Genomic DNA, 285,559 nt, shown 5'->3' with positions numbered 1-285,559 from the left:
GGTAATTTGGAAAACCCGGACCGGATTTTTCCCTAAGTCCGGAATGGAGTCGGCAACCTGGAAAACCCGGACCGGATTTTTCCCGCAGTCCGGAATGGAGTCGGTAATTTGGAAAACCCGGACCGGATTTTTCCCTAAGTCCGGAATGGAGTCGGCAACCTGGAAAACCCGGACCGGATTTTTCCCGGAGGCCGGAATGGAGTCGGCAACCTGGAAAACCCGGACCGGATTTTTCCCGGAGTCCGGAATGGAGTCGGCAACCTGGAAAACCCGGACCGGATTTTTCCCGGAGGCCGGAATGGAGTCGGTAATTTGGAAAACTCGGACCGGATTTTTCCCGCAGGCCGGAATGGAGTCGGCAACCTGGAAAACCCTGACCGGATTTTTCCCGCAGTCCGGAATGGAGTCGGTAATTTGGAAAACCCGGTCCGGATTTTTCCCGGAGTCCGGAATGGAGTCGGCAACCTGGAAAACCCGGACCGGATTTTTCCCGGAGTCCGGAATGGAGTTGGCAACCTGGAAAACCCGGACCGGATTTTTCTTAGAGGCCGGAATGGAGTCGGTAATTTGGAAAACCCGGACCGGATTTTTCCCGGAGGCCGGAATGGAGTCGGTAATTTGGAAAACCCTGACCGGATTTTTCCCGCAGTCCGGAATGGAGTCGGCAACCTGGAAAACCCGGACCGGATTTTTCCCGGAGGCCGGAATGGAGTCGGCAACCCGGAAAACCCGGACCGGATTTTCCCTGGAGTCCGGAATGGAGTCGGCAACCTGGAAAACCCGGACCGGATTTTTCCGGGAGTCCGGAATGGAGTCGGTAATTTGAAAAACCCGGACCGGATTTTTCCCGCAGTCCGGAATGGAGCCGGCTACCTGGAAAACCCGGACCGGATTTTTCCCGGAGGCCGGAATGGAGTCGGCAACCTGGAAAACCCGGACCGGATTTTTCCCGGAGTCCGGAATGGAGTCGGCAACCTGGAAAACCCGGACCGGATTTTTCCCGGAGGCCGGAATGGAGTCGGTAATTTGGAAAACCCGGACCGGATTTTTTCCGGAGTCCGGAATGGAGTCGGTAATTTGGAAAACCCAGACCGGATTTTTCCCGCAGTCCGGAATGGAGTCGGCAACCTGGAAAACCCGGACCGGATTTTTCCCGGAGTCCGGAATGGAGTCGGTAATTTGGAAAACCCGGACCGGATTTTTCCCGGAGTCCGGAATGGAGTCGGCAACCTGGAAAACCCGGACCGGATTTTTCCTGGAGGCCGGAATGGAGTCGGTAAATTGGAAAACCCGGACCGGATTTTTCCCGCAGTCCGGAATGGAGTCGGCAACCTGGAAAACCTGGACCGGATTTTTCGCGGAGGCCGGAATGGAGTCGGTAATTTGGAAAACCCGGACCGGATTTTTCCCGGAGGCCGGAATGGAGTCGGTAATTTGGAAAACCCGGACCGGATTTTTCCCGCAGTCCGGAATGGAGTCGGTAATTTGGAAAACCCGGACCGGATTTTTCCCGCAGTCCGGAATGGAGTCGGTAACCTGGAAAACCCGGACCGAATTTTTCCCGGAGTCCGGAATGGATTCGGCAACCTGGAAAACCCAGACCGGATTTTTCCCGGAGTTTGGAATGGAGTCGGCAACCTGGAAAACCCGGAGCGGATTTTTCCCGGAGGCCGGAATGGAGTCGGCAACCTGGAAAACCCGGACCGGATTTTTCCCGGAGTCCGGAATGGAGTCGGCAACCTGGAAAACCCGGACCGGATTTTTCCCGGAGGCCGGAATGGAGTCGGTAATTTGGAAAACCCGGACCGGATTTTTTCCGGAGGCCGGAATGGAGTCGGTAATTTGGAAAACCCAGACCGGATTTTTCCCGCAGTCCGGAATGGAGTCGGCAACCTGGAAAACCCGGACCGGATTTTTCCCGGAGTCCGGAATGGAGTCGGCAACCTGGAAAACCCGGACCGGATTTTTCCCGCAGTCCGGAATGGAGTCGGTAATTTGGAAAACCCGGACCGGATTTTTCCCGGAGGCCGGAATGGAGTCGGCAACCTGGAAAACCCGGACCGGATTTTTCCCGGAGGCCGGAATGGAGTCGGCAACCTGGAAAACCCGGACCGGATTTTTCCCGGAGTCCGGAATGGAGTCGGCAACCTGGAAAACCCGGACCGAATTTTTCCCGGAGTCCGGAATGGAGTCGGCAACCTGGAAAACCCGGACCGGATTTTTCCCGCAGTCCGGAATGGAGTCGGCAACCTGGAAAACCCGGACCGGATTTTTCCCGGAGGCCGGAATGGAGTCGGTAATTTGGAAAACCCGGACCGGATTTTTCCCGGAGTCCGGAATGGAGTCGGTAATTTGGAAAACCCGGACCGGATTTTTCCCGGAGGCTGGAATGGAGTCGGCAACCTGGAAAACTCGGACCGGATTTTTCCCGGAGGCCGGAATGGAGTCGGCAACCTGGAAAACCCGGACCGGATTTTTCCCGGAGTCCGGAATGGAGTCGGCAACCTGGAAAACCCGGACCGGATTTTTCCCGGAGGCCGGAATGGAGTCGGTAATTTGGAAAACCCGGACCGGATTTTTCCCGGAGTCCGGAATGGAGTCGGTAATTTGGAAAACCCGGACCGGATTTTTCCCGGAGTCCGGAATGGAGTCGGCAACCTGGAAAACCCGGACCGGATTTTTCCCGGAGGCCGGAATGGAGTCGGCAACCTGGAAAACCCGGACCGGATTTTTCCCGGAGGCCGGAATGGAGTCGGCAACCTGGAAAACCCGGACCGGATTTTTCCCGGAGTCCGGAATGGAGTCGGCAATTTGGAAAACCCGGACCGGATTTTTCCCGGAGTCCGGAATGGAGTCGGCAACCCGGAAAACCCGGACCGGATTTTTCCCGGAGTTTGGAATGGAGTCGGCAAACTGGAAAACCCGGACCGGATTTTTCCCGGAGGCCGGAATGGAGTCGGCAACCTGGAAAACCCGGACCGGATTTTTCCCGGAGGCCGGAATGGAGTCGGTAATTTGGAAAACCCGGACCGGATTTTTCCCGGAGGCCGGAATGGAGTCGGTAATTTGGAAAACCCGGACCGGATTTTTCCCGGAGTCCGGAATGGAGTTGGCAACCTAGAAAACCCGGACCGGATTTTTCCCGGAGTCCGGAATGGAGTCGGAAACCTGGAAAACCCGGACCGGATTTTTCCCGGAGTCCGGAATGGAGTCGGCAACCTGGAAAACCCGGACCGGATTTTTCCCACAGTCCGGAATGGAGTCGGTAATTTGGAAAACCCGGACCGGATTTTTCCCGGAGGCCGGAATGGAGTCGGCAACCTGGAAAACCCGGACCGGATTTTTCCCGGAGGCCGGAATGGAGTCGGTAATTTGGAAAACCCGGACCGGATTTTTCCCGCAGTCCGGAATGGAGTCGGTAATTTGGAAAACCCGGACCGGATTTTTCCCTGAGTCCGGAATGGAGTCGGTAATTTGGAAAACCCGGACCGGATTTTTCCCTAAGTCCGGAATGGAGTCGGCAACCTGGAAAACCCGGACCGGATTTTTCCCGCAGTCCGGAATGGAGTCGGCAACCTGGAAAACCCGGACCGGATTTTTCCCGGAGGCCGGAATGGAGTCGGCAACCTGGAAAACCCGGACCGGATTTTTCCCGGAGTCCGGAATGGAGTCGGCAACCTGGAAAACCCGGACCGGATTTTTCCCGGAGGCCGGAATGGAGTCGGCAACCTGGAAAACCCGGACCGGATTTTTCCCGGAGGCCGGAATGGAGTCGGTAATTTGGAAAACCCGGACCGGATTTTGCCCGGAGGCCGGAATGGAGTCGGTAATTTGGAAAACCCGGACTGGATTTTTCCCGGAGTTTGGAATGGAGTCGGCAACCTGGAAAACCCGGACCGGATTTTTCCCGAAGGCCGGAATGGAGTCGGCAACCTGGAAAAGCCGGACCGGATTTTCCCTGGAGTCGGGAATGGAGTCGGCAACCTGGAAAACCCGGACCGGATTTTTCCCGGAGGCCGGAATGGAGTCGGCAACCTGGAAAACCCGGACCGGACTTTTCCCGGAGGCCGGAATGGAGTCGGCAACCTGGAAAACCCGGACCGGATTTTTCCCGGAGTCCGGAATGGAGTCGGCAACCTGGAAAACCCGGACCGGATTTTTCCCGCAGTCCGGAATGGAGTCGGTAATTTGGAAAACCCGGTCCGGATTTTTCCCGGAGTCCGGAATGGAGTCGGCAACCTGGAAAACCCGGACCGGATTTTTCCCGGAGTCCGGAATGGAGTTGGCAACCTGGAAAACCCGGACCGGATTTTTCTTAGAGGCCGGAATGGAGTCGGTAATTTGGAAAACCCGGACCGGATTTTTCCCGGAGGCCGGAATGGAGTCGGTAATTTGGAAAACCCGGACCGGATTTTTCCCAAAGTTTGGAATGGAGTCGGCAACCTGGAAAACCCGGACCAGATTTTTCCCGGAGTCCGGAATGGAGTCGGCAACCTGGAAAACCCGGACCGGATTTTTCTGGGAGTCCGGAATGGAGCCGGCTACCTGGAAAACCCGGACCGGATTTTTCCCGGAGGCCGGAATGGAGTCGGCAACCTGGAAAACCCGGACCGGATTTTTCCCGGAGTCCGGAATGGAGTCGGCAACCCGGAAAACGCGGACCGGATTTTCCCTGGAGTCCGGAATGGAGTCGGCAACCTGGAAAACCCGGACCGGATTTTTCCGGGAGTCCGGAATGGAGTCGGTAATTTGAAAAACCCGGACCGGATTTTTCCCGCAGTCCGGAATGGAGCCGGCTACCTGGAAAACCCGGACCGGATTTTTCCCGGAGTCCGGAATGGAGTCGGCAACCCGGAAAACCCGGACCGGATTTTTCCCGGAGTCCGGAATGGAGTCGGCAACCTGGAAAACCCGGACCGGATTTTTCCCGGAGGCCGGAATGGAGTCGGTAATTTTGAAAACCCGGACCGGATTTTTCCCGGAGGCCGGAATGGAGTCGGTAATTTGGAAAACCCGGACCGGATTTTTCCCGGAGTCCGGAATGGAGTCGGTAATTTGGAAAACCCGGACCGGATTTTTCCGGAGTCTGGAATGGAGTCGGTAATTTAGAAAACCCGGACCGGATTTTTCCCGCAGTCCGGAATGGAGTCGGCAACCTGGAAAACCCGGACGGGTTTTTTCCCGGAATTTGGAATGGAGTCGGCAACCTGCAAAACCCGGACCGGATTTTTCCCGGAGTCCGGAATGGAGTCGGTAATTTGGAAAACCCGGACCGGATTTTTCCCGCAGTCCGGAATGGAGTCAGCAACCTGGAAAACCCGGACCGGATTTTTCCCGGAGTCCGGAATGGAGTCGGTAATTTGGAAAACCCGGACCGGATTTTTCCGGGAGTCCGGAATGGAGTCGGCAACCTGGAAAACCCGGACCGGATTTTTCCCGGAGTTTGGAATGGAGTCGGTAATTTGGAAAACCCGGACCGGATTTTTCCCGGAGTCCGGAATGGAGTCGGTAATTTGGAAAACCCGGACCGGATTTTTCCCGCAGTCCGGAATGGAGTCGGTAATTTGGAAAACCCGGACCGGATTTTTCCCGCAGTCCGGAATGGAGTCGGCAACCTGGAAAACCCGGACCGGATTTTTCCCGGAGTCCGGAATGGAGTCGGTAATTTGGAAAACCCGGACCGGATTTTTCCCGGAGTCCGGAATGGAGTCGGCAACCTGGAAAACCCGGACCGGATTTTTCCCGGAGGCCGGAATGGAGTCGGCAACCTGGAAAACCCGGACCGGATTTTTCCCGGAGGACGGAATGGAGTCGGTAATTTGGAAAACCAGGACTGGATTTTTCCCGGAGTCCGGAATGGAGTCGGTAATTTGGAAAACCCGGACCGGATTTTTCCCGGAGGCCGGAATGGAGTCGGCAACCTGGAAAACCCGGACCGGATTTTTCCCGCAGTCCGGAATGGAGTCGGCAACCTGGAAAACCCGGACCGGATTTTTCCCGCAGTCCGGAATGGAGTCGGCAACCTGGAAAACCCGGACCGGATTTTTTTCGGAGTCCGGAATGGAGTCGGTAATTTGGAAAACCCGGACCGGATTTTTCCCGGAGTCCGGAATGGAGTCGGCAACCTGGAAAACCCGGACCGGATTTTTCCCGCAGTCCGGAATGGAGTCGGCAACCTGGAAAACCCGGACCGGATTTTTCCCGGAGGCCGGAATGGAGTCGGCAACCTGGAAAACCCGGACCGGACTTTTCCAGAGTCCGGAATGGAGTCGGTAATTTAGAAAACCCGGACAGGATTTTTCCCGGAGGCCGGAATGGAGTCGGTAATTTGGAAAACCCGGACCGGATTTTTCCCGGAGTCCGGAATGGAGTCGGCAACCTGGAAAACCCGGACCGGATTTTTCCCGGAGTCCGGAATGGAGTCGGCAACCTGGAAAACCCGGACGGGATTTTTCCCGGAATTTGGAATGGAGTCGGCAACCTGGAAAACCCGGACCGGATTTTTCCCGGAGTCCGGAATGGAGTCGGCACCCTGGAAAACCCGGACCGGATTTTTCCCGGAGTCCGGAATGGAGTCGGTAATTTGGAAAACCCGGACCGGATTTTTCCCGGAGTCGGGAATGGAGTCGGTAATTTGGAAAACCCGGACCGGATTTTTCCCGGAGGCCGGAATGGAGTCGGCAACCTGGAAAACCCGGACCGGATTTTTCCCGGAGGCTGGAATGGAGTCGGCAACCTGGAAAACTCGGACCGGATTTTTCCCGGAGGCCGGAATGGAGTCGGTAATTTGGAAAACCCGGACCGGATTTTTCCCGGAGTCCGGAATGGAGTCGGTAATTTGGAAAACCCGGACCGGATTTTTCCCGGAGGCTGGAATGGAGTCGGCAACCTGGAAAACTCGGACCGGATTTTTCCCGGAGGCCGGAATGGAGTCGGCAACCTGGAAAACCCGGACCGGATTTTTCCCGGAGTCCGGAATGGAGTCGGCAACCTGGAAAACCCGGACCGGATTTTTCCCGGAGGCCGGAATGGAGTCGGTAATTTGGAAAACCCGGACCGGATTTTTCCCGGAGTCCGGAATGGAGTCGGCAACCTGGAAAACCCGGACCGGATTTTTCCCGGAGGCCGGAATGGAGTCGGCAACCTGGAAAACCCGGACCGGATTTTTCCCGGAGGCCGGAATGGAATCGGCAACCTGGAAAACCCGGACCGGATTTTTCCCGGAGGCCGGAATGGAGTCGGCACTTTGTAAAACCCGGACCGGATTTTTCCCGGAGTCCGGAATGGAGTCGGCAACCCGGAAAACCCGGACCGGATTTTTCCCGGAGTTTGGAATGGAGTCGGCAACCTGGAAAACCCGGACCGGATTTTTCCCGGAGTTTGGAATGGAGTCGGCAACCTGGAAAACCCGGACCGGATTTTTCCCGGAGGCCGGAATGGAGTCGGTAATTTGGAAAACCCGGACCGGATTTTTCCCGGAGTCCGGAATGGAGTCGGTAATTTGGAAAACCCGGACCGGATTTTTCCCGGAGGCTGGAATGGAGTCGGCAACCTGGAAAACTCGGACCGGATTTTTCCCGGAGTCCGGAATGGAGTCGGAAACCTGGAAAACCCGGACCGGATTTTTCCCGCAGTCCGGAATGGAGTCGGAAACCTGGAAAACCCGGACCGGATTTTTCCCGGAGTCCGGAATGGAGTCGGAAACCTGGAAAACCCGGACCGGATTTTTCCCGGAGGCCGGAATGGAGTCGGCAACCTGGAAAACCCGGACCGGATTTTTCCCGGAGTCCGGAATGGAGTCGGCACTTTGTAAAACCCGGACCGGATTTTTCCCGGAGGCCGGAATGGAGTCGGCAACCCGGAAAACCCGGACCGGATTTTTCCCGGAGTTTGGAATGGAGTCGGCAACCTGGAAAACCCGGACCGGATTTTTCCCGGAGTTTGGAATGGAGTCGGCAACCTGGAAAACCCGGACCGGATTTTTCCTGGAGGCCGGAATGGAGTCGGTAAATTGGAAAACCCGGACCGGATTTTTCCCGGAGGCCGGAATGGAGTCGGTAATTTGGAAAACCCGGACCGGATTTTTCCCGCAGTCCGGAATGGAGTCGGTAATTTGGAAAACCCGGACCGGATTTTTCCCGCAGTCCGGAATGGAGTCGGCAACCTGGAAAACCTGGACCGGATTTTTCCCGGAGGCCGGAATGGAGTCGGTAATTTGGAAAACCCGGACCGGATTTTTCCCGCAGTCCGGAATGGAGTCGGTAATTTGGAAAACCCGGACCGGATTTTTCCCGGAGGCCGGAATGGAGTCGGTAATTTGGAAAACCCGGACCGGATTTTTCCCGAAGGTTGGAATGGAGTCGGCAACCTGGAAAACCCGGACCGGATTTTTCCCGGAGTCCGGAATGGAGTCGGTAATTTGGAAAACCCGGACCGGATTTTCCCGCAGTCCGGAATGGAGTCGGCAACCTGGAAAACCGGAACAGGATTTTTCCCGGAGGCCGGAATGGAGTCGGCAACCTGGAAAACCCGGACCGGATTTTTCCCGGAGGCCGGAATGGAGTCGGTAATTTGAAAACCCGGACCGGATTTTTCCCGGAGTCCGGAATGGAGTTGGCAACCTAGAAAACCCGGACCGGATTTTTCCCGGAGTCCGGAATGGAGTCGGCAACCTGGAAAACCCGGACCGGATTTTTCCCGGAGGCCGGAATGGAGTCGGTAATTTGGAAAACCCGGACCGGATTTTTCCTGCAGTCCGGAATGGAGTCGGCAACCTGGAAAACCCGGACCGGATTTTTCCCGGAGGCCGGAATGGAGTCGGTAATTTGGAAAACCCGGACCGGATTTTTCCCGAAGGTTGGAATGGAGTCGGCAACCTGGAAAACCCGGACCGGATTTTTCCCGGAGTCCGGAATGGAGTCGGCAACCCGGAAAACCCGGACCGGATTTTTCCCGGAGTCCGGAATGGAGTCGTTAATTTGGAAAACCCGGACCGGATTTTTCCCGGAGTCCGGAATGGAGTCGGCAACCTGGAAAACCCGGACCGGATTTTTCCCGGAGTCCGGAATGGAGTCGGCAATTTGGAAAACCCGGACCGGATTTTTCCCGGAGTCCGGAATGGAGTCGGCAACCTGGAAAACCCGGACCGGATTTTTCCCGGAGTCCGGAATGGAGTCGGCAATTTGGAAAACCCGGACCGGATTTTTCCCGGAGTCCGGAATGGAGTCGGTAATTTGGAAAACCCGGACTGGATTTTTCCGGAGTCCGGAATGGAGTCGGTAATTTGGAAAACCCGGACCGGATTTCTCCCGGAGTCCGGAATGGAGTCGGCAACGTGGAAAACCCGGACCGGATTTTTCCCGGAGTCCGGAATGGAGTCGGTAATTTGGAAAACCCGGACCGGATTTTTCCCGCAGTCCGGAATGGAGTCGGTAATTTGGAAAACCCGGACCGGATTTTTCCCGGAGGCCGGAATGGAGTCGGTAATTTGGAAAACCCGGACCGCATTTTTCCGGAGTCCGGAATGGAGTCGATAATTTGGAAAACCCGAACCGGATTTTTCCGGAGTCCGGAATGGAGTCGGTAATTTGGAAAACCCGGACCGGATTTTTCCGGAGTCCGGAATGGAGTCGGCAACCTGGAAAACCCGGACCGGATTTTTCCCGGAGTCCGGAATGGAGTCGGCAACCTGGAAAACCCGGACCGGATTTTTCTCGGAGGCCGGAATGGAGTCGGTAATTTGGAAAACCCGGACCGGATTTTTCCCGGAATCCGGAATGGAGTCGGCAACCTGGAAAACCCGGACCGGATTTTTCCCGGAGGCCGGAATGGAGTCGGCAACCTGGAAAACCCGGACCGGATTTTTCCCGGAGTCCGGAATGGAGTCGGTAACCTGGAAAACCCGGACCGGATTTTTCCCGGAGTCCGGAATGGAGTCGGCAACCTGGAAAACCCGGACCGGATTTTTCCCGGAGGCCGGAATGGAGTCGGTAATTTGGAAAACCCGGACCGGATTTTTCCCGAAGGTTGGAATGGAGTCGGCAACCTGGAAAACCCGGACCGGATTTTTCCCGGAGTCCGGAATGGAGTCGGCAACCTGGAAAACCCGGACCGGATTTTTCCCGGAGTCCGGAATGGAGTCGGCAACCCGGAAAACCCGGAACGGATTTTTCCCGGAGTTTGGAATGGAGTCAGCAACCCGGAATACCCCGACCGGATTTTTCCCGGAGTCCGGAATGGAGTCGGTAATTTGGAAAACCCGGACCGGATTTTTCCGGAGTCCGGAATGGAGTCGGTAATTTGGAAAACCCGGACCGGATTTTTCCCGGAGTCCGGAATGGAGTCGGCAATTTGGAAAACCTGGACCGGATTTTTCCCGGAGTCCGGAATGGAGTCGGCAACCTGGAAAACCCGGACCGGATTTTTCCGGAGTCCGGAATGGAGTCGGCAATTTGGAAAACCCGGACCGGATTTTTCCCGCAGTCCGGAATGGAGTCGGCAACCTGGAAAACCCGGACCGGATTTTTCCTGCAGTCCGGAATGGAGTCGGCAACACGGAAAACCCGGACCGGATTTTTCCCGGAGGCCGGAATGGAGTCGGTAATTTGGAAAACCCGGACCGGATTTTTCCCGGAGTCCGGAATGGAGTCGGCAATTTGGAAAACCCGGACCGGATTTTTCCCGGAGGCCGGAATGGAGTCGGTAATTTGGAAAACCCGGACCGGACTTTTCCCGGAGTCCGGAATGGAGTCGGTAATTTGGAAAACCCGGACCGGATTTTTCCCGGAGGCCGGAATGGAGTCGGTAATTTGGAAAACCCGGACCGGATTTTTCCCGGAGTCCGGAATGGAGTCGGCAACCTGGAAAACCCGGACCGGATTTTTCCCGGAGGCCGGAATGGAGTCGGCAACCCGGAAAACCCGGACCGGATTTTTCCCGGAGTCCGGAATGGAGTCGGTAATTTGGAAAACCCGGACCGGATTTTTCCCGGAGTCCGGAATGGAGTCGGTAATTTGGAAAACCCGGACCGGATTTTTCCCGCAGTCCGGAATGGAGTCGGTAATTTGGAAAGCCCGGACCGGATTTTTCCCGGAGTCCGGAATGGAGTCGGTAATTTGGAAAACCCGGACCGGATTTTTCCCGCAGTCCGGAATGGAGTCGGTAATTTGGAAAACCCGGACCGGATTTTTCCCGGAGGCCGGAATGGAGTCGGTAATTTGGAAAACCCGGACCGGATTTTTCCCGAAGGTTGGAATGGAGTCGGCAACCTGGAAAACCCGGACCGGATTTTTCCCGGAGTCCGGAATGGAGTCGGTAATTTGGAAAACCCGGACCGGATTTTCCCGCAGTCCGGAATGGAGTCGGCAACCTGGAAAACCGGAACAGGATTTTTCCCGGAGGCCGGAATGGAGTCGGCAACCTGGAAAACCCGGACCGGATTTTTCCCGGAGGCCGGAATGGAGTCGGTAATTTGAAAACCCGGACCGGATTTTTCCCGGAGTCCGGAATGGAGTTGGCAACCTAGAAAACCCGGACCGGATTTTTCCCGGAGTCCGGAATGGAGTCGGCAACCTGGAAAACCCGGACCGGATTTTTCCCGGAGGCCGGAATGGAGTCGGTAATTTGGAAAACCCGGACCGGATTTTTCCTGCAGTCCGGAATGGAGTCGGCAACCTGGAAAACCCGGACCGGATTTTTCCCGGAGGCCGGAATGGAGTCGGTAATTTGGAAAACCCGGACCGGATTTTTCCCGAAGGTTGGAATGGAGTCGGCAACCTGGAAAACCCGGACCGGATTTTTCCCGGAGTCCGGAATGGAGTCGGCAACCCGGAAAACCCGGACCGGATTTTTCCCGGAGTCCGGAATGGAGTCGTTAATTTGGAAAACCCGGACCGGATTTTTCCCGGAGTCCGGAATGGAGTCGGCAACCTGGAAAACCCGGACCGGATTTTTCCCGGAGTCCGGAATGGAGTCGGCAATTTGGAAAACCCGGACCGGATTTTTCCCGGAGTCCGGAATGGAGTCGGCAACCTGGAAAACCCGGACCGGATTTTTCCCGGAGTCCGGAATGGAGTCGGCAATTTGGAAAACCCGGACCGGATTTTTCCCGGAGTCCGGAATGGAGTCGGTAATTTGGAAAACCCGGACTGGATTTTTCCGGAGTCCGGAATGGAGTCGGTAATTTGGAAAACCCGGACCGGATTTCTCCCGGAGTCCGGAATGGAGTCGGCAACGTGGAAAACCCGGACCGGATTTTTCCCGGAGTCCGGAATGGAGTCGGTAATTTGGAAAACCCGGACCGGATTTTTCCCGCAGTCCGGAATGGAGTCGGTAATTTGGAAAACCCGGACCGGATTTTTCCCGGAGGCCGGAATGGAGTCGGTAATTTGGAAAACCCGGACCGCATTTTTCCGGAGTCCGGAATGGAGTCGATAATTTGGAAAACCCGAACCGGATTTTTCCGGAGTCCGGAATGGAGTCGGTAATTTGGAAAACCCGGACCGGATTTTTCCGGAGTCCGGAATGGAGTCGGCAACCTGGAAAACCCGGACCGGATTTTTCCCGGAGTCCGGAATGGAGTCGGCAACCTGGAAAACCCGGACCGGATTTTTCTCGGAGGCCGGAATGGAGTCGGTAATTTGGAAAACCCGGACCGGATTTTTCCCGGAATCCGGAATGGAGTCGGCAACCTGGAAAACCCGGACCGGATTTTTCCCGGAGGCCGGAATGGAGTCGGCAACCTGGAAAACCCGGACCGGATTTTTCCCGGAGTCCGGAATGGAGTCGGTAACCTGGAAAACCCGGACCGGATTTTTCCCGGAGTCCGGAATGGAGTCGGCAACCTGGAAAACCCGGACCGGATTTTTCCCGGAGGCCGGAATGGAGTCGGTAATTTGGAAAACCCGGACCGGATTTTTCCCGAAGGTTGGAATGGAGTCGGCAACCTGGAAAACCCGGACCGGATTTTTCCCGGAGTCCGGAATGGAGTCGGCAACCTGGAAAACCCGGACCGGATTTTTCCCGGAGTCCGGAATGGAGTCGGCAACCCGGAAAACCCGGAACGGATTTTTCCCGGAGTTTGGAATGGAGTCAGCAACCCGGAATACCCCGACCGGATTTTTCCCGGAGTCCGGAATGGAGTCGGTAATTTGGAAAACCCGGACCGGATTTTTCCGGAGTCCGGAATGGAGTCGGTAATTTGGAAAACCCGGACCGGATTTTTCCCGGAGTCCGGAATGGAGTCGGCAATTTGGAAAACCTGGACCGGATTTTTCCCGGAGTCCGGAATGGAGTCGGCAACCTGGAAAACCCGGACCGGATTTTTCCGGAGTCCGGAATGGAGTCGGCAATTTGGAAAACCCGGACCGGATTTTTCCCGCAGTCCGGAATGGAGTCGGCAACCTGGAAAACCCGGACCGGATTTTTCCTGCAGTCCGGAATGGAGTCGGCAACACGGAAAACCCGGACCGGATTTTTCCCGGAGGCCGGAATGGAGTCGGTAATTTGGAAAACCCGGACCGGATTTTTCCCGGAGTCCGGAATGGAGTCGGCAATTTGGAAAACCCGGACCGGATTTTTCCCGGAGGCCGGAATGGAGTCGGTAATTTGGAAAACCCGGACCGGACTTTTCCCGGAGTCCGGAATGGAGTCGGTAATTTGGAAAACCCGGACCGGATTTTTCCCGGAGGCCGGAATGGAGTCGGTAATTTGGAAAACCCGGACCGGATTTTTCCCGGAGTCCGGAATGGAGTCGGCAACCTGGAAAACCCGGACCGGATTTTTCCCGGAGGCCGGAATGGAGTCGGCAACCCGGAAAACCCGGACCGGATTTTTCCCGGAGTCCGGAATGGAGTCGGTAATTTGGAAAACCCGGACCGGATTTTTCCCGGAGTCCGGAATGGAGTCGGTAATTTGGAAAACCCGGACCGGATTTTTCCCGCAGTCCGGAATGGAGTCGGTAATTTGGAAAGCCCGGACCGGATTTTTCCCGGAGTCCGGAATGGAGTCGGGAATTTGGAAAACCCGGACCGCATTTTTCTAGAGTCCGGAATGGAGTCGGTAATTTGGAAAACCCGGACCGGATTTTCCCGCAGTTCGGAATGGAGTCGGCAACGTGGAAAACCCGGACCGGATTTTTCCCGGAGTCCGGAATGGAGTCGGCAACCCGGAAAACCCAGACCGGATTTTTCCCGGAGTTTGGAATGGAGTCGGCAACCTGGAAAACCCGGACCGGATTTTTCCTGGAGGCCGGAATGGTGTCGGTAAATTGGAAAACCCGGACCGGATTTTTCCCGGAATCCGGAATGGAGTCGGCAACCTGGAAAACCCGGACCGGATTTTTCCCGGAGGCCGGAATGGAGTCGGCAACCTGGAAAACCCGGACCGGATTTTTCCCGGAGTCCGGAATGGAGTCGGCAACCTGGAAAACCCGGACCGGATTTTTCCCGGAGTCCGGAATGGAGTCGGTAACCTGGAAAACCCGGACCGGATTTTTCCCGGAGTCCGGAATGGAGTCGGCAACCTGGAAAACCCGGACCGGATTTTTCCCGGAGTCCGGAATGGAGTCGGCAACCTGGAAAACCCGGACCGGATTTTTCTCGGAGGCCGGAATGGAGTCGGTAATTTGGAAAACCCGGACCGGATTTTTCCCGGAATCCGGAATGGAGTCGGCAACCTGGAAAACCCGGACCGGATTTTTCCCGGAGGCCGGAATGGAGTCGGCAACCTGGAAAACCCGGACCGGATTTTTCCCGGAGTCCGGAATGGAGTCGGCAACCCGGAAAACCCGGACCGGATTTTTCCCGGAGTCCGGAATGGAGTCGGCAACCTGGAAAACCCGGACCGGATTTTTCCCGGAGTCCGGAATGGAGTCGGCAACCTGGAAAACCCGGACCGGATTTTTCCCGGAGTCCGGAATGGAGTCGGCAACCCGGAAAACCCGGAACGGATTTTTCCCGGAGTTTGGAATGGAGTCGGCAACCCGGAATACCCCGACCGGATTTTTCCCGCAGTCCGGAATGGAGTCGGTAATTTGGAAAACCCGGACCGGATTTTTCCCGGAGTCCGGAATGGAGTCGGCAACCTGGAAAACCCGGACGGGATTTTTCCCGGAGTCCGGAATGGAGTCGGTAATTTGGAAAACCCGGACCGGATTTTTCCCGCAGTCCGGAATGGAGTCGGCAACCCGGAAAACCGGAACAGGATTTTTCCCGGAGGCCGGAATGGAGTCGGCAACCTGGAAAACCCGGACCGGATTTTTCCCGCAGTCCGGAATGGAGTCGGCAACCTGGAAAACCCGGACCGGATTTTTCCCACAGTCCGGAATGGAGTCGGTAACTTGGAAAACCCGGACCGGATTTTTCCGGAGTCCGGAATGGAGTCGGTAATTTGGAAAACCCGGACCGGATTTTTCCCGGAGTCCGGAATGGAGTCGGCAATTTGGAAAACCCGGACCGGATTTTTCCCGGAGTCCGGAATGGAGTCGGCAATTTGGAAAACCCGGACCGGATTTTTCCCAGCGTCCGGAATGGAGTCGGCAACCTGGAAAACCCGGACCGGATTTTTCCTGCAGTCCGGAATGGAGTCGGCAACACGGAAAACCCGGACCGGATTTTTCCCGGAGGCCGGAATGGAGTCGGTAATTTGGAAAACCCGGACCGGATTTTTCCCGGAGTCCGGAATGGAGTTGGCAACCTAGAAAACCCGGACCGGATTTTTCCCGGAGTCCGGAATGGAGTCGGCAACCCGGAAAACCCGGACCGGATTTTTCCCGGAGGCTGGAATGGAGTCGGCAACCTGGAAAACTCGGACCGGATTTTTCCCGGAGTCCGGAATGGAGTCGGAAACCTGGAAAACCCGGACCGGATTTTTCCCGGAGTCCGGAATGGAGTCGGCAACCTGGAAAACCCGGACCGGATTTTTCCCACAGTCCGGAATGGAGTCGGTAATTTGGAAAACCCGGACCGGATTTTTCCCGCAGTCCGGAATGGAGTCGGTAATTTGGAAAACCCGGACCGGATTTTTCCCTAAGTCCGGAATGGAGTCGGCAACCTGGAAAACCCGGACCGCATTTTTCCCGCAGTCCGGAATGGAGTCGGCAACCTGGAAAACCCGGACCGGATTTTTCCCGGAGGCCGGAATGGAGTCGGCAACCTGGAAAACCCGGACCGGATTTTTCCCGGAGTCCGGAATGGAGTCGGCAACCTGGAAAACCCGGACCGGATTTTTCCCGGAGGCCGGAATGGAGTCGGTAATTTGGAAAACCCGGACCGGATTTTGCCCGGAGGCCGGAATGGAGTCGGTAATTTGGAAAACCCGGACTGGATTTTTCCCGGAGTTTGGAATGGAGTCGGCAACCTGGAAAACCCGGACCGGATTTTTCCCGAAGGCCGGAATGGAGTCGGCAACCTGGAAAAGCCGGACCGGATTTTCCCTGGAGTCGGGAATGGAGTCGGCAACCTGGAAAACCCGGACCGGATTTTTCCCGGAGGCCGGAATGGAGTCGGCAACCTGGAAAACCCGGACCGGACTTTTCCCGGAGGCCGGAATGGAGTCGGCAACCTGGAAAACCCGGACCGGATTTTTCCCGGAGTCCGGAATGGAGTCGGCAACCTGGAAAACCCGGACCGGATTTTTCCCGGAGTTTGGAATGGAGTCGGTAATTTGGAAAACTCGGACCGGATTTTTCCCGGAGGCCGGAATGGAGTCGGCAACCTGGAAAACCCTGACCGGATTTTTCCCGCAGTCCGGAATGGAGTCGGTAATTTGGAAAACCCGGTCCGGATTTTTCCCGCAGTCCGGAATGGAGTCGGTAATTTGGAAAACCCGGACCGGATTTTTCCCGGAGTCCGGAATGGAGTCGGCAACCTGGAAAACCCGGAATGGATTTTTCCCGGAGTCCGGAATGGAGTCGGTAATTTGGAAAACCCGGACCGGATTTTTCCCAGAGTCCGGAATGGAGTCGGCAACCTGGAAAACCCGGACGGGATTTTTCCCGGAATTTGGAATGGAGTCGGCAACCTGGAAAACCCGGACCGGATTTTTCCCGGAGTCCGGAATGGAGTCGGTAATTTGGAAAACCCGGACCGGATTTTTCCCGGAGTCCGGAATGGAGTCGGTAATTTGGAAAACCCGGACCGGATTTTTCCCGCAGTCCGGAATGGAGTCGGTAATTTGGAAAACCCGGACCGGATTTTTCCCGGAGTCCGGAATGGAGTCGGCAACCTGGAAAACCCGGACCGGATTTTTCCCGGAGGCCGGAATGGAGTCGGCACTTTGTAAAACCCGGACCGGATTTTTCCCAGAGTCCGGAATGGAGTCGGCAACCTGGAAAACCCGGATTGGATTTTTCCCGCAGTCCGGAATGGAGTCGGCAACCCGGAAAACCCGGACCGGATTTTTCCCGGAGGCCGGAATGGAGTCGGTAATTTGGAAAACCCGGACCGGATTTTTCCCGGAGGCCGGAATGGAGTCGGCAACCTGGAAAACCCGGACCGGATTTTTCCCGGAGTCCGGAATGGAGTCGGCAACCTGGAAAACCCGGACCGGATTTTTCCCGGAGTCCGGAATGGAGTCGGCGACCTGGAAAACCCGGACCGGATTTTTCCCGGAGGCCGGAATGGAGTCGGTAATTTGGAAAACCAGGACCGGATTTTTACCCGGAGTCCGGAATGGAGTCGGCAACCCGGAAAACCCGGACCGGATTTTTCCCGGAGGCCGGAATGGAGTCGGTAATTTGGAAAACCCGGACCGGATTTTTCCCGGAGTCCGGAATGGAGTCGGTAATTTGGAAAACCCGGACCGGATTTTTCCGGAGTCTGGAATGGAGTCGGTAATTTGGAATACCCGGACCGGATTTTTCCCGCAGTCCGGAATGGAGTCGGCAACCTGGAAAACCCGGATTGGATTTTTCCCGGAGGCCGGAATGGAGTCGGCAACCTGGAAAACCCGGACCGGATATTTCCCGGAGGCCGGAATGGAGTCGGCAACCTGGAAAACCCGGACCGGATTTTTCCCGGAGGCCGGAATGGAGTCGGCAACCTGGAAAACCCGGACCGGATTTTTCCCGGAGTCCGGAATGGAGTCGGCAACCTGGAAAACCCGGACCGGATTTTTCCCGGAGGCCGGAATGGAGTCGGCAACCTGGAAAACCCGGACCGGATTTTTCCCGTAGGCCGGAATGGAGTCGGCAACCCGGAAAACCCGGACCGGATTTTTCCCGGAGTCCGGAATGGAGTCGGCAACCTGGAAAACCCGGACCGGATTTTTTTCGGAGTCCGGAATGGAGTCGGTAATTTGGAAAACCCGGACCGGATTTTTCCCGGAGTCCGGAATGGAGTCGGTAATTTGGAAAACCCGGACCGGATTTTTCCCGGAGTCCGGAATGGAGTCGGTAATTTGGAAAACCCGGACCGGATTTTTCCCGCAGTCCGGAATGGAGTCGGCAACCTGGAAAACCCGGACCGGATTTTTCCCGGAGTCCGGAATGGAGTCGGCAACCTGGAAAACCCGGACCGGATTTTTCCCGGAGTTTGGAATGGAGTCGGCAACCTGGAAAACCCGGACCGGATTTTTCCCGGAGGCCGGAATGGAGTCGGCAACCTGGAAAACCCGGACCGGATTTTTCCCTGAGGCCGGAATGGAGTCGGCAAACTGGAAAACACGAACCGGATTTTTCCCGCAGTCCGGAATGGAGTCGGTAATTTGGAAAACCCGGACCGGATTTTTCCCGGAGGCCGGAATGGAGTCGGCAACCTGGAAAACCCGGACGGGTTTTTTCCCGGAATTTGGAATGGAGTCGGCAACCTGCAAAACCCGGACCGGATTTTTCCCGGAGTCCGGAATGGAGTCGGTAATTTGGAAAACCCGGACCGGATTTTTCCCGCAGTCCGGAATGGAGTCAGCAACCTGGAAAACCCGGACCGGATTTTTCCCGGAGTCCGGAATGGAGTCGGTAATTTGGAAAACCCGGACCGGATTTTTCCGGGAGTCCGGAATGGAGTCGGCAACCTGGAAAACCCGGACCGGATTTTTCCCGGAGTTTGGAATGGAGTCGGTAATTTGGAAAACCCGGACCGGATTTTTCCCGGAGTCCGGAATGGAGTCGGTAATTTGGAAAACCCGGACCGGATTTTTCCCGGAGTCCGGAATGGAGTCGGTAATTTGGAAAACCCGGACCGGATTTTTCCCGCAGTCCGGAATGGAGTCGGCAACCTGGAAAACCCGGACCGGATTTTTCCCGCAGTCCGGAATGGAGTCGGTAATTTGGAAAACCAGGACTGGATTTTTCCCGGAGTCCGGAATGGAGTCGGTAATTTGGAAAACCCGGACCGGATTTTTCCCGGAGGCCGGAATGGAGTCGGCAACCTGGAAAACCCGGACCGGATTTTTTTCGGAGTCCGGAATGGAGTCGGTAATTTGGAAAACCCGGACCGGATTTTTCCCGGAGTCCGGAATGGAGTCGGCAAACTGGAAAACCCGGACCGGATTTTTCCCGGAGTCCGGAATGGAGTCGGCAACCTGGAAAACCCGGACCGGATTTTTCCCGCAGTCCGGAATGGAGTCGGCAACCTGGAAAACCCGGACCGAATTTTTCCCGGAGTCCGGAATGGAGTCGGCAACCTGGAAAACCCGGACCGGACTTTTCCAGAGTCCGGAATGGAGTCGGTAATTTAGAAAACCCGGACAGGATTTTTCCCGGAGGCCGGAATGGAGTCGGTAATTTGGAAAACCCGGACCGGATTTTTCCCGGAGGCCGGAATGGAGTCGGCAACCTGGAAAACCCGGACCGGATTTTTCCCGGAGTCCGGAATGGAGTCGGCAACCTGGAAAACCCGGACCGAATTTTTCCCGGAGTCCGGAATGGAGTCGGCAACCTGGAAAACCCGGACCGGATTTTTCCCGGAGTCCGGAATGGAGTCGGTAATTTGGAAAACCCGGACCGGATTTTTCCCGCAGTCCGGAATGGAGTCGGCAACCCGGAAAACCCAGACCGGATTTTTCCCGGAGTTTGGAATGGAGTCGGCAACCCGGAAAACCCGGACCGGATTTTTCCCGGAGTCCGGAATGGAGTCGGCAACCTGGAAAACCCAGACCGGATTTTTCCCGGAGTTTGGAATGGAGTCGGCAACCTGGAAAACCCGGACCGGATTTTTCCCGGAGGCCGGAATGGAGTCGGCAACCTGGAAAACCCGGACCGGATTTTTCCCGGAGTCCGGAATGGAGTCGGTAATTTGGAAAACCCGGACCGGATTTTTCCGGAGTCTGGAATGGAGTCGGTAATTTGGAAAACCCGGACCGGATTTTTCCCGCAGTCCGGAATGGAGTCGGCAACCTGGAAAACCCGGATTGGATTTTTCCCGGAGGCCGGAATGGAGTCGGTAATTTGGAAAACCCGGACCGGATTTTTCCGGAGTCCGGAATGGAGTCGGCAACCTGCAAAACCCGGACCGGATTTTTCCCGGAGGCCGGAATGGAGTCGGCAACCTGGAAAACCCGGACCGGATTTTTCCCGGAGTTTGGAATGGAGTCGGCAACCTGGAAAACCCGGACCGGATTTTTTTCGGAGTCCGGAATGGAGTCGGTAATTTGGAAAACCCGGACCGGATTTTTCCCGGAGTCCGGAATGGAGTCGGTAATTTGGAAAACCCGGACCGGATTTTTCCCGGAGTCCGGAATGGAGTCGGTAATTTGGAAAACCCGGACCGGATTTTTCCCGGAGGCCGGAATGGAGTCGGCAACCTGGAAAACCCGGACCGGATTTTTCCCGCAGTCCGGAATGGAGTCGGCAACCTGGAAAACCCGGACCGGATTTTTACCCGGAGTCCGGAATGGAGTCAGCAACCTGGAAAACCCGGACCGGATTTTTCCCGGAGTCCGGAATGGAGTCGGCAACCTGGAAAACCCGGACCGGATTTTTCCCGGAGTTTGGAATGGAGTCGGCAACCTGGAAAACCCGGACCGGATTTTTCCCGGAGGCCGGAATGGAGTCGGTAATTTGGAAAAGCCGGACCGGATTTTTCCCGGAGTCCGGAATGGAGTCGGCAACCTGGAAAACCCGGACCGGATTTTTCCCGGAGTCCGGAATGGAGTCGGCAACCTGGAAAACCCGGACCGGATTTTTCCCGCAGTCCGGAATGGAGTCGGCAACCTGGAAAACCCGGACCGGATTTTTCCCGGAGGCCGGAATGGAGTCGGCAACCTGGAAAACCCGGACCGGATTTTTCCCGGAGTCCGGAATGGAGTCGGCAACCTGGAAAACCCGGACCGGATTTTTCCCGGAGTCCGGAATGGAGTCGGTAACCTGGAAAACCCGGACCGGATTTTTCCCGGAGTCCGGAATGGAGTCGGCAACCTGGAAAACCCGGACCGGATTTTTCCCGGAGGCCGGAATGGAGTCGGCAACCTGGAAAACCCGGACCGGATTTTTCCCGGAGTCCGGAATGGAGTCGGCAACCCGGAAAACCCGGACCGGATTTTTCCCGGAGTCCGGAATGGAGTCGGCAACCTGGAAAACCCGGACCGGATTTTTCCCGGAGTCCGGAATGGAGTCGGCAACCTGGAAAACCCGGACCGGATTTTTCCCGGAGTCCGGAATGGAGTCGGCAACCCGGAAAACCCGGAACGGATTTTTCCCGGAGTTTGGAATGGAGTCGGCAACCCGGAATACCCCGACCGGATTTTTCCCGCAGTCCGGAATGGAGTCGGTAATTTGGAAAACCCGGACCGGATTTTTCCCGCAGTCCGGAATGGAGTCGGCAACCCGGAAAACCGGAACAGGATTTTTCCCGGAGGCCGGAATGGAGTCGGCAACCTGGAAAACCCGGACCGGATTTTTCCCGCAGTCCGGAATGGAGTCGGCAACCTGGAAAACCCGGACCGGATTTTTCCCACAGTCCGGAATGGAGTCGGTAATTTGGAAAACCCGGACCGGATTTTTCCCAAAGTTTGGAATGGAGTCGGCAACCTGGAAAACCCGGACCAGATTTTTCCCGGAGTCCGGAATGGAGTCGGCAACCTGGAAAACCCGGACCGGATTTTTCCCGGAGGCCGGAATGGAGTCGGCAACCTGGAAAACCCGGACCGGATTTTTCCCGGAGTCCGGAATGGAGTCGGCAACCCGGAAAACCCGGACCGGATTTTCCCTGGAGTCCGGAATGGAGTCGGCAACCTGGAAAACCCGGACCGGATTTTTCCGGGAGTCCGGAATGGAGTCGGTAATTTGAAAAACCCGGACCGGATTTTTCCCGCAGTCCGGAATGGAGCCGGCTACCTGGAAAACCCGGACCGGATTTTTCCCGGAGGCCGGAATGGAGTCGGCAACCTGGAAAACCCGGAGCGGATTTTTCCCGGAGGCCGGAATGGAGTCGGCAACCTGGAAAACCCGGACCGGATTTTTCCCGGAGTCCGGAATGGAGTCGGCAACCTGGAAAACCCGGACCGGATTTTTCCCGGAGGCCGGAATGGAGTCGGTAATTTGGAAAACCCGGACCGGATTTTTTCCGGAGTCCGGAATGGAGTCGGTAATTTGGAAAACCCAGACCGGATTTTTCCCGCAGTCCGGAATGGAGTCGGCAACCTGGAAAACCCGGACCGGATTTTTCCCGGAGTCCGGAATGGAGTCGGTAATTTGGAAAACCCGGACCGGATTTTTCCCGGAGTCCGGAATGGAGTCGGCAACCTGGAAAACCCGGACCGGATTTTTCCTGGAGGCCGGAATGGAGTCGGTAAATTGGAAAACCCGGACCGGATTTTTCCCGCAGTCCGGAATGGAGTCGGCAACCTGGAAAACCTGGACCGGATTTTTCGCGGAGGCCGGAATGGAGTCGGTAATTTGGAAAACCCGGACCGGATTTTTCCCGGAGGCCGGAATGGAGTCGGTAATTTGGAAAACCCGGACCGGATTTTTCCCGCAGTCCGGAATGGAGTCGGTAATTTGGAAAACCCGGACCGGATTTTTCCCGCAGTCCGGAATGGAGTCGGTAACCTGGAAAACCCGGACCGGATTTTTCCCGGAGTTTGGAATGGAGTCGGCAACCTGGAAAACCCGGAGCGGATTTTTCCCGGAGGCCGGAATGGAGTCGGCAACCTGGAAAACCCGGACCGGATTTTTCCCGGAGGCCGGAATGGAGTCGGTAATTTGGAAAACCCGGACCGGATTTTTCCCGGAGGCCGGAATGGAGTCGGTAATTTGGAAAACCCGGACCGGATTTTTTCCGGAGGCCGGAATGGAGTCGGTAATTTGGAAAACCCAGACCGGATTTTTCCCGCAGTCCGGAATGGAGTCGGCAACCTGGAAAACCCGGACCGGATTTTTCCCGGAGTCCGGAATGGAGTCGGCAACCTGGAAAACCCGGACCGGATTTTTCCCGCAGTCCGGAATGGAGTCGGTAATTTGGAAAACCCGGACCGGATTTTTCCCGGAGGCCGGAATGGAGTCGGCAACCTGGAAAACCCGGACCGGATTTTTCCCGGAGTCCGGAATGGAGTCGGCAACCTGGAAAACCCGGACCGAATTTTTCCCGGAGTCCGGAATGGAGTCGGCAACCTGGAAAACCCGGACCGGATTTTTCCCGCAGTCCGGAATGGAGTCGGCAACCTGGAAAACCCGGACCGGATTTTTCCCGGAGGCCGGAATGGAGTCGGTAATTTGGAAAACCCGGACCGGATTTTTCCCGGAGTCCGGAATGGAGTCGGTAATTTGGAAAACCCGGACCGGATTTTTCCCGGAGTCCGGAATGGAGTCGGCAACCTGGAAAACCCGGACCGGATTTTTCCCGGAGGCCGGAATGGAGTCGGCAACCTGGAAAACCCGGACCGGATTTTTCCCGGAGGCCGGAATGGAGTCGGCAACCTGGAAAACCCGGACCGGATTTTTCCCGGAGTCCGGAATGGAGTCGGCAATTTGGAAAACCCGGACCGGATTTTTCCCGGAGTCCGGAATGGAGTCGGCAACCCGGAAAACCCGGACCGGATTTTTCCCGGAGTTTGGAATGGAGTCGGCAACCTGGAAAACCCGGACCGGATTTTTCCCGGAGTCCGGAATGGAGTCGGTAATTTGGAAAACCCGGACCGGATTTTTCCCGGAGGCCGGAATGGAGTCGGTAATTTGGAAAACCCGGACCGGATTTTTCCCGGAGTCCGGAATGGAGTCGGCAACCCGGAAAACCCGGACCGGATTTTTCCCGGAGGCTGGAATGGAGTCGGCAACCTGGAAAACTCGGACCGGATTTTTCCCGGAGTCCGGAATGGAGTCGGCAACCTGGAAAACCCGGACCGGATTTTTCCCGGAGTCCGGAATGGAGTCGGCAACCTGGAAAACCCGGACCGGATTTTTCCCGGAGTCCGGAATGGAGTCGGCAACCTGGAAAACCCGGACCGGATTTTTCCCACAGTCCGGAATGTAGTCGGTAATTTGGAAAACCCGGACCGGATTTTTCCCGCAGTCCGGAATGGAGTCGGTAATTTGGAAAACCCGGACCGGATTTTTCCCGGAGGCCGGAATGGAGTCGGCAACCTGGAAAACCCGGACCGGATTTTTCCCGGAGGCCGGAATGGAGTCGGTAATTTGGAAAACCCGGACCGGATTTTTCCCGCAGTCCGGAATGGAGTCGGTAATTTGGAAAACCCGGACCGGATTTTTCCCGGAGTCCGGAATGGAGTCGGTAATTTGGAAAACCCGGACCGGATTTTTCCCTAAGTCCGGAATGGAGTCGGCAACCTGGAAAACCCGGACCGGATTTTTCCCGCAGTCCGGAATGGAGTCGGCAACCTGGAAAACCCGGACCGGATTTTTCCCGGAGGCCGGAATGGAGTCGGCAACCTGGAAAACCCGGACCGGATTTTTCCCGGAGTCCGGAATGGAGTCGGCAACCTGGAAAACCCGGACCGGATTTTTCCCGGAGGCCGGAATGGAGTCGGTAATTTGGAAAACCCGGACCGGATTTTTCCCGGAGTCCGGAATGGAGTCGGTAATTTGGAAAACCCGGACCGGATTTTTCCGGAGTCTGGAATGGAGTCGGTAATTTGGAATACCCGGACCGGATTTTTCCCGCAGTCCGGAATGGAGTCGGCAACCTGGAAAACCCGGATTGGATTTTTCCCGGAGGCCGGAATGGAGTCGGCAACCTGGAAAACCCGGACCGGATATTTCCCGGAGGCCGGAATGGAGTCGGCAACCTGGAAAACCCGGACCGGATTTTTCCCGGAGGCCGGAATGGAGTCGGCAACCTGGAAAACCCGGACCGGATTTTTCCCGGAGTCCGGAATGGAGTCGGCAACCTGGAAAACCCGGACCGGATTTTTCCCGGAGGCCGGAATGGAGTCGGCAACCTGGAAAACCCGGACCGGATTTTTCCCGGAGGCCGGAATGGAGTCGGCAACCCGGAAAACCCGGACCGGATTTTTCCCGGAGTCCGGAATGGAGTCGGCAACCTGGAAAACCCGGACCGGATTTTTTTCGGAGTCCGGAATGGAGTCGGTAATTTGGAAAACCCGGACCGGATTTTTCCCGGAGTCCGGAATGGAGTCGGTAATTTGGAAAACCCGGACCGGATTTTTCCCGGAGTCCGGAATGGAGTCGGTAATTTGGAAAACCCGGACCGGATTTTTCCCGCAGTCCGGAATGGAGTCGGCAACCTGGAAAACCCGGACCGGATTTTTCCTGGAGTCCGGAATGGAGTCGGCAACCTGGAAAACCCGGACCGGATTTTTCCCGGAGTTTGGAATGGAGTCGGCAACCTGGAAAACCCGGACCGGATTTTTCCCGGAGGCCGGAATGGAGTCGGCAACCTGGAAAACCCGGACCGGATTTTTCCCGGAGGCCGGAATGGAGTCGGCAACCTGGAAAACCCGGACCGGATTTTTCCCGGAGGCCGGAATGGAGTCGGTAATTTGGAAAACCCGGACCGGATTTTTCCCGGAGGCCGGAATGGAGTCGGCAACCTGGAAAACCCGGACCGGATTTTTCCCAGAGTCCGGAATGGAGTCGGCAATTTGGAAAACCCGGACCGGATTTTTCCCGGAGGCCGGAATGGAGTCGGTAATTTGGAAAACCCGGACCGGATTTTTCCCGGAGTCCGGAATGGAGTCGGCAACCTGGAAAACCCGGACGGGTTTTTTCCCGGAATTTGGAATGGAGTCGGCAACCTGCAAAACCCGGACCGGATTTTTCCCGGAGTCCGGAATGGAGTCGGTAATTTGGAAAACCCGGACCGGATTTTTCCGGGAGTCCGGAATGGAGTCGGCAACCTGGAAAACCCGGACCGGATATTTCCCGGAGTTTGGAATGGAGTCGGTAATTTGGAAAACCCGGACCGGATTTTTCCCGGAGTCCGGAATGGAGTCGGTAATTTGGAAAACCCGGACCGGATTTTTCCCGCAGTCCGGAATGGAGTCGGTAATTTGGAAAACCCGGACCGGATTTTTCCCGCAGTCCGGAATGGAGTCGGCAACCTGGAAAACCCGGACCGGATTTTTCCCGGAGGCCGGAATGGAGTCGGCAACCTGGAAAACCCGGACCGGATTTTTCCCGGAGGACGGAATGGAGTCGGTAATTTGGAAAACCAGGACTGGATTTTTCCCGGAGTCCGGAATGGAGTCGGTAATTTGGAAAACCCGGACCGGATTTTTCCCGGAGGCCGGAATGGAGTCGGCAACATGGAAAACCCGGACCGGATTTTTTTCGGAGTCCGGAATGGAGTCGGTAATTTGGAAAACCCGGACCGGATTTTTCCCGGAGTCCGGAATGGAGTCGGCAACCTGGAAAACCCGGACCGGACTTTTCCAGAGTCCGGAATGGAGTCGGTAATTTAGAAAACCCGGACAGGATTTTTCCCGGAGGCCGGAATGGAGTCGGTAATTTGGAAAACCCGGACCGGATTTTTCCCGGAGGCCGGAATGGAGTCGGCAACCTGGAAAACCCGGACCGGATTTTTCCCGGAGTCCGGAATGGAGTCGGCAACCTGGAAAACCCGGACCGAATTTTTCCCGGAGTCCGGAATGGAGTCGGCAACCTGGAAAACCCGGACCGGATTTTTCCCGGAGTCCGGAATGGAGTCGGCAACCTGGAAAACCCGGACCGAATTTTTCCCGGAGTCCGGAATGGAGTCGGTAATTTGGAAAACCCGGACCGGATTTTTCCCGCAGTCCGGAATGGAGTCGGCAACCCGGAAAACCCAGACCGGATTTTTCCCGGAGTTTGGAATGGAGTCGGCAACCCGGAAAACCCGGACCGGATTTTTCCCGCAGTCCGGAATGGAGTCGGTAATTTGGAAAACCCGGACCGGATTTTTCCCGCAGTCCGGAATGGAGTCGGTAATTTGGAAAACCCGGACCGGATTTTTCCCGGAGTCCGGAATGGAGTCGGCAACCTGGAAAACCCGGAATGGATTTTTCCCGGAGTCCGGAATGGAGTCGGCAACCTGGAAAACCCGGACCGGATTTTTCCCGGAGTCCGGAATGGAGTCGGCAACCTGGAAAACCCGGACGGGATTTTTCCCGGAATTTGGAATGGAGTCGGCAACCTGGAAAACCCGGACCGGATTTTTCCCGGAGTCCGGAATGGAGTCGGTAATTTGGAAAACCCGGACCGGATTTTTCCCGGAGGCCGGAATGGAGTCGGTAATTTGGAAAACCCGGACCGGATTTTTCCCGGAGTCCGGAATGGAGTCGGCAACCTGGAAAACCCGGACCGGATTTTTCCCGGAGGCCGGAATGGAGTCGGTAATTTGGAAAACCCGGACCGGATTTTTCCCGGAGTCCGGAATGGAGTCGGTAATTTGGAAAACCCGGACCGGATGTTTCCCGGAGGCCGGAATGGAGTCGGTAATTTGGAAAACCCGGACCGGATTTTTCCCGCAGTCCGGAATGGAGTCGGCACTTTGGAAAACCCGGACCGGATTTTTCCCGGAGTTTGGAATGGAGTCAGCAACCTGGAAAACCCGGACCGGATTTTTCCGGAGTCTGGAATGGAGTCGGTAATTTGGAATACCCGGACCGGATTTTCCCCGCAGTCCGGAATGGAGTCGGCAACCTGGAAAACCCGGATTGGATTTTTCCCGGAGGCCGGAATGGAGTCGGCAACCTGGAAAACCCGGACCGGATATTTCCCGGAGGCCGGAATGGAGTCGGCAACCTGGAAAACCCGGACCGGATTTTTCCCGGAGGCCGGAATGGAGTCGGCAACCTGGAAAACCCGGACCGGATTTTTCCCGGAGTCCGGAATGGAGTCGGCAACCTGGAAAACCCGGACCGGATTTTTCCCGGAGTTTGGAATGGAGTCGGCAACCTGGAAAACCCGGACCGGATTTTTCCCGGAGGCCGGAATGGAGTCGGCAACCCGGAAAACCCGGACCGGATTTTTCCCTGAGGCCGGAATGGAGTCGGCAAACTGGAAAACACGAACCGGATTTTTCCCGCAGTCCGGAATGGAGTCGGTAATTTGGAAAACCCGGACCGGATTTTTCCCGGAGGCCGGAATGGAGTCGGTAATTTGGAAAACCCGGACCGGATTTTTCCCGGAGGCCGGAATGGAGTCGGTAATTTGGAAAACCCGGACCGGATTTTTCCCGGAGTCCGGAATGGAGTCGGCAACCTGGAAAACCCGGACCGGATTTTTCCCGGAGTCCGGAATGGAGTCGGCAACCTGGAAAACCCGGACGGGATTTTTCCCGGAATTTGGAATGGAGTCGGCAACCTGCAAAACCCGGACCGGATTTTTCCTGCAGTCCGGAATGGAGTCGGCAACACGGAAAACCCGGACCGGATTTTTCCCGGAGGCTGGAATGGAGTCGGCAACCTGGAAAACTCGGACCGGATTTTTCCCGGAGTCCGGAATGGAGTCGGAAACCTGGAAAACCCGGACCGGATTTTTCCCGGAGTCCGGAATGGAGTCGGCAACCTGGAAAACCCGGACCGGATTTTTCCCACAGTCCGGAATGGAGTCGGTAATTTGGAAAACCCGGACCGGATTTTTCCCGCAGTCCGGAATGGAGTCGGTAATTTGGAAAACCCGGACCGGATTTTTCCCGGAGGCCGGAATGGAGTCGGCAACCTGGAAAACCCGGACCGGATTTTTCCCGGAGGCCGGAATGGAGTCGGTAATTTGGAAAACCCGGACCGGATTTTTCCCGCAGTCCGGAATGGAGTCGGTAATTTGGAAAACCCGGACCGGATTTTTCGCGGAGTCCGGAATGGAGTCGGTAATTTGGAAAACCCGGACCGGATTTTTCCCTAAGTCCGGAATGGAGTCGGCAACCTGGAAAACCCGGACCGGATTTTTCCCGCAGTCCGGAATGGAGTCGGTAATTTGGAAAACCCGGACCGGATTTTTCCCTAAGTCCGGAATGGAGTCGGCAACCTGGAAAACCCGGACCGGATTTTTCCCGGAGGCCGGAATGGAGTCGGCAACCTGGAAAACCCGGACCGGATTTTTCCCGGAGTCCGGAATGGAGTCGGCAACCTGGAAAACCCGGACCGGATTTTTCCCGGAGGCCGGAATGGAGTCGGTAATTTGGAAAACTCGGACCGGATTTTTCCCGCAGGCCGGAATGGAGTCGGCAACCTGGAAAACCCTGACCGGATTTTTCCCGCAGTCCGGAATGGAGTCGGTAATTTGGAAAACCCGGTCCGGATTTTTCCCGGAGTCCGGAATGGAGTCGGCAACCTGGAAAACCCGGACCGGATTTTTCCCGGAGTCCGGAATGGAGTTGGCAACCTGGAAAACCCGGACCGGATTTTTCTTAGAGGCCGGAATGGAGTCGGTAATTTGGAAAACCCGGACCGGATTTTTCCCGGAGTCCGGAATGGAGTCGGCAACCTGGAAAACCCGGACCGGATTTTTCCCGGAGGCCGGAATGGAGTCGGTAATTTGGAAAACCCTGACCGGATTTTTCCCGCAGTCCGGAATGGAGTCGGCAACCTGGAAAACCCGGACCGGATTTTTCCCGGAGGCCGGAATGGAGTCGGCAACCCGGAAAACCCGGACCGGATTTTCCCTGGAGTCCGGAATGGAGTCGGCAACCTGGAAAACCCGGACCGGATTTTTCCGGGAGTCCGGAATGGAGTCGGTAATTTGAAAAACCCGGACCGGATTTTTCCCGCAGTCCGGAATGGAGCCGGCTACCTGGAAAACCCGGACCGGATTTTTCCCGGAGGCCGGAATGGAGTCGGCAACCTGGAAAACCCGGACCGGATTTTTCCCGGAGTCCGGAATGGAGTCGGCAACCTGGAAAACCCGGACCGGATTTTTCCCGGAGGCCGGAATGGAGTCGGTAATTTGGAAAACCCGGACCGGATTTTTTCCGGAGTCCGGAATGGAGTCGGTAATTTGGAAAACCCAGACCGGATTTTTCCCGCAGTCCGGAATGGAGTCGGCAACCTGGAAAACCCGGACCGGATTTTTCCCGGAGTCCGGAATGGAGTCGGTAATTTGGAAAACCCGGACCGGATTTTTCCCGGAGTCCGGAATGGAGTCGGCAACCTGGAAAACCCGGACCGGATTTTTCCTGGAGGCCGGAATGGAGTCGGTAAATTGGAAAACCCGGACCGGATTTTTCCCGCAGTCCGGAATGGAGTCGGCAACCTGGAAAACCTGGACCGGATTTTTCGCGGAGGCCGGAATGGAGTCGGTAATTTGGAAAACCCGGACCGGATTTTTCCCGGAGGCCGGAATGGAGTCGGTAATTTGGAAAACCCGGACCGGATTTTTCCCGCAGTCCGGAATGGAGTCGGTAATTTGGAAAACCCGGACCGGATTTTTCCCGCAGTCCGGAATGGAGTCGGTAACCTGGAAAACCCGGACCGAATTTTTCCCGGAGTCCGGAATGGATTCGGCAACCTGGAAAACCCAGACCGGATTTTTCCCGGAGTTTGGAATGGAGTCGGCAACCTGGAAAACCCGGAGCGGATTTTTCCCGGAGGCCGGAATGGAGTCGGCAACCTGGAAAACCCGGACCGGATTTTTCCCGGAGTCCGGAATGGAGTCGGCAACCTGGAAAACCCGGACCGGATTTTTCCCGGAGGCCGGAATGGAGTCGGTAATTTGGAAAACCCGGACCGGATTTTTTCCGGAGGCCGGAATGGAGTCGGTAATTTGGAAAACCCAGACCGGATTTTTCCCGCAGTCCGGAATGGAGTCGGCAACCTGGAAAACCCGGACCGGATTTTTCCCGGAGTCCGGAATGGAGTCGGCAACCTGGAAAACCCGGACCGGATTTTTCCCGCAGTCCGGAATGGAGTCGGTAATTTGGAAAACCCGGACCGGATTTTTCCCGGAGGCCGGAATGGAGTCGGCAACCTGGAAAACCCGGACCGGATTTTTCCCGGAGGCCGGAATGGAGTCGGCAACCTGGAAAACCCGGACCGGATTTTTCCCGGAGTCCGGAATGGAGTCGGCAACCTGGAAAACCCGGACCGAATTTTTCCCGGAGTCCGGAATGGAGTCGGCAACCTGGAAAACCCGGACCGGATTTTTCCCGCAGTCCGGAATGGAGTCGGCAACCTGGAAAACCCGGACCGGATTTTTCCCGGAGGCCGGAATGGAGTCGGTAATTTGGAAAACCCGGACCGGATTTTTCCCGGAGTCCGGAATGGAGTCGGTAATTTGGAAAACCCGGACCGGATTTTTCCCGGAGGCTGGAATGGAGTCGGCAACCTGGAAAACTCGGACCGGATTTTTCCCGGAGGCCGGAATGGAGTCGGCAACCTGGAAAACCCGGACCGGATTTTTCCCGGAGTCCGGAATGGAGTCGGCAACCTGGAAAACCCGGACCGGATTTTTCCCGGAGGCCGGAATGGAGTCGGTAATTTGGAAAACCCGGACCGGATTTTTCCCGGAGTCCGGAATGGAGTCGGTAATTTGGAAAACCCGGACCGGATTTTTCCCGGAGTCCGGAATGGAGTCGGCAACCTGGAAAACCCGGACCGGATTTTTCCCGGAGGCCGGAATGGAGTCGGCAACCTGGAAAACCCGGACCGGATTTTTCCCGGAGGCCGGAATGGAGTCGGCAACCTGGAAAACCCGGACCGGATTTTTCCCGGAGTCCGGAATGGAGTCGGCAATTTGGAAAACCCGGACCGGATTTTTCCCGGAGTCCGGAATGGAGTCGGCAACCCGGAAAACCCGGACCGGATTTTTCCCGGAGTTTGGAATGGAGTCGGCAAACTGGAAAACCCGGACCGGATTTTTCCCGGAGGCCGGAATGGAGTCGGCAACCTGGAAAACCCGGACCGGATTTTTCCCGGAGGCCGGAATGGAGTCGGTAATTTGGAAAACCCGGACCGGATTTTTCCCGGAGGCCGGAATGGAGTCGGTAATTTGGAAAACCCGGACCGGATTTTTCCCGGAGTCCGGAATGGAGTTGGCAACCTAGAAAACCCGGACCGGATTTTTCCCGGAGTCCGGAATGGAGTCGGAAACCTGGAAAACCCGGACCGGATTTTTCCCGGAGTCCGGAATGGAGTCGGCAACCTGGAAAACCCGGACCGGATTTTTCCCACAGTCCGGAATGGAGTCGGTAATTTGGAAAACCCGGACCGGATTTTTCCCGGAGGCCGGAATGGAGTCGGCAACCTGGAAAACCCGGACCGGATTTTTCCCGGAGGCCGGAATGGAGTCGGTAATTTGGAAAACCCGGACCGGATTTTTCCCGCAGTCCGGAATGGAGTCGGTAATTTGGAAAACCCGGACCGGATTTTTCCCTGAGTCCGGAATGGAGTCGGTAATTTGGAAAACCCGGACCGGATTTTTCCCTAAGTCCGGAATGGAGTCGGCAACCTGGAAAACCCGGACCGGATTTTTCCCGCAGTCCGGAATGGAGTCGGCAACCTGGAAAACCCGGACCGGATTTTTCCCGGAGGCCGGAATGGAGTCGGCAACCTGGAAAACCCGGACCGGATTTTTCCCGGAGTCCGGAATGGAGTCGGCAACCTGGAAAACCCGGACCGGATTTTTCCCGGAGGCCGGAATGGAGTCGGCAACCTGGAAAACCCGGACCGGATTTTTCCCGGAGGCCGGAATGGAGTCGGTAATTTGGAAAACCCGGACCGGATTTTGCCCGGAGGCCGGAATGGAGTCGGTAATTTGGAAAACCCGGACTGGATTTTTCCCGGAGTTTGGAATGGAGTCGGCAACCTGGAAAACCCGGACCGGATTTTTCCCGAAGGCCGGAATGGAGTCGGCAACCTGGAAAAGCCGGACCGGATTTTCCCTGGAGTCGGGAATGGAGTCGGCAACCTGGAAAACCCGGACCGGATTTTTCCCGGAGGCCGGAATGGAGTCGGCAACCTGGAAAACCCGGACCGGACTTTTCCCGGAGGCCGGAATGGAGTCGGCAACCTGGAAAACCCGGACCGGATTTTTCCCGGAGTCCGGAATGGAGTCGGCAACCTGGAAAACCCGGACCGGATTTTTCCCGCAGTCCGGAATGGAGTCGGTAATTTGGAAAACCCGGTCCGGATTTTTCCCGGAGTCCGGAATGGAGTCGGCAACCTGGAAAACCCGGACCGGATTTTTCCCGGAGTCCGGAATGGAGTTGGCAACCTGGAAAACCCGGACCGGATTTTTCTTAGAGGCCGGAATGGAGTCGGTAATTTGGAAAACCCGGACCGGATTTTTCCCGGAGGCCGGAATGGAGTCGGTAATTTGGAAAACCCGGACCGGATTTTTCCCAAAGTTTGGAATGGAGTCGGCAACCTGGAAAACCCGGACCAGATTTTTCCCGGAGTCCGGAATGGAGTCGGCAACCTGGAAAACCCGGACCGGATTTTTCCGGGAGTCCGGAATGGAGCCGGCTACCTGGAAAACCCGGACCGGATTTTTCCCGGAGGCCGGAATGGAGTCGGCAACCTGGAAAACCCGGACCGGATTTTTCCCGGAGTCCGGAATGGAGTCGGCAACCCGGAAAACGCGGACCGGATTTTCCCTGGAGTCCGGAATGGAGTCGGCAACCTGGAAAACCCGGACCGGATTTTTCCGGGAGTCCGGAATGGAGTCGGTAATTTGAAAAACCCGGACCGGATTTTTCCCGCAGTCCGGAATGGAGCCGGCTACCTGGAAAACCCGGACCGGATTTTTCCCGGAGTCCGGAATGGAGTCGGCAACCCGGAAAACCCGGACCGGATTTTTCCCGGAGTCCGGAATGGAGTCGGCAACCTGGAAAACCCGGACCGGATTTTTCCCGGAGGCCGGAATGGAGTCGGTAATTTTGAAAACCCGGACCGGATTTTTCCCGGAGGCCGGAATGGAGTCGGTAATTTGGAAAACCCGGACCGGATTTTTCCCGGAGTCCGGAATGGAGTCGGTAATTTGGAAAACCCGGACCGGATTTTTCCGGAGTCTGGAATGGAGTCGGTAATTTAGAAAACCCGGACCGGATTTTTCCCGCAGTCCGGAATGGAGTCGGCAACCTGGAAAACCCGGACGGGTTTTTTCCCGGAATTTGGAATGGAGTCGGCAACCTGCAAAACCCGGACCGGATTTTTCCCGGAGTCCGGAATGGAGTCGGTAATTTGGAAAACCCGGACCGGATTTTTCCCGCAGTCCGGAATGGAGTCAGCAACCTGGAAAACCCGGACCGGATTTTTCCCGGAGTCCGGAATGGAGTCGGTAATTTGGAAAACCCGGACCGGATTTTTCCGGGAGTCCGGAATGGAGTCGGCAACCTGGAAAACCCGGACCGGATTTTTCCCGGAGTTTGGAATGGAGTCGGTAATTTGGAAAACCCGGACCGGATTTTTCCCGGAGTCCGGAATGGAGTCGGTAATTTGGAAAACCCGGACCGGATTTTTCCCGCAGTCCGGAATGGAGTCGGTAATTTGGAAAACCCGGACCGGATTTTTCCCGCAGTCCGGAATGGAGTCGGCAACCTGGAAAACCCGGACCGGATTTTTCCCGGAGTCCGGAATGGAGTCGGTAATTTGGAAAACCCGGACCGGATTTTTCCCGGAGTCCGGAATGGAGTCGGCAACCTGGAAAACCCGGACCGGATTTTTCCCGGAGGCCGGAATGGAGTCGGCAACCTGGAAAACCCGGACCGGATTTTTCCCGGAGGACGGAATGGAGTCGGTAATTTGGAAAACCAGGACTGGATTTTTCCCGGAGTCCGGAATGGAGTCGGTAATTTGGAAAACCCGGACCGGATTTTTCCCGGAGGCCGGAATGGAGTCGGCAACCTGGAAAACCCGGACCGGATTTTTCCCGCAGTCCGGAATGGAGTCGGCAACCTGGAAAACCCGGACCGGATTTTTCCCGCAGTCCGGAATGGAGTCGGCAACCTGGAAAACCCGGACCGGATTTTTTTCGGAGTCCGGAATGGAGTCGGTAATTTGGAAAACCCGGACCGGATTTTTCCCGGAGTCCGGAATGGAGTCGGCAACCTGGAAAACCCGGACCGGATTTTTCCCGCAGTCCGGAATGGAGTCGGCAACCTGGAAAACCCGGACCGGATTTTTCCCGGAGGCCGGAATGGAGTCGGCAACCTGGAAAACCCGGACCGGACTTTTCCAGAGTCCGGAATGGAGTCGGTAATTTAGAAAACCCGGACAGGATTTTTCCCGGAGGCCGGAATGGAGTCGGTAATTTGGAAAACCCGGACCGGATTTTTCCCGGAGTCCGGAATGGAGTCGGCAACCTGGAAAACCCGGACCGGATTTTTCCCGGAGTCCGGAATGGAGTCGGCAACCTGGAAAACCCGGACGGGATTTTTCCCGGAATTTGGAATGGAGTCGGCAACCTGGAAAACCCGGACCGGATTTTTCCCGGAGTCCGGAATGGAGTCGGCACCCTGGAAAACCCGGACCGGATTTTTCCCGGAGTCCGGAATGGAGTCGGTAATTTGGAAAACCCGGACCGGATTTTTCCCGGAGTCGGGAATGGAGTCGGTAATTTGGAAAACCCGGACCGGATTTTTCCCGGAGGCCGGAATGGAGTCGGCAACCTGGAAAACCCGGACCGGATTTTTCCCGGAGGCTGGAATGGAGTCGGCAACCTGGAAAACTCGGACCGGATTTTTCCCGGAGGCCGGAATGGAGTCGGTAATTTGGAAAACCCGGACCGGATTTTTCCCGGAGTCCGGAATGGAGTCGGTAATTTGGAAAACCCGGACCGGATTTTTCCCGGAGGCTGGAATGGAGTCGGCAACCTGGAAAACTCGGACCGGATTTTTCCCGGAGGCCGGAATGGAGTCGGCAACCTGGAAAACCCGGACCGGATTTTTCCCGGAGTCCGGAATGGAGTCGGCAACCTGGAAAACCCGGACCGGATTTTTCCCGGAGGCCGGAATGGAGTCGGTAATTTGGAAAACCCGGACCGGATTTTTCCCGGAGTCCGGAATGGAGTCGGCAACCTGGAAAACCCGGACCGGATTTTTCCCGGAGGCCGGAATGGAGTCGGCAACCTGGAAAACCCGGACCGGATTTTTCCCGGAGGCCGGAATGGAATCGGCAACCTGGAAAACCCGGACCGGATTTTTCCCGGAGGCCGGAATGGAGTCGGCACTTTGTAAAACCCGGACCGGATTTTTCCCGGAGTCCGGAATGGAGTCGGCAACCCGGAAAACCCGGACCGGATTTTTCCCGGAGTTTGGAATGGAGTCGGCAACCTGGAAAACCCGGACCGGATTTTTCCCGGAGTTTGGAATGGAGTCGGCAACCTGGAAAACCCGGACCGGATTTTTCCCGGAGGCCGGAATGGAGTCGGTAATTTGGAAAACCCGGACCGGATTTTTCCCGGAGTCCGGAATGGAGTCGGTAATTTGGAAAACCCGGACCGGATTTTTCCCGGAGGCTGGAATGGAGTCGGCAACCTGGAAAACTCGGACCGGATTTTTCCCGGAGTCCGGAATGGAGTCGGAAACCTGGAAAACCCGGACCGGATTTTTCCCGCAGTCCGGAATGGAGTCGGAAACCTGGAAAACCCGGACCGGATTTTTCCCGGAGTCCGGAATGGAGTCGGAAACCTGGAAAACCCGGACCGGATTTTTCCCGGAGGCCGGAATGGAGTCGGCAACCTGGAAAACCCGGACCGGATTTTTCCCGGAGTCCGGAATGGAGTCGGCACTTTGTAAAACCCGGACCGGATTTTTCCCGGAGGCCGGAATGGAGTCGGCAACCCGGAAAACCCGGACCGGATTTTTCCCGGAGTTTGGAATGGAGTCGGCAACCTGGAAAACCCGGACCGGATTTTTCCCGGAGTTTGGAATGGAGTCGGCAACCTGGAAAACCCGGACCGGATTTTTCCTGGAGGCCGGAATGGAGTCGGTAAATTGGAAAACCCGGACCGGATTTTTCCCGGAGGCCGGAATGGAGTCGGTAATTTGGAAAACCCGGACCGGATTTTTCCCGCAGTCCGGAATGGAGTCGGTAATTTGGAAAACCCGGACCGGATTTTTCCCGCAGTCCGGAATGGAGTCGGCAACCTGGAAAACCTGGACCGGATTTTTCCCGGAGGCCGGAATGGAGTCGGTAATTTGGAAAACCCGGACCGGATTTTTCCCGCAGTCCGGAATGGAGTCGGTAATTTGGAAAACCCGGACCGGATTTTTCCCGGAGGCCGGAATGGAGTCGGTAATTTGGAAAACCCGGACCGGATTTTTCCCGAAGGTTGGAATGGAGTCGGCAACCTGGAAAACCCGGACCGGATTTTTCCCGGAGTCCGGAATGGAGTCGGCAACCCGGAAAACCCGGACCGGATTTTTCCCGGAGTCCGGAATGGAGTCGGCAACCTGGAAAACCCGGACCGGATTTTTCCCGGAGTCCGGAATGGAGTCGGTAATTTGGAAAACCCGGACCGGATTTTCCCGCAGTCCGGAATGGAGTCGGCAACCTGGAAAACCGGAACAGGATTTTTCCCGGAGGCCGGAATGGAGTCGGCAACCTGGAAAACCCGGACCGGATTTTTCCCGGAGGCCGGAATGGAGTCGGTAATTTGAAAACCCGGACCGGATTTTTCCCGGAGTCCGGAATGGAGTTGGCAACCTAGAAAACCCGGACCGGATTTTTCCCGGAGTCCGGAATGGAGTCGGCAACCTGGAAAACCCGGACCGGATTTTTCCCGGAGGCCGGAATGGAGTCGGTAATTTGGAAAACCCGGACCGGATTTTTCCTGCAGTCCGGAATGGAGTCGGCAACCTGGAAAACCCGGACCGGATTTTTCCCGGAGGCCGGAATGGAGTCGGTAATTTGGAAAACCCGGACCGGATTTTTCCCGAAGGTTGGAATGGAGTCGGCAACCTGGAAAACCCGGACCGGATTTTTCCCGGAGTCCGGAATGGAGTCGGCAACCCGGAAAACCCGGACCGGATTTTTCCCGGAGTCCGGAATGGAGTCGTTAATTTGGAAAACCCGGACCGGATTTTTCCCGGAGTCCGGAATGGAGTCGGCAACCTGGAAAACCCGGACCGGATTTTTCCCGGAGTCCGGAATGGAGTCGGCAATTTGGAAAACCCGGACCGGATTTTTCCCGGAGTCCGGAATGGAGTCGGCAACCTGGAAAACCCGGACCGGATTTTTCCCGGAGTCCGGAATGGAGTCGGCAATTTGGAAAACCCGGACCGGATTTTTCCCGGAGTCCGGAATGGAGTCGGTAATTTGGAAAACCCGGACTGGATTTTTCCGGAGTCCGGAATGGAGTCGGTAATTTGGAAAACCCGGACCGGATTTCTCCCGGAGTCCGGAATGGAGTCGGCAACGTGGAAAACCCGGACCGGATTTTTCCCGGAGTCCGGAATGGAGTCGGTAATTTGGAAAACCCGGACCGGATTTTTCCCGCAGTCCGGAATGGAGTCGGTAATTTGGAAAACCCGGACCGGATTTTTCCCGGAGGCCGGAATGGAGTCGGTAATTTGGAAAACCCGGACCGCATTTTTCCGGAGTCCGGAATGGAGTCGATAATTTGGAAAACCCGAACCGGATTTTTCCGGAGTCCGGAATGGAGTCGGTAATTTGGAAAACCCGGACCGGATTTTTCCGGAGTCCGGAATGGAGTCGGCAACCTGGAAAACCCGGACCGGATTTTTCCCGGAGTCCGGAATGGAGTCGGCAACCTGGAAAACCCGGACCGGATTTTTCTCGGAGGCCGGAATGGAGTCGGTAATTTGGAAAACCCGGACCGGATTTTTCCCGGAATCCGGAATGGAGTCGGCAACCTGGAAAACCCGGACCGGATTTTTCCCGGAGGCCGGAATGGAGTCGGCAACCTGGAAAACCCGGACCGGATTTTTCCCGGAGTCCGGAATGGAGTCGGTAACCTGGAAAACCCGGACCGGATTTTTCCCGGAGTCCGGAATGGAGTCGGCAACCTGGAAAACCCGGACCGGATTTTTCCCGGAGGCCGGAATGGAGTCGGCAACCTGGAAAACCCGGACCGGATTTTTCCCGGAGTCCGGAATGGAGTCGGCAACCCGGAAAACCCGGAACGGATTTTTCCCGGAGTTTGGAATGGAGTCAGCAACCCGGAATACCCCGACCGGATTTTTCCCGGAGTCCGGAATGGAGTCGGTAATTTGGAAAACCCGGACCGGATTTTTCCGGAGTCCGGAATGGAGTCGGTAATTTGGAAAACCCGGACCGGATTTTTCCCGGAGTCCGGAATGGAGTCGGCAATTTGGAAAACCTGGACCGGATTTTTCCCGGAGTCCGGAATGGAGTCGGCAACCTGGAAAACCCGGACCGGATTTTTCCGGAGTCCGGAATGGAGTCGGCAATTTGGAAAACCCGGACCGGATTTTTCCCGCAGTCCGGAATGGAGTCGGCAACCTGGAAAACCCGGACCGGATTTTTCCTGCAGTCCGGAATGGAGTCGGCAACACGGAAAACCCGGACCGGATTTTTCCCGGAGGCCGGAATGGAGTCGGTAATTTGGAAAACCCGGACCGGATTTTTCCCGGAGTCCGGAATGGAGTCGGCAATTTGGAAAACCCGGACCGGATTTTTCCCGGAGGCCGGAATGGAGTCGGTAATTTGGAAAACCCGGACCGGACTTTTCCCGGAGTCCGGAATGGAGTCGGTAATTTGGAAAACCCGGACCGGATTTTTCCCGGAGGCCGGAATGGAGTCGGTAATTTGGAAAACCCGGACCGGATTTTTCCCGGAGTCCGGAATGGAGTCGGCAACCTGGAAAACCCGGACCGGATTTTTCCCGGAGGCCGGAATGGAGTCGGCAACCCGGAAAACCCGGACCGGATTTTTCCCGGAGTCCGGAATGGAGTCGGTAATTTGGAAAACCCGGACCGGATTTTTCCCGGAGTCCGGAATGGAGTCGGTAATTTGGAAAACCCGGACCGGATTTTTCCCGCAGTCCGGAATGGAGTCGGTAATTTGGAAAGCCCGGACCGGATTTTTCCCGGAGTCCGGAATGGAGTCGGGAATTTGGAAAACCCGGACCGCATTTTTCTAGAGTCCGGAATGGAGTCGGTAATTTGGAAAACCCGGACCGGATTTTCCCGCAGTTCGGAATGGAGTCGGCAACGTGGAAAACCCGGACCGGATTTTTCCCGGAGTCCGGAATGGAGTCGGCAACCCGGAAAACCCAGACCGGATTTTTCCCGGAGTTTGGAATGGAGTCGGCAACCTGGAAAACCCGGACCGGATTTTTCCTGGAGGCCGGAATGGTGTCGGTAAATTGGAAAACCCGGACCGGATTTTTCCCGGAATCCGGAATGGAGTCGGCAACCTGGAAAACCCGGACCGGATTTTTCCCGGAGGCCGGAATGGAGTCGGCAACCTGGAAAACCCGGACCGGATTTTTCCCGGAGTCCGGAATGGAGTCGGCAACCTGGAAAACCCGGACCGGATTTTTCCCGGAGTCCGGAATGGAGTCGGTAACCTGGAAAACCCGGACCGGATTTTTCCCGGAGTCCGGAATGGAGTCGGCAACCTGGAAAACCCGGACCGGATTTTTCCCGGAGTCCGGAATGGAGTCGGCAACCTGGAAAACCCGGACCGGATTTTTCTCGGAGGCCGGAATGGAGTCGGTAATTTGGAAAACCCGGACCGGATTTTTCCCGGAATCCGGAATGGAGTCGGCAACCTGGAAAACCCGGACCGGATTTTTCCCGGAGGCCGGAATGGAGTCGGCAACCTGGAAAACCCGGACCGGATTTTTCCCGGAGTCCGGAATGGAGTCGGCAACCCGGAAAACCCGGACCGGATTTTTCCCGGAGTCCGGAATGGAGTCGGCAACCTGGAAAACCCGGACCGGATTTTTCCCGGAGTCCGGAATGGAGTCGGCAACCTGGAAAACCCGGACCGGATTTTTCCCGGAGTCCGGAATGGAGTCAGCAACCTGGAAAACCCGGACCGGATTTTTCCCGGAGTCCGGAATGGAGTCGGTAATTTGGAAAACCCGGACCGGATTTTTCCCGCAGTCCGGAATGGAGTCGGCAACCCGGAAAACCGGAACAGGATTTTTCCCGGAGGCCGGAATGGAGTCGGCAACCTGGAAAACCCGGACCGGATTTTTCCCGCAGTCCGGAATGGAGTCGGCAACCTGGAAAACCCGGACCGGATTTTTCCCACAGTCCGGAATGGAGTCGGTAACTTGGAAAACCCGGACCGGATTTTTCCGGAGTCCGGAATGGAGTCGGTAATTTGGAAAACCCGGACCGGATTTTTCCCGGAGTCCGGAATGGAGTCGGCAATTTGGAAAACCCGGACCGGATTTTTCCCGGAGTCCGGAATGGAGTCGGCAATTTGGAAAACCCGGACCGGATTTTTCCCAGCGTCCGGAATGGAGTCGGCAACCTGGAAAACCCGGACCGGATTTTTCCTGCAGTCCGGAATGGAGTCGGCAACACGGAAAACCCGGACCGGATTTTTCCCGGAGGCCGGAATGGAGTCGGTAATTTGGAAAACCCGGACCGGATTTTTCCCGGAGTCCGGAATGGAGTTGGCAACCTAGAAAACCCGGACCGGATTTTTCCCGGAGTCCGGAATGGAGTCGGCAACCCGGAAAACCCGGACCGGATTTTTCCCGGAGGCTGGAATGGAGTCGGCAACCTGGAAAACTCGGACCGGATTTTTCCCGGAGTCCGGAATGGAGTCGGAAACCTGGAAAACCCGGACCGGATTTTTCCCGGAGTCCGGAATGGAGTCGGCAACCTGGAAAACCCGGACCGGATTTTTCCCACAGTCCGGAATGGAGTCGGTAATTTGGAAAACCCGGACCGGATTTTTCCCGCAGTCCGGAATGGAGTCGGTAATTTGGAAAACCCGGACCGGATTTTTCCCTAAGTCCGGAATGGAGTCGGCAACCTGGAAAACCCGGACCGCATTTTTCCCGCAGTCCGGAATGGAGTCGGCAACCTGGAAAACCCGGACCGGATTTTTCCCGGAGGCCGGAATGGAGTCGGCAACCTGGAAAACCCGGACCGGATTTTTCCCGGAGTCCGGAATGGAGTCGGCAACCTGGAAAACCCGGACCGGATTTTTCCCGGAGGCCGGAATGGAGTCGGTAATTTGGAAAACCCGGACCGGATTTTGCCCGGAGGCCGGAATGGAGTCGGTAATTTGGAAAACCCGGACTGGATTTTTCCCGGAGTTTGGAATGGAGTCGGCAACCTGGAAAACCCGGACCGGATTTTTCCCGAAGGCCGGAATGGAGTCGGCAACCTGGAAAAGCCGGACCGGATTTTCCCTGGAGTCGGGAATGGAGTCGGCAACCTGGAAAACCCGGACCGGATTTTTCCCGGAGGCCGGAATGGAGTCGGCAACCTGGAAAACCCGGACCGGACTTTTCCCGGAGGCCGGAATGGAGTCGGCAACCTGGAAAACCCGGACCGGATTTTTCCCGGAGTCCGGAATGGAGTCGGCAACCTGGAAAACCCGGACCGGATTTTTCCCGGAGTTTGGAATGGAGTCGGTAATTTGGAAAACTCGGACCGGATTTTTCCCGGAGGCCGGAATGGAGTCGGCAACCTGGAAAACCCTGACCGGATTTTTCCCGCAGTCCGGAATGGAGTCGGTAATTTGGAAAACCCGGTCCGGATTTTTCCCGGAGTCCGGAATGGAGTCGGCAACCTGGAAAACCCGGACCGGATTTTTCCCGGAGTCCGGAATGGAGTTGGCAACCTGGAAAACCCGGACCGGATTTTTCTTAGAGGCCGGAATGGAGTCGGTAATTTGGAAAACCCGGACCGGATTTTTCCCGGAGGCCGGAATGGAGTCGGTAATTTGGAAAACCCGGACCGGATTTTTCCCAAAGTTTGGAATGGAGTCGGCAACCTGGAAAACCCGGACCAGATTTTTCCCGGAGTCCGGAATGGAGTCGGCAACCTGGAAAACCCGGACCGGATTTTCCCTGGAGTCCGGAATGGAGTCGGCAACCTGGAAAACCCGGACCGGATTTTTCCGGGAGTCCGGAATGGAGTCGGTAATTTGAAAAACCCGGACCGGATTTTTCCGGGAGTCCGGAATGGAGCCGGCTACCTGGAAAACCCGGACCGGATTTTTCCCGGAGGCCGGAATGGAGTCGGCAACCTGGAAAACCCGGACCGGATTTTTCCCGGAGTCCGGAATGGAGTCGGCAACCCGGAAAACCCGGACCGGATTTTCCCTGGAGTCCGGAATGGAGTCGGCAACCTGGAAAACCCGGACCGGATTTTTCCGGGAGTCCGGAATGGAGTCGGTAATTTGAAAAACCCGGACCGGATTTTTCCCGCAGTCCGGAATGGAGCCGGCTACCTGGAAAACCCGGACCGGATTTTTCCCGGAGTCCGGAATGGAGTCGGCAACCTGGAAAACCCGGAGCGGATTTTTCCCGGAGGCCGGAATGGAGTCGGCAACCTGGAAAACCCGGACCGGATTTTTCCCGGAGTCCGGAATGGAGTCGGCAACCTGGAAAACCCGGACCGGATTTTTCCCGGAGGCCGGAATGGAGTCGGTAATTTGGAAAACCCGGACCGGATTTTTCCCGGAGGCCGGAATGGAGTCGGTAATTTGGAAAACCCGGACCGGATTTTTTCCGGAGTCCGGAATGGAGTCGGTAATTTGGAAAACCCAGACCGGATTTTTCCCGCAGTCCGGAATGGAGTCGGCAACCTGGAAAACCCGGACCGGATTTTTCCCGGAGTCCGGAATGGAGTCGGTAATTTGGAAAACCCGGACCGGATTTTTCCCGGAGTCCGGAATGGAGTCGGCAACCTGGAAAACCCGGACCGGATTTTTCCTGGAGGCCGGAATGGAGTCGGTAAATTGGAAAACCCGGACCGGATTTTTCCCGCAGTCCGGAATGGAGTCGGCAACCTGGAAAACCTGGACCGGATTTTTCGCGGAGGCCGGAATGGAGTCGGTAATTTGGAAAACCCGGACCGGATTTTTCCCGGAGGCCGGAATGGAGTCGGTAATTTGGAAAACCCGGACCGGATTTTTCCCGCAGTCCGGAATGGAGTCGGTAATTTGGAAAACCCGGACCGGATTTTTCCCGCAGTCCGGAATGGAGTCGGTAACCTGGAAAACCCGGACCGGATTTTTCCCGCAGTCCGGAATGGAGTCGGCAACCTGGAAAACCTGGACCGGATTTTTCGCGGAGGCCGGAATGGAGTCGGTAATTTGGAAAACCCGGACCGAATTTTTCCCGGAGTCCGGAATGGATTCGGCAACCTGGAAAACCCGGACCGGATTTTTCCCGGAGTTTGGAATGGAGTCGGCAACCTGGAAAACCCGGACCGGATTTTTCCCGCAGTCCGGAATGGAGTCGGTAATTTGGAAAACCCGGACCGGATTTTTCCCGGAGGCCGGAATGGAGTCGGCAACCTGGAAAACCCGGACCGGATTTTTCCCGGAGGCCGGAATGGAGTCGGCAACCTGGAAAACCCGGACCGGATTTTTCCCGGAGTCCGGAATGGAGTCGGCAACCTGGAAAACCCGGACCGGATTTTTCCCGCAGTCCGGAATGGAGTCGGCAACCTGGAAAACCCGGACCGGATTTTTCCCGGAGGCCGGAATGGAGTCGGTAATTTGGAAAACCCGGACCGGATTTTTCCCGGAGTCCGGAATGGAGTCGGTAATTTGGAAAACCCGGACCGGATTTTTCCCGGAGGCTGGAATGGAGTCGGCAACCTGGAAAACTCGGACCGGATTTTTCCCGGAGGCCGGAATGGAGTCGGCAACCTGGAAAACCCGGACCGGATTTTTCCCGGAGTCCGGAATGGAGTCGGCAACCTGGAAAACCCGGACCGGATTTTTCCCGGAGTCCGGAATGGAGTCGGCAACCTGGAAAACCCGGACCGGATTTTTCCCGGAGGCCGGAATGGAGTCGGTAATTTGGAAAACCCGGACCGGATTTTTCCCGGAGTCCGGAATGGAGTCGGTAATTTGGAAAACCCGGACCGGATTTTTCCCGGAGTCCGGAATGGAGTCGGCAACCTGGAAAACCCGGACCGGATTTTTCCCGGAGGCCGGAATGGAGTCGGCAACCTGGAAAACCCGGACCGGATTTTTCCCGGAGGCCGGAATGGAGTCGGCAACCTGGAAAACCCGGACCGGACTTTTCCCGGAGGCCGGAATGGAGTCGGCAACCTGGAAAACCCGGACCGGATTTTTCCCGGAGTCCGGAATGGAGTCGGCAACCCGGAAAACCCGGACCGGATTTTTCCCGGAGTTTGGAATGGAGTCGGCAAACTGGAAAACCCGGACCGGATTTTTCCCGGAGTTTGGAATGGAGTCGGCAACCTGGAAAACCCGGACCGGATTTTTCCCGGAGGCCGGAATGGAGTCGGTAATTTGGAAAACCCGGACCGGATTTTTCCCGGAGGCCGGAATGGAGTCGGTAATTTGGAAAACCCGGACCGGATTTTTCCCGGAGTCCGGAATGGAGTTGGCAACCTAGAAAACCCGGACCGGATTTTTCCCGGAGTCCGGAATGGAGTCGGCAACCCGGAAAACCCGGACCGGATTTTTCCCGGAGGCTGGAATGGAGTCGGCAACCTGGAAAACTCGGACCGGATTTTTCCCGGAGTCCGGAATGGAGTCGGAAACCTGGAAAACCCGGACCGGATTTTTCCCGGAGTCCGGAATGGAGTCGGCAACCTGGAAAACCCGGACCGGATTTTTCCCACAGTCCGGAATGGAGTCGGTAATTTGGAAAACCCGGACCGGATTTTTCCCGCAGTCCGGAATGGAGTCGGTAATTTGGAAAACCCGGACCGGATTTTTCCCGGAGGCCGGAATGGAGTCGGCAACCTGGAAAACCCGGACCGGATTTTTCCCGGAGGCCGGAATGGAGTCGGTAATTTGGAAAACCCGGACCGGATTTTTCCCGCAGTCCGGAATGGAGTCGGTAATTTGGAAAACCCGGACCGGATTTTTCCCGGAGTCCGGAATGGAGTCGGTAATTTGGAAAACCCGGACCGGATTTTTCCCTAAGTCCGGAATGGAGTCGGCAACCTGGAAAACCCGGACCGGATTTTTCCCGCAGTCCGGAATGGAGTCGGCAACCTGGAAAACCCGGACCGGATTTTTCCCGGAGTCCGGAATGGAGTCGGCAACCTGGAAAACCCGGACCGGATTTTTCCCGCAGTCCGGAATGGAGTCGGCAACCTGGAAAACCCGGACCGGATTTTTCCCGGAGGCCGGAATGGAGTCGGTAATTTGGAAAACCCGGACCGGATTTTTCCCGGAGTCCGGAATGGAGTCGGTAATTTGGAAAACCCGGACTGGATTTTTCCCGGAGTTTGGAATGGAGTCGGCAACCTGGAAAACCCGGACCGGATTTTTCCCGAAGGCCGGAATGGAGTCGGCAACCTGGAAAACCCGGACCGGATTTTTCCCGCAGTCCGGAATGGAGTCGGCAACCTGGAAAACCCGGACCGGATTTTTCCCGCAGTCCGGAATGGAGTCGGCAACCTGGAAAACCCGGACCGGACTTTTCCCGGAGGCCGGAATGGAGTCGGCAACCTGGAAAACCCGGACCGGATTTTTCCCGGAGTCCGGAATGGAGTCGGCAACCTGGAAAACCCGGACCGGATTTTTCCCGGAGTTTGGAATGGAGTCGGTAATTTGGAAAACTCGGACCGGATTTTTCCCGGAGGCCGGAATGGAGTCGGCAACCTGGAAAACCCTGACCGGATTTTTCCCGCAGTCCGGAATGGAGTCGGCAAACTGGAAAACACGAACCGGATTTTTCCCGCAGTCCGGAATGGAGTCGGTAATTTGGAAAACCCGGACCGGATTTTTCCCGGAGGCCGGAATGGAGTCGGCAACCTGGAAAACCCGGACCGGATTTTTCCCAGAGTCCGGAATGGAGTCGGTAATTTGGAAAACCCGGACCGGATTTTTCCCGGAGGCCGGAATGGAGTCGGTAATTTGGAAAACCCGGACCGGATTTTTCCCAAAGTTTGGAATGGAGTCGGCAACCTGGAAAACCCGGACCAGATTTTTCCCGGAGTCCGGAATGGAGTCGGCAACCTGGAAAACCCGGACCGGATTTTCCCTGGAGTCCGGAATGGAGTCGGCAACCTGGAAAACCCGGACCGGATTTTTCCGGGAGTCCGGAATGGAGTCGGTAATTTGAAAAACCCGGACCGGATTTTTCCGGGAGTCCGGAATGGAGCCGGCTACCTGGAAAACCCGGACCGGATTTTTCCCGGAGGCCGGAATGGAGTCGGCAACCTGGAAAACCCGGACCGGATTTTTCCCGGAGTCCGGAATGGAGTCGGCAACCCGGAAAACCCGGACCGGATTTTCCCTGGAGTCCGGAATGGAGTCGGCAACCTGGAAAACCCGGACCGGATTTTTCCGGGAGTCCGGAATGGAGTCGGCTACCTGGAAAACCCGGACCGGATTTTTCCCGGAGGCCGGAATGGAGTCGGCAACCTGGAAAACCCGGAGCGGATTTTTCCCGGAGGCCGGAATGGAGTCGGCAACCTGGAAAACCCGGACCGGATTTTTCCCGGAGTCCGGAATGGAGTCGGCAACCTGGAAAACCCGGACCGGATTTTTCCCGGAGGCCGGAATGGAGTCGGTAATTTGGAAAACCCGGACCGGATTTTTCCCGGAGGCCGGAATGGAGTCGGTAATTTGGAAAACCCGGACCGGATTTTTTCCGGAGTCCGGAATGGAGTCGGTAATTTGGAAAACCCAGACCGGATTTTTCCCGCAGTCCGGAATGGAGTCGGCAACCTGGAAAACCCGGACCGGATTTTTCCCGGAGGCCGGAATGGAGTCGGCAACCTGGAAAACCCGGACCGGATTTTTCCCGCAGTCCGGAATGGAGTCGGTAATTTGGAAAACCCGGACCGGATTTTTCCCGGAGTTTGGAATGGAGTCGGCAACCTGGAAAACCCGGACCGGATTTTTCCCGGAGGCCGGAATGGAGTCGGCAACCTGGAAAACCCGGACCGGATTTTTCCCGGAGGCCGGAATGGAGTCGGCAACCTGGAAAACCCGGACCGGATTTTTCCCGGAGTCCGGAATGGAGTCGGCAACCTGGAAAACCCGGACCGGATTTTTCCCGGAGTCCGGAATGGAGTCGGCAACCCGGAAAACCCGGACCGGATTTTTCCCGGAGTCCGGAATGGAGTCGGTAATTTGGAAAACCCGGACCGGATTTTTCCCGGAGTCCGGAATGGAGTCGGCAACCTGGAAAACCCGGACCGGATTTTTCCTGGAGGCCGGAATGGAGTCGGTAAATTGGAAAACCCGGACCGGATTTTTCCCGCAGTCCGGAATGGAGTCGGCAACCTGGAAAACCTGGACCGGATTTTTCGCGGAGGCCGGAATGGAGTCGGTAACCTGGAAAACCCGGACCGGATTTTTCCCGGAGTCCGGAATGGAGTCGGCAACCTGGAAAACCCGGACCGGATTTTTCCCGGAGTTTGGAATGGAGTCGGCAACCTGGAAAACCCGGAGCGGATTTTTCCCGGAGGCCGGAATGGAGTCGGCAACCTGGAAGACCCGGACCGGATTTTTCCCGGAGTCCGGAATGGAGTTGGCAACCTGGAAAACCAGGATTTTTCCGGGATTTTTCCCGGAGGCCGGAATGGAGTCGGTAATTTGGAAAACCCAGACCGGATTTTTCCCAGAGGCCGGAATGGAGTCGGCAACCTGGAAAACCCGGACCGGATTTTTCCCGGAGTCCGGAATGGAGTCGGTAATTTGGAAAACCAGGACCGGATTTTTCCCGGAGTCCGGAATGGAGTCGGCAACCTGGAAAACCCGGACTGGATTTTTCCCAAAGTTTGGAATGGAGTTGGCAACCTGGAAAACCCGGACCGGATTTTTCCCGCAGTCCGGAATGGAGTCGGTAATTTGGAAAACCCGGACCGGATTTTTCCTGCAGTCCGGAATGGAGTCGGCAACCCGGAAAACCCGGACCGGATTTTTCCCGGAGTCCAGAATGGAGTCGGCAACCTGGAAAACCCGGACCGGATTTTTCCCGGAGTCCGGAATGGAGTCGGCAACCTGGAAAACCCGGACCGGATTTTTCCCGGAGGCCGGAATGGAGTCGGCAACCTGGAAAACCCGGACCGGATTTTTCCCGGAGTCCGGAATGGAGTCGGTAATTTGCAAAACCCGGATTGGATTTTCCCGGAGTCCGGAATGGAGTCGGTAATTTGGAAAACCCGGACCGGATTTTTCCCGGAGGCCGGAATGGAGTCGGTAATTTGGAAAACCCGGACCAGATTTTTCCCGGAGTCCGGAATGGAGTCGGCAACCTGGAAAACCCGGACCGGATTTTTCCCGGAGTCCGGAATGGAGTCGGCAACTTGGAAAACCCGGACCGGATTTTTCCCGGAGTCCGGAATGGAGTCGGTAATTTGGAAAACCCGGACCGGATTTTTCCCGGAGTCCGGAATGGAGTCGGCAACCCGGAAAACCCGGACCGGATTTTTCCCGGAGTCCGGAATGGAGTCGGTAATTTGGAAAACTCGGACCGGATTTTTCCCGGAGTCCGGAATGGAGTCGGCAACCTGGAAAACCCGGACCGGATTTCTCCCAGAGTCCGGAATGGAGTCGGTAATTTGGAAAACCCGGACCGGATTTTTCCCGGAGGCCGGAATGGAGTCGGCAACCCGGAAAACCCGGACCGGATTTTTCCCGGAGTCCGGAATGGAGTCGGCAACCTGGAAAACCCGGACCGGATTTTTCCCGCAGTCCGGAATGGAGTCGGCAGTTTGGAAAACCCGGACCGGATTTTTCCCGGAGTCCGGAATGGAGTCAGCAACCTGGAAAACCCGGACCGGATTTTTCCTGGAGTCCGGAATGGAGTTGGTAATTTGGAAAACCCGGACCGGATTTTTCCCAGAGGCCGTAATGGAGTCGGCAACCTGGAAAACCCGGGCCGGTTTTTTCCGGAGTCCAGAATGGAGTCGGCACTTTGGAAAACCCGGACCGGATTTTTCCCAGAGTCCGGAATGGAGTCGGTAATTTGGAAAACCCGGACCGGATTTTTCCTGGAGTCCGGAATGGAGTCGGTAATTTGGAAAACCCGGACCGGATTTTCCCTGGAGTCCGGAATGGAGTCGGCAACCTGGAAAACCCGGACCGGATTTTCCCTGGTGTCTGGAATGGAGTCGGTAATTTGGAAAACCCAGACCGGATTTTTCCCGGAGTCCGGAATGGAGTCGGCAACCTGGAAAACCCGGACCGGATTTTTCCCGCAGTCCGGAATGGAGTCGGCAGTTTGGAAAACCCGGACCGGATTTTTCCCGGAGTCCGGAATGGAGTCAGCAACCTGGAAAACCCGGACCGGATTTTTCCTGGAGTCCGGAATGGAGTTGGTAATTTGGAAAACCCGGACCGGATTTTTCCCAGAGGCCGTAATGGAGTCGGCAACCTGGAAAACCCGGGCCGGTTTTTTCCGGAGTCCAGAATGGAGTCGGCACTTTGGAAAACCCGGACCGGATTTTTCCCAGAGTCCGGAATGGAGTCGGTAATTTGGAAAACCCGGACCGGATTTTTCCTGGAGTCCGGAATGGAGTCGGTAATTTGGAAAACCCGGACCGGATTTTCCCTGGAGTCCGGAATGGAGTCGGCAACCTGGAAAACCCGGACCGGATTTTCCCTGGTGTCTGGAATGGAGTCGGTAATTTGGAAAACCCAGACCGGATTTTTCCCGGAGTCCGGAATGGAGTCGGCAACCTGGAAAACCCGGACCGGATTTTTCCCGGAGTCCGGAATGGAGTCGGTAATTTGGAAAACCCGGACCGGATTTTTCCGGAGTCCGGAATGGAGTCGGTGTTGAAAGACCCCCGAGCTGTTCACCAGTCTTCACAGAAGTAATTGTGTATGCCGTTTATTTCTTTTATTATTATACCTTTTATAGGGTTCTACAGGGTCAGCGGGCAGAGCAAGTTACTATTGGCTAACACACACAGGTTTACATTCTTATCCTTGTACACAAGGATATTGTTTTGCTTTACTCTCTCTTCTGCATGAAGGTTTCAAGGACTTTAGCCTTTAATATCACGACTTATTTCAAAGGCTGGTTTGTGCATACAGGCCTTTACTAATATATAAAATATTGCAACAATTCCCCCTTTCTCTTTTTGCACAAACCAGGCTTTGGATAAGATAACATACAACTTAGACTGTCATCCCAATTAACACTATAAGTAAAGTCCGTCCCCCTTCTAGCACAAGAGACCTCAACCATCCGGTGATGCCCCAGCTGGCGAACCAACTTCCAGTGGGGTCACTATCTTCTTTCAGGGCATGTAACACATCCTGTAGCTGTTGCAGTTGCTTATGGATGGAAGCTGAATGATCAGTAAGATCCAAGCAGCACATGCCTTCAAACTCCCCACAACCACGTCCCTGTGCCAAGAGCAAAAGGTCCATTGCAGCTCGATTTCATAATATTGCATGACATACACTACTCACATCGGCTGAAAGCTCACTTAACATTGTGGATGTTAAATTCAATCCTTCCTTAGTCCAGCAAGCGAGCCTTTTTAGGGTGGCTAAGCTTTAATTCATTCAGGCTTCGCTTTGACCGTTTGATGTTCTTCATTTTGCTAGCTATATTCAACAATTGGTGTTAGCTTGGGTGGAACAAAGTTATGTTTCCCAAGATAACAGGGTCTTCTATGTGGACTAGCAGGAATCCCATTCCATGCTCTATCTCCACAGATTAGGAATATGGAACTAGGTAATCGCTTTGGTAATTGTCCTGTGAGATTGCACCACAAACAAAGGCTTTACTTTCTGTGGTAGTAACGAGATCAGCTATAGGGTTGACTGCAGCTCAGGGCTACATTACTTTGTTGGAATGACTTTTTGTCGGGGGTTCAAACATTATCCATTCACCTGAGGTATTGGTGGAACTTAACAAATCTAATTCTTCTGAGGGTTGTAACATTGAGAACTTTGGTAATTTTTTGCTTGCCAACAGGCTTCAGGTTGTCTTAATGTGAAGCCAACAGTGCAATTGCACTCTTGCAACATTGCCAATCGATTCAGTTGAGTCTCATTACTAATTAAATCTTTAAATGCTGGAGGATCCCATTCAGGGACTCCTATGAGACAGGTGCGGAAGGATCTCCAGGGGTGGCTAGGCTCAAACACATTGACCTTTGGCCAGTTCAATGTGCCAGTGACCCGCATGTTCTGCCTCATTTGGATGTTAGTTAGCAGACAGTTGGTTGGGACTATACACAACACAATTACCATAAGCAGTTTGTTCCATGCAAATGACACCATATTTGCAAACTTACAGCTAAAACTCCAATCGTTAAATGAACTTTCAAAGATGCTTACACTAGCTCTTGAAGGGGGAATACTTATACTTTATACTAACACAACAATTACCACACAGGCCAAACTTGTTATCTTAAACTATTATCTAACTACCTTTAACACACGTGCACTGGTATATATGTAGTCTAAGCGTGAAAGCAATTTGCTAAAAGGGTAAACACACAACTACAATTTGCTTTATATACAGTTAGATGGAGTCTCTACACTTCTTAGATCTTCTACAGAATTTCTCTAACACGATTCAGTCCTGGAACGTTCACTGTTCCTGTGATGTCAGCTGGCAGCTGATCGGTGACTGAGGGTTTTGATGTTCAAGTTGTTCTTCAGATCCTTCTAAATCTTAAAACAAAGGATACCTGAAAAATTGGTAGAGACATAACATCATAATAACAACATAAAAGTTCTGTTGGCAACTGTCTGTGTAGTGTTCAGACACAACTGGGCTCAAGGCATCTTCCAGGATGCCAATGATTTCTGCCAGCACGTCCAGCGCTTTCTGCTTCACTTTCTTGTGGCTGATAGATATTCTCAAGACAATAATAATGTTGATATGGACTCAGAGGAAGCTGTAGAGGTTGTCCATGGCTTGTGGCACTCCTTGAAACACTTGCCTTCTTTCTGTGGTTTGTTGATGCAGATTCAGAGGAAGGTGTAGAGGCTGCTTGGTATTTGTCACACTCCATGAACGCCTTGCTTTCTTCCTCTGTATTGTTTCAGACTCGGAAGATGCTGTAGAGGCTTCCCAGGGCTTTTCCCTGGCTTTAACCCATCTTTTAGCGTGCCTATGATCTCAGGCCAACAGGTCCGGTGCCTTCTGCTTCACTTTCTTAGGAGTATCACCAAATCTCAGGACAAAAATAATGTTGATATGGACTTGAGGAAGCTGTGGAGGCTGTCCAGGAGCAGTTGCATGCCCTGAAACCCTTATCATCTTTCACTGGGTTGTTGATGCTGTGTCAGATGAAGCTGTAGAGTGTGAACAGAGCATGTCACACTCAATGAACTCCTTGCCTTCTTCTTCTGAGTTGTTGATAGGTATTCAGGAGATACAGATCAGGTAAAAGGGACAAAGTGAGTGGGGTAAATGCACACCTTGACAATCAACCCATCTACTGGGTGAGGCGTTCACCACCAGAGAGCAGCCCAGCTCCTGCCTCACTTCTTTGTGAGGCTGAGCCTTGCTCGGCCTTCACCTTGTCCTCTTTCCTGGCAGTGACCCTGGGGACAGCGCTGCTCCGCTGCCTCTGCCAGGGCTCCTGGGCCAAGGCCCCTGAACAGACCGGGAACGAAGTCTCCATTGGCAAGGCCGGGGTTCCACACATCAGCCTTGCAGCCAGGCAGGGAGAGAAGCTGCCTGGATGGGGAGGCTGCACAAATCCCTTCCTACACAAGGGAGGGTTAGTTTTCATCTGGGTTAGTGTTGCACGCTCAGAAGATGCTGTGGAGGCTGCTCAGGGTTTGTTGCACATCATGAACCCCTTGAATTCTTCATCTTAGTTGTTGATATGGACTTTTAAGCTTATGATGTGTTCAAGCATCTCAAAGCATGGTGTATAGTTGAAATGTTTTTCATAGACATAATTAAAGTTGCTTTCAACATTAAATCTTTATGCTCATTGCCTCACAGAGTAATATTTGAGGAAGAAAGTTTGGTGCTTCAGAAATTCCTTGAATCAGACAGTTTGACAGTAGGGCAACACAGATTTAGCATATGTAATCTTACATGTATTAGTTGTGCAGTAAAATAGAGGAACACTTCTTGTAGGCTGTGTATCTAACCTAAGTGACCTTGCCTCCAAGAACATAGAAAAATGGGGAGAGATGGAATCAGTAGCAAGAGGAGCTGCACAGTAATTTGCCTGCAGGCCTGAGGTCTCTGTTTTGATTTACTGGGTGCTAATGATCCTAAGAAGCTGGGAATTCCAGAGGATTCATTTCCATTTGATGACACCAGCAGGTTTTCTGCAATCCAGGGCTCCCCCAGACTGCAGGCATATTGCTTTGCCACGGTCATTCCAGCTGCAGGGGTTTCATTGCAAGCGAGAAAGGGGTACCTAGCTTTACTTTTGGTGTTTTCCATATCACTTAGCTGGCCTCCATTAGGTTCTGTGTGCTGAATTTCGGCAACTAAGCCTTTAGGCACCAAGAGGGGAGGTGCCATAAGTAATGCCCTTCCTGGTGCCACTGTACAACAGGCTAGTTTGGAGGTAGAACTGCCTGGGAGAGGGAAAAAATGGAGGCATGTGGAAGCTGGCTTTGTGTTACAGGTAAGCCAATGCAAGAGGCAGCTACAGGATGCACTAATTTCTGGTATTTAACTTTCCCTTGGTCATTTTTAATACCTTAGGCAAGAGGGCATGGTCCTCCTCATTTAGGAGATGAACTTAACCAGCCAAGAATTGCCATTGAGATATTTCCTAGCTATTGTTCCTATGAAATGAGACCCAGGAAGACAGACCTGACTCCGTGCTTTCTGTACGAGTCCCACTGGCAATGGGTCCCACAGAGAGCTCTGGCTGGAACACAGGAGAGCGGGAGAGTTTATCGTCTTTGGAGAAAGGGGCAGGCAACTCGGGAGGACTCTAAGGATGTTGCGAGGATTTGCAGGGACAACAAAATTCGAAGGGACAAAGCCCAAGTTTAATCTGGCTACAGCAGTGAAATCATAGAATCCCAGGATGATTTAGTTTGGAAAGGACCTGAAAGATTGTCTACTCCCAAACCCCTGGATGTGGGCAGGGGCACCTTCCACTAGGCCAGGTTGCTCAGGACCCCATCCAAACTGGCCTTGAATGCTTCTAAGCTTGGGGCATCCACAGCTTCTCTGGGTAACCTGTTCTCAGTGCCTCACCAGCCTCACAGGAAAGAATTTCTTCCTAGAAACTTGCAACTTAGAGTAAAACTATTTCTGCATCAGCAGCAAAAGGAGGGCTAAGGAGAATTTCTGTCTTCTGTCGGATGTGGGGGGAAACATAGAACAAAGGATGAGGAAAAGACTGAAGTACTTAATGCACTCTTTCCTAGGTAAAAACAGTCAGTATGGGCAGGCCCAGGGAGTGGTGGAATTCAATGGAATTAAATCCAGCTGGTGCCTGGTGAGAAGTGGTATTCTCCAGGGCTCAGCACTGGGGCCAGTTGTGTTCATATCTTTATCAGTGATGTGGAGGAGAGGATCAGGGGCACCTCAGGCAGTTTGCAGACGACACCAAGCTGGGTGGGGTTGTTGATCTGCTGGAGTGTAGGAAGTCTCTGCAGAGAGATCTGGACAGGCTGGATCATGGGCTGAGGCCACTTGTTTGAGGTTCAACAAGGTGAAGTGCCTTGTCCTGCTCTTGGGCCACAACAACCCCATGGAAGTCTAGAGGCTGGGGGCAGCGTGGCTGGGAAGCCGCCCAGCAGAAAAGGACCTGGGGGTGCTGGTTGGCAGTGGCTGAAGGTGAGCCTGTGCATGCCCAGGTGGCCAAGAAGGCCAATAGCATCCCTTCCTGGGATATGCTGCAGTGGTGGCCTTGGCAGGGTTAGCGGTCTCAGGTTATTGGGGGGGGACTCATTATGATCTTCAAAGTCTTTTCCAGTGGAAGCAGTTCTGCAATTCTAACCCTCCACTCCTTGCTTTGAAGGATACAGTCCCACATAGATCCACATTTGGGTTTTTAAGGAATTTAGCATCCACCTTTCCTTGAAAGTAATAGGAATCAGGCTTTAGATGCTCTTGAAACACCTTTATTCCTTGATCTAAAGCTGTGTGTTTGAATTGAGGTGCTTTTGTATAGAAAGGTAGGACCATGGGATAAACACAGACCATTTAGCTTCAATGGCGCTTTTTTCATCTGCTTTTCTGCTTCCTTTCCTCATGGGGGGCAGATTTGGGAGTATTTGTCTTGTGTTTTGAGTTCTGGCACAGGCTTGCTCGTTAAAGTTCTGTAAAATTTATCTACATGTTTGTACGTAAAAAATCTTGCAGACTGGTGGGAATTGCTAGAGACAAGGCTTACAAACCAGTCCCCAATATGATCAGCCCAATGTCCCTGCTAAAGTCCAGTTATGCTTGTATTTAGAAGGAGCAAACTATTCTAACTCCCCTGACCCCTCCCCCCCTTTTTTGTTTTTATGTAGCTCTTGGGGCAAGTCCTGTCTGCCATTCCAACTCTCTGTTATCAAATGTGTGAAGTGATGTTGCTGCTGTAGCAGCAGCCTGAGTTGAGCGGGAGCAGCTCCAAAGCACGGGGCCCCACAGCAGTGGGCACGGTGAGAGACTTGCCTCTGCTGCCGTGTCCATCCAGCCGTGGGGAGAGCAGCTGCTGGGGCTTCCCCCATTCTGCCAAGAGCAGTCTGCCTCCACCATGTGCACTGTATGGCCATGATTTTGCCAGAATGTGGAAAAGGCATCGTTTGAACGTATTTTGCTGTTGGCCACCATCACCTGACTGGAGCAGTTTGGTAGGCAGGACGCCCTGTGGGCAGGGCCATGGCTGGGATGGGTGGCTGTCACTTGCACTGGCAGTGTTACTTTTCCAGGCAGGCTCCTGATACAGCTGTGGGAGAAGGCACAGCAGCTGTTTCAGGCCCAGTGAGCAGCAGCACATGGAGGAGACCCTCATCTGCCAAGAGCCCTCCACCCCTTTACTCCCCCCATGGCAGCGCCAGGTGATTCTGCCGCAGGTGAAGGGCTGCAGCAGACTGGAGACTCCTTCAGCCAGGACTTGTTGCAATCTCGTTCCTGCAGCTGTGCCTGGAGGATGTTGGCCCACAGAGGCAGTGCAGATGCCCAGGGATGCTGCTTGGCTCAGGGAGCGTGTACAAACTCGGCAGAGTGTGTACAAAAGCCGCATTCAAAGCGCTGATGGCGAGACCCTGGTGTTGCTGGCAAGTGCAGCAGCTCTTCTTCATCCTGTGCAGGTGAGAGCCCAGCCTTGGAGCCTGTCCCTGGGGACAGGCCAAGAACTGTATCTGTCCTGTTTTAGGGCAAAACTGGGAGAGAACCTCCAAATGGGGTTCCCCTAGAAAAGCAAATTCAAACAGCCCCTCCCCCCAACTGGTGCAGGAAAAGACATTTCCTTGGAGAGAAGTGGAAAAGACTGTTTATTTAACAGAAATGGAATAATATTAAACAATAAAACTTCTAGCTGTTTGATGAGATGGCAAATCCAGGAAAAAAAGTCATTTTCGTGTGGTGTAGCTCAGCTTGCTCAGGTTCTTCTCAGTCTCTCCGACACCGGAAAGTGTCGAGGCCCAGGCCCTGGTGGGCCAAGGGTGTGAGATGCCGGGGTTTGTCTGGGTTTTTTTCAGTCTACAGCATGTTTGAACAGATCCAAGAATAAAGGGAAAAATAAAAAAATGCTTTTAGTATAGCTTTGAATTTTCAGGGACAGTCAAAATGAGAATTGTTTTGAGGCCGGTTTTGTAATGTTGGGTTTGGGTGTGTCTGCAGGAAAGCAAGCAGGAATAAAGCGCTGCCACAATGAAGGAGAACTCTGCATGGCCAATTTACACCCTACAGCTACAATGATCATATTGGCCCACTGAATACTGGGGGCATCTAATGCAGACTGCAAAGCTTCTTTGAACATATTGGAGAGATGAGACTTGAAGAAATAGTTTAGCTGATGGAGAAAAAGGGAAGAGACCCACTGGACCTTTGGCTCACAATTAGTTCTGCCAAATCAAGCATGATTAGTTTTAACTGCTCTGTGGGAGAGTATTTCAGAATGACCTGCCCCATGATATTTCCATTAAGGAGATTTTGAATTGTCAGGAACTGCCAGGATCAGAAAAGTTTTGAGGCAGATCATATTTTTGTCGGGTTTGGGTGTCTCTGCAATACGGAAAGCAAGGAATAAACCCCTGGAACAGTGAAGTGGAGCAAAAGTGGAACATTTGGGTGGTCATATTCCTCCCTCCAGATATTGGCCACCTAAATTCTGGGCTCATCTGCTGGGGAGTGCAAAGCTTCTTTTACTTGCAACTCCTGGTGCCATTGTTTGTGTCCCAGCACTTTGTTGGACGTGAAGAGAAATAAACAAAATCCCACACCAGCAAGCTGCAACCCAGAACTGAGTGAGAATTACAGAAATAAAGGCCTTGGAAAGTAGCTTAGGAAAGCATTTACTTCCTAGACAGTGTGAAGCCCTCCGGCCTGGCCTTGCTGGGCCCAGGGCTGGCTGTCCTTGGGAAGGGAAAGGGATGGAGTTGGGGTGGGGGTTTTGTAGCCATGGAAACAGAACCGTGGGCGAGCGCATCACAAAGGGGCAGCCACGAGCTGGGGTTGTGACGGTTGTGGTTGACACGGACACAGCGGCAGGAGACGCGTCTGGCTCTGCCTCTCTGTGCCGACTGCTGGCGATTGGAGTCACGAGACCTTGCTCTAGGGCTGGGTAGCAAGCTCCATTCGCTGTCTACGCGGAGACCGTTCTCAAGTTCAAACCCAGATACTTCTGCGAGGCAGAAGCACGGGTTCCACCATGAACTTCACTGGAAAAGGAAAGAGCATGGAAGGAAAAGGTGAGGATAGAAAGGAGCTGAAAGGTCTGAGCCAAATGGTAAAAAGTCCCACCAGATTTCAGGGAAAACTGGTCCATGGTGGTCAGTTCTGGCTCTGTAGGTGGCTGACAGATGATCCTGCAAGGATGCCCATGGCATCACAAAATTTTGTCGTTAGTCTACTCTGCGTTCTCCTTTTTGATAGTAGCCAAATCATTCATCCTGTCAGCCAGGACAGGGACGGTGGCCACAGCTGACCACAAATTGGACATGGCCATGAGATGCAAGTCCTGTTTCATTCTTTGCCATGAATGTCGGGTCTCGCAACAGATCAATTTCCTGTCCTTGCTCTGCTTGCTGATCGCATCTAACCCTGAGGACGCTATTACTGTGTTATAAGAACACCAGCAAGGGCTCATGTGGAGAAGTTTTGTGGTTTTCAGAGTTCTCTGCACTCAGAGTTGTGTAGGGCTTTAATGGGTATTCACAGAAGGCCAAACCTCAAGAGAGGATCTTTTTCACCTCTCATTTTTTGAGCCTTCCACTTTTCCCATGTGACTTAATAAGTCAATATTATTCAGAAGAATTACATGCAGGTTAGTTACATGAGAAATAAAACTTGAAGACAATTTCTCAATAGTTAAAAAAAATCTCTCTAGCATCTCATCAAAGAGATGTGTTGATGATAATGGTGGGAGTTCACCTAACTCACTTCTTCGAAGACTTTTGAGCATGCCACAGCCTCACACAGAGGTGAGGGGGGATCTGGGCTGCTCTCTGGCAGGAGGAAGGGTCTTGTGCCAGCCTAGAGAGCCTGTGCTCATCCCCAGGGAACAGTTCTGCCCTGCATGTGCCCCCTGCAATGAGCTGTGCTGCTGCCAGTGCCCCGTGCAGCTGTAGGGCTGCTCAGCTGTGGGGCAGGGACAGGAGCAGGAGGCTGCATGTGCAGCTGAGCTATGGCTGCAAAGCCCAGGGCTCTGGGCTCCCTGCTGTCCCAGGCCAGCCCAGAGGCCAGGCTGTTCCTGTGGTAGCTCTGTGCAAGTGGTAGCAGGGTGTCCCCTGGCCTGCCTCAAGTGGCTGCAGGCAGGAGCATGTTTCCCTGTGCAGCTATTTAGAAGTTTGCAGCAAGTCTGTCCCATGAAATATGGAGCTTCAGGTGCCTTAGGTTTGCACTGCAACCTGTGTTATATTTTGTGTCTCCACTTTGCAGGACTTACTGGCTACCCTCTTGCCAAGAGGATTTCTCTGGCAAATCCCTCTATGCTCCTGCCCTCCAAGCCATTGCCTCCTATCCCGAAGAGCTCTTCCAAGACAAGCAAGATGTGCAGCGGAGAGCAAGGGACTGGGAAAAGTGGCATTGGCTATGACAATGACGACAGCAGAAAAAAACAGGAGCTGAGTTCAGAGGGAAAAGGATGTAAGGTAAGGAGACCAAGCTAAGTCGTGTGTGGGAGATTTTCAGTCTATGTGCTACAGACGGAGCTCAGAGAGCTTTGCCTGTGGTGTGATCCCAGGGAAGCTGCTGAGCCAAGGAAGAGCTCAGCTGGGCACAGCACTTGAAGCTGTCGTTGTAATGGGTGTGTGGTGCAGACTTGTATCCAGAGCAGGAGAGGCCTTTGAATGGTTTCTGGGCTCTGTACTGGTTCATCCTCTGTCTTGTGGCTGAGAGAACACTAACAAGAAGTCAGAGCATGTAAAGTTGTCTACTCTGGCCAGACAATCCTTCTACGTTTAGTAACCTATGAGTATCTGTGGAGCATCTCTCTGTCTTGGTGGTGTTTTCTGTCAAGTGTGTCTGGTTTGGATGGAAAAAGGTGTTTGCTGGAACAGGCAGTCCTGCACAGTCAGTTCCAGGTTGTCTCAGCTTTGGAGCTGTACAGCCATGGCCTTCTGCACAGTTGTCTGTGATGTTGTTTCTAGACTTCATCAGCTTCTGGGCAGCTGTGTGCTCTGGCATGGCTTTGTCCATAGGGAAGGGGTGGGAGGTGGCCATGGGGAGAACAGCCCAGAGCCCAGCCACACCATTAGCTTTGCAGCAGGGCCAGGAGCTGCAGTTGTTTTGGGTTTGCCATGGGGTGCAGGAGGAGGCAGATGGACAACAGCTTTGGCAGACTGAATGTCCAGTCAAAGGCTTGGGTACTTGGTCTCAGCCTTGCTGAGAAAGGGCCCCGTGTATCCCTGACAGGAACTGATGTTTTCACTGAAGATTGAACAGGTCCTGATTTGGCTTTTTAGCTGTGCCAGAAATGATGGGATACTAAGGAAGGGTGTGCATCTGTCCCTGCTTCCTCCACCCCCCTTCCTGGTCATGGCATGGGAGCCCTGAAGCAACTTGGGCAGGCAGAGACCTTCCAAAGAGCCACAGATCAGAGAGCTCTGCTGAACTTCCTAAATGCCAGTGAGTCTGAGATGCTGGATGTGTGGGAGCTGGAGAGCTCTGCGCATCCTGAGAGCTCAGCAGCATCTGGCCTCAAAGTCTGCTGGGGAACTGTAGGAGGGAAGGGCAGCAGCAGAAGAAATGAGGGGTTAAGAAAAGCAGGTTTTGCCATCCTGCAGAATGGCTTTGTGGGGACGTGACTGGAAATCAGCAGTGGTTGTTAGGTGGTTTAGGGGCAGGGAGTTTATAGGGATCTAAACAGCTTCCCATACATCCAAAAGGCCAGTGGAGGCACTGTTACTGGAGCACATCTTAATGTCAAACATGTGGATGCCTGCTGGGAATGTAGCCACATTTACATGGAAGTGAGCATGAGGGGAGAGGTGGTAAATGTGTGACATGATCTCTCCCCCACCACCTGCCTGTCCTAGGGCACCATTCTCCATCCTGGGCCAAGCTGCTCCATCAGCCTGACTGGTCTTTTCCTGCCAGGTCCCAGTGAAGAGCATGGCTAACTTTCTTGAGGCATGAAAGGGGACAAGACTGGATGCTTGATTGTGAGCACTGTGTTCTACTCTTTGCAGGCTTCCTTGCTGTATCACACTGAAGGGGATATGAAGAAGGAGTCATTGGGTCTCCCTCTGATCCCCCCGATATGCAGGGCAATAAGTCCCGATGTTGGCAGTGCTGCAGGGTCTCTGCAAAGCTCTCTGCAGCTGGATGTGCAAGAGTCCCAGGAGATGAGGTAAGCCAAGGTGTCTGCTGCTCCAGTGTGCTGTTCACCTCGCTCTTCCCATCTCGTGAGGTTATTTTGCACAGTCAGCTCTCCCATGTATTTAGGCAAACCTCTGTGTATTCAGCATTTGGCCCTATCTGTGGTGATCCAGCCCAATGTCAAACCTACCACCATATGGCCCAAGAGCAGAGGTGGTGGTGGTGGGGAAGAGGTGGCTGGGTTTAAAAGCTCCTCAAGACAGGTCCTCTTCTGGACTTGGCTATTGATTCCCTCTGTAATGTTTGTGGTGTCATTTGGGGACTGTATTGCATGGGTCTGGATGCTGCAGATCTTTGAATACTCTAATCCTTGACTGTCAATTTCTTCAGCCACATTAACATGTTTGGGCAAATATTGGCTTATTTAGAGGTGTTTACAAATTCCAGTGGTGCCTTTGTAAATGTCAGGCATAACTTCTCTATGCCTGGGCCTCCACTGTGAAATGAGATCCCAGAGAAGTTTTGGGATGCATAATCTGATGAATGTTTAATATTTCAATCTGGGCTTAAGATCAAAGAGGGCAAGGTGCTAGAGAAGAGGTATGGGACTGTACCTGATGAAAGATATTGGTTTGGATATTTGTGAGAAAATGTAGCTGTCAAGCTTCTCTGAGTGATAACAGTAAAGAGGTAGTCTCCAAAGTATCATTCTAATTGAAAATCTTCTGTAGGGCTTTTAAAGTGCTATGTGAATATCCTACCCTAGCAGCTGAATGTGAAAAAGCCTTCTTCTTTCTGAAAGAGAAGGGAGGTGTAATATCATTCTCAGGAGACAGCAGTGCTCTGACCACATGGAGCACGAGTCTGTCACCAGTGTAAGGCACAAACAGGCAAAGTCAAGCTTTGCAGCAGTACAAAAGGAGCTGCCCTCCATAGAGACTCGTGTCTCAGCTCAGCAGCTCTTGCTGCTTCAGAAGGGCTGTAGGAGCCACTTGGCTCCAAAAGGAGAGACAGCAGAACTGGGGGGTTAGGATGCAAGTTGAAGAATGACTGCTGTGTTTCAGCCGGAGCTTGGCCAGCTCTGTCTGACTCCAGCAACTGAGAGCTTAAGGACAATGAATCAGCTTTGCATCTTGTTTAGTTTCTGTGTTGCATTTCCTCCTTCATCACAGTGACCATGCTGAGATGGTTTGCCTCCTTTCATGCTACATGCATTCCCTTGCTTTGCTTTCTACCTCCTCATCTGTTCTTTTCTCCTCCATTTTCTCAAGGGCAAGATCCACCAGCACTACCAAAGACATGGACTCTGAACAAGCAGGTAGGTACTGGGCATGTCTGTCCTAAACTGGCTGTTGGAATTTTAGCTCAGAGGTGACATTTTGAGAGCTTGGATAAAAACCATTATTTTAAAAATTTCTTTAAATTCATTTCAATTCCTTGATGGGCTCAGTGGACTCATGGAGAGCCCAATCACTGGGAATGTGCTGTGGTGGTGCAGTGAAAATTCCTCCAGTGTGAAGTGTTGAGTTGCAGGAGCTGGAGTGGTACCTTGTGTATTTTGCCTCCTTTGGGCTCAATTCTCTGTGGATATAACTTTTCTCTAGTCTCTCAGCATCCTTTGGGCTGAATTCCTCTGGGATCCTCCCTCGTGTGGAGTCTCACTTATCTCAGTCCTTATTATTCAAAGAAAACTCCTGAGCTTGTTTGAATCTTGTTTCTCGTGTTTATTAACAGGTGATCGCAAAACTTGACAGATCTCTCTAGGTTGGTTACAAGGTTAATCTTTGCTATTTGGCTCATTTCTTTCTTTTGATGGTACAGACAAGGCCTTGTGGCACACATCGTGTCTGATGCACAGAATGGCCCCAAACTACGCAGTTCTTTTATCTTTATACCTATTTTTACTTAATTAACAGTAGATACGTATATTATTTTTCTTAATGACTCAATGACCCATCACCTGTGTGATGCACTGTGGCATTTTTTATCTAATCACTTACTATTACTCAGAAACTTCCAGGAGAAGAACACGAAGAAGAAAGAAGAAGGGACAAGAGACAACACTCTAAATCTTCTATCTTGTCTCCTGTTCTCTAAACTAACTTTTTCACCCAGTGATTTAAAAATACTTTCTAATCTAGACACTTACACTTTTAGCTTTTTCTATATAATTTTAACATTTGTTTTCACGTATCACCATGAAAACATGTTCATGAATTTCATATTATATGAAATTCAATGTTTTTCTAGATCTCTTAACTAAGTATCAGAAACAAGGGCTCAAACTCTGTATTCTAGACTCTAACACCTTGTGGCCCTGGAAATGCAGCACAGGAAAACGAAACATTCTTCTCCATCCTGCACATGCCCTTTATCCCCTGAAGCCTTTCTAGTGTCACAGTTAGTAGAGAAAAAGCATGAAATGGGAAATGTTCCTACTCCAATTCATGGACATTGTCTGGTTTTACACTGGGAGAAAGAGAGAAACCTCCTCTGAGGGAAAGTCCTTGTGAAATTTCCAGTTAAGGAGAAGGAGGTTTCCAAATGGATGCAGCCTATGCAGGGTCTGAGTTTGTCATCCTCTGAGAGCACAAGCCCAAAGCCACCTATGGCAGGTTCACCATGACAAATCTCTTCCCCGACTCTCTCTGCCTGGGTCAGTGCTGCAGGCTGAGGCTGCAGGAGGAGATGCCTTCTGTCTTGTCCCTCCCTGCCTGCCTTGCCTGATCCCTGACAAGTAGAATTGTGCCAGACAAAATGCAGTCTCTGGTGCGTCTGTGTCAGCCAATGCTTTCAAGTTGAAAGCCTCAATGAAAGTCTGTTGTTGTTCCTTTTTCATCTCTGGGCATTTACTGATAGGAGAGATGAGACTTGAAGACATAATTTTGCTGCTGCAGGAAAAGGGATCAGATGTCCTGGTCCCTTTGCTCAGGGTTTATTTTGCCAAATCCTGGGTACAGCCCCTTTGGAAAGACTCCTTAATTGCTGATATGCAGCAGAGATGCTGAATGCAGCTTGTGATAAATATTGCTCAGGTGACATTTTTACTGGATTAATTCTGGGCTAGAAATTATTTATCTCATTAAACCCTATCTGTCTGACTTTTATTGCTGACTAGAATGTTCTCTAGGGGAAAGAATCCAGTTTTAAGACAGGTTTTTCATTCCTCTCTTAAGGTTTGGCTGCCACATGATTTTTTCTTATGTGAAGCCGTGTAAAGAATGATTAGTTCTGTGAATTTCAACACCTCTGTTGGAGAGTGTTTCAAAATGACTAACTCTTCATTATTTCCATGAAGAAAATTTTGAATTGTCAGGTTTATCCAAGATCAGAACTGTTTTGATGCAGATCATGTTTATGTGGGGTTTGGGTGTCTCTGCAATAAGGAATGAAGGCAGGGAGTGAACCTATGCATGAATGACAAAGAGTAAAGCGGCATTTTGCAATTGGATGCCAAATTTGTTCCCTGCAGATTTGGGTCCTTGAATACTTGGGACCTGTAATGGGGAGCGCAAAGCTTCTCTCACTTCTAACATGGGGTGCCACTGTTCATGTGCCAGCACTTCCTTTGCTATGTAGGGAAATAAAAGCAACTGATAAAACCCCATCAAGAACAGAGCGGGAGTTACAGAAACAAAGGCTATGAAAACTAGCTTTAGAAAGGAATTACTTCCTAAGTGTAGTTGTCAAATTCTGGAGACCACTGTGGCTTGCCAGCTGTTGGGAGGAAGGAAAGAGATCCCAAAGTAGTGGATGGGCAATGAGCAACACATAAGCAAAGTAGTAGAAGCTGTGTTTCCTGGCTTGCCAGCTCTATACAGTTCAGAGGAATTCTAGTGATGCTAGTTGCATGAAAAATAACAACCAAATCGATCTTCTTAAAAATTCAAAAATCCCCCTGGATGGCTCATGCATTAGATAGATTGATTGTAAAGGGGGGAGTTCACCTAACTCACTTCTTCCCTTTTGAGCATGCATCAGCCATGAGGTAAGGTGGGAGCTTGGCTGCTCTCTGGCAGGAGGAAGGGTCTTGTGCCAGCCTAGAGAGCCTGTGCTCATCCCCAGGGAACAGTTCTGCCCTGCATGTGCCCCCTGCAATGAGCTGTGCTGCTGCCAGTGCCCCGTGCAGCTGTAGGGCTGCTCAGCTGTGGGGCAGGGACAGGAGCAGGAGGCTGCATGTGCAGCTGAGCCATGGCTGCAAAGCCCAGGGCTCTGGGCTCCCTGCTGTCCCAGGCCAGCCCAGAGGCCAGGCTGTTCCTGTGGGAGCTCTGTGCAAGTGGGGCAGGGTGTCCCCTGGCCTGCCTCAAGTGGCTGCAGGCAGGAGCATGTTTCCCTGTGCAGCTATTTAGAAGTTTGCAGCAAGTCTGTCCCATGAAATATGGAGCTTCAGAGGCTTTAGGTTTGCACTGCATCCTGTGTCATATTTTGTGTCTCCACTTTGCAGGACTTACTGGCTACCCTCTTGCCAAGAGGATTTCTCTGGCAAATCCCTCTATGCTCCTGCCCTCCAAGCCATTGCCTCCTATCCCGAAGAGCTCTTCCAAGACAAGCAAGATGTGCAGCGGAGAGCAAGGGACTGGGAAAAGTGGCATTGGCTATGACAATGACGACAGCAGAAAAAAACAGGAGCTGAGTTCAGAGGGAAAAGGATGTAAGGTAAGGAGACCAAGCTAAGTCGTGTGTGGGAGATTTTCAGTCTATGTGCTACAGACGGAGCTCAGAGAGCTTTGCCTGTGGTGTGATCCCAGGGAAGCTGCTGAGCCAAAGAGCTCAGCTGGGCACAGCACTTGAAGCTGTCGTTGTAATGGGTGTGTGGTGCAGACTTGTATCCAGAGCAGGAGAGGCCTTTGAATGGTTTCTGGGCTCTGTCCTGGTTCATCCTCTGTCTTGTGGCTGAGAAAATGCCCTGAAGCAGTCAGAGCATGTAAAGTTGTCTACTCTGGCCAGACAATCCTTCTACGTTTAGTAACCTATGAGTATCTGTGGAGCATCTCTCTGTCTTGGTGGTGTTTTCTGTCAAGTGTGTCTGGTTTGGATGGAAAAAGGTGTTTGCTGGAACAGGCAGTCCTGCACAGTCAGTTCCAGGTTGTCTCAGCTTTGGAGCTGTACAGCCATGGCCTTCTGCACAGTTGTCTGTGATGTTGTTTCTAGACTTCATCAGCTTCTGGGCAGCTGTGTGCTCTGGCGTGGCTTTGTCCATAGGGAAGGGGTGGGAGGTGGCCATGGGGAGAACAGCCCAGAGCCCAGCCACACCATTAGCTTTGCAGCAGGGCCAGGAGCTGCAGTTGTTCTGGGTTTGCCATGGGGTGCAGGAGGAGGCAGATGGACAACAGCTTTGGCAGACTGAATGTCCAGTCAAAGGCTTGGGTACTTGGTCTCAGCCTTGCTGAGAAAGGGTCCCATGTATCCCTGACAGGAACTGATGTTTTACTGAAGATTGAACAGGTCCTGATTTGGCTTTTTAGCTGTGCCAGAAATGATGGGATACTAAGGAAGGGTGTGCATCTGTCCCTGCTTCCTCCACCCCCCTTCCTGGTCATGGCATGGGGGCCCTGGAGCAACTTGGGCAGGCAGAGACCTTCCAGAGAGCCGCAGATCAGAGAGCTCTGCTGAACTTCCTAAATGCCAGTGAGTCTGAGATGCTGGATGTGTGGGAGCTGGAGAGCTCTGGGCATCCTGAGAGCTCAGCAGCATCTGGGCTCAAAGGCTGCTGGGGAACTGTAGGAGGGAAGGGCAGCAGCAAAAGAAATGAGGGGTTAAGAAAAGCAGGTTTTGCCATCCTGCAGAATGGCTTTGTGGGGACGTGGCTGGAGATCAGCAGTGGTTGTTAGGTGGTTTAGGGGCAGGGAGTTTATAGGGATCTAAACAGCTTCCCATACATCCAAAAGGCCAGTGGAGGCATCGTCACCTGAGCACATCTTGATGTCAAACATGTGGATGCCTGCTGGGAATGTAGCCACATTTACATGGAAGTGAGCATGAGGGGAGAGGTGGTAAATGTGTGACATGATCTCTCCCCCACCACCTGCCTGTCCTAGGGCACCATTCTCCATCCTGGGCCAAGCTGCTTCATCAGTCTGACTTTTCTTTTCCTGCCAGGTCTCTGTGAAGAGCATGGCTAACTTTCTTGAGGCATGAAAGGGGACAAGACTGGATGCTTGATTGTGAGCACTGTGTTCTACTCTTTGCAGGCTTCCTTGCTGTATCACACTGAAGGGGATAAGAAGAAGGAGTCATTGGGTCTCCCTCTGATCCCCCCGATACGCAGGGCAGTAAGTCCTGGTGCTGGCAGTGCTGCAGAGTCTCTGCAAAGCTCTCTGCAGCTGGATGTGCAAGAGTCCCAGGAGATGAGGTAAGCCAAGGTGTCTGCTGCTCCAGTGTGCTGTTCACCTCGCTCTTCCCATCTCGTGAGGTTATTTTGCACAGTCAGCTCTGCCATGTATTTAGGCAAACCTCTGTGTATTCAGCATTTGGCCCTATCTGTGGTGATCCAGCCCAATGTCAAACCCGCCACCATATGGCCCAAGAGCAGAGGTGGTGGTGGTGGGGAAGAGGTGGCTGGGTTTAAAAGCTCCTCAAGACAGGTCCTCTTCTGGACTTGGCTGTTGATTCCCTCTGTAATGTTTGTGGTGTCATTTGGGGACTGTATTGCATGGGTCTGGATGCTGCAGATCTTTGAATACTCTAATCCTTGACTGTCAATTTCTTCAGCCATGAGAACATGTTTGGGCAAATATTGGCTAATTTAGAGGTATTCACAAATTGCAGTGGTGCCTTTGTAAATGTCAGGCATAACTTCTCTATGCCTGGGCCTCCACTGTGAAATGAGGTCCCAGAGAAGTTTTGGGATGCATAATCTGATGAATGTTTAATATTTCAATCTGGGCTTAAGATCAAAGAGGGCAAGGTGCTAGAGAAGAGGTATAGGACTGTACCTGATGAAAGATATTGGTTTGGATATTTGTGAGAAAATGTAGCTGTCAAGCTTCTCTGAGTGATAACAGTAAAGAGGTAGTCTCCAAAGTATCATTCTAATTGAAAATCTTCTGTAGGGCTTTTACAGTGCTATGTGAATATCCTACCCTAGCAGCTGAATGTGAAAAAGCCTTCTTCTTTCTGAAAGGGAAGGGAGGTGTAATATCATTCTCAGGAGACAGCAGTGCTCTGACCACATGGAGCACGAGACTGTCACCAGTGTAAGGCACAAACAGGCAAAGTCAAGCTTTGCAGCAGTACAAAAGCAGCTGCCCTCCATAGAGACTCGTGTCTCAGCTCAGCAGCTCTTGCTGCTTCAGAGGGGCTGTAGGAGCCACTTGGCTCCAAAAGGAGAGACAGCAGAACTGGGGGGTTAGGATGCAAGTTGAAGAATGACTGCTGTGTTTCAGCCAGAGCTTGGCCAGCTCTGTCTGACTCCAGCAACTGAGAGCTTAAGGACAATGAATCATCTTTGCATCTTGTTTAGTTTCTGTGTTGCATTTCCTCCTTCATCACAGTGACCATGCTGAGATGGTTTGCCTCCTTTCATGCTACATGCATTCCCTTGCTTTGCTTTCTACCTCCTCATCTGTTCTTTTCTCCTCCATTTTCTCAAGGGCAAGATCCACCAGCACTACCAAAGACATGGACTCTGAACAAGCAGGTAGGTACTGGGCATGTCTGTCCTGAACTGGCTGTTGGAATTTTAGCTCAGAGGTGACATTTTGAGAGCTTGGATAAAAACCAGTATTTTAAAAATTTCTTTAAATTCGTTTCAATTCCTTGATGGGCTCAGTGGACTCCTGGAGAGCCCAATCACTGGGAATGTGCTGTGGTGGTGCAGTGAAAATTCCTCCAGTGTGAAGTGTTGAGTTGCAGGAGCTGGAGTGGTACCTTGCGGCCCTGGAAATGTAGTGCAGGAAAACGAAACATTCTTCTCCATCCTGCACATGCCCTTTATCTCCCTGAAGCCTTTCTAGTGTCACAGTTAGTAGAGAAAAAGCATGAAATGGGAAATGTTCCCGCTCCTTCGTCATGGAAATTCATGGACATTGCCTGGTTCTGCACTGGGAGAAATAGGGAAACCTCCTCTGAGGGAAAGTCCTTGTGAAATTTCCAATTAAGGAGAAGGAGGTTTCCGAATGGATGCAGCCTATGCAGGGTCTGAGTTTGTCATCCTCTGACAGCACAAGCCCAAAGCCACCTATGGCAGGTTCACCATGACAAATCTCTTCCCCGACTCTCTCTGCCTGGGTCAGTGCTGCAGGCTGAGGCTGCAGGAGGAGATGCCTTCTGCCTTGTCCCTCCCTGCCTGCCTTGCCTGATCCCTGACAAGTAGAATTGTGCCAGACAAAATGCAGTCTCTGGTGCGTCTGTGTCAGCCAATGCTTTCAAGTTGGAAGCCTCAATGAAAGTCTGTTGTTGTTCCTTTGCCATCTCTGGGCATTTACTGATAGGAGAGATGAGACTTGAAGACATAATTTGATATAATTTGATAACTTGAAGACATAAAGCTGCAGGAAAAGGGATCAGATGTCCTGGTCCCTCTGCTTAGGGTTTATTTTGCCAAATCCTGGGTACAGCTCCTTTAGAAAGACTCCTTAATTCCTGAATGCAGCTTGTGATAAATATTGCTCAGGTGACATTTGTGCCGGATTAATTCTGGGCTAGAAATGATTTATCTTATTAAACCTTACCTGTCTGACTTTTATTGCTGACTATAATGTTCTCCAGGGGAAAGAATCCATTTTTAAGACAGGTTTTCATTCCTCTCTTAAGGTTTGGCTGTCACATGATTTTTTCTTACATGAAGCCATGTAAAGAATGATTAGTTCTGTGAATTTCAACACCTCTGTTGGAGAGTGTTTCAAAATGATCTGCTCTCTTGTATTTCCTCTAAGCAAACTTTGAATTGATAGTATTAGGCATGATCAGAACTGTTTGGAGGCAGATCATGTTTATCTTTGGTATGGACATCTCTGCAGAAAAGAAAGTCCATAATAAACCCCTGGAACAGGAAATAACAGTAGAAGTGGAAGTTTTGGATGATTGTTTTACTTCCAGAAATACATGCTCACAGAAAACTGGGGACATCTAATGGAGAAAGCAAAGCTTCTTTTATGTCTAATGTGGGGTGCCATTGTGTCCCAGCATTTCCTTTAATGGAATGAGTAATATAAAAATTCCCCAAAGTGCAAAAATCAATCTAGAATTGAGTGGGAGATTCAGAAACAATGACCTTGAAAACTGCTTTTGAAAACAATTGCTTCTGAGACCATGTCAAATTCTAGAGACCACTGTCTGCTTCCAAGTGTTTGGATGGAAAGGGATCCTGTAGTAGTGGGGAGGCAATGGGCAACCAATAAAGTAGTAGAAGCCTTCTCTCCTGGCTTGTCAGCTCCATATTGTTTAGATAAATTAAACTGATGCTAGTTTCATGAAAAATAAAAGAAACAACCCATCTTTTTGGTTCCTGAAATACACTTTGAATTCCTCACCCATTAGATGGGTTGATTGTAAAGGTGTGAGTTCAGTTACGCACTTCTTCTCTTGTACCTGATCTACAGCTTCTTCTGAGTCTTCAACAAACACCCAGAGGAAGATGGGAAAGAGCTATTGGTGTAGGATAGGACCTGGGATGCCTCTGTTCCCAAGGAAACTGGCTGAGCTGTTTGGCATAGAGCCTTATGTGCAGAAGCCCGGCCTTGGGAATGGAGGTCTCGGCTCCCGGCCGGCTCAGGGGGCCTTGGCCCGGGAGCCCCGGCAGAGGCAGTGGAGCAGCGCTGCCCCCAGGGTCACTGCCAGGGAGGACAAGGTGAAGGCTGAGCAGGGCTCAACCACACACAGAGGTAAGGTGGGAGCTGGGCTGCTCTCTGGCAGGAGGAAGGGTCTTGTGCCAGCCTAGAGAGCCTGTGCTCATCCCCAGGGAACAGTTCTGCCCTGCATGTGCCCCCTGCAATGAGCTGTGCTGCTGCCAGTGCCCCGTGCAGCTGTAGGGCTGCTCAGCTGTGGGGCAGGGACAGGAGCAGGAGGCTGCATGTGCAGCTGAGCCATGGCTGCAAAGCCCAGGGCTCTGGGCTCCCTGCTGTCCCAGGCCAGCCCAGAGGCCAGGCTGTTCCTGTGGTAGCTCTGTGCTAGTGGGGCAGGGTGTCCCCTGGCCTGCCTCAAGTGGCTGCAGGCAGGAACATGTTTCCCTGTGCAGCTATTTAGAAGTTTTCAAGAAATGTATCCCATGGAATTTGGAGCTTCAGATGCTTTAGGTTTGCACTGCATTATCTGTTACAATTTGTGTTTCCATTTTGCGGACAGAATGACTGCAGTGGTCTCAAGGAGGTTACCCTGGGGTCAGGAGTTTCCCTGCCAACTTCCCAGATTCTCTTACCTTCCAAGGCCTTCCCTTCCATCCAGAATTGCCTTTTTCCCCTCAAAGGCCTTACCTAACTCTCTATTATTAAGCTGACCATTCTGCAGGGGTAAAAAATCCTGATTTACGATATTGGTTACTTTCTACTTTGCCACCACTTGATTTTATCCTCTGTGAAGTTGTTGTATAGAATTCTTAGTTGCCTAAATTTTAACAGCCCTGTTGGAGAGTAATTCAGAATGAGTGACATTATTCTACTTTCATTAAGAAAATCAGCCTTTAGTCAGGCTGGCCCAAATGTGGCCCAATCTCATACAGTTTTAAATCAAAACCCTTGGGGAAGACAAATTATTTAGTGTCAAGAACAGAGTTCATGTTTGGGTACCACTCCTGCATTCCTAAGCTTTTCTTTTAAATTTCCTCTAAAATACTCCAACTAAGAGAGTGTTGATCTAAATGCCCACAGGTATTAGAACCTGGGACGTCTTTTAACAAACCAGAAAGAAGATGTTTACTAAAATCAGCATATGGGCAGATAAGAATCTCTGCCAAGAGAAATCTCCATCTCTGCCCTTCTCTATCAAACTCTGAGGCTCTCCAGCATCCAGGGGCTGAGGCCTTCATCATGCAGCAGGTTTCAGTCTGCTGGCCAAGAGAGTAATGTCGGGTCTGCTGCCAGCAGCACATCCACTGGGAGAGGGTCTAGGCATATGTACCTTGCTACTCTCCTACACAATCTCTGTGTCTTATGAGAGCTCTGCAGTCTGGAACCTGTTTTGCCTGTTGCTCATCAGGGTGTTTTTGAAGGTTTGAAGTCTGCCAGAGATTTACATGAACTTTTGCTTCCATTACCAGGCCTCCCACTGTACCAGGCCAAAGAGACGGATCATCCCACCAGTCCTGGTCTTACAAGAGACAAAGACCTGAGGGACGGCTTTGGAAAGGTAAGGGATAAAGACAGGGATGAGCAGACTTCCTTTGGGGTCCTTCAGGGTCCTTCAGAGCTGAGTCCCTCAGAGGCCAGGAAGTGAGAAACAGCTGCCATTCCTGGCCATGAGTGTTAAGCAAGAGCAATTACCCCTCCTTGCTGCACATGGTTTTTATTCTGCTGCCATGGCCTGTAGGAACTGAACTGCCTGCTCTCTGGTCATGTGAGCTCTTCACCTGTCTTGGAGCACTCGTATGACTTTGGTGCTTCAAGCAGGGCTTCCTGTCATAGGTTGCAGTTGGAGCAGTGTAAGGTTGTGGCCCTAAAGTCTTCCACCTCCTTGTGTGTAATTGCCAAGATGAGGTTGGGAGACATTCTTCTGAAACATTTGGAATGAATATGGAGCTGCATTAAAGACTGTGGCTCTCCATGGATCCTGTGCTCCTGATGAGATGTTGTGTCTGGTTTGGGTGTTTCTGCTTACATCTGTGATGTATTTCCTTTGCAACTAGATCCGTGCTGCGTTGTGCAAGTTGGCTCAGGAGAACTTAGAGTGGAAGGTTGAGGAGCTTTGTGATGAAGAGATGAAGAAAAGGACACAAAGGGAAGCATTCAAAGGAAAGCAGCTGCCTCCACTGGCAGGTGACCCCAGGGATGCAGCAGAAGGAAGTAAGTGGTGTCTACACTTGTGCTCCTTTTTGTGAGAACGTCTTCAGTACCTCTCACTTGTTCCCGTTGCTCTTTGTCCATGACTCCAAAGTCATCACCTTCATGCCATTTTGCAATTACGTCCAAAATCCCAGGGCGATTCTTTTTTCCAATAGAGACGCGCTGTGTGATGAAAGCAGTCCACTGTGCTCCATGTGGCATTGGTGGCATGGTTGGTAGAGGGACCCTTTGCTTTGAATATCCACCCCAGCATTGGTAGTCGGGGTACCGGGAGGAATTGTACTTCTGTACCCATTACCACTCTGGCGGCTTGCACTCCTTCATAGGCTGCTAAAACTTGCAGTATAGTTGGCTTCAGACCTTCTGTAGCTTTGACTCCAAAATCCTAATACTTGGCCTCAGTCTCACCGGCACCTTTTGCCAAAGGTTCCGGGACAGACCATGGCTCCTGGCTGCAGAGCAGAACACGTTTTTCACATCTGGTCCTATCCTGACTGGGCCAAGGGCTACTGCATGAGTGATCTCCTGCTTGATCTGGGCAAAGGCTTGTCGCTGTTCAGGCCCCACTGAAAAGCGTTTTTCTTGCAGGTGACCAGGTAGAGAGGGCTCACAATCTGGCTGTTCTTGGAATATGCATACTCCAAAAGCCTATGGCACCTAAGAAAGCTTGTGTTTCCTTCTTGTTGGTTGGTGGAGACATTGCTGTGATCTTGTTGATGACACCAGTGAGAATCTGATGCTGTCCATTTTGCCACTTTAATCCCAGGAGCTGGCTCTCTCAAGTGGTCCCTTAACTTTGCTCTTCTTGATGGTGAAATTTGCTTTCAGGAGAATCAGGATGATTCTCTCTCTTTTCTCAAATACCTCTTCTTTCTCAAATTCCTCTGTGTTCCCCCACACAATAATGTCATCGATGTACTGCACATGTTCTGGAGCCTCACCTTTTTCTAGTGAAATCTGAATCAGTCCATGGCAGATGGTTGGGCTGTGCTTCCACCCCTGGGACAATTGGTTCCAGGCATGCTGCACTCCTCTCCACATGAAGGCAAACTGAGGCCAAAGGAATGGAGAAAATGCACTGGCAATATCAATAGTGGCATACCACTTCACTGCCTTGGACTCCAGCTTGTACTGGAGCTCCAACATATGTGGCACGTTGAGCAGCGCTCATTGATGGAGTCACTTCATTCAAGGCACGATAGTCCATAGATTCAGTCAATCTCCATTATACTTCAGATTTGTGCACAGACCAGATGGGGCTGTTGAAGGGTGTGTGGGTTTTGCTGACCACCTCTTGGCTCTCCAACTAATGGATCATCTTATGGATGGGAATCATAGCATCTTGAGTGTTCTGTACTGTTGGGGGTGTGTCGCTCTATTGGGAATGGCGAGAAGAACAACACAGACTCCCTTGTGAGTTGAACAGGAGAGTTCCTTCAAGGTTTATTACCTCAGATCTTCTTTTATAGACCAATATGTGAATGTACAGAAAAGTAAAACTCTTATTGGTTAGTAAACTAGCACATCACCATCATTGGTCAGTGGGGTACACCACCCCTCAACCTTCTCTTGCAAGAAAACAAGAAACTGACAAGCAGCACCTGCAAGGCTGTCTTCTATCTCTGAGGATTGTTTTAATCCCTCTTTATGATTTCCCTGGCCACTTTCTCAGGCGAGACCGAGAAAGCTATGCGGCCTGCTATTCCACAGGCACTGTGCTCTCTGCCTTTGCTCATAGTTAGCATCCATAGAGGTGCACTGTTGAAGTGGCAATTGGTACTCGTTGCTCCTCCCCCTTCAGAAGTCCCACTGCAAATGGGTTCTCTGATAGTCCAGGCAAGGTGTTCAATTGCTTAACGCCCTCTGTCTCTACAGCTGCTATCCCAAATGCCCACCTGAGTCCCTTTGGGTCTTTGAAATACCCACTTGGGAGGTAGTCTATGCTCAAAATGCATGGGGCCTCTGGGCCAGTCACAATAGGTTGTTTCTTCCACTCACTTCCAGTCAGGCTCACATCAGCTTCCAGCAAAGTCAAATCCTGTGATCCCCCTGTCATGCCAGCAATAGAAACAGATTCTTCCCCCATGTGTCTTGATGGAATTAATGTGCACTGTACACCAGTGTTGACCCAGCCCTCATATTTTTGTGGTTCAGAAGTGCCAGGCCAACGAATCCACACAGTCCATCAAACGCGGTTTTCCCTACCCTCTACCTGTCAGGGAGGCAGGGCCTCTCTAAGCCTGGTTATCTTTCTTTCCCTGGGCATACATCTTAGAGGTTCCTTCAAGGGGATTGGACGTGTCATCGTCATCATACCTGGCTACGGGCTACTGGAGCTGCTTCCTTTCTGATGGAACTTCCTCTCTGAGTCTTGCCTTCCTTTAATTCACACACTCATTGTGCCAGAGCAGCAGTGGGTCTTCCATCCCTTCTCCTCATGCTTTCCCCACAATCATGCAGGAAGAACCACAGCTCACCTTGTGGTGTGTACCTTCTCTCACTGTCTGGGAGATGTCTGCATTTGGTACCAGAACCTCTGATCTGTACTGCCGAGATTTGGAGAAGACCCTCTTAAATCTCCTCCCCAGGTTTCTTGTGATTCTCCTCTATCTTATTTTCTAATTTCTGCAGACATGTTTCCACAGCCGTGATTCTTGCATGTGTTGGGCCATGCATGGCATATGCATATGCTCGGAGCTTCTTTGCCATATCAAGCATGGTCTCCTCCCTTTCATCCCACTTCATGACTACTAAAGCAGAAGCGTATTCCTGTGGCCCAAGTCGTACAAGTTTTTGCCACATCGTGGCTGTACATGGTACCAAGTCTGGATTCTTAGGTTGTCCGAGAAGACAATCTCTGCCACTGCCATTTCTCTCAAGCGTTGAGTCCCTTGTTCTATGGTCTTCCACTGGATTTGCTGCATATAGAGATCGTCTGCACACAGGTATCTTTGTCCCACACTTACCAAGATCTGTGCTCAGAGATTGTGAGGGTGGGCCCCCTCATCATTCCTTGGTTGATAACCAGATCATGTGACAGAGATCCCAAATGCCTTGCTTCAGTACCATCCAGAATTGTAGCCTTGCCTGCAGTATCCCAAAGATGGACTAACCAATTAATTATAGATTCATCAGGTCGTCGAGTGTAACCCTTTCTTAGGCAACGAAGGTCCCTCAGGGAAAAGGACTCAGTAGCAACTTCTGATTTTGTGTCAGTTGCTGGAGCTGGCTTTGAGGGTCCTTCCCCCAGATCTTTGTCCACTGGTCGATTGATTTTGTTTTTGTGCTGCTTTCCCACAGAAGTGACTGCCAGTGGCTTAGGCTGTCTGGTTTAGCTACTGGCTTAGGCTCACTGTCTGGTTTAGCAATAGCCTGAGTAACTGTGGTATTGGTGGCAGCCTGAGTGACTGGGGTAGCTGCTGATTTATCTCCCTGCTCCCCTGCCTCTCTCTGCTACCCCACAGTATCTAGCAGTGTGCGATAAGCATATGCCAGGACCCAGCTTATTGCAATGACCTTTTTCTCCTTAGAGTCATCATGGCACTTCTGTTTCAGCTATTTCCCCACCTCAGCTGGGTTCTATATTTGTCCACGTGAAAAGTTCCAGGCTATAGGGTTAGAAAATTCCTTCAGGGTTTAGCCCATATCCTCCCAATCTCCACTCCACTTAGAATTTTCCATGCCCAGGTCTACTCCTGGGTCAGGGATCCAGGAACTCAGGTCAGGTCTCATCAGCTCCTCTGGACATCTCAGCTCTCATTCTAGACAAGCTGCAAACCTTATAGAGGAGGCCTACCAGATTAAATAGCAGGAAGGTGGTCTCTTTAACATTCAGGGGAAACTGAACATTCTCCAAAAGTGACGTAGCAGATTCAAAGAAGAAGGAAAGAAAAGGCTGAAAAGCCTCATCCCCTGTTCCTGCTCTAGCAAACTGGGCCCAACTACTAAAAAACCCCCAAAACGTGCTACTGGAACTAGGATGCAGGGTAGAACAAAGAAACCATAAACCATTCATATCTTGAACAAACCCCTTTGTAAACTCCCTATAAATCATTATTACCATGCCCAGCAAAATAGCAACCCAAATCTGTGCCCCTCTACTGTAAAAACTACGTGTTAGGAACAATATAGGAGCTATCTCTGAATAAGAAAAGAAGCCTAGGGACCAGAAAGGTATTAAAACCTGAAAAAAGCTGAGGGACCAGAGACGTGTGAGGGCCTGCAGCCAGAGAGACATTATGAATTCAAGCAACATGGCTACTGACTGCTTTATCCCAATACAGAGTAAGTACAACCAAAATGCAATTAGTACAGTTTTTTTCCACTTTCTTGAGCCGCACACTGAGCGCCAAAAAATGTATTTGTCCTGGTTTAGGGCAAATTTGGGAGGAAACTCCAAAAGGGATCCCTCTAGAGAGCAGATTCAAGCCCCTCCCCCTACTGGTTTGGGAAAAACTTTCCTTGGAGATAAGTGGAGCAAACCTGTTTATTTAACAAGCAAAGTATTTGCAAGGATAAAAAATGAATAATAATAAGCAATAAAGCCTCTTGCAGTTCTGAAGAGATGGCAAATTCAGAAAGTCCTTTCCATGGGGTGTCGCTTGGCTCACTCAGTCTCTTATCAGTCCCTCCTGCATTGGAAAATGCTATGTCCCGGGCCCTGGTGGGACACAGGGGTGAGCTCCCGGTGTTTTCTGGGTTTCCAGTCCAGAGCAGGTTTGAACAGTTCCAAGAAAAAGAAAAAACACAGTCCAGGGAATTTCTCTGCCTCAGCTACCTAAAAAAACCCTAACTAAAAAGCAAAGGAGAGTTCTCTCCCGCTGTCTGTCCATGCTGCAGACAATACAGTCTGTGAGAAGGAAAAATGCCGGAGAGCAAGTGCAGTTTCTGAAAACAAACTGCGCACTTCTTCTTCCCCTCTTTGCTCTCAGAACCAGTCTCAAAGGTAAAAAAAATAATATCCAGCATAAACAGAACAGATGACTGGGGATAAAAGCATCATAAAGTCACCCCAGGACAGTCTTATGAGAACTTTGTAGTCTGGAACCTGTCTTGCCTGTTGCCCACATGGTGTTTTTGGGACCTCGAAGTCTGCCAGAGATTTACACAAACCTATCCTTCCATTCCCAGGCCTCCCACAGAGCCAGGCCAGGAAGACGGATCATCCCACCAGTCCTGGTCTTACAAGAGACAAAGACCTGAGAGATGGCTTTGGAAAGGTAAGGGATAAAGACAGGGATGAGCAGACTTCCTTTGGGGTCCTTCAGGGTCCTTCAGAGTCCCTCAGAGTCCCTCAGAGCTGAGCTCTTCAGAAGCCAGGAAGTGAGAAACAGCTGCCATTCCTGGCCATGAGTGTTAACCAAGAGCAATTACCCCTCCTTGCTGCGTATTTATTGCACATGGTTTTTATTCTGCTGCCATGGCCTGTAGGAACTGAACTGCCTGCTCTCTGGTCATGTGAGCTCTTCACCTGTCTTGGAGCACTCGTATGACTTTGGTGCTTCAAGCAGGGCTTCCTGTCATAGGTTGCAGTTGGAGCAGTGTAAGGTTGTGGCCCTAAAGTCTTCCACCTCCTTGTGTGTAATTGCCAAGATGAGGGTGGAAGACATTCTTCTGAAACACTTGGAATGAATATGGAGCTGCATTAAAGACTGTGGCACTCTATGGACCCTGTGCTCCTGATGAGATGTTGTGTCCAGTTTGGGTGTCTCTGCTTACATCTGTGATGTATTTCCTTTGCAACTAGGTCCGTCCTGCATTGTGCAAGTTGCCTCAGGAGAACTCAGAGCAGAAGGATGCGGAGGTTTTTGAGGAAGAGATGAAGAAAAGGACACAAAGGAAAACATCCTTGCAGCTACCTCCACTGGTAGTTGACCCCGGGGATGCAGAAGAAGGAAGTATGTGTCTACACTTGTGGTCATTTTTGATCATTTGCTTGCCCTTTGCTCAGTGCTGCAATCAGACTGGGGGGCTGTGCTGCTTGCATCTAAGTGGAAGACTGAAGAGGAGTTAGTTCTGTTCCCCAAAGAAATATACAGAGGCCCATGGCCGCACTAAGTCAATAAGAGAATATCAGCTTCCCACCTTTACCTCTTAAGTTTTTCAGAGTACAAAATTTTTTCTTGTAAAGTTGACTGGAGCTTCAGACTCTCTCCTGGAGAGCAGCCTGCAGGGAAGGGGAGTCCAGAAGAATGCTTCTCAGCCATGGTGGAACTGAGAAGAAACAAAATTCAACTGCTTCTAATGAAAACACCAGAGATCCTTCTCCTGCCACAGCCTGCTGAGGAGCTGGCACTGTAGAGCTGTGCTGAAGCCCTGAGCCACTGCTTCTGTTGTAGCCCCAGGAGCAAGGAGCGTTCCTGACTGAATCCTGGCTGAGGGGCTCTGACTGCAGTGCTGTGTGTGCTGCCCCCAGGGTGGCAGCAGGGACCTTAGGAGGCAGCACTCAGCCCGAGGGCATCACTCAAGGCTATCTGCACTTTCATTTGGTAACTTCCCCAGCCAGAAACAGGAAAACAAAAGCAAAGCAATACTGGGTTTTCCTTCTTTCTTAGGGGAAGCATCACTGCAATTTGGTTTTAAACTAGAAGAGGGTAGATTCAGATTAGATTCTAGGGGGAATGTTTTTATAATGAAGGGGATGAAGCACTGGAAGGGTTGGCTCACAGAAGCTGCTGTTGTTGATCCATTCTTGAAGGTGTTCAAAGCAAATTTACATGGGGCTCTGAGGAATCTCATCTAGATGAAGATGTCCCTGCTCACAGGGGTTGGACTAGATGGTGCTTAGAGGTGCCTTCCAAGCCAAACTCTTCTAGGATTCTGTGATACTGTGATCACAGTCCCATGTTAGCATGCCACTGTTATACTTGAAGTTCTTTGGGATAACAAAGAGCTGTTACCCGAGTCCAGCAAGTTTTCTGGCCCTTTCCATCGTCACCCTGTGCAGCAGCCTCCACTTACAAGCTCCTCTTTGGTCTCCCCACAGGCTTTAGCCTACCGCCTGTCGATGGCACAGCTTCCAGTGTGCGGAGAAAATACCCTGGTAGTGCCTTGAAGAAGAAGGTCTTGAGGAAGCAGGACAATGTGCCATCACTGCCCAATATGCCCATCATCCATGGGATTGGCAGCTTCCCACGCAACTCCTCAGGTAAGCCTGCTCTGAGGCAGCTTTTTCCCACATGGGTTTTTCCTTGCCCATGGGGCACAAACTGCCACCTGCCTCACCCAGCACAGCTGGGATCTTGGGTCCATAGCCTGTCCTGAGAATGAACAGCAAATGTACTTCTGAGTTAGTCCAGCTCTGCAGTAGTGGAGCAGTTGGTTCTTAGAGATCCATTGGAAAGTTGAGCTGAATAAAGTAGTGGTAAAGGCCTAAGCTCTGGCTTTTGTCCCTCCTCATAGTCCAAACCACAGCACTGGTGCAAGAGGCAGCTGTAACTGCAGGGATGAGCTGTGGGGCAGTGTGCCAGGGTGTGCTCACTGGGCACCTACGAGTACCACCACGATCAGTTGTCCACTCACCATCTCATCCCTCTGCCTGTGCTGCTGTCCGGCTCTGCAGACAGCTTTCCTGCTATCCCAGCAAGGGCTGTCTCTGCGTGGCAGTCAGCAGCTTGGTGCAGTCGTGCTGCTGCTCCCAGAAGTGCCCAGTGGCTCCTCACTGCTGCCATCCCACAGCCTGCAGTGCCAAGAGGGAACAAGCAGTGCCTCCTTTGTCACCCCAGCCAAATACAGTGGCCGTATGTAGCAGGTGACAGCCAGGAGGGGCTGCCTGGTGCTCCCAGGCTGTTTGCTGCCTGCAGTAAATACCCAGCAGATAGTCCCTAGTGGCTCTTGTCTCTCCCTTGTGGGTAGAGTGCCTGTGCTAGCATTACAAGTAGGGCAAGATAAGAAGAAAGGAGCTAGGAATGATACTTGGAATGCTCCTTTCTAGAGGTGCTACTTCCATGTTGAGAATTGACCAGAAGTAGCCTGACGTGGCTCTCCATTCATAGTGAACCTAGATGTGTATGTCCACACACTTCTGCAGTGACATCACTGATGTCAGTGTCTGGGGTACATCAGTGACATCCACATTAGCCCCTGTCTGAATATTTTTGATGTTATGGTATACTTTGTGAGAACAGGCAAGGTAGCACAGAAACCCTGCAGAGTCTAGAGAAGTTCATCTAGATTCTGTTCAGTGTTGATAGTCCATCATTGTAGACAGCTCTGATGTTTTCATCTACACATTAGGAAATGAGCTATTGAGAGCATGACATGAAATTTTGGATGCACAGTGCTTTTGATGACAATTGGGTTTCATAAGACATGCATTTATCATCTGATTTTTCTAATACCTTGTACATTTTTTTCCATACCAAAACATTCAATTAAGGCAAAGCCTGGAACACCTGATTATCAAGAGCATGTGTCTGGCAACAATTTGCAGCTGTATTTGCATATTTTTATCCTCAGTTTGCATTTGGAAGGCTTTTATATCAACTGTCTAGACTGGAAATGGCATTTTTCCTCAAGTGAAGGCTTAGGCACTGCTGAGTTCACAAACACATCCATTTGATGACAAAGAAATTTCACTTCAGCATCTTTGAAATACAGCCAGTGTGTCCCTCTGAAAGGGCAAAGACTCATGATGCTTGGAAAGAACAAAATCCATAAAGTACTCCCTGGGCAACAGTAGGCTACAATGTATGTGCAGTCAGCTGTCTGCTGTCTAGAAGATTTGAAGGCAATGGGAAGAGAGGCGCTGTCAGGAGTGAAGGGTCAGGTATCGCTGCTCCCTGGTAGCTGCTCCGTGGGGATTCAGCCGGGCCCAGCAGGGCTGGGTTGTTCAGGCTGGGCTTGGTGCTGTGGCGAGGCAGCTGCAGGTCTTTCCTCAGGGAGTTGCAGAGTGCCTCTGTCGTCGGGGCTGGGGGAAATCAGGGCGCTGAGACAAGAGAGGCAGCTGAGGGGTTCCCTCCTGGGCTAGCAAGTCCTGCTGGTGGGCGCTGTCTGGCAGGCAGTGGGAGCTCTGCGGCCTCAGGAAGCTGCCGCTGCCTGTGGTAGCTGTGGCACTTGGCAGCTGGCGCTGTGTGGGCAGCTGTCAGCTTTAGCCTGGAGCTGGGCCCAGCTGGGGGGGCTGGGAGAAAGCAAGCAGCCCAAGGAGCCAGGCAGCAGGGAAGTGTCTGTCCCAGTGCCACTTTGTCCCACACGGAAGCCTGGCTGGGAGATGGGGCTGCAGGCCGCTCCATGGCGGGGTGCCTTGCCCGGGGCTGCAGCGCTCATGGCTGACCCTCTCCTCACAGTGACCTCGCAGACGGCCTCTGGTGCCAAGCGTCGAGAGGAGCCACTGCGTGGGAACTGGCAGAAGGACACAGCCACTTGTGACCCACAGCAGGCCTTGCTCAAGGCACTGTCCTTGCTGGGCAGCGATGACTGGTAAGAAAGGCCCCGTTCACTCTGTCTCCCTCTTAGCGTTAAGGTAGCTCAGAAGTGGATCTTGCTAGTGCCTCTGAGCCTCGACAGCCCAGAGGGCCAAGGGGCACCAGTGAAACCACTGCAGAGACGTGAGAGGATAAAGATTTGACAGCAGCCTTTTCTTGGCCTTGGTCTGCAGCAGTGCTCCAGCTGCAGCAGGTCCCTGCTGTTTGCTTGCTTCGCCTGCTGCTCCATGGAGCTGCAGAGGAAATCTTGAGGGAAGAGAGAAAGCTGTGGGACAAGATGATTTGCTGGCTGAAGGCAGAAGCAGGATGGCAGCACTTTTGAGTGTAGAGATTTGGGTGCCTTGGAGCACTGGTCCAGTGGGACTGAGTAAGATTTCTTCTCTCTGGCCCCACTGCTGACAGCAATGGCAGGTGACAGGGTCTCCCTGGGACCTCCTGCTGTGAATGCCAGAAGCAGCTCCAGGGAGTTCCTCTTCCTGAGAAATGGCCTGACTTGTGCTTTCAAGTCCCTCAGCCTGTCATTACTCCTGAAGGTCTCATGGCAGAAGAGAAGGAAAAAGAAATAGAATCCTCTAGGAATCTTTTGGAATTCAACTTTTTCTTTCTCACTGCATCATATGGGCCTGAAATAATTGGTTAAAACTCACATTTTGTCCCAAAATTTGACACAGACAGAAGGAGGCCCAGAGGTGCTAACCTGATGGATGTTGGGAGGTATTGGTTGTCTTTTTGATGTCTGGGTTAGCATCCACTCACTGGTGGATGCTTCATTCACACGGGGATAAGGACTCCACTCACACTGGGATAAACATGAAAAATCTGCCACAATGCATCTCCTTGTGCAGTCACCTTTGCTTTGCTCCTTATCTTCTGCTTTCTCTTCCCCATTTCTCCTTGGTGCCCTGTGAGGTGCAGAGAGCCTCTGGAGGTGTGGGGGGGTCTGGGTGACATCAGGGGTTCCTGTGGGATCGATCACCAGCCCTGTGCTGCAGCCCTGATGCCTCACAAACCTGCCTGTAGCTGAGGGCCTGCACAAAGCAGGTGCTGGGAGATGGAGTTGTTTGCACCTTTTAAATAACATATTGCTCTTGTGGGGGTTGTTTTAGGTAGCGGGCTTTGCCAGAGTTTTAGCTGTTCTTGCCCAGGTGTGGAATCTTCTGGGACATCCTGCTGCTTTTTTGGGCAAGGAGGAAAAGAAGTGGAGTGGGTGAGAGACAGGCCTGGATTGCAGAGTGGAAAGTCAGCTCCAGAGTGCCAGTGCAGTCTCCTACTGCTGAACTGCCTGCTGGGGCTGGTAAAGAAGGAAAAAGCCCCAGTAACAGCCCCATGGGACTGTGTCTCAGGGGCAGGAACAGGGAGGTGACAGGAAACAGCTGCGTGGTCCGGTCTCACAGCTTCTAAGAAGCAGTGAAACACGGATTTCATGGGCCAGAGGTTTCAGAAAGGCTGTCTTGTAAAATGGCCACAAATGAAGACTCTGAAACCCCTCTCTTTGCCTCTTGGATTTGTGTGTGCTTTTGACAGCCTCAGCATCCTGTGGCCACGAGTTCCACAATTTCCTGAAGTGCTCCTTGAAAAGCACCTCCCGCTGAGGTCCCACTGAGCTGCCAGCCTGGTCATTTCAGAGGGTGCTGCCTAGTTCTTGGGTGGAGAGAAAAACCAATCTTTTTGGGACTTGCCTTTCAGGGAGCTGAAGGAGAAGGCGCTCTCCAGCATCGGACAGCTGGCTGGGTCCCATTCAGAAGTCGTGCTTTGTAGACTTCGTGATGTTTGCCTGGCAGTTACCAGCGAGGTGAGAACATTCTTCTGAATTGTTCCCCGTACCTCATACATGGTGTGTAGAGCAGATATGTGCATGTTCATGTCCATGTGTGCTCAGGGATTGCCTTCATTTCTGTTTCTAGACCTTGTATTTCTAATGTCTGTCAGCTAGGATCAGTGTGTGCATGTAGCTGTATTTCCTGGTAGGTTGGCTGTCTGACACTCATCTTTGAGTGAGGTGTCCTTGTAAAGCAAGGTGCAAATGCACAAACTGAGACATTAATTATGTTATTTACCAGGATCCTAACCTCTGCTAGAGCTGTAATTCAAGACTGGAAATTTCTGTAGACTTGAGCCTGTGTTTTCTGTTTCTGGTCAGAGTCCTTCGATTGATGGTGTTGCTTTTTTGGACTAGAGCACATGACTCCTTTGTTGTTATGACTTGGGCCTTTATAGTTTGCAAGAAGCCCTTCCTTTAATTTGTTTGTTTTTCAAGTAGAAGGGCCTAAAATCAAAGTAGTGCACATTTTGGAAGTCTTAAGTGAAATATTTTTTTTCTAGGCCTGCTGTCAGCAGGTCTGAGGCCAGAAACTGGTGCCAGAGTAAATGCTTTTCTGTGCTTGTGCTCTCCTGCTCTTATTATGCTTTTATCTTCCCCCGGACAGAGTGGGATGTGTGTTGCTGTACTGGGGATGGCAATAAGCACGACAGACTCTTGTGTGTTGAACAGGAGAGCAAAGTTTCTTATTCTTGATCTTCTTTTATAGACATGTTAGAGAAAGCCTGAGAAGTAAAACTCTCATTGGTCATTAAAGCAACACATCTACCTTCATTGGTTAAGTGTAACATCAGCCTCTGACTGTTTTCCTAAACACCGCCTATAAAGATTGTTGTCCTTTACCAAGGACTGTTTGGATTCTTATGCTTTCTCAGGCCAGAATGAGAAGACTGTGACTTGGTTTCACACAGGCTCTGTTCCCTTCTTTTAGCATTTAGCATCCACAGGACGTGTTGTCATTTCCAGGGACTGTTGTCTAAGGCCACTGGTTTTCTTTTCAAGGTGATTCTTATGTTTCTCTCATCACTTCCCCAGGTGACCAACCTTCGCTCCAAGGTGTCCTACTCTGCAATCGTCACTCTTGGAGAGCTCTTTGCAGCCTTGAAGAAGGACATGGACTCCGTGGTGGATGAGGTTGCTCGGGTCCTTCTCCAGATGGTTTGGAATTCCCCAGAGTTTCTGGAGAAAGCAGCCAATCAGACCCTGGGGATCATGGTGGAGAACGTGACTCCTGCACGAGCACTGGCTGCTCTCATGGACAGGGGAGCCAAGTAGGTTCTTCTTCTTCTAGTGATCTTCTTCACCTTCTAGTGTGTGCGTGGGGGAAGGGATGAGAGACAGAATGGGAATGGTGGGAGGGAAGGCTCCTGCATCCTGCATCTTCTGTGAAGTCAGGGACTTCATTCCCCCATCAACCTCACTTCTTTCCTCTTGTCACCTGTTTCTGCCCTCCTGCAGCCTATAAGTTCACAGAATCACAGAGCTGTAGAATATGGGGAGTTGGAAGGGGCCCATCAGGAGCATCGAGGTCAGCTCCTGGCCTTGCACAGAACACCCCAAGGATCACACCAAGTGCCTGAGATTGTTGTTAAAATGCTTCTTCAACTCTGTCAGGCTTGGTGCTGTGACCACTGCCCTGGGGAGCCTGTTCCAGTGCTCAACCACCCTCTGGGTGAAAACCCTTTTCCTCATATCCAACCTAAACCTCCTCTGACTCAGCTTCCTGCTGCTTCCTGGAATTCTCCCAGCCTGTCAGAGCTTCCCAGAACTGGTGAATGGTGGGGAAGTGAAAGTGCCTGCAAAGGCTAAGGATAGAGCCTTGTGCTTTTGTGGGAAGAGTGACAATTGAAGTTGTAGCTGTGAGCGCTCTTTGATATTTCACAGCGCTAAGCACAGAGGCCCTGGGACAAACCATGCATCCTCATTATGCCATTAGCTTGAGAAAGAAGGAGGGGACTTGCTGGGGCATGGAGCACATGGAAGAGAATGTGCTGGGTGGGGCACAGACAGCACAGCAGGTGCAGCTCCTGCCAAAAGGATTCTTGTAGGACTGTCCTGGCCGTAGAGCTTTACTTTCTGTTCAAACTGATGTTTCATGTTAGCTTGGAGATGATGAATCACTTTATAGGCACCTTCACAGGATGACTGCCATGGGACAGCTGAAGCAAATGCTGCCTTAAGTGTTGGTGCTGGGCCTGATAGTTCCCAAGAGACAGTCTCTAGAACAGAACAACCTGACTGAACTGCCTGCCACCCCTTCCTCAGCTTTGGAATAGGGTAAAACATTCAGATGTATCCCTTGCCAAGCCTCACAGAAGGAACAGGCAGCATTGCTGGATATTCTGCAACCTCACGCCCCAAATCATGGGGCATTTTCCCTGCATTTGTTTTTCACAGGAGGTCTCTAGAATTGGGGGTAAATGGGAGGAAAGAGCCTCAGTCCTGCTTCTGCTGCTTTGTGTAGTGGGTGCCTCTGATGGGTCAGCATGAGTTGTCATTAATTTCTAAATTATTCATATGTAATCTATTTTTTAATCTTTCTCAGGGAAATTTTTGGGAAAGAAATTGAGTATCAGATAATGCAGGGAGACTGAATTCCTCCCTCTTCCTTGCAGGCACTCCTTCTGTGCAATGCTAACTTTGTGTTTATCTGAGGACAGAACCTCCTACAGGTGTCTAAAGTTGCAGGGAGAACCCAGGCCTCCTTTGCCCAGCAAGGACAGGGAGCATTCTCTGGCCAAGGCCTGTGCAGCTGTGCCTCCTTCTCCCTGTGTCCCAGTGTTTGCTCTCTTCTTCCCAGGAGCCGCTACGTCCAGGTGCGGAAGTGTGCGGCCGAACTCCTCCTGTCCTTGATGGGGAAAATTGGAGTCACGAAGATTGCAGACACACCCAGGGCTGAGAACCTGGCACAGGTGGCAGGGAAGCTTGCTCAGGACTGTCACAAGGACACAAGGTAATGATCTTCATTTCACCTCCTAAACCACGAAATCTCTTTGGTGTCTGGCTTTAAAAGGGAAACCCACAAAATTGTAGAAACAACAGGAAATAATATGTTACCTCTCCATGTGGATAAGGGGCATAGAATAATGGAATACGCTGAGTTGGAAGGGACTCATCAGGGTCATCAGGTCCAGCTCCTGGCCATGTGCAGGACACCCCAAGAGACACTCCATGTGCCCAAGAGCATTGTCCAAACCCTTCTTGAGCTCTGTCAGCCTTGGTATTGTGACCAGTGCTCTGGGTTCCCCAGGGAAATGACTGTACTGGGTAACCTGAGGTTGTCCAGCAAGAAGGAGCATTGCCAGCTTCCTGTGACTTGAAGAATTCTTGACTGAGATCAAAAGAGCTCAGATTAGCCAGACTAACAGTTTTGTTTGGCCTTAGGTGCACCATACAAAGACAAAGTGTTGCCTACTTTTCATCACTGAAGGATCCCAAATACATATTTCTCATTAACTTAAGATTTTCCTAGAAATACTTCAGGGGTCTTTAGCCAATGTATTCAGTCTTTCTAAACCTATTCTGAAGAAATCTATAATGCTGTTATCTGTGGCTAAATTACCTCCAAATTTGTTCTTGAAGAGCACTGCAGGTTCTGAGTGGCAAAATCAACCCAAACCACCAAAATCCCCTCACTTTGATGTGTAAATTCCCATTAATAGCTGCCAAGAACACAGGAGCAACTAGCTGCCCCTGTCCATACATATGGTATAGAATAATCAATAGGAAGCAAGAGGTGTTTTGTCCTGGCTTCCCTGCCTGTTAAATGAAGGCAAATTATTGTGCAGTGGCAGCAAGACACTGTTAATGGGCTCTGACAACCAAGCAGATGTGTTTTGATTGTTCCCTGGGATCCATTGATCCCACAGAAGCACACACACAGTTTCAGAATCAAATGGTATTTTCTGTTGCCCCACGTTCTCCTCTTGCCTCTTGTGTTCAGCTGACAGCACTGTGCAGCGACAAGTGGAGGTAAATGTCTCTCTTTGCTGAGTAGGTAATGCCTTCTTATGCAAGGATTGCACCTGATGGGTTTAAGGTATCAGCCTCTTCTGTTAACACTCTTCCTATGTTTGTTCACTTTTCTTTCTTTCCCTTCCTTTGATCCTTAGGCACTATGGACAGGAGATGGTGAAGATGATGCTAAGTCACCCAAAATTTAAAAGGCTTTTGGAGAAATCTGTTTCTACCCGTGACCTGGAAGATATTCTGACAAGAATTAAGAAGAAAGTAAGTGCTTGGCAGGAGAAATGTCTCCTTTGTGCAAGGATTGCCAATGCTTATATGAGATCAATTATACCTAATCAGTCTTTATCTCATTCTCCTGAATCACTTTGCTCCTGGGAATGAGCAGTTAATCCTCAGCTTGTTCATCTGCAGACTACAAAGGGACTGATATTCATAGGGAAAAAGTGGGGTTTTGAATATTTTGAATATCACAAAGGGGAAAGGGGAAGAGGAGAAAAAGGGTTTTCATTTAAGTGTAACCCCTCACCATGCTCTCCCTACTGTGCCCCCAGTAAAGGAATTAAATGCGAATAGTGCTTCTGAAGATAACAGAGTCTTTGCAAAAGACACTGGATGTAGTAGTGCCAGGAAAATTTCCAAATATACAAAAGATGTACATGTCAATCTGGATTACTGCAATTCCTGTCTGTCTGCTGGGAATACTGTCCTGCTGCCAAGCCCTGTGGAGCTGGAGGAAGCTTGGTGAATTCAGCAGCGTCCAGTGGAAAACCATCTGTTTGTTTGTGGGGTTTTTTATTCTTCTTATCTACATTATAGAAGGGAGCGTGATGTTGTGGAGGGACAGGGAGAGCGAGTGTTGAATCAACTTCCAACACAATGGGCCAGCTCCCAGCGGATCCAAATTTTTCTGCTGCTTCCTTTAAGAACACTCATTGCCTACCAGTTTGAATTATTCCCATTTCTGCTCAAGCCTAATGAATTTGGGATTTTAGAGTGCTGCTCAGTATGGCAGCACCCATAACCTGCCTTGGGCTATTGAGAACAAAGAGTTGGCATTACTGAATCTCTGGTCTGTTGCCTTCCGTAAGCTAGGAAATGTCTCCCTAAGTCTTGGTAGCCGTGATCCTGAGGTTTTAACTTGTGTTTTAAACAGGAAGTTTCCTATTGCATTTTCTAAAGAGTCATGGGGTTTCTTTATGTCTTTGTAGGAGATGGAAAGCCAGAAGGGTGAAGGCCCATCAGTCAAGATGCCGGTGAAGAAGAGCAGCGATTCCTCGAAGAAGCCCCAGGCCACATTGCCTTCTAGTAAACGGTACTGAGCACTTTTGTTAGATGGGACAAAGCACGTGACAAGCTTTACATGTCCTTCCTCAGGAAAATCTTTCTGGGGGAGATGACCCGTGCCAGAGATGGTTTCCATTCCCTACAAATGCTCCATGATAAAAATTGGCTACTTCTGCATTACACTGAACACAGCTTCTCTGGAGAGGTTTCCACAGAAATTGGGTAACAAAAAGACACCCATTGGTTGTGGCTCAGACGATGCAGTGCACTGGCAAGGGCAGTGTTGTGGAGGCATGGAGAGGGCTGTGTCTCTGCTGCCGGACTTGGGACAAGTAAATTCAATCAGGGTTGGTTGTTTTCATCAGAGAGGAGTCTTTTTCAGATTGGTGTCTTGATGAGAAGTCCCAGTCAGGAAACAAGATGCCATTCCCCAAACAAGCAGCTCCCATGCAAGTTGTTGGGCCTGGCTGATTCATGCCTTTCTTACTCTCAAACAGTACCAAGTTTGAGTAGTAAGTATCAAGGCAATTCCTAAGCGACATTGGTCAACAGGTGTCTCAATGTGGATGTTTTGTTATGATATTCCTGTCCTTCACACTGTTTGCTTGATGGACTGCATGTTGGTTTATTTCCCCCTGTGCTGCAGTCCAAATTTAAGACAGCAATTTGGTCCTTGCTGTCCTTTCTGCCAGGGGTAGAGCTACTTGTACCTGTTCTCCTGTGATAACAGAGGAAAGTTCTTTAGCTCTGTCATGCTCAGTGGTGGCAGAAGAGTGAGCACATGCCTCAGTAGCATAGCTAGGAACTTGGAATGCTCAGGGAAGAGACAGGTTGATGCAGGAGAATTGTTCCCTGTGGGTTTGTTAAGCTGTGGATCTAGTCTCTGGGGAAGCAAACATAAAGTTAGCATAGTGCTGGGATGTCTGCCTTCTGTTTTTATCTCTGTTACTGATTTCCTGGATCCTTCACATATGCCCCTGTTCATCTATTCAGAGGCATCTGAGCTACTGTTACAGATTGTCATGCCTGCTGTAGAGACACTTCTCCAGAGCGATGAGTTTCCTTACTATAAGACACACATGTCCCCTATGAGGAGGCATTTAAACTTGCAAGTTTAAATTCTCTTTCCCCACAAAGCAATGAGACCTTTGTGCCTGGGAAGCCATCTGAAGGTAGATCAGATACATCTCATCCTTGGTTTTCCTGAGTGAGCACTGGTGAGAATGTTACTCGCAGATTGTCTCCTGTAATGATTGTCATGAGGTCCACGTTGTTTTTCAGAGCCTCATGATTTTCTAGCTGGAAATCACATCATTAGGGATGCTCCTCGAGATGTTTTGCTCTCCATTAACTGAAGGTATTATCACCACCAAGTTCTAATTTGGTTTTATTTTCCAGGGTGAAGTCTACCTCTGAGGGACGCCTCCTCCACCGTGCAAAAGCCCAGGTCACGTTACCTCCAGCTGTGGAAGAAACGGAGCCGCTCCAGAAGCTTTACAGTCTCCTGGAAGCCAAGGGGTTTCAGACACGGCTGGAAGGACTGGCATTCCTTCTCGAGCTGTGCCAAACTCGCCCCCAGCTCATCTCCACTAACATTGTCCAAGTATGTAGGGTATCTTCATTGTTCCTTTCCTTTAGCTCCTTCCCCAAGCCTGGAGCAGTGAAGTTCATTCTGTGTGTCTTGGCACTACATCCTGGCAGTTTGGGCCAGGCTGGTCCCTCTTACACAGACAAATTTCATTCAGATCCAGGCTTCAGAACAAGTTCTTTCAGTCCAGCTGTATTTGTTGGGCAGGTGCCTATTGATGCTGTTCATCAGATGATGACAGAGTTTGCTGCTGCTGTAGCTTCTGCTCTCTCCTACTCCCAGCTGGGTTAAGTGAAGGGAATAGCAGCACTGAAAGCATGGCAATTATTCTCTTGATAAAAAATGGTTTATCATGAGGAAGAGTAGTATCAGGCTGGGTTGGTTTAAACCCATCTTTTTTTAAAGGATACTTCTGTGAACTTCACCTTGTCTTGCACAGGCACAACTCTGGGTTACTCATATCTATCCTTGTCCCTGTTCCTCCTGGGAAAGACGATGCTCAGCCTTCTTGAGGGGTCTTTTTCTTCTCTCTGGTAAAGGAGGAAAATGAATAAGAACAGATCTGTGCCTTCTCCTCCCAGAAGCTGCTTTTTCCCTTTCTCCAGTAAATGGTGCCTTGTAATGTGGCTATCAAGGGACTGAACCTGCTCTAATAAGAGCTGTACAGCACAATAAATTTCAGAAGCCTACGTGTTAGTTAGACAAATGGTGTGGTTCCTGGAAGAGTTGATCAGAGCCCTGCACTTCTCCAGACACAGAGATAGAGACAGACTAAAGAAAACATAGATCTCCTCCAGCCATAGTTTTGGCAATATCAAAATTGCCCTCAGTACTTGAGGCAAGTGTACAGAAAAATGAGCTCTGTAAATATCTGGTTCCATACTTCTAAAGCAAAGGTCATCTTTTTGAATTAATAAATGGAATTAATTTAAATATTTACAGGTGGAGGGAAACACCATAGGAATTATTCTTTCCCCACCCATACCTCTTCAAAATAGATGAAAATCTTTCAACCAGCATGGGGCTGTGCAACTACTGCAGTGAGTGGTCCCCAGGAAAACAGTGAAATTGTGCAAGCAAGTGCTGACCTGTCCAAAAGGATCAGATTCAATCTTTTACATTGCTGAGTGCACATGTTCACATCCCCTCTTCAAACAAGGACATTGTAATCCAGCTGTCATTTTGTTTGTTTTCTCCACAGATTTTTGATTATGTTGTCCTGAGAATATCTGACAGCCACAAGAAAGTGAAGCAGAAGGCGCTGGACGTGCTGGCAGAAATCATTGGCATCCTGGAAGATGCCTTGAGCCCAGTGATCGTCCATTTGGTGGAAGGAATTACAAAGAACCTGAACTCGAAGGATCCCGGGGTTCATTCTGCAGCTGTGAAAGCTCTGGAAGAATCCATTTCTCATTTAGGTAAGGCTGACCCCTGACATGGACTCTCCTCAGCTGTGTCTCTGCCTCTGCCACACAAGAGAATGCTGAGAGCCTTGATAGCTCTTGTTGTCTGTGGAACACTGCAGCTGACATCCACCAGAAGCTGTGGAGCTGCAGTCCTTACACACCAGTGCCCCAACAGGCTTGAATGTGCATCAGCATTTCCCAAAGGTCCCAGGAGCCCTTGGCTCTGTGCTGCTTGTCTGAAGAGGAAGTCCTGGACTACAGCTTTGCTAGAATTCAGAGCCAAGGGGATTTTGGAGTTTGCTTGGGCCCCATTTAACTTCCCAAGTGAATAGCTTTGCTATTGTTGGCATGAAGGGACACAGGCCCCTCAGAGCTTCTGCAGAGCAGCCTCCTGGAAGGCTCTACATTTATAGGCATTAGCTGACCATTTCCCACCTTCCCTCTTTGGCTTTATTTTTCAAAGGAGAACTTTTGTTTCAGCAGCTTCATTTCCTTATAAGAAACAGGTAGAAATCCAGCTGTCAATGATGCCTTGTTCCACATGTTGTTTTGCATGGTGCAAGATGGCTGTAGCAAATAGCTACCTAGGCAAGGGCTGCTGCAAATTCCTTTGCTACACAGATTTATGTCAGCTCTGAAAATGCCGCACTGGGGAATATGCTTGAGAAATCAATTTTAAAAAGGCAGGTCTTCCAGGGGAGTTTCCACTTTCTCCACCTCAGCTGCTCTGTGACCTCATGAACTGCCTGACTCAGTGCCTTTCTCTGTTCCAAGTACGGGGGGCACATTTTTACTCTGGGATGCAAACCCTTTTCACTGCTTACATGTGATTGAACTCTTGAAGTCCCTGATGGGAAATGTTTAATGTAGCTCCTGGTAGAGCAGACAACTTTGGATCTACAATTGTGCAAGGAGAGCTTTTCTCTTGTAATTAAAAACCCTCCCTAGGAGGCTGGAAGGAAATAAGAAAAGGATTCAAGAATCAGCAGAAATTGACTTTATTGTATAAAATATGGGCTTGCCCCTGCCCTTTCCCACCCCACTGTCCTTTCTCCTATGACCTCCTCAGAGTGAGCAGAAATGTGTGTTTCTCTTGTAGATAAAGTATCACTGATGAAAGAGTTTGGCCAGCAATGGAGTCAACTGAGTGGCCAAGCTCTGCTGGACGTCACTGAGCGTATCACAGGTATGGCCAACCCTTCTAAGCCAAGAGGTCTTCCTAGGAAGAATGTTCAGGGAATGCCTGTGAATAGACAGTAGAGTAGCTCCTCCAAATCAGGACCTGCTGAGCTTGTCCCTCCTGCCCAACACCCATGGCAGGTGTATTGGGCAGGTTTTCCTGGCTGCTGCCGTGGTGTGCAGCATCTGAGACGGGGGCAGTGCTCAGCCTCGTGGCTGAGCTCTCACTGGGACATCTCAGAAGCCACCTTCAGGAAAGGGAAGGGCTAAAAATACCCTAGCTGGCTCCTCTCTTGGAAGTTCAAGGGCATCTGTGACCCTTGAGGGAAAGTGGTGGCAAATGCTGTTTCAGGGGATCAGTTTGTTTTGTCCTCACAGAATCCTTGTTTTGCTCTTGGAAGGTTTTGAGGCTGAACCCTGCAGGGCCTGGGGCTCTCAGCTTAGGTCCAAACTCAACACACATATCAGAGGCACAGATTTAGTTAGATGAATTAACAGCATAGAGAAAATGAAGTCTCTTCCACCACAGAGTAATAAATGGCTCCTACACAGCATTTTGCCTGTTTAGAAAATGAGAATGGTCTCGAGGCCATTTCAGCTTTTGATCTCTCAGCCAAATCTGCGGTACAAGGAGCCTGTTGGTAGTCAATCTTTTCCTGTGTTTCATATAGTTCAGTTCAGAAAACGAGCAGAGAGGATGCTTCAGGCACAATGTGAGGAAACACTCATGTTTTGGTTAAATTGCAGTCCCCTGGGTAACAGTTTTCTCTCTCTCTTTCCCCATTTCAGTGTGCATTGTAAGGAAAAATGCCATTAACTTTGGGAGGGGAAATGCCATTAAAACATGGAGATGCTCAGATGCCATGGCAATGGGGTCTGGGTCATTATCTAAGACACCCTGGGGTTTGGAACTGCTGTTTGTTGGAAGCCACAAAAGCATTCTGCCAATGACACCAGCCAGTCACTGATGTTTCTACTCCAAGTGTCAAGCAGCACCCACCTCTGGTGGGCTGGAGTTTTGAAGTGTGGTCTAGTACTGCCCTTTGCTGTGTGCCACTGAGCAAAGGGAAGAGCCAGATTAGACTTTTGGCACTTGACATCAAAGGTCACAAAAATGGAATCATCCTTTTTATTAGGAATCCCACATTTGCCTCTCTGCGGTGCATGTCCAGATTTTCAGTGTGGGTTTAGAAAACTTCTCCATGGAAATAAAAGGCAATTTGTCATATTCAGGCATTATCCCTGCAGAAACAGATCATGAAATGGTTTAATAAAAATACAAAGTCTGCCAGAGCTACAAGGCCCTGCTTGGAGAAATTAATCCTGGGGGGTTGCTGGTTCTGTTTCTGGGAGGATCAGCTGCTTTGCCCATTTCTGGCTCAAGAGGTTCTGTGTGCTCTTTCTCTGATCTTAGCCAGAGGCAAAACTTAGAAATAGATCCCAGTTTGCATTCAGGTTGGTGGTTAAGAAGCTTGTGTCTCTCTCCTGGCAGTGCTTGTGGAATGGGTTTATCCCAGGAGCCCTGAAGTCGTCCAGCGCTACGCCCTGCCCGTGCTCTGGTCCTTCCTGGGGAACAAGGCGCTGCCCGTGCGAAGCGCCAATGTCCGCACTGTGGTCACCAAGCTTGCCTCTGCCCTCTACAAGGTGATGGGCACCAAGCTGAGGAAGTGTGCTGCCAGCCAGCCTCCACATGTGCGGCAAAACCTCTCCAGCATCTTGGGCTGGTGAGGGACTGATGCTCTCCAGGAAGCTGACGAAGAGCTGAGTTGGACACCTCCAGATGTGAGTTCTTGGCTGTGCAAAAACAACAAAATACTGAGGAAGGGTTTTGCATCCACCCCCGCTCCCTCCACTGCCCTTCCTAGTCAAGGCATGGGGGGCCTGAAGCAACTCCAGACTGAGAACGAGATGAAGGCTGAGCAGGGCTCAGCCTCACACACAGGTGAGGGGGGAACTGGGCTGCTCTCTGGCAGGAGCAAGGGTCTTGTGCCAGCCTAGAGAGCCTGTGCTCATCCCCAGGGAACAGTTCTGCCCTGCATGTGCCCCCTGCAATGAGCTGTGCTGCTGCCAGTGCCCCGTGCAGCTGTAGGGCTGCTCAGCTGTGGGGCAGGGACAGGAGCAGGAGGCTGCATGTGCAGCTGAGCCATGGCTGCAAAGCCCAGGGCTCTGGGCTCCCGGCTGTCCCAGGCCAGCCCAGAGGCCAGGCTGTTCCTGTGGTAGCTCTGTGCTAGTGGGGCAGGGTGTCCTCTGGCCTGCCTCAAGTGGCTGCAGGCAGGAGCATGTTTCCCTGTGCAGCTCTTTAGAAGTTTGCAGGAAATGTGCCCCATGGAATTTGGAGCTTCAGAGGCTTTAGGTTTGCACTGCAGTCTCTGTTACACTTTGTGTTTCCATTTTGCATATCTGACAGGCTCCTCTCTTGCCAAGAAGTTTTCTCTGCATCCTTCATGTGTGTCCTTATCCACAAAGTCCTTGCCTCCCATCCTGAAGTGCCCTCTTTCCTCGGAGCTCCGGAAGAAGCTTCTGCGTCTCCTAAGAGTGATTGAAGAATAGGATTTATGTGTTAGGCTTTATAGTTACAGCTGTACATATGTTCTGATATTTTGATCTACGTAGGAATAAATGTGTTTTGATTGTATTTATTAAATTGTGATGATATATTTTAATTGTTTATATTTATTTTTGTAGCTATGTTTTTTCTTTAAATTTAAATAAACTAAATTTTTGACAAACAAGCAGAGAATGTGAAACTAGGACCTGCTAGCCTAGGGGAGATGTGCTGAGGTTATGGGAGTACATCTTACTTGATATCCCAATGTCTCAGATCATTTTTTCCTTGCTGGGCCTCTCCTCTTCCTCTTTTGCCAGGTTTTCGTGTCATTTGTGCTGCTTTTCATGACCTGGCATTACGAGGCCACCCAGTGGCATGTTTGGGGGACAATAGACCCAGAAGATCCTGTATAGTCAAAAGTTTTCTACCTACATGTATTCTGTGCTCACAAAAGGCCCCAGCAAAGAAACAAAGTGAAGTGTGCCCAAATCCCAAAGCTTTGCCCCTTTGCAATCTTACGCTCATCTGGCTCAGAGGTGTCTTCAGTCACAATTTCATAGGTAAGGAGTGGTTGACTATTTCCCTGGAAAAGATGCACAGCTTTGGAAAAGTCAGCTATATGTACATTTATCCAGGACATCAGTCAAATGTGTTGTTTGTAACTTGTTTGCAGAAGACTGTGAGCTCAACAGGTGACAAGGGTTCCTCAAATCTAGCTACACTCCAACCTGGGTGCCATTTAGCCTAGGGGTATGGGATCATTTGTTACCATGGACCTGTGCTTGCCAACATAATGAATTCCTGCATAGCTGGAACATGCAATCCTGGGTTCAGCTCCAGCTCTTGGTGGGCAGCATGTTCATCAACAGTGCTACCTTTCCAGGATTTTTTTTCACTGCTTCCTTTTGTATTCATTTGAGGCTTTTACACTTCACATTTCTACTTAGGTTGCCTTTGGGAAAACCACTTCTTGGCCCAGTGCAAACTGGAACCTTTTGACAGCAAAGTCCTCATGGTTGCCAGCTTCTGATGTTACAGGTGAAAATGCATGTGAACGTGATAATTAGGTTTTCTGAAGCAAAAACTCCATGTTACATGGCTGCATGTGGTTGCCTAACTTTGGGTCTAGTTCTGGCCTAGTAAAGCCCAGGCAGGGTGGCATGTTGCAGGGAAAACTACTCTGTGAGCTTATGGGGTTGCCATCATCAGCAGAGTGAATGTGCCCTTTGGGGATTCCTCTGGAGAGAAAATGAGGGACCCACTCCATGCTGCAGTATTCTCTTAGATCGTTCTAAAATATCTTAGAAAAGCAGTGGAACTTCACATCTCCTTGCACACTCAGTTTGAATAGGGGCATTTTTGTCCCCCCTCAAAGCCATTGCTCTTGCACACCACAAACATGAACATCCACAAATGGGAATGATGCATGGTCCCCCCGATGGTGCTTCAGAGTACTGGGAAGTGAAGATCTGGGTAGCTACCAAGATGAACTCCTAATTAGCATTTCATGCTCCTTCAAGATATCCAGCTCTCAGGGATTTTTGTTTCAAAGCAACTGCTATACTGGATCTAGGGAAGAACAGTAAATGGGAAACAGTGACTGCCAGCTCTGCATTGCAGGAGTGTGGGGGAAGACCTGAAGTGTCTGTGTCAAAAGGTGAATGGGAAGAGTGTAATTGCCAAAGCCAAAGCTTCATTAGGATAGCAGGATCAGTTCTTTAGTGCATGCTCGCAAGAAGATCATTTGGTACCTCCTTTTTGTATCTCCTGCAGGAAAGGAGCTCTTGATAATACCGTGCTACTTAAACCCACATTGGGATGTAGCTCTGTTGTGGTTCACAATGAAGCAGATTGCCTGCTTTGTCCCTGCCCACCCTGGTGATCCTGTGAGGGTCTGTAGTGTATGGTTTGGATTAGACAGGGAACCATACAAGGAAAAAGAGTAAGACTTATTAGTGACCCACCAGCAATTAACAACACCTTTGTCCACCAGACACCATTCCAGATATTATCCCAGCACTTAGCTTGGAAAAATGGGGTCCATTTCTGCACAGGAACATGAGCTAGTTTCCAGACATTGGCTGTAATGTTTCTAATGATTTCACTATGGTTGTCTATCTCGACACAGCGTTCAGATGAGCTGAATTTTCCACATACCCCTCCCTCTTCAGCTTGTCAACAATCTAATGCTAAGCAGTTTTGATAAATCATTGTTCTCATCTGCCTGGATTGTGCTGAAATCAAATCAATAGCTAGGGAGGATTGATTTGAAATTATTTCTATCAATGCCTGTAGGAGAATTATGCAGTTCAAGATGTAAATAGGTGTTCTGTAACCCCATGACACATCTTGGGCCCAAGTGGCAGGGCCATATGTTGCTACAATCTGCTCAGGTGGCCATTTGTCCTCCCCCCATCTTTGGGCTCCCCCTGTCAGTATCTGTCTCCTTTTTCTTTTTAATTCATCGTAAAGGGGTACCCCCAGATGTGGTCCACTAATTTGTGGAAGGAGGAAGAATGTGCGCTTAATAATGCCCAAAGTGCAACTTCCCACCCAACTTTGGGGGAGCATTACATACGTTGTCTTCCCACAGATCCAAAAGAGGCCTTTTGGGGCTCTCCAATGTTGGGGTGCTCTTGCTACTTTAAGGCCATTTCTTGTCCAAAATTTTGAAAGTTGGGGTTCGTCTAGAAAAGGGTTAGCCCCCCTAGTAATGCACTCATATAATTTTTCCTTTTCAATGTACGAACGTCCTTGTTTTTGTTTCTTAGACCAATACAACTCTGGTGCCCGAGGGATCCACCACTGATGCATATTATTGGATGCAAAGTATCGCTTATGATGGAGCTCACCATCACCTAAGTGATGTAACTGGGACCTCTCCTCCATAAGCATTCCTCACCAATTACCTGTGACTTCAAATTCCATATTTCTTCCTCGGGTCTTGTATCAGCTCCAGGTTCTCCTTTCTCCTGTAGCCTTAGTAAATTCTGTGAGCTCAGCGGAATTCCCTCCCACAGCCAAATTTCCTCCAGTTGCTTGTCCCCACAAATCCAACACTTACTGATATTAAATTCACGGCTTATTTTCTCTACCAAATCTAGAAATAAATCCTTGCCTCTCGTCACCTGAATTTCCGGACCCCTTTTGATTACCCCTTTTATTTCTTTTTCCTTAATTATATCTGGCTTGGATCCCCCACCTTTCGCCCCCCATTCAATAGATTTTTTCCCTGAGCAGATCCATTTTTCCTTGACAGGGCATTCTCCCAATAGTTTCTGTTTAAAATTCTCTGTGTTTTCAGAAAGCCAATACGTGTTGCTGTCCTCAAGACAGGTGGTTATTTGTGAAAAGTTGATACAGGAGGGGTTCAGATTAGAATGTGTTCTGAGGACGGCAATCCACGAGTCTCCTGCATACAGGGGGCAGTAGCATCTATCACACAACACAGTCTCTCCTTGCCAGCTATTCATTAATAGGAGGGCTGATATTAACGGGGGTCCGGTACAGGACACTTTTCCACCCATATCCTTTACCTTTCTGAAGGTTCTGTGACTCTGTGGCAAAAGTGCTTCCTGACCTGGTCTTCCTCCGTGCAATACTTCTTTATTGGCTACTACTTCTTTTTCTGTTGCAGGAGCTCACTCCCCTCTTGTATTCACTTGTCTCGTTCCTCCTTTTGTAGCCTGATTGCTAAGTGCATGGAAGAATGCTCTATCCTCTTTCCAGACTCTTTGGATCTGTAACAAGGAAGATCAGAAGTTAAGAACATATTTTTATACAACATCTTATAGTTAGTAACACTAAAAGCATTTAAATCACGTGAGGTTTTAAAAGTTATACAGTTAAATAAGTCAATACCTTTTAAATAAGCTAGGATAGCTCATTAAACATCATTGCAGCTTATGGTTCAAATCTAGCAATGATGATCTGTTATTCCATTCCTCCTGATGGTTCAGACTGTTTCTTCTTCAAAACCAGCTTAGTGTCCGTTTCTTTGATCAAGGTCCGTTCGGTGGAATCGGAGGGTTGCTGCGTAGGAGCAGGGACAGGTCCTTTTACCCTTGAAACGTGTGTCCATCCCTTCTCCTGTGTGTGAACAGCTGTTTCTGTGATTAACAGGACCTGAAATGGACCTTCCCACTTTGGAATGAATGGTTGCTCTTTCCAGGTTTTAATCAAAACCCAGTCCCTTGGTTGGTACTTATAGATTTTAAAATTGATAGGTGACCTCTGAGGGAGATACCCTTTCTGTCTTAATTCCTCTAAGGTGCTGGCTACAGTTTGGATATACTTTCTTATGCTCTGCTCTCCTTCCTCATAGTTTCCATTATTGCCCGGGGTAGTTAAGAAGGGTAAACCAAGCACCATCTCGTAAAGGGGCGAAACCCCTAAGTCCATCCTAGGTTTAATCTCATTAGAGCTAAGGGAAGACACCTCAGCCAATTCACTTTCATCTCCTCAACTAACTTTGTAAGGGCCACCTTTACTGCTTGGTTCACCAAACTGTTTGGTTCGACCCTTTCTGAGCTTTGTGGTCTCCAAGGGATATGGAGCTTCCAGGTGATGTTCAATGCATTTGTTGTTTGCTGTAAAATTCTTGCAATAAAATGTGGGCCACTATCCCAATCGACGGTATTGATGATTCCATAGCTTGGTATAATCTTTTCTAATAGAATCTTACTGACCACCTCTGCTGTCGCCTTGGTAGCTGGATATGCTTCAACCCAATGGGTTAGATGATCCACTATGACTAATAGGCATTTAAACCTTTGTATTTCAGGTAACTCTGTGAAATCAATTTGTACGTTTTGAAAGGGTCTCCTAGCCAATCCTCTTCCTCCTTGAGGCAATTTTCACATAACTTTTTTATTTATTCATTGGCAAATCATACAAATTTGGGTCAGCACTGTTGCAATTTCAAACATTCTAATACAAACATAAGTTTTCATAGAATGATCACAAAGGGCTTGGGTTCCCCAATGGCTTGAAGCATGTAGATTTTCTAATATTTTCCTACTTAGTGCTTTATTCATCACTTGTCTGCCATCAGGCATTCTCCATTTCCTTTTCCTAATCTTTATTTCCTTTTGCTAATCTTTATTAGCACCATGTTTTTGTAATCCCTCAATTCTTTTTCATTAAATACGGGATCTTCTCCATCCTTTTCATCTCCATCATCTCTGCCTTTTAGATCTATTATTCTAAAGACTTTCTCAATACTGCCCAGAGCAGCTTTCTTTGCTATTTGATCTGCTAAGTGGTTCCCTTTGAACTCCACTGAGTCTCCCTTCTGGTATCCTTTTACATGCACTGCTACCACTTCCTAAAGTCCTTTCAGAGCCTCTAATACTGCTTTAATTAGGCCCTTATGCATCAATGCTTTCCCCTTTGAGTTTATAAAACCCCTCTCAATCCCAATCTTTCTGAACGTGTGTACTACCCCACAGGCGTATTTGGAGTCCATGTAGATGGTTCTGCTCTTTTGGCTGAGCCATTGCAATCCTCTCAACAATGCGTAAATTTCACAACACTGCTCAGACCGTGTCATAGGAAGTTTTCCCTCCTTGATAACTGTCACGTCTTGTCTGTTTACAACTGCATATCCCAATACCTGCTTCCCATTTATGACCCTTGATGAACCGTCTATAAAAAGGTCCTCTCCTTCAGTTAATGGGTTCCCTTGCAGATCCTCACTAACTTTTGTCTGCAGGTCAATAACTCCAAGGCACCAATGTTCTAGCTCCCCCTCTGGTTCCCCATATAGGAACTGGGCTGGATTTTGAACCTTCGTGGTAGCTAACTCCAAATTTTCCTTATTCCTCAGGATGAGTTCGCATTTTAAAAGCCTGCTCTCTGGGACCCACTGACTAGCCCTTTTACTCAGTATGCTTTTAAGATCATGTGGGGTATACACTTTAACTTTGTTTCCAAATGTTAAATTATAGCTTTTCTCCACTAGGGTTACAGTAGCAGCAACAGCTTGCAGGCAGGTCAGCCATCCTCTTACAACTGGGTCGAACAACTCAGACACGTATGCTATGGGTTTCTGACTCCATACCATTCTTGCACAATGACGCCATAAGCTACTCCTTCTTCAATATTTACAAACAGTTCAAAGAATTGGTTTAAATTGGGGAGGCTTAACACTGGAGCTGTCACAAATTTCTCTTTCAATTCCATTAACTTTCTCTTGTTCTCTTTGTTCCAATTTATGGGATCATTCCCTACTAAGTTTTCATGTAAAAATTTGAATAATTTTGTATGCCCATCTATCCGTAACTTACAATATCCAATTAATCCTAATAATTTCCTTATATCTGTTTTGGCTTTTGGTGCTGGTAGTAATAATATTCCCTGTATCCAATTTGAATCTAACTTCTTGTAACTTTCTCCAATTAAATGACCCAAATACTTCAGATTCTACAAACTGTAATTTCTTTTTGGATACTTTCAAACCCTTTTCTCCCTGACAGTTCAATAAATTAACAGTTGCTTCTTGAACCTCTTCCTTCATTTTTCCCAAAACCAATAAATCATCCACATATTGCAAGACTTGTGTTTCCCCACTTGGTGTAAACTCCTTCATAATTTCTTCCAGGGCCTGGCCAAATAGATGGGGGAACTCTGTAAATCCCTGAGGTAATCTGGTCCATGGTCCATTGCAATTGCTGTCTTCTCCCAGTTTCCTCATACTGCCATTTGAAAGCAAACAACCCCCGACTCTCCTTCTCTAATGGACAAGACCAGAAGGCATCTTTCAAATCTATCACACTGAACCAGGCATGATTTGATGGTACTTTATTTAATAGGTTGTATGGATTAGCCACGACCGGATTACGTGTAATGGTTTGTTTGCTCACCTCCCTTAGATCTTGCACTCATCTGTACCTGCCATCTGCCTTCTGAATGGGTAGTATAGGAGTATTATGTGGAGACATGCATGGTTCCAAAATTCCATTTTTAATCAGTTCTTTAATTATAGGTGCTAATCCTTGTCTGCCCTCTGCCAAAATGGGATATTGCTTAAGTCTTATAGGAGGTGTATCTAGTTTTATTTTCATTTTTAGGGGGGGAATGATTAATAATCTGTGATGTCCTTTCTCTGCCCACACCTTTGGATTTATTCCTTTCTCATCCTCCTCTTTCAGCACTAACATTCTTACAACCACGCATCCCCCTTCTGGCACCACTCCTATATTTATTTGTACCTGGAGGTCCCGACCTAATAGATTGCACTCTAGCCCTAGTATAAACAACAAGTCTGCACATCCTTCTCTAAAATTTCCTTTTATTGACACTTTCTCTACAATAAAAGCATCAAAGGGATTGTTCTCAGCACCTTTCACTTTGCACTTGGGGTTACTCAACTTACATCCTTTGGGTCCTTCTGATATACTTGATTTATCAGCTCCAGTATCTACCAAAAATTCATCTTCTTTGCTCTGGGGGCCTACTTCCAAATTTACCAGAAGCTGGTAAATTGGTGTCCTATTTCATCCCCCAGAGCACAGAGCCTCTCACAGCCCTAATCTTCACCTTTTAAGATCTTTTCCAATACATCCTGCTCCTTTGCTATTACCTCATCTATTCTTCTTTTCTTACAGACTCTCCTGCTATGACCCTTCTTGTTGCAATAGAAACAAATCACGTCTACCAATGGGATTCTTCCATCCTTGTCTGAATCTCTCCTCTCTTCTACCCCTTCTTACGGTCCACTACCTCCTGCTCCCGCCAACTCACTTTTCCCAGCTCTTAGGCTTCCCTTTGCCACTGCTACCATAATTTTGGCCTTTGTTTTTGTCTTTTCCTCTTCCCTCCTTAAGTACACTCTCTGCGCTTCCTTCAACAATTCATTTAGACCTTTCTCCTGCCAGTCATCTAACTTCTCTTGCTTTCTAATGGTATCAGTCCAACCCTTACTTACAAATTGAACTTGCACTAACACTTGGCCTTCTGGACTTTCTGGGTCCATGCTAGAAGGAAGTTGGAAATGTCTTTTTAATCTCTCGAGCCAAGTACTAGGGGATTCATCTTTCTCTTGCTGGCTGTCAAACGCTAGTTTAGCGTGGTTGGCTCTCGGTAACGCCTCCCTTATTCCTCTTATTATCAATGTCCTATAATCTCTCATGTTCCTTCTTTTGGACTCATTTGGGTCCCAATTTGGTTGGACGAGTGGTTCCTTTTCTTCTCCCCTTGGGCCTGCCCGATTTTCCTGTTCCCAGATTCTCACAGCAGCCTCAAATCAACCGTGTCTCTTCTGAACAGAAGAGCATGCCTAGTATCGAATTTAATTCTTCCCAAGTGAATATACTTGGGCCTAAAAATTGATCTAATTGATTTGATATTCCAGTTGGGTCCTCCAATAAATTTTTGATTTTCTTCCTAAAATTTTTTACCTCAGAGGCATTAACAAAACCTATTCCCCCTTGAGCACCTCCCATCAGTACTTCCTTCAAGGGAAATAGTTTTTCAGCTCTCTCCTTTTCATTCTGACTCTTCTTGGCCTGGAACCTCGTGTTGTAACTGTGATATCTTGAGCCTTCATCTGGCCTCCCCTGCTCTGTTTCTATTTTATTTTCACAACAACAAGCCTTTTCTGCTTTGTCCGTCCTTGCTATACACGCACTTTCCTTTTTACTACCTTTTACTCAGGTTAGCTTCTTCTCCAGGGAGCTGGGACGTGGGGGAAAAATGAAGAGGGACATTTTGAAAGGTGCTTGGGGCAAGAATGGGTGTACAGTGAATCCCTGGGGTGTTACGTAGAGATCTGAGGGACTAAGTTGTGTTACAGGAGGCCCTGAAGCAGTGGGTACAGGGGTGACTGGTGAACTTTGGAGGCCTGAAGGGGCACTTAAGGGGGAAAGATGTGGTATGAGGGAGGTTGGGGGCAAAGCGAGGTTCACGGAAGGGATAGAAAGGGTAGGTTCAGAAGGAACACATGAGGGTAGGGATTGTAATGTTGAAAGAGTGAGAGATGGAGTGGGGTATGCTGGTAAAGGAATAGGTTGAATAGGCTGGGTTGAGGTAGGGGGTGGTGGAGAAGGAAGATGGGACTCAGGTGGAGTTGGACGAGGGGGTGGTGGAAGATGGTCAAGGGGGTCCCATTTTTTCTCGGGTTGCTCAACCTCACTCCTCTCCTTTTCCTGCTCTTTGGATACCTTATACACTTTAGTCTTTACCCTTTGCTGTATTTCTTAACCAGCACGCTGCATACCTTATTTCCTCCTCATTTTGGATTTCCTTTAAATTAACATACCTGTTCAACGCCATACGTGACCACTTTTCTTGGGAGCCGTACCATGGCAAATATACAGGGCCCTTGGCTACGCTTTCTTTAGGCCATACTTCTATGGAATACTTTATCATTTTGATTTTATCTAGGTCCTTTGAAGTTTCCTCATTTTCCCACTTCCAAGCATCTCCCCCAAAGGACTGGTAGGGGGAATATCTTTGAGCAAAGCCTTCTCTTTCTTTGACCTATGAGCCCTATGGACATTCTTTCCAGCATACTGCCCCATGGTCAAGACACTCAAATATTAATTTGACACTTTCAATATTAATTCAAACTATTTGTATAATACTGTTCTATAAATTTTAATAAAATAGGCTAGAGAGTGGAAATTGAGAAGAAAAGAGTAAGTTTCTATGTGAAATAATGTTATTTAATCTACAGGGGTTTGAGGGCTATAAAGGTGACTATTGGTGTGGGGGAATGAAATAAAGATGTCAGAATTTATGAAATAAAATGGCAGATCCTAAATAAAAATGGTGTGGGGAAACAAAAGAAAGATGGCAGAATCTTAAATAAAGGTGGCGTGGGAAATGAGATAAAGATGGCAGATACAGAATATAATAATTGTGGGAAGTGAAACAAAATTGCAGAAGCTAAGAAGCAGAAGGAAATAAAATGGCTGGGTTTTAACTGAAATAATCGTGGGAGGACACACCTCTCCCCTAAGGAGATCCAGCCTCCTGCAAAATGGCCACTGCTCTTCATCATCTAAGCTTCCCCTTCTTAATCCCTGAGATGGCATCTCCTATAACAAGGGCATTACAAGATGGCAGATTCCTCTTTTTCTCCTGAGGAGTGGTCTGAGGACTCTTGGCTAGCCCTCACCCCAGAACCTCACTCATCAGGGGCTCACTGCTTTGCAAACCAGAATCTTTATTGCTAAAAGCTAGCAATAAAAAAAAAAGGGCTATTCGAATTAAAACTAATATATCTCAGACGATAGACACAAAACATTACCCAAACCAAAACTAGTTTTAAAACAAAAGTAACCTGTACAGCAAACCACCAACTGCTAAAAAAAGAATTCTATTTGAATTAAAACCAGTATCTTAAACAGTCAATAGACATGAGATGCTACTTAGATCAAAACTAGTTTTGAAACAAAAGCAACCAGTAACACAAAATCCCGACACCACGGAAGTAACCATAAATCCCTATGATGATATGTTCTCTTCCCCCTCCTCTGTCCTAATGATTGAGAGGGCCCTCCCACGACCAGCAACTTCCCTTTCCCCTACAAACCACTCCAGCACCTTTTAAGCCCTCTGGGTTTCTAACTCAGGGCCCCAAAAGTCAGTGGTTTGTGAGGTATTCCACCCTATGACCTCCTTTGGCACCTTTTAAGCCCCTGAGTTCCCAGCTCAGGGGGTCTCCCACTAGCCAGGGGTCCCCAGGGCTGCACTCACTCAACTGTCCACACTTGCTTCGGGGGTCTGCACTGACAGCCCCCATCTCTTTCACACACACTGGCTTCGTACCGCCTTTTACCTTTAACCCCGCTCAAGACTTACCCTGAACACCTTGAGCCCCGCTCCCTCTCGGAGGCTCCGTACACTCCAGGCTGCTATGCCCTCGGTGCTCCTTCAGGTGCAGCTGGCACCTCCTTCCTCGGTCGAGAAGGAATTCAAGCCCAGGCAGCCAAAAAGAAAAACAGCTGGGTGTACACTTCCCTGGGCTCTTCTTACCACAGGACTGCCTCTGGGCATGGCTATCCCAGACTAGTGCCCAGAATTCTGGTAAATGAGGCTCAGATGTTCTTTAGAAGTCAACTTGTTTATTTAGAAACGAGCAACCACTGAGGGCTGAGGACGAGATAAGCCCGACCCCAAACAGCAGTCTGGATAAAGAGTTACAGCCGCACGACAGGCCGGGTGCTTCCTTCAGAAACAGAGTTCCTCAGGAAGAGCCAGTGCTGGGCACCCCAGAGGTTTTAAAGTCTCTCGCAATGTCGGATTGGTGCGTTTTTCAATCCGCAGTTTGATTGGTCTAAATACAGTCCTTTGATTGGTCTTTAAGATCACGCAACCTCCACCAATCATTTCCAAAACTCGACGCTCCATTGGTCCGTTCCTTCAGCCAATGAGGATGCACACGTCATCTGGGGTTGAGACTTCATTTTCCTAGAAGGTTCCATTCTGCTCTGCCTTCGTTAATCTCAAACCCCTTCTATTGTTCAAAACCAGCTACCTCATGTTTCCGTACACCCGTACAATCATACGCAACAAACAAACATCATTATAACTTTAACTTTCTTAACCAACTAGGGAGTTGCATTATTTATAACATCCGAGACCAGGGACATCATGCTGGCACAAACCACGCCGCTCTCAGCCCAAGAGTCTGTGAGCTGAGCCGTGCCAGGGAGAAAAGACACCGAGGGGCTCCAGCCCAGCTGCTTCACCTGCTGTGACTGTTCCGCAGAGCTGTGTCAGTGGGAGAAACTCGATGCCAGAGGAGCCACTGAGCTTTCATCTGCCCCTTGAACAGCTCTGTGATAGCTCCTGGTTTTTTTCAGTGTGTTGGGGCAAGGCCAGGTTATGCTCAAGGCAAAGGCGTGTCAGTGCACTTGGCTCCTTCTCCTTGTGTCTGGCACACTCCGGAGCCCACAGCTCCTGCAGAAACCATCACAGCACTCAGCGGGAGCAACCTTGTGTCCAGTCCTCACAGGGAGCTGTGGTGTCCAGCACTCCACCTCACTGGAATGAGGAACTGTTGCAGCCCCTTTAGAAGGAGCTGAGGAGGTTTGGCCTTCAGATCAGCTCCTTCCCACCTCTTGATTTGCTGCCCTGGCCAAGCTGCTGCTTGTGGCAGCACTTGTTTCACAGCTGAGAGCCCTGCTCTGCTGGCGTGCAGCCATTGCAGGAGCTTTTGCTAGGGACATGGAGCCTTTCAGATCCTCCTAAGGAAAGCTCGGGGCAGAATTTGTCAAAAGATCATTTTATGTGAGATGCTTTTGCCATTAAATCCTTTCTCTGTGCTCCATGCCTCACACAGTTAATATTTGAGGAAACAAGTTTGCTGCTCCAGAAATTCCTCACATCAGTCAGTTTGCCCATACAAGTACACTATTTTGGATGTGTAATTGTGGACAGGGCCCACAGTGGGCTGGGGGTCAGAATAAGGAGTTGACAGAAAGAGGAAGCCAGCAAGATTCCTGTGTGTCCATGAGAAGAAGAGAATGAAGATAAAGGTAGAAGGAAACAAAGAACATCTATGCTGCAAAAAACACCATGGAAAACCAGGATTTATCTGTATTTTTGATTTTTGGGGATGCTTGCTCAAAACAGTGGTTAGACCAATGGACTTGAGGGGTGGTGTGATGATGGCCAATGAGATGGGATGCATTGTGAGGTCAGAAGGCAATAAAAATGCTATGTATGGGCACAAATAAAAAACTTGGAAGAAGTTTCTTTGTGTCGTGTCTGCTCTGACGACGACATGTAATCTCACTTTAATTCATTGTGCAGAAGAACAGAAGAGCACTTCTTGTGATCTGTGTGTCTAACCTGAGTGACCTTGCCTCCAAGAACTTGGAAAAGTGGGGAGAGATGGAATCAGTAGCACAAGGATCTGCACAGTGATTCTCCCACAGGCCTGAGGAAACAGCCCACTTCCACTGGGCCACGGCTTTTTAGCCTACATCAAAACTTCATGCTTCAGATTGTGGTGGTGAATCCCCCCAGCCTTGTCAGGCCACACTGTGACCTGAGAAACGCTGGTTAGTCCTTGGCCTTGCTGAACAGCCCCTGGGCTCAGCTCCTCTTGAGCTTATCGGAAACACTGAGCGCCGCCAGGAACTTGTGCTGTCTAACGAGCTCCTGGGGTTTTCTATGAACAGCCTTGGAAATTACTTTTCTTGCCTGAATGGCATAACATCCTTCTTCTCACACTTTCAAAGGCTGGGTGCTGACCCAAAGTGCGGCCACGATGAAGCATTTTGTGACTGAGGCCCACTCTCTTGTGGCCCATGAACAGCGGTCCAAAGGAGGCCCTTGGAGCTCTCCTGGACCACAGGGGCTGCCAGCAGCAACCGCCCTCGGAGTGGGGCCTCTCAGAGCCAGCGAGCTCTCACGCTTGCTGCACTCGCAGGATCGCCCATCAGCAATGGATCCTGGGCCGATACCCCCACTCCTGGAGGCTGCAGTTTAACTACTGTTAAGCTTGAGTGCTGTTAAGCTTTTAGGCCATATTCCTTTTTATCCTTGTCCCTTATGTTCCTTTGTCAAACACACCTAAACACACACACAAAGATAGTTCTTGGTTCATTTCTGGTTTCATTGACTGCATTTTGTTGGTTGCTTTTTTCCTTGTTTTCCTTACCTTAACTGATTTGTAAGTAAGAGTGTGAATGTTGCCAATGAATTTTGTTGAGCTATTTTTTCATATTCAATCTGGTTTTTACCAATAACCTTGCTGGAAAACTTTTAAGCAATCTCAAACACTTGTTTGTAACAAGCTGTGGGAGCATTAGGTACAACCTCGGTTGACACTGAAAAGCAGGAGAGTCATTCTAAAGTGACAAGTTTAATTGCCCATTTTATTGCTCTTCTATTTCTTTGACTCTAGGAAGTGAGGCCAAGCTTTTCTTGGAGGCAGAACGTGTGTGAGATGCACTTTGGGATTATCCCATAGCTCTGGGCTGAATGGCACCCAGGAGTACAGACAGATTTGAGGAACCCTCATCACTGGTTGTTGGCCTCACATCCACTCATCCTTCTGCAAACAAGTAGCAAACAACACTGCTGAACTGCTGTCCTGGATAAATATACATACAGGTGACTTTTCCAAAGCAGTGCATCTTTTCCCACGTGCTCTTCTTACCTATGAAATTGTGATTGAAGACACCTCTGAGCCAGATCGGTGTGAGCTTGCAAAGGGGCAAAGCTTTGGGATTTGGGCACACTTCTCTTTGTTTCTTTGCTCAGGCCTTTTGTGAGCACAGATTACATGCAGGTAGAAAACTTTTGACTATACAGGATCTTTTGGGTCTATTGTCCCCTGTCCTAGTTCAGGGCAAATTTGGGAGAAAAGCTCCAAATGGGGGTTTCCCCAGGGAAAAAAATTCAAATGACCCCTCCCCGCAACTTGTCTGGGAAAAATAATTTCCTTGGAGAGAAGTGGAAAAAGATGTTTATTTAACAGAAATTGAGTAATATTAAACAATAAAACATCTTGTTGTTCGATGGGATGGCGAATCCAGGAAGAAAAGTCCTTTTCCATGTGGTGTAGTTCGGATTGCTCATGTTCTTCTCAGTCCTTTTGGCGCTGGATAGTGCTGAGGCCCAGGCCCCGGTGGGCCAAGGGCTTGAGCTCCTGGGGTTTGTCTGGGTGTTTTTCAGTCCAAAGCAGATTTGTACAGATCCAGGAGAAAAAGAGAAAAAAAGGTCCAGGGAACTCCTCTGCCTCAGCTAACTAAAACTAACTAAAAGCCAAAGAGAAGCTCTGTCCCGCTGTCTCTCCGTGCTGCAGAGAGCACAATCCAGGAGCAGGATGCAGGGGGGGTGAGTTTTCTTTCAACACAAGCTGCGTGCTTCTTCTACCCCCCATTGCTCTCAGAGCCAGTCTCAAAGGTGAGAGGCCCAGCGAGGAAAGGATGTGGTGATTCACTGGGACATCAAGTGAGCTGTACTCTGATAACCTCAGCACATCTCCCCTAGCCTAGCAGGTCCTAGTCTCACATTCTATGCTTGTTTTTTTAAAAATTTAACTTACATAACATTAAAAAAAACCACTGTATCTACAAAAATATATATAAAGAATTAAAATATGTCATCACTATTTAAAAACTACAATCAAAATGTATCCTCAAATGTACATTATAATATAAGAACACTTCATCCCTACTATACTATATCCCTATACTATACTACTATCCCTATACTATATCCTACATCCCTAACTCTAAAGCCTAAGCCATTAAACCTATTCTTCAATCAATCTTCGGAGAGGCAGAAGGTTCTTCCTGAGCTCCAAAGAAAGAGGGCTCTTCTGGACGGGAGGCGAGGACTTTGTAGGTAAGAGCACACATGAAGTATGCAGAGAAAACTTCGTAAGAGAGGAGCCTGTCAGGTCTGCAAAATGGAAACACAAAGTATAACAGAGAATGCAGTGCAAACCTAAAGCATCTGGAGCTCCATATATCATGGGACAGATTCCTGCAAACTTCTAAATAGCTGCACAGGAAACATGTTCCTGCCTTCAGCCACTTGAGGCAGGCCAGGGGACACCCTGCCCCACTTGCACAGAGCTACCACAGGAACAGCCTGGCCTCTGGGCTGGCCTGGGACAGCAGGGAGCCCAGAGCCCTGGGCTTTGCAGCCATGGCTCAGCTGCACATGCAGCCTCCTGCTCCTGTCTCTGCCCCACAGCTGAGCAGCCCTACAGCTGCACGGGGCACTGGCAGCAGCACAGCTCATTGCAGGGGGCACATGCAGGGCAGAACTGTTCCCTGGGGATGAGCACAGGCTCTCTAGGCTGGCACAAGACCCTTCGTCCTGCCAGAGAGCAGCCCAGATCCCCCCTCACCTGTGTGTGAGGCTGAGCCCTGCTCAGCCTTCGTCTTGTCCTCCATCTGGAGTTGTTTCAGGCCCCCCATGCCTTGACAAGGAAGGGCAGTGGAAAGAGCGGGGGCGGATGCAATCCTTTCCTCAGTATTTTGTCGTTGTTGGCACAGCAAAAATGTCACATCCAGAGGTGTTTGAGTCAGCTCTTCGTCAGCTTCCTGGAGAGCATCAGTCCCTCACCAGCCCAAGATGCTGGAGAGGTTATCCCGCACATGTGGAGGCTGGCTGGCAGCACACTTCCTCAGCTTGGTGCCCATCACCTTGTAGAGGGCAGAGGCAAGCTTGGTGACCACAGTGCGGACATTGGCGCTTCGCACGGGCAGCGCCTTGTTCCCCAGGAAGGACCAGAGCACAGGCAGGGCGTAGCGCTGGACGACTTCAGGGCTCCTGGGATAAACCCATTCCACAAGCACTGCCGGGAGAGAGACACAAGCTTCTTAACCACCAACCTGAATGCAAACTGGGATCTATTTCTAAGTTTTGCCTCTGGCTAAGATCAGAGAAAGAGCACACAGAACCTCTTGAGCCAGAAATGGGCAAAGCAGCTGATCCTCCCAGAAACAGAACCAGCAACCCCCCAGGATTAATTTCTCCCAGCAGGGCCTTGTAGCTCTGGCAGACTTTGTATTTTTATTAAACCATTTCATGATCTGTTTCTGCAGGGATAATGCCTGAATATGACAAATTGCCTTTTATTTCCATGGAGAAGTTTTCTAAACCCACACTGAAAATCTGGACATGCACCGCAGAGAGGCAAATGTGGGATTCCTAATAAAAAGGATGATTCCATTTTTGTGACCTTTGATGTCAAGTGCCAAAAGTCTAATCTGGCTCTTCCCTTTGCTCAGTGGCACACAGCAAAGGGCAGTACTAGACCACACTTCAAAACTCCAGCCCACCAGAGGTGGGTGCTGCTTGACACTTGGAGTAGAAACATCAGTGACTGGCTGGTGTCATTGGCAGAATGCTTTTGTGGCTTCCAACAAACAGCAGTTCCAAACCCCAGGGTGTCTTAAATAATGACCCAGACCCCATTGCCATGGCATCTGAGCATCTACACATTTTAATGGCATTTCCCCTCCCAATGTTAATGGCATTTTTCCTTACAATGCACACTGAAATGGGGAAAGAGAGAGAAAACTGTTACCCAGGGGACTGCAATTTAACCAAAACATGAGTGTTTCCTCACATTGTGCCTGAAGCATCCTCTCTGCTCGTTTTCTGAACTGAACAATATGAAACACAGAAGAAAACTGAGTATCAACAGGTTCCGTGCACAGCAGATATGGCTGAGAGGTCAAAAGCTGAAATGGTCTGGAGAGCATTCTCATTTTCTAAACAGGCAAAATGTTGTGTAGGAGCCATTTATTACTCTGTGGTGGAAGAGACTTCATTTTCTCTATGCTGATAATTCACCAGCAGTTATCAACATTTCAACAGCTCCTGGAAGTACCCAAAACCAATGCTTCTAAGTGGGAAAAGGGTTATGGTATCCATTTAAAAACGGGAGTTCACTTGAGTTGAAATGCAATTAAAGACATTGGTCAGTATGGACGTTGAGAAGAGAAAGAGCTGTGTGTTCCTACTAAATCTCAGAGAGCGCTTCTGCTCTTTCTAAACTAGCCCTAATTTATGTTTAATTCCTTCATTTGAAAAAGAGATCAAAATAACTGCAAAACTAAACTCCCTCTTCCTGGAGATCTACTTTATTCAACTGCTCTTTAACACGCCTTTGACATTCCCAATTGCTGAACATGCCCTTTTGAGATTCACAATGAAGATACAAAGTGTATTAAACCTTGCATTTAAAGATGCTGGCAGAATTAGTGGTGGATTTAGCCCCAGTTAAAGCAAGGCCATAAATCAGCTTCTCCACTATATATTGAGATGATGATGTTTCCATTCCTTGTCTGTTGCTGCCATAGCAAGCTCCTCTGAGGAATCAATTAGCAGCTGCATTTGTAGCATTTTGGACAGCGCTGACATAGGAAGACACTGTTTGCATTCCCTGAAATGCTCAGCCCAATGCCACTTTGACAGCACAGGCAGGGAGCCTGAGCACTCTGCTTCTGCCCCTCTGCCCACAAAGGCTACCCTTGCACTAAATCTGTGCCTCTAATATGTGTGTTGAGTTTTGACCTAAGCTGAGAGCCCCAGGCCCTGCAGGGTTCAGCCTCAAAACCTTCCAAGAGCAAAACAAGGATTCTGTGAGGACAAAACAAACTGATCCCCTGGAACAGCATTTGCCACCACTTTCCCTCAAGGGTCACAGATGCCCCTGAACTTCCAAGGGAGGAGCCAGCTAGGGTATTTTTAGCCCTTCCCTTTCCTGAAGGTGGCTTCTGAGATGTCCCAGTGAGAGCTCAGCCATGAGGCCAAGCACTGCCCCCGTCTCAGATGCTGCACACCACGGCAGCAGCCAGGAAAACCTGCCCAATACACCTGCCATGGGTGTGGGGCAGGAGGGACAAGCTCAGCAGGTCCTGATTTGGAGGAGCTACTCTACTGTCTATTCACAGGCTTTCCCTGTACATTCTTCCTAGGAAGACCTCTTGGCTTAGAAGGGTTGGCCATACCTGTGATACGCTCTGTGACGTCCAGCAGAGCTTGGCCACTCAGTTGACTCCATCTGTGGCCAAACTCTTTCATCAGTGATACTTTATCTACAAGAGAAACACACGTTTCTGCTCACTCTTCGGAGGTCATAAGAGAAAGGACAGTGGGGTGGGAAAGGGCAGGGGCAAGCCCATTTTATAAAATAAAAGTCAATTTCTGCTGGTTCTTGAATCCTTTTCTTCTTTCCTTCCAGCCTCCTAGGGAGGGTTTTTAATTCCAAAAGAAAAGCTCTCCTTGTACAATTGTAGATCCAAAATTGTCTGCTGTACCAGGAGCTATGTTAAACATTTCACATCAGGGACTTCAAGAGTTCAATCACATGTAAGCAGTGAAAAGGGTTTCCATCCCAGAGCAAAAATGAAGAATCCCATACTTGGAACAGAGAAAGGCACTGAGTCAGGCAGTTCATGAGCTCACAGAGCAGCTGAGGTGGAGAAAGTGGAAACTCCCCTGGAAGACCTGCCTTTCTAGCACTTCATTTCTCACACATATTCCCCAGTGCGGCATTTTCAGAGCTGACATAAATCTGTGTGGCAAAGGAATTTGCAGCAGCCCTTGCCTAGGTAGCTATTTGCTACAGCCATCTTGCACCATGCAAAACAACATGTGGAACAAGGCATCATTGACAGCTGGATTTCTACCTGTTTCTTATAAGGAAATGAAGCTGCTGAAACAAAAGTTCTCCTTTGAAAAATAAAGCCAAAGAAGGAAGGTGGGAAATGGTCAGCTAATGCCTATAAATGTAGATTCTTCCAGGAGGCTGCTCTGCAGAAGCTCTGAGGGGCCTGTGTCCCTTCATGCCAACAGCAAAGCTATTCACTTGGGAAGTCAAATGGGGCCCAAGCAAACTCCAAAATCCCCTTGGCTCTGAATTCTAGCAAAGCTGTAGACTTCCAGGACTTCCTCTTCAGACAAGCAGCACAGAGCCAAGGGCTCCTGGGACCTTTGGGAAATGCTGATGCACATTCAAGCCTGTTGGGGCACTGGTGTGTAAGGACTGCAGCTCCACAGCTTCTGGTGGATGTCAGCTGCAGTGTTCCACAGACAACAAGAGCTGTCAGGGCTCTCAGCATTCTCTTGTGTGGGAGAGGCAGAGACACAGCTGAGGAGAGTCCATGTCAGGGGTCAGCCTTACCTAAATGAGAAATGGATTCTTCCAGCGCTTTCACAGCTGCAGAATGAACCCCGGGATCCTTTGAATTCAAGTTGTTTGTAATTCCTTCAACCAAATGGATGATCACCGGGCTCAAGGCATTTTCCAGGATGCCAATGATTTCTGCCAGCACGTCCAGCGCTTTCTGCTTCACCCTCTTGTGAGTGTCAGATATTCTCAGGACCAAATAATCAAAAATCTGTGGAGAGAACAAACAAAATGACAGCTGGATTACAATGTCCTTGGTTTGAAGAGGGGATGTGGACATGTGCACTCAGCAATGTAAAAGATTGAATCTGATCCTTTTGGACAGGTCAACACTTGCTTGCACAATTTCACTGTTTTCCTGGGGACCACTCACTGCAGTGGTTGCACAACCTCATGCTGGTTGAAAGATTTTCATCTATTTTGATGAGGTATGGGTGGGGACAGAATAATTCCTATGGTGTTTCCCTCCCCCTGTAAATTATTTGATTAAATAAATTAATTCATTTATTAATTGAAAAATATGACCTTTGCTTTAGAAGTATGGAACCAGATATTTACAGTGCTCATTTTTCTGTACACTTGCCTCAAGTACTGAGGGCAATTTTGATATTGCCAAAACTATGGCTGGAGGAGATCTAAGTTTTCTTTAGTCTGTCTCTATCTCTGTGTCTGGAGAAGTGCAGGGCTCTGATCAACTCTTCCAGGAACCACACCATTTGTCTAACTAACACGTAGGCTTCTGAAATTTAATGTGCTGTACAGCTCTTATTAGAGCAGGTTCAGTCCCTTGACAGCCACATTACAAGGCACCATTTACTGGAGAAAGGGAAAAAGCAGCTTCTGGGAGGAGAAGGCACAGGTCTGTTCTTATTCATTTTCCTCCTTTTCCAGAGAGAAGAACAGGACCCCCCAAGAAGGTTGAGCACCATCTTTCCCAAGAGGAATAGGGAATGCAAATGAGTAGCCAGGCGCGTGCCTGTGCAAGACAAGATGAAGTTTACAGAAGTGTCCTCTAAAACAATCTGGGTTTAAACCAACCCAGCCTGATACTTCTCTTCTCCATCCAAACCCATGTTTTATTTAGAGAATAACTGCCATGCTTTCAGTGCTGCTATTCCCTTCACTTAACCCAGCTGGGAGTAGGAGAGAGCAGAAGCTACAGCAGCAGCAAACTCTGTCATCATTTGATGAACAGCATCAATAGGCACCTGCCCAACAAATACAGCTGGACTGAAAGAACTTGTTCTGAAGCCTGGATCTGAATGAAATTTGTCTGTGTAAGAGGGACCAGCCTGGCCCAAACTGCCAGGATGTAGAGCCAAGACACACAGAATGAACTTCACTGCTCCAGGCTTGGGGAAGGAGCTAAAGGAAAGGAACAATGAAGATACCCTACATACTTGGACAATGTTAGTGGAGATGAGCTGGGGGCGAGTTTGGCACAGCTCGAGAAGGAATGCCACTCCTTCCAGCCGTGTCTGAAACCCCTTGGCTTCCAGGAGACTGTAAAGCTTCTGGAGCGGCTCTGTTTCTTCCACAGATGGAGGTAACGTGACCTGGGCTTTTGCACGGTGGAGGAGGCGTCCCTCAGAGGTAGACTTCACCCTGGAAAATAAAACCAAATTAGAACTTGGTGGTGATAATACCTTCAGTTAATGGAGAGCAAAACATCTCGAGGAGCATCCCTAATGATGTGATTTCCAGCTAGAAAATCATGAGGCTCTGAAAAACAACGTGGACCTCATGACAATCATTACAGGAGACAATCTGCGAGTAACATTCTCACCAGTGCTCACTCAGGAAAACCAAGGATGAGATGTATCTGATCTACCTTCAGATGGCTTCCCAGGCACAAAGGTCTCATTGCTTTGTGGGGAAAGAGAATTTAAACTTGCAAGTTTAAATGCCTCCTCATAGGGGACATGTGTGTCTTATAGTAAGGAAACTCATCACTCTGGAGAAGTGTCTCTACAGCAGGCATGACAATCTGTAACAGTAGCTCAGATGCCTCTGAACAGATGAACAGGGGCATATCTGAAGGATCCAGGAAATCAGTAACAGAGATAAAAACAGAAGGCAGACATCCCAGCACTATGCTAACTTTATGTTTGCTTCCCCAGAGACTAGATCCACAGTTTAACAAACCCACAGGGAACAATTCTCCTGCATCAACCTGTCTCTTCCATGAGCATTCCAAGTACCTAGCTATGCTACTGAGGCATGTGCTCACTCTTCTGCCACCACTGAGCATGACAGAGCTAAAGAACTCTCCTCTGTTATCACAGGAGAACAGGTACAAGTAGCTCTACCCCTGGCAGAAAGGACAGCAAGGACCAAATTGCTGTCTTAAATTTGGACTGCAGCACAGGGGGAGATAAACCAAACATGCAGTCCATCAAGCAAACAGTGTGAAGGACAGGAATATCATAACAAAACATCCACATTGAGACACCTGTTGACCAATGTCGCTTAGGAATTGCCTTGATACTTACTACTCAAACTTGGTACAGTTTGAGAGTAAGAAAGGCATGAATCAGCCAGGCCCAACAACTTGCATGGGAGCTGCTTGTTTGGGGAATGGCATCTTGTTTCCTGACTGGGACTTCTCATCAAGACACCAATCTGAAAAAGACTCCTCTCTGATGAAAACAACCAACCCTGATTGAATTTACTTGTCCCAAGTCCGGCAGCAGAGACACAGCCCTCTCCATGCCTCCACAACACTGCCCTTGCCAGTGCACTGCATCGTCTGAGCCACAACCAATGGGTGTCTTTTTGTTACCCAATTTCTGTGGAAACCTCTTCAGAGAAGCTGTGTTCAGTGTAATGCAGAAGTAGCCAATTTTTATCATGGAGCATTTGTAGGGAATGGAAACCATCTCTGGCACAGGTCATCTCCCCCAGAAAGATTTTCCTGAGGAAGGACATGTAAAGCTTGTCACGTGCTTTGTCCCATCTAACAAAAGTGCTCAGTACCGTTTACTAGAAGGCAATGTGGCCTGGGGCTTCTTCGAGGAATCGCTGCTCTTCTTCACCGGCATCTTGACTGATGGGCCTTCACCCTTCTGGCTTTCCATCTCCTACAAAGACATAAAGAAACCCCATGACTCTTTAGAAAATGCAATAGGAAACTCCCTGTTTAAAACACAAGTTAGAACCTCAGGATCACGGCTACCAAGGCTTAGGGAGACATTTCCTAGCTTACAGAAGGCAACAGACCAGAGATTCAGTGATGCCAACTCTTTGTTCTCAATAGCCCAAGGCAGGTTATGGGTGCTGCCATACTGAGCAGCACTCTAAAATCCCAAATTCATTAGGCTTGAGCAGAAATGGGAATAATGCACACTGGTAGGCAATGAGTGTTCTTTAAGGAAGCAGCAGAAAAATTTGGACTCTCTGGGAGCTGGCCCATTGTGTTGGAAGTTGATTCAACACTTGCTCTCCCTGTTCCTCCACAACGTCACGCTCCCTTCTATGATGTAGATAAGAAGAATAAAAAAACCCCTCAAACAAACAAATGGTTTTCCACTGGATGCTGCTGAATTCACCAAGCTTCCTCCAGCTCCATAGGGTTAAGAGCTATAATGCAGTAGGACAGTATTCCCAGCAGGCAGATGGTAATTGTAGTAATCAGGATTGACATGTACATCTTTTGCATATTTGGAAGTTTTCCTGGCACTACAACATCCAGTGTCTTTTGCATAGACTATGTTATCTTCAGAAGCACTATTCGCATTTAATTCCTTTACTGGGGGCATAGCAGGGAGAGCATGGTGAGGGGTTACACTTAAATGAAAACCCTTTTTCTCCTCTTCCCCTTTCCCCTTTGTGATATTCAAAATATTCAAAACCCCACTTTTTCACCAAGAATACCAGTCCCTTTGTAGTCTGCAGATGAACAAGCTGAAGATTAACTGCTCATTCCCAGGAGCAAAGTGATTCAGAAGGATGAGATAAAGACTGATTAGGTATATTTGATCTCATATAAGCATTGGCAATCCTTGCACAAAGGAGACATTTCTCCTGCCAAGCACTTACTTTCTTCTTAATTCTTGTCAGAATATCTTCCAGGTCACGGGTAGAAACAGATTTCTCCAAAAGCCTTTTAAATTTTTGATGACTTAGCATCATCTTCACCATCTCCTGTCCATAGTGCCTAAGGAACAAAGGAAGGGAAAGAAAGGAAAGTGAACAAACATAGGAAGAGTGTTAACAGAAGAGGCTGATACCTTAAACTCATCAGGTGCAATCCTTGCATAAGAAGGCATTACCTACTCAGCAAAGAGAGACATTTACCTCCACTTGTCACTGCACAGTGCTGTCAGCTGATCACAAGAGGCAAGAGGAGAACGTGGGGCAACAGAAAATACCATTTGATTCTGAAACTGTGTGTGTGCTTCTGTGGGATCAATGGATCCCAGGGAACAATCAAAACACATCTGCTTGGTTGTCAGAGCCCATTAGCAGTGTCTTGCTGCCACTGCACAATAATTTGCCTTCCTTTAACAGGCAGGCAGGCCAGGACAAAACACCTCTTGCTTCCTATTGATTATTCTATACCATATGTATGGACAGGGGCAGCTAGTTGCTCCTGTGTTCTTGGCAGCTATTAATGGGAATTTACTCATGAGGGGATTTTGGTGGTTTGGGTTTGGGTTGATTTTGCCACTCAGAACCTGCAGTGCTCTTCAAGAACAAATTTGGAGGCCATTCAGCCACAGATAACAGCATTAGAGATTTCTTCAGAATAGGTTTAGAAAGACTGAATACATTGGCTAAAGACCCCTGAAGTATTTCTAGGAAAATCTTAAGTTAATGAGAAATATATATTTGGGATTCTTCAGTGATGAAAAGTAGGCAATGCTTTGTCTTTGTATGGTGCACCTAAGGCCAAACAAAACTGTTAGTCTGGCTAATCTGAGCTCTTTTGATCTCAGTCAAGAATTCTTCAAGTCACAGGAAGCTGGCAATGCTCCTTCTTGCTGGACAACCTCAGGTTACCCAGTACAATCATTTCCCTGGGGAACCGAGAGCACTGGTCACAATACCAAGGCTGACAGAGCTCAAGAAGGGTTTGGACAATGCTCTTGGGCACATGAAGTGTCTCTTGGGGTGTCCTGCACATGGCCAGGAGCTGGACCTGATGACCCTGATGAGTCCCTTCCAACTCAGCGTATTCCGTGATTCTATGACCCTTATCCACATGGAGAGGTAACATATTATTTCCTGTAGTTTCTACAATTTTGTGGGTTTCCCTTTTAAAGCCAGACACCAAAGAGATTCCGTGGTTTAGGAGGTGAAATGAAGATCATTACCTTGTGTCCTTGTGACAGTCCTGAGCAAGTTTCCCTGCCACCTGTGCCAGGGTCTCAGCCCTGGGTGTGCCTGCGATCTTCGTGACTCCAATTTTCCCCATCAAGGACAGGAGGAGTTCGGCCGCACACTTCCGCACCTGGACGTAGCGGCTCCTGGGAAGAAGAGAGCAAACACTGGGACACAGGGAGAAGGAGGCACAGCTGCACAGGCCTTGGCCAGAGAATGCTCCCTGTCCTTGCTGGGCAAAGGAGGCCTGGGTTCTCCCTGCAACTTTAGACACCTGTAGGAGGTTCTGTCCTCAGATAAACACAAAGTTAGCATTGCACAGAAGGAGTGCCTGCAAGGAAGAGGGAGGAATTCAGTCTCCCTGCATTATCTGATACTCAATTTCTTTCCCAAAAATTTCCCTGAGAAAGATTGAAAAATAGATTACATATGAATAATTTAGAAATTAATGACAACTCATGCTGACCCATCAGAGGCACCCACTACACAAAGCAGCAGAAGCAGGACTGAGGCTCTTTCCTCCCATTTACCCCCAATTCTAGAGACCTCTTAAGAAAAACAAATGCAGGGAAAATGCCCCATGATTTGGGGCATGAGGTTGCAGAATATTCAGCAATGCTGCCTGTTCCTTCTGTGAGGCTTGGCAAGGGATACATCTGAATGTTTTACCCTATTCCAAAGCTGAGGGAGGGGTGGCAGGCAGTTTAGCCAGGTTGTTCTGTTCTAGAGACTGTCTCTTGGGAACTATCAGGCCCAGCACCAACACTTAAGGCAGCATTTGCTTCAGCTGTCCAATGGCATTCGGCCTGTGAAGGTGCCTGTAAAGTGATTCATCATCTCAAAGCTAACATGAAACATCAGTTTGAACAGAAAGTAAAGCTCTAAGGCCAGGACAGTCCTACAAGAATCCTTTTGGCAGGAGCTGCACCTGCTGTGCTATCTGTGCCCCACCCAGCACATTCTCTTCCATGTGCTCCATGCCCCAGCAAGTCCCCTCCTTCTTTCTCAAGCTAATGGCATAATGAGGAGGCATGGTTTGTCCCAGGGCCTCTGTGCTTAGCGCTGTGAAATATCAAAGAGCGCTCACAGCTACAACTTCAATTGTCCCTCTTCCCACAAAAGCACAAGGCTCTATCCTTAGCCTTTGCAGGCACTTTCACTTCCCCACCATTCACCAGTTCTGGGAAGCTCTGACAGGCTGGGAATTCCAGGAAGCAGCAGGAAGCTGAGTCAGAGGAGGTTTAGGTTGGATATGAGGAAAAGGGTTTTCACCCAGAGGGTGGTTGAGCACTGGAACAGGCTCCCCAGGGCAGTGGTCACAGCACCAAGCCTGACAGAGTTGAAGAAGCATTTTAACAACAATCTCAGGCACTTGGTGTGATCCTTGGGGTGTTCTGTGCAAGGCCAGGAGCTGACCTCGATGCTCCTGATGGGCTCCTTCCAACTCCCCATATTCTACAGCTCTGTGATTCTGTGAACTTATAGGCTGCAGGAGGGCAGAAACAGGTGACAAGAGGAAAGAAGTGAGGTTGATGGGGGAATGAAGTCCCTGACTTCACAGAAGATGCAGGATGCAGGAGCCTTCCCTCCCACCATTCCCATTCTGTCTCTCATCCCTTCCCCCACGCACACACTAGAAGGTGAAGAAGATCACTAGAAGAAGAAGAACCTACTTGGCTCCCCTGTCCATGAGAGCAGCCAGTGCTCGTGCAGGAGTCACGTTCTCCACCATGATCCCCAGGGTCTGATTGGCTGCTTTCTCCAGAAACTCTGGGGAATTCCAAACCATCGGGAGCAGGACCTGAGCAACCTCATCCACTTTGGAGTCCATGTCCTTCTTCAAGGCTGCAAAGAGCTCTCCAAGAGTGACGATTGCAGCGTAGGACACCTTTGAGCGGAGGTTGGTCACCTGGGGAAGTGATGAGAGAAACATAAGAATCACCTTGAAAAGAAAACCAGTGGCCTTAGACAACAGTCCCAGGAACTGACAACACTTCCCACTGTGTCCAGGGGAAGATGAAAGCACAATAAGAGCAGGAGAGCATAGGCACACAAAGGCACTTAGTCTGGCACCAGTTTCTGGCCTCAGACCTGCTGACAGCAGGCCTAAAAACAAATCATTTCAATTAACTCTTCTATCATGTCCACCCCTTTGATTTTAGGCCCGTTTATTCAGAAATAAACAAATTAAACAAGTGCTGCTAGCAAACGATAAGGCACAAGTCGTAAAGAGAAAAGAATCATGTGCTCCTGTTCAAAAAAGCAACACTATTAGTTGAAGGACTTAGCCAAGAAATGGAAAGCACAGGCTCAAGTCTACAGACTAATTGGCAGTGTTGAATTACAACTCAGGCAGAGATTAGGACACTGGAAAATAACATAATTAATGTCTCAGTTTGTGCATTTGCACCTTGCTTTACAATGACACCTCACTCAAAGATGAGTGTCAGACAGCCAACCTACCAGGAAATACAGCTACATGCACACACTGATCCTAGCTGACAGACATTAGAAATACAAGGTCTAGAAACAGAAATGAAGGCAATCCCTAAGCACACATGGACATGAACATGCACATATCTACTCTACACACCATGTATGAGGTATGGGGGAAAATTCAGAAGAATGTTCTCACCTCGCTGGTAACTGCCAGGCAAACTTCACGAAGTCTACAAAGCAAGACTTCTGAATGGGACCCAGCCAGCTGTCCGATGCTGGAGAGCGCCTTCTCCTTCAGCTCCCTGAAAGGCAAGTCCCAAAAAGATTGGGTTTTCTCTCCACCCAAGAACTAGGCAGCACCCTCTGAAATGACCAGGCTGGCAGCTCAGTGGGACCTCAGTGGGAGGTTCTTTTCAAGGAGCACTTCAGGAACTCATGGCCACAGGATTCTGTGGCTGTCAAAAGCACACACAAATCCAAAAGGCAAAGAGAGGGATTTCAGAGTCTTCATTTGTGGCCATTTTACAAGACAGCCTTCCTGAAACCTCTGGCCCATGAGGTCCATGTTTCACTGCTTCTTAGAAGCTGTGAGACCAAACCAAGCTGCTGTTTCCTGTCACCTCCCTGTTCCTGTCCCTGAGACACAGTCCCATGGGGCTGTTACTGGGGCTTTTTCCTTCTTTACCAGCCCCAGCAGGCAGTTCAGCAGTAAGAGACTGCACTGGCACTCTGGAGCTGACTTTCCACTCTGCAATCCAGGCCTGTCTCTCACCCACTCCACTTCTTTTCCTCCTTGCCCAAAAAAGCAGCAGGATGTCCCAGAAGATTCCACAACTGGGCAAGAACAGCTAAAACTCTGGCAAAGCCCGCTACCTAAAACAACCCCCACAAGAGCAATATGTTATTGTAAGGGTGCAAACAACTCCATCTCCCAGCACCTGCTTTGTGCAGGCCCTCAGCTACAGGCAGGTTTGTGAGGCATCAGGGCTGCAGCACAGGGCTGGTGATCGATCCCACAGGAACCCCTGATGTCACCCAGACTCCCCCACACCTCCAGAGGCTCTCTGCACCTCACAGGGCACCAAGGAGAAATGGGGAAGAGAAAGCAGAAGAGAAAGGGCAAAGCAAAGGTGACTGCACAAGGAGATGCATTGTGGCAGATTTTTCATGTTTATCCCAGTGTGAGTGGAGTCCTTATCTCCGTGTGAATGAAGCATCCACCAGTGAGTGGATGCTAACCCAGACATCAAAAAGACAACCAATACCTCCCAACATCCGTCAGGTTACCACCTCTGGGCCTCCTTCTGTCTGTGTCAAATTTTGGGACACGATGTGAGTTATAACCAAGTATCTCAGGCCCATATGAAGCAGTGAGAAGTAAAATTTGAAGGAAAAAGTTAAATTCCAAAAGTGCAAGATTCCTAGAGGATTATATTTCTTTTTCCTTCTCTTCTACCATGAGACCTTCAGAGGTAATGACAGGCTGAGGGACTTGAAAGCACAAGTCAGGCCATTTCTCAGGAAGAGGAACTCCCTGGAGCTGCTTCTGGCATTCACAGCAGGAGGTCCCAGGGAGACCCTGTCATCACCTGCCATTGCTGTCAGCAGTGGGGCCAGAGAGAAGAAATCTTACTCAGTCCCACTGGGCCAGTGCTCCAAGGCACCCAAATCTCTACACTCAAAAGTGCTGCCATCCTGCTTCTGCCTTCAGCCAGCAAATCATCTTGTCCCACAGCTTTCTCTCTTCCCTCAAGATTTCCTCTGCAGCTCCATGGAGCAGCAGGCAAAGCGAGCAAACAGCAGGGACCTGCTGCAGCTGGAGCACTGCTGCAGACCAAGGCCAAGAAAAGGCTGCTGTCAAATCTTTATCCTCTCACGGCTCTGCAGTGGTTTCACTGGTGCCCCTTGGCCCTCTGGGCTGTCGGGGCTCAGAGGCACTAGCAAGATCCACTTCTGAGCTACCTTAACGCTAAGAGGGAGACAGAGTGAACGGGGCCTTTCTTACCAGTCATCGCTGCCCAGCAAGGACAGTGCCTTGAGCAAGGCCTGCTGTGGGTCACAAGTGGCTGTGTCCTTCTGCCAGTTCCCACGCAGTGGCTCCTCTCGACGCTTGGCACCAGAGGCCGTCTGCGAGGTCACTGTGAGGAGAGGGTCAGCCATGAGCGCTGCAGCCCCGGGCAAGGCACCCCGCCATGGAGCGGCCTGCAGCCCCATCTCCCAGCCAGGCTTCCCTGTGGGACAAAGTGGCACTGGGACAGACACTTCCCTGCTGCCTGGCTCCTTGGGCTGCTTGCTTTCTCCCAGCCCCCCCAGCTGGGCCCAGCTCCAGGCTAAAGCTGACAGCTGCCCACACAGCGCCAGCTGCCAAGTGCCACAGCTACCACAGGCAGCGGCAGCTTCCTGAGGCCGCAGAGCTCCCACTGCCTGCCAGACAGCGCCCACCAGCAGGACTTGCTAGCCCAGGAGGGAACCCCTCAGCTGCCTCTCTTGTCTCAGCGCCCTGATTTCCCCCAGCCCCGACGACAGAGGCACTCTGCAACTCCCTGAGGAAAGACCTGCAGCTGCCTCGCCACAGCACCAAGCCCAGCCTGAACAACCCAGCCCTGCTGGGCCCGGCTGAATCCCCACGGAGCAGCTACCAGGGAGCAGCGATACCTGACCCTTCACTCCTGACAGCGCCTCTCTTCCCATTGCCTTCAAATCTTCTAGACAGCAGACAGCTGACTGCACATACATTGTAGCCTACTGTTGCCCAGGGAGTACTTTATGGATTTTGTTCTTTCCAAGCATCATGAGTCTTTGCCCTTTCAGAGGGGCACACTGGCTGTATTTCAAAGATGCTGAAGTGAAATTTCTTTGTCATCAAATGGATGTGTTTGTGAACTCAGCGGTGCCTAAGCCTACACTTGAGGAAAATTGCCACTTCCAGTCTAGACAGTTGATATAAAAGCCTTCCAAATGCAAACTGAGGATAAAAATATGCAAATACAGCTGCAAATTGTTGCCAGACACATGCTCTTGATAATCAGGTGTCCAGGCTTTGCCTTAATTGAATTTTTTGGTATGGAAAAAAATGAAAAAGGTATGAGAAAAATCAGATGATAAATGCATGTCTTATGAAACCCAATTGTCATCAAAAGCACTGTGCATCCAAAATTTCATGTCATGCTCTCAATAGCTCATTTCCTAATGTGTAGATGAAAACATCAGAGCTGTCTACAATGATGGACTATCAACACTGAACAGAATCTAGATGAACTTCTCTAGACTCTGCAGGGTTTCTGTGCTACCTTGCCTGTTCTCACAAAGTATGCCATAACATCAAAAATATTCAGACGGGGGCTAATGTGGATGTCACTGATGTACCCCAGACACTGACATCAGTGATGTCACTGCAGAAGTGTGTGGACATACACATCTAGATTCACTATGAATGGAGAGCCACGTCAGGCTACTTCTGGTCAATTCTCAACATGGAAGTAGCACCTCTAGAAAGGAGCATTCCAAGTATCATTCCTAGCTCCTTTCTTCTTATCTCACCCTACCTGGAATGCTAGCACAGGCACTCTACCCACAAGGGAGAGACAAGAGCCACTAGGGACTATCTGCTGGGTATTTACTGCAGGCAGCAAACAGCCTGGGAGCACCAGGCAGCCCCTCCGGGCTGTCACCTGCTACATACGGCCACTGTATTTGGCTGGGGTGACACAGGAGGCACTGCTTGTTCCCTCTTGGCACTGCAGGCTGTGGGATGGCAGCAGTGAGGAGCCACTGGGCACTTCTGGGAGCAGCAGCACGACTGCACCAAGCTGCTGACTGCCACGCAGAGACAGCCCTTGCTGGGATAGCAGGAAAGCTGTCTGCAGAGCCGGACAGCAGCACAGGCAGAGGGATGAGATGGTGAGTGGACAACTGATCATGGTGGTACTCGTAGGTGCCCAGTGAGCACACCCTGGCACACTGCCCCACAGCTCATCCCTGCAGTTACAGCTGCCTCTTGCACCAGTGCTGTGGTTTGGACTATGAGGAGGGGCAAAAGCCAGAGCTTAGGCCTTTACCACTACTTTATTCAGCTCAACTTTCCAATGGATCTCTAAGAACCAACTGCTCCACTACTGCAGAGCTGGACTAACTCAGAAGTACATTTGCTGTTCATTCTCAGGACAGGCTATGGACCCAAGATCCCAGCTGTGCTGGGTGAGGCAGGTGGCAGTTTGTGCCCCTTGGGCAAGGAAAAACCCATGTGGGAAAAAGCTGCCTCAGAGCAGGCTTACCTGAGGAGTTGCGTGGGAAACTGCCAATCCCATGGATGATGGGCATATTGGGCAGTGAGGGCATGTTGTCCTGCTTCCTCAAGACCTTCTCCTTCAAGGCACTACCAGGGTATTTTCTCCGCACACTGGAAGCTGTGCCATCGACAGGCGGTACGCTAAAGCCTGTAGGGAGACCAAAGAGGAGCTTGTAAGTGGAGGCTGCTGCACAGGGTGACGATGGAAAGGGCCAGAAAACTTGCTGGACTCGGGTAACAGCTCTTTGTTATCCCAAAGAACTTCAAGTATAACAGTGGCATGCTAACATGGGACTGTGATCACAGTATCACAGAATCCTACAAGAGTTTGGCTTGGAAGGCACCTCTAAGCACCATCTAGTCCAACCCCTGTGAGCAGGGACATCTTCATCTAGATGAGATTCCTCAGAGCCCCATGTAAATTGGCTTTGAACACCTTCAAGAATGGATCAACAGCAGCTTCTGTGAGCCCACCCTTCCAGTGCTTCATCCCCTTCATTATAAAAACATTCCCCCTAGAATCTAATCTGAATCTACCCTCTTCTAGTTTAAAACCAAATTGCAGTGATGCTTCCCCTAAGAAAGAAGGAAAACCCAGTATTGCTTTGCTTTTGTTTTCCTGTTTCTGGCTGGGGAAGTTACCAAATGAAAGTGCAGATAGCCTTGAGTGATGCCCTTGGGCTGAGTGCTGCCTCCTAAGGTCCCTGCTGCCACCCTGGGGGCAGCACACACAGCACTGCAGTCAGAGCCCCTCAGCCAGGATTCAGTCAGGAACGCTGCTTGCTCCTGGGGCTACAACAGAAGCACTGGCTCAGGGCTTCAGCACAGCTCTACAGTGCCAGCTCCTCAGCAGGCTGTGGCAGGAGAAGGATCTCTGGTGTTTTCATTAGAAGCAGTTGAATTTTGTTTCTTCTCAGTTCCACCATGGCTGAGAAGCATTCTTCTGGACTCCCCTTCCCTGCAGGCTGCTCTCCAGGAGAGAGTCTGAAGCCCCAGTTAACTTTGCAAGACAAAATTTTCTACTCTGAAAGACTTTGGAGATGAAGGTGGGAAGCTGATATTCTGTTACTGAGTCTGTGAAACCTTGGGCATGACTCTTCATGCCTCTGTATTATTTTGGGGGGAAGGGAAAGAACTCCTCTTCAAGCTTCCACTCAGATGCAAGCAGAACAGCCTGACTGCAGCACTGTGCAAAGGGCAAGCAAGTGGTCAAAAAGGACCACAGGTGTAGTCTGCACTTACTTGCTTCTTCTGCATCCCCAGGGTCAGCTGTCTGTGGAGGCAGCTGCAAGGATGTTTCTGTTTGCCTCCTTCTCTTGAGCTCTTTCTCCAACAGCTCCATTTTCTTCCGCTCTAAGTTCTTTTGAGCCAACTTGCACAATGCAGGACGGATCTAGTTGCAAAGGAAATACATCACAAATGTAAGCAGAGATACCCAAACCAGACACAACATCTCATCAGGAGCACAGGATCCATGGAGAGCCACAGTCTTTAATGCAGCTCCATATTCATTCCAAGTGTTTCAGAAGAATGTCTCCCAACCTCATCTTGGCAATTACACACAAGGAGGTGGAAGACTTTAGGGCCACAACCTTACACTGCTCCAACTGCAACCTATGACAGGAAGCCCTGCTTGAAGCACCAAAGTCATAGGAGTGCTCCAAGACAGGTGAAGAGCTCACATGACCAGAGAGCAGGAAGTTCAGTTCCTACAGGCCATGGCAGCAGAATAAAAACCATGTGCAATAAATACGCAGCAAGGAGGGGTAATTGCTCTTGCTTAACACTCATGGCCAGGAATGGCAGCTGTTCTCACTTCCTGGCTTCTGAAGAGCTCAGCTCTGAAGGTCTCTGAAGGACCTCAAGCAAACGACTCATGTGAAAACAATTTCTAGAAACACTGATATTAATGAGCAGAAAAATTGAGAGAGAGCTGTGAGATACAGCCAGAAAGGTTACCATGAAAAATCAAACTCTCATTTTATTTTTCAGCCTTGCTTACGCTTAACATTACAATCTTTGCTTCTCTGCTCCTGCGGGTGCAATTTGCACACATTCACAAGTCTGCAGCTTGCTCTGCCATTCAGAACTTCTCTAAAATGACCTTGGCACCTAAAGAATGCTTCTAGCATGACCTTAGCACCATCTCCAAATCAGTCACCTTTTCACCACTAGTAAAAGCCACACAATTGTTCTTTAAAAAGCAAATATATTCCAAGAAGAATCCCCATCCCTCAGGAATGGAAGACTATGATTATCAGTGACATTTGGGGCCAAGCAATAAGGAAAGGAAGTCTGCTCATCCCTGTCTTTAACCCTTACCTTTCCAGAGCTGTCCCTCAGGTCTTCATCACTCATATGACCAGGACTGGTGGGACGATCTGTCCCCTTGGCTTGGCTCAGTGGGAGGCCTGGGAATGGAAAGAAAGGTTGGTGTAAATCTCTGGCAGATTTCAAGCCCTCAAAAACACCATGCTGGGCAACAGGCAAGAAAGATTCCAGACAGCAGAGCTCTCATAAGAAATAGCAATTGTGTATGAGAGCAGCAAGGCACATATGCCTAGATATCCTCCCAATGAACGGGCTACTGGCACAAGCAGAGAGAGTCAGGGAAGAGATTTGTCATGGTGAACCTGCCATAGGTGGCTTTGGGCTTTTGCTGTCAGAGGATGACAAACTCAGACCCTGCATAGGCTGCATCCATTTTATAAACCTCCTTCTCCTTAACTGGAAATTTCACAAGGACTTTCCCTCAGAGGAGGTTTCCCCATTTCTCCCAGTGCAGAACCAGGCAATGTCCATGGATCTCCTTCAGATCTCAAAAGGGTTCAGCCCAGAAACTGCTGCAAGGAAAGGTTTTCTCCTTTAAGGGCAGGAAGAAGGACTGGGAACATTTCCCATTTCATGCTCAATGCCTGCTTATTCTCTACTAACTGTGACACTGGAAATGCTGCAGGGAGATAAAGAGCAAGTGCTGGATGGAGAGGAATGTTTCCTTTTCCTGTGCTGCACTTCCAGGGCCCCAAGGTACCACTCCAGCTCAGCCACACAACACTTCACACTGGAGGAATTTTCACTGCACCATCACAGCACACTCCCATGATTGGGCTCTTCAGGAGCCCACTGAGCCCAATAAAAAAGTGAAATCAAATTGAAGAATTTTTGAAGAGAATTATTTTTACCCAATCATTCAAAATACGAATTCTGTGTCAAAATTCCAATGGTCATTTGAGGACAGACATGTCCTGTACCTACCTCCTTCTTCAGAGTCGTCATCTACACTTCTGCTGCCGGATGTGGACCTTGAGAAAATAGAGGACAAAAGAACATATTAAGAGGAAGAAAGAGAAAGGAGGGAATGTGTGTAGCATGAAAGGAGGCAACCCTTCTTAGCATGGTCACTGTGATGAAGGAGGAAATGCAACACAGAAACTAAACAAGATGCAAAGCTGATTCATTGTCCTTAAGCTCTCAGATGCTGGAGTCAGACAGAGCTGGCCAAGCTCTGTCTGAAACACAGCAGTCATTCTTCAACTTGCATCATAACCCCCCAGTTCTGCTGTCTCTCCTTTTGGAGCCAAGTGGCTCCTACAGCCCCTCTGAAGCAGCAAGAGCTGCTGAGCTGAGACACGAGTCTCTATGGAGGGCAGCTGCTTTTGTACTGCTGCAAAGCTTGACTTTGCCTGCTTGTGCCTTACACTGGTGACAGTCTCGTGCTCCATGTGGTCAGAGCACTGCTGTCTCATGAGAATGATATTACACCTCGTTGCTCTTTCAAGAAGAAAAAGACTTTTTCACACACAGCTGCTATGGACAGGATATTGAGATTGCACTTTAAAAGCCCTACAGAAGATTTTCAATTAGAATGAGAGTTCTGTGATTTTTCCTTCGTTATTGTTGTCACTCAGACAAGCTTGACAGCTACATTTTCTCACACTTCTCCAAGCCAATATCTTTCCATCAGCTACAGTCCTGTACCTCTTCTCCAGCACCTCGCTCTTTTTGATCTTAAGCCCAGATTGAAATATTAATCATCACTTGGATTATGCAGCTGTACCCCAAAACTTCTCTGGGATCTCATTTCATAGTGGAGGCCCAGGCACAGGGAAGTTGTACCTTAGGTTTACTTTGGGATCCCTTTTCTTCCAAACAGTTGGCAACACACAATGGTCTCCAGAATTTGTGTTATATCTAGAAAGTAATTGCTTCCAAAAGCTAGTTTTCATGGCCCTTGTTTCTGTAACTCTCACTCAGTTCTGTGTTGGGGTTTGTCAGTATATTTTGTTTTAAAAAAAAATGTTGTTTTATAAATGCTGGCACATGAACTATGGCACCTAACTTTAAAGAATGAGCACAGGAAATTGAAGACACCTTAACATTTCCAATATTTGTCCAGTCATATTCTTGTGGCTGCAGAAGTTGACAGTGAAGGATCACAGTATTCAAAGATCTGCAGCATCCAGACCCATGCAATACAGTTCCCAAATGACACCACAAACATCACAGAGGGAATCAACAGCCAGGTCCAGAAGAGAACCTGTCTTGAGGAGCTTTTCAGCCCTGCCACCTCTTCCCCACCACCACCTCTGCTCTTGGGCCATATGGTGGCGGGTTTGACATTGGGCTGGATCACCACAGATAGGGCCAAATGCTGAATACACAGAGGTTTGCCTAAATACATGGGAGAGCTGACTGTGCAAAATAACCTCACGAGATGGGAAGAGCGAGGTGAATAGCACACTGGATCAGCAGACACTTTGGCTTACCTCATCTCCTGGGACTCTTGCACATCCAGCTGCAGAGAGCTTTGCAGAGACCCTGCAGCACTGCCAACATCGGGACTTACTGCCCTGCGTATCGGGGGGATCAAAGGCAGTCCCAGTGATTCCTTCTTCTTATCCCCTTCAGTGGGATACAGCAAGGAAGCCTGCAAAGAGTAGAACACAGTGTTCACATCAAGTATCCAGTCTTGTCCCCCTCAAGACATGCCTCAAGACATTTAGCCATGTTCTTCACTGGAACCTGGCAGGAGAACAGAAATCAGACTGATGGAGCAGCTTGGGCCAGGATTGGGAATGCAAAGGGAAGTGCAGAGGGAGAACCCAGAAACCCTTCAAAGTCCTCTCCTGCTATTGTTACACACTGAAAATGTGAAGTCTGCACCGCACACCCTTTGCAAAGACATCCAGAGGCTCAGTGTCCAGCTGAGCTCTTCCTTGGCTCAGCTGCTTCCCTGGGCTCACTTCACAGGGAAAGCTCTCCAAGCTCTGCCGGCAGCACATCGACTGAAAATCTCCCACACAGGACATAGCTTGGTCTCCTTACCTTACACCTTTTTCCCTTTGACTTCAGCTCCTCTCTTTCTCTGGTGTCTTCATCGTACCCACTGCCATTTTTCCCACTCTCCTTCTCAAAGCTGCACATTTCTCTTCTGTTGGAAGACTGAGAGGTTTTCCGGATGGGAGGCAACGGCTCGGAGGGAAGGAGCATAGAAGGAGATAGCCGGAAAGATTCAGAAAAAATGAACCTAGTCAGCCCTGCAAAGAAGAAACAAAAAATGTAACTGAGGCGGCAAAGCAAATCTAAAGCATCTGAAGCTCCATATTTTGTGGGAGAGACTTCCTGAAAACTCCTAAATAGCTGCACAAGTTGACATTTCCAGGCATGAAGACCCTTGAAGCACTCCAGAGGAAAAGCCCTGTCCCGCTTGCACAGAGCTCCCACAGGAACAGCCTGGCCTCTGGGCTGGCCTGGGACAGCAGGGAGCCCAGAGCCCTGGGCTATGCAGCCATGGCTCAGCTGCACATGCAGCCTCCTGCTCCTGTCCCTGCCCCACAGCTGAGCAGCCCTACAGCTGCACGGGGCACTGGCAGCAGCACAGCTCATTGCAGGGGGCACATGCAGGGCAGAACTGTTCCCTGGGGATGTGCACAGGCTCTCTAGGCTGGCACAAGACCCTTCTTCCTGCCAGAGAGCAGCCCAGCTCTCACCTTACCTCATGGCTGAGGCATGCTCAAAAGGGAAGAAGTGAGTTAGGTGAACTCTCACCTTTACAATCAATCCATCTAATGCATGAGCCATCCAGGGGGGTTTTGAATTATTCCGAAGATTGCTTTGTTTTTTATTTTTCATGAAACTAGCATCACTAGAATTTCTCTGAACTGTATAGAGCTGGCAAGCGAGGAGACACAGCTTCTACTACTTTGCTTATGTGTTGCTCATTGCCCATCCACTACTTTGGGAACTCTTTCCTTCCTCCAAAGAGTTGCCAGACACAGTGGTCTCCAGAATTTGACAACTACACCTAGGAAGTCATTGCTTTCCAAAGCTCGTTTTCATCGCCCTTGTTTCTGTAACTCCCAGTCAGTTCAGGGTGGGGTTTTGTTGGTTGCTTTTATTTCTCTTCACAACTAAGGAGGTGCTGGCACATGAACAATGGCACCCCATGTTAGAAGTGAATGAACCTTTGTACTCCCCTTCACATGTCCTCAGTGTTCAAGGAGCCCAAATATGTAAGGGAAAATTTGGTTTTCCAACATTGCAATTTGCTCTGATTCCCTGCCCCTGGGGTTTATTCCCTGCTTGCTTTCCTGCAGAGACGCCAAATACCAACGCAAAGATCACCTGCAACAAAACATTTCTGATCATGGCAGTTAAAAACCATTAAGAATTTCCTAAATGCAAACAGCAGAGTGTAGAGCATAAAAAGAAGACACGGATAAAATCTGTGTTTCTTTATCCCAGTACAATGGTGACATCATTTACAAAAGAGCATCTGGCAACCTTTGATGAGGTAGGTAATTTCTAGGCCAGAACTAATCCAGCAAAAATGTCACCTGAGCAATACTGAGCAGTGATTCTCCCCAACTGCATTCAGCATTGCAGCTGCATATCAGCAATTAAGGAGTCTTTCCAAAGGGGCTGTACCCAGGATTTGGCAGAACAAACCCTGAGCAAAGGGACCAGGACATCTGATCCCTTCTCCTGCAGCAGCAAAATTATGTCTTCAAGTCTCATCTCTCCTATCAGTAAATGCCCAGAGATGGCAAAGGAACAACAACAGACTTTCATTGAGGCTTTCAACTTGAAAGCATTGGCTGACACAGACGCACCAGAGACTGCATTTTGTCTGGCACAATTCTACTTGTCAGGGATCAGGCAAGGCAGGCAGGGAGGGACAAGGCAGAAGGCATCTCCTCCTGCAGCCTCAGCCTGCAGCACTGACCCAGGCAGAGAGAGTCGGGGAAGAGATTTGTCATGGTGAACCTGCCATAGGTGGCTTTGGGCTTGTGCTGTCAGAGGATGACAAACTCAGACCCTGCATAGGCTGCATCCATTCGGAAACCTCCTTCTCCTAAATCGGAAATTTCACAAGGACTTTCCCTCAGAGGAGGTTTCCCTATTTCTCCCAGTGCAGAACCAGGCAATGTCCATGAATCTCCTTCAGATCTCAAAGGGTTCATCTCAGAAACTGCTGCAAGGAAAGGTTTTCTCCTTTAAGGGCAGGAAGAAGGACTGGGAACATTTCCCATTTCATGCTCAATGCCTGCTTATTCTCTACTAACTGTGACACTGGAAAGGCTGCAGGGAGATGAAGGGCAAGTGCTGGATGGAGAGGAATGTTTCCTTTTCCTGCACTGCACTTCCAGGGCCCCAAGGTACCACTCCAGCTCAGCCACACAACACCTCACACTGGAGGAATTTTCACTGCACGACCACAGCACACTCCCAGTGATTGGGCTCTTCAGGAGTCCACTGAGCACATCAATGCATTGATATCAATTTGAAGAATTTTTGAAGAGAATTATTTTTAACCAACCATTCAAAATACAAATTCTGTGTCAAAATTCCAATGGTCATTTGACGACAGACATGCCCTGTACCTACCTCCTTCTTCAGAGTCATCATCTTCGCTTCTGCTGCTGGGTGTGGACCTTGAGGAAATGGAAGACAAAAGAACAGATGAGGAGGAAGAAAGAGAAGGGAGGGAATGTGTGAAGCATGAAAGGAAGCAAACCTTCTTAGCATGGTCACTGGGATGAAGGAGGAAATGCAACACAGAAACTAAACAAGATGCAAAGCTGTTTCATTGTCCTTAAGCTCTCAGTTGCTGGAGTCAGACAGAGCTGGCCAAGCTCTGGCTGAAACACAGCAGTCATTCTTCAACTTGCATCATAACCCCCCAGTTCTGCTGTCTCTCCTTTTGGAGCCAAGTGGCTCCTACAGCCTCTCTGAAGCAGCAAGAGCTGCTGAGCTGAGACACGAGTCTCTATGGAGGGCAGCTGCTTTTGTACTGCTGCAAAGCTTGACTTTGCCTGCTTGTGCCTTACACTGGTGACAGACTCGTGCTCCATGTGGTCAGAGCACTGCTGTCTCCTGAGAATAATATTACATCTCCTTGATCTTTCCAGAAAAACTAGGCTTTTTCACACACAGCTGCTATGGACAGGATATTTACACTGCACTTTAAAAGCCCTACAGAAGATTTTCAATGTGAGTGATACTTCTGAGACTCCTTCTTTATCGTTATCACTCAGTCAAGCATGACAGCTACATTTTCTCACACTTCTCCAAGCTAATATCTTTCCATCAGCTACAGTCCTATACCTCTTCTCCAGCACCTTGCTCTTTTTGATCTTAAGCCCAGACTGAAATATTAAACATCACATGGGTTATGCAGCTCTATCTCATAACATCTCTGGGAACTCATTTCTAAGTGGAGGCCCATGCACAAAACAGATGGCAACACATAATGGTATCCAGAATTTGACAGTTACATCTAGGAAGTAATTGCTTCCCAAAGCTAGTTTTCATCACCCTTGTTTCCGTAACCCCCACTTAGTTCTGCGTTGGGTGTTGTCAGTATATTTTTCTTCTCAAAATATAAGTGCTGGCAAATAAACTACAGCACATGACTATAAAAGTACAAGAATCAGAACAGGAATTTGCATACACCTCCATATTTGCCAATATTTGTCCAATCATATTCTTGTGGCTGCAGAAGTTGACAGTGAAGGGTCACAGTACTCAAAGATCTGCAGCATCCAGACCCATGCAATACAGTCCCCAAATGACACCACAAACATTACAGAGGGAATCAACAGCCAGGTCCAGAAGGGAACCTGTCTTGAGGAGCTTTTCAGCCCTGCCTCCTCTTCCCCACCACCACCTCTGCTCTTGGGCCATATGGTGGCGGGTTTGACATTGGGCTGGATCACCACAGATAGGGCCAAATGCTGAATACACAGAGGTTTGCCTAAATACATGGGAGAGCTGACTGTGCAAAATAACCTCACGAGATGGGAAGAGCGAGGTGAACAGCACACTGGAGCAGCAGACACCTTGGCTTACCTCATCTCCTGGGACTCTTGCACATCCAGCTGCAGAGAGCTTTGCAGAGACCCTGCAGCACTGCCAACATCGGGACTTACTGCCCTGCGTATCGGGGGGATCAAAGGCAGTCCCAGTGATTCCTTCTTCTTATCCCCTTCAGTGGGATACAGCAAGGAAGCCTGCAAAGAGTAGAACACGGTGCTCACATCAAGTATCCAGTCTTGTCCCCCTCAAGACATGCCTCAAGACATTTAGCCATGTTCTTCACTGGAACCTGGCAGGAGAACAGAAATCAGACTGATGGAGCAGCTTGGCCCAGGATTGGGAATGCAAAGGGAAGTGCTGAGGGAGAACCCAGAAACCCTTCAAAGTCCTCTCCTGCTATTGTTACACACTGAAAATGTGAAGTCAGTACCACACACCCATTGCAAAGACATCCTGAAGCTCAGTGTCCAGCTGAGCTCTTCCTTGGCTCAGCTGCTTCCCTGGACTCACTTCACAGGGAAAGCTCTCCAAGCTCTGTCGGCAGCACATCGACTGAAAATCTCCCACACAGGACATAGCTTGGTCTCCTTACCTTACACCTTTTTCCTTTTGACTTCAGCTCCTCTCTTTCTCTGGTGTCTTCATCGTAGCCACTGCCATTTTTCCCACTCTCCTTCTCAACGCTGCACATTTCTCTTCTGTTGGAAGACTGAGAGGTTTTCCAGCTGGGAGGAAACAGAGCGGAGGCAAGGAGCATAGAAGGAGATCGCCGGAAAGATTTGGAAAAAATGAACCTAGTCAGCCCTGCAAAGAAGAAACAAAAAAAAAATGTAAATGAGGTGGCAAAGCAAACCTAAAGCATCTGAAGCTCCATATTTTGTGGGAGAGACTTCTTGAAAACTCCTAAATAGCTGCACAAGTTGACATTTCCAGGCATGAAGACCCTTGAAGCACTCCAGAGGAAAAGCCCTGTCCCGCTTGCACAGAGCTACCACAGGAACAGCCTGGCCTCTGGGCTGGCCTGGGACAGCAGGGAGCCCAGAGCCCTGGGCTTTGCAGCCATGGCTCAGCTGCACATGCAGCCTCCTGCTCCTGTCCCTGCCCCACAGCTGAGCAGCCCTACAGCTGCACGGGGCACTGGCAGCAGCACAGCTCATTGCAAGGGGCACATGCAGGGCAGAACTGTTCCCTGGGGATGAGCACAGGCTCTCTAGGCTGGCACAAGACCCTTCCTCCTGCCAGAGAGCAGCCCAGCTCTCACCTTACCTCATGGCTGAGGCATGCTCAAAAGGGAAGAAGTGGGTTAGGTGAACTCCCACCTTTACAATCAATCCATCTAATGCATGAGCCATCCAGGGGGATTTTGAATTATTCCGAAGATCGCTTTGTTTTTTATTTTTCATGAAACTAGCATCACTAGAATTCCTCTGAACTGTATGGAGCTGGCAAGCCAGGAGACACAGCTTCTGCTACTTTGCTTATGTGTTGCTCACTGCCCATCCACTACTTTTGGACCTCTTTCCTTCCTCCAAAGAGTTGCCAGACACAGTGGTCTCCAGAATTTGACAACTACACCTTGGAAGTCATTGCTTTCCAAAGCTCGTTTTCATGGCTTTTGTTTCTGTAACTCCCACTCAGTTCAGGGTGGGGTTTTGTTGGTTGCTTTTATTTCTCTACACAGCAAAGGAAGTGCTGGCACATGAACAGTGGTACCCCATGTTAGAAGTGAATGAACATTTGTACTCCCCTTCACATGTCCTCAGTGTTCAAGGAGCCCAAATATGTAAGGGAAAATTTGGTTTTCCAACATTGCAATTTGCTCTGATTCCCTGCCCCTGGGGTTTATTCCCTGCTTGCTTTCCTGCCAAATACCAACACAAAGATCACCTGCAATAAAACATTTCTGATCATGGCAGTTAAAAACCACTAAGAATTTCCTAAATGCAAACAGCAGAGTGTAGAGCATAAATAGAAGACTCGGATAAAATCTGTGTTTCTTTATCCCAGTACAATGGTGACGTCATTTACAAAAGAGCATCTGGCAACCTTTGATGAGGTAGGTAATTTCTAGTCAGAACTAATCCAGCAAAAATGTCACCTGAGCAATACTGAGCAGTGATTCTCCCCAACTGCATTCAGCATCTCTGCTGCATATCAGCAATTAAGGAGTCTTTCCAAAGGGGCTGTACCCAGGATTTGGCAGAACAAACCCTGAGCAAAGGGACCAGGACATCTGATCCCTTTTCCTGCAGCAGCAAAATTATGTCTTCAAGTCTCATCTCTCCTAACAGTAAATGCCCAGAGATGAAAAAGGAACAACAACAGACTTTCATTGAGGCTTTCAACCTGAAAGCACTGGCTGACACAGATGCACCAGAGACTGCATTTTGTCTGGCACAATTCTGCCTATCAGGGATCAGGCAAGGCAGGCAGGGAGGGACAAGGCAGAAGGCATCTCCTCCTGCAGCCTCAGCCTGCAGCACTGACCCAGGCAGAGAGAGTCGGGGAAGAGATTTGTCATGGTGAACCTGCCATAGGTGGCTTTGGGCTTGTGCTGTCAGAGGATGACAAACTCAGACCCTGCATAGGCTGCATCCATTTGGAAACCTCCTTCTCCTAAATCGGAAATTTCACAAGGACTTTCCCTCAGAGGAGGTTTCTCTATTTCTCCCAGTGCAGAACCAGGCAATGTCCATGGATCTCCTTCAGATCTCAAAGGGTTCAGCCCAGAAAGTGCCCCAAGGAAAGGTTTTCTCCTTCAAGGGCAGGACGTAGGACTGGGAACATTTCCCATTTCATGCTCAATGCCTGCTCATTTTCTACTAACTGTGACTCTGGAAATGCTGCAGGGAGATAAAGGGCAAGTGCTAGGTGGAGTAGATTGTTTCTTTTTCCTGCACTGCATTTCCAGGGCCCAAAGGTACCACTCCAGCTCCTGCCATTCAACACTTCACACTGGCGGCCTATTCACTGCACCACCAGAGCACACTCCCTGTGACTGGACTCTCCAGGAGACCACTGGGCCCATCAAGGTATTGAAATGAAGTCAAATAAATTTTAAAATTAATTATTTTTAACCAAGCTTTCAAAATGTCACCTCTGAGTCAAAATTCCAATGGTCATTTGAGGACAGACATGTCCTGTACCTACCTCCTTCTTCAGAGTTGTCATCTTCGTTTCTCCTGGTGGATCTGGGCCTTGAGAAAATGGAAGACAAAAGAACAGATGAGGAGGAAGAAAGAGAAAGGAGGGAATGTGTGAAGCATGAAAGGAGGCAACTCTTCTTAGCTTGGTCACTGTGATGAAGGAGGAAATGCAACACAGAAACTAAACAAGATGCAAAGCTGATTCATTGTCCTTAAGCTCTCAGTTGCTGGAGTCAGACAGAGCTGGCCAAGCTCCGGCTGAAACACAGCAGTCATTCTTCAACTTGCATCATAACCCCCCAGTTCTGCTGTCTCTCCTTTTGGAGCCAAGTGGCTCCTACAGCCTCTCTGAAGCAGCAAGAGCTGCTGAGCTGAGACACGAGTCTCTATGGAGGGCAGCTGCTTTTGTACTGCTGCAAAGCTTGACTTTGCCTGCTTGTGCCTTACACTGGTGACAGTCTTGTGCTCCATGTGGTCAGAGCACTGCTGTCTCCTGAGAATGATGTTACACCTCGTTGCTCTTTCAAGAAGAAAAAGGCTATTTCACACACAGCTGTTAGAGAAGGATATTCAGATTGCACTTTAAAAGCTCTACAGAAGATTTTCAATTAGAATGATACTTCTGAGACTCCTTCTTTATCGTTATCACTCAGATAAGCTTGACCGCTACATTTTCTCACACTTCTCCAAGCCAATATTTTGCCATCAGGTACAGTCCTAAAACTCTTCTCCAGCACCTTGCTCTTTTTGATCTGAAGCCCAGACTGAAATACTAAATGTTGATCAGATTATACATCTATTCCCCAAAACATCACTGGGATCTCATTTCATAGTGGTGGTCCAGGCACAGAGAAATTGCACCTTAGGTTTACTTTGGGATCTCTTTTCTTTCAAACAGTTGGGAACACACAATGATCTCCAGAATTTGACAATTACATCTAGCAAGTAATTACTTCCCAAAGATATTTTTCATAGCCCTTGTTTCTGTAACACCCACTCAGTTCTGTGTTGGGGTTTGTCAGTATATTTTTAAAAAAAGAATTTTATTGTTTTCTAAATGCTGGCACATGAACTATGGCGCCTGACTTTAGAGAATGAGCACCGGAATTTGCAGACAGCTTAACAATTTCCAATATTTGTCCAATCATATTCTTGTGGCTGCAGAAGTTGACAGTGAAGGATCAGAGTGTTCAAAGATCTGCAGCATCCAGACCCATGCAATACAGTTCCCAAATGACACCACAAACATTACAGAGGGAATCAACAGCCAGGTCCAGAAGAGGACCTGTCTTGAGGTGCTTTTCAGCCCTGCCTCCTCTTCCCCACCACCACCTCTGCTCTTGGGCCATATGGTGCTGGGTTTGACATTGGGCTGGATCACCACAGATAGGGCCAAATGCTGAATACACAGAGGTTTGCCTAAATACATGGGAGAGCTGACTGTGCAAAATAACCTCACGAGATGGGAAGAGCGAGGTGAACAGCACACTGGAGCAGCAGACACCTTGGCTTACCTCATCTCCAGGGACTCTTGCACATCCAGCTGCAGAGAGCTTTGCAGAGACCCTGCAGCACTGCCAACATCGGGACTTACTGCCCTGCGTATCGGGGGGATCAAAGGCATTCCCAGTGATTCCTTCTTCTTATCCCCTGCAGTGGGATACAGCAAGGAAGCCTGAAAAGAGTAGAGTACAATGCTCACATCAAGCATCCAGTCTTGTCCCCTTCAAGACATGCCTCAAGACATTTAGTGACATTCTCCTCTGGGACCTGGCAGAAAAAAACAAGACTGATAGAGCAGCTTGGCCCAGCATGGCGAATGGTTTTGTAGGAAAGGGAGGTGGTGGGGGAGAGATCATGTCACACATTTGCCACCTCTCCCCTCATGCTCACATATGTACAAGTCTGGCTACATTCCCAGCTGGCATCCACATGTTTGACATCAAGATGTGCTCCAGTAACAGTGCCTCCACTGGCCTTTTGGATGCATAGGTAAGTGCTTAGATCCAAATTCTCTCCCTGCCCCTAAAGCACCTAACAACCACTGCTGATCTTCAGCCACGTCCCCACAAAGCCATTCTACAGGATGGCAAAACCTGCTTTTCCCAAGCCCATCATGCCTTCTGATGTTACCCTTCCCTCCTACATACAGTTCCCCAGCAGCCTTTGAGGCCAGAAGCTGCTGAGCTCTCAGGATGCTCAGAGCTCTCCAGCTCCCACACATCCAGCATCTCAGGCTCGCTGGCATTTAGGAAGTTCAGCAGAGCTCTCTGATCTGCGGCTCAATGCAAGGTCTCTGCCTGCCCAAGTTGCTCCAGGGACCCCATGCCATGACCAGGAAAGGGGGTGGAGGAAGCAGGGACAGATGCACACCCTTCCTTAGTATCTCATCATTTCTGGCACAGCTAAAAAGCCAAATCAGGACCTGTTCAATCTTCAGTGAAAACATCAGTTCCTGTCAGGGATACACGGGGCCCTTTCTCAGCAAGGCTGAGACCAAGTACCCAAGCCTTTGACTGGACATTCAGTCTGCCAAAGCTGTTGTCCATCTGCCTCCTCCTGCACCCCATGGCAAACCCAAAACAACTGCAGCTCCTGGCCCTGCTGCAAAGCTAATGGTGTGGCTGGGCTCTGGGCTGTTCTCCCCATGGCCACCTCCCACCCCTTCCCTATGGACAAAGCCACGCCAGAGCACACAGCTGCCCAGAAGCTGATGAAGTCTAGAAACAACATCACAGACAACTGTGCAGAAGGCCATGGCTGTACAGCTCCAAAGCTGAGACAACCTGGAACTGACTGTGCAGGACTGCCTATTCCAGCAAACATCCCAACCAGACTCAGCTGAGACAAAACACCACCCAGACATAGAGATGCTTCACAGATACTCGTAGGTTACTAAATGTAGAAGGATTGCTTGGCCAGAGTGGACAACTTTACATGCTCTGACTGCTTCTGGGTGTTCTCTCAGCCACAAGACAGAGGAGGAACCACGGCATAGCCCAGAATCCCTTCAAAGGCCTCTCCTGCTCTTGATAGGTGCTGAGGACATGAAGTCTACACTACACACCCATTGCAAAGACAGCCTGACCTGCAGTGTCCAGCTGAGCTCTGCCTTGGCTCAACAGCTTCCCTGGGATCACACCACAGGGAAAGCTCTCCGAGCTCTGTCTACAGCACAGAAACTGAAAATCTCCCACACATGACTTAGCTTGGTCTCCTTACCTTACGTCCTTTTCCGTCTGAACGTGACTCCTGTTCTTTGCCACTGTCATTGTCATTGCCAGTGCCACTTTTCCCAGTAACGTGCTCTCCGATGCAGCTCTTCATTGGCTTGGAAGAGCTCCTTGGGATGAGGGGCATTGGCTTGGAGGGAAGGAGCAGAGAAGGATTTGCCAAAGAAAATCTCTTGGCAAGAGGGTAGCCAGTCTGGCCTGTAAAGTGGAGACACAAAATATAACACAGGTTGCAGTGCAAACCTAATGCATCTGGAGCTCCATATTTCATGGGACAGACTTGCTGCAAACTTCTAAATAGCTGCACAGGGAAACCTGCTCCTGCCTTCAGCCACTTGAGGCAGGCCAGGGGACACCCTGCTACCACTTGCACAGAGCTCCCACAGGAACAGCCTGGCCTCTGGGCTGGCCTGGGACAGCAGGGAGCCCAGAGCCCTGGGCTTTGCAGCCATGGCTCAGCTGCACATGCAGCCTCCTGCTCCTGTCCCTGCCCCACAGCTGAGCAGCCCTACAGCTGCACGGGGCACTGGCAGCAGCACAGCTCATTGCAGGGGGCACATGCAGGGCAGAACTGTTCCCTGGGGATGAGCACAGGCTCTCTAGGCTGGCACAAGACCCTTCCTCCTGCCAGAGAGCAGCCCAGCTCCCACCTTACCTCATGGCTGAGGCATGCTCAAAAGGGAAGAAGTGAGTTAGGTGAACTCCCCCCTTTACAATCAATCCATCTAATGCATGAACCATCCAGGAGGGTTTTGAATTATTCCGAAGATCGCTTTGTTTTTTATTTTTCATGAAACTAGCATCACTAGAATTCCTCTGAACGGTATAGAGCTGGCAAGCCAGGAGACACAGCTTCTACTACTTTGCTTATGTGTTGCTCATTGCCCATCCACTACTTTGGGACCTCTTTCCTTCCTCCAAAGAGATGCCAGACACAGCGGTCTCCAGAATTTGACAACTACACCTAGGAAGTCATTGCTTTCCAAAGCTCGTTTTCATCGCCCTTGTTTCTGTAACTCCCACTCAGTTCAGGGTGGGGATTTGTTGGTTGCTTTTATTTCTCTTCACAACTAAGGAAGTGCTGGCACATGAACAGTGGCAGCCCATGTTAGAAGTGAATGAACCTTTGTACTCCCCTTCACATGTCCTCAGTGTTCAAGGAGCCCAAATGTGGAGCGAACAAATTCATTTTCCAACATTGCAATTTGCTCTGATTCCCTGCCCCTGGGGTTTATTCCCTGCTTTCTTTCCTGCAGAGACACCAAATACCAACACAAAGATCACCTGCAACAAAACATTTCTGACCATGGCAGTTAAAAACCATTAAGAATTTCCTAAATGCAAACAGCAGAGTGTAGAGCAGAAAAAGAAGACACGGATAAAATCTGTGTTTCTTTATCCCAGTACAATGGTGACGTCATTTACAAAAGAGCATCTGGCAACCTTTGATGAGATAGGTAATTTCTAGGCCAGAATCAATCCAGCAAAAATGTCACCTGAGCAGTACTGAGCAGTAATTCTCCCCAACTGCATTCAGCATTGCAGCTGCATATCAGCAATTAAGGAGTCTTTCCAAAGGGGCTGTACCCAGGATTTGGCAGAACAAACCCTGAGCAAAGGGACCAGGACATCTGATCCCTTTTCCTGCAGCAGCAAAATTATGTCTTCAAGTCTCATCTCTCCTATCAGTAAATGCCCAGAGATGGCAAAGGAACAACAACAGACTTTCATTGAGGCTTTCAACTTGAAAGCATTGGCTGACACAGATGCACCAGAGACTGCATTTTGTCTGGCACAATTCTACTTGTCAGGGATCAGGCAAGGCAGGCAGGGAGGGACAAGGCAGAAGGCATCTCCTCCTGCAGCCTCAGCCTGCAGCACTGACCCAGGCAGAGAGAGTCGGGGAAGAGATTTGTCATGGTGAACCTGCCATAGGTGGCTTTGGGCTTGTGCTGTCAGAGGATGACAAACTCAGACCCTGCATAGGCTGCATCCATTCGGAAACCTCCTTCTCCTTAACTGGAAATTTCACAAGGACTTTCCCTCAGAGGAGGTTTCCCTATTTCTCCCAGTGCAGAACCAGGCAATGTCCATGAATCTCCTTCAGATCTCAAAGGGTTCAGCTCAGTAAGTGCCGCAAGGAAAGATTTTCTCCTTCAAGGGCAGGAAGAAGGACTGGGAATATTTCCCATTTCATGCTCAATGCCTGCTTATTCTCTACTAACTGTGACACTGGAAATGTTTCAGGGAGATAAAGGGCAAGTGGTGGATGGAGTAGAATCTTTCCTTTTCCTGCACTGCATTTCCAGGGCCCAAAGGTACCACTCCAGCTCCTGCCATTTAACACTTCACACTGGAGGACTTCTCACTGCAACACCAGAGCACACTCCCAGTAACTGAGCTCTCCAAGAGTCCACGGAGCCCATCAAGAAATTGAAAACAAGTTAAAGAAATTTTGAAGAGAATTATTTTAAACCAACCATTCAAAATGTCACCTCTGAGTCAAAATTCCAATGGTCATTTGAGGACAGACATGTCCTGTACCTACCTGTATGTTGAGATTTCATGTCCTTGCTTCTGCTGCTGGGTGTGGACCTTGAGAAAATGGAAGACAAAAGACCATATGAGGAGATAGAAAGAGAAAGGAGGGAATGTGTGTAGCATGAAAGGAGACAACCCTTCTTAGCGTGGTCTTTGTGATGAAGAAGGAAATGTAACACAGAAACTAAACAAGATGCAAAGCTGATTCATTGTCCTTAAGCTCTCAGTTGCTGGAGACAGACAGAGCTGGCCAAGCTCCGGCTGAAACACAGCAGTCATTCTTCAACTTGTATCATAACCCCCCAATTCTGCTGTCTCTCCTTTTGGAGCCAAGTGGCTCCTACAGCCCCTCTGAAGCAGCAAGAGCTGCTGAGCTGAGACACGAGGCTCTATGGAGGGCAGCTGCTTTTGTACTGCTGCAAAGCTTGACTTTGCCTGTTTGTGCCTTACACTGGTGACAGTCTTGTGCTCCATGTGGTCAGAGCACTGCTGTCTCCTGAGAATGTTACACCTCCTTGCTCTTTCAAGACAAAACATGCTTTTTCACACACAGCTGCTATGGACAGGATATTGAGATTGCACTTTAAAAGCCCTACAGAAGATTTTCAATGTGAGTGATACTTCTGAGACTCCTTCTTTATTGTTATCACTCAGATAAGCTTGACCGCTACATTTTCTCACACTTCTCCAAGCCAATATCTTTCTATCAGGTACAGTCCTATTCCTCTTATCTAGTGCCTTGCCCTCTTTGATCTTAAGCCATCACCGAAATATTAAATGTGGATCGGATTATATGCACATCCCCCAGAATTTCTCTGGGATCTCATTTCACAGTGGAGGTCCAGGCACAGAAAAGTTACATCTAACATTTACAGAAACAACACCCAAATTTGCAGACACCTCTAAAGTAGCCAATATTTGCGCAAACATGTTAATGTGTCTGCAGAAGTTGACAGTGAAGGATCACAGTATTCAAAGATCTGCAGCATCCAGACCCATGCAATACAGTTCCCAAATGACACTGCAAACATTACAGAGGGAATCAACAGCCAGGTCCAGAAGAGGACCTGTCTTGAGGTGCTTTTCAGCCCTGCCTCCTCTTCCCCACCACCACCTCTACTCTTGGGCCATATGGTGCTGGGTTTGACACTGGGCTGGATCACCACAGATAGGGCCAAATGCTGAATACACAGAGGTTTGCCTAAATACATGGCAGAGCTGACTGTGCAAAATAACCTCACGAGATGGGAAGAGCGAGGTGAACAGCACACTGGAGCAGCAGACACCTTGGCTTACCTCATCTCCTGGGACTCTTGCACATCCAGCTGCAGAGAGCTTTGCAGAGACCCTGCAGCACTGCCAACATCGGGACTTACTGCCCTGCGTATCGGGGGGATCAAAGGCAGTCCCAGTGATTCCTTCTTCTTATCCCCTTCAGTGGGATACAGCAAGGAAGCCTGCAAAGAGCAAATCACAGTGCTCACAATCAAGCATCCAGCCTTGTACCCCTCATGCCTCAATATATTTAGCCAAATTCTTCAATTGGACCTGGCAGGAAAAGACAAGTCAGATTGATAGAGCAGCTTGGTCCAGGATGGAGAATGGTGCCCTAGGACAGGCAGCTGGTGGGGGAGAGATCATGTCACACATTTACCACCTCTCCCCTCATGCTCACTTCTGTACGAGTGTGACTGCATTCCCAGCTGGGAATCATCCACGTTTTTGACATTAAGATGTTCTCAGGTGACGATGCCTCCACTGGCCTTTTGGATGTATGGGAAGGCATTTAGATCCCTATAAACTCCCTGCCCCTAAAGCACCTAACAACCACTGCTGATCTCCAGCCACGTCCCCACAAAGCCATTCTGCAGGATGGCAAAACCTGCTTTTCTCAAGCCCCTCATTCCTTCTGCTGCTGCCCTTCCCTCCTACAGTTCCCCAGCAGCCTTTGAGGCCAGAAGCTGCTGAGCTCTCAGGATGCTCAGAGCTCTCCAGCTCCCACACATCCAGCATCTCAGGCTCACTGGCATTTAGGAAGTTCAGCAGAGCTCTCTGATCTGTGGCTCTTTGGAAGGTCTCTGCCTGCCCAAGTTGCTCCAGGGCTCCCATGCCATGACCAGGAAGGGGGGTGGAGGAAGCAGGGACAGATGCACACCCTTCCTTAGTATCTCATCATTTCTGGCACAGCTAAAAAGCCAAATCAGGACCTGTTCAATCTTCAGTGAAAACATCAGTTCCTGTCAGGGATACACGGGGCCCTTTCTCAGCAAGGCTGAGACCAAGTACCCAAGCCTTTGACTGGACATTCAGTCTGCCAAAGCTGTTGTCCATCTGCCTCCTCCTGCACCCCATGGCAAACCCAAAACAACTGCAGCTCCTGGCCCTGCTGCAAAGCTAATGGTGTGGCTGGGCTCTGGGCTGTTCTCCCCTGTTGTAGTTAGGGCCTGGCGCTGTGGAAGAACTCGGGATGTAACGGAAAGCTAGCAGACCCCCACTCTGCTAAGATAGTAAGTTCTCTTGCAATTAGCCAATAGCACCTAGGTGTGACGTATGCAGATGGGAGTAACACAGTGAACCCAGGCTATAAAATGTTAAGTTTCCCTGTAATAAATTGCCATATTTGCCGTCCATCACATTGATGCTGTGGAGTATGGTCCGCGCGGCTGGGATAGCCGCTGCTGGAGTGGGTCAGGGTGCTTATCTTGCTTTAAACCCAACATCTGGTGCCGGAATCCCGGGAGAAGAAAAAAGCGGGAAGAAGCATGAGAAGAAATTAAAAACGCAAGGATACCCTGGTTCAGCTGACAGCGGCCAAGTGAGCTGGACTGTTCTTGGCGTGAAGTGCCTGGGCCCAGAAGGATGATGGAATCATAAAAAAGGTTAGATTGCGAATAAGTTGTAAACATAATTTGCTTGCTATTGCAAGAATTTAGGTTGTTGAAGTTGTAAGTGAGTTTGTAAAGTCTATCCGCCCTAAGGTGTGGGACAGATGTGCTAAAATCCTTGCTGAACAAGTTTGGGAAACGACAAGGAACTGTTTGCTGGCTACCCTGAAATTTAGGGTCAGAGCTTTACAGCCCCCAGATGGGAGAAGCTCAACTGAGCCGGGAGAGGGGCTGGGAGTCCCCTCAGTCCCTAAATTCTTATCTGCTCTCAGAGAAACAGCGAAGAGCAGAAGATTTTTGGAAAAAGTTAACAGAAATAGCCAGAGGTGTGGCAGAAAAAATAAGAAGAAAGCATCCCCCCAAAGTCATAAAGATGGCGCAGAGAAAGAAATTGTAGCGCGGGAAAATATGTCTCTAACAAAGAACTAAATCTGGCCTTGGAAGGTGGGCACAGTCGGGGGGATGGGAGAGAAAAGGAATGTGAAGAAGTGAAGTGAAAGAGATAAGACGCGGCGAATGGGAACAGAGACACAGAGATTGGAATGCAAAGAGATAAGGAGGAGAAGAAGGCGAAAGGAAAGGTGGGGTAAAAGGCGGAGTGGAGGGTGGAAGGAAAGGCGTGGAGAGCCGGGGGGGAGGGAACAGCCTGCCCACAGGGGTGGTAGCGGAGCCGGGGCCCAAGAAAAACGCACAGAAAACAGGAAGTAACCAGCCAGTTCTGACTTTGGCCGAGACACCAGCGGTTCACCAGGCCCACCCCCCCGAGAAGAAGCGCCGGGATAATACCGAGTTTGTTACAAAGTCATAATTTACTGAGTTTTTAAAAGGTGTTTATGTATCTTTTTAGAGTTAATTTTGTGTTTGAGTAATTATGAGTTTATCTAGTTAGAGTTTTCAGAGTTTTTCTCAGATTTAAAAAGTAGCTCGGCGCCGATGACTTTAAAAAATACACACGGCAAAACGCTGTTGCCAAGACAACCACCGGTGAAACAAGTAACAGTGACTTCAATAAACTGCGGAAAGCAAAGCAATAAAACAATAAAAAACAACAAAAAGCTGGATATTTTGGAGAGGGATAAAAAAGAGAGGGTTTTAATTAGACAATTCAAAAATTAAAAGTTTTATAAATTGTATTGTTTGTAAATCAGCAAATTGTTGCAATCAAGATTGAAATTTAAAAATAAGTTTCTATTAAATGAAGCGCCTTTAAAAATAGATTAAAAAGTTTAAATGTTGTATTTCTGTATCCCAAGAAACTTAAAAGATTTTTGTTTTGTTTTAGTAATCTCAAAGTTATGTTAACCATGTATTATCCATTTGTTGAGTTTTTGACAATTTTAATAAAGAAATTTTAATGTGAATCTTTTTGTTATATAAAACACATATAACAGCATATATACCAATTTGGATTTTTGATTTTAGTTTAAAAATTGGACTTGATGTTTCTGAGAAGTGCTACAAAAGCTAAATGACAACTTGCCCAATCCTGTGTTGTTGTGGCTTTTCTTTAGAGAAGCTGCACTTTAGAATTTTAATTAATTTGAACATATACTAGGCAAATTCTTGTTGTGAATGAGTGTTTTTGGTAACATTTGCAGTTATTGTGAGTTATTCTCAAAGCTAGATAACATGGAATTGTGATGTATTTGTTACATTTTTATAATTTTTATAGTGAATCCATGTTACCGTTAGCTTGAATGTTTTTTAGTTAAGCTGTGTAACTTAGATATTCTTTAAAAGTTAAGTTTTGTTATTTTCTTTTGTTACAAATAATTATTGTTAAGTTTAAATGTTGTTTAATTTAAATTGTTTTATGTTTTATTAGAAACACTTGTCTAAATTGCAAAGTATAGTTGTTTTCCTAGAAATATGAAGACAGATACAACTGAAGCAACTGTGATGGACCACTGGTGACCACCTGCTTGTAGACAAAAATAAATACAGTTTGTGACACCCTTGATTTCATCAAGAGCTCTATGAATTGTTGCAATCTTTGCAGTTTTGTTTGTTATAACTTCTTATTTTTCAGTGTTTCCAGAATTTTAGTAAGATGTACCATTGCTAAAGATTAACTGCCATTGAAGAAGCTTCAAATTAAACCAACTGCTGACTGATTTAATTCGTCTAGTATCTAAAGATCTTAATTATTTGCTTTGTACAAATGCATTATAACAGTTTGCTGTGCTGTAAGCATCTCATAGCTGTTGCTATTGAAAACCTTGTTTTAAAAATAAGTTAAGAAACATCTTTCCAGTTTAAAGTCTAAGACCCTGGCCAAGTCTTAACTTTACCTGGACAGAATGTTTATCAATAGATCCAGATGTTCTTGTACCAAATCAGTATTTGAGTCACCTTTTAACTCAACAATTTGACCCTATTAATATGACAGCTGGATCAATTTTGAAGTAGACTTGGAGAATCATTTCTGGACTGGTTATCCAATCCTTCACTGATAATTTTTGGTTTTGTTTGTTTATTAACTATGAGATGCTGGTGCAGTGTTTTAATAATTAATAGTACTTTTATATTAATTGATTTTCAACTGTTATAAGTTCTTACTAATTGTATATAAAGTTTTGTGTTAATGTTGAACAGAAATACATTTCATTTTTATTTTTTAAGGAAAAGGGGGGAAATTGATACCCTAAAAGCAATTTGATTAGTGTAATTCATTAACTTCAAGGAGAGAAGTGCCTGTGTTTTGTTGGCAGGTTCAGAAAGGTCACCTGTCCATCTGACCAGACTGTCTGTCTCTGAACACACGAGATCCAGTGAACAGAGACATCATCACACAGCCTTGGTGCTCCAGACATGGATCAGAAGTGGAGCTGCCAGGACACAGTTGTGTCTGAACACTACACAGTTTACCAACAGAAATTTTATGTTGTTATTATGATGTTGTGTCTCTACCAATTTTTCAGTTATCCTTTGTTTTAAGATTTAGAAGGGTTTGAAAAACAACTTGAACATCAAAACCCTCAGTCACCGATCAGCTGCCAGCTGACATCACGGGAGCAGTGAACATTCCAGGACTGAATCGTGTTGGAAAAATTCTGTAGAAGATTTGAGAGGTGTAGAGACTCCATCTAACTATATACAAAGCAAATTGTAATTGTGTGTTTATCCTTTTAGCAAATTGTTTTCACGCTTAGATTACATATATACCAGAGCACGTGTATTAAAAGTAGTTAGATAATAGTTTAAGGTAAAATGTTTAGCCTGTGTAGTAATTGTTATGTTAGTATAAAGTATAAGTATTTTTCTTTAAGAAGTAGTGTAAGCATCTTTGAAAGTTCATTTAACGTTAAAGTTTTAGCTGTGAGTTTGCAAGTATGGTGTCATTTACATGGTAAGCTGCTTATGGTAACTGTGCTGTTTATAGGTATAACACCTGAATCAGTGAGCCCCAATTTTGTGGTACAGGCTGAGAACCCATGATCTAATAGTCTAGCCCTTGCATTTATACCCAAAGTTTAAACTCCTCTGTTGACTTTTGTGTATTAGCTGTTATCATCCCCAGAGTCCTATACCACCTGGATGAAGAGTTGAGCCTGCAAGTGGAGAGACTCACCCAACTTCAGAAAAGAGAAGTGGTGACAGGTGTAACCATGGCAGTGCTGCTTAACCTGAAAGCAGCTGGTGCTGCCACAGGTGTCTCTGCCATCGTGACCCAACAACAGAGACTGCTTTAGCTACAGATGACTAAAAAGTGAGGTCTTGACCTTCTGTTCATGCAGCAAGGAGGCCTCTGCATTGCCCTGAAAGAAGAATGCTGCTTCTACGCTGACCACACCAGAGTAGTGAGAGACACCATGGCAGAACTACGAGACAGGCTGTCTCAGCAAAAAGCAGAAAGAGAAGCTCAGCAAAACTGGTTCCAATCCTGGTTCGATCAAGCTCCGTGGCTAACCACCCTGGTGTCTACCCTGATTGGACCAGTTATGATGATTTTACTCGTGTTAATTTTTGGACCATGTATTTTGAATAAGCTTGTGCCCTTTGTTAAGAACCGATTAGAAAAAGTTAACATTCAGTTTATAAAAAAGCAACAGATGCTTTAAAAATATACTTAGTCATTGCATGTGCTTTATATTTACTAATGAAAACTGTATTATCTATTTTATAAGTTTTTAGTTTTTAGTTAAGTATAATGTATTTTATATTTTACTAAGTTTTATACTATTTACTTTTAAAAACTTTTTAATATAGATAAATAGATAAAGTGTTTAGAGATACATATATAAAATAACATTAGAATTTTAAAGACTAATACACTTTATATTTTAGCAAATTAGTTAGTCATAGAGAGGGGGGAAATATGTTGTAGTTAGGGCCTGACGCTGCGGAAGAACTCGGGATGTAACAGAAAGCTAGCAGACCCCCTCTCTGCTAAGATAGTAAGTTCTCTTGCAATTAGCCAATAGCACCTAGGTGTGACGTATGCAGATGGGAGTAACACAGTGAACCCAGGCTATAAAATGTTAAGTTTCCCTGTAATAAATCGCCATATTTGTCGTCCATCACATTGATGCTGTGGAATATGGTCCGCGTGGCTGGGATAGACACTGCTGGAGTGGGTCAGGGTGCTTATCTTGCTTTAAACCCAACACTCCCCATGGCCACCTCCCACCCCTTCCCTATGGACAAAGCCACGCCAGAGCACACAGCTGCCCAGAAGCTGATGAAGTCTAGAAACAACATCACAGACAACTGTGCAGAAGGCCATGGCTGTACAGCTCCAAAGCTGAGACAACCTGGAACTGACTGTGCAGGACTGCCTGTTCCAGCAAACATCCCAACCAGACTCAGCTGAGACAAAACACCACCCAGACACAGAGATACTTCACAGATACTCGTAGGTTACTAAAGGAATTGCTTTATAAGGATTGCTTGAGCAGAGTGGACAAATTTACATGCTCTGACGGCTTCTGGGTGTTCTCTCAGCCACAAGACAGAGGAGGAACCATGGCATAGCCCAGAAACCCTTCAAAGGCCTCTCCTGCTCTTGATAGATGCTGAGGACATGAAGTCTACACTACACACCCATTGCAAAGACAGCCTGACCTGCAGGGTCCAGCTGAGCTCTTCCTTGGCTCAGCAGCTTCCCTGGGATCACACCACAGGGAAAGCTCTCTGAGCTCTGTCTACAGCACAGAAACTGAAAATCTCCCACACATGACTTAGTTTGGTCTCCTTACCTTACGTCCTTTTCCCTCTGAACATGACTCCTGTTCTTTTCCACTGTCATTGTCATTGCCAGTGCCACTTTTCCCAGTAACGTCCTCTCCGATGCAGCTCTTCATTGGCTTGGAAGAGCTCCTTGGGATGAGGGGCATTGGCTTGGAGGGAAGGAGCACAGAAGGATTTGCCAGAGAAAATCTCTTGGCAAGAGGGTAGCCAGTCTGGCCTGTAAAGTGGAGACAAAAAATATAACACTGGTTGCAGTGCAAACCTAATGCATCTGGAGCTCCATATTTCATGGGACAGACTTGCTGCAAACTTCTAAATAGCTGCACAGGGAAACCTGCTCCTGCCTTCAGCCACTTGAGGCAGGCCAGGGGACACCCTGCCCCACTTGCACAGAGCTCCCACAGGAACAGCCTGGCCTCTGGGCTGGCCTGGGACAGCAGGGAGCCCAGAGCCCTGGGCTTTGCAGCCATGGCTCAGCTGCACATGCAGCCTCCTGCTCCTGTCCCTGCCCCACAGCTGAGCAGCCCTACAGCTGCACGGGGCACTGGCAGCAGCACAGCTCATTGCAGGGGGCACATGCAGGGCAGAACTGTTCCCTGGGGATGAGCACAGGCTCCCTAGGCTGGCACAAGACCCTTCCTCCTGCCAGAGAGCAGCCCAGCTCCCACCTCACCTGTGTGTGAGGCTGAGGCATGCTCAAAAGTCTTCGAAGAAGTGAGTTAGGTGAACTCCCACCATTATCATCCACACATCTCTTTGATGAGATGCTAGAGAGATTTTTTTTAACTATTGAGAAATTGTCTTCAGTTTTATCTCTCATGTAACTAACCTGCATGTAATTCTTCTGAATAATATTGACTTATTAAGTCAGATGGGAAAGGTAGATTGCTCAAAAAATGAGAGGTGAAAAAGATCCCTTCTTGAGGTTGGCCTTCTGTGAATACCCATTAAAGCCCTACACAACTCTGAGTGCAGTTTCTGAAAACCACAAAACTTCTCCACATGAGCCCTTGCTGGTGTTCTTATAACACAGAAATAGCGTCCTCAGGGTTAGATGCGATCAGCAAGCAGAGCAAGGACAGGAAATTGATCTGTTGCGAGACCCGACATTCATGGCAAAGAATGAAACAGGACTTGCATCTCATGGCCATGTCCAATTTGTGGTCAGCTGTGGCCACTGTCCCTGTCCTGGCTGACAGGATGAATGATTTGACTACTATCAAAAAGGAGAACGCAGAGTAAACTAACGACAGAATTTTGTGATGCCATGGGCATCCTTGCAGGATCATCTGTCAGCCACCTACAGAGCCAGAACTGACCACCATGGACCAGTTTTCCCTGAAATCTGGTGGGATTTTTTCCCATTTAGCTCAGACCTTTCAGCTCCTTTCTATCCTCACCTTTTCCTTCCATGCTCTTTCCTTTTCCAGTGAAGTTCATGGTTGAACCCGTGCTTCTGCCTCGCAGAAGTATCTGGGTTTGAACTTGAGAACGGTCTCCGCGTAGACAGCGAATGGAGCTTGCTACCCAGCCCTAGAGCAAGGTCTCGTGACTCCAATCGCCAGCAGTCGGCACAGAGAGGCAGAGCCAGACGCGTCTCCTGCCGCTGTGTCCGTGTCAAGCACAACCGTCACAACCCCAGCTCGTGGCTGCCCCTTTGTGATGCGCTCACCCACGGTTCTGTTTCCATGGCTACAAAACCCCCACCCCAACTCCATCCCTTTCCCTTCCCAAGGACAGCCAGCCCTGGGCCCAGCCAGGCCAGGCCGGAGGGCTTCACACTGTCTAGGAAGTAAATGCTTTCCTAAGCTACTTTCCAAGGCCTTTATTTCTGTAATTCTCACTCAGTTCTGGGTTGCAGCTTGCTGGTGTGGGATTTTGTTTATTTCTCTTCACGTCCAACAAAGTGCTGGGACACAAACAATGGCACCAGGAGTTGCAAGTAAAAGAAGCTTTGCACTCCCCAGCAGATGAGCCCAGAATTCAGGTGGCCAATATCTGGAGGGAGGAATATGACCACCCAAATGTTCCACTTTTGCTCCACTTCATTGTCCCAGAGGTTTATTCCCAGCTTTCCGTATTGCAGAGACACCCAAACCCGACAAAAATATGATCTGCCTCAAAACTTTTCTGATCTTGGCAGTTCCTGACAATTCAAAATCTCCTTAATGGAAATATCATGGGGCAGGTCATTCTGAAATACTCTCCCACAGAGCAGTTAAAACTAATCATGCTTGATTTGGCAGAACTAATTGTGAGCCAAAGGTCCAGTGGGTCTCATCCCTTTTTCTCCATCAGCTAAACTATTTCTTCACGTCTCATCTCTCCAATATGTTCAAAGAAGCTTTGCAGTCTGCATTAGATGCCCCCAGTATTCAGTGGGCCAATATGATCATTGTAGCTGTAGGGTGTAAATTGGCCATGCAAAGTTCTCCTTCATTGTGGCAGTGCTTTATTCCTGCTTGCTTTCCTGCAGACACACCCAAACCCAACATTACAAAACCGGCCTCAAAACAATTCTCATTTTGACTGTTCCTGAAAATTCAAAGCTATACTAAAAGCATTTTTTTATTTTTCCCTTTATTCTTGGATCTGTTCAAACATGCTGTAGACTGAAAAAACCCCAGAGAAACCCCGGCATCTCACACCCTTGGCCCACCAGGGCCTGGGCCTCGACACTTTCCGGTGTCGGAGAGACTGAGAAGAACCTGAGCAAGCTGAGCTACACCACACGAAAAGGACTTTTTTTCCTGGATTTGCCATCTCATCGAACAGCTAGAAGTTTTATTGTTTAATATTATTCCATTTCTGTTAAATAAACAGTTTTTTCCACTTCTCTCCAAGGAAATGTGTTTTCCTGCACCAGTTGGGGGGAGGGGCTGTTTGAATTTGCTTTTCTAGGTGAACCCCATTTGGAGGTTCTCTCCCAGTTTTGCCCTAAAACAGGACAGATACAGTTCTTGGACAAGACGAAGGCTGAGCAGGGCTCAGCCTCTCACAGGTGAGGGGGGAGCTGGGCTGCTCTCTGGCAGGAGGAAGGGTCTTGTGCCAGCCTAGAGAGCCTGTGCTCATCCCCAGGGAACAGTTCTGCCCTGCATGTGCCCCCTGCAATGAGCTGTGCTGCTGCCAGTGCCCCGTGCAGCTGTAGGGCTGCTCAGCTGTGGGGCAGGGACAGGAGCAGGAGGCTGCATGTGCAGCTGAGCCATGGCTGCAAAGCCCAGGGCTCTGGGCTCCCTGCTGTCCCAGGCCAGCCCAGAGGCCAGGCTGTTCCTGTGGGAGCTCTGTGCAAGCGGGGCAGGGCTTTTCCTCTGGAGTGCTTCAAGGGTCTTCATGCCTGGAAATGTCAACTTGTGCAGCTATTTAGGAGTTTTCAAGGAGTCTCTCCCACAAAATATGGAGCTTCTGATGCTTTAAGTTTGCTTTGCTGCCTCAGTAACATTTTTTGTTTCTTCTTTGCAGGGCTGACTAGGTTCATTTTTTCCAAATCTTTCTGGCGATCTCCTTCTATGCTCCTTCCCTCCACTCTGTTTCCTCCCAGCTGGAAAAACTCTCAGTCTTCCAACAGAAGAGAAATGTGCAGCTTTGAGAAGGAGAGTGGGAAAAATGGCAGTGGGTACGATGAAGACACCAGAGAAAGAGAGGAGCTGAGGTCAAAGGGAAAAAGGTGTAAGGTAAGGAGACCAAGCTATGTCCTGTGTGGGAGATTTTCAGTCGATGTGCTGCCGGCAGAGCTTGGAGAGCTTTCCCTGTGAAGTGAGCCCAGGGAAGCAGCTGAGCCAAGGAAGAGCTCAGCTGGACACTGAGCTTCAGGATGTCTTTGCAATGGGTGTGTGGTGCAGACTTCACATTTTCAGTGTGTAACAATAGCAGGAGAGGACTTTGAAGGGTTTCTGGGTTCTCCCTCAGCACTTCCCTTTGCATTCCCAATCCTGGCCCAAGCTACTCCATCAGTCTGATTTCTGTTCTCCTGCCAGGTTCCAGTGAAGAACATGACTAAATGTCTCGAGGCATGAATGGGGAGAAGACTGGATGCTTGATGTGAGCATTGTACTCTACTCTTTGAAGGCTTCCTTGCTATATCCCACTGAAGGGGATAAGAAGAAGGGGTCACTGGGACTGCCTTTGATCCCCCCGATATGCAGGGCAGTAAGTCCCGATGTTGGCAGTGCTGCAGGGTCTCTGCAAAGCTCTCTGCAGCTGGATGTGCAAGAGTCCCAGGAGATGAGGTAAGCCAAGGTGTCTGCTGCTCCAGTGTGCTGTTCACCTCGCTCTTCCCATCTCGTGAGGTTATTTTGCACAGTCAGCTCTCCCATGTATTTAGGCAAACCTCTGTGTATTCAGCATTTGGCCCTATCTGTGGTGATCCAGCCCAATGTCAAACCCAGCACCATATGGCCCAAGAGCAGAGGTGGTGGTGGGGAAGTGGAGGCAGGGCTGAAAAGCACCTCAAGACAGGTCCTCTTCTGGACCTGGCTGCTGATTCCCTCTGTAATGTTTGTGGTGTCATTTGGGAACTGTATTGCATGGGTCTGGATGCTGCAGATCTTTGAATACTGTGATCCTTCACTGTCAACTTCTGCAGCCACATTAACATGTTTGGGCAAATATTGGCAATTGTTAAGGTGTCTGCAAATTCCAGTGCTCATTGCTTTAAAGTCAGGTGCCATGGTTCATGTGCCAGCACATCTAAAATAATTTTTTTTTTTATATACTGACAATCCCCAACACAGAACTAAGTGGGAGTTACAGAAAAAAGGGCTATGAAAACCAGCTTTGGGAATCAATTACTTCATTGATGTAATTGTCAGATTCTGGAGATCATTGTGTGTTGCCAACTGTTGGAAAGAAAAGAGATCCCAAAGTAAACCTAAGGTGCAAATTCTCTGTGCTGGGCCTCGACTGTGAAATGAGATCCCAGAGATGTTATGGGGTATAGATGTATAATCAAATTGATGTTTAATATTTCAATCTGGGCTTCAGATCAAAAAGAGCAAGGTGCTGGAGAAGAGGTACAGGACTGTAGCTAATGGAAAGATATTGGCTTGGAGAAGTGTGAGAAAATGTAGCTGTCATGCTTGTCTGAGTGATAACAAAAAAGGAGGGGTCATCCAATTATCATTCACATTGAAAATCTTCTGTAGGACTTTTAAAGTGCAATCTGAATATCCTTCCATAGATGCTATGTGTGAAAAAGCCTGTTTTGTCTTGAAAGAGCAAGGAGGTGTAATATTATTCTCAGGAGACAGCAGTGCTCTGACCACATGGAGCACGAGACTGTCACCAGTGTAAGGCACAAGCAGGCAAAGTCAAGCTTTGCAGCAGTACAAAAGCAGCTGCCCTCCATAGAGACTCGTGTCTCAGCTCAGCAGCTCTTGCTGCTTCAGAGAGGCTGTAGGAGCCACTTGGCTCCAAAAGGAGAGACAGCAGAACTGGGGGGTTATGATGCAAGTTGAAGAATGACTGCTGTGTTTCAGCCGGAGCTTGGCCAGCTCTGTCTGACTCCAGCAACTGAGAGCTTAAGGACAATGAATCAGCTTTGCAACTTGTTTAGTTTCTGTGTTGCATTTCCTCCTTCATCACAGTGACCATGCTAAGAAGAGTTGCCTCCTTTCATGCTACACGCATTTCCTCCATTCTCTTTCTTCCTCCTCATCTGTTCTTTTGCCTTCCGTTTTCTCAAGGTCCACACCCAGCAGGAGAAGTGAAGATGATGACTCTGAAGAAGGAGGTTGGTACAGGGCATGTCTGTCCTCAAATGACCTTAAGAATTTTGACACAGAAGTGATATTTTGCCAAGAAAGAAATTTGAAAAGCCCGGACCGGATTTTTCCCGCAGTCCGGAATGGAGTCGGCAACCTGGAAAACCCGGACCGGATTTTTCCCGGAGTCCGGAATGGAGTCGGCAACCTGGAAAACCCGGACAGGATTTTTCCCGGAGTCCGGAATGGAGTCGGTAATTTGGAAAACCCGGACCGGATTTTCCCGCAGTCCGAAATGGAGTCGGCAACCTGGAAAACCCGGACCGGATTTTTCCCGGAGTCCGGAATGGAGTCGGCAACCTGGAAAACCCGGACCGGATTTTTCCCGGAGGCCGGAATGTAGTCGGCAACCTGGAAAACCCGGACCGGATTTTTCCCGGAGGCCGGAATGGAGTCGGCAACCTGGAAAACCCGGACCGGATTTTTCCCGCAGTCCGGAATGGAGTCGGTAATTTGGAAAACCCGGACCGGATTTTTCCTGGAGTCCGGAATGGAGTCGGCAACCCGGAAAACCCGGACCGGATTTTTCCCGGAGTCCGGAATGGAGTCGGCAACCTGGAAAACCCGGACCGGATTTTTCCCGGAGTCCGGAATGGAGTCGGTAATTTGGAAAACCCGGACTGTATTTTTCCCGGATTCCGGAATGGAGTCGGTAATGTGGAAAACCCGGACCGGATTTTTCCCGGAGTCCGGAATGGAGTCGGTAATTTGGAAAACCCGGACCGGATTTTTCCCGGAGTCCGGAATGGAGTCGGCAACCCGGAAAACCCGGACCGGATTTTTCCAGGAGTCCGGAATGGAGTCGGCAACCTGGAAAACCCGGAATGGATTTTTCCCGGAGTCCGGAATGGAGTCGGCAACCCGGAAAACCCGGACCGGATTTTTCCCGGAGTCCGGAATGGAGTCGGTAATTTGGAAAACCCGGACCGGATTTTTCCCGCAGTCCGGAATGGAGTTGGTAATTTGGAAAACCCGGACCTGATTTTTCCCGCACTCCGGAATGGAGTCGGCAACCCGGAAAACCCGGACCGGATTTTTCCCGGAGTCCGGAATGGAGTCGGCAACCTGGAAAACCCGGACAGGATTTTTCCCGGAGTCCGGAATGGAGTCGGTAATTTGGAAAACCCGGACCGGATTTTCCCGCAGTCCGAAATGGAGTCGGCAACCTGGAAAACCCGGACCGGATTTTTCCCGGAGTCCGGAATGGAGTCGGCAACCTGGAAAACCCGGACCGGATTTTTCCCGGAGGCCGGAATGTAGTCGGCAACCTGGAAAACCCGGACCGGATTTTTCCCGGAGGCCGGAATGGAGTCGGCAACCTGGAAAACCCGGACCGGATTTTTCCCGCAGTCCGGAATGGAGTCGGTAATTTGGAAAACCCGGACCGGATTTTTCCTGGAGTCCGGAATGGAGTCGGCAACCCGGAAAACCCGGACCGGATTTTTCCCGGAGTCCGGAATGGAGTCGGCAACCTGGAAAACCCGGACCGGATTTTTCCCGGAGTCCGGAATGGAGTCGGTAATTTGGAAAACCCGGACTGTATTTTTCCCGGATTCCGGAATGGAGTCGGTAATGTGGAAAACCCGGACCGGATTTTTCCCGGAGTCCGGAATGGAGTCGGTAATTTGGAAAACCCGGACCGGATTTTTCCCGGAGTCCGGAATGGAGTCGGCAACCCGGAAAACCCGGACCGGATTTTTCCAGGAGTCCGGAATGGAGTCGGCAACCTGGAAAACCCGGAATGGATTTTTCCCGGAGTCCGGAATGGAGTCGGCAACCCGGAAAACACGGACCGGATTTTTCCCGGAGTCCGGAATGGAGTCGGTAATTTGGAAAACCCGGACCGGATTTTTCCCGCAGTCCGGAATGGAGTTGGTAATTTGGAAAACCCGGACCTGATTTTTCCCGCACTCCGGAATGGAGTCGGCAACCCGGAAAACCCGGACCGGATTTTTCCCGGAGGCCGGAATGGAGTCGGCAACCTGGAAAACCCGGACCAGATTTCTCCAGGAGTCCGGAATGGAGTTGGCAACCTGGAAAACCCGGACCGGATTTTTCCCGCAGTCCGGAATGGAGTCGGCAACCTGGAAAACCCGGACCGGATTTTTCCCGGAGGCCGGAATGGAGTCGGCAACCTGGAAAACCCGGACCGGATTTTTCCCGCAGTCCGGAATGGAGTCGGTAACCTGGAAAACCCGGACCGGATTTTTCCCGGAGTCCGGAATGGAGTAGGCAACCTGGAAAACCCGGACCGGATTTTTCCTGGAGTCCGGAATGGAGTCGGTAATTTGGAAAACCCGGACCGGATTTTTCCCGGAATCCGGAATGGAGTCGGTAATTTGGAAAACCCGGACCGGATTTTTTCGGAGTCCGGAATGGAGTCGGTAATTTGGAAAACCCGGACCGGATTTTTCCGGAGTCCGGAATGGAGTCGGCAACCTGGAAAACCCGGACCGGATTTTTCCCGGAGTTTGGAATGGAGTCGGTAATTTGGAAAACCCGGACCGGATTTTTCCCGGAGGCCGGAATGGAGTCGGTAATTTGGAAAACCCGGACCGGATTTTTCCCGGAGTTCGGAATGGAGTCGGCAACCTGGAAAACCCGGACCGGTTTTTTCCGGAGTCCGGAATGGAGTCGGCAACCTGGAAAACCCGGACCGGATTTTTCCCGGAGGCCGGAATGGAGTCGGCAACCTGGAAAACCCGGACCGGATTTTTCCCGGAGTCCAGAATGGAGTCGGTAATTAGGAAAACCCGGACCGGAATTTTCCCGGAGGCCGGAATGGAGTCGGCAATTTGGAAAACCCGGACCGGATTTTTCCTGGGGGCTGGAATGGAGTCGGTAATTTGTAAAACCCGCACCGGATTTTTCCCGGAGTCCGGAATGGAGTCGGTAATTAGGAAAACCCGGACCGGAATTTTCCCGGAGGCCGGAATGGAGTCGGCAATTTGGAAAACCCGGACCGGATTTTTCCTGGAGACCGGAATGGACTCGGTAACCCGGAAAACCTGGACCGGATTTTTCCCGGAGTCCGGAATGGAGTCGGCAACCCGGAAAACCCGGACCGGATTTTTCCCGGAGTCCGGAATGGAGTCGGTAATTTGGAAAACCCGGACCGGATTTTTCCCGGAGGCCGGAATGGAGTCGGTAATTTGGAGAACCCAGACCGGATTCCCCCAGAGTCCGGAATGGAGTCGGCAACCTGGAAAACCTGGACCGGATTTTTCCCGGAGTCCGGAATGGAGTCGGTAATTTGGAAAACCCGGACCGGATTTTTCCCGGAGTGCGGAATGGAGTCGGCAACCTGGAAAACCCGGACCGGATTTTTCCCGGAGTCCGGAATGGAGTCGGCAACACGGAAAACCCGGACCGGATTTTTTCCGGAGTCCAGAATGGAGTCGGTAATTTGGAAAACCCGGACTGGATTTTTCCCGGAGGCCGGAATGGAGTCGGTAATTTGGAAAACCCGGACCGGATTTTTCCCGGAGTCCGGAATGGAATCGGCAACCCGGAAAACCCGGACCGGATTTTTCCCGCAGTCCGGAATGGAGTCGGCAACCTGGAAAACCCGGACCGGATTTTTCCCGGAGTCCGGAATGGAGTCGGTAATTTGGAAAACACGGACCGGATTTTTCCCGGAGTCCGGAATGGAGTCGGCAACCCGGAAAACCCGGACCGGATTTTTCCCGGAGTCCGGAATGGAGTCGGTAATTTGGAAAACCCGGACCGGATTTTTCCCGGAGGCCGGAATGGAGTCGGTAATTTGGAGAACCCAGACCGGATTCCCCCAGAGTCCGGAATGGAGTCGGCAACCTGGAAAACCTGGACCGGATTTTTCCCGGAGGCCGGAATGGAGTCGGTAATTTGGAAAACCCGGACCGGATTTTTCCCGGAGGCCGGAATGGAGTCGGTAATTTGGAGAACCCAGACCGGATTCCCCCAGAGTCCGGAATGGAGTCGGCAACCTGGAAAACCCGGACCGGATTTTTCCCGGAGTCCGGAATGGAGTCGGCAAACCGGAAAACCCGGACCGGATTTTTCCCGGAGTCCGGAATGGAGTCGGCAAACTGGAAAACCAGGACCGGATTTTTCCCGGAGTCCGGAATGGAGTCGGCAACCGGGAAAACCCGAACCGGATTTTTCCCGGAGTCCGGAATGGAGTCGGTAATTTGGAAAACCCGGACTGGACTTCTCCCGGAGGCCGGAATGGAGTCGGTAATTTGGAGAACCCAGACCGGATTTTTCCGGAGTCCGGAATGGAGTCGGCAACCTGGAAAACCCGGACCGGATTTTTCCCACAGTCCGGAATAGAGTCGGTAATTTGGAAAACCCGGACCGGATTTTTCCGGGAGTCCGGAATGGAGTCGGCAACCTGGAAAACCCGGACCGGATTTTTCCCGTAGTCCGGAATGGAGTCGGCAACCCGGAAAACCCGGACCGGATTTTTCCCGGAGGCCGGAATGGAGTCGGTAATTTGGAAAACCCGGACCGGATTTTTCCCGAGTTCGGAATGGAGTCGGCAACCTGGAAAACCCGGACCGGTTTTTTCCGGAGTCCGGAATGGAGTCGGCAACCTGGAAAACCCGGACCGGATTTTTCCCGGAGGCCGGAATGGAGTCGGCAACCTGCAAAACCCGGACCGGATTTTTCCCGGAGTCCGGAATGGAGTCGGTAATTAGGAAAACCCGGACCGGAATTTTCCCGGAGGCCGGAATGGAGTCGGCAATTTGGAAAACCCGGACCGGATTTTTCCTGGGGGCTGGAATGGAGTCGGTAATTTGTAAAACCCGCACCGGATTTTTCCCGGAGTCCGGAATGGAGTCGGCAATTTGGAAAACCCGGACCGGATTTTTCCCGGAGTCCGGAATGGAGTCGGTAATTTGGAAAACCCGGACCGGATTTTTCCCGGAGTCCGGAATGGAGTCGGCAACCCGGAAAACCCGGACCGGATTTTTCTCGAAGGCCGGAATGGAGTCGGTAATTTGGAAAACCCGGACCGGATTTTTTCGGAGTCCGGAATGGAGTCGGTAATTTGGAAAACCCGGACCGGATTTTTCCGGAGTCCGGAATGGAGTCGGCAACCTGGAAAACCCGGACCGGATTTTTCCCGGAGTTTGGAATGGAGTCGGCAACCTGGAAAACCCGGACCGGATTTTTCCCGGAGTCCGGAATGGAGTCGGCAACCTGGAAAACCCGGACCGGATTTTTCCCGGAGTTCGGAATGGAGTCGGCAACCTGGAAAACCCGGACCGGTTTTTTCCGGAGTCCGGAATGGAGTCGGCAACCTGGAAAACCCGGACCGGATTTTTCCCGGAGGCCGGAATGGAGTCGGCAACCTGGAAAACCCGGACCGGATTTTTCCCGGAGTCCGGAATGGAGTCGGTAATTAGGAAAACCCGGACCGGATTTTTCCCGGAGGCCGGAATGGAGTCGGCAATTTGGAAAACCCGGACCGGATTTTTCCTGGGGGCTGGAATGGAGTCGGTAATTTGTAAAACCCGGACCGGATTTTTCCCGGAGTCCGGAATGGACTCGGTAACCCGGAAAACCTGGACCGGATTTTTCCCGGAGTCCGGAATGGAGTCGGTAATTTGGAAAACCCGGACCGGACTTTTTCCCGGAGGCCGGAATGGAGTCGGTAATTTGGAGAACCCAGACCGGATTCCCCCAGAGTCCGGAATGGAGTCGGCAACCTGGAAAACCTGGACCGGATTTTTCCCGGAGTCCGGAATGGAGTCGGTAATTTGGAAAACCCGGACCGGATTTTTCCCGGAGTGCGGAATGGAGTCGGCAACCTGGAAAACCCGGACCGGATTTTTCCCGGAGTCCGGAATGGAGTCGGCAACACGGAAAACCCGGACCGGATTTTTTCCGGAGTCCAGAATGGAGTCGGTAATTTGGAAAACCCGGACCGGATTTTTCCCGGAGTCCGGAATGGAATCGGCAACCCGGAAAACCCGGACCGGATTTTTCCCGGAGTGCGGAATGGAGTCGGCAACCTGGAAAACCCGGACCGGATTTTTCCCGGAGTCCGGAATGGAGTCGGCAAACTGGAAAACCAGGACCGGATTTTTCCCGGAGTCCGGAATGGAGTCGGCAACCGGGAAAACCCGAACCGGATTTTTCCCGGAGTCCGGAATGGAGTCGGTAATTTGGAAAACCCGGACTGGACTTTTCCCGGAGGCCGGAATGGAGTCGGTAATTTGGAAAACCCGAACCGGATTTCTCCCGCAGTCCGGAATGGAGTCGGCAACCTGGAAAACCCGGACCGGATTTTTCCTGGAGTCTGGAATGGAGTCGGCAACCTGGAAAACTTGGACCGGATTTTTCCCGCAGTCCGGAATGGAGTCGGCAACCTGGAAAACCCGGACCGGATTTTTCCCGGAGTCTGGAATGGAGTCGGTAATTTGGAAAACCCGGACCGGATTTTTGCCGGAGGCCGGAATGGAGTCGGCAGTTTCGAAAACCCGGACCGGATTTTTCCCGCAGTCCGGAATGGAGTCGGACACCCGGAAAACCCGGGCCGGATTTTTCCCGGAGTCCGGAATGGAGTCGGTAACCTGGAAAACCCCGACCGGATTTTTCCCGCAGTCCGGAATGGAGTCGGTAATTTGGAAAACCCGGAACGGATTTTCCCGGAGTTTGGAATGGAGTCGGCAACCTGGAAAACCCGAACCGGATTTTTCCCGGAGTCCGGAATGGAGTCGGTAATTTGGAAAACCCGGACCGGATTTTTCCCGGAGGCCGGAATGGAGTCGGTAATTTGGAAAACCCGGACCGGATTTTTCCCCGAGGCAGGAATGAAATCGGCAACCTGGAAAACCCGGACCGGATTTTCTCGGAGTTTGGAATGGAGTCGGCAACCTGGAAAACCCGGACCGGATTTTTCCCGGAGGCCGGAATGGAGTCGGTAATTTGGAAAACCCGGACCGGATTTTTCCCGGAGTCCGGAATGGAGTCGGGAACCTGGAAAACCCGGACCGGATTTTTCCCGGAGTCCGGAATGGAGTCGGTAATTTGGAAAACCCGGACCGGATTTTTCCCGGAGGCCGGAATAGAGTCGGCAACCTGGAAAACCCGGACCGGATTTTTCCCGCAGTCCGGAATGGAGTCGGCAACGTGGAAAACCCGGACCGGACTTTTCCCGGAGTCCGGAATGGAGTCGGTAATTTGGAAAACCCGGACCGGATTTTCCCGGAGGCCGGAATGGAGTCGGCAACCTGGAAAACCCGGACCGGATTTATCCCGCAGTCCGGAATGGAGTCGGCAACCTGGAAAACCCGGACCGGATTTTTCCCGGAGTGTGGAATGGAGTCGGCAACCCGGAAAATCCGGACCGGACTTTTCCCGGAGTCCGGAATGGAGTCGGTAATTTGGAAAACCCGGACCGGATTTTTCCCGGAGTCCGGAATGGAGTCGGCAACCCGGAAAATCCGGAACGGATTTTTCCCGGAGTCCGGAATGGAGTCGGTAATTTGGAAAACCCGGACCGGATTTTCCCGGAGTCCGGAATGGAGTCGGTAATTTGGAAAACCCGGACCGGATTTTTCCCGGAGTCCAGAATGGAGTCGGTAATTTGGAAAACCCGGACCGGATTTTTCCCGGAGTCCGGAATGGAGTCGGTAATTTGGAAAACCCGGACCGGATTTTTCCCGGAGTCCGGAATGGAGTCGGCAACCTGGAAAACCCGGACCGGATTTTTCCCGGAGTCCGGAATGGAGTCGGTAACCTGGAAAACCTGGACCGGATTTTTCCCGCAGTCTGGAATGGAGTCGGTAATTTGGAAAACCCGGACCGGACTTTTCCCGGAGTCCGGAATGGAGTCGGTAATTTGGAAAACCCGGACCGGATTTTTCCCGCAGTACGGAATGGAGTCGGTAATTTGGAAAATCGGGACCGGATTTTTCCCGGAGGCCGGAATGGAGTCGGTAATTTGGAAGACCAGGACCGGATTTTTCCCGGAGTCCAGAATGGAGTCGGCAACCTGGAAAACCCGGACCGGATTTTTCCCGGAGGCCGGAATGGAGTCGGTAACCTGGAAAACCCGGACCGGATTTTTCCGGGAGTCCGGAATGGAGTCGGCAACCTGGAAAACCCGGACCGGATTTTTCCGGAGTTCGGAATGGAGTCGGTAATTTGGAAAACCCGGACCGGATTTTTCCCGGAGTCCAGAATGGAGTCGGCAACCTGGAAAACCCGGACCGGATTTTTTCCGGAGTCCAGAATGGAGTCGGTAATTTGGAAAACCCGGACCGGATTTTTGCCGGAGTCCGGAATGGAGTCGGTAATTTGGAAAACCCGGACCGGATTTTTCCCGGAGGCCGGAATGGAGTCGGCAACCTGGAAAACCCGGACCGGACTTTTCCCGGAGTTTGGAATGGAGTCGGTAATTTGGAAAACCTGGACCGGATTTTTCCCGGAGTCCGGAATGGAGTCGGTAATTTGGAAAACCCGGACCGGATTTTTCCCGGAGTCCGGAATGGAGTCGGCAACCCGGAAAACCCGGACCGGAATTTTCCCGGAGGCCGGAATGGAGTCGGTAATTTGGAGAACCCAGACCGGATTCCCCCAGAGTCCGGAATGGAGTCGGCAACCTGGAAAACCTGGACCGGATTTTTCCCGGAGGCCGGAATGGAGTCGGTAATTTGGAAAACCCGGACCGGATTTTTCCCGGAGGCCGGAATGGAGTCGGCAAACCGGAAAACCCGGACCGGATTTTTCCCGGAGTCCGGAATGGAGTCGGCAAACTGGAAAACCAGGACCGGATTTTTCCCGGAGTCCGGAATGGAGTCGGCAACCGGGAAAACCCGAACCGGATTTTTCCCGGAGTCCGGAATGGAGTCGGTAATTTGGAAAACCCGGACTGGACTTTTCCCGGAGGCCGGAATGGAGTCGGTAATTTGGAGAACCCAGACCGGATTCCCCCAGAGTCCGGAATGGAGTCGGCAACCTGGAAAACCTGGACCGGATTTTTCCCGGAGGCCGGAATGGAGTCGGTAATTTGGAAAACCCGGACCGGATTTTTCCGGGAGTCCGGAATGGAGTCGGCAACCTGGAAAACCCGGACCGGATTTTTCCCGGAGTCCGGAATGGAGTCGGCAACCCGGAAAACCCGGACCGGATTTTTCCCGGAGTCCGGAATGGAGTCGGTAATTTGGAAAACCCGGACCGGATTTTCCCGCAGTCCGGAATGGAGTCGGCAACCTGGAAAACCCGGACCGGATTTTTCCCGCAGTCCGGAATAGAGTCGGTAATTTGGAAAACCCGGACCGGATTTTTCCGGGAGTCCGGAATGGAGTCGGCAACCTGGAAAACCCGGACCGGATTTTTCCCGGAGTCCGGAATGGAGTCGGCAACCCGGAAAACCCGGACCGGATTTTTCCCGGAGTCCGGAATGGAGTCGGTAATTTGGAAAACCCGGACCGGATTTTTCCGGAGTCCGGAATGGAGTCGGCAACCTGGAAAACCCGGACCGGATTTTTCCCGGAGTTTGGAATGGAGTCGGTAATTTGGAAAACCCGGACCGGATTTTTCCCGGAGGCCGGAATGGAGTCGGTAATTTGGAAAACCCGGACCGGATTTTTCCCGGAGTTCGGAATGGAGTCGGCAACCTGGAAAACCCGGACCGGTTTTTTCCGGAGTCCGGAATGGAGTCAGCAACCTGGAAAACCCGGACCGGATTTTTCCCGGAGGCCGGAATGGAGTCGGCAACCTGGAAAACCCGGACCGGATTTTTCCCGGAGGCCGGAATGGAGTCGGCAATTTGGAAAACCCGGACCGGATTTTTCCTGGGGGCTGGAATGGAGTCGGTAATTTGTAAAACCCGCACCGGATTTTTCCCGGAGTCCGGAATGGAGTCGGCAATTTGGAAAACCCGGACCGGATTTTTCCCGGAGTCCGGAATGGAGTCGGTAATTTGGAAAACCCGGACCGGATTTTTCCCGGAGTCCGGAATGGAGTCGGCAACCCGGAAAACCCGGACCGGATTTTTCTCGAAGGCCGGAATGGAGTCGGTAATTTGGAAAACCCGGACCGGATTTTTTCGGAGTCCGGAATGGAGTCGGTAATTTGGAAAACCCGGACCGGATTTTTCCGGAGTCCGGAATGGAGTCGGCAACCTGGAAAACCCGGACCGGATTTTTCCCGGAGTTTGGAATGGAGTCGGCAACCTGGAAAACCCGGACCGGATTTTTCCCGGAGTCCGGAATGGAGTCGGCAACCTGGAAAACCCGGACCGGATTTTTCCCGGAGTTCGGAATGGAGTCGGCAACCTGGAAAACCCGGACCGGTTTTTTCCGGAGTCCGGAATGGAGTCGGCAACCTGGAAAACCCGGACCGGATTTTTCCCGGAGGCCGGAATGGAGTCGGCAACCTGGAAAACCCGGACCGGATTTTTCCCGGAGTCCGGAATGGAGTCGGTAATTAGGAAAACCCGGACCGGAATTTTCCCGGAGGCCGGAATGGAGTCGGCAATTTGGAAAACCCGGACCGGATTTTTCCTGGGGGCTGGAATGGAGTCGGTAATTTGTAAAACCCGGACCGGATTTTTCCCGGAGTCCGGAATGGACTCGGTAACCCGGAAAACCTGGACCGGATTTTTCCCGGAGTCCGGAATGGAGTCGGTAATTTGGAAAACCCGGACCGGACTTTTTCCCGGAGGCCGGAATGGAGTCGGTAATTTGGAGAACCCAGACCGGATTCCCCCAGAGTCCGGAATGGAGTCGGCAACCTGGAAAACCTGGACCGGATTTTTCCCGGAGTCCGGAATGGAGTCGGTAATTTGGAAAACCCGGACCGGATTTTTCCCGGAGTGCGGAATGGAGTCGGCAACACGGAAAACCCGGACCGGATTTTTCCCGGAGTCCGGAATGGAGTCGGCAACACGGAAAACCCGGACCGGATTTTTTCCGGAGTCCAGAATGGAGTCGGTAATTTGGAAAACCCGGACCGGATTTTTCCCGGAGTCCGGAATGGAATCGGCAACCCGGAAAACCCGGACCGGATTTTTCCCGCAGTCCGGAATGGAGTCGGCAACCTGGAAAACCCGGACCGGATTTTTCCCGGAGTCCGGAATGGAGTCGGTAATTTGGAAAACACGGACCGGATTTTTCCCGGAGTCCGGAATGGAGTCGGCAACCCGGAAAACCCGGACCGGATTTTTCCCGGAGTCCGGAATGGAGTCGGTAATTTGGAAAACCCGGACCGGATTTTTCCCGGAGGCCGGAATGGAGTCGGTAATTTGGAGAACCCAGACCGGATTCCCCCAGAGTCCGGAATGGAGTCGGCAACCTGGAAAACCTGGACCGGATTTTTCCCGGAGGCCGGAATGGAGTCGGTAATTTGGAAAACCCGGACCGGATTTTTCCCGGAGTGCGGAATGGAGTCGGCAACCTGGAAAACCCGGACCGGATTTTTCCCGGAGTCCGGAATGGAGTCGGCAAACTGGAAAACCAGGACCGGATTTTTCCCGGAGTCCGGAATGGAGTCGGCAACCGGGAAAACCCGAACCGGATTTCTCCCGCAGTCCGGAATGGAGTCGGCAACCTGGAAAACCCGGACCGGATTTTTCCTGGAGTCTGGAATGGAGTCGGCAACCTGGAAAACCCGGACCGGATTTTTCCCGGAGTCTGGAATGGAGTCGGTAATTTGGAAAACCCGGACCGGATTTTTCCGGGAGTCCGGAATGGAGTCGGCAACCTGGAAAACCCGGACCGGATTTTTCCCGGAGTCCGGAATAGAGTCGGCAACCCGGAAAACCCGGACCGGATTTTTCTCGAAGGCCGGAATGGAGTCGGTAATTTGGAAAACCCGGACCGGATTTTTGCCGGAGGCCGGAATGGAGTCGGCAGTTTCGAAAACCCGGACCGGATTTTTCCCGCAGTCCGGAATGGAGTCGGTAACCTGGAAAACCCCGACCGGATTTTTCCCGCAGTCCGGAATGGAGTCGGTAATTTGGAAAACCCGGAACGGATTTTCCCGGAGTTTGGAATGGAGTCGGCAACCTGGAAAACCCGAACCGGATTTTTCCCGGAGTCCGGAATGGAGTCGGTAATTTGGAAAACCCGGACCGGATTTTTCCCGGAGGCCGGAATGGAGTCGGTAATTTGGAAAACCCGGACCGGATTTTTCCCGGAGTCCGGAATGGAGTCGGCAACCTGGAAAACCCGGACCGGATTTTCCCGGAGTTTGGAATGGAGTCGGCAACCTGGAAAACCCGGACCGGATTTTTCCCGGAGTCCGGAATGGAGTCGGGAACCTGGAAAACCCGGACCGGATTTTTCCCGGAGTCCGGAATGGAGTCGGCAACCTGGAAAACCCGGACCGGATTTTTCCCGCAGTCCGGAATGGAGTCGGCAACGTGGAAAACCCGGACCGGACTTTTCCCGGAGTCCGGAATGGAGTCGGTAATTTGGAAAACCCGGACCGGATTTTCCCGGAGGCCGGAATGGAGTCGGCAACCTGGAAAACCCGGGCCGGATTTTTCCCGGAGTCCGGAATGGAGTCGGTAATTTGGAAAAACCGGACCGGATTTTTCTCGAAGGCCGGAATGGAGTCGGCGACCCGGAAAACCCGGACCGGATTTATCCCGCAGTCCGGAATGGAGTCGGCAACCTGGAAAACCCGGACCGGATTTTTCCCGGAGTGTGGAATGGAGTCGGCAACCCGGAAAATCCGGACCGGACTTTTCCCGGAGTCCGGAATGGAGTCGGTAATTTGGAAAACCCGGACCGGATTTTTCCCGGAGTCCGGAATGGAGTCGGCAACCCGGAAAATCCGGAACGGATTTTTCCCGGAGTCCGGAATGGAGTCGGTAATTTGGAAAACCCGGACCGGATTTTCCCGGAGTCCGGAATGGAGTCGGTAATTTGGAAAACCCGGACCGGATTTTTCCCGGAGTCCAGAATGGAGTCGGTAATTTGGAAAACCCGGACCGGATTTTTCCCGGAGTCCGGAATGGAGTCGGTAATTTGGAAAACCCGGACCGGATTTTTCCCGGAGTCCGGAATGGAGTCGGCAGCCTGGAAAACCCGGACCGGATTTTTCCCGGAGGCCGGAATGGAGTCGGTAATTTGGAAAATCGGGACCGGACTTTTCCCGGAGTCCGGAATGGAGTCGGCAGCCTGGAAAACCCGGACCGGATTTTTCCCGGAGGCCGGAATGGAGTCGGTAATTTGGAAAACCCGGACCGGATTTTTCCCGCAGTCCGGAATGGAGTCGGCAACCTGGAAAACCCGGACCGGATTTTTCCGGAGTTCGGAATGGAGTCGGTAATTTGGAAAACCCGGACCGGATTTTTCCCGGAGTCCAGAATGGAGTCGGCAACCTGGAAAACCCGGACCGGATTTTTTCCGGAGTCCAGAATGGAGTCGGTAATTTGGAAAACCCGGACCGGATTTTTGCCGGAGTCCGGAATGGAGTCGGTAATTTGGAAAACCCGGACCGGATTTTTCCCGGAGGCCGGAATGGAGTCGGCAACCTGGAAAACCCGGACCGGACTTTTCCCGGAGTTTGGAATGGAGTCGGTAATTTGGAAAACCCGGACCGGATTTTTCCCGGAGTCCGGAATGGAGTCGGTAATTTGGAAAACCCGGACCGGATTTTTCCCGGAGTCCGGAATGGAGTCGGCAACCTGGAAAACCCGGACCGGACTTTTCCCGGAGTCCGGAATGGAGTCGGTAATTTGGAAAACCCGGACCGGATTTTTCCCGGAGGCCGGAATGGAGTCGGTAATTTGGAAAATCGGGACCGGACTTTTCCCGGAGTCCGGAATGGAGTCGGCAGCCTGGAAAACCCGGACCGGATTTTTCCCGGAGGCCGGAATGGAGTCGGCAACCCGGAAAACCCGGACCGGATTTTTCCCGCAGTCCGGAATGGAGTCGGCAACCCGGAAAACCCGAACCGGATTTTTCCCGGAGTCCGGAATGGAGTCGGCAACCTGGAAAACCCGGACCGGATTTTTCCGAAGTCCGGAATGGAGTCGGCAACCTGGAAAACCCGGTCCGGATTTTTCCCGGAGGCCGGAATGGAGTCGGCACTTTGGAAAACCCGGACCGGATTTTTCCCGGAGTTTGGAATGGAGTCGGTAATTTGGAAAATCGGGACCGGATTTTTCCCGGAGTGCGGAATGGAGTCGGTAACCTGGAAAACCCGGACCGGATTTTTCCCGGAGTTCGGAATGGAGTCGGCAACCTGGAAAACCCGGACCGGATTTTTCCCGGAGTCCGGAATGGAGTTGGCAACCTGGAAAACCCGGACCGGATTTTTCCCGGAGGCCGGAATGGAGTCGGTAATTTGGAATACCCGGACCGGATTTTTCCCGCAGTCCGGAATGGAGTCGGCAACCTGGAAAACCCGGACCAGATTTTTCCCGGAGTCCGGAATGGAGTCGGTAATTTGGAAAACCCGGACCGGATTTTCCCGGAGTCTGGAGTGGAGTCGGTAATTTGCAAAACCCGGACCGGATTTTTCCCGGAGTCCGGAATGGATTCGGCAACCCGGAAAACCTGGACCGGATTTTTCCCGGAGTCCGGAATGGAGTCGGCAACCCGGAAAACCCGGACCGGATTTTTCCTGGAGTCCGGAATGGAGTCGGTAATTTGGAAAACCCGGACCGGATTTTTCCCGGAGTCCGGAATGGAGTCGGCAACACGGAAAACCCGGACCGGATTTTTCCCGCAGTCCGGAATGGAGTTGGTAATTTGGAAAACCCGGACCGGATTTTTCCCGGAGTCCGGAATGGAGTCGGCAACCTGGAAAACCCGGACCGGATTTTTCCCGGAGTCCGGAATGGAGTCGGCAACCTGGAAAACCCGGACCGGATTTTTCCCGCAGTCCGGAATGGAGTCGGTAATTTGGAAAACCTGGACCGGATTTTTCCCGGAGGCCGGAATGGAGTCGGTAATTTGGAAAACCCGGACCGGATTTTTCCCGGAGGCCGGAATGGAGTCGGCAACCCGGAAAACCCGGACCGGATTTTTCCCGGAGGCCGGAATGGAGTCGGTAATTTGGAAAACCCGAACCGGATTTCTCCCGCAGTCCGGAATGGAGTCGGCAACCTGGAAAACCCGGACCGGATTTTTCCTGGAGGCCGGAATGGAGTCGGTAGTTTGGAAAACCCGGACCGGATTTTTCCTGGAGGCCGGAATGGAGTCGGTAATTTGGAAAACCCGGACCGGATTTTTCCTGGGGGCTGGAATGGAGTCGGTAATTTGGAAAACCCGGACCGGATTTTTCCTGGAGACCGGAATGGACTCGGTAACCCGGAAAACCTGGACCGGATTTTTCCCGGAGTCCGGAATGGAGTCGGCAACCTGGAAAACCCGGACCGGATTATTTCCGGAGTCCAGAATGGAGTCGGTAATTTGGAAAACCCGGACTGGATTTTTCCCGGAGGCCGGAATGGAGTCGGCAACCTGGAAAACCCGGACCGGATTTTTCCCGGAGTCCGGAATGGAATCGGCAACCCGGAAAACCCGGACCGGATTTTTCCCGGAGTCCGGAATGGAGTCGGCAACCAGGAAAACCCGGACCGGATTTTTCCCGGAGTCCGGAATGGAGTCGGTAATTTGGAAAACACGGACCGGATTTTTCCCGGAGTCCGGAATGGAGTCGGCAACCCGGAAAACCCGGACCGGATTTTTCCCGGAGTCCGGAATGGAGTCGGCAACCTGGAAAACCAGGACCGAATTTTTCCCGGAGTCCGGAATGGAGTCGGTAATTTGGAAAACCCGGACCGGATTTTTCCCGGAGTGCGGAATGGAGTCGGCAACCTGGAAAACCCGGACCGGATTTTTCCCGGAGTCCGGAATGGAGTCGGCAACACGGAAAACCCGGACCGGATTTTTTCCGGAGTCCAGAATGGAGTCGGTAATTTGGAAAACCCGGACTGGATTTTTCCCGGAGGCCGGAATGGAGTCGGCAACCTGGAAAACCCGGACCGGATTTTTCCCGTAGTTTGGAATGGAGTCGGTAATTTGGAAAACCCGGACCGGATTTTTCCCGGAGGCCGGAATGGAGTCGGCAACCCGGAAAACGCGGACCGGATTTTTCCCGGAGTCCGGAATGGAGTCGGCAACCTGGAAAACCCGGACCGGATTTTTCCCAGAGTCCGGAATGGAGTCGGTAATTTGGAAAACCCGGACCGGATTTTTCCCGCAGTCCGGAATGGAGTCGGTAATTTGGAAAACCCGGACCGGATTTTTTCCGGAGTCCGGAATGGAGTCGGCAACCTGGAAAACCCGGACCGGATTTTTCCCGGAGGCCGGAATGGAGTCGGCAACCTGGAAAACCCGGACCGGATTTTTCCCGCAGTCCGGAATGGAGTCGGCAACCCGGAAAACCCGGATCGGATTTTTCGCGGAGGCCGGAATAGAGTCGGTAATTTGGAAAACCCGGACCGGATTTTTCCCGCAGTCCGGAATGGAGTCGGTAACCTGGAAAACCCGGACCGGATTTTTCCTGGAGGCCGGAATGGAGTCGGTAAATTGGAAAACCCGGACCGGATTTTTCCCGGAGGCCGGAATGGAGTCGGCAACCTGGAAAACCCGGACCAGATTTTTCCCGGAGTCCGGAATGGAGTCGGCAACCTGGAAAACCCGGACCGGATTTTTCCCGGAGTCCGGAATGGAGTCGGTAATTTGGAAAACCCGGACCGGATTTTTCCCGGAGGCCGGAATGGAGTCGGCAACCTGGAAAACCCGGACCGGATTTTTCCCGGAGTCCGGAATGGAATCGGCAACCCGGAAAACCCGGACCGGATTTTTCCCGCAGTCCGGAATGGAGTCGGCAACCAGGAAAACCCGGACCGGATTTTTCCCGGAGTCCGGAATGGAGTCGGTAATTTGGAAAACACGGACCGGATTTTTCCCGGAGTCCGGAATGGAGTCGGCAACCCGGAAAACCCGGACCGGATTTTTCCCGGAGTCCGGAATGGAGTCGGTAATTTGGAGAACCCAGACCGGATTCCCCCAAAGTCCGGAATGGAGTCGGCAACCTGGAAAACCTGGACCGAATTTTTCCCGGAGTCCGGAATGGAGTCGGTAATTTGGAAAACCCGGACCGGATTTTTCCCGGAGTGCGGAATGGAGTCGGCAACCTGGAAAACCCGGACCGGATTTTTCCCGGAGTCCGGAATGGAGTCGGCAACACGGAAAACCCGGACCGGATTTTTCCTGGAGGCCGGAATGGAGTCGGTAATTTGGAAAACCCGGACCGGATTTTTTCCGGAGTCCGGAATGGAGTCGGCAACCTTCAAAACCCGGACCGGATTTTTCCCAGAGTCCGGAATGGAGTCGGTAATTTGGAAAACCCGGACCGGATTTTCCCGGAGTCCGGAATGGAGTCGGTAATTTGGAAAACCTGGACCGGATTCCCCCAGTGTCCGGAATGGAGTCGGCAACCTGGAAAACCCGGACCGGATTTTTCCGGAGTCCGGAATGGAGTCGGTAATTTGGAAAACCCAGACCGGATTTTTCCCGGAGTCCGGAATGGAGTCGGTAATTTGGAAAACCCGGACCGGATTTTTCGTGGAGTCCGGAATGGAGTCGGCAACCCGGAAAACCCGGACCGGATTTCTCCCGCAGTCCGGAATGGAGTAGGCATCCCGGAAAACCCGGACCGGATTTCTCCCGCAGTCCGGAATGGAGCCGGCAACCCGGAAAACCCGGACCGGACTTTTCCCGGAGGCCGGAATGGAGTCGGTAATTTGGAAAACCCGGACCGGATTTTTCCCGCAGTCCGGAATGGAGTCGGCAACCCGGAAAACCCGGACCGGATTTTTCCCGGAGGCCGGAATGGAGTCGGTAATTTGGAAAACCCGGACCGGATTTCTCCCGCAGTCCGGAATGGAGTCGGCAACCTGGAAAACCCGGACCGGATTTTTCCCGGAGTCCGGAATGGAGTCGGCAACCCGGAAAACCCGGACCGGATTTTTCCCGGAGTCCGGAATGGAGTCGGCAACCTGGAAAACCCGGACCGGATTTTTCCCGGAGTCCGGAATGGAGTCGGTAATTTGGAAAACCCGGACCGGATTTTTCCCGGAGTCCGGAATGGAGTCGGTAATTTGGAAAACCCGGACCGGATTTTTCCCGCAGTCCGGAATGGAGTCGGCAACCTGGAAAACCCGGACCGGATTTTTCCCGCAGTCCGGAATGGAGTCGGCAACCTGGAAAACCCGGACCGGATTTTTCCCGGAGTCCGGAATGGAGTCGGCAACCTGGAAAACCCGGACCGGATTTTTCCTGGAGTTTGGAATGGAGTCGGCAACCTGGAAAACCCGGACCGGATTTTTCCCGGAGGCCGGAATGGAGTCGGCAACCTGGAAAACCCGGACCGGATTTTTCCCGGAGTCCGGAATGGAGTCGGTAATTTGGAAAACCCGGACCGGATTTTTCCCGGAGGCCGGAATGGAGTCGGTAATTTGGAAAACCCGGACCGGATTTTTCCGGGAGTCCGGAATGGAGTCGGCAACCTGGAAAACCCGGACCGGATTTTTCCCGCAGTCCGGAATGGAGTCGGCAACCTGGAAAACCCGGACCGGATTTTTCCCGGAGTCCGGAATGGAGTCGGCAACCTGGAAAACCCGGACCGGATTTTTCCCGGAGTTTGGAATGGAGTCGGCAACCTGGAAAACCCGGACTGGATTTTTCCCGGAGTCCGGAATGGAGTCGGCAACCTGGAAAACCCGGACCGGATTTTTCCCGCAGTCCGGAATGGAGTCGGCAACCTGGAAAACCCGGACCGGATCTTTCCCGGAGTCCGGAATGGAGTCGGTAATTTGGAAAACCCGGACCGGATTTTTCCTGGAGGCCGGAATGGAGTCGGTAGTTTGGAAAACCCGGACCGGATTTTTCCTGGAGGCCGGAATGGAGTCGGTAATTTGGAAAACCCGGACCGGATTTTTCCTGGGGGCTGGAATGGAGTCGGTAATTTGTAAAACCCGCACCGGATTTTTCCCGGAGTCCGGAATGGAGTCGGCAATTTGGAAAACCCGGACCGGATTTTTCCTGGAGACCGGAATGGACTCGGTAACCCGGAAAACCTGGACCGGATTTTTCCTGGAGTCCGGAATGGAGTCGGCAACCCGGAAAACCCGGACCGGATTTTTCCCGGAGTCCGGAATGGAGTCGGCAACACGGAAAACCCGGACCGGATTTTTTCCGGAGTCCAGAATGGAGTCGGCAACCTGGAAAACCCGGACCGGATTTTTCCCGGAGGCCGGAATGGAGTCGGCAACCTGGAAAACCCGGACCGGATTTTTCCCGGAGTCCGGAATGGAATCGGCAACCCGGAAAACCCGGACCGGATTTTTCCCGCAGTCCGGAATGGAGTCGGTAATTTGGAAAACACGGACCGGATTTTTCCCGGAGTGCGGAATGGAGTCGGCAACCCGGAAAACGCGGACCGGATTTTTCCTGGAGGCCGGAATGGAGTCGGTAATTTGGAAAACCCGGACCGGATTTTTTCCGGAGTCCGGAATGGAGTCGGCAACCTTCAAAACCCGGACCGGATTTTTCCCAGAGTCCGGAATGGAGTCGGTAATTTGGAAAACCCGGACCGGATTTTCCCGGAGTCCGGAATGGAGTCGGTAATTTGGAAAACCTGGACCGGATTCCCCCAGTGTCCGGAATGGAGTCGGCAACCTGGAAAACCCGGACCGGATTTTTCCGGAGTCCGGAATGGAGTCGGTAATTTGGAAAACCCAGACCGGATTTTTCCCGGAGTCCGGAATGGAGTCGGTAATTTGGAAAACCCGGACCGGATTTTTCGTGGAGTCCGGAATGGAGTCGGCAACCCGGAAAACCCGGACCGGATTTCTCCCGCAGTCCGGAATGGAGTAGGCATCCCGGAAAACCCGGACCGGATTTCTCCCGCAGTCCGGAATGGAGCCGGCAACCCGGAAAACCCGGACCGGACTTTTCCCGGAGTCCGGAATGGAGTCGGTAATTTGGAAAATCGGGACCGGATTTTTCCCGGAGTCCGGAATGGAGTCGGAAACTTAGAAAACCCGGACCGGATTTTTCCCGCAGTCCGGAATGGAGTCGGCAACCTGGAAAACCCGGACCGGATTTCTCCAGGAGTCCGGAATGGAGTCGGCAACCTGGAAAATCCGGACCGGATTTTTCCCGCAGTCCGGAATGGAGTTGGCAACCTGGAAAACCCGGACCGGATTTTTCCCGCAGTCCGGAATGGAGTCGGCAACCTGGAAAACCCGGACCGGATTTTCCCGCAGTCCGGAATGGAGTCGGCAACCTGGAAAACCCGGACCGGATTTTTCCCGCAGTCCGGAATGGAGTCCGTAATTTGGAAAACCCGGACCGGATTTTTCCCGGAGGCCGGAATGGAGTCGGCAACCCGGAAAACCCGGACCGGATTTTTCCCGGAGGCCAGAATGGAGTCGGTAATTTGGAAAACCCGAACCGGATTTCTCCCGCAGTCCGGAATGGAGTCGGCAACCTGGAAAACCCGGACCGGATTTTTCCCGGAGTCCGGAATGGAGTCGGCAACCCGGAAAACCCGGACCGGATTTTTCCCGGAGGCCGGAATGGAGTCGGCAACCTGGAAAACCCGGACCGGATTTTTCCCGGAGTCCGGAATGGAGTCGGTAATTTGGAAAACCCGGACCGGAATTTTCCCGGAGGCCGGAATGGAGTCGGTAATTTGGAAAACCCGGACCGGATTTTTCCCGCAGTCCGGAATGGAGTCGGCAACCTGGAAAACCCGGACCGGATTTTTCCCGCAGTCCGGAATGGAGTCGGCAACCTGGAAAACCCGGACCGGATTTTTCCCGGAGTCCGGAATGGAGTCGGCAACCTGGAAAACCCGGACCGGATTTTTCCCGGAGTTTGGAATGGAGTCGGCAACCTGGAAAACCCGGACCGGATTTTTCCCGGAGTCCGGAATGGAGTCGGTAATTTGGAAAACCCGGACCGGATTTTTCCCGGAGGCCGGAATGGAGTCGGTAATTTGGAAAACCCGGACCGGATTTTTCCGGGAGTCCGGAATGGAGTCGGCAACCTGGAAAACCCGGACCGGATTTTTCCCGGAGTCCGGAATGGAGTCGGTAATTTGGAAAACCCGGACCGGATTTTTCCCGGAGGCCGGAATGGAGTCGGTAATTTGGAAAACCCGGACCGGATTTTTCCGGGAGTCCGGAATGGAGTCGGCAACCTGGAAAACCTGGACCGGATTTTTCCCGGAGTCCGGAATGGAGTCGGTAATTTGGAAAACCCGGACCGGATTTTTCCCGGAGGCCGGAATGGAGTCGGCAACCTGGAAAACCCGGACCGGATTTTTCCCGGAGTCCGGAATGGAGTCGGTAATTTGGAAAACCCGGACCGGATTTTTCCCGGAGGCCGGAATGGAGTCGGCAACCTGGAAAACCCGGACCGGATTTTTCCCGGAGTCCGGAATGGAGTCGGCAACCTGGAAAACCCGGACCGGATTTTTCCCGCAGTCCGGAATGGAGTCGGTAACCTGGAAAACCCGGACCGGATTTTTCCTGGAGGCCGGAATGGAGTCGGTAAATTGGAAAACCCGGACCGGATTTTTCCTGGAGGCCGGAATGGAGTCAGTAATTTGGAAAACCCGGACCGGATTTTTCCCGGAGGCCAGAATGGAGTCGGCAACCCGGAAAACCCGGACCGGATTTTTCCCGGAGTCCGGAATGGAGTCGGTAATTAGGAAAACCCGGACCGGAATTTTCCCGGAGGCCGGAATGGAGTCGGCAATTTGGAAAACCCGGACCGGATTTTTCCTGGGGGCTGGAATGGAGTTGGCAACATGGAAAACCCGGACCGGATTTTTTCCGGAGTCCGGAATGGAGTCGGCAACCTGGAAAACCCGGACCGGATTTTCCCCGGAGTCCGGAATGGAGTCGGTAATTTGTAAAACCCGGACCGGATTTTTCCCGGAGTCCGGAATGGAGTCGGCAATTTGGAAAACCCGGACCGGATTTTTCCTGGAGACCGGAATGGACTCGGTAACCCGGAAAACCCGGACCGGATTTTTCCCGGAGTCCGGAATGGAGTCGGCAACCTGGAAAACCCGGACCGGATTTTTCCCGGAGTCCGGAATGGAGTTGGTAATTTGGAAAACCCGGACCGGATTTTTCCCGGAGTGCGGAATGGAGTCGGCAACCTGGAAAACCCGGACCGGATTTTTTCCGGAGTCCAGAATGGAGTCGGTAATTTGGAAAACCCAGACTGGATTTTTCCCGGAGGCCGGAATGGAGTCGGCAACCGGGAAAACCCGGACCGGATTTTTCCCGGAGTCCGGAATGGAATCGGCAACCCGGAAAACCCGGACCGGATTTTTCCCGCAGTCCGGAATGGAGTCGGCAACCTGGAAAACCCGGACCGGATTTTTCCCGGAGTCCGGAATGGAGTCGGTAATTTGGAAAACACGGACCGGATTTTTCCCGGAGTCCGGAATGGAGTCGGCAACCCGGAAAACCCGGACCGGATTTTTCCCGGAGTCCGGAATGGAGTCGGCAACCTGGAAAACCCGGACCGGATTTTTCCTGGAGGCCGGAATGGAGTCGGTAATTTGGAGAACCCAGACCGGATTCCCCCAGAGTCCGGAATGGAGTCGGCAACCTGGAAAACCCGGACCGGATTTTTCCCGGAGGCCGGAATGGAGTCGGTAATTTGGAAAACCCGGACCGGATTTTTCCCGAGTCCGGAATGGAGTCGGTAATTTGGAAAACCCGGATTGGATTTCTCCCGGAGTCCGGAATGGAGTCGGCAACCTGGAAAACCTGGACTGGATTTTTCCCGGAGTTTGGAATGGAGTCGGCAACCTGTAAAACCCGGACCGGATTTTTCCCGGAGGCCGGAATGGAGTCGGAAACCTGGAAAACCCGGACCGGATTTTTCCCGTAGTTTGGAATGGAGTCGGTAATTTGGAAAACCCTTACCGGATTTTTCCCGGAGTCCGGAATGGAGTCGGCAACCTGGAAAACCCGGACCGGATTTTTCCCAGAGTCCGGAATGGAGTCGGTAATTTGGAAAACCCGGACCGGATTTTTTCCGGAGTCCGGAATGGACTCGGCAACCTTCAAAACCCGGACCGGATTTTTCCCAGAGTCCGGAATGGAGTCGGTAATTTGGAAAATCGGGACCGGATTTTTCCGGAGTCCGGAATGGAGTCGGTAATTTGGAAAACCCGAAGCGGATTTTTCCCGGAGTCCGGAATGGAGTCGGTAATTTGGAATACCCGGACCGGATTTTTCCCGGAGTCCGGAATGGAGTCGGTAATTTGGAAAATCGGGACCGGATTTTTCCGGAGTCCGGAATGGAGTCGGTAATTTGGAAAACCCGAAGCGGATTTTTCCCGGAGTCCGGAATGGAGTCGGTAATTTGGAATACCCGGACCGGATTTTTCCCGGAGTCCGGAATGGAGTCGGTAATTTGGAAAATCGGGACCGGATTTTTCCCGGAGTCCGGAATGGAGTCGGAAACTTAGAAAACCCGGACCGGATTTTTCCCGCAGTCCGGAATGGAGTCGGCAACCTGGAAAACCCGGACCGAATTTCTCCAGGAGTCCGGAATGGAGTCGGCAACCTGGAAAATCCGGACCGGATTTTTCCCGCAGTCCGGAATGGAGTTGGCAACCTGGAAAACCCGGACCGGATTTTTCCCGAAGGCCGGAATGGAGTCGGTAACCTGGAAAACCCGGACCGGATTTTTCCCGGAGTCCGGAATGGAGTAGGCAACCTGGAAAACCCGGACCGGATTTTTCCTGGAGTCCGGAATGGAGTCGGTAATTTGGAAAACCCGGACCGGATTTTTCCCGGAATCCGGAATGGAGTCGGTAATTTGGAAAACCCGGACCGGATTTTTCCGGAGTCCGGAATGGAGTCGGTAATTTGGAAAACCCGGACCGGATTTTTCCGGAGTCCGGAATGGAGTCGGCAACCTGGAAAACCCGGACCGGATTTTTCCCGGAGTTTGGAATGGAGTCGGTAATTTGGAAAACCCGGACCGGATTTTTCCCGGAGTCCGGAATGGATTCGGTAATTTGGAAAACCCGGACCGGATTTTTCCCAGAGTCCGGAATGGAGTCGGTAATTTGGAAAACCCGGACCGGATTTTTCCCGGAGGCCGGAATGGAGTCGGTAATTTGGAAAACCCGGACCGGATTTTTCCCAGAGTCCGGAATGGAGTCGGTAATTTGGAAAACGCGGACCGGATTTTTCCCGGAGTCCGGAATGGAGTCGGCAACCTGGAAAACCCGGACCGGATTTTTCCGGAGTCCGGAATGGAGTCGGTAATTTGGAAAACCCGAAGCGGATTTTTCCCGGAGTCCGGAATGGAGTCGGTAATTTGGAAAACCCGGTCCGGATTTTTCCCGGAGTCCGGAATGGAGTCGGTAATTTGGAAAATCGGGACCGGATTTTTCCCGGAGTCCGGAATGGAGTCGGAAACTTAGAAAACCCGGACCGGATTTTTCCCGCAGTCCGGAATGGAGTCGGCAACCTGGAAAACCCGGACCGGATTTCTCCAGGAGTCCGGAATGGAGTCGGCAACCTGGAAAATCCGGACCGGATTTTTCCCGCAGTCCGGAATGGAGTTGGCAACCTGGAAAACCCGGACCGGATTTTTCCCGCAGTCCGGAATGGAGTCGGCAACCTGGAAAACCCGGACCGGATTTTTCCCGCAGTCCGGAATGGAGTCGGTAACCTGGAAAACCCGGACCGGATTTTTCCCGGAGTCCGGAATGGAGTCGGCAACCTGGAAAACCCGGACCGGATTTTTCCTGGAGTCCGGAATGGAGTCGGTAATTTGGAAAACCCGGACCGGATTTTTCCCGGAATCCGGAATGGAGTCGGTAATTTGGAAAACCCGGACCGGATTTTTCCGGAGTCCGGAATGGAGTCGGTAATTTGGAAAACCCGGACCGGATTTTTCCGGAGTCCGGAATGGAGTCGGCAACCTGGAAAACCCGGACCGGATTTTTCCCGGAGTTTGGAATGGAGTCGGTAATTTGGAAAACCCGGACCGGATTTTTCCCGGAGTCCGGAATGGATTCGGTAATTTGGAAAACCCGGACGGGATTTTTCCCGCAGTCCGGAATGGAGTCGGTAATTTGGAAAACCCGGACCGGATTTTTCCCGGAGGCCGGAATGGAGTCGGTAATTTGGAAAACCCGGACCGGATTTTTCCCGGAGGCCGGAATGGAGTCGGTAATCCGGAAAACCAGGACCGGATTTTTCCGGAGTCCGGAATGGAGTCGGCAACCTGGAAAACCCGGACCGGATTTTTCCCGCAGTCCGGAATGCAGTCGGTAATTTGGAAAACCCGGACCGGATTTTTCCCGGAGTCCGGAATGGAGTCGGCAACCTGGAAAACCCGGACCGGATTTTTCCCGCAGTCCGGAATGGAGTCGGCAACCTGGAAAACCCGGACCGGATTTTTCCCGGAGGCCGGAATGGAGTCGTTAATTTGAAAAACCCGGACCGGATTTCTCCCGCAGTCCGGAATGGAGTCGGCGACCCGGAAAACCCGGACCGGATTTTTCCCGGAATCCGGAATGGAGTCGGCGACCTGGAAAACCCGGACCGGATTTTCCCCGGAGTCCGGAATGGAGTCGGTATTTTGGAAAACCAGGACCGGATTTTTCCCGGAGTCCGGAATGGAGTCGGTAATTTGGAAAACCAGGACCGGATTTTTCCCGGAGTCCGGAATGGAGTCGGTAATTTGGAAAACCCGGACCGGATTTTTCCCGGAGTCCGGAATGGAGTCGGCAACCTGGAAAACCCGGACCGGATCTTTCCGGAGTCCGGAATGGAGTCGGCAACCTGGAAAACCCGGACCGGATTTTTCCCGGAGTCCGGAATGGAGTCGGCAACCCGGAAAACCCGGACCGGACTTTTCCCGGAGTCCGGAATGGAGTCGGTAACTTGGAAAACCCGGACCGGATTTTTCCTGGAGTTTGGAATGGAGTCGGCAACCCGGAAAACCCGGACCGGATTTTTCCCGGAGTCCGGAATGGAGTCGGCAGTTCGGAAAACCCGGACCGGATTTTTCTCGGAGTCCGGAATGGAGTCGGCAACCTGGAAAACCCGGACCGGATTTTTCCCGGAGGCCGGAATGGAGTCGGTAATTTGGAAAACCCGGACCGGATTTTTCCCGGAGGCCGGAATGGAGTCGGCAATTTGGAAAACCCGGACCGGATTTTTCCCGGAGTCCGGAATGGAGTCGGAAATTTGGAAAACCCGGACCGGATTTTTCCGGAGTCCGGAATGGAGTCGGTAATTTGGAAAACCCGGACCGGATTTTTCCTGGAGTCCGGAATGGAGTCGGTAATTTGGAAAACCTGGACGGGATTTTTCCCGGAGTCCGGAATGGAGTCGGTAATTTGGAAAACCCGGACCGGATTTTTCCCGGTGTCCGGAATGCAGTCGGCAATTTGGAAAACCCAGACCGGATTTTTCCCGGAGTCCGGAATGGAGTCGGCAACCTGGAAAACCCGGACCGGATTTTTCCCGGAGTCCGGAATGGATTTGGCAACCTGGAAAACCCGGACCGGACTTTTTCCCGGAGTCCGGAATGGAGTCGGCAACCTGGAAAACCCGGACCGGATTTTTCCCCGAGTCCGGAATGGAGTCGGCAACCCGGAAAACCCGGACCGGAGTTTTGCCGGAGGCCGGAATGGAGTCGGAAACATGGAAAACCCGGACTGGATTTTTCCCGGAGTCCAGAATGGAGTCGGTAATTTGGAAAACCCGGACCGGATTTTTCCCGGAGGCCGGAATGGAGTCGGCAACCCGGAAAACCTGGACTGGATTTTTCCCGGAGTCCGGAATGGAGTCGGTAATTTGGAAAACCCGGACCGGATTTTTCCGGAGTCCGGAATGGATTCGGTAATTTGGAAAACCCGGACCGGATTTCTTCCGGAGTCCGGAATGGAGTCGGCAACCTGGAAAACCCAGACCGGATTTTTCCCGGAGTCCGGAATGGAGTCGGTAATTTGGAAAACCCGGACCGGATTTTTCCCGCAGTCCGGAATGGAGTCGGCAATTTGGAAAACCCGGACCGGATTTTTCCCAGAGTCCGGAATGGAGTCGGTAATTTGGAAAACCCGGACCGGATGTTTCCCGGAGGCCGGAATGGAGTCGGTAATTTGGAAAACCCGGACCGGATTTTTCCCGGAGTCCGGAATGGAGTCGGCAACTTGGAAAACCCGGACCGGATTTTTCCCGGAGTCCGGAATGGAGTCGGCAACCTGGAAAACCCGGACCGGATTTTTCCCGGAGTCCGGAATGGAGTCGGCAACCCGGAAAACCCGGACCGGATTTTTCCCGCAGTCCGGAATGGAGTCGGCAACCTGGAAAACCCGGACCGGATTTTTCCCGCAGTCCGGAATGCAGTCGGTAATTTGGAAAACCCGGACCGGATTTTTCCCGGAATCCGGAATGGAGTCGGCGACCTGGAAAACCCGGACCGGATTTTCCCCGGAGTCCGGAATGGAGTCGGTATTTTGGAAAACCAGGACCGGATTTTTCCCGGAGTCCGGAATGGAGTCGGTAATTTGGAAAACCAGGACCGGATTTTTCCCGGAGTCCGGAATGGAGTCGGTAATTTGGAAAACCCGGACCGGATTTTTCCCGGAGTCCGGAATGGAGTCGGCAACCTGGAAAACCCGGACCGGATTTTTCCGGAGTCCGGAATGGAGTCGGCAACCTGGAAAACCCGGACCGGATTTTTCCCGGAGTCCGGAATGGAGTCGGCAACCCGGAAAACCCGGACCGGACTTTTCCCGGAGTCCGGAATGGAGTCGGTAACTTGGAAAACCCGGACCGGATTTTTCCTGGAGTTTGGAATGGAGTCGGCAACCCGGAAAACCCGGACCGGATTTTTCCCGGAGTCCGGAATGGAGTCGGCAGTTCGGAAAACCCGGGCCGGATTTTTCCCGGAGTCCGGAATGGAGTCGGCAACCTGGAAAACCCGGACCGGATTTTTCTCGGAGTCCGGAATGGAGTCGGCAACCTGGAAAACCCGGACCGGATTTTTCCCGGAGGCCGGAATGGAGTCGGTAATTTGGAAAACCCGGACCGGATTTTTCCCGGAGGCCGGAATGGAGTCGGCAATTTGGAAAACCCGGACCGGATTTTTCCCGGAGTCCGGAATGGAGTCGGAAATTTGGAAAACCCGGACCGGATTTTTCCGGAGTCCGGAATGGAGTCGGTAATTTGGAAAACCCGGACCGGATTTTTCCTGGAGTCCGGAATGGAGTCGGTAATTTGGAAAACCTGGACGGGATTTTTCCCGGAGTCCGGAATGGAGTCGGTAATTTGGAAAACCCGGACCGGATTTTTCCCGGAGTCCGGAATGGAGTCGGTAATTTGGAAAACCCGGACCGGATTTTTCCCGGAGTCGGGAATGGAGTCGGCAACCTGGAAAAGCCGGACCGGATTTTTCCCGCAGTCCGGAATGCAGTCGGCAATTTGGAAAACCCAGACCGGATTTTTCCCGGAGTCCGGAATGGAGTCGGCAACCTGGAAAACCCGGACCGGATTTTTCCCGGAGTCCGGAATGGATTTGGCAACCTGGAAAACCCGGACCGGACTTTTTCCCGGAGTCCGGAATGGAGTCGGCAACCTGGAAAACCCGGACCGGATTTTTCCCCGAGTCCGGAATGGAGTCGGCAACCCGGAAAACCCGGACCGGAGTTTTGCCGGAGGCCGGAATGGAGTCGGAAACATGGAAAACCCGGACTGGATTTTTCCCCGAGTCCGGAATGGAGTCGGCAACCCGGAAAACCCGGACTGGATTTTTCCCGGAGTCCGGAATGGAGTCGGTAATTTGGAAAACCCGGACCGGATTTTTCCGGAGTCCGGAATGGATTCGGTAATTTGGAAAACCCGGACCGGATTTCTTCCGGAGTCCGGAATGGAGTCGGCAACCTGGAAAACCCAGACCGGATTTTTCCCGGAGTCCGGAATGGAGTCGGTAATTTGGAAAACCCGGACCGGATTTTTCCCGCAGTCCGGAATGGAGTCGGCAATTTGGAAAACCCGGACCGGATTTTTCCCAGAGTCCGGAATGGAGTCGGTAATTTGGAAAACCCGGACCGGATGTTTCCCGGAGGCCGGAATGGAGTCGGTAATTTGGAAAACCCGGACCGGATTTTTCCCGGAGTCCGGAATGGAGTCGGCAACTTGGAAAACCCGGACCGGATTTTTCCCGGAGTCCGGAATGGAGTCGGCAACCTGGAAAACCCGGACCGGATTTTTCCCGGAGTCCGGAATGGAGTCGGCAACCCGGAAAACCCGGACCGGATTTTTCCCGCAGTCCGGAATGGAGTCGGCAACCTGGAAAACCCGGACCGGATTTTTCCCAGAGGCCGGAATGGAGTCGGCAATCTGGAAAACCCGGACCGGATTTTTCCCGGAGTCCGGAATGGAGTCGGCAACCTGGAAAACCCGGACCGGATTTTTCCCGGAGGCCGGAATGGAGTCGGTAATTTGGAAAACCCGGACCGGATTTTTCCCGCAGTCCGGAATGGAGTCGGCAACCTGGAAAACCCGGACCGGATTTTTCCCGGAGTCCGGAATGGAGTCGGCAACCTGGAAAACCCGGACCGGATTTTTCCCGCAGTCCGGAATGGAGTCGGTAATTTGGAAAACCCAGACCGGATTTTTCCCGCAGTCCGGAATGGAGTCGGCAACCTGGAAAACCCGGACCGGATTTTTCCCGGAGGCCGGAATGGAGTCGGTAATTTGGAAAACCCGGTCTGGATTTTTCCGGAGTCCGGAATGGAGTCGGCAACCCGGAAAACCCGGACCGGATTTTTCCCGGAGTCCGGAATGGAGTCGGTAATTTGGAAAACCCGGACCGGATTTTTCCCGGAGACCGGAATGGAGTCGGCAACCTGTAAAACCCGGACCGGATTTTTCCGGAGTCCGGAATGGAGTCGGCAACCCGGAAAACCCGGACCGGAGTTTTGCCGGAGGCCGGAATGGAGTCGGCAACCTGGAAAACCCGGACCGGATTTTTCCCGAAGGCCGGAATGGAGTCGGCAACCCGGAAAACCCGGACCGGATTCTTCCCGAAGTCCGGAATGGAGTCGGTAATTTGGAAAACCTGGACCAGATTTTTCCCGGAGGCCGGAATGGAGTCGGTAATTTGGAAAACCCGGACCGGATTTTTCCCGGAGTCCGGAATGGAGTCGGCAACCTGGAAAACCCGGACCGGATTTTTCCCGGAGGCCGGAATGGAGTCGGCAACCTGGAAAACCCGGACCGGATTTTTCCCGGAGGCCGGAATGGAGTCGGCAACCTGGAAAACCCGGACCGGATTTTTCCCGCAGTCCGGAATGGAGTTGGTAATTTGGAAAACCCGGACCGGATTTTTCCCAGAGTCCGGAATGGAGTCGGCAACCTGGAAAACCCGGACCGGATTTTTCCCGGAGTCCGGAATGGAGTCGGCAACCTGGAAAACCCGGACCGGATTTTTCCCGGAGTTTGGAATGGAGTCGGTAATTTGGAAAACCCGGACCGGATTTTTCCCGGAGTCCGGAATGGATTCGGTAATTTGGAAAACCCGGACGGGATTTTTCCCGCAGTCCGGAATGGAGTCGGTAATTTGGAAAACCCGGACCGGATTTTTCCCGGAGGCCGGAATGGAGTCGGTAATTTGGAAAACCCGGACCGGATTTTTCCCGGAGGCCGGAATGGAGTCGGTAATCCGGAAAACCAGGACCGGATTTTTCCGGAGTCCGGAATGGAGTCGGCAACCTGGAAAACCCGGACCGGATTTTTCCCGCAGTCCGGAATGGAGTCGGCGACCCGGAAAACCCGGACCGGATTTTTCCCGGAATCCGGAATGGAGTCGGCGACCTGGAAAACCCGGACCGGATTTTCCCCGGAGTCCGGAATGGAGTCGGTATTTTGGAAAACCAGGACCGGATTTTTCCCGGAGTCCGGAATGGAGTCGGTAATTTGGAAAACCAGGACCGGATTTTTCCCGGAGTCCGGAATGGAGTCGGTAATTTGGAAAACCCGGACCGGATTTTTCCCGGAGTCCGGAATGGAGTCGGCAACCTGGAAAACCCGGACCGGATTTTTCCCGGAGTCCGGAATGGAGTCGGCAACCCGGAAAACCCGGACCGGACTTTTCCCGGAGTCCGGAATGGAGTCGGTAACTTGGAAAACCCGGACCGGATTTTTCCTGGAGTTTGGAATGGAGTCGGCAACCCGGAAAACCCGGACCGGATTTTTCCCGGAGTCCGGAATGGAGTCGGCAGTTCGGAAAACCCGGGCCGGATTTTTCCCGGAGTCCGGAATGGAGTCGGCAACCTGGAAAACCCGGACCGGATTTTTCTCGGAGTCCGGAATGGAGTCGGCAACCTGGAAAACCCGGACCGGATTTTTCCCGGAGGCCGGAATGGAGTCGGTAATTTGGAAAACCCGGACCGGATTTTTCCCGGAGGCCGGAATGGAGTCGGCAATTTGGAAAACCCGGACCGGATTTTTCCCGGAGTCCGGAATGGAGTCGGAAATTTGGAAAACCCGGACCGGATTTTTCCGGAGTCCGGAATGGAGTCGGTAATTTGGAAAACCCGGACCGGATTTTTCCTGGAGTCCGGAATGGAGTCGGTAATTTGGAAAACCTGGACGGGATTTTTCCCGGAGTCCGGAATGGAGTCGGTAATTTGGAAAACCCGGACCGGATTTTTCCCGGAGTCCGGAATGGAGTCGGTAATTTGGAAAACCCGGACCGGATTTTTCCCGGAGTCGGGAATGGAGTCGGCAACCTGGAAAAGCCGGACCGGATTTTTCCCGGTGTCCGGAATGCAGTCGGCAATTTGGAAAACCCAGACCGGATTTTTCCCGGAGTCCGGAATGGAGTCGGCAACCTGGAAAACCCGGACCGGATTTTTCCCGGCGTCCGGAATGGATTTGGCAACCTGGAAAACCCGGACCGGACTTTTTCCCGGAGTCCGGAATGGAGTCGGCAACCTGGAAAACCCGGACCGGATTTTTCCCCGAGTCCGGAATGGAGTCGGCAACCCGGAAAACCCGGACCGGAGTTTTGCCGGAGGCCGGAATGGAGTCGGAAACATGGAAAACCCGGACTGGATTTTTCCCGGAGTCCAGAATGGAGTCGGTAATTTGGAAAACCCGGACCGGATTTTTCCCGGAGGCCGGAATGGAGTCGGCAACCCGGAAAACCCGGACTGGATTTTTCCCGGAGTCCGGAATGGAGTCGGTAATTTGGAAAACCCGGACCGGATTTTTCCGGAGTCCGGAATGGATTCGGTAATTTGGAAAACCCGGACCGGATTTCTTCCGGAGTCCGGAATGGAGTCGGCAACCTGGAAAACCCAGACCGGATTTTTCCCGGAGTCCGGAATGGAGTCGGTAATTTGGAAAACCCGGACCGGATTTTTCCCGCAGTCCGGAATGGAGTCGGCAATTTGGAAAACCCGGACCGGATTTTTCCCAGAGTCCGGAATGGAGTCGGTAATTTGGAAAACCCGGACCGGATGTTTCCCGGAGGCCGGAATGGAGTCGGTAATTTGGAAAACCCGGACCGGATTTTTCCCGGAGTCCGGAATGGAGTCGGCAACTTGGAAAACCCGGACCGGATTTTTCCCGGAGTCCGGAATGGAGTCGGCAACCTGGAAAACCCGGACCGGATTTTTCCCGGAGTCCGGAATGGAGTCGGCAACCCGGAAAACCCGGACCGGATTTTTCCCGCAGTCCGGAATGGAGTCGGCAACCTGGAAAACCCGGACCGGATTTTTCCCAGAGTCCGGAATGGAGTCGGTAACCTGGAAAACCCGGACCGGATTTTTCCCGGAGGCCGGAATGGAGTCGGCAATCTGGAAAACCCGGACCGGATTTTTCCCGGAGTCCGGAATGGAGTCGGCAACCTGGAAAACCCGGACCGGATTTTTCCCGGAGGCCGGAATGGAGTCGGTAATTTGGAAAACCCGGACCGGATTTTTCCCGCAGTCCGGAATGGAGTCGGCAACCTGGAAAACCCGGACCGGATTTTTCCCGGAGTCCGGAATGGAGTCGGCAACCTGGAAAACCCGGACCGGATTTTTCCCGCAGTCCGGAATGGAGTCGGTAATTTGGAAAACCCAGACCGGATTTTTCCCGCAGTCCGGAATGGAGTCGGCAACCTGGAAAACCCGGACCGGATTTTTCCCGGAGGCCGGAATGGAGTCGGTAATTTGGAAAACCCGGTCTGGATTTTTCCGGAGTCCGGAATGGAGTCGGCAACCCGGAAAACCCGGACCGGATTTTTCCCGGAGTCCGGAATGGAGTCGGTAATTTGGAAAACCCGGACCGGATTTTTCCCGGAGACCGGAATGGAGTCGGCAACCTGGAAAACCCGGACCGGATTTTTCCCGGAGTCCGGAATGGAGTCGGCAACCTGGAAAACCCGGACCGGATTTTTCCGGAGTCCGGAATGGAGTCGGCAACCCGGAAAACCCGGACCGGAGTTTTGCCGGAGGCCGGAATGGAGTCGGCAACCTGGAAAACCCGGACCGGATTTTTCCCGAAGGCCGGAATGGAGTCGGCAACCCGGAAAACCCGGACCGGATTCTTCCCGAAGTCCGGAATGGAGTCGGTAATTTGGAAAACCTGGACCAGATTTTTCCCGGAGGCCGGAATGGAGTCGGTAATTTGGAAAACCCGGACCGGATTTTTCCCGGAGGCCGGAATGGAGTCGGCAACCTGGAAAACCCGGACCGGATTTTTCCCGCAGTCCGGAATGGAGTTGGTAATTTGGAAAACCCGGACCGGATTTTTCCCAGAGTCCGGAATGGAGTCGGCAACCTGGAAAACCCGGACCGGATTTTTCCCGGAGTCCGGAATGGAGTCGGCAACCTGGAAAACCCGGACCGGATTTTTCCCGGAGTCCGGAATGGAGTCGGCAACCCGGAAAACCCAGACCGGATTTTTCCCGGAGTCCGGAATGGAGTCGGTAATTTGGAAAACCCGGACCGGATTTTTCCCGCAGTCCGAAATGGTGTTGGTAATTTGGAAAACCCGGACCGGATTTTTCCCAGAGTCCGGAATGGAGTCGGCAACCCGGAAAACCCGGACCGGATTTTTCCCGCAGTCCGGAATGGAGTCGGCAACCTGGAAAACCCGGACCGGATTTTTCCCGGAGTCCGGAATGGAGTCGGTAACCTGGAAAACCCGGACCGGATTTTTCCCGGAGTCCGGAATGGAGTCGGTAATTTGGAAAACCCGGACCGGATTTTTCCCGAAGGCCGGAATGGAGTCGGTAATGTGGAAAACCCGGACCGGATTTTTCCCGGAGTCCGGAATGGAGTCGGCAACCCGGAAAACCCGGACCGGATTTTTCCCGAAGTCCGGAATGGAGTCGGTAATTTGGAAAACCCGGACCGGATTTTTCCCGGAGGCCGGAATGGAGTCGGTAATTTGGAAAACCCGGACCGGATTTTTCCCGGAGTCCGGAATGGAGTCGGCAACCTTGAAAACCCGGACCGGATTTTTCCCGGAGTCCGGAATGGAGTCGGCAACCTGGAAAACCCGGACCGGATTTTTCCCGGAGTTTGGAATGGAGTCGGCAACCTGGAAAACCCGGACCGGATTTTTCCTAAAGGCCGGAATGGAGTCGGTAAATTGGAAAACCCGGACCGGATTTTTCCCGGAGTCCGGAATGGAGTCGGCAACCTGGAAAACCCGGACCGGATTTTTCCCGGAGTTTGGAATGGAGTCGGCAACCTGGAAAACCCGGACTGGATTTTTCCCGGAGGCCGGAATGGAGTCGGCAACCTGGAAAACCCGGACCGGATTTTCCCCGCAGTCCGGAATGGAGTCGGCAACCTGGAAAACCCGGACCGGATTTTTCCCGGAGTCCGGAATGGAGTCGGCAACCTGGAAAACCCGGACCGGATTTTTCCCGGAGTCCGGAATGGAGTCGGCAACACGGAAAACCCGGACCGGATTTTTTCCGGAGTCCAGAATGGAGTCGGTAATTTGGAAAACCCGGACCGGATTTTTCCCGGAGTCCGGAATGGAATCGGCAACCCGGAAAACCCGGACCGGATTTTTCCCGCAGTCCGGAATGGAGTCGGCAACCTGGAAAACCCGGACCGGATTTTTCCCGGAGTCCGGAATGGAGTCGGTAATTTGGAAAACCCGGACCGGATTTTTCCCGGAGGCCGGAATGGAGTCGGTAATTTGGAAAACCCGGACCGGATTTTTCCCGGAGTCTGGAATGGAGTCGGCAACCTGGAAAACCCGGACCGGATTCTTCCCGAAGTCCGGAATGGAGTCAGTAATTTGGAAAACCCGGACCGGATTTTTCCCGGAGGCCGGAATGGAGTCGGCAACCTGGAAAACCCGGATCGGATTTTTCCCGGAGGCCGGAATGGAGTCGGCAACCTGGAAAACCCGGACTGGATTTTTCCCGGAGTCCGGAATGGAGTCGGCAACCTGGAAAACCCGGACTGGATTTTTCCCGGAGGCCGGAATGGAGTCGGCAACCTGGAAAACCCGGACCGGATTTTTCCCGCAGTCCGGAATGGAGTCGGCAACCTGGAAAACCCGGACCGGATTTTTCCCAGAGGCCGGAATGGAGTCGGTAATTTGGAAAACCCGGACCGGATTTTTCCCGGAGTACGGAATGGAGTCGGTAATTTGGAAAACCCGGACCGGATTTTTCCGGGAGTCCGGAATGGAGTCGGTAATTTGGAAAACCCGGACCGGATTTTTCCGGGAGTCCGCAATGGAGTCGGTAATTTGGAAAACCCGAACCGGAATTTTCCCGGGGTCCGGAATGGAGTCGGCAACCTGGAAAACCCGGACCGGATTTTTCCCGGAGTCCGGAATGGAGTCGGCAACCTGGAAAACCCGGACCGGATTTTTCCCGCAGTCCGGAATGGAGTCGGCAACCTGGAAAACCCGGACCGGATTTTCCCCGGAGTCCGGAATGGAGTCGGCAACCTGGAAAACCCGGACCGGATTTTTCCCAGAGTCCGGAATGGAGTCGGCAACCTGGAAAACCCGGACCGGATTTTCCCCGGAGTCCGGAATGGAGTCGGCAACCTGGAAAACCCGGACCGGATTTTTCCCGGAGTCCGGAATGGAGTCGGCAACCTGGAAAACCCGGACCGGATTTTTCCCGCAGTCCGGAATGGAGTTGGTAATTTGGAAAACCCGGACCGGATTTTTCCCGGAGTCCGGAATGGGGTCGGTAATTTGGAAAACCCGGACTGGATTTTTCCCGGAGTCCGGAATGGAGTCGGTAATTTGGAAAACCCGGACCGGATATTTCCCGCAGTCCGAAATGGAGTTGGTAATTTGGAAAACCCGGACCGGATTTTTCCCAGAGTCCGGAATGGAGTCGGCAACCCGGAAAACCCGGACCGGATTTTTCCCGGAGTCCGGAATGGAGTCGGCAACCTGGAAAACCCGGACCGGATTTTTCCTGGAGGCCGGAATGGAGTCGGTAAATTGGAAAACCCGGACCGGATTTTTCCCGGAGTCCGGAATGGAGTCGGCAACCTGGAAAACCCGGACCGGATTTTTCCCGGAGTCCGGAATGGAGTCGGCAACCTGGAAAACCCGGACTGGATTTTTCCCGGAGGCCGGAATGGAGTCGGCAACCTGGAAAACCCGGACCGGATTTTTCCCGCAGTCCGGAATGGAGTCGGCAACCTGGAAAACCCGGACCGGATTTTTCCCAGAGGCCGGAATGGAGTCGGTAATTTGGAAAACCCGGACCGGATTTTTCCCGCAGTCCGGAATGGAGTCGGTAATTTGGAAAACCCGGACCGGATTTTTCCCGGAGTCCGGAATGGAGTCGGTAATTTGGAAAACCCGGACCGGATTTTTCCCGGAGGCCGGAATGGAGTCGGCAACCTGGAAAACCCGGACCGGATTTTTCCCGGAGTCCGGAATGGAGTCGGTAATTTGGAAAACCCGGACCGGATTTTTCCCGCAGTCCGGAATGGAGTCGGCAACCCGGAAAACCCGGACCGGATTTTTCCCGCAGTCCGGAATGGAGTCGGCAACCTGGAAAACCCGGACCGGATTTTTCCCGCAGTCCGGAATGGAGTCGGCAACCTGGAAAACCCGGACCGGATTTTTCCCGCAGTCCGGAATGGAGTCGGCAACCTGGAAAACCCGGACTGGATTTTTCCCGGAGTCCGGAATGGAGTCGGCAACCTGGAAAACCCGGACCGGATTTTTCCCGGAGTCCGGAATGGAGTCGGCAACCTGGAAAACCCGGACCGGATCTTTCCCGGAGTCCGGAATGGAGTCGGTAATTTGGAAAACCCGGTCTGGATTTTTCCGGAGTCCGGAATGGAGTCGGCAACCTGGAAAACCCGGACCGGATTTTTCCCGAAGGCCGGAATGGAGTCGGTAATTTGGAAAACCCGGACCGGATTTTTCCCGGAGTCCGGAATGGAGTCGGCAACCTTGAAAACCCGGACCGGATTTTTCCGGAGTCCGGAATGGAGTCGGCAACCCGGAAAACCCGGACCGGATTTTTCCCGGAGTCCGGAATGGAGTCGGTAATTTGGAAAACCCGGACCGGATTTTTCCGGGAGTCCGGAATGGAGTCGGTAATTTGGAAAACCCGGACCGGATTTTTCCCGCAGTCCGAAATGGAGTTGGTAATTTGGAAAACCCGGACCGGATTTTTCCCAGAGTCCGGAATGGAGTCGGCAACCCGGAAAACCCGGACCGGATTTTTCCCGCAGTCCGGAATGGAGTCGGCAACCTGGAAAACCCGGACCGGATTTTTCCCGGAGTCCGGAATGGAGTCGGTAACCTGGAAAACCCGGACCGGATTTTTCCCGGAGGCCGGAATGGAGTCGGCAATCTGGAAAACCCGGACCGGATTTTTCCCGGAGTCCGGAATGGAGTCGGCAACCTGGAAAACCCGGACCGGATTTTTCCCGAAGGCCGGAATGGAGTCGGCAACCCGGAAAACCCGGACCGGATTTTTCTGGAATCTGGAATGGAGTCAGTAACCTGGAAAACCCGGACCGGATTTTTCCCGGAGTCCGGAATGGAGTCGGTAATTTGGAAAACCCGGACCGGATTTCTCCCGCAGTCCGGAATGGAGTCGGCAACCTGGAAAACCCGGACCGGATTTTTCCCGGAGTCCGGAATGGAGTCGGCAACCTGGAAAACCCGGACCGGATTTTTCCCGGAGTCCGGAATGGAGTCGGTAATTTGGAAAACCCGGACCGGATTTTTCCCGGAGTCCGGAATGGAGTCGGCAACCTGGAAAACCCGGACCGGATTTTTCCCGCAGTCCGGAATGGAGTCGGCAACCTGGAAAACCCGGACCGGATTTTTCCCGGAGGCCGGAATGGAGTCGGCAACCCGGAAAACCCGGACCGGATTTTTCCGGGAGTCCGGAATGGAGTCGGCAACCTGGAAAACCCGGACCGGATTTTTCCCGGAGTCCGGAATGGAGTCGGCAACCTGGAAAACCCGGACCGGATTTTCCCCGGAGTCCGGAATGGAGTCGGTAAATTGGAAAACCCGGACCGGATTTTTCCCGGAGGCCGGAATGGAGTCGGTAAATTGGAAAACCCGGACCGGATTTTTCCCGGAGGCCGGAATGGAGTCGGCAACCTGGAAAACCCGGACCGGATTTTTCCCGGAGGCCGGAATGGAGTCGGCAACCTGGAAAACCCGGACCGGATTTTTCCCGGAGTCCGGAATGGAGTCGGTAATTTGGAAAACCCGGACCGGATTTTTCCCGGAGTCCGGAATGGAGTCGGCAACCTGGAAAACCCGGACCGGATTTTTCCGGAGTCCGGAATGGAGTCGGTAATTTGGAAAACCCGGACCGGATTTTTCCCGGAGTCCGGAATGGAGTCGGTAATTTGGAAAACCCGGACCGGATTTTTCCCGCAGTCCGGAATGGAGTCGGTAATTTGGAAAACCCGGACCGGATTTTTCCCGGAGGCCGGAATGGAGTCGGTAATTTGGAAAACCCGGACCGGATTTTTCCCGGAGGCCGGAATGGAGTCGGCAACCTGGAAAACCCGGACCGGATTTTTCCCGGAGTCCGGAATGGAGTCGGCAACCTGGAAAACCCGGACCGGATTTTTCCCGGAGTCCGGAATGGAGTCGGCAACCTGGAAAACCCGGACCGGATTTTTCCCGGAGTTTGGAATGCAGTCGGCAACCTGGAAAACCCGGACTGGATTTTTCCCGGAGGCCGGAATGGAGTCGGTAATTTGGAAAACGCGGACAGGATTTTTCCCGGAGTCCGGAATGGAGTCGGTAATTTGGAAAACCCAGACCGGATTTTTCCCGAAGTCCGGAATGGAGTCGGTAATTTGGAAAACCCGGACCGGATTTTTCCCGGAGTCCGGAATGGAGTCGGCAACCTGGAAAACCCGGACCGGATTTTTCCCGCAGTCCGGAATGGAGTCGGCAACCTGGAAAACCCGGACCGGATTTTTCCCGGAGTCCGGAATGGAGTCGGCAACCTGGAAAACCCCGACCGGATTTTTCCCGGAGGCCGGAATAGAGTCGGTAATTTGGAAAACCCAGACCGGATTTTTCCCGGAGTCCGGAATGGAGTCGGCAACCTGGAAAACCCGGACCGGATTTTTCCCGCAGTCCGGAATGGAGTCGGCAACCTGGAAAACCCGGACCGGATTTTTCCCGCAGTCCGGAATGGAGTCGGCAACCTGGAAAACCCGGACCGGATTTTTCCCAGAGGCCGGAATGGAGTCGGTAATTTGGAAAACCCGGACCGGATTTTTCCCGCAGTACGGAATGGAGTCGGTAATTTGGAAAACCCGGACCGGATTTTTCCCGCAGTCCGGAATGGAGTCGGCAACCTGGAAAACCCGGACCGGATTTTTCCGGGAGTCCGGAATGGAGTCGGTAATTTGGAAAACCCGAACCGGAATTTTCCCGGGGTCCGGAATGGAGTCGGCAACCTGGAAAACCCGGACCGGATTTTTCCCGGAGTCCGGAATGGAGTCGGCAACCTGGAAAACCCGGACCGGATTTTTCCCGCAGTCCGGAATGGAGTCGGCAACCTGGAAAACCCGGACCGGATTTTCCCCGGAGTCCGGAATGGAGTCGGCAACCTGGAAAACCCGGACCGGATTTTTCCCGGAGTCCGGAATGGAGTCGGCAACCTGGAAAACCCGGACCGGATTTTTCCCGCAGTCCGGAATGGAGTTGGTAATTTGGAAAACCCGGACCGGATTTTTCCCGGAGTCCGGAATGGGGTCGGTAATTTGGAAAACCCGGACTGGATTTTTCCCGGAGTCCGGAATGGAGTCGGTAATTTGGAAAACCCGGACCGGATATTTCCCGCAGTCCGAAATGGAGTTGGTAATTTGGAAAACCCGGACCGGATTTTTCCCAGAGTCCGGAATGGAGTCGGCAACCCGGAAAACCCGGACCGGATTTTTCCCGCAGTCCGGAATGGAGTCGGCAACCTGGAAAACCCGGACCGGATTTTTCCCGCAGTCCGGAATGGAGTCGGCAACCTGGAAAACCCGGACCGGATTTTTCCCGGAGTCCGGAATGGAGTCGGCAACCTGGAAAACCCGGACCGGATTTTTCCTGGAGGCCGGAATGGAGTCGGTAAATTGGAAAACCCGGACCGGATTTTTCCCGGAGTCCGGAATGGAGTCGGCAACCTGGAAAACCCGGACCGGATTTTTCCCGGAGTCCGGAATGGAGTCGGCAACCTGGAAAACCCGGACTGGATTTTTCCCGCAGTCCGGAATGGAGTCGGCAACCTGGAAAACCCGGACCGGATTTTTCCCAGAGGCCGGAATGGAGTCGGTAATTTGGAAAACCCGGACCGGATTTTTCCCGCAGTACGGAATGGAGTCGGTAATTTGGAAAACCCGGACCGGATTTTTCCCGGAGTCCGGAATGGAGTCGGTAATTTGGAAAACCCGGACCGGATTTTTCCCGGAGGCCGGAATGGAGTCGGCAACCTGGAAAACCCGGACCGGATTTTTCCCGGAGTCCGGAATGGAGTCGGTAATTTGGAAAACCCGGACCGGATTTTTCCCGCAGTCCGGAATGGAGTCGGCAACCCGGAAAACCCGGACCGGATTTTTCCCGGAGGCCGGAATGGAGTCGGCAACCTGGAAAACCCGGACCGGATTTTTCCCGGAGTCCGGAATGGAGTCGGTAATTTGGAAAACCCGGACCGGATTTTTCCCGAAGGCCGGAATGGAGTCGGTAATGTGGAAAACCCGGACCGGATTTTTCCCGGAGTCCGGAATGGAGTCGGCAACCTGGAAAACCCGGACCGGATTTTTCCCGAAGGCCGGAATGGAGTCGGCAACCCGGAAAACCCGGACCGGATTCTTCCCGAAGTCCGGAATGGAGTCGGTAATTTGGAAAACCCGGACCGGATTTTTCCCAGAGGCCGGAATGGAGTCGGTAATTTGGAAAACCCGGACCGGATTTTTCCCGGAGGCCGGAATGGAGTTGGCAACCTGGAAAACCCGGACCGGATTTTTCCCGGAGTCCGGAATGGAGTCGGTAACCTGGAAAACCCGGACCGGATTTTTCCCGGAGTCCGGAATGGAGTCGGCAACCTTGAAAACCCGGACCGGATTTTTCCCGGAGTCCGGAATGGAGTCGGCAACCTGGAAAACCCGGACCGGATTTTTCCCGGAGTTTGGAATGGAGTCGGCAACCTGGAAAACCCGGACCGGATTTTTCCTAAAGGCCGGAATGGAGTCGGTAAATTGGAAAACCCGGACCGGATTTTTCCCGGAGTCCGGAATGGAGTCGGCAACCTGGAAAACCCGGACCGGATTTTTCCCGGAGTTTGGAATGGAGTCGGCAACCTGGAAAACCCGGACTCGATTTTTCCCGGAGGCCGGAATGGAGTCGGCAACCTGGAAAACCCGGACCGGATTTTCCCCGCAGTCCGGAATGGAGTCGGCAACCTGGAAAACCCGGACCGGATTTTTCCCGGAGTCCGGAATGGAGTCGGCAACCTGGAAAACCCGGACCGGATCTTTCCCGGAGTCCGGAATGGAGTCGGCAACCTGGAAAACCCGGACCGGATCTTTCCCGGAGTCCGGAATGGAGTCGGTAATTTGGAAAACCCGGACCGGATTTTTCCCGGAGTCCGGAATGGAGTCGGCAACCTGGAAAACCCGGACCGGATTTTTCCCGGAGTCCGGAATGGAGTCGGCAACCTGGAAAACCCGGACCGGATTTTTCCCGCAGTCCGGAATGGAGTCGGCAACCTGGAAAACCCGGACCGGATTTTTCCGGAGTCCGGAATGGAGTCGGCAACCTGGAAAACCCGGACCGGATCTTTCCCGGAGTCCGGAATGGAGTCGGCAACCTGGAAAACCCGGACCGGATTTTTCCCGGAGTCCGGAATGGAGTCGGTAATTTGGAAAACCCGGACCGGATTTTTCCCGAAGGCCGGAATGGAGTCGGTAATTTGGAAAACCCGGACCGGATTTTTCCCGCAGTCCGGAATGGAGTTGGTAATTTGGAAAACCCGGACCGGATTTTTCCCGGAGTCCGGAATGGGGTCGGTAATTTGGAAAACCCGGACTGGATTTTTCCCGGAGTCCGGAATGGAGTCGGTAATTTGGAAAACCCGGACCGGATTTTTCCCGCAGTCCGAAATGGAGTTGGTAATTTGGAAAACCCGGACGGGATTTTTCCCGCAGTCCGGAATGGAGTCGGCAACCTGGAAAACCCGGACCGGATTTTTCCCGGAGTCCGGAATGGAGTCGGTAACCTGGAAAACCCGGACCGGATTTTTCCCGGAGTCCGGAATGGAGTCGGTAATTTGGAAAACCCGGACCGGATTTTTCCCGAAGGCCGGAATGGAGTCGGTAATTTGGAAAACCCGGACCGGATTTTTCCCGGAGTCTGGAATGGAGTCGGCAACCTGGAAAACCCGGACCGGATTCTTCCCGAAGTCCGTAATGGAGTCAGTAATTTGGAAAACCCGGACCGGATTTTTCCCGGAGGCCGGAATGGAGTCGGTAATTTGGAAAACCCGGACCGGATTTTTCCCGGAGGCCGGAATGGAGTCGGCAACCTTGAAAACCCGGACCGGATTTTTCCCGGAGTCCGGAATGGAGTCGGCAACCTGGAAAACCCGGACCGGATTTTTCCTGGAGGCCGGAATGGAGTCGGTAAATTGGAAAACCCGGACCGGATTTTTCCCGGAGTCCGGAATGGAGTCGGCAACCTGGAAAACCCGGACCGGATTTTTCCCGGAGTCCGGAATGGAGTCGGCAACCTGGAAAACCCGGACCGGATTTTTCCCAGAGGCCGGAATGGAGTCGGTAATTTGGAAAACCCGGACCGGATTTTTCCCGGAGTCCGGAATGGAGTCGGCAACCTGGAAAACCCGGACCGGATTTTTCCGGGAGTCCGGAATGGAGTCGGTAATTTGGAAAACCCGGACCGGATTTTTCCCGGAGTCCGGAATGGAGTCGGCAACCTGGAAAACCCGGACCGGATCTTTCCCGGAGTCCGGAATGGAGTCGGCAACCTGGAAAACCCGGACCGGATTTTTCCCGGAGTCCGGAATGGAGTCGGTAATTTGGAAAACCCGGACCGGATTTTTCCCGAAGGCCGGAATGGAGTCGGTAATTTGGAAAACCCGGACCGGATATTTCCCGCAGTCCGAAATGGAGTTGGTAATTTGGAAAACCCGGACCGGATTTTTCCCGCAGTCCGGAATGGAGTCGGCAACCCGGAAAACCCGGACCGGATTTTTCCCGGAGTCTGGAATGGAGTCGGCAACCTGGAAAACCCGGACCGGATTTTTCCCGGAGGCCGGAATGGAGTCAGTAATTTGGAAAACCCGGACCGGATTTTTCCCGGAGTCCGGAATGGAGTCGGCAACCTTGAAAACCCGGACCGGATTTTTCCCGGAGTCCGGAATGGAGTCGGCAACCTGGAAAACCCGGACCGGATTTTTCCTGGAGGCCGGAATGGAGTCGGTAAATTGGAAAACCCGGACCGGATTTTTCCCGGAGTCCGGAATGGAGTCGGCAACCTGGAAAACCCGGACCGGATTTTTCCCGGAGTCCGGAATGGAGTCGGCAACCTGGAAAACCCGGACTGGATTTTTCCCGGAGGCCGGAATGGAGTCGGCAACCTGGAAAACCCGGACCGGATTTTTCCCCCAGTCCGGAATGGAGTCGGCAACCTGGAAAACCCGGACCGGATTTTTCCCGCAGTACGGAATGGAGTCGGTAATTTGGAAAACCCGGACCGGATTTTTCCTGGAGTCCGGAATGGAGTCGGTAATTTGGAAAACCCGGACCGGATTTTTCCCGGAGGCCGGAATGGAGTCGGCAACCTGGAAAACCCGGACCGGATTTTTCCCGGAGGCCGGAATGGAGTCGGTAATTTGGAAAACCCGGACCGGATTTTTCCCGCAGTCCGGAATGGAGTCGGCAACCCGGAAAACCCGGACCGGATTTTTCCCGCAGTCCGGAATGGAGTCGGCAACCTGGAAAACCCGGACCGGATTTTTCCCGGAGTCCGGAATGGAGTCGGTAATTTGGAAAACGCGGACAGAATTTTTCCCGCAGTCCGGAATGGAGTCGGTAATTTGGAAAACCCGGACCGGATTTTTCCGGGAGTCCGGAATGGAGTCGGCAACCTGGAAAACCCGGACCGGATTTTTCCCGGAGGCCGGAATGGAGTCGGCAACCCGGAAAACCCGGACCGGATTTTTCCCGGAGGCCGGAATGGAGTCGGTAATTTGGAAAACCCGGACCGGATTTTTCCTAAAGGCCGGAATGGAGTCGGTAAATTGGAAAACCCGGACCGGATTTTTCCCGGAGTCCGGAATGGAGTCGGCAACCTGGAAAACCCGGACCGGATTTTTCCCGGAGTTTGGAATGGAGTCGGCAACCTGGAAAACCCGGACTCGATTTTTCCCGGAGGCCGGAATGGAGTCGGCAACCTGGAAAACCCGGACCGGATTTTCCCCGCAGTCCGGAATGGAGTCGGCAACCTGGAAAACCCGGACCGGATTTTTCCCGGAGTCCGGAATGGAGTCGGCAACCTGGAAAACCCGGACCGGATCTTTCCCGGAGTCCGGAATGGAGTCGGCAACCTGGAAAACCCGGACCGGATCTTTCCCGGAGTCCGGAATGGAGTCGGTAATTTGGAAAACCCGGACCGGATTTTTCCCGGAGTCCGGAATGGAGTCGGCAACCTGGAAAACCCGGACCGGATTTTTCCCGGAGTCCGGAATGGAGTCGGCAACCTGGAAAACCCGGACCGGATTTTTCCCGCAGTCCGGAATGGAGTCGGCAACCTGGAAAACCCGGACCGGATTTTTCCGGAGTCCGGAATGGAGTCGGCAACCTGGAAAACCCGGACCGGATCTTTCCCGGAGTCCGGAATGGAGTCGGCAACCTGGAAAACCCGGACCGGATTTTTCCCGGAGTCCGGAATGGAGTCGGTAATTTGGAAAACCCGGACCGGATTTTTCCCGAAGGCCGGAATGGAGTCGGTAATTTGGAAAACCCGGACCGGATTTTTCCCGCAGTCCGGAATGGAGTTGGTAATTTGGAAAACCCGGACCGGATTTTTCCCGCAGTCCGGAATGGAGTCGGCAACCTGGAAAACCCGGACCGGATTTTTCCCGGAGTCCGGAATGGAGTCGGTAACCTGGAAAACCCGGACCGGATTTTTCCCGGAGTCCGGAATGGAGTCGGTAATTTGGAAAACCCGGACCGGATTTTTCCCGAAGGCCGGAATGGAGTCGGTAATTTGGAAAACCCGGACCGGATTTTTCCCGGAGTCTGGAATGGAGTCGGCAACCTGGAAAACCCGGACCGGATTCTTCCCGAAGTCCGTAATGGAGTCAGTAATTTGGAAAACCCGGACCGGATTTTTCCCGGAGGCCGGAATGGAGTCGGCAACCTTGAAAACCCGGACCGGATTTTTCCCGGAGTCCGGAATGGAGTCGGCAACCTGGAAAACCCGGACCGGATTTTTCCTGGAGGCCGGAATGGAGTCGGTAAATTGGAAAACCCGGACCGGATTTTTCCCGGAGTCCGGAATGGAGTCGGCAACCTGGAAAACCCGGACCGGATTTTTCCCAGAGGCCGGAATGGAGTCGGTAATTTGGAAAACCCGGACCGGATTTTTCCCGCAGTACGGAATGGAGTCGGTAATTTGGAAAACCCGGACCGGATTTTTCCCGCAGTCCGGAATGGAGTCGGCAACCTGGAAAACCCGGACCGGATTTTTCCGGGAGTCCGGAATGGAGTCGGTAATTTGGAAAACCCGGACCGGATATTTCCGGGAGTCCGCAATGGAGTCGGTAATTTGGAAAACCCGGACCGGATTTTTCCCGGAGTCCGGAATGGAGTCGGCAACCTGGAAAACCCGGACCGGATCTTTCCCGGAGTCCGGAATGGAGTCGGCAACCTGGAAAACCCGGACCGGATTTTTCCCGGAGTCCGGAATGGAGTCGGTAATTTGGAAAACCCGGACCGGATTTTTCCCGAAGGCCGGAATGGAGTCGGTAATTTGGAAAACCCGGACCGGATATTTCCCGCAGTCCGAAATGGAGTTGGTAATTTGGAAAACCCGGACCGGATTTTTCCCGCAGTCCGGAATGGAGTCGGCAACCTGGAAAACCCGGACCGGATTTTTCCCGGAGTCCAGAATGGAGTCGGTAATTTGGAAAACCCGGACCGGAGTTTTCCCGAAGGCCGGAATGGAGTCGGTAATTTGGAAAACCCGGACCGGATTTTTCCCGGAGTCTGGAATGGAGTCGGCAACCTGGAAAACCCGGACCGGATTCTTCCCGAAGTTCGGAATGGAGTCGGCAACCTGGAAAACCCGGATCGGATTTTTCCCGGAGGCCGGAATGGAGTCAGTAATTTGGAAAACCCGGACCGGATTTTTCCCGGAGTCCGGAATGGAGTCGGCAACCTTGAAAACCCGGACCGGATTTTTCCCGGAGTCCGGAATGGAGTCGGCAACCTGGAAAACCCGGACCGGATTTTTCCTGGAGGCCGGAATGGAGTCGGTAAATTGGAAAACCCGGACCGGATTTTTCCCGCAGTCCGGAATGGAGTCGGCAACCTGGAAAACCCGGACCGGATTTTTCCCGGAGTCCGGAATGGAGTCGGCAACCTGGAAAACCCGGACTGGATTTTTCCCGGAGGCCGGAATGGAGTCGGCAACCTGGAAAACCCGGACCGGATTTTTCCCCCAGTCCGGAATGGAGTCGGCAACCTGGAAAACCCGGACCGGATTTTTCCCGCAGTACGGAATGGAGTCGGTAATTTGGAAAACCCGGACCGGATTTTTCCTGGAGTCCGGAATGGAGTCGGTAATTTGGAAAACCCGGACCGGATTTTTCCCGGAGGCCGGAATGGAGTCGGCAACCTGGAAAACCCGGACCGGATTTTTCCCGGAGGCCGGAATGGAGTCGGTAATTTGGAAAACCCGGACCGGATTTTTCCCGCAGTCCGGAATGGAGTCGGCAACCTTGAAAACCCGGACCGGATTTCTCCCGGAGGCCGGAATGGAGTCGGCAACCTGGAAAACCCGGACCGGATTTTTCCTGGAGTCCGGAATGGAGTCGGTAATTTGGAAAACGCGGACAGAATTTTTCCCGCAGTCCGGAATGGAGTCGGTAATTTGGAAAACCCGGACCGGATTTTTCCGGGAGTCCGGAATGGAGTCGGCAACCTGGAAAACCCGGACCGGATTTTTCCCGCAGTCCGGAATGGAGTCGGCAACCTGGAAAACCCGGACCGGATTTTTCCCGGAGGCCGGAATGGAGTCGGCAACCCGGAAAACCCGGACCGGATTTTTCCCGGAGGCCGGAATGGAGTCGGTAATTTGGAAAACCCGGACCGGATTTTTCCCGCAGTCCGAAATGGAGTTGGTAATTTGGAAAACCCGGACCGGATTTTTCCCGGAGTCCGGAATGGAGTCGGCAACCCGGAAAACCCGGACCGGATTTTTCCCGCAGTCCGGAATGGAGTCGGCAACCTGGAAAACCCGGACCGGATTTTTCCCGGAGTCCGGAATGGAGTCGGTAACCTGGAAAACCCGGACCGGATTTTTCCCGGAGGCCGGAATGGAGTCGGCAATCTGGAAAACCCGGACCGGATTTTTCCCGGAGTCCGGAATGGAGTCGGCAACCTGGAAAACCCGGACCGGATTTTTCCCGAAGGCCGGAATGGAGTCGGCAACCCGGAAAACCCGGACCGGATTTTTCTGGAATCTGGAATGGAGCCAGTAACCTGGAAAACCCGGACCGGATTTTTCCCGGAGTCCGGAATGGAGTCGGTAATTTGGAAAACCCGGACCGGATTTTTCCCGCTGTCCGGAATGGAGTCGGCAACCTGGAAAACCCGGACCGGATTTTCCCCGGAGTCCGGAATGGAGTCGGTAATTTGGAAAACCCGGACCGGATTTTTCTGGAATCTGGAATGGAGTCAGTAACCTGGAAAACCCGGACCGGATTTTTCCCGGATGCCGGAATGGAGTCGGCAACCTGGAAAACCCGGACCGGATTTTTCCTGGAGTCCGGAATGGAGTCGGTAATTTGGAAAACGCGGACAGAATTTTTCCCGCAGTCCGGAATGGAGTCGGTAATTTGGAAAACCCGGACCGGATTTTTCCCGGAGTCCGGAATGGAGTCGGTAATTTGGAAAACCCGGACCGGATTTCTCCCGCAGTCCGGAATGGAGTCGGCAACCTGGAAAACCCGGACCGGATTTTTCCCGGAGTCCGGAATGGAGTCGGCAACCTGGAAAACCCGGACCGGATTTTTCCCGGAGTCCGGAATGGAGTCGGTAATTTGGAAAACCCGGACCGGATTTTTCCCGGAGTCCGGAATGGAGTCGGCAACCTGGAAAACCCGGACCGGATTTTTCCCGCAGTCCGGAATGGAGTCGGCAACCTGGAAAACCCAGACCGGATTTTTCCCGCAGTCCGGAATGGAGTCGGCAACCTGGAAAACCCGGACCGGATTTTTCCGGAGTCCGGAATGGAGTCGGTAATTTGGAAAACCCGGACCGGATTTTTCCCGGAGTCCGGAATGGAGTCGGCAACCTGGAAAACCTGGGCCGGATTTTTCCCGGAGTCCGGAATGGAGTCGGTAATTTGGAAAACCCGGTCTGGATTTTTCCGGAGTCCGGAATGGAGTCGGCAACCCGGAAAACCCGGACCGGATTTTTCCCGGAGTCCGGAATGGAGTCGGTAATTTGGAAAACCCGGACCGGATTTTTCCTGGAAGCCGGAATGGAGTCGGCAACCTGGAAAACCCGGACCGGATTTTTCCCGAAGGCCGGAATGGAGTCGGCAACCCGGAAAACCCGGACCGGATTCTTCCCGAAGTCCGGAATGGAGTCGGTAATTTGGAAAACCTGGACCAGGTTTTTCCCGGAGGCCGGAATGGAGTCGGTAATTTGGAAAACCCGGACCGGATTTTTCCCGGAGTCCGGAATGGAGTCGGCAACCTGGAAAACCCGGACCGGATTTTTCCCGGAGTCCGGAATGGAGTCGGCAACCTTGAAAACCCGGACCGGATTTTTCCCGGAGTCCGGAATGGAGTCGGCAACCTGGAAAACCCCGACCGGATTTTTCCCGCAGTCCGGAATGGAGTCGGTAATTTGGAAAACCCAGACCGGATTTTTCCCGGAGTCCGGAATAGAGTCGGTAATTTGGAAAACCCGGACCGGATTTTTCCCGCAGTCCGAAATGGAGTTGGTAATTTGGAAAACCCGGACCGGATTTTTCCCAGAGTCCGGAATGGAGTCGGCAACCCGGAAAACCCGGACCGGATTTTTCCCGCAGTCCGGAATGGAGTCGGCAACCTGGAAAACCCGGACCGGATTTTTCCCGGAGTCCGGAATGGAGTCGGTAATTTGGAAAACCCGGACCGGATTTTTCCCGGAGGCCGGAATGGAGTTGGCAACCTGGAAAACCCGGACCGGATTTTTCCCGGAGTCCGGAATGGAGTCGGTAACCTGGAAAACCCGGACCGGATTTTTCCGGAGTCCGGAATGGAGTCGGCAACCTTGAAAACCCGGACCGGATTTTTCCCGGAGTCCGGAATGGAGTCGGCAACCTGGAAAACCCGGACCGGATTTTTCCCGGAGTTTGGAATGGAGTCGGCAACCTGGAAAACCCGGACCGGATTTTTCCTAAAGGCCGGAATGGAGTCGGTAAATTGGAAAACCCGGACCGGATTTTTCCCGGAGTCCGGAATGGAGTCGGCAACCTGGAAAACCCGGACCGGATCTTTCCCGAAGTCCGGAATGGAGTCGGTAATTTGGAAAACCCGGACCGGATTTTTCCCGGAGTCCGGAATGGAGTCGGCAACCTGGAAAACCCGGACCGGATTTTTCCCGGAGTCCGGAATGGAGTCGGCAACCTGGAAAACCCGGACCGGATTTTTCCCGCAGTCCGGAATGGAGTCGGCAACCTGGAAAACCCGGACCGGATTTTTCCGGAGTCCGGAATGGAGTCGGCAACCTGGAAAACCCGGACCGGATCTTTCCCGGAGTCCGGAATGGAGTCGGCAACCTGGAAAACCCGGACCGGATTCTTCCCGAAGTCCGGAATGGAGTCAGTAATTTGGAAAACCCGGACCGGATTTTTCCCGGAGGCCGGAATGGAGTCGGCAACCTGGAAAACCCGGATCGGATTTTTCCCGGAGGCCGGAATGGAGTCAGTAATTTGGAAAACCCGGACCGGATTTTTCCCGGAGTCCGGAATGGAGTCGGCAACCTTGAAAACCCGGACCGGATTTTTCCCGGAGTCCGGAATGGAGTCGGCAACCTGGAAAACCCGGACCGGATTTTTCCTGGAGGCCGGAATGGAGTCGGTAAATTGGAAAACCCGGACCGGATTTTTCCCGGAGTCCGGAATGGAGTCGGCAACCTGGAAAACCCGGACCGGATTTTTCCCGGAGTCCGGAATGGAGTCGGCAACCTGGAAAACCCGGACTGGATTTTTCCCGGAGGCCGGAATGGAGTCGGCAACCTGGAAAACCCGGACCGGATTTTTCCCGCAGTCCGGAATGGAGTCGGCAACCTGGAAAACCCGGACCGGATTTTTCCCAGAGGCCGGAATGGAGTCGGTAATTTGGAAAACCCGGACTGGATTTTTCCCGCAGTACGGAATGGAGTCGGTAATTTGGAAAACCCGGACCGGATTTTTCCCGCAGTCCGGAATGGAGTCGGCAACCTGGAAAACCCGGACCGGATTTTTCCCGCAGTCCGGAATGGAGTCGGCAACCTGGAAAACCCGGACCGGATTTTCCCCGGAGTCCGGAATGGAGTCGGCAACCTGGAAAACCCGGACCGGATTTTTCCCGGAGTCCGGAATGGAGTCGGCAACCTGGAAAACCCGGACCGGATCTTTCCCGGAGTCCGGAATGGAGTCAGCAACCTGGAAAACCCGGACCGGATTTTTCCCGGAGTCCGGAATGGAGTCGGTAATTTGGAAAACCCGGACCGGATTTTTCCCGAAGGCCGGAATGGAGTCGGTAATTTGGAAAACCCGGACCGGATTTTTCCCGCAGTCCGGAATGGAGTTGGTAATTTGGAAAACCCGGACCGGATTTTTCCCGGAGTCCGGAATGGGGTCGGTAATTTGGAAAACCCGGACTGGATTTTTCCCGGAGTCCGGAATGGAGTCGGTAATTTGGAAAACCCGGACCGGATATTTCCCGCAGTCCGAAATGGAGTTGGTAATTTGGAAAACCCGGACCGGATTTTTCCCAGAGTCCGGAATGGAGTCGGCAACCCGGAAAACCCGGACCGGATTTTTCCCGCAGTCCGGAATGGAGTCGGCAACCTGGAAAACCCGGACCGGATTTTTGCCGGAGTCCGGAATGGAGTCGGCAACCTGGAAAACCCGGACCGGATTTTTCCCGGAGTCCAGAATGGAGTCGGTAATTTGGAAAACCCGGACCGGATTCTTCCCGAAGTCCGGAATGGAGTCGGCAACCTGGAAAACCCGGATCGGATTTTTCCCGGAGGCCGGAATGGAGTCAGTAATTTGGAAAACCCGGACCGGATTTTTCCCGGAGTCCGGAATGGAGTCGGCAACCTTGAAAACCCGGACCGGATTTTTCCCGGAGTCCGGAATGGAGTCGGCAACCTGGAAAACCCGGACCGGATTTTTCCTGGAGGCCGGAATGGAGTCGGTAAATTGGAAAACCCGGACCGGATTTTTCCCGGAGTCCGGAATGGAGTCGGCAACCTGGAAAACCCGGACCGGATTTTTCCCGGAGTCCGGAATGGAGTCGGCAACCCGGAAAACCCGGACCGGATTTTTCCCGCAGTCCGGAATGGAGTCGGCAACCTGGAAAACCCGGACCGGATTTTTCCCAGAGGCCGGAATGGAGTCGGTAATTTGGAAAGCCCGGACCGGATTTTTCCCGGAGGCCGGAATGGAGTCGGCAACCTGGAAAACCCGGACCGGATTTTTCCCGGAGGCCGGAATGGAGTCGGTAATTTGGAAAACCCGGACCGGATTTTTCCCGCAGTCCGGAATGGAGTCGGCAACCCGGAAAACCCGGACCGGATTTTTCCCGCAGTCCGGAATGGAGTCGGCAACCTGGAAAACCCGGACCGGATTTTTCCCGCAGTCCGGAATGGAGTCGGCAACCTGGAAAACCCGGACCGGATTTTTCCCGCAGTCCGGAATGGAGTCGGCAACCTGGAAAACCCGGACCGGATTTTTCCCGGAGTCCGGAATGGAGTCGGCAACCTGGAAAACCCGGACCGGATTTTTCCCGGAGTCCGGAATGGAGTCGGCAACCTGGAAAACCCGGACCGGATCTTTCCCGGAGTCCGGAATGGAGTCGGCAACCTGGAAAACCCGGACCGGATCTTTCCCGGAGTCCGGAATGGAGTCGGTAATTTGGAAAACCCGGTCTGGATTTTTCCGGAGTCCGGAATGGAGTCGGCAACCTGGAAAACCCGGACCGGATTTTTCCCGAAGGCCGGAATGGAGTCGGTAATTTGGAAAACCTGGACCGGATTTTTCCCGGAGGCCGGAATGGAGTCGGTAATTTGGAAAACCCGGACCGGATTTTTCCTGGAGGCCGGAATGGAGTCGGTAATGTGGAAAATCGGGACCGGATTTTTCCCAGAGTCCGGAATGGAGTCGGCAACCTGGAAAACCCGGACCGGATTTTTCCCGGAGGCCGGAATGGAGTCGGCAACCTGGAAAACCCGGACCGGATTTTTCCCGGAGGCCGGAATGGAGTCAGTAATTTGGAAAACCCGGACCGGATTTTTCCCGGAGTCCGGAATGGAGTCGGCAACCTGGAAAACCCGGACCGGATTTTTCCGGAGTCCGGAATGGAGTCGGCAACCTGGAAAACCCGGACCGGATTTTTCCCGGAGGCCGGAATGGAGTCGGTAATTTGGAAAACCCGGACCGGATTTTTCCCGCAGTCCGAAATGGAGTTGGTAATTTGGAAAACCCGGACCGGATTTTTCCCAGAGTCCGGAATGGAGTCGGCAACCCGGAAAACCCGGACCGGATTTTTCCCGCAGTCCGGAATGGAGTCGGCAACCTGGAAAACCCGGACCGGATTTTTCCCGGAGTCCGGAATGGAGTCGGTAACCTGGAAAACCCGGACCGGATTTTTCTGGAATCTGGAATGGAGCCAGTAACCTGGAAAACCCGGACCGGATTTTTCCCGGAGTCCGGAATGGAGTCGGTAATTTGGAAAACCCGGACCGGATTTTTCCCGCAGTCCGGAATGGAGTCGGCAACCTGGAAAACCCGGACCGGATTTTCCCCGGAGTCCGGAATGGAGTCGGTAATTTGGAAAACCCGGACCGGATTTTTCTGGAATCTGGAATGGAGTCAGTAACCTGGAAAACCCGGACCGGATTTTTCCCGGAGGCCGGAATGGAGTCGGCAACCTGGAAAACCCGGACCGGATTTTTCCTGGAGTCCGGAATGGAGTCGGTAATTTGGAAAACGCGGACAGAATTTTTCCCGCAGTCCGGAATGGAGTCGGCAACCTGGAAAACCCGGACCGGATTTTTCCCGGAGGCCGGAATGGAGTCGGTAATTTGGAAAACCCAGACCGGATTTTTCCCGCAGTCCGGAATGGAGTCGGCAACCTGGAAAACCCGGACCGGATTTTTCCCGCAGTCCGGAATGGAGTCGGCAACCTGGAAAACCCGGACCGGATTTTTCCCGGAGGCCGGAATGGAGTCGGCAACCCGGAAAACCCGGACCGGATTTTTCCGGGAGTCCGGAATGGAGTCGGCAACCTGGAAAACCCGGACCGGATTTTTCCCGGAGTCCGGAATGGAGTCGGCAACCTGGAAAACCCGGACCGGATTTTTCCCGGAGTCCGGAATGGAGTCGGTAATTTGGAAAACCCGGACCGGATTTTTCCCGGAGTCCGGAATGGAGTCGGTAATTTGGAAAACCCGGACCGGATTTTTCCCGGAGTCCGGAATGGAGTCGGTAATTTGGAAAACCCGGACCGGATTTTTCCCGGAGTCCGGAATGGAGTCGGCAACCTGGAAAACCCGGACCGGATTTTTCCCGGAGTCCGGAATGGAGTCGGCAACCTGGAAAACCCGGACCGGATTTTCCCCGGAGTCCGGAATGGAGTCGGTAATTTGGAAAACCCGGACCGGATTTTTCTGGAATCTGGAATGGAGTCAGTAACCTGGAAAACCCGGACCGGATTTTTCCCGGAGTCCGGAATGGAGTCGGTAATTTGGAAAACCCGGACCGGATTTTTCCCGAAGGCCGGAATGGAGTCGGTAATTTGGAAAACCCGGACCGGATTTTTCCCGGAGTCCGGAATGGAGTCGGCAACCTGGAAAACTCGGCCCGGATTTTTCCCGAAGGCCGGAATGGAGTCGGCAACCCAGAAAACCCGGACCGGATTTTTCCCGAAGGCCGGAATGGAGTCGGCAACCTGGAAAACCCGGACCGGATTTTTCCCGGAGTCCGGAATGGAGTCGGTAATTTGGAAAACCCGGACCGGATTTTTCCCGGAGTCCGGAATGGAGTCGGCAACCTGGAAAACCCGGACCGGATTTTTCCCGCAGTCCGGAATGGAGTCGGCAACCTGGAAAACCCGGACCGGATTTTTCCCGGAGGCCGGAATGGAGTCGGTAATTTGGAAAACCCGGACCGGATTTTTCCCGCAGTCCGGAATGGAGTCGGCAACCTGGAAAACCCGGACCGGATTTTTCCCGGAGTCCGGAATGGAGTCGGCAACCTGGAAAACCCGGACCGGATTTTTCCCGGAGGCCGGAATGGAGTCAGTAATTTGGAAAACCCGGACCGGATTTTTCCCGGAGTCCGGAATGGAGTCGGTAATTTGGAAAACCCGGACCGGATTTTTCCCGGAGTCCGGAATGGAGTCGGCAACCTGGAAAACCCGGACCGGATTTTTCCTGGAGGCCGGAATGGAGTCGGTAAATTGGAAAACCCGGACCGGATTTTTCCCGGAGGCCGGAATGGAGTCGGTAAATTGGAAAACCCGGACCGGATTTTTCCCGGAGGCCGGAATGGAGTCGGCAACCTGGAAAACCCGGACCGGATTTTTCCCGGAGGCCGGAATGGAGTCGGCAACCTGGAAAACCCGGACCGGATTTTTCCCGGAGTCCGGAATGGAGTCGGTAATTTGGAAAACCCGGACCGGATTTTTCCCGGAGTCCGGAATGGAGTCGGCAACCTGGAAAACCCGGACCGGATTTTTCCGGAGTCCGGAATGGAGTCGGTAATTTGGAAAACCCGGACCGGATTTTTCCCGCAGTCCGGAATGGAGTCGGTAATTTGGAAAACCCGGACCGGATTTTTCCCGGAGTCCGGAATGGAGTCGGCAACCTGGAAAACCCGGACCGGATTTTTCCAGAGTCCGGAATGGAGTCGGTAATTTGGAAAACCCGGACCGGATTTTTCCCGGAGTCCGGAATGGAGTCGGCAACCTGTAAAACCCGGACCGGATTTTTCCGGAGTCCGGAATGGAGTCGGCAACCCGGAAAACCCGGACCGGAGTTTTGCCGGAGGCCGGAATGGAGTCGGCAACCTGGAAAACTCGGACCGGATTTTTCCCGAAGGCCGGAATGGAGTCGGCAACCTGGAAAACCCGGACCGGATTTTTCCCGCAGTCCGGAATGGAGTCGGCAACCTGGAAAACCCGGACCGGATTTTTCCCGGAGTCCGGAATGGAGTCGGCAACCTGGAAAACCCCGACCGGATTTTTCCCGGAGGCCGGAATAGAGTCGGTAATTTGGAAAACCCAGACCGGATTTTTCCCGGAGTCCGGAATGGAGTCGGCAACCTGGAAAACCCGGACCGGATTTTTCCCGCAGTCCGGAATGGAGTCGGCAACCTGGAAAACCCGGACCGGATTTTTCCCGGAGGCCGGAATGGAGTCGGCAACCCGGAAAACCCGGACCGGATTTTTCCCGCAGTCCGGAATGGAGTCGGCAACCTGGAAAACCCGGACCGGATTTTTCCGGAGGCCGGAATGGAGTCGGTAATTTGGAAAACCCGGACCGGATTTTTCCCGGAGGCCGGAATGGAGTCGGCAACCTGGAAAACCCGGACCGGATTTTTCCCGGAGGCCGGAATGGAGTCGGTAATTTGGAAAACCCGGACCGGATTTTTCCCGCAGTCCGGAATGGAGTCGGCAACCTGGAAAACCCGGACCGGATTTTTCCCGGAGTCCGGAATGGAGTCGGCAACCTGGAAAACCCGGACCGGATTTTTCCTGGAGGCCGGAATGGAGTTGGTAAATTGGAAAACCCGGACCGGATTTTTCCGGGAGGCCGGAATGGAGTCGGCAACCTGGAAAACCCGGACCGGATTTTTCCCGAAGGCCGGAATGGAGTCGGCAACCTGGAAAACCCGGACCGGATTTTTCCCGAAGGCCGGAATGGAGTCGGTAATTTGGAAAACCCGGACCGGATTTTTCCCGGAGGCCGGAATGGAGTCGGCAACCCGGAAAACCCGGACCGGATTCTTCCCGAAGTCCGGAATGGAGTCGGTAATTTGGAAAACCCGGACCGGATTTTTCCCGGAGTCCGGAATGGAGTCGGCAACCTGGAAAACCCGGACCGGATTTTTCTGGAATCTGGAATGGAGTCAGTAACCTGGAAAACCCGGACCGGATTTTTCCCGGAGGCCGGAATGGAGTCAGTAATTTGGAAAACAGGGACCGGATTTTTCCCGGAGTCCGGAATGGAGTCGGCAACCTGGAAAACCCGGACCGGATTTTTCCCGGAGTTTGGAATGGAGTCGGCAACCTGGAAAACCCGGACTGGATTTTTCCCGGAGGCCGGAATGGAGTCGGCAACCTGGAAAACCCGGACCGGATTTTTCCCGCAGTCCGGAATGGAGTCGGCAACCTGGAAAACCTGGACTGGATTTTTCCCGGAGGCCGGAATGGAGTCGGTAATTTGGAAAACCCGGACAGGATTTTTCCCGGAGTCTGGAATGGAGTCGGTAATTTGGAAAACCCGGACCGGATTTTTCCCGGAGTCCGGAATGGAGTCGGCAACCTGGAAAACCCGGACCGGATTTTTCCTGGAGGCCGGAATGGAGTCGGTAAATTGGAAAACCCGGACCGGATTTTTCCCGGAGGCCGGGATGGAGTCGGTAATTTGGAAAACCCGGACCGGATTTTTCCCGCAGGCCGGAATGGAGTCGGCAACCTGGAAAACCCGGACCAGATTTTTCCCGCAGTCCGGAATGGAGTCGGCAACCTGGGAAACCCGGACCGGATTTTTCCCGGAGGCCGGAATGGAGTCGGCAACCTGGAAAACCCGGACCAGATTTTTCCCGGAGTCCGGAATGGAGTCGGCAACCTGGAAAACCCGGACCGGATTTTTCCCGCAGTCCGGAATGGAGTCGGCAACCTGGAAAACCCGGACCGGATTTTCCCGGAGTCCGGAATGGAGTCGGTAATTTGGAAAACCCGGACCGGATTTTTCCCGGAGTCCGGAATGGAGTCGGTAATTTGGAAAACCCGGACCGGATTTTTCCCGGAGTCCGGAATGGAGTCGGCAACCTGGAAAACCCGGACCGGATTTTTCCCGGAGTCCGGAATGGAGTCGGCAACCTGGAAAACCCGGTCCGGATTTTCCCCGGAGTCCGGAATGGAGTCGGTAATTTGGAAAACCCGGACCGGATTTTTCTGGAATCTGGAATGGAGTCAGTAACCTGGAAAACCCGGACCGGATTTTTCCCGGAGGCCGGAATGGAGTCGGCAACCTGGAAAACCCGGACCGGATTTTTCCCGGAGTCCGGAATGGAGTCGGTAATTTGGAAAACCCGGACCGGATTTTTCCCGAAGGCCGGAATGGAGTCGGTAATTTGGAAAACCCGGACCGGATTTTTCCCGGAGTCCGGAATGGAGTCGGCAACCTGGAAAACTCGGCCCGGATTTTTCCCGAAGGCCGGAATGGAGTCGGCAACCCGGAAAACCCGGACCGGATTTTTCCCGAAGGCCGGAATGGAGTCGGCAACCTGGAAAACCCGGACCGGATTTTTCCCGGAGGCCGGAATGGAGTCGGTAATTTGGAAAACCCGGACCGGATTTTTCCCGGAGTCCGGAATGGAGTCGGCAACCTGGAAAACCCGGACCGGATTTTTCCCGCAGTCCGGAATGGAGTCGGCAACCTGGAAAACCCGGACCGGATTTTTCCCGGAGGCCGGAATGGAGTCGGTAATTTGGAAAACCCGGACCGGATTTTTCCCGCAGTCCGGAATGGAGTCGGCAACCCGGAAAACCCGGACCGGATTTTTCTCGCAGTCCGGAATGGAGTCGGCAACCTGTAAAACCCGGACCGGATTTTTCCGGAGTCCGGAATGGAGTCGGCAACCCGGAAAACCCGGACCGGATTTTTCCCGGAGTCCGGAATGGAGTCGGTAACCTGGAAAACCCGGACCGGATTTTTCCCGGAGGCCGGAATGGAGTCGGCAATCTGGAAAACCCGGACCGGATTTTTCCCGGAGTCCGGAATGGAGTCGGCAACCTGGAAAACCCGGACCGGATTTTTCCCGAAGGCCGGAATGGAGTCGGCAACCTGGAAAACCCGGACCGGATTTTTCCTGGAGGCCGGAATGGAGTCGGTAAATTGGAAAACCCAGACCGGATTTTTCCCGGAGTCCGGAATGGAGTCGGCAACCTGGAAAACCCGGACCGGATTTTTCCCGGAGTCCGGAATGGAGTCGGTAATTTGGAAAACCCGGACCGGATTTTTCCCGGAGGCCGGAATGGAGTCGGTAATTTGGAAAACCCGGACCGGATTTTTCCCGGAGGCCGGAATGGAGTCGGCAACCTGGAAAACCCGGACCGGATTTTTCCCGGAGGCCGGAATGGAGTCGGGAACCTGGAAAACCCGGACCGGATTTTTCCCGGAGTCCGGAATGGAGTCGGCAACCTGGAAAACCCGGACCGGATTTTTCCCGGAGTCCGGAATGGAGTCGGCAACCTGGAAAACCCGGACCGGATTTTTCCCGGAGTCCGGAATGGAGTCGGCAACCTGGAAAACCCGGACTGGATTTTTCCCGGAGGCCGGAATGGAGTCGGTAATTTGGAAAACGCGGACAGGATTTTTCCCGGAGTCCGGAATGGAGTCGGTAATTTGGAAAACCCGGACCGGATTTTTCCCGAAGTCCGGAATGGAGTCGGTAATTTGGAAAACCCGGACCGGATTTTTCCCGGAGTCCGGAATGGAGTCGGCAACCTGGAAAACCCGGACCGGATTTTTCCCGCAGTCCGGAATGGAGTCGGCAACCTGGAAAACCCGGACCGGATTTTTCCCGGAGGCCGGAATGGAGTCGGCAACCCGGAAAACCCGGACCGGATTTTTCCCGGAGTCCGGAATGGAGTCGGTAATTTGGAAAACCCGGACCGGATTTTTCCCGCAGTCCGGAATGGAGTCGGCAACCCGGAAAACCCGGACCGGATTTTTCCCGCAGTCCGGAATGGAGTCGGCAACCTGGAAAACCCGGACCGGATTTTTCTGGAATCTGGAATGGAGTCAGTAACCTGGAAAACCCGGACCGGATTTTTCCCGGAGGCCGGAATGGAGTCAGTAATTTGGAAAACAGGGACCGGATTTTTCCCGGAGTCCGGAATGGAGTCGGTAATTTGGAAAACCCGGACAGGATTTTTCCCGGAGTCTGGAATGGAGTCGGTAATTTGGAAAACCCGGACCGGATTTTTCCCGGAGTCCGGAATGGAGTCGGCAACCTGGAAAACCCGGACCGGATTTTTCCTGGAGGCCGGAATGGAGTCGGTAAATTGGAAAACCCGGACCGGATTTTTCCCGGAGGCCGGGATGGAGTCGGTAATTTGGAAAACCCGGACCGGATTTTTCCCGCAGGCCGGAATGGAGTCGGCAACCTGGAAAACCCGGACCAGATTTTTCCCGCAGTCCGGAATGGAGTCGGCAACCTGGGAAACCCGGACCGGATTTTTCCCGGAGGCCGGAATGGAGTCGGCAACCTGGAAAACCCGGACCAGATTTTTCCCGGAGTCCGGAATGGAGTCGGCAACCTGGAAAACCCGGACCGGATTTTTCCCGCAGTCCGGAATGGAGTCGGCAACCTGGAAAACCCGGACCGGATTTTCCCGGAGTCCGGAATGGAGTCGGTAATTTGGAAAACCCGGACCGGATTTTTCCCGGAGTCCGGAATGGAGTCGGTAATTTGGAAAACCCGGACCGGATTTTTCCCGGAGTCCGGAATGGAGTCGGCAACCTGGAAAACCCGGACCGGATTTTTCCCGGAGTCCGGAATGGAGTCGGCAACCTGGAAAACCCGGTCCGGATTTTCCCCGGAGTCCGGAATGGAGTCGGTAATTTGGAAAACCCGGACCGGATTTTTCTGGAATCTGGAATGGAGTCAGTAACCTGGAAAACCCGGACCGGATTTTTCCCGGAGGCCGGAATGGAGTCGGCAACCTGGAAAACCCGGACCGGATTTTTCCCGGAGTCCGGAATGGAGTCGGCAACCTGGAAAACTCGGCCCGGATTTTTCCCGAAGGCCGGAATGGAGTCGGCAACCCGGAAAACCCGGACCGGATTTTTCCCGAAGGCCGGAATGGAGTCGGCAACCTGGAAAACCCGGACCGGATTTTTCCCGGAGGCCGGAATGGAGTCGGTAATTTGGAAAACCCGGACCGGATTTTTCCCGGAGTCCGGAATGGAGTCGGCAACCTGGAAAACCCGGACCGGATTTTTCCCGCAGTCCGGAATGGAGTCGGCAACCTGGAAAACCCGGACCGGATTTTTCCCGGAGGCCGGAATGGAGTCGGTAATTTGGAAAACCCGGACCGGATTTTTCCCGCAGTCCGGAATGGAGTCGGCAACCCGGAAAACCCGGACCGGATTTTTCTCGCAGTCCGGAATGGAGTCGGCAACCTGTAAAACCCGGACCGGATTTTTCCGGAGTCCGGAATGGAGTCGGCAACCCGGAAAACCCGGACCGGATTTTTCCCGGAGTCCGGAATGGAGTCGGTAACCTGGAAAACCCGGACCGGATTTTTCCCGGAGGCCGGAATGGAGTCGGCAATCTGGAAAACCCGGACCGGATTTTTCCCGGAGTCCGGAATGGAGTCGGCAACCTGGAAAACCCGGACCGGATTTTTCCCGAAGGCCGGAATGGAGTCGGCAACCTGGAAAACCCGGACCGGATTTTTCCTGGAGGCCGGAATGGAGTCGGTAAATTGGAAAACCCAGACCGGATTTTTCCCGCAGTCCGGAATGGAGTCGGCAACCTGGAAAACCCGGACCGGATTTTTCCCGGAGTCCGGAATGGAGTCGGTAATTTGGAAAACCCGGACCGGATTTTTCCCGGAGGCCGGAATGGAGTCGGTAATTTGGAAAACCCGGACCGGATTTTTCCCGGAGGCCGGAATGGAGTCGGCAACCTGGAAAACCCGGACCGGATTTTTCCCGGAGGCCGGAATGGAGTCGGGAACCTGGAAAACCCGGACCGGATTTTTCCCGGAGTCCGGAATGGAGTCGGCAACCTGGAAAACCCGGACCGGATTTTTCCCGGAGTCCGGAATGGAGTCGGCAACCTGGAAAACCCGGACCGGATTTTTCCCGGAGTCCGGAATGGAGTCGGCAACCTGGAAAACCCGGACTGGATTTTTCCCGGAGGCCGGAATGGAGTCGGTAATTTGGAAAACGCGGACAGGATTTTTCCCGGAGTCCGGAATGGAGTCGGTAATTTGGAAAACCCAGACCGGATTTTTCCCGAAGTCCGGAATGGAGTCGGTAATTTGGAAAACCCGGACCGGATTTTTCCCGGAGTCCGGAATGGAGTCGGCAACCTGGAAAACCCGGACCGGATTTTTCCCGCAGTCCGGAATGGAGTCGGCAACCTGGAAAACCCGGACCGGATTTTTCCCGGAGGCCGGAATGGAGTCGGCAACCCGGAAAACCCGGACCGGATTTTTCCCGGAGTCCGGAATGGAGTCGGTAATTTGGAAAACCCGGACCGGATTTTTCCCGCAGTCCGGAATGGAGTCGGCAACCCGGAAAACCCGGACCGGATTTTTCCCGCAGTCCGGAATGGAGTCGGCAACCTGGAAAACCCGGACCGGATTTTTCTGGAATCTGGAATGGAGTCAGTAACCTGGAAAACCCGGACCGGATTTTTCCCGGAGGCCGGAATGGAGTCGGTAATTTGGAAAACCCGGACCGGATTTTTCCCGGAGTCCGGAATGGAGTCGGCAACCTGGAAAACCCGGACCGGATTTTTCCCGGAGGCCGGAATGGAGTCGGTAAATTGGAAAACCCGGACCGGATTTTTCCCGGAGTCCGGAATGGAGTCGGCAACCTGGAAAACCCGGACCGGATTTTTCCCGGAGTTTGGAATGGAGTCGGCAACCTGGAAAACCCGAACCGGATTTTTCCCGCAGTCCGGAATGGAGACGGTAATTTGGAAAACCCGGACCGGATTTTTCCCGCAGTCCGGAATGGAGTCGGTAATTTGGAAAACCCGGACCGGATTTTTCCCGGAGGCCGGAATGGAGTCGGCAACCTGGAAAACCCGGACCGGATTTTTCCAGAGTCCGGAATGGAGTCGGTAATTTGGAAAACCCGGTCTGGATTTTTCCGGAGTCCGGAATGGAGTCGGCAACCCGGAAAACCCGGACCGGATTTTTCCCGGAGTCCGGAATGGAGTCGGTAATTTGGAAAACCCGGACCGGTTTTTTCCCGGAGTCCGGAATGGAGTCGGTAATTTGGAAAACCCGGACCGGATTTTTCCCGCAGTCCGGAATGGAGTCGGCAACCTGGAAAACCCGGACCGGTATTTTCCCGCAGTCCGGAATGGAGTCGGCAACCTGGAAAACCCGGACCGGAGTTTTGCCGGAGGCCGGAATGGAGTCGGCAACCCGGAAAACCCGGACCGGAGTTTTGCCGGAGGCCGGAATGGAGTCGGCAACCTGGAAAACCCGGACCGGATTTTTCCCGAAGGCCGGAATGGAGTCGGCAACCCGGAAAACCCGGACCGGATTTTTCCCGGAGTCCGGAATGGAGTCGGTAATTTGGAAAACCCGGACCGGATTTTTCCCGCAGTCCGGAATGGAGTCGGCAACCCGGAAAACCCGGACCGGATTTTTCTGGAATCTGGAATGGAGTCAGTAACCTGGAAAACCCGGACCGGATTTTTCCCGGAGGCCGGAATGGAGTCAGTAATTTGGAAAACCCGGACCGGATTTTTCCCGCAGTCCGGAATGGAGTCGGCAACCTGGAAAACCCGGACCGGATTTTTCCCGGAGTCCGGAATGGAGTCGGCAACCTGGAAAACCCGGACCGGATTTTTCCCGGAGGCCGGAATGGAGTCGGTAATTTGGAAAACCCGGACCGGATTTTTCCCGGAGTCCGGAATGGAGTCGGCAACCTGGAAAACCCGGACTGGATTTTTCCGGAGTCCGGAATGGAGTCGGCAACCTGGAAAACCCGGACCGGATTTTTCCCGGAGTCCGGAATGGAGTCGGTAATTTGGAAAACCCGGACCCGATTTTTCCCGGAGGCCGGAATGGAGTCGGTAATTTGGAAAACCCGGACCGGATTTTTCCCGAAGGCCGGAATGGAGTCGGCAACTCAGAAAACCCGGACCGGATTTTTCTAGGAGTCCGGAATGGAGTCGGTAACCTGGAAAACCCGGACCGGACTTTTTCCGGAGTCTGGAATGGAGTCAGTAATTTGGAAAACCCGGACCGGATTTTTCCCGGAGTCCGGAATGGAGTCGGCAACCTGGAAAACCCGGACCGGATTTTTCCCGGAGTCCGGAACGGAGTCGGCAACCCGGAAAACCCGGACCGGATTTTTCCCGGAGTCCGGAATGGAGTCGGCAATCTGGAAAACCCGGACCGGATTTTTCCCGGAGTCCGGAATGGAGTCGGCAACCCGGAAAACCCGGACCGGATTTTTGCCGGAGTCCGGAATGGAGTCGGTAATTTGGAAAACCCGGACCGGATTTTTCCCGCAGTCCGGAATGGAGTCGGCAACCTGGAAAACCCGGACCGGATTTTTCCCGGAGTCCGGAATGGAGTCGGCAACCTGGAAAACCCGGACCGGATTTTTCCCGGAGTCCGGAATGGAGTCGGCAACCTGGAAAACCCGGACCGGATTTTTCCCGGAGTTTGGAATGCAGTCGGCAACCTGGAAAACCCGGACTGGATTTTTCCCGGAGGCCGGAATGGAGTCGGCAACCTGGAAAACCCGGACCGGATTTTTCCCGGAGTCCGGAATGGAGTCGGCAACCTGGAAAACCCGGACCGGATTTTTCCCGGAGTCCGGAATGGAGTCGGTAATTTGGAAAACGCGGACAGGATTTTTCCCGGAGTCCGGAATGGAGTCGGCAACCTGGAAAACCCGGACCGGATTTTTCCCGGAGTCCGGAATGGAGTCGGCAACCTGGAAAACCCGGACCGGATTTTTCCCGGAGTCCGGAATGGAGTCGGTAATTTGGAAAACCCAGACCGGATTTTTCCCGAAGTCCGGAATGGAGTCGGTAATTTGGAAAACCCGGACCGGATTTTTCCCGGAGACCGGAATGGAGTCGGCAACCTGGAAAACCCGGACCGGATTTTTCCCGCAGTCCGGAATGGAGTCGGCAACCTGGAAAACCCGGACCGGATTTTTCCCGGAGTCCAGAATGGAGTCGGCAACCTGGAAAACCCCGACCGGATTTTTCCCGGAGGCCGGAATAGAGTCGGTAATTTGGAAAACCCAGACCGGATTTTTCCCGGAGTCCGGAATGGAGTAGGCAACCTGGAAAACCCGGACCGGATTTTTCCCGGAGGCCGGAATGGAGTCGGTAATTTGGAAAACCCGGACCGGATTTTTCCCGCAGTCCGGAATGGAGTCGGCAACCCGGAAAACCCGGACCGGATTTTTCCCGCAGTCCGGAATGGAGTCGGCAACCTGGAAAACCCGGACCGGATTTTTCCCGCAGTCCAGAATGGAGTCGGCAACCTGGAAAACCCGGACCGGATTTTTCCCGCAGTCCGGAATGGAGTCGGCAACCTGGAAAACCCGGACCGGATTTTTCCCGGAGTCCGGAATGGAGTCGGCAACCTGGAAAACCCGGACCGGATTTTTCCCGGAGTCCGGAATGGAGTCGGCAACCTGGAAAACCCGGACCGGATCTTTCCCGGAGTCCGGAATGGAGTCGGCAACCTGGAAAACCCGGACCGGATCTTTCCCGGAGTCCGGAATGGAGTCGGTAATTTGGAAAACCCGGTCTGGATTTTTCCGGAGTCCGGAATGGAGTCGGTAATTTGGAAAACCCGGACTGGATTTTTCCCAGAGTCCGGAATGGAGTCGGCAACCCGGAAAACCCGGACCGGATTTTTCCCGGAGTCCGGAATGGAGTCGGCAACCCGGAAAACCCGGACCGGATTTTTCCCGGAGTCCGGAATGGAGTCGGTAACCTGGAAAACCCGGACCGGATTTTTCCCGGAGGCCGGAATGGAGTCGGCAATCTGGAAAACCCGGACCGGATTTTTCCCGGAGTCCGGAATGGAGTCGGCAACCTGGAAAACCCGGACCGGATTTTTCCCGAAGGCCGGAATGGAGTCGGCAACCTGGAAAACCCGGACCGGATTTTTCCTGGAGGCCGGAATGGAGTCGGTAAATTGGAAAACCCAGACCGGATTTTTCCCGGAGTCCGGAATGGAGTCGGCAACCTGGAAAACCCGGACCGGATTTTTCCCGCAGTCCGGAATGGAGTCGGCAACCTGGAAAACCCGGACCGGATTTTTCCCGGAGTCCGGAATGGAGTCGGCAACCTGGAAAACCCGGACCGGATTTTTCCCGGAGGCCGGAATGGAGTCGGCAACCTGGAAAACCCGGACCGGATTTTTCCCGGAGGCCGGAATGGAGTCGGTAATTTGGAAAACCCGGACCGGATTTTTCCCGCAGTCCGGAATGGAGTCGGCAACCTGGAAAACCCGGACCGGATTTTTCCCGCAGTCCGGAATGGAGTCGGCAACCTGGAAAACCCGGACCGGATTTTTCCCGGAGGCCGGAATGGAGTCGGCAACCTGGAAAACCCGGACCGGATTTTTCCCGGAGGCCGGAATGGAGTCAGTAATTTGGAAAACCCGGACCGGATTTTTCCCGGAGGCCGGAATGGAGTCGGTAATTTGGAAAACCCGGACCGGATTTTTCCGGGAGTCCGGAATGGAGTCGGTAATTTGGAAAACCCGGACCGGATTTTTCCCGCAGTCCGAAATGGAGTTGGTAATTTGGAAAACCCGGACCGGATTTTTCCCAGAGTCCGGAATGGAGTCGGCAACCTGGAAAACCCGGACCGGATTTTTCCTGGAGGCCGGAATGGAGTTGGTAAATTGGAAAACCCGGACCGGATTTTTCCCGGAGGCCGGAATGGAGTCGGTAATTTGGAAAACCCGGACCGGATTTTTCCCGGAGGCCGGAATGGAGTCGGCAACCTGGAAAACCCGGACCGGATTTTTTCCGAAGGCCGGAATGGAGTCGGCAACCTGGAAAACCCGGACCGGATTTTTCCCGAAGGCCGGAATGGAGTCGGCAACCCGGAAAACCCGGACCGGATTCTTCCCGAAGTCCGGAATGGAGTCGGTAATTTGGAAAACCCGGACCGGATTTTTCCCGGAGTCCGGAATGGAGTCGGCAACCTGGAAAACCCGGACCGGATTTTTCTGGAATCTGGAATGGAGTCAGTAACCTGGAAAACCCGGACCGGATTTTTCCCGGAGGCCGGAATGGAGTCAGTAATTTGGAAAACCCGGACCGGATTTTTCCCGGAGTCCGGAATGGAGTCGGCAACCTGGAAAACCCGGACCGGATTTTTCCCGGAGGCCGGAATGGAGTCGGTAAATTGGAAAACCCGGACCGGATTTTTCCCGGAGTCCGGAATGGAGTCGGCAACCTGGAAAACCCGGACCGGATTTTTCCCGGAGTTTGGAATGGAGTCGGCAACCTGGAAAACCCGGACTGGATTTTTCCCGGAGGCCGGAATGGAGTCGGCAACCTGGAAAACCCGGACCGGATTTTTCCCGCAGTCCGGAATGGAGTCGGCAACCTGGAAAACCTGGACTGGATTTTTCCCGGAGGCCGGAATGGAGTCGGTAATTTGGAAAACCCGGACAGGATTTTTCCCGGAGTCTGGAATGGAGTCGGTAATTTGGAAAACCCGGACCGGATTTTTCCCGGAGTCCGGAATGGAGTCGGCAACCTGGAAAACCCGGACCGGATTTTTCCTGGAGGCCGGAATGGAGTCGGTAAATTGGAAAACCCGGACCGGATTTTTCCCGGAGGCCGGGATGGAGTCGGTAATTTGGAAAACCCGGACCGGATTTTTCCCGGAGGCCGGAATGGAGTCGGTAATTTGGAAAACCCGGACCGGATTTTTCCCGCAGGCCGGAATGGAGTCGGCAACCTGGAAAACCCGGACCAGATTTTTCCCGCAGTCCGGAATGGAGTCGGCAACCTGGGAAACCCGGACCGGATTTTTCCCGGAGGCCGGAATGGAGTCGGCAACCTGGAAAACCCGGACCAGATTTTTCCCGGAGTCCGGAATGGAGTCGGCAACCTGGAAAACCCGGACCGGATTTTTCCCGCAGTCCGGAATGGAGTCGGCAACCTGGAAAACCCGGACCGGATTTTTCCCGGAGTCCGGAATGGAGTCGGTAATGTGGAAAATCGGGACCGGATTTTTCCCAGAGTCCGGAATGGAGTCGGCAACCTGGAAAACCCCGACCGGATTTTTCCCGGAGGCCGGAATGGAGTTGGCAACCTGGAAAACCCGGACCGGATTTTTCCCGGAGTCCGGAATGGAGTCGGTAATTTGGAAAACCCGGACCGGATTTTTCCCGGAGGCCGGAATGGAGTCGGCAACCTGGAAAACCCGGACCGGATTTTTCCAGAGTCCGGAATGGAGTCGGTAATTTGGAAAACCCGGTCTGGATTTTTCCGGAGTCCGGAATGGAGTCGGCAACCCGGAAAACCCGGACCGGATTTTTCCCGGAGTCCGGAATGGAGTCGGTAATTTGGAAAACCCGGACCGGTTTTTTCCCGGAGTCCGGAATGGAGTCGGTAATTTGGAAAACCCGGACCGGATTTTTCCGGGAGTCCGGAATGGAGTCGGTAATTTGGAAAACCCGGACCGGATTTTTCCCGCAGTCCGGAATGGAGTCGGCAACCCGGAAAACCCGGACCGGTATTTTCCCGCAGTCCGGAATGGAGTCGGCAACCTGGAAAACCCGGACCGGATTTTTCCCGGAGTCCGGAATGGAGTCGGTAACCTGGAAAACCCGGACCGGATTTTTCCCGGAGTCCGGAATGGAGTCGGTAATTTGGAAAACCCGGACCGGATTTTTCCCGGAGACCGGAATGGAGTCGGCAACCTGTAAAACCCGGACCGGATTTTTCCGGAGTCCGGAATGGAGTCGGCAACCCGGAAAACCCGGACCGGAGTTTTGCCGGAGGCCGGAATGGAGTCGGCAACCTGGAAAACCCGGACCGGATTTTTCCCGAAGGCCGGAATGGAGTCGGCAACCCGGAAAACCCGGACCGGATTTTTCCCGGAGTCCGGAATGGAGTCGGTAATTTGGAAAACCCGGACCGGATTTTTCCCGCAGTCCGGAATGGAGTCGGCAACCCGGAAAACCCGGACCGGATTTTTCTGGAATCTGGAATGGAGTCAGTAACCTGGAAAACCCGGACCGGATTTTTCCCGGAGGCCGGAATGGAGTCAGTAATTTGGAAAACCCGGACCGGATTTTTCCCGGAGTCCGGAATGGAGTCGGCAACCTGGAAAACCCGGACTGGATTTTTCCGGAGTTCGGAATGGAGTCGGCAACCTGGAAAACCCGGACCGGATTTTTCCCGGAGTCCGGAATGGAGTCGGTAATTTGGAAAACCCGGACCCGATTTTTCCCGGAGGCCGGAATGGAGTCGGTAATTTGGAAAACCCAGACCGGGTTTTCCCGCAGTCCGGAATGGAGTCGGCAACCCGGAAAACCCGGACTGGATTTTTCCCGGAGTCCGGAATGGAGTCGGCAACCCGGAAAACCCGGACCGGATTTTTCCCGGAGTTTGGAATGGAGTCGGCAACTCAGAAAACCCGGACCGGATTTTTCTAGGAGTCCGGAATGGAGTCGGCAACCTGCAAAACCCGGACCGGACTTTTTCCGGAGTCTGGAATGGAGTCAGTAATTTGGAAAACCCGGACCGGATTTTTCCCGGAGTCCGGAATGGAGTCGGCAACCCGGAAAACCCGGACCGGATTTTTCCCGGAGTCCGGAATGGAGTCGGCAACCCGGAAAACCCGGACCGGATTTTTCCCGGAGTCCGGAATGGAGTCGGCAATCTGGAAAACCCGGACCGGATTTTTCCCGGAGTCCGGAATGGAGTCGGCAACCCGGAAAACCCGGACCGGATTTTTGCCGGAGTCCGGAATGGAGTCGGTAATTTGGAAAACCCGGACCGGATTTTTCCCGCAGTCCGGAATGGAGTCGGCAACCTGGAAAACCCGGACCGGATTTTTCCCGGAGTCCGGAATGGAGTCGGCAACCTGGAAAACCCGGACCGGATTTTTCCCGGAGTCCGGAATGGAGTCGGCAATTTGGAAAACCCGGTCCGGATTTTTCCCGCAGTCCGGAATGGAGTCGGTGTTGAAAGACCCCCGAGCTGTTCACCAGTCTTCACAGATGTAATTGTGAATGCTATTTATTTCTATTATTAACACACCTTTTATAGGGTTCTACAGGGTCTGCGGGCAGAGCAAGTTTCTATTGGCTCACACACACAGGTTTAAATTCTTATCCTTGTACACAAGGATATTGTTTTGCTTTACTCTCTCTTCTGCAGGCAAGTTTCAAGGATTTTAGCCTTTAATATCACGACTTATTTCAAAGGCTGGTTTGTGCATACAGGCCTTTACTAATATATAAAATATTGCAACAATTCCCCCTTTCTCTTTTTGCACAAACCAGGCTTTGGATAAGATAACACACAACTTAGGCTGTCATCCCAATTAACACTATAAGTAAAGTCCATCCCCCTTCTAGCACAAGAGACCTCAACCATCCGGTGTTGCCCCAACTGGCGAACCAACTTCCAGTGGGGTCACTATCTTCTTTCAGGGGATGTAACACATCCTGTAGCTGTTGCAGTTGCTTATGGATGGAAGCTGAATGATCAGTAAGATCCAAGCAGCACATGCCTTCAAACTCCCCACAACCACGTCCCTGTGCCAAGAGCAAAAGGTCCATTGCAGCTCGATTTCATAATATTGCATGACATACACTACTCACATCGGCTGAAAGCTCACTTAACATTGTGGATGTTAAGTTCAATCCTTCCTTAGTCCAGCAAGCGAGCCTTTTTAGGGTGGCTAAGCTTTAATTCATTCAGGCTTCGCTTTGACCGTTTGATGTTCTTCATTTTGCTAGCTATATTCAACAATTGGTGTTAGCTTGGGTGGAACAAAGTTATGTTTCCCAAGATAACAGGGTCTTCTATGTGGACTAGCAGGAATCCCATTCCATGCTCTATCTCCACAGATTAGGAAGATGGAACTAGGTAATTGCTTTGGTAATTGCCCTGTGAGATTGCACCACGAACAAAGGCTTTACTTTCAATGGTAGTAACAAGGTCAGCTACAGGGTTGACTGCAGCTCAGGGCTACATTACTTTGTTAGAATGACTTTTTGTCGGGGGTTCAAACATTATCCATCCACCTGAGGTATTGGTGGAACTTAAAAAATCTAATTCTTCTGAGGGTTGTAACATTGAGAACTTTGGTAATTTTTTGCTTGCCAACAGGCTTCAGGTTGTCTTAATGTGAAGCCAACAGTGCAATTGCACTCTTGCAACATTGCTAATCGATTCACTTGAGTCTCATTACTAATTAAATCTTTAAATGCTGGAGGATCCCATTCAGGGACTCCTATGAGACAGGTGCGAAAGGACCTCCAGGTGTGGCTAGGCTTAGACACATTGACCTTTGGCCAGTTCAATGTGCCAGAGTGACCCACATGTTCTGCCTCTTTTGGATGTTAGTTAGCAGACAGCTGGTTGGGACTATACACAACACAATTACCATAAGCAGTTTGTTCCATGCAAATGACACCATATTTGCAAACTTACAGCTAAAACTCCAATCGTTAAATGAACTTTCAAAGATGCTTACACTAGCTCTTGAAGGGGGAATACTTATACTTTATACTAACACAACAATTACCACACAGGCCAAACTTGTTATCTTAAACTATTATCTAACTACCTTTAACACACGTGCACTGGTATATATGTAGTCTAAGCGTGAAAGCAATTTGCTAAAAGGGTAAACACACAACTACAATTTGCTTTATATACAGTTAGATGGAGTCTCTACACTTCTTAGATCTTCTACAGAATTTCTCTAACACGATTCAGTCCTGGAACGTTCACTGTTCCTGTGATGTCAGCTGGCAGCTGATCGGTGACTGAGGGTTTTGATGTTCAAGTTGTTCTTCAGATCCTTCTAAATCTTAAAACAAAGGATACCTGAAAAATTGGTAGAGACATAACATCATAATAACAACATAAAAGTTCTGTTGGCAACTGTCTGTGTAGTGTTCAGACACAACTGGGCTCAAGGCATCTTCCAGGATGCCAATGATTTCTGCCAGCACGTCCAGCGCTTTCTGCTTCACTTTCTTGTGGCTGATAGATATTCTCAAGACAATAATAATGTTGATATGGACTCAGAGGAAGCTGTAGAGGTTGTCCACGGCTTGTGGCACTCCTTGAAACACTTGCCTTCTTTCTGTGGTTTGTTGATGCAGATTCAGAGGAAGGTGTAGAGGCTGCTTGGTATTTGTCACACTCCATGAACGCCTTGCTTTCTTCCTCTGTATTGTTTCAGACTCGGAAGATGCTGTAGAGGCTTCCCAGGGCTTTTCCCTGGCTTTAACCCATCTTTTAGCGTGCCTATGATCTCAGGCCAACAGGTCCGGTGCCTTCTGCTTCACTTTCTTAGGAGTATCACCAAATCTCAGGACAAAAATAATGTTGATATGGACTTGAGGAAGCTGTGGAGGCTGTCCAGGAGCAGTTGCATGCCCTGAAACCCTTATCATCTTTCACTGGGTTGTTGATGCTGTGTCAGATGAAGCTGTAGAGTGTGAACAGAGCATGTCACACTCAATGAACTCCTTGCCTTCTTCTTCTGAGTTGTTGATAGGTATTCAGGAGATACAGATCAGGTAAAAGGGACAAAGTGAGTGGGGTAAATGCACACCTTGACAATCAACCCATCTACTGGGTGAGGCGTTCACCACCAGAGAGCAGCCCAGCTCCTGCCTCACTTCTTTGTGAGGCTGAGCCTTGCTCGGCCTTCACCTTGTCCTCTTTCCTGGCAGTGACCCTGGGGACAGCGCTGCTCCGCTGCCTCTGCCAGGGCTCCTGGGCCAAGGCCCCTGAACAGACCAGGAACGAAGTCTCCATTGGCAAGGCTGGGGTTCCACACATCAGCCTTGCAGCCAGGCAGGGAGAGAAGCTGCCTGGATGGGGAGGCTGCACAAATCCCTTCCTACACAAGGGAGGGTTAGTTTTCATCTGGGTTAGTGTTGCACGCTCAGAAGATGCTGTGGAGGCTGCTCAGGGTTTGTTGCACATCATGAACCCCTTGAATTCTTCATCTTAGTTGTTGATATGGACTTTTAAGCTTATGATGTGTTCAAGCATCTCAAAGCATGGTGTATAGTTGAAATGTTTTTCATAGACATAATTAAAGTTGCTTTCAACATTAAATCTTTATGCTCATTGCCTCACAGAGTAATATTTGAGGAAGAAAGTTTGGTGCTTCAGAAATTCCTTGAATCAGACAGTTTGACAGTAGGGCAACACTGATTTAGCATATGTAATCTTACATGTATTAGTTGTGCAGTAAAATAGAGGAACACTTCTTGTAGGCTGTGTATCTAACCTAAGTGACCTTGCCTCCAAGAACATAGAAAAATGGGGAGAGATGGAATCAGTAGCAAGAGGAGCTGCACAGTGATTTGCCTGCAGGCCTGAGGTCTCTGTTTTGATTTACTGGGTGCTAATGATCCTAAGAAGCTGGGAATTCCAGAGGATTCATTTCCATTTGATGACACCAGCAGGTTTTCTGCAATCCAGGGCTCCCCCAGACTGCAGGCATATTGCTTTGCCATGGTCATTCCAGCTGCAGGGGTTTCATTGCAAGCGAGAAAGGGGTACCTAGCTTTACTTTTGGTGTTTTCCATATCACTTAGCTGGCCTCCATTAGGTTCTGTGTGCTGAATTTCGGCAACTAAGCCTTTAGGCACCAAGAGGGGAGGTGCCATAAGTAATGCCCTTCCTGGTGCCACTGTACAACAGGCTAGTTTGGAGGTAGAACTGCCTGGGAGAGGGAAAAAATGGAGGCATGTGGAAGCTGGCTTTGTGTTACAGGTAAGCCAATGCAAGAGGCAGCTACAGGATGCACTAATTTCTGGTATTTAACTTTCCCTTGGTCATTTTTAATACCTTAGGCAAGAGGGCATGGTCCTCCTCATTTAGGAGATGAACTTAACCAGCCAAGAATTGCCATTGAGATATTTCCTAGCTATTGTTCCTATGAAATGAGACCCAGGAAGACAGACCTGACTCCGTGCTTTCTGTACGAGTCCCACTGGCAATGGGTCCCACAGAGAGCTCTGGCTGGAACACAGGAGAGCGGGAGAGTTTATCGTCTTTGGAGAAAGGGGCAGGCAACTCGGGAGGACTCTAAGGATGTTGCGAGGATTTGCAGGGACAACAAAATTCGAAGGGACAAAGCCCAAGTTTAATCTGGCTACAGCAGTGAAATCATAGAATCCCAGGATGATTTAGTTTGGAAAGGACCTGAAAGATTGTCTACTCCCAAACCCCTGGATGTGGGCAGGGGCACCTTCCACTACGCCAGGTTGCTCAGGACCCCATCCAAACTGGCCTTGAATGCTTCTAAGCTTGGGGCATCCACAGCTTCTCTGGGTAACCTGTTCTCAGTGCCTCACCAGCCTCACAGGAAAGAATTTCTTCCTAGAAACTTGCAACTTAGAGTAAAACTATTTCTGCATCAGCAGCAAAAGGAGGGCTAAGGAGAATTTCTGTCTTCTGTTGGATGTGGGGGGAAACATAGAACAAAGGATGAGGAAAAGACTGAAGTACTTAATGCACTCTTTCCTAGGTAAAAACAGTCACTATGGGCAGGCCCAGGGAGTGGTGGAATTCAATGGAATTAAATCCAGCTGGTGCCTGGTGACAAGTGGTATTCTCCAGGGCTCAGCACTGGGGCCAGTTGTGTTCATATCTTTATCAGTGATGTGGAGGAGAGGATCAGGGGCACCTCAGGCAGTTTGCAGACGACACCAAGCTGGGTGGGGTTGTTGATCTGCTGGAGTGTAGGAAGTCTCTGCAGAGAGATCTGGACAGGCTGGATCATGGGCTGAGGCCACTTGTTTGAGGTTCAACAAGGTGAAGTGCCTTGTCCTGCTCTTGGGCCACAACAACCCCATGGAAGGCTAGAGGCTGGGGGCAGCATGGCTGGGAAGCCGCCCAGCAGAAAAGGACCTGGGGGTGCTGGTTGGCAGTGGCTGAAGGTGAGCCTGTGCATGCCCAGGTGGCCAAGAAGGCCAATAGCATCCCTTCCTGGGATATGCTGCAGTGGTGGCCTTGGCAGGGTTAGCGGTCTCAGGTTATTGGGGGGGGACTCATTATGATCTTCAAAGTCTTTTCCAGTGGAAGCAGTTCTGCAATTCTAACCCTCCACTCCTTGCTTTGAAGGATACAGTCCCACATAGATCCACATTTGGGTTTTTAAGGAATTTAGCATCCACCTTTCCTTGAAAGTAATAGGAATCAGGCTTTAGATGCTCTTGAAACACCTTTATTCCTTGATCTAAAGCTGTGTGTTTGAATTGAGGTGCTTTTGTATAGAAAGGTAGGACCATAGGATAAACACAGACCATTTAGCTTCAATGGCGCTTTTTTCATCTGCTTTTCTGCTTCCTTTCCTCATGGGGGGCAGATTTGGGAGTATTTGTCTTGTGCTTTGAGTTCTGACACAGGCTTGCTCGTTAAAGTTCTGTAAAATTTATCTACATGTTTGTACGTAAAAAATCTTGCAGACTGGTGGGAATTGCTAGAGACAAGGCTTACAAACCAGTCCCCAATATGATCAGCCCAATGTCCCTGCTAAAGTCCAGTTATGCTTGTATTTAGAAGGAGCAAACTATTCTAACTCCCCTGACCCCTCCCCCCCTTTTTTGTTTTTATGTAGCTCTTGGGGCAAGTCCTGTGTGCCATTCCAACTCTCTGTTATCAAATGTGTGAAGTGATGTTGCTGCTGTAGCAGCAGCCTGAGTTGAGCGGGAGCAGCTCCAAAGCACGGGGCCCCACAGCAGTGGGCACGGTGAGAGACTTGCCTCTGCTGCCGTGGCCATCCAGCCGTGGGGAGAGCAGCTGCTGGGGCTTCCCCCATTCTGCCAAGAGCAGTCTGCCTCCACCATGTGCACTGTATGGCCATGATTTTGCCAGAATGTGGAAAAGGCATCGTTTGAACGTATTTTGCTGTTGGCCACCATCACCTGACTGGAGCAGTTTGGTAGGCAGGACGCCCTGTGGGCAGGGCCATGGCCGGGATGGGTGGCTGTCACTTGCACTGGCAGTGTTACTTTTCCAGGCAGGCTCCTGATACAGCTGTGGGGGAAGGCACCAGCAGCTGTTTCAGGCCCAGTGAGCAGCAGCACATGGAGGAGACCCTCATCTGCCAAGAGCCCTCCACCCCTTTACTCCCCGCATGGCAGCACCAGGTGATTCTGCCGCAGGTGAAGGGCTGCAGCAGACTGGAGACTCCTTCAGCCAGGACTTGTTGCAATCTCGTTCCTGCAGCTGTGCCTGGAGGATGTTGGCCCACAGAGGCAGTGCAGATGCCCAGGGATGCTGCTTGGCTCAGGGAGTGTGTACAAACTCGGCAGAGTGTGTACAAAAGCCGCATTCAAAGCGCTGATGGCGAGACCCTGGTGTTGCTGGCAAGTGCAGCAGCTCTTCTTCATCCCGTGCAGGTGAGAGCCCAGCCTTGGAGCCTGTCCCTGGGAACAGGCCAAGAACTGTATTTGTCCTGTTTTAGGGCAAAACTGGGAGAGAACCTCCAAATGGGGTTCACCTAGAAAAGCAAATTCAAACAGCCCCTCCCCCCAACTGGTGCAGGAAAAGACATTTCCTTGGAGAGAAGTGGAAAAAACTGTTTATTTAACAGAAATGGAATAATATTAAACAATAAAACCTCTCGCTGTTCGATGAGATGGCAAATCCAGGAAAAAAAGTCCTTTTCGTGTGGTGTAGCTCAGCTTGCTCAGGTTCTTCTCAGTCTCTCCGACACCGGAAAGTGTCGAGGCCCAGGCCCTGGTGGGCCAAGGGTGTGAGATGCCGGGGTTTGTCTGGGTTTTTTTCAGTCTACAGCATGTTTGAACAGATCCAAGAATAAAGGGAAAAATAAAAAAATGCTTTTAGTATAGCTTTGAATTTTCAGGGACAGTCAAAATGAGAATTGTTTTGAGGCCGGTTTTGTAACGTTGGGTTTGGGTGTGTCTGCAGGAAAGCAAGCAGGAATAAAGCGCTGCCACAATGAAGGAGAACTCTGCATGGCCAATTTACACCCTACAGCTACAATGATCATATTGGCCCACTGAATACTGGGGGCATCTAATGCAGACTGCAAAGCTTCTTTGAACATATTGGGGAGATGAGACATGAAGAAATAGTTTAGCTGATGGAGAAAAAGGGATGAGACCCACTGGACCTTTGGCTCACAATTAGTTCTGCCAAATCAAGCATGATTAGTTTTAACTGCTCTGTGGGAGAGTATTTCAGAATGACCTGCCCCATGATATTTCCATTAAGGAGATTTTGAATTGTCAGGAACTGCCAAGATCAGAAAAGTTTTGAGGCAGATCATATTTTTGTCAGGTTTGGGTGTCTCTGCAATACGGAAAGCTGGGAATAAACCCCTGGAACAGTGAAGTGGAGCAAAAGTTGAATATTTGGGTGGTCATATTCCTCCCTCCAGATATTGGCCACCTGAATTCTGGCGTGATCTGCTGGGGAGTGCAAAGCTTCTTTTACTTGCAACTCCTGGTGCCATTGTTTGTGTCCCAGCACTTTGTTGGACGTGAAGAGAAATAAACAAAATCCCACACCAGCAAGCTGCAACCCAGAACTGAGTGAGAATTACAGAAATAAAGGCCTTGGAAAGTAGCTTAGGAAAGCATTTACTTCCTAGACAGTGTGAAGCCCTCCGGCCTGGCCTGGCTGGGCCCAGGGCTGGCTGTCCTTGGGAAGGGAAAGGGATGGAGTTGGGGTGGGGGTTTTGTAGCCATGGAAACAGAACCGTGGGCGAGCGCATCACAAAGGGGCAGCCACGAGCTGGGGTTGTGACGGTTGTGGTTGACACGGACACAGCGGCAGGAGACGCGTCTGGCTCTGCCTCTCTGTGCCGACTGCTGGCGATTGGAGTCACGAGACCTTGCTCTAGGGCTGGGTAGCAAGCTCCATTCGCTGTCTACGCGGAGACCGTTCTCAAGTTCAAACCCAGATACTTCTGCGAGGCAGAAGCACGGGTTCAACATGAACTTCACTGGAAAAGGAAAGAGCATGGAAGGAAAAGGTGAGGATAGAAAGGAGCTGAAAGGTCTGAGCCAAATGGTAAAAAGTCCCACCGGATTTCAGGGAAAACTGGTCCATGGTGGTCAGTTCTGGCTCTGTAGGTGGCTGACAGATGATCCTGCAAGGATGCCCATGGCATCACAAAATTTTGTCGTTAGTCTACTCTGCGTTCTCCTTTTTGATAGTAGTCAAATCATTCATCCTGTCAGCCAGGACAGGGACGGTGGCCACAGCTGACCACAAATTGGACATGGCCATGAGATGCAAGTCCTGTTTCATTCTTTGCCATGAATGTCGGATCTCGCAACAGATCAATTTCCTGTCCTTGCTCTGCTTGCTGATCGCGTCTAACCCTGAGGACGCTATTACTGTGTTATAAGAACACCAGCAAGGGCTCATGTGGAGAAGTTTTGTGGTTTTCAGAAACTGCACTCAGAGTTGTGTAGGGCTTTAATGGGTATTCACAGAAGGCCAAACCTCAAGAGAGGATCTTTTTCACCTCTCATTTTTTGAGCCTTCCACTTTTCCCATGTGACTTAATAAGTCAATATTATTCAGAAGAATTACATGCAGGTTAGTTACATGAGAAATAAAACTTGAAGACAATTTCTCAATAGTTAAAAAAAATCTCTCTAGCATCTCATCAAAGAGATGTGTTGATGATAATGGTGGGAGTTCACCTAACTCACTTCTTCGAAGACTTTTGAGCATGCCACAGCCTCACACAGAGGTAAGGTGGGAGCTGGGCTGCTCTCTGGCAGGAGGAAGGGTCTTGTGCCAGCCTAGAGAGCCTGTGCTCATCCCCAGGGAACAGTTCTGCCCTGCATGTGCCCCCTGCAATGAGCTGTGCTGCTGCCAGTGCCCCGTGCAGCTGTAGGGCTGCTCAGCTGTGGGGCAGGGACAGGAGCAGGAGGCTGCATGTGCAGCTGAGCCATGGCTGCAAAGCCCAGGGCTCTGGGCTCCCTGCTGTCCCAGGCCAGCCCAGAGGCCAGGCTGTTCCTGTGGTAGCTCTGTGCAAGTGGGGCAGGGTGTCCCCTGGCCTGCCTCAAGTGGCTGCAGGCAGGAGCATGTTTCCCTGTGCAGCTATTTAGAAGTTTGCAGCAAGTCTGTCCCATGAAATATGGAGCTTCAGGTGCCTTAGGTTTGCACTGCAACCTGTGTTATATTTTGTGTCTCCACTTTGCAGGACTTACTGGCTACCCTCTTGCCAAGAGGATTTCTCTGGCAAATCCCTCTATGCTCCTGCCCTCCAAGCCATTGCCTCCTATCCCGAAGAGCTCTTCCAAGACAAGCAAGATGTGCAGCGGAGAGCAAGGGACTGGGAAAAGTGGCACTGGCTATGACAATGACGACAGCAGAAAAAACCAGGAGCTGAGTTCAGAGGGAAAAGGATGTAAGGTAAGGAGACCAAGCTAAGTCGTGTGTGGGAGATTTTCAGTCTATGTGCTACAGACGGAGCTCAGCGAGCTTTGCCTGTGGTGTGATCCCAGGGAAGCTGCTGAGCCAAAGAGCTCAGCTGGGCACAGCACTTGAAGCTGTCGTTGTAATGGGTGTGTGGTGCAGACTTCTATCCAGAGCAGGAGAGGCCTTTGAATGGTTTCTGGGCTCTGTCCTGGTTCATCCTCTGTCTTGTGGCTGAGAGAACACTAACAAGAAGTCAGAGCATGTAAAGTTGTCTACTCTGGCCAGACAATCCTTCTACGTTTAGTAACCTATGAGTATCTGTGGAGCATCTCTCTGTCTTGGTGGTGTTTTCTGTCAAGTGTGTCTGGTTTGGATGGAAAAAGGTGTTTGCTGGAACAGGCAGTCCTGCACAGTCAGTTCCAGGTTGTCTCAGCTTTGGAGCTGTACAGCCATGGCCTTCTGCACAGTTGTCTGTGATGTTGTTTCTAGACTTCATCAGCTTCTGGGCAGCTGTGTGCTCTGGCATGGCTTTGTCCATAGGGAAGGGGTGGGAGGTGGCCATGGGGAGAACAGCCCAGAGCCCAGCCATACCATTAGCTTTGCAGCAGGGCCAGGAGCTGCAGTTGTTTTGGGTTTGCCATGGGGTGCAGGAGGAGGCAGATGGACAACAGCTTTGGCAGACTGAATGTCCAGTCAAAGGCTTGGGTACTTGGTCTCAGCCTTGCTGAGAAAGGGCCCCGTGTATCCCTGACAGGAACTGATGTTTTCACTGAAGATTGAACAGGTCCTGATTTGGCTTTTTAGCTGTGCCAGAAATTATGAGATACTAAGGAAGGGTGTGCATCTGTCCCTGCTTCCTCCACCCCCCTTCCTGGTCATGGCATGGGAGCCCTGAAGCAACTTGGGCAGGCAGAGACCTTCCAAAGAGCCGCAGATCAGAGAGCTCTGCTGAACTTCCTAAATGCCAGTGAGTCTGAGATGCTGGATGTGTGGGAGCTGGAGAGCTCTGGGCATCCTGAGAGCTCAGCTGCATCTGGCCTCAAAGTCTGCTGGGGAACTGTAGGAGGGAAGGGCAGCAGCAGAAGAAATGAGGGGTTAAGAAAAGCAGGTTTTGCCATCCTGCAGAATGGCTTTGTGGGGACGTGACTGGAAATCAGCAGTGGTTGTTAGGTGCTTTAGGGGCAGGGAGTTTATAGGGATATAAATGCCTTCCCATACATCCAAAAGGCCAGTGGAGGCACTGTTACTGGAGCACATCTTAATGTCAAACATGTGGATGCCTGCTGGGAATGTAGCCACATTTACATGGAAGTGAGCATGAGGGGAGAGGTGGTAAATGTGTGACATGATCTCTCCCCCACCAGCTGCCTGTCCTAGGGCACCATTCTCCATCCTGGGCCAAGCTGCTCCATCAGCCTGACTGGTCTTTTCCTGCCAGGTCCCAGTGAAGAGCATGGCTAACTTTCTTGAGGCATGAAAGGGGACAAGACTGGATTCTTGATGTGAGCACTGTGTTCTACTCTTTGCAGGCTTCCTTGCTGTATCACACTGAAGGGGATATGAAGAAGGAGTCATTGGGTCTCCCTCTGATCCCCCCGATATGCAGGGCAGTAAGTCCCGATGTTGGCAGTGCTGCAGAGTCTCTGCAAAGCTCTCTGCAGCTGGATGTGCAAGAGTCCCAGGAGATGAGGTAAGCCAAGGTGTCTGCTGCTCCAGTGTGCTGTTCACCTCGCTCTTCCCATCTCGTGAGGTTATTTTGCACAGTCAGCTCTCCCATGTATTTAGGCAAACCTCTGTGTATTCAGCATTTGGCCCTATCTGTGGTGATCCAGCCCAATGTCAAACCCAGCACCATATGGCCCAAGAGCAGAGGTGGTGGTGGTGGGGAAGAGGTGGCTGGGTTTAAAAGCTCCTCAAGACAGGTCCTCTTCTGGACTTGGCTATTGATTCCCTCTGTGATGTTTGTGGTGTCATTTGGGGACTGTATTGCATGGGTCTGGATGCTGCAGATCTTTGAATACTCTAATCCTTGACTGTCAATTTCTTCAGCCACGAGAACATGTTTGGGCAAATATTGGCTGATTTAGAGGTGTTTACAAATTGCAGTGGTGCCTTTGTAAATGTCAGGCATAACTTCTCTATGCCTGGGCCTCCACTGTGAAATGAGGTCCCAGAGAAGTTTTGGGATGCATAATCTGATGAATGTTTAATATTTCAATCTGGGCTTAAGATCAAAGAGGGCAAGGTGCTAGAGAAGAGGTATGGGACTGTACCTGATGAAAGATATTGGTTTGGATATTTGTGAGAAAATGTAGCTGTCAAGCTTCTCTGAGTGATAACAGTAAAGAGGTAGTCTCCAAAGTATCATTCTAATTGAAAATCTTCTGTAGGGCTTTTAAAGTGCTATGTGAATATCCTACCCTAGCAGCTGAATGTGAAAAAGCCTTCTTCTTTCTGAAAGAGTAAGGAGGTGTAATATCATTCTCAGGAGACAGCAGTGCTCTGACCACATGGAGCACGAGACTGTCACCAGTGTAAGGCACTAACAGGCAAAGTCAAGCTTTGCAGCAGTACAAAAGCAGCTGCCCTCCATAGAGACTCGTGTCTCAGCTCAGCAGCTATTGCTGCTTCAGAGGGGCTGTAGGAGCCACTTGGCTCCAAAAGGAGAGACAGAAGAACTGGGGGGTTATGATGCAAGTTGAAGAATGACTGCTGTGTTTCAGCCAGAGCTTGGCCAGCTCTGTCTGACTCCAGCAACTGAGAGCTTAAGGACAATGAATCATCTTTGCAACTTGTTTAGTTTCTGTGTTGCATTTCCTCCTTCATCACAGTGACCATGCTGAGATGGTTTGCCTCCTTTCATGCTACATGCATTCCCTTGCTTTGCTTTCTACCTCCTCATCTGTTCTTTTCTCCTCCATTTTCTCAAGGGCAAGATCCACCAGCACTACCAAAGACATGGACTCTGAACAAGCAGGTAGGTACTGGGCATGTCTGTCCTAAACTGGCTGTTGGAATTTTAGCTCAGAGGTGACATTTTGAGAGCTTGGATAAAAACCATTATTTTAAAAATTTCTTTAAATTCATTTCAATTCCTTGATGGGCTCAGTGGACACATGGAGAGCCCAATCACTGGGAATGTGCTGTGGTGGTGCAGTGAAAATTCCTCCAGTGTGAAGTGTTGAGTTGCAGGAGCTGGAGTGGTACCTTGCGGCCCTGGAAATGTAGTGCAGGAAAACGAAACATTCTTCTCCATCCTGCACATGCCCTTTATCTCCCTGAAGCCTTTCTAGTGTCACAGTTAGTAGAGAAAAAGCATGAAATGGGAAATGTTCCCGCTCCTTCGTCATGGAAATTCATGGACATTGTCTGGTTCTGCACTGGGAGAAATAGAGAAACCTCCTCTGTGGTAAAGTCCTTGTGAAATTTCCAATTAAGGAGAAGGAGGTTTCCGAATGGATGCAGCCTATGCAGGGCCTGAGTTTGTCATCCTCTGACAGCACAAGCCCAAAGCCACCTATGGCAGGTTCACCATGACAAATCTCTTCCCCGACTCTCTCTGCCTGGGTCAGTGCTGCAGGCTGAGGCTGCAGGAGGAGATGCCTTCTGCCTTGTCCCTCCCTGCCTGCCTTGCCTGATCCCTGACAAGTAGAATTGTGCCAGACAAAATGCAGTCTCTGGTGCATCTGTGTCAGCCAATGCTTTCAAGTTGAAAGCCTCAATGAAAGTCTGTTGTTGTTCCTTTGCCATCTCTGGGCATTTACTAATAGGAGAGATGAGACTTGAAGACATAATTTGATATAATTTGATAACTTGAAGACATAAAGCTGCAGGAAAAGGGATCAGATGTCCTGGTCCCTCTGCTTAGGGTTTATTTTGCCAAATCCTGGGTACAGCTCCTTTAGAAAGACTCCTTAATTCCTGAATGCAGCTAGTGATAAATATTGCTCAGGTGACATTTGTGCCGGATTAATTCTGGGCTAGAAATGATTTATCTTATTAAACCTTACCTGTCTGACTTTTATTGCTGACTATAATGTTCTCCAGGGGAAAGAATCCATTTTTAAGACAGGTTTTCATTCCTCTCTTAAGGTTTGGCTGCCACATGATTTTTTCTTACATGAAGCCATGTAAAGAATGATTAGTTCTGTGAATTTCAACACCTCTGTTGGAGAGTGTTTCAAAATGATCTGCTCTCTTGTATTTCCTCTAAGCAAACTTTGAATTGATAGTATTAGGCATGATCAGAACTGTTTGGAGGCAGATCATGTTTATCTTTGGTATGGACATCTCTGCAGAAAAGAAAGTCCATAATAAACCCCTGGAACAGGAAATAACAGTAGAAGTGGAAGTTTTGGATGATTGTTTTACTTCCAGAAATACATGCTCACAGAAAACTGGGGACATCTAATGGAGAAAGCAAAGCTTCTTTTATGTCTAATGTGGGGTGCCATTGTGTCCCAGCATTTCCTTTAATGGAATGAGTAATATAAAAATTCCCCAAAGTGCAAAAATCAATCTAGAATTGAGTGGGAGATTCAGAAACAATGACCTTGAAAACTGCTTTTGAAAACAATTGCTTCTGAGACCATGTCAAATTCTAGAGACCACTGTCTGCTTCCAAGTGTTTGGATGGAAAGGGATCCTGTAGTAGTGGGGAGGCAATGGGCAACCAATAAAGTAGTAGAAGCCTTCTCTCCTGGCTTGTCAGCTCCATATTGTTTAGATAAATTAAACTGATGCTAGTTTCATGAAAAATAAAAGAAACAACCCATCTTTTTGGTTCCTGAAATACACTTTGAATTCCTCACCCATTAGATGGGTTGATTGTAAAGGTGTGAGTTCAGTTACGCACTTCTTCTCTTGTACCTGATCTACAGCTTCTTCTGAGTCTTCAACAAACACCCAGAGGAAGATGGGAAAGAGCTATTGGTGTAGGATAGGACCTGGGATGCCTCTGTTCCCAAGGAAACTGGCTGAGCTGTTTGGCATAGAGCCTTATGTGCAGAAGCCCGGCCTTGGGAATGGAGGTCTCGGCTCCCGGCCGGCTCAGGGGGCCTTGGCCCGGGAGCCCCGGCAGAGGCAGTGGAGCAGCGCTGCCCCCAGGGTCACTGCCAGGGAGGACAAGGTGAAGGCTGAGCAGGGCTCAACCACACACAGAGGTAAGGTGGGAGCTGGGCCACTCTTTGGCAGGAAGAAGGGTCTTGTGCCAGCCTAGAGAGCCTGTGCACATCCCCAGGGAACAGTTCTGCCCTGCATGTGCCCCCTGCAATGAGCTGTGCTGCTGCCAGTGCCCCGTGCAGCTGTAGGGCTGCTCAGCTGTGGGGCAGGGACAGGAGCAGGAGGCTGCATGTGCAGCTGAGCCATGGCTGCAAAGCCCAGGGCTCTGGGCTCCCTGCTGTCCCAGGCCAGCCCAGAGGCCAGGCTGTTCCTGTGGGAGCTCTGTGCTAGTGGGGCAGGGTGTCCCCTGGCCTGCCTCAAGTGGCTGCAGGCAGGAACATGTTTCCCTGTGCAGCTATTTAGAAGTTTTCAAGAAATGTATCCCATGGAATTTGGAGCTTCAGATGCTTTAGGTTTGCACTGCATTATCTGTTACAATTTGTGTTTCCATTTTGCGGACCGAATGACTGCAGTGGTCTCAAGGAGGTTACCCTGGGGTCAGGAGTTTCCCTGCCAACTTCCCAGATTCTCTTACCTTCCAAGGCCTTCCCTTCCATCCAGAATTGCCTTTTTCCCCTCAAAGGCCTTACCTAACTCTCTATTATTAAGCTGACCATTCTGCAGGGGTAAAAAATCCTGATTTACGATATTGGTTACTTTCTACTTTGCCACCACTTGATTTTATCCTCTGTGAAGTTGTTGTATAGAATTCTTAGTTGCCTAAATTTTAACAGCCCTGTTGGAGAGTAATTCAGAATGAGTGACATTATTCTACTTTCATTAAGAAAATCAGCCTTTAGTCAGGCTGGCCCAAATGTGGCCCAATCTCATACAGTTTTAAATCAAAACCCTTGGGGAAGACAAATTATTTAGTGTCAAGAACAGAGTTCATGTTTGGGTACCACTCCTGCATTCCTAAGCTTTTCTTTTAAATTTCCTCTAAAATACTCCAACTAAGAGAGGAGAGTGTTGATCTAAATGCCCACAGGTATTAGAACCTGGGACGTCTTTTAACAAACCAGAAAGAAGATGTTTACTAAAATCAGCATATGGGCAGATAAGAATCTCTGCCAAGAGAAATCTCCATCTCTGCCCTTCTCTATCAAACTCTGAGGCTCTCCAGCATCCAGGGGCTGAGGCCTTCATCATGCAGCAGGTTTCAGTCTGCTGGCCAAGAGAGTAATGTCGGGTCTGCTGCCAGCAGCACATCCACTGGGAGAGGGTCTAGGCATATGTACCTTGCTACTCTCCTACACAATCTCTGTGTCTCATGAGAGCTCTGCAGTCTGGAACCTGTTTTGCCTGTTGCTCATCAGGGTGTTTTTGAAGGTTTGAAGTCTGCCAGAGATTTACATGAACTTTTGCTTCCATTACCAGGCCTCCCACTGTACCAGGCCAAAGAGACGGATCATCCCACCAGTCCTGGTCTTACAAGAGACAAAGACCTGAGAGATGGCTTTGGAAAGGTAAGGGATAAAGACAGGGATGAGCAGACTTCCTTTGGGGTCCTTCAGGGTCCTTCAGAGCTGAGTCCCTCAGAGGCCAGGAAGTGAGAAACAGCTGCCATTCCTGGCCATGAGTGTTAAGCAAGAGCAATTACCCCTCCTTGCTGCACATGGTTTTTATTCTGCTGCCATGGCCTGTAGGAACTGAACTGCCTGCTCTCTGGTCATGTGAGCTCTTCACCTGTCTTGGAGCACTCGTATGACTTTGGTGCTTCAAGCAGGGCTTCCTGTCATAGGTTGCAGTTGGAGCAGTGTAAGGTTGTGGCCCTAAAGTCTTCCACCTCCTTGTGTGTAATTGCCAAGATGAGGTTGGGAGACATTCTTCTGAAACACTTGGAATGAATATGGAGCTGCATTAAAGACTGTGGCTCTCCATGGATCCTGTGCTCCTGATGAGATGTTGTGTCTGGTTTGGGTGTTTCTGCTTACATCTGTGATGTATTTCCTTTGCAACTAGATCCGTGCTGCGTTGTGCAAGTTGGCTCAGGAGAACTTAGAGTGGAAGGTTGAGGAGCTTTGTGATGAAGAGATGAAGAAAAGGACACAAAGGGAAGCATTCAAAGGAAAGCAGCTGCCTCCACTGGCAGGTGACCCCAGGGATGCAGCAGAAGGAAGTAAGTGGTGTCTACACTTGTGCTCCTTTTTGTGAGAACGTCTTCAGTACCTCTCACTTGTTCCTGTTGCTCTTTGTCCATGACTCCAAAGTCATCACCTTCATGCCATTTTGCAATTACGTCCAAAATCCCAGGGCGATTCTTTTTTCCAATAGAGACGCGCTGTGTGATGAAAGCAGTCCACTGTGCTCCATGTGGCATTGGTGGCATGGTTGGTAGAGGGATGACGCTGCCCCTCGCCGCGGCTCTCCTCGCCCTGGCTAGCTCTTGCTCTCTAGCCGCTGGCAGCGCCGAGAGTGGGGAACGGTCTGGGAGCTCGTTGTCCCAGACCGAACCTTCAGAGCCTGTACGCCGCCAAGCTCTGCGGTCTCAGGTGCGTCGTGGGTGCCCGATGAAGGCAAGGAGGAGGCTCAGAGTTCCAGGTTCTCTCCAGAAACCAGGTTTTATTCCAGGGTCGGGAGCAGTGGATGGGGGAAGGACTGGAAAGGTCAAGGGTAGGACGGTCTGAGCGAGGAGCACCTCTGTGCGCTCCAATTTAAGGTGGGGAGGGTATAAACACAAGAACCAATCAGGGCATCTCAGGGGAGGAGTTGGGGGGAGGGTTTACAATGTTGGGGACCAATAGGAATAACACGTGGGAGGGGCGGCAGTCACAATGCCAATGGGGCTTCGAGTGAGGGATAAATGACAGGGAAGGAACTAGAACAAGAGGTGGGGTTTACATGGATTGATGGGGTTCAGGGGCAGGAACAGGGTGATGGACAAGGAAGGTTCAGGAAAAAGGGGAGGGGTTTACAAAACTGACAAGCGGGTAAAACCATTACAACTCATGGGGGGAACAACATCAAGAACAAACCATTTACATTAATAACCTGAACAAAATAAACAGGCGGCAACAGAGGGACCCTTTGCTTTGAATATCCACCCCAGCATTGGTAGTCGGGGTACCAGGAGGAATTGTACTTCTGTACCCATTACCACTCTGGCGGCTTGCACTCCTTCATAGGCTGCTAAAACTTGCAGTATAGTTGGCTTCAGACCTTCTGTAGCTTTGACTCCAAAATCCTAATACTTGGCCTCAGTCTCACCGGCACCTTTTGCCAAAGGTTCCGGGACAGACCATGGCTCCTGGCTGCAGAGCAGAACACGTTTTTCACATCTGGTCCTATCCTGACTGGGCCAAGGGCTACTGCATGAGTGATCTCCTGTTTGATCTGGGCAAAGGCTTGTCGCTGTTCAGGCCCCACTGAAAAGCGTTTTTCTTGCAGGTGACCAGGTAGAGAGGGCTCACAATCTGGCTGTTCTTGGAATATCCATACTCCAAAAGCCTATGGCACCTAAGAAAGCTTGTGTTTCCTTCTTGTTGGTTGGTGGAGACATTGCTGTGATCTTGTTGATGACACCAGTGAGAATCTGATGCTGTCCATTTTGCCACTTTAATCCCAGGAGCTGGCTCTCTCAAGTGGTCCCTTAACTTTGCTCTTCTTGATGGTGAAATTTGCTTTCAGGAGAATCAGGATGATTCTCTCTCTTTTCTCAAATACCTCTTCTTTCTCAAATACCTCTGTGTTCCCCCACACAATGATGTCATCGATGTACTGCACATGTTCTGGTGCCTCACCTTTTTCTAGTGAAATCTGAATCAGTCCATGGCAGATGGTTGGGCTGTGCTTCCACCCCTGGGACAATTGGTTCCAGGCATGCTGCACTCCTCTCCACATGAAGGCAAACTGAGGCCAAAGGAATGGAGAAAATGCACTGGCAGTATCAATAGTGGCATACCACTTCACTGCCTTGGACTCCAGCTTGTACTGGAGCTCCAACACATGTGGCACGTTGAGCAGCGCTCATTGATGGAGTCACTTCATTCAAGGCACGATAGTCCATAGATTCAGTCAATCTCCATTATACTTCAGATTTGTGCACAGACCAGATGGGGCTGTTGAAGGGTGTGTGGGTTTTGCTGACCACTTCTTGGCTCTCCAACTAATGGATCATCTTATGGATGGGAATCATAGCATCTTGAGTGTTCTGTACTGTTGGGGGTGTGTTGCTCTATTGGGAACGGCGAGAAGAACAACACAGGCTCCCTTGTGAGTTGAACAGGAGAGTTCCTTCAAGGTTTATTACCTCAGATCTTCTTTTATAGACCAATATGTGAAAGTACAGAAAAGTAAAACTCTTATTGGTTAGTAAACTAACACATCACCATCATTGGTCAGTGGGGTACACCACCCCTCAACCTTCTCTTGCAAGAAAACAAGAAACTGACAAACAGCACCTGCAAGGCTGTCTTCTATCGCTGAGGATTGTTTTAATCCCTCTTTATGATTTCCCTGGCCACTTTCTCAGGCGAGACCGAGAAAGTTATGCGGCCTGCTATTCCACAGGCACTGTGCTCTCTGCCTTTGCTCATAGTTAGCATCCATAGAGGTGCACTGTTGAAGTGGCAATTGGTACTCGTTGCTCCTCCCCCTTCAGAAGTCCCACTGCAAATGGGTTCTCTGATAGTCCAGGCAAGGTGTTCAAATGCTTAACGCCCTCTGTCTCTACAGCTGCTATCCCAAATGCCCACCTGAATCCCTTTGGGTCTTTGAAATACCCACTTGGGAGGTAGTCTATGCTCAAAATGCATGGGGCCTCTGGGCCAGTCACAATAGGTTGTTTCTTCCACTCACTTCCAGTCAGGCTCACATCAGCTTCCAGCAAAGTCAAATCCTGTGATCCCCCTGTCATGCCAGCAATAGAAACAGATTCTTCCCCCATGTGTCTTGATGGAATTAATGTGCACTGTACACCAGTGTTGACCCAGCCCTCATATTTTTGTGGTTCAGAAGTGCCAGGCCAACGAATCCACACAGTCCATCAAACGCGGTTTTCCCTACCCTCTACCTGTCAGGGAGGCAGGGCCTCTCTAAGCCTGGTTATCTTTCTTTCCCTGGGCATACATCTTAGAGGTTCCTTCAAGTGGATTGGACGTGTCATCGTCATCATACCTGGCTACGGGCTACTGGAGCTGCTTCCTTTCTGATGGAACTTCCTCTCTGAGTCTTGCCTTCCTTTAATTCACACACTCGTTGTGCCAGAGCAGCAGTGGGTCTTCCATCCCTTCTCCTCATGCTTTCCCCACAATCATGCAGGAAGAACCACAGCTCACCTTGTGGTGTGTACCTTCTCTCACTGTCTGGGGGATGTCTGCATTTGGTACCAGAACCTCTGATCTGTACTGCCGAGATTTGGAGAAGACCCTCTTAAATCTCCTCCCCAGGTTTCTTGTGATTCTCCTCTATCTTATTTTCTAATTTCTGCAGACATGTTTCCACAGCCGCGATTCTTGCATGTGTTGGGCCATGCATGGCATATGCATATGCTCGGAGCTTCTTTGCCATATCAAGCATGGTCTCCTCCCTTTCATCCCACTTCATGACTACTAAAGCAGAAGCGTATTCCTGTGGCCCAAGTCGTACAAGTTTTTGCCACATCGTGGCTGTACATGGTACCAAGTCTGGATTCTTAGGTTGTCCGAGAAGACAATCTCTGCCACTGCCATTTCTCTCAAGCGTTGAGTCCCTTGTTCTATGGTCTTCCACTGGATTTGCTGCATATAGAGATCGTCTGCACACAGGTATCTTTGTCCCACACTTACCAAGATCTGTGCTCAGAGATTGTGAGGGTGGGCCCCCTCATCATTCCTTGGTTGATAACCAGATCATGTGACAGAGATCCCAAATGCCTTGCTTCAGTACCATCCAGAATTGTAGCCTTGCCTGCAGTATCCCAAAGATGGACTAACCAATTAATTATAGATTCATCAGGTCGTCGAGTGTAACCCTTTCTTAGGCAACGAAGGTCCCTCAGGGAAAAGGACTCAGTAGCAACTTCTGATTTTGTGTCAGTTGCTGGAGCTGGCTTTGAGGGTCCTTCCCCCAGATCTTTGTCCACTGGTCGATTGATTTTGTTTTTGTGCTGCTTTCCCACAGAAGTGACTGCCAGTGGCTTAGGCTGTCTGGTTTAGCTACTGGCTTAGGCTCACTGTCTGGTTTAGCAATAGCCTGAGTAACTGTGGTATTGGTGGCAGCCTGAGTGACTGGGGTAGCTGCTGATTTATCTCCCTGCTCCCCTGCCTCTCTCTGCTACCCCACAGTATCTAGCAGTGTGCGATAAGCATATGCCAGGACCCAGCTTATTGCAATGACCTTTTTCTCCTTAGAGTCATCATGGCACTTCTGTTTCAGCTATTTCCCCACCTCAGCTGGGTTCTATATTTGTCCACGTGAAAAGTTCCAGGCTATAGGGTTAGAAAATTCCTTCAGGGTTTAGCCCATATCCTCCCAATCTCCACTCCACTTAGAATTTTCCATGCCCAGGTCTACTCCTGGGTCAGGGATCCAGGAACTCAGGTCAGGTCTCATCAGCTCCTCTGGACATCTCAGCTCTCATTCTAGACAAGCTGCAAACCTTATAGAGGAAGCCTACCAGATTAAATAGCAGGAAGGTGGTCTCTTTAACATTCAGGGGAAACTGAACATTCTCCAAAAGTGACGTAGCAGATTCAAAGAAGAAGGAAAGAAAAGGCTGAAAAGCCTCATCCCCTGTTCCTGCTCTAGCAAACTGGGCCCAACTACTAAAAAACCCCCAAAACGTGCTACTGGAACTAGGATGCAGGGTAGAACAAAGAAACCATAAACCATTCATATCTTGAACAAACCCCTTTGTAAACTCCCTATAAATCATTATTACCATGCCCAGCAAAATAGCAACCCAAATCCGTGCCCCTCTACTGTAAAAACTACGTGTTAGGAACAATATAGGAGCTATCTCTGAATAAGAAAAGAAGCCTAGGGACCAGAAAGGTATTAAAACCTGAAAAAAGCTGAGGGACCAGAGACATGTGAGGGCCTGCAGCCAGAGAGACATTATGAATTCAAGCAACATGGCTACTGACTGCTTTATCCCAATACAGAGTAAGTACAACCAAAATGCAATTAGTACAGTTTTTTTCCACTTTCTTGAGCCGCACACTGAGCGCCAAAAAATGTATTTGTCCTGGTTTAGGGCAAATTTGGGAGGAAACTCCAAAAGGGATCCCTCTAGAGAGCAGATTCAAGCCCCTCCCCCTACTGGTTTGGGAAAAACTTTCCTTGGAGATAAGTGGAGCAAACCTGTTTATTTAACAAGCAAAGTATTTGCAAGGATAAAAAATGAATAATAATAAGCAATAAAGCCTCTTGCAGTTCTGAAGAGATGGCAAATTCAGAAAGTCCTTTCCATGGGGTGTCGCTTGGCTCACTCAGTCTCTTATCAGTCCCTCCTGCATTGGAAAATGCTATGTCCCGGGCCCTGGTGGGACACAGGGGTGAGCTCCCGGTGTTTTCTGGGTTTCCAGTCCAGAGCAGGTTTGAACAGTTCCAAGAAAAAGAAAAAACACAGTCCAGGGAATTTCTCTGCCTCAGCTACCTAAAAAAACCCTAACTAAAAAGCAAAGGAGAGTTCTCTCCCGCTGTCTGTCCATGCTGCAGACAATACAGTCTGTGAGAAGGAAAAATGCCGGAGAGCAAGTGCAGTTTCTGAAAACAAACTGCGCACTTCTTCTTCCCCTCTTTGCTCTCAGAACCAGTCTCAAAGGTAAAAAAAATAATATCCAGCATAAACAGAACAGATGACTGGGGATAAAAGCATCATAAAGTCACCCCAGGACAGTCTTATGAGAACTTTGTAGTCTGGAACCTGTCTTGCCTGTTGCCCACATGGTGTTTTTGGGACCTCGAAGTCTGCCAGAGATTTACACAAACCTATCCTTCCATTCCCAGGCCTCCCACAGAGCCAGGCCAGGAAGACGGATCATCCCACCAGTCCTGGTCTTACAAGAGACAAAGACCTGAGAGATGGCTTTGGAAAGGTAAGGGATAAAGACAGGGATGAGCAGACTTCCTTTGGGGTCCTTCAGGGTCCTTCAGAGTCCCTCAGAGTCCCTCAGAGCTGAGCTCTTCAGAAGCCAGGAAGTGAGAAACAGCTGCCATTCCTGGCCATGAGTGTTAAGCAAGAGCAATTACCCCTCCTTGCTGCGTATTTATTGCACATGGTTTTTATTCTGCTGCCATGGCCTGTAGGAACTGAACTGCCTGCTCTCTGGTCATGTGAGCTCTTCACCTGTCTTGGAGCACTCGTATGACTTTGGTGCTTCAAGCAGGGCTTCCTGTCATAGGTTGCAGTTGGAGCAGTGTAAGGTTGTGGCCCTAAAGTCTTCCACCTCCTTGTGTGTAATTGCCAAGATGAGGGTGGAAGACATTCTTCTGAAACACTTGGAATGAATATGGAGCTGCATTAAAGACTGTGGCACTCTATGGACCCTGTGCTCCTGATGAGATGTTGTGTCCAGTTTGGGTGTCTCTGCTTACATCTGTGATGTATTTCCTTTGCAACTAGGTCCGTCCTGCATTGTGCAAGTTGCCTCAGGAGAACTCAGAGCAGAAGGATGCGGAGGTTTTTGAGGAAGAGATGAAGAAAAGGACACAAAGGAAAACATCCTTGCAGATACCTCCACTGGTAGTTGACCCCGGGGATGCAGAAGAAGGAAGTATGTGTCTACACTTGTGGTCATTTTTGATCATTTGCTTGCCCTTTGCTCAGTGCTGCAATCAGACTGGGGGGCTGTGCTGCTTGCATCTAAGTGGAAGACTGAAGAGGAGTTAGTTCTGTTCCCCAAAGAAATATACAGAGGCCCATGGCCGCACTAAGTCAATAAGAGAATATCAGCTTCCCACCTTTACCTCTTAAGTTTTTCAGAGTACAAAATTTTTTCTTGTAAAGTTGACTGGAGCTTCAGACTCTCTCCTGGAGAGCAGCCTGCAGGGAAGGGGAGTCCAGAAGAATGCTTCTCAGCCATGGTGGAACTGAGAAGAAACAAAATTCAACTGCTTCTAATGAAAACACCAGAGATCCTTCTCCTGCCACAGCCTGCTGAGGAGCTGGCACTGTAGAGCTGTGCTGAAGCCCTGAGCCACTGCTTCTGTTGTAGCCCCAGGAGCAAGGAGCGTTCCTGACTGAATCCTGGCTGAGGGGCTCTGACTGCAGTGCTGTGTGTGCTGCCCCCAGGGTGGCAGCAGGGACCTTAGGAGGCAGCACTCAGCCCGAGGGCATCACTCAAGGCTATCTGCACTTTCATTTGGTAACTTCCCCAGCCAGAAACAGGAAAACAAAAGCAAAGCAATACTGGGTTTTCCTTCTTTCTTAGGGGAAGCATCACTGCAATTTGGTTTTAAACTAGAAGAGGGTAGATTCAGGTTAGATTCTAGGGGGAATGTTTTTATAATGAAGGGGATGAAGCACTGGAAGGGTTGGCTCACAGAAGCTGCTGTTGTTGATCCATTCTTGAAGGTGTTCAAAGCAAATTTACATGGGGCTCTGAGGAATCTCATCTAGATGAAGATGTCCCTGCTCACAGGGGTTGGACTAGATGGTGCTTAGAGGTGCCTTCCAAGCCAAACTCTTGTAGGATTCTGTGATACTGTGATCACTGTGCCATGTTAGCATGCCACTGTTATACTTGAAGTTCTTTGGGATAACAAAGAGCTGTTACCCGAGTCCAGCAAGTTTTCTGGCCCTTTCCATCGTCACCCTGTGCAGCAGCCTCCACTTACAAGCTCCTCTTTGGTCTCCCCACAGGCTTTAGCGTACCGCCTGTCGATGGCACAGCTTCCAGTGTGCGGAGAAAATACCCTGGTAGTGCCTTGAAGAAGAAGGTCTTGAGGAAGCAGGACAACATGCCCTCACTGCCCAATATGCCCATCATCCATGGGATTGGCAGCTTCCCACGCAACTCCTCAGGTAAGCCTGCTCTGAGGCAGCTTTTTCCCACATGGGTTTTTCCTTGCCCATGGGGCACAAACTGCCACCTGCCTCACCCAGCACAGCTGGGATCTTGGGTCCATAGCCTGTCCTGAGAATGAACAGCAAATGTACTTCTGAGTTAGTCCAGCTCTGCAGTAGTGGAGCAGTTGGTTCTTAGAGATCCATTGGAAAGTTGAGCTGAATAAAGTAGTGGTAAAGGCCTAAGCTCTGGCTTTTGTCCCTCCTCATAGTCCAAACCACAGCACTGGTGCAAGAGGCAGCTGTAACTGCAGGGATGAGCTGTGGGGCAGTGTGCCAGGGTGTGCTCACTGGGCACCTACGAGTACCACCACGATCAGTTGTCCACTCACCATCTCATCCCTCTGCCTGTGCTGCTGTCCGGCTCTGCAGACAGCTTTCCTGCTATCCCAGCAAGGGCTGTCTCTGCGTGGCAGTCAGCAGCTTGGTGCAGTCGTGCTGCTGCTCCCAGAAGTGCCCAGTGGCTCCTCACTGCTGCCATCCCACAGCCTGCAATGCCAAGAGGGAACAAGCAGTGCCTCCTGTGTCACCCCAGCCAAATACAGTGGCCGTATGTAGCAGGTGACAGCCCGGAGGGGCTGCCTGGTGCTCCCAGGCTGTTTGCTGCCTGCAGTAAATACCCAGCAGATAGTCCCTAGTGGCTCTTGTCTCTCCCTTGTGGGTAGAGTGCCTGTGCTAGCATTACAAGTAGGGCAAGATAAGAAGAAAGGAGCTAGGAATGATACTTGGAATGCTCCTTTCTAGAGGTGCTACTTCCATGTTGAGAATTGACCAGAAGTAGCCTGATGTGGCTCTCCATTCATAGTGAACCTAGATGTGTATGTCCACACACTTCTGCAGTGACATCACTGATGGCAGTGTCTGGGGTACATCAGTGACATCCACATTAGCCCCCGTCTGAATATTTTTGATGTTATGGTATACTTTGTGAGAACAGGCAAGGTAGCACAGAAACCCTGCAGAGTCTAGAGAAGTTCATCTAGATTCTGTTCAGTGTTGATAGTCCATCATTGTAGACAGCTCTGATGTTTTCATCTACACATTAGGAAATGAGCTATTGAGAGCATGACATGAAATTTTGGATGCACAGTGCTTTTGATGACAATTGGGTTTCATAAGACATGCATTTATCATCTGATTTTTCTAATACCTTGTACATTTTTTTCCATACCAAAAAATTCAATTAAGGCAAAGCCTGGACACCTGATTATCAAGAGCATGTGTCTGGCAACAATTTGCAGCTGTATTTGCATATTTTTATCCTCAGTTTGCATTTGGAAGGCTTTTATATCAACTGTCTAGACTGGAAATGGCATTTTTCCTCAAGTGAAGGCTTAGGCACTGCTGAGTTCACAAACACATCCATTTGATGACAAAGAAATTTCACTTCAGCATCTTTGAAATACAGCCAGTGTGTCCCTCTGAAAGGGCAAAGACTCATGATGCTTGGAAAGAACAAAATCCATAAAGTACTCCCTGGCCAACAGTAGGCTACAATGTATGTGCAGTCAGCTGCCTGCTGTCTAGAAGATTTGAAGGCAATGGGAAGAGAGGCGCTGTCAGGAGTGAAGGGTCAGGTATCGCTGCTCCCTGGTAGCTGCTCCGTGGGGATTCAGCCGGGCCCAGCAGGGCTGGGTTGTTCAGGCTGGGCTTGGTGCTGTGGCGAGGCAGCTGCAGGTCTTTCCTCAGGGAGTTGCAGAGTGCCTCTGTCGTCGGGGCTGGGGGAAATCAGGGCGCTGAGACAAGAGAGGCAGCTGAGGGGTTCCCTCCTGGGCTAGCAAGTCCTGCTGGTGGGCGCTGTCTGGCAGGCAGTGGGAGCTCTGCGGCCTCAGGAAGCTGCCGCTGCCTGTGGTAGCTGTGGCACTTGGCAGCTGGCGCTGTGTGGGCAGCTGTCAGCTTTAGCCTGGAGCTGGGCCCAGCTGGGGGGGCTGGGAGAAAGCAAGCAGCCCAAGGAGCCAGGCAGCAGGGAAGTGTCTGTCCCAGTGCCACTTTGTCCCACAGGGAAGCCTGGCTGGGAGATGGGGCTGCAGGCCGCTCCATGGCGGGGTGCCTTGCCCGGGGCTGCAGCGCTCATGGCTGACCCTCTCCTCACAGTGACCTCGCAGACGGCCTCTGGTGCCAAGTGTCGAGAGGAGCCACTGCGTGGGAACTGGCAGAAGGACACAGCCTCTTGTGACCCACAGCAGGCCTTGCTCAAGGCACTGTCCTTGCTGGGCAGCGATGACTGGTAAGAAAGGCCCCGTTCACTCTGTCTCCCTCTTAGCGTTAAGGTAGCTCAGAAGTGGATCTTGCTAGTGCCTCTGAGCCCCGACAGCCCAGAGGGCCAAGGGGCACCAGTGAAACCACTGCAGAGCCGTGAGAGGATAAAGATTTGACAGCAGCCTTTTCTTGGCCTTGGTCTGCAGCAGTGCTCCAGCTGCAGCAGGTCCCTGCTGTTTGCTTGCTTCGCCTGCTGCTCCATGGAGCTGCAGAGGAAATCTTGAGGGAAGAGAGAAAGCTGTGGGACAAGATGATTTGCTGGCTGAAGGCAGAAGCCGGATGGCTGCACTTTTGAGTGTAGAGATTTGGGTGCCTTGGAGCACTGGTCCAGTGGGACTGAGTAAGATTTCTTCTCTCTGGCCCCACTGCTGACAGCAATGGCAGGTGACAGGGTCTCCCTGGGACCTCCTGCTGTGAATGCCAGAAGCAGCTCCAGGGAGTTCCTCTTCCTGAGAAATGGCCTGACTTGTGCTTTCAAGTCCCTCAGCCTGTCATTACTCCTGAAGGTCTCATGGCAGAAGAGAAGGAAAAAGAAATAGAATCCTCTAGGAATCTTTTGGAATTCAACTTTTTCTTTCTCACTGCATCATATGGGCCTGAAATAATTGGTTAAAACTCACATTTTGTCCCAAAATTTGACACAGACAGAAGGAGGCCCAGAGGTGCTAACCTGATGGATGTTGGGAGGTATTGGTTGTCTTTTTGATGTCTGGGTTAGCATCCACTCACTGGTGGATGCTTCATTCACACGGGGATAAGGACTCCACTCACACTGGGATAAACATGAAAAATCTGCCACAATGCATCTCCTTGTGCAGTCACCTTTGCTTTGCTCTTTCTCTTCTGCTTTCTCTTCCCCATTTCTCCTTGGTGCCCTGTGAGGTGCAGAGAGCCTCTGGAGGTGTGGGGGGGTCTGGGTGACATCAGGGGTTCCTGTGGGATCAATCACAAGCCCTGTGCTGCAGCCCTGATGCCTCACAAACCTGCCTGTAGCTGAGGGCCTGCACAAAGCAGGTGCTGGGAGATGGAGTTGTTTGCACCTTTTAAATAACATATTGCTCTTGTGGGGGTTGTTTTAGGTAGCGGGCTTTGCCAGAGTTTTAGCTGTTCTTGCCCAGGTGTGGAATCTTCTGGGACATCCTGCTGCTTTTTTGGGCAAGGAGGAAAAGAAGTGGAGTGGGTGAGAGACAGGCCTGGATTGCAGAGTGGAAAGTCAGCTCCAGAGTGCCAGTGCAGTCTCCTACTGCTGAACTGCCTGCTGGGGCTGGTAAAGAAGGAAAAAGCCCCAGTAACAGCCCCATGGGACTGTGTCTCAGGGGCAGGAACAGGGAGGTGACAGGAAACAGCTGCGTGGTCCGGTCTCACAGCTTCTAAGAAGCAGTGAAACACGGATTTCATGGGCCAGAGGTTTCAGAAAGGCTGTCTTGTAAAATGGCCACAAATGAAGACTCTGAAACCCCTCTCTTTGCCTCTTGGATTTGTGTGTGCTTTTGACAGCCACAGCATCCTGTGGCCACGAGTTCCACAATTTCCTGAAGTGCTCCTTGAAAAGCACCTCCCACTGAGGTCCCACTGAGCTGCCAGCCTGGTCATTTCAGAGGGTGCTGCCTAGTTCTTGGGTGGAGAGAAAAAACAATCTTTTTGGGACTTGCCTTTCAGGGAGCTGAAGGAGAAGGCGCTCTCCAGCATCGGACAGCTGGCTGGGTCCCATTCAGAAGTCGTGCTTTGTAGACTTCGTGAAATTTGCCTGGCAGTTACCAGCGAGGTGAGAACATTCTTCTGAATTGTTCCCCGTACCTCATACATGGTGTGTAGAGCAGATATGTGCATGTTCATGTCCATGTGTGCTCAGGGATTGCCTTCATTTCTGTTTCTAGACCTTGTATTTCTAATGTCTGTCAGCTAGGATCAGTGTGTGCATGTAGCTGTATTTCCTGGTAGGTTGGCTGTCTGACACTCATCTTTGAGTGAGGTGTCCTTGTAAAGCAAGGTGCAAATGCACAAACTGAGACATTAATTATGTTATTTACCAGGATCCTAACCTCTGCTAGAGCTGTAATTCAAGACTGGAAATTTCTGTAGACTTGAGCCTGTGTTTTCTCTTTCTGGTCAGAGTCCTTCGATTGATGGTGTTGCTTTTTTGGACTAGAGCACATGACTCCTTTGTTGTTATGACTTGGGCCTTTATAGTTTGCAAGAAGCCCTTCCTTTAATTTGTTTGTTTTTCAAGTAGAAGGGCCTAAAATCAAAGTAGTGCACATTTTGGAAGTCTTAAGTGAAATATTTTTTTTCTAGGCCTGCTGTCAGCAGGTCTGAGGCCAGAAACTGGTGCCAGAGTAAATGCTTTTCTGTGCTTGTGCTCTCCTGCTCTTATTGTGCTTTTATCTTCCCCTGGACAGAGTGGGATGTGTGTTGCTGTACTGGGGATGGCAATAAGCACGACAGACTCTTGTGCGTTGAACAGGAGAGCAAAGTTTCTTATTCTTGATCTTCTTTTATAGACATGTTAGAGAAAGCCTGAGAAGTAAAACTCTCATTGGTCATTAAAGCAACACATCTACCTTCATTGGTTAAGTGTAACATCAGCCTCTGACTGTTTTCCTAAACACCGCCTATAAAGATTGTTGTCCTTTACCAAGGACTGTTTGGATTCTTATGCTTTCTCAGGCCAGAATGAGAAGACTGTGACTTGGTTTCACACAGGCTCTGTTCCCTTCTTTTAGCATTTAGCATCCACAGGACGTGTTGTCATTTCCAGGGACTGTTGTCTAAGGCCACTGGTTTTCTTTTCAAGGTGATTCTTATGTTTCTCTCATCACTTCCCCAGGTGACCAACCTCCGCTCCAAGGTGTCCTACTCTGCAATCGTCACTCTTGGAGAGCTCTTTGCAGCCTTGAAGAAGGACATGGACTCCGTGGTGGATGAGGTTGCTCGGGTCCTTCTCCAGATGGTTTGGAATTCCCCAGAGTTTCTGGAGAAAGCAGCCAATCAGACCCTGGGGATCATGGTGGAGAACGTGACTCCTGCACGAGCACTGGCTGCTCTCATGGACAGGGGAGCCAAGTAGGTTCTTCTTCTTCTAGTGATCTTCTTCACCTTCTAGTGTGTGCGTGGGGGAAGGGATGAGAGACAGAATGGGAATGGTGGGAGGGAAGCCTCCTGCATCCTGCATCTTCTGTGAAGTCAGGGACTTCATTCCCCCATCAACCTCACTTCTTTCCTCTTGTCACCTGTTTCTGCCCTCCTGCAGCCTATAAGTTCACAGAATCACAGAGCTGTAGAATATGGGGAGTTGGAAGGGGCCCATCAGGAGCATCGAGGTCAGCTCCTGGCCTTGCACAGAACACCCCAAGGATCACACCAAGTGCCTGAGATTGTTGTTAAAATGCTTCTTCAACTCTGTCAGGCTTGGTGCTGTGACCACTGCCCTGGGGAGCCTGTTCCAGTGCTCAACCACCCTCTGGGTGAAAACCCTTTTCCTCATATCCAACCTAAACCTCCTCTGACTCAGCTTCCTGCTGCTTCCTGGAATTCTCCCAGCCTGTCAGAGCTTCCCAGAACTGGTGAATGGTGGGGAAGTGAAAGTGCCTGCAAAGGCTAAGGATAGAGCCTTGTGCTTTTGTGGGAAGAGGGACAATTGAAGTTGTAGCTGTGAGCGCTCTTTGATATTTCACAGCGCTAAGCACAGAGGCCCTGGGACAAACCATGCATCCTCATTATGCCATTAGCTTGAGAAAGAAGGAGGGGACTTGCTGGGGCATGGAGCACATGGAAGAGAATGTGCTGGGTGGGGCACAGACAGCACAGCAGGTGCAGCTCCTGCCAAAAGGATTCTTGTAGGACTGTCCTGGCCGTAGAGCTTTACTTTCTGTTCAAACTGATGTTTCATGTTAGCTTTGAGATGATGAATCACTTTATAGGCACCTTCACAGGATGACTGCCATGGGACAGCTGAAGCAAATGCTGCCTTAAGTGTTGGTGCTGGGCCTGATAGTTCCCAAGAGACAGTCTCTAGAACAGGACAACCTGGCTAAACTGCCTGCCACCCCTTCCTCAGCTTTGGAATAGGGTAAAACATTCAGATGTATCCCTTGCCAAGCCTCACAGAAGGAACAGGCAGCATTGCTGGATATTCTGCAACCTCACGCCCCAAATCATGGGGCATTTTCCCTGCATTTGTTTTTCACAGGAGGTCTCTAGAATTGGGGGTAAATGGGAGGAAAGAGCCTCAGTCCTGCTTCTGCTGCTTTGTGTAGTGGGTGCCTCTGATGGGTCAGCATGAGTTGTCATTAATTTCTAAATTATTCATATGTAATCTATTTTTCAATCTTTCTCAGGGAAATTTTTGGGAAAGAAATTGAGTATCAGATAATGCAGGGAGACTGAATTCCTCCCTCTTCCTTGCAGGCACTCCTTCTGTGCAATGCTAACTTTGTGTTTATCTGAGGACAGAACCTCCTACAGGTGTCTAAAGTTGCAGGGAGAACCCAGGCCTCCTTTGCCCAGCAAGGACAGGGAGCATTCTCTGGCCAAGGCCTGTGCTGCTGTGCCTCCTTCTCCCTGTGTCCCAGTGTTTGCTCTCTTCTTCCCAGGAGCCGCTACGTCCAGGTGCGGAAGTGTGCGGCCGAACTCCTCCTGTCCTTGATGGGGAAAATTGGAGTCACGAAGCTCGCAGGCACACCCAGGGCTGAGAACCTGGCACAGGTGGCAGGGAAGCTTGCTCAGGACTGTCACAAGGACACAAGGTAATGATCTTCATTTCACCTCCTAAACCACGAAATCTCTTTGGTGTCTGGCTTTAAAAGGGAAACCCACAAAATTGTAGAAACAACAGGAAATAATATGTTACCTCTCCATGTGGATAAGGGTCATAGAATCACGGAATACGCTGAGTTGGAAGGGACTCATCAGGGTCATCAGGTCCAGCTCCTGGCCATGTGCAGGACACCCCAAGAGACACTCCATGTGCCCAAGAGCATTGTCCAAACCCTTCTTCAGCTCTGTCAGCCTTGGTATTGTGACCAGTGCTCTGGGTTCCCCAGGGAAATGACTGTACTGGGTAACCTGAGGTTGTCCAGCAAGAAGGAGCATTGCCAGCTTCCTGTGACTTGAAGAATTCTTGACTGAGATCAAAAGAGCTCAGATTAGCCAGACTAACAGTTTTGTTTGGCCTTAGGTGCACCATACAAAGACAAAGTGTTGCCTACTTTTCATCACTGAAGGATCCCAAATACATATTTCTCATTAACTTAAGATTTTCCTAGAAATACTTCAGGGGTCTTTAGCCAATGTATTCAGTCTTTCTAAACCTATTCTGAAGAAATCTATAATGCTGTTATCTGTGGCTAAATTACCTCCAAATTTGTTCTTGAAGAGCACTGCAGGTTCTGAGTGGCAAAATCAACCCAAACCACCAAAATCCCCTCACTTTGATGTGTAAATTCCCATTAATAGCTGCCAAGAACACAGGAGCAACTAGCTGCCCCTGTCCATACATATGGTATAGAATAATCAATAGGAAGCTAGAGGTGTTTTGTCCTGGCTTCCCTGCCTGTTAAATGAAGGCAAACTATTGTGCAGTGGCAGCAAGACACTGTTAATGGGCTCTGACAACCAAGCAGATGTGTTTTGATTGTTCCCTGGGATCCATTGATCCCACAGAAGCACACACACAGTTTCAGAATCAAATGGTATTTTCTGTTGCCCCACGTTCTCCTCTTGCCTCTTGTGTTCAGCTGACAGCACTGTGCAGTGACAAGTGGAGGTAAATGTCTCTCTTTGCTGAGTAGGTAATGCCTTCTTATGCAAGGATTGCACCTGATGGGTTTAAGGTATCAGCCTCTTCTGTTAACACTCTTCCTATGTTTGTTCACTTTCCTTTCTTTCCCTTCCTTTGATCCTTAGGCACTATGGACAGGAGATGGTGAAGATGATGCTAAGTCACCCAAAATTTAAAAGGCTTTTGGAGAAATCTGTTTCTACCCGTGACCTGGAAGATATTCTGACAAGAATTAAGAAGAAAGTAAGTGCTTGGCAGGAGAAATGTCTCCTTTGTGCAAGGATTGCCAATGCTTATATGAGATCAAATATACCTAATCAGTCTTTATCTCATTCTCCTGAATCACTTTGCTCCTGGGAATGAGCAGTTAATCCTCAGCTTGTTCATCTGCAGACTACAAAGGGACTGATATTCATAGGGAAAAAGTGGGGTTTTGAATATTTTGAATATCACAAAGGGGAAAGGGGAAGAGGAGAAAAAGGGTTTTCATTTAAGTGTAACCCCTCACCATGCTCTCCCTACTGTGCCCCCGGTAAATTAATTAAATGCGAATAGTGCTTCTGAAGATAACAGAGTCTTTGCAAAAGACACTGGATGTAGTAGTGCCAGGAAAATTTCCAAATATACAAAAGATGTACATGTCAATCTGGATTACTGCAATTCCTGTCTGTCTGCTGGGAATACTGTCCTGCTGCCAAGCCCTGTGGAGCTGGAGGAAGCTTGGTGAATTCAGCAGCGTCCAGTGGAAAACCATCTGTTTGTTTGTGGGGTTTTTTTTTATTCTTATCTACATTATAGAAGGGAGCGTGACGTTGTGGAGGGACAGGGAGAGCGAGTGTTGAATCAACTTCCAACACAATGGGCCAGCTCCCAGCGGATCCAAATTTTTCTGCTGCTTCCTTAAAGAACACTCATTGCCTACCAGTTTGAATTATTCCCATTTCTGCTCAAGCCTAATGAAATTGGGATTTTAGAGTGCTGCTCAGTATGGCAGCACCCATAACCTGCCTTGGGCTATTGAGAACAAAGAGTTGGCATTACTGAATCTCTGGTCTGTTGCCTTCTGTAAGCTAGGAAATGTCTCCCTAAGTCTTGGTAGCCGTGATCCTGAGGTTCTAACTTGTGTTTTAAACAGGGAGTTTCCTATTGCATTTTCTAAAGAGTCATGGGGTTTCTTTATGTCTTTGTAGGAGATGGAAAGCCAGAAGGGTGAAGGCCCATCTGTCAAGATGCCGGTGAAGAAGAGCAGCGATTCCTCGAAGAAGCCCCAGGCCACATTGCCTTCTAGTAAACGGTACTGAGCACTTTTGTTAGATGGGACAAAGCACGTGACAAGCTTTACATGTCCTTCCTCAGGAAAATCTTTCTGGGGGAGATGACCTGTGCCAGAGATTGTTTCCATTCCCTACAAATGCTCCATGATAAAAATTGGCTACTTCTGCATTACACTGAACACAGCTTCTCTGGAGAGGTTTCCACAGAAATTGGGCAACAAAAAGACACCCATTGGTTGTGGCTCAGACGATGCAGTGCACTGGCAAGGGCAGTGTTGTGGAGGCATGGAGAGGGCTGTGTCTCTGCTGCCGGACTTGGGACAAGTAAATTCAATCAGGGTTGGTTGTTTTCATCAGAGAGGAGTCTTTTTCAGATTGGTGTCTTGATGAGAAGTCCCAGTCAGGAAACAAGATGCCATTCCCCAAACAAGCAGCTCCCATGCAAGTTGTTGGGCCTGGCTGATTCATGGCTTTCTTACTCTCAAACTGTACCAAGTTTGAGTAGTAAGTATCAAGGCAATTCCTAAGCGACATTGGTCAACAGGTGTCTCAATGTGGATGTTTTGTTATGATATTCCTGTCCTTCACACTGTTTGCTTGATGGACTGCATGTTGGTTTATTTCCCCCTGTGCTGCAGTCCAAATTTAAGACAGCAATTTGGTCCTTGCTGTCCTTTCTGCCAGGGGCAGAGCTACTTGTACCTGTTCTCTTGTGATAACAGAGGAGAGTTCTTTAGCTCTGTCATGCTCAGTGGTGGCAGAAGAGTGAGCACATGCCTCAGTAGCATAGCTAGGTACTTGGAATGCTCAGGGAAGAGACAGGTTGATGCAGGAGAATTGTTCCCTGTGGGTTTGTTAAGCTGTGGATCTAGTCTCTGGGGAAGCAAACATAAAGTTAGCATAGTGCTGGGATGTCTGCCTTCTGTTTTTATCTCTGTTACTGATTTCCTGGATCCTTCACATATGCCCCTGTTCATCTATTCAGAGGCATCTGAGCTACTGTTACAGATTGTCATGCCTGCTGTAGAGACACTTCTCCAGAGTGATGAGTTTCCTTACTATAAGACACACATGTCCCCTATGAGGAGGCATTTAAACTTGCAAGTTTAAATTCTCTTTCCCCACAAAGCAATGAGACCTTTGTGCCTGGGAAGCCATCTGAAGGTAGATCAGATACATCTCATCCTTGGTTTTCCTGAGTGAGCACTGGTGAGAATGTTACTCGCAGATTGTCTCCTGTAATGATTGTCATGAGGTCCACGTTGTTTTTCAGAGCCTCATGATTTTCTAGCTGGAAATCACATCATTAGGGATGCTCCTTGAGATGTTTTGCTCTCCATTAACTGAAGGTATTATCACCACCAAGTTCTAATTTGGTTTTATTTTCCAGGGTGAAGTCTACCTCTGAGGGACGCCTCCTCCACCGTGCAAAAGCCCAGGTCACGTTACCTCCAGCTGTGGAAGAAACGGAGCCGCTCCAGAAGCTTTACAGTCTCCTGGAAGCCAAGGGGTTTCAGACACGGCTGGAAGGACTGGCATTCCTTCTTGAGCTGTGCAAAACTCGCCCCCAGCTCATCTCCACTAACATTGTCCAAGTATGTAGGGTATCTTCATTGTTCCTTTCCTTTAGCTCCTTCCCCAAGCCTGGAGCAGTGAAGTTCATTCTGTGTGTCTTGGCACTACATCCTGGCAGTTTGGGCCAGGCTGGTCCCTCTTACACAGACAAATTTCATTCAGATCCAGGCTTCAGAACAAGTTCTTTCAGTCCAGCTGTATTTGTTGGGCAGGTGCCTATTGATGCTGTTCATCAGATGATGACAGAGTTTGCTGCTGCTGTAGCTTCTGCTCTCTCCTACTCCCAGCTGGGTTAAGTGAAGGGAATAGCAGCACTGAAAGCATGGCAATTATTCTCTTGATAAAAAATGGTTTATCATGAGGAAGAGTAGTATCAGGCTGGGTTGGTTTAAACCCATCTTTTTTTAAAGGATACTTCTGTGAACTTCACCTTGTCTTGCACAGGCACAACTCTGGGTTACTCATATCTATCCTTGTCCCTGTTCCTCCTGGGAAAGACGATGCTCAGCCTTCTTGAGGGGTCTTTTTCTTCTCTCTGGTAAAGGAGGAAAATGAATAAGAACAGACCTGTGCCTTCTCCTCCCAGAAGCTGCTTTTTCCCTTTCTCCAGTAAATGGTGCCTAGTAATGTGGCTATCAAGGGACTGAACCTGCTCTAATAAGAGCTGTACAGCACAATAAATTTCAGAAGCCTACGTGTTAGTTAGACAAATGGTGTGGTTCCTGGAAGAGTTGATCAGAGCCCTGCACTTCTCCAGACACAGAGACAGACTAAAGAAAACATAGATCTCCTCCAGCCATAGTTTTGGCAATATCAAAATTGCCCTCAGTACTTGAGGCACGTGTATAGAAAAATGAGCTCTGTAAATATCTGGTTCCATGCTTCTAAAGCAAAGGTCATCTTTTTGAATTAATAAATGGAATTAATTTAAATATTTACAGGTGGAGGGAAACACCATAGGAATTATTCTTTCCCCACCCATACCTCTTCAAAATAGATGAAAATCTTTCAACCAGTATGGGGCTGTGCAACTACTGCAGTGAGTGGTCCCCAGGAAAACAGTGAAATTGTGCAAGCAAGTGTTGACCTGTCCAAAAGGATCAGATTCAATCTTTTACATTGCTGAGTGCACATGTCCACATCCCCTCTTCAAACAAGGACATTGTAATCCAGCTGTCATTTTGTTTGTTTTCTCCACAGATTTTTGATTATGTTGTCCTGAGAATATCTGACAGCCACAAGAAAGTGAAGCAGAAAGCGCTGGACGTGCTGGCAGAAATCATTGGCATCCTGGAAGATGCCATGAGCCCAGTGATCGTCCATTTGGTAGAAGGAATTACAAAGAACCTGAACTCGAAGGATCCTGGGGTTCATTCTGCAGCTGTGAAAGCTCTGGAAGAATCCATTTCTCATTTAGGTAAGGCTGACCCCTGACATGGACTCTCCTCAGCTGTGTCTCTGCCTCTCCCACACAAGAGAATGCTGAGAGCCCTGACAGCTCTTGTTGTCTGTGGAACGCTGCAGCTGACATCCACCAGAAGCTGTGGAGCTGCAGTCCTTACACACCAGTGCCCCAACAGGCTTGAATGTGCATCAGCATTTCCCAAAGGTCCCAGGAGCCCTTGGCTCTGTGCTGCTTGTCTGAAGAGGAAGTCCTGGACTACAGCTTTGCTAGAATTCAGAACCAAGGGGATTTTGGAGTTTGCTTGGGCCCCATTTAACTTCCCAAGTGAATAGCTTTGCTGTTGGCATGAAGGGACACAGGCCCATCAGAGCTTCTGCAGAGCAGCCTCCTGGAAGAATCTACATTTATAGGCATTAGCTGACCATTTCCCACCTTCCTTCTTTGGCTTCTTTTTTCAAAGGAGAACTTTTGTTTCAGCAGCTTCATTTCCTTATAAGAAACAGGTAGAAATCCAGCTGTCAATGATGCCTTGTTCCACATGTTGTTTTGCATGGTGCAAGATGGCTGTAGCAAATAGCTACCTAGGCAAGGGCTGCTGCAAATTCCTTTGCCACACAGATTTATGTCAGCTCTGAAAATGCCGCACTGGGGAATATGCTTGAGAAATCAATTTTAAAAAGGCAGGTCTTCCAGGGGAGTTTCCACTTTCTCCACCTCAGCTGCTCTGTGAGCTCAGAGGCCTGACTCAGTGCCTTTCTCTGTTCCAAGTATGGGGGGCACATTTTTGCTCTGGGATGCAAACCCTTTTCACTGCTTACATGTGATTGAACTCTTGAAGTCCCTGATGTGAAATGTTTAATGTAGCTCCTGGTAGAGCAGACAACTTTGGATCTACAATTGTGCAAGGAGAGCTTTTCTTTTGGAATTAAAAACCCTCCCTAGGAGGCTGGAAGGAAATAAGAAAAGGATTCAAGAATCAGCAGAAATTGACTTTATTGTATAAAATATGGGCTTGCTCCTGCCCTTTCCCACCCCACTGTCCTTTCTCCTATGACCTCCGCAGAGTGAGCAGAAACGTGTGTTTCTCTTGTAGATAAAGTATCACTGATGAAAGAGTTTGGCCAGCAATGGAGTCAACTGAGTGGCCAAGCTCTGCTGGACGTCACTGAGCGTATCACAGGTATGGCCAACCCTTCTAAGCCAAGAGGTCTTCCAAGGAAGAATGTTCAGGGAATGCCTGTGAATAGACAGTAGAGTAGCTCCTCCAAATCAGGACCTGCTGAGCTTGTCCCTCCTGCCCCACACCCATGGCAGGTGTATTGGGCAGGTTTTCCTGGCTGCTGCCGTGGTGTGCAGCATCTGAGACGGGGGCAGTGCTCGGCCTCGTGGCTGAGCTCTCACTGGGACATCTCAGAAGCCAGCTTCAGGAAAGGGAAGGGCTAAAAATACCCTAGCTGGCTCCTCTCTTGGAAGTTCAAGGGCATCTGTGACCCTTGAGGGAAAGTGGTGGCAAATGCTGTTTCAGGGGATCAGTTTGTTTTGTCCTCACAGAATCCTTGTTTTGCTCTTGGAAGGTTTTGAGGCTGAACCCTGCAGGGCCTGGGGCTCTCAGCTTAGGTCCGAACTCAACACACATATCAGAGGCACAGATTTAGTTAGATGAATTAACAGCATAGAGAAAATGAAGTCTCTTCCACCACAGAGTAATAAATGGCTCCTACACAGCATTTTGCCTGTTTAGAAAATGAGAATGGTCTCAAGGCCATTTCAGCTTTTGATCTCTCAGCCAAATCTGCGGTACAAGGAGCCTGTTGGTAGTCAATCTTTTCCTGTGTTTCATATAGTTCAGTTCAGAAAACGAGCAGAGAGGATGCTTCAGGCACAATGTGAGGAAACACTCATGTTTTGGTTAAATTGCAGTCCCCTGGGTAACAGTTTTCTCTCTCTCTTTCCCCATTTCAGTGTGCATTGTAAGGAAAAATGCCATTAACTTTGGGAGGGGAAATGCCATTAAAACGTGGAGATGCTCAGATGCCATGGGAATGGGGTCTGGGTCATTATCTAAGACACCCTGGGGTTTGGAACAGCTGTTTGTTGGAAGCCACAAAAGCATTCTGCCAATGACACCAGCCAGTCACTGATGTTTCTACTCCAAGTGTCAAGCAGCACCCACCTCTGGTGGGCTGGAGTTTTGAAGTGTGGTCTAGTACTGCCCTTTGCTGTGTGCCACTGAGCAAAGGGAAGAGCCAGATTAGACTTTTGGCACTTGACATCAAAGGTCACAAAAATGGAATCATCCTTTTTATTAGGAATCCCACATTTGCCTCTCTGCGGTGCATGTCCAGATTTTCAGTGTGGGTTTAGAAAACTTCTCCATGGAAATAAAAGGCAATTTGTCATATTCAGGCATTATCCCTGCAGAAACAGATCATGAAATGGTTTAATAAAAATACAAAGTCTGCCAGAGCTACAAGGCTCTGCTGGGAGAAATTAATCCTGGGGGGGTTGCTGGTTCTGTTTCTGGGAGGATCAGCTGCTTTGCCCATTTCTGGCTCAAGAGGTTCTGTGTGCTCTTTCTCTGATCTTAGCCAGAGGCAAAACTTAGAAATAGATCCCAGTTTGCATTCAGGTTGGTGGTTAAGAAGCTTGTGTCTCTCTCCCGGCAGTGCTTGTGGAATGGGTTTATCCCAGGAGCCCTGAAGTCGTCCAGCGCTACGCCCTGCCCGTGCTCTGGTCCTTCCTGGGGAACAAGGCGCTGCCCGTGCGAAGCGCCAATGTCCGCACTGTGGTCACCAAGCTTGCCTCTGCCCTCTACAAGGTGATGGGCACCAAGCTGAGGAAGTGTGCTGCCAGCCAGCCTCCACATGTGCGGCAAAACCTCTCCAACATCTTGGGCTGGTGAAGGCCTGATGCTCTCCAGGAAGATGACGAAGAGCTGAGTTGGACACCTCCAGATGTGAGTTCTTGGCTGTGCAAAAACAACAAAATACTGAGGAAGGGTTTGCATCCACCCCCGCTCCCTCCACTGCCCTTCCTAGTCAAGGCATGGGGGGCCTGAAGCAACTCCAGATTGAGAACGAGATGAAGGCTGAGCAGGGCTCAGCCTCACACACAGGTGAGGGGGGAACTGGGCTGCTCTCTGGCAGGAGCAAGGGTCTTGTGCCAGCCTAGAGAGCCTGTGCTCATCCCCAGGGAACAGTTCTGCCCTGCATGTGCCCCCTGCAATGAGCTGTGCTGCTGCCAGTGCCCCGTGCAGCTGTAGGGCTGCTCAGCTGTGGGGCAGGGACAGGAGCAGGAGGCTGCATGTGCAGCTGAGCCATGGCTGCAAAGCCCAGGGCTCTGGGCTCCCTGCTGTCCCAGGCCAGCCCAGAGGCCAGGCTGTTCCTGTGGGAGCTCTGTGCAAGCGGGGCAGGGTGTCCTCTGGCCTGCCTCAAGTGGCTGCAGGCAGGAGCATGTTTCCCTGTGCAGCTCTTTAGAAGTTTGCAGGAAATGTGCCCCATGGAATTTGGAGCTTCAGAGGCTTTAGGTTTGCACTGCAGTCTCTGTTACACTTTGTGTTTCCATTTTGCATATCTGACAGGCTCCTCTCTTGCCAAGAAGTTTTCTCTGCATCCTTCATGTGTGTCCTTATCCACAAAGTCCTTGCCTCCCATCCTGAAGTGCCCTCTTTCCTCGGAGCTCCGGAAGAAGCTTCTGCGTCTCCTAAGAGTGATTGAAGAATAGGATTTATGTGTTAGGCTTTATAGTTACAGCTGTACATATGTTCTGATATTTTGATCTACGTAGGAATAAATGTGTTTTGATTGTATTTATTAAATTGTGATGATATATTTTAATTGTTTATATTTATTTTTGTAGCTATGTTTTTTCTTTAAATTTAAATAAACTAAATTTTTGACAAACAAGCAGAGAATGTGAAACTAGGACCTGCTAGCCTAGGGGAGATGTGCTGAGGTTATGGGAGTACATCTTACTTGATATCCCAATGTCTCAGATCATTTTTTCCTTGCTGGGCCTCTCCTCTTCCTCTTTTGCCAGGTTTTCGTGTCATTTGTGCTGCTTTTCATGACCTGGCATTACGAGGCCACCCAGTGGCATGTTTGGGGGACAATAGACCCAGAAGATCCTGTATAGTCAAAAGTTTTCTACCTACATGTATTCTGTGCTCACAAAAGGCCTGAGCAAAGAAACAAAGTGAAGTGTGCCCAAATCCCAAAGCTTTGCCCCTTTGCAATCTTACGCTCATCTGGCTCAGAGGTGTCTTCAGTCACAATTTCATAGGTAAGGAGTGGTTGACTATTTCCCTGGAAAAGATGCACAGCTTTGGAAATGTCAGCTATATGTACATTTATCCAGGACATCAGTCAAATGTGTTGTTTGTAACTTGTTTGCAGAAGACTGTGAGCTCAACAGGTGACAAGGGTTCCTCAAATCTAGCTACACTCCAACCTGGGTGCCATTTAGCCTAGGGGTATGGGATCATTTGTTACCATGGACCTGTGCTTGCCAACATAATGAATTCCTGCATAGCTGGAACATGCAATCCTGGGTTCAGCTCCAGCTCTTGGTGGGCAGCATGTTCATCAACAGTGCTACCTTTCCAGGATTTTTTTTCACTGCTTCCTTTTGTATTCATTTGAGGCTTTTACACTTCACATTTCTACTTAGGTTGCCTTTGGGAAAACCACTTCTTGGCCCAGTGCAAACTGGAACCTTTTGACAGCAAAGTCCTCATGGTTGCCAGCTTCTGATGTTACAGGTGAAAATGCATGTGAACGTGATAATTAGGTTTTCTGAAGCAAAAACTCCATGTTACATGGCTGCATGTGGTTGCCTAACTTTGGGTCTAGTTCTGGCCTAGTAAAGCCCAGGCAGGGTGGCATGTTGCAGGGAAAACTACTCTGTGAGCTTATGGGGTTGCCATCATCAGCAGAGTGAATGTGCCCTTTGGGGATTCCTCTGGAGAGAAAATGAGGGACCCACTCCATGCTGCAGTATTCTCTTAGATCGTTCTAAAATATCTTAGAAAAGCAGTGGAACTTCACATCTCCTTGCACACTCAGTTTGAATAGGGGCATTTTTGTCCCCCCTCAAAGCCATTGCTCTTGCACACCACAAACATGAACATCCACAAATGGGAATGATGCATGGTCCCCCCGATGGTGCTTCAGAGTACTGGGAAGTGAAGATCTGGGTAGCTACCAAGATGAACTCCTAATTAGCATTTCATGCTCCTTCAAGATATCCAGCTCTCAGGGATTTTTGTTTCAAAGCAACTGCTATACTGGATCTAGGGAAGAACAGTAAATGGGAAACAGTGACTGCCAGCTCTGCATTGCAGGAGTGTGGGGGAAGACCTGAAGTGTCTGTGTCAAAAGGTGAATGGGAAGAGTGTAATTGCCAAAGCCAAAGCTTCATTAGGATAGCAGGATCAGTTCTTTAGTGCATGCTCGCAAGAAGATCATTTGGTACCTCCTTTTTGTATCTCCTGCAGGAAAGGAGCTCTTGATAATACCGTGCTACTTAAACCCACATTGGGATGTAGCTCTGTTGTGGTTCACAATGAAGCAGATTGCCTGCTTTGTCCCTGCCCACCCTGGTGATCCTGTGAGGGTCTGTAGTGTATGGTTTGGATTAGACAGGGAACCATACAAGGAAAAAGAGTAAGACTTATTAGTGACCCACCAGCAATTAACAACACCTTTGTCCACCAGACACCATTCCAGATATTATCCCAGCACTTAGCTTGGAAAAATGGGGTCCATTTCTGCACAGGAACATGAGCTAGTTTCCAGACATTGGCTGTAATGTTTCTAATGATTTCACTATGGTTGTCTATCTCGACACAGCGTTCAGATGAGCTGAATTTTCCACATACCCCTCCCTCTTCAGCTTGTCAACAATCTAATGCTAAGCAGTTTTGATAAATCATTGTTCTCATCTGCCTGGATTGTGCTGAAATCAAATCAATAGCTAGGGAGGATTGATTTGAAATTATTTCTATCAATGCCTGTAGGAGAATTATGCAGTTCAAGATGTAAATAGGTGTTCTGTAACCCCATGACACATCTTGGGCCCAAGTGGCAGGGCCATATGTTGCTACAATCTGCTCAGGTGGCCATTTGTCCTCCCCCCATCTTTGGGCTCCCCCTGTCAGTATCTGTCTCCTTTTTCTTTTTAACTCATAGTAAAGGGGTACCCCCAGATGTGGTCCACTAATTTGTGGAAGGAGGAAGAATGTGCGCTTAATAATGCCCAAAGTGCAACTTCCCACCCAACTTTGGGGGAGCATTACATACGTTGTCTTCCCACAGATCCAAAAGAGGCCTTTTGGGGCTCTCCAATGTTGGGGTGCTCTTGCTACTTTAAGGCCATTTCTTGTCCAAAATTTTGAAAGTTGGGGTTCGTCTAGAAAAGGGTTAGCCCCCCTAGTAATGCACTCATATAATTTTTCCTTTTCAATGTACGAACGTCCTTGTTTTTGTTTCTTAGACCAATACAACTCTGGTGCCCGAGGGATCCACCACTGATGCATATTATTGGATGCAAAGTATCGCTTATGATGGAGCTCACCATCACCTAAGTGATGTAACTGGGACCTCTCCTCCATAAGCATTCCTCACCAATTACCTGTGACTTCAAATTCCATATTTCTTCCTCGGGTCTTGTATCAGCTCCAGGTTCTCCTTTCTCCTGTAGCCTTAGTAAATTCTGTGAGCTCAGCGGAATTCCCTCCCACAGCCAAATTTCCTCCAGTTGCTTGTCCCCACAAATCCAACACTTACTGATATTAAATTCACGGCTTATTTTCTCTACCAAATCTAGAAATAAATCCTTGCCTCTCGTCACCTGAATTTCCGGACCCCTTTTGATTACCCCTTTTATTTCTTTTTCCTTAATTATATCTGGCTCGGATCCCCCACCTTTCGCCCCCCATTCAATAGATTTTTTCCCTGAGCAGATCCATTTTTCCTTGACAGGGCATTCTCCCAATAGTTTCTGTTTAAAATTCTCTGTGTTTTCAGAAAGCCAATACGTGTTGCTGTCCTCAAGACAGGTGGTTATTTGTGAAAAGTTGATACAGGAGGGGTTCAGATTAAAATGTGTTCTGAGGACGGCAATCCACGAGTCTCCTGCATACAGGGGGCAGTAGCATCTATCACACAACACAGTCTCTCCTTGCCAGCTATTCATTAATAGGAGGGCTGATATTAACGGGGGTCCGGTACAGGACACTTTTCCACCCATATCCTTTACCTTTCTGAAGGTTCTGTGACTCTGTGGCAAAAGTGCTTCCTGACCTGGTCTTCCTCCGTGCAATACTTCTTTATTGGCTACTACTTCTTTTTCTGTTGCAGGAGCTCACTCCCCTCTTGTATTCACTTGTCTCGTTCCTCCTTTTGTAGCCTGATTGCTAAGTGCATGGAAGAATGCTCTATCCTCTTTCCAGACTCTTTGGATCTGTAACAAGGAAGATCAGAAGTTAAGAACATATTTTTATACAACATCTTATAGTTAGTAACACTAAAAGCATTTAAATCACCTGAGGTTTTAAAAGTTATACAGTTAAATAAGTCAATACCTTTTAAATAAGCTAGGATAGCTCATTAAACATCATTGCAGCTTATGGTTCAAATCTAGCAATGATGATCTGTTATTCCATTCCTCCTGATGGTTCAGACTGTTTCTTCTTCAAAACCAGCTTAGTGTCCGTTTCTTTGATCGAGGTCCGTTCGGTGGAATCGGAGGGTTGCTGCGTAGGAGCAGGGACAGGTCCTTTTACCCTTGAAACGTGTGTCCATCCCTTCTCCTGTGTGTGAACAGCTGTTTCTGTGATTAACAGGACCTGAAATGGACCTTCCCACTTTGGAATGAATGGTTGCTCTTTCCAGGTTTTAATCAAAACCCAGTCCCTTGGTTGGTACTTATAGATTTTAAAATTGATAGGTGACCTCTGAGGGAGATACCCTTTCTGTCTTAATTCCTCTAAGGTGCTGGCTACAGTTTGGATATACTTTCTTATGCTCTGCTCTCCTTCCTCATAGTTTCCATTATTGCCCGGGGTAGTTAAGAAGGGTAAACCAAGCACCATCTTGTAAAGGGGCGAAACCCCTAAGTCCATCCTAGGTTTAATCTCATTAGAGCTAAGGGAAGACACCTCAGCCAATTCACTTTCATCTCCTCAACTAACTTTGTAAGGGCCACCTTTACTGCTTGGTTCACCAAACTGTTTGGTTCGACCCTTTCTGAGCTTTGTGGTCTCCAAGGGATATGGAGCTTCCAGGTGATGTTCAATGCATTTGTTGCTTGCTGTAAAATTCTTGCAATAAAATGTGGGCCACTATCCCAATTGACGGTATTGACGATTCCATAGCTTGGTATAATCTTTTCTAATAGAATCTTACTGACCACCTCTGCTGTCGCCTTGGTAGCTGGATATGCTTCAACCCAATGGGTTAGATGATCCACTATGACTAATAGGCATTTAAACCTTTGTATTTCAGGTAACTCTGTGAAATCGATTTGTACGTTTTGAAAGGGTCTCCTAGCCAATCCTCTTCCTCCTTGAGGCAATTTTCACATAACTTTCTTATTTATTCATTGGCAAATCATACAAATTTGGGTCAGCACTGTTGCAATTTCAAACATTCTAATACAAACATAAGTTTTCATAGAATGATCACAAAGGGCTTGGGTTCCCCAATGGCTTGAAGCATGTAGATTTTCTAATATTTTCCTACTTAGTGCTTTATTCATCACTTGTCTGCCATCAGGCATTCTCCATTTCCTTTTCCTAATCTTTATTTCCTTTTGCTAATCTTTATTAGCACCATGTTTTTGTAATCCCTCAATTCTTTTTCATTAAATACGGGATCTTCTCCATCCTTTTCATCTCCATCATCTCTGCCTTTTAGATCTATTATTCTAAAGACTTTCTCAATACTGCCCAGAGCAGCTTTCTTTGCTATTTGATCTGCTAAGTGGTTCCCTTTGAACTCCACTGAGTCTCCCTTCTGGTATCCTTTTACATGCACTGCTACCACTTCCTAAAGTCCTTTCAGAGCCTCTAATACTGCTTTAATTAGGCCCTTATGCATCAATGCTTTCCCCTTTGAGTTTATAAAACCCCTCTCAATCCCAATCTTTCTGAACGTGTGTACTACCCCACAGGCGTATTTGGAGTCCATGTAGATGGTTCTGCTCTTTTGACTGAGCCATTGCAATCCTCTCAACAATGCGTAAATTTCACAACACTGCTCAGACCGTGTCATAGGAAGTTTTCCCTCCTTGATAACTGTCACGTCTTGTCTGTTTACAACTGCATATCCCAATACCTGCTTCCCATTTATGACCCTTGATGAACTGTCTATAAAAAGGACCTCTCCTTCAGTTAATGGGTTCCCTTGCAGATCCTCACTAACTTTTGTCTGCAGGTCAATAACTCCAAGGCACCAATGTTCTAGCTCCCCCTCTGGTTCCCCATATAGGAACTGGGCTGGATTTTGAACCTTCGTGGTAGCTAACTCCAAATTTTCCTTATTCCTCAGGATGAGTTCGCATTTTAAAAGCCTGCTCTCTGGGACCCACTGACTAGCCCTTTTACTCAGTATGCTTTTAAGATCATGTGGGGTATACACTTTAACTTTGTTTCCAAATGTTAAATTATAGCTTTTCTCCACTAGGGTTACAGTAGCAGCAACAGCTTGCAGGCAGGTCAGCCATCCTCTTACAACTGGGTCGAACAACTCGGACACGTATGCTATGGGTTTCTGACTCCAAACCATTCTTGCACAATGACGCCATAAGCTACTCCTTCTTCAATATTTACAAACAGTTCAAAGAATTGGTTTAAATTGGGTAGGCTTAACACTGGAGCTGTCACAAATTTCTCTTTCAATTCCATTAACTTTCTCTTGTTCTCTTTGTTCCAATTTATGGGATCATTCCCTACTAAGTTTTCATGTAAAAATTTGAATAATTTTGTATGCCCATCTATCCGTAACTTACAATATCCAATTAATCCTAATAATTTCCTTATATCTGTTTTGGCTTTTGGTGCTGGTAGTAATAATATTCCCTGTATCCAATTTGAATCTAACTTCTTGTAACTTTCTCCAATTAAATGACCCAAATACTTCAGATTCTACAAACTGTAATTTCTTTTTGGATACTTTCAAACCCTTTTCTCCCTGACAGTTCAATAAATTAACAGTTGCTTCTTGAACCTCTTCCTTCATTTTTCCCAAAACCAATAAATCATCCACATATTGCAAGACTTGTGTTTCCCCACTTGGTGTAAACTCCTTCATAATTTCTTCCAGGGCCTGGCCAAATAGATGGGGGAACTCTGTAAATCCCTGAGGTAATCTGGTCCATGGTCCATTGCAATTGCTGTCTTCTCCCAGTTTCCTCATACTGCCATTTGAAAGCAAACAACCCCCGACTCTCCTTCTCTAATGGACAAGACCAGAAGGCATCTTTCAAATCTATCACACTGAACCAGGCATGCTCTGATGGTACTTTATTGTATGGATTAGCCATGACCGGATTACGTGTAATGGTTTGTTTGCTCACCTCCCTTAGATCTTGCACTCATCTGTACCTGCCATCTGCCTTCTGAATGGGTAGTATAGGAGTATTATGTGGAGACATGCATGGTTCCAAAATTCCATTTTTAATCAGTTCTTTAATTATAGGTGCTAATCCTTGTCTGCCCTCTGCCAAAATGGGATATTGCTTAAGTCTTATAGGAGGTGTATCTAGTTTTATTTTCATTTTTAGGGGGGGAATGATTAATAATCTGTGATGTCCTTTCTCTGCCCACACCTTTGGATTTATTCCTTTCTCATCCTCCTCTTTCAGCACTAACATTCTTAAAACCACGCATCCCCCTTCTGGCACCACTCCTATATTTATTTGTACCTGGAGGTCCCGACCTAATAGACTGCACTCTAGCCCTAGTATAAACAACAAGTCTGCACATCCTTCTCTAAAATTTCCTTTTATTGACACTTTCTCTACAATAAAAGCATCAAAGGGATTGTTCTCAGCACCTTTCACTTTGCACTTGGGGTTACTCAACTTACATCCTTTGGGTCCTTCTGATATACTTGATTTATCAGCTCCAGTATCTACCAAAAATTCATCTTCTTTGCTCTGGGGGCCTACTTCCAAATTTACCAGAAGCTGGTAAATTGGTGTCCTATTTCATCCCCCAGAGCACAGAGCCTCTCACAGCCCTAATCTTCACCTTTTAAGATCTTTTCCAATACATCCTGCTCCTTTGCTAGTACCTCATCTATTCTTCTTTTCTTACAGACTCTCCTGCTATGACCCTTCTTGTTGCAATAGAAACAAATCACGTCTACCAATGGGATTCTTCCATCCTTGTCTGAATCTCTCCTCTCTTCTACCCCTTCTTACGGTCCACTACCTCCTGCTCCCGCCAACTCACTTTTCCCAGCTCTTAGGCTTCCCTTTGCCACTGCTACCATAATTTTGGCCTTTGTTTTTGTCTTTTCCTCTTCCCTCCTTAAGTACACTCTCTGCGCTTCCTTCAACAATTCATTTAGACCTTTCTCCTGCCAGTCATCTAACTTCTCTTGCTTTCTAATGGTATCAGTCCAACCCTTACTTACAAATTGAACTTGCACTAACACTTGGCCTTCTGGACTTTCTGGGTCCATGCTAGAAGGAAGTTGGAAATGTCTTTTTAATCTCTCGAGCCAAGTACTAGGGGATTCATCTTTCTCTTGCTGGCTGTCAAACACTAGCTTAGCGTGGTTGGCTCTCGGTAACGCCTCCCTTATTCCTCTTATTATCAATGTCCTATAATCTCTCATGTTCCTTCTTTTGGATTCATTTGGGTCCCAATTTGGTTGGATGAGTGGTTCCTTTTCTTCTCCCCTTGGGCCTGCCCGATTTTCCTGTTCCCAGATTCTCACGGCAGCCTCAAATCAACCGTGTCTCTTCTGAACAGAAGAGCATGCCTAGTATCGAATTTAATTCTTCCCAAGTGAATATACTTGGGCCTAAAAATTGATCTAATTGATTTGATATTCCAGTTGGGTCCTCCAATAAATTTTTGATTTTCTTCCTAAAATTTTTTACCTCGGAGGCATTAACAAAACCTATTCCCCCTTGAGCACCTCCCATCAGTACTTCCTTCAAGGGAAATAGTTTTTCAGCTCTCTCCTTTTCATTCTGACTCTTCTTGGCCTGGAACCTCGTGTTGTAACTGTGATATCTTGAGCCTTCATCTGGCCTCCCCTGCTCTGTTTCTATTTTATTTTCACAACAACAAGCTTTTTCTGCTTTGTCCGTCCTTGCTATACACGCACTTTCCTTTTTACTACCTTTTACTCAGGTTAGCTTCTTCTCCAGGGAGCTGGGACGTGGGGGAAAAATGAAGAGGGACATTTTGAAAGGTGCTTGGGGCAAGAATGGGTGTACAGTGAATCCCTGGGGTGTTACGTAGAGATCTGAGGGACTAAGTTGTGTTACAGGAGGCCCTGAAGGAGTGGGTACAGGGGTGACTGGTGAACTTTGGAGGCCTGAAGGGGCACTTAAGGGGGAAAGATGTGGTATGAGGGAGGTTGGGGGCAAAGCGAGGTTCACGGAAGGGATAGAAAGGGTAGGTTCAGAAGGAACACATGAGGGTAGGGATTGTAATGTTGAAAGAGTGAGAGATGGAGTGGGGTATGCTGGTAAAGGAATAGGTTGAATAGGCTGGGTTGAGGTAGGGGGTGGTGGAGAAGGAAGATGGGACTCAGGTGGAGTTGGACGAGGGGGTGGTGGAAGATGGTCAAGGGGGTCCCATTTTTTCTCGGGTTGCTCAACCTCACTCCTCTCCTTTTCCTGCTCTTTGGATACCTTATACACTTTAGTCTTTACCCTTTGCTGTATTTCTTAACCAGCACGCTGCATACCTTATTTCCTCCTCATTTTGGATTTCCTTTAAATTAACATACCTGTTCAACGCCATACGTGACCACTTTTCTTGGGAGCCGTACCATGGCAAATATACAGGGCCCTTGGCTACGCTTTCTTTAGGCCATACTTCTATGGAATACTTTATCATTTTGATTTTATCTAGGTCCTTTGAAGTTTCCTCATTTTCCCACTTCCAAGCATCTCCCCCAAAGGACTGGTAGGGGGAATATCTTTGAGCAAAGCCTTCTCTTTCTTTGACCTATGAGCCCTATGGACATTCTTTCCAGCATACTGCCCCATGGTCAAGACACTCAAATATTAATTTGACACTTTCAATATTAATTCAAACTATTTGTATAATACTGTTCTATAAATTTTAATAAAATAGGCTAGAGAGTGGAAATTGAGAAGAAAAGAGTAAGTTTCTATGTGAAATAATGTTATTTAATCTACAGGGGTTTGAGGGCTATAAAGGTGACTATTGGTGTGGGGGAATGAAATAAAGATGTCAGAATTTATGAAATAAAATGGCAGATCCTAAATAAAAATGGTGTGGGGAAACAAAAGAAAGATGGCAGAATCTTAAATAAAGGTGGCGTGGGAAATGAGATAAAGATGGCAGATACAGAATATAATAATTGTGGGAAGTGAAACAAAATTGCAGAAGCTAAGAAGCAGAAGGAAATAAAATGGCTGGGTTTTAACTGAAATAATCGTGGGAGGACACACCTCTCCCCTAAGGAGATCCAGCCTCCTGCAAAATGGCCACTGCTCTTCATCATCTAAGCTTCCCCTTCTTAATCCCTGAGATGGCATCTCCTATAACAAGGGCATTACAAGATGGCAGATTCCTCTTTTTCTCCTGAGGAGTGGTCTGAGGACTCTTGGCTAGCCCTCACCCCAGAACCTCACTCATCAGGGGCTCACTGCTTTGCAAACCAGAATCTTTATTGCTAAAAGCTAGCAATAAAAAAAAAAGGGCTATTCGAATTAAAACTAATATATCTCAGACGATAGACACAAAACATTACCCAAACCAAAACTAGTTTTAAAACAAAAGTAACCTGTACAGCAAACCACCAACTGCTAAAAAAAGAATTCTATTTGAATTAAAACCAGTATCTTAAACAGTCAATAGACATGAGATGCTACTTAGATCAAAACTAGTTTTGAAACAAAAGCAACCAGTAACACGAAATCCCGACACCACGGAAGTAACCATAAATCCCTATGATGATATGTTCTCTTCCCCCTCCTCTGTCCTAATGATTGAGAGGGCCCTCCCACGACCAGCAACTTCCCTTTCCCCTACAAACCACTCCAGCACCTTTTAAGCCCTCTGGGTTTCTAACTCAGGGCCCCAAAAGTCAGTGGTTTGTGAGGTATTCCACCCTATGACCTCCTTTGGCACCTTTTAAGCCCCTGAGTTCCCAGCTCAGGGGGTCTCCCACTAGCCAGGGGTCCCCAGGGCTGCACTCACTCAACTGTCCACACTTGCTTCGGGGGTCTGCACTGACAGCCCCCATCTCTTTCACACACACTCGCTTTGTACCGCCTTTTACCTTTAACCCCGCTCAAGACTTACCCTGAACACCTTGAGCCCCGCTCCCTCTCGGAGGCTCCGTACACTCCAGGCTGCTATGCCCTCGGTGCTCCTTCAGGTGCAGCTGGCACCTCCTTCCTCGGTCGAGAAGGAATTCAAGCCCAGGCAGCCAAAAAGAAAAACAGCTGGGTGTACACTTCCCTGGGCTCTTCTTACCACGGGACCGCCTCTGGGCATGGCTATCCCAGACTAGTGCCCAGAATTCTGGTAAATGAGGCTCAGATGTTCTTCAGAAGTCAACTCGTTTATTTAGAAATGAGCAACCACTGAGGGCTGAGGACGAGATAAGCCCGACCCCAAACAGCAGTCTGGATAAAGAGTTACAGCCGCACGACAGGCCGGGTGCTTCCTTCAGAAACAGAGTTCCTCAGGAAGAGCCAGTGCTGGGCACCCCAGAGGTTTTAAAGTCTCTCGCAATGTCGGATTGGTGCGTTTTTCAATCCGCAGTTTGATTGGTCTAAATACAGTCCTTTGATTGGTCTTTAAGATCACGCAACCTCCACCAATCATTTCCAAAACTCGACGCTCCATTGGTCCGTTCCTTCAGCCAATGAGGATGCACACGTCATCTGGGGTTGAGACTTCATTTTCCTAGAAGGTTCCATTCTGCTCTGCCTTCGTTAATCTCAAACCCCCCCCTTCTATTGTTCAAAACCGGCTACCTCATGTTTCCGTACACCCGTACAATCATACGCAACAAACAAACATCATTATAACTTTAACTTTCTTAACCAATTAGGGAGTTGCATTATTTATAACATCCGAGACCAGGGACATCATGCTGGCACAAACCACGCCGCTCTCAGCCCAAGAGTCTGTGAGCTGAGCCGTGCCAGGGAGAAAAGACACCGAGGGGCTCCAGCCCAGCTGCTTCACCTGCTGTGACTGTTCCGCAGAGCTGTGTCAGTGGGAGAAACTCGATGCCAGAGGAGCCACTGAGCTTTCATCTGCCCCTTGAACAGCTCTGTGATAGCTCCTGGTTTTTTTCAGTGTGTTGGGGCAAGGCCGGGTTATGCTCAAGGCAAAGGCGTGTCAGTGCACTTGGCTCCTTCTCTCCTCCTTGTGTCTGGCACACTCCGGAGCCCACAGCTCCTGCAGAAACCATCACAGCACTCAGCGGGAGCAACCTTGTGTCCAGTCCTCACAGGGAGCTGTGGTGTCCAGCACTCCACCTCACTGGAATGAGGAACTGTTGCAGCCCCTTTAGAAGGAGCTGAGGAGGTTTGGCCTTCAGATCAGCTCCTTCCCACCTCTTGATTTGCTGCCCTGGCCAAGCTGCTGCTTGTGGCAGCACTTGTTTCACAGCTGAGAGCCCTGCTCTGCTGGCGTGCAGCCATTGCAGGAGCTTTTGCTAGGGACATGGAGCCTTTCAGATACTCCTAAGGAAAGCTCGGGGCAGAATTTGTCAAAAGATCATTTTATGTGAGATGCTTTTGCCATTAAATCCTTTCTCTGTGCTCCATGCCTCACACAGTTAATATTTGAGGAAACAAGTTTGCTGCTCCAGAAATTCCTCACATCAGTAAGTTTGCCCATACAAGTACACTATTTTGGATGTGTAATTGTGGACAGGGCCCACAGTGGGCTGGGGGTCAGAATAAGGAGTTGACAGAAAGAGGAAGCCAGCAAGATTCCTGTGTGTCCATGAGAAGAAGAGAATGAAGATAAAGGTAGAAGGAAACAAAGAACATCTATGCTGCAAAAAACACCATGGAAAACCAGGATTTATCTGTATTTTTGATTTTTGGGGATGCTTGCTCAAAACAGTGGTTAGACCAATGGACTTGAGGGGTGGTGTGATGATGGCCAATGAGATGGGATGCATTGTGAGGTCAGAAGGCAATAAAAATGCTATGTATGGGCACAAATAAAAAACTTGGAAGAAGTTTCTTTGTGTCGTGTCTGCTCTGACGACGACATGTAATCTCACTTTAATTCATTGTGCAGAAGAACAGAAGAGCACTTCTTGTGATCTGTGTGTCTAACCTAAGTGACCTTGCCTCCAAGAACTTGGAAAAGTGGGGAGAGATGGAATCAGTAGCACAAGGATCTGCACAGTGATTCTCCCACAGGCCTGAGGAAACAGCCCACTTCCACTGGGCCACGGCTTTTTAGCCTACATCAAAACTTCATGCTTCAGATTGTGGTGGTGAATCCCCCCAGCCTTGTCAGGCCACACTGTGACCTGAGAAACGCTGGTTAGTCCTTGGCCTTGCTGAACAGCCCCTGGGCTCAGCTCCTCTTGAGCTTATCGGAAACACTGAGCGCCGCCAGGAACTTGTGCTGTCTAACGAGCTCCTGGGGTTTTCTATGAACAGCCTTGGAAATTACTTTTCTTGCCTGAATGGCATAACATCCTTCTTCTCACACTTTCAAAGGCCGGGTGCTGACCCAAAGTGCGGCCAGGATGAAGCATTTTATGACTGAGGCCCACTCTCTTGTGGCCCATGAACAGCGGTCCAAAGGAGGCCCTTGGAGCTCTCCTGGACCACAGGGGCTGCCAGCAGCAACCGCCCTCGGAGTGGGGCCTCTCAGAGCCAGCGAGCTCTCACGCTTGCTGCACTCGCAGGATCGCCCATCAGCAATGGATCCTGGGCCGATACCCCCACTCCTGGAGGCTGCAGTTTAACTACTGTTAAGCTTGAGTGCTGTTAAGCTTTTAGGCCATATTCCTTTTTATCCTTGCCCCTTATGTTCCTTTGTCAAACACACCTAAACACACACACAAAGATAGTTCTTGGTTCATTTCTGGTTTCATTGACTGCATTTTGTTGGTTGCTTTTTTCCTTGTTTTCCTTACCTTAACTGATTTGTAAGTAAGAGTGTGAATGTTGCCAATGAATTTTGTTGAGCTATTTTTTCATATTCAATCTGGTTTTTACCAATAACCTTGCTGG

At 50.8% G+C, this 285,559-nt stretch overlaps 2 protein-coding genes and 2 long non-coding RNA genes across 5 annotated transcripts; 2 read left to right on the top strand and 2 right to left on the bottom strand.

The window, feature by feature from the left end:
• The first annotated feature begins 58,951 nt into the window (after window positions 1-58,951).
• Window positions 58,952-271,797, top strand: LOC147655111 (TOG array regulator of axonemal microtubules protein 2-like). Of its 2 annotated transcripts, XM_086871532.1 has the most exons (27): window positions 58,977-59,190; window positions 60,380-60,591; window positions 62,131-62,291; window positions 63,532-63,578; window positions 66,705-66,916; window positions 68,452-68,612; window positions 69,853-69,899; window positions 240,469-240,680; window positions 242,216-242,376; window positions 243,617-243,663; window positions 245,567-245,848; window positions 247,224-247,312; window positions 247,809-247,965; window positions 253,776-253,864; window positions 254,392-254,542; window positions 255,631-255,792; window positions 257,929-258,061; window positions 259,753-259,858; window positions 260,921-261,156; window positions 262,686-262,838; window positions 263,998-264,115; window positions 265,063-265,166; window positions 266,537-266,741; window positions 267,922-268,138; window positions 269,220-269,306; window positions 270,793-271,082; window positions 271,707-271,797. In XM_086871532.1, exons 1-26 carry the CDS (start codon window positions 59,151-59,153, stop codon window positions 271,026-271,028), a joined length of 3,825 nt encoding a protein of 1,274 aa, XP_086727658.1. In that variant the 5' UTR covers window positions 58,977-59,150; the 3' UTR covers window positions 271,029-271,082; window positions 271,707-271,797. The 2 variants fall into 2 exon arrangements, with proteins under 2 accessions (XP_086727666.1, XP_086727658.1); XM_086871540.1 differs by lacking the exons at window positions 240,469-240,680; window positions 242,216-242,376; window positions 243,617-243,663; ... (15 more) ...; window positions 270,793-271,082; window positions 271,707-271,797 and adding exons at window positions 71,803-72,084; window positions 73,455-73,543; window positions 74,040-74,196; ... (12 more) ...; window positions 96,356-96,645; window positions 97,271-97,600 and having other exon boundaries at window positions 58,952-59,190.
• On the bottom strand, window positions 111,821-157,027 carry LOC111942689 (TOG array regulator of axonemal microtubules protein 2-like). Its single transcript, XM_086871551.1, has 27 exons — window positions 156,789-157,027; window positions 155,397-155,605; window positions 148,610-148,770; window positions 147,321-147,367; window positions 144,762-144,970; window positions 143,054-143,214; window positions 141,544-141,590; window positions 138,986-139,197; window positions 138,427-138,587; window positions 136,963-137,009; window positions 134,401-134,612; window positions 133,842-134,002; window positions 132,331-132,377; window positions 131,398-131,486; window positions 130,318-130,468; window positions 129,062-129,223; window positions 126,793-126,925; window positions 124,984-125,089; window positions 124,022-124,257; window positions 122,342-122,494; window positions 121,065-121,182; window positions 120,003-120,106; window positions 118,427-118,631; window positions 117,021-117,237; window positions 115,846-115,932; window positions 113,232-113,681; window positions 111,821-112,777 (listed from the first exon to the last, which is right to left on the bottom strand). Exons 1-26 carry the CDS (start codon window positions 156,826-156,828, stop codon window positions 113,446-113,448), a joined length of 3,711 nt encoding a protein of 1,236 aa, XP_086727677.1. The 5' UTR covers window positions 156,829-157,027; the 3' UTR covers window positions 111,821-112,777; window positions 113,232-113,445.
• Window positions 157,115-158,224, top strand: LOC147655112 (uncharacterized). Its single transcript, XR_015282571.1, has 2 exons — window positions 157,115-157,375; window positions 158,000-158,224. It is a non-coding gene; the product is annotated as an uncharacterized LOC147655112 (long non-coding RNA).
• A 3,586-nt stretch (window positions 271,798-275,383) lies between the features above and the next one.
• Window positions 275,384-283,073, bottom strand: LOC147655110 (uncharacterized). Its single transcript, XR_015281485.1, has 3 exons — window positions 282,645-283,073; window positions 275,709-275,936; window positions 275,384-275,587 (listed from the first exon to the last, which is right to left on the bottom strand). It is a non-coding gene; the product is annotated as an uncharacterized LOC147655110 (long non-coding RNA).
• Between the last annotated feature and the right edge of the window lie 2,486 nt (window positions 283,074-285,559).

The sequence above is a fragment of the Cyanistes caeruleus genome, chromosome 2 (assembly GCF_971803275.1).
Source record: "Cyanistes caeruleus chromosome 2, bCyaCae1.hap1.1, whole genome shotgun sequence".
Taxonomy (NCBI): domain Eukaryota; kingdom Metazoa; phylum Chordata; class Aves; order Passeriformes; family Paridae; genus Cyanistes; species Cyanistes caeruleus.
This window is presented reverse-complemented; position numbering and strand designations above follow the sequence as displayed.

Bases quoted from the DNA above. Each gene is read 5' to 3' on its own strand.
- LOC111942689 (XM_086871551.1), bottom strand. From the start codon at position 156,828: ATGAACTTCACTGGAAAAGGAAAGAGCATGGAAGGAAAAG. The intron at 141,591-143,053 runs GTAAGCCAAGGT...CATTTTCTCAAG, and splicing joins CAAGAGTCCCTGGAGATGAG to GCCCAGATCCACCAGGAGAA. The intron at 120,107-121,064 runs GTAAGTGCTTGG...ATGTCTTTGTAG, and splicing joins TGACAAGAATTAAGAAGAAA to GAGATGGAAAGCCAGAAGGG.
- LOC147655111 (XM_086871532.1), top strand. From the start codon at position 59,151: ATGAACTTCACTGGAAAAGGAAAGAGCATGGAAGGAAAAG. The intron at 259,859-260,920 runs GTGAGAACATTC...TCACTTCCCCAG, and splicing joins GCCTGGCAGTTACCAGCGAG to GTGACCAACCTCCGCTCCAA. The intron at 268,139-269,219 runs GTAAGGCTGACC...TTTCTCTTGTAG, and splicing joins AGAATCCATTTCTCATTTAG to ATAAAGTATCACTGATGAAA.